Raw genomic sequence first — 237,500 nt, forward strand, 5'->3', positions numbered from 1 at the left:
CTCAAAACAAACTTCATGAAGAGATCTAATGATTAGAATTGTTCAATATTGGCTTTGTAGCAATATCTGATAAACCGATTTTGTCAACTTAATTTCTGATAACAAAATCAATCCATACCAATATTTTTAGTGCGAGTTGTGCCAAATAAACAAAAATATCTGTAAAAAACTGCATCATGTATCTTATATTTTGTCATTTTGTGTTAGAGGAGACTCATCTGAAGAGTTTGATATATAACATGTGCATATTTTGTAAAAGTTGAGTTGTTAAAAAAGTAAAAATAAAACCAATCATTTATGATGTTGCATTTTAATGCTATCGGCCGATAACATCAGACATCTCTACTAATGAAAAAAAAAAAAGAGTTCTGCATTTTTTTATGCTTCAGTTCACTTACAAACTGCTTCTTCTTATCAGTGGAGAGTCGCGTCATCTCCTCCTTGTCTGCCTTCATCTCCTCCTCGTTGTACTGAAAGTCTCTCACCGTGAACCTGCGAGGACAGAAATCAATTCAATTCAATTCAATTTTTCAATTCAACTTTATTTATATAGCGTCAAATCACGGCAATGCCATCTCAAGACGCTTTACAGATAGAGGGGAAAACATAATAAAGGCCAATTCATAACAGCCTATATAAGGAAACCAACAGATTGAGTTGAATCCAACTCAATCTCCCATCCTGAGCAAGCACACTGGCAACAGTGGGAAGGAAAAAACTCCCTTTTAACAGGAAGGAAACCTCCGGCAGAACCCGGCTCAGGACAGGCAGCCATCTGCCTCTGCTGTGTGGGGGGAAGAGGACAGAAAGACAACAGACAACAGGAACTGCTACTCCCGGCCAGGGAGACCTGCTGAGACAGGAGACATACATGTTAATGATGCAACACTGTTATGGGGGGGGGTAAAAGAAAGAGATAAAAAGAAAAAGAAAGAAGCTCAGTGTATCAGGAAATGTCCCTCAGCAGTCTAAACCTATAGCAGCATAACTAAGGGATGCTAACCATCCCTAGCTATAGGACTTATCAAAAAGATAATCAAAATCACAGATCGGTACTAAGAAGCAAGCTCCGTCTCCACATGAGAAGATGGGAGGGTTACAGCAAGCGTTTCTTCACACAGCTTCTTTACTGATATAAATGTCTTGTTAAGCCCCGTTTCCACTGAGCGGTACGATCAGGTGAGCTTTTTAATGTGAGTCTCGTACAACCGAACCAGTTGTGGAGCTCCTTCAGCTGCAGGTCAACAGGAAAAAGATGCTCCTTGTGATTTTAGCAGATCCTAATTATTGTTCCTTTATGTTCCACTAATGTCATTCTTTTTTTCTTTCAATTGTCATCAGGTTTTAAATCGTTTGTTTGATTTTTGAAGGCTTTAATGAGAATAATGAGAATATAGAATTTACTGCATTTTTTTTTTCCTGCCTTGTTATTTTTGTGCAAATAAACAAAACGAAGCAATAGAAAATTTAAATAAAAAATTAAATTAAATTTAAAAAAAAAAAAAAAGGTCAGTGCAGCATCCACTGATTGGTGGACAGAAAAATGTCTCCATCCACAACAAATACAAGCACAAAATAAACACATTGTTGTTCAGTCGACATCAGAAAGACACAAGGAAAAGGATGCCAGCGGATAACAGTAAAGTCTGGACGGCTCTGGAACTACAAACTCTCCTAGCTACAGTTGTTTTTGTTTGTAGCATGACGTTTGTCGTCGTCGCATGCTACATTTAGCTGCATTTAGTGTAAATGTGGCTGTCCGACTTGCGGTGGGAATGCTCTCCTGAACTGTGGATCATTTTAAAACTTCTGGCTCGAACCTAATCATTCAGAGGAAACAGGACTTTAGTTATTTTGTTCATCCAGCAGAATCGTTCCTTATTTTGTCACACAGATTATTTTTGTGCTTCACATAAGCTCATAAAGAGATAAAAACTCTTACTTGTTCTCTCTGGCTTTGTGTTTAAAGTCATCGATGGCTTTCCTGAAGAGAGTGACGCTGAACAGCCCGCTGTCGTTGTCTTCAAACAGGAGACTGGAAGAAAGGTTTGATGCTTGCTTCAATGTTGTGATAAAAAATTTGAAATCAATCGCTCTACTGACGTCACATCAACACCATGACTTACTTTGTGGAACGAGGCACCACCATCTCAGCAAGTGTTTCATATGTTTTCTGCCAGTCAGTGTATGACGTCCTGAGAGGGCAAAGCGGTAAAACAAACATTAATTCTGTTAAATCAATCGGGATGCGTGGACAAGATGGTGAATTTACACTCACTTTGGTACAACTACCAACAGAGTGATGAGATATTCTGAATCCAGTACAAAGTCTTCCTTCTTCACGATGTCAGCCAGACTCCTGGTCAGCAGGCTCCCCCTGGTGGCACAAGACAACATTACAACAACACAGAACAAACTAGATTTAAGAAACAAGAGTCTGTGATGTGGATATTATTAGATTAAAATATTATCTTAGACTTACGCATTCTTCCTTTCTAAGTTCTGCAGGTTTCCTTTCAGGTTATTATATGCTGATGCTCTGGCCTTCAAGTCATTATCAATCTGGGTTACTTGCTGTTGGACCATAAAATTATATTTACATCTGAAATTATCAACTAACCACAAAGGTCTGAACACATGACACAAAAACAACTTGGAGTGAAGTGACTGCATGAAATATAGAGGAGGAAAACTACAGCAAATACTTCTCTTTAGGAAAGAAACAAGTATAAAAATAATTACTAGCGAATAAAGCAACAAGCTAAATATAAGACTGCTCTAATCTAACAGACAAACCAACCTTTGAGATGATTTCAGATATGTTTTTTAGTGACTGTTTGATGGGATATTTTGCCATGTCCCACTGAAATCTTGTGATGTAGGTGACAAGATCAACTGAAATATGGACAGTAAAGACAAGAGAATCGATCATCGGCTCATCATAAAATAATGGTAAGACACATGGTGGAAAAAAACCTCAAAACTTTTATAACAGCACTCTCAGATACACGTTTTATTCCTTAAAAAAACCTGGACAGAAACCGTTAAAGCCATCGTCGTACCTCCGTTGGCCAGCAGGTTCTCCTGCACCTTGTCTCGACTATCCTCCAGAACATCGGCCATGTACTGAGCCACCTTCTTCACCACACTGTGAACAACCAGCAGACATCAAAACTTACTGCAAGCACAAAGCCACTGTAGGCCACACATTCTGCCAGGACACTCTACCACTGCAGCCTCATCCTTCTAAATATAACGTAAACAGACACATCAAAAGGTTTCACATGTTCTTATTAAGATAATCTCTTGCCAAGAGTATGGCCGACTTTCAGAGGTCAAAGTTTTTACGGTACATCACATCAAAGCAGCTGTGATCGCAGCTGAAGGCATATAATTAAGTACCGCAGTAAAATGTCCAATAAAAGTGCTATTTTCCATTCTATGATATTCTTTTTTTTTCAGATATACTTGGCAGAAACTTTAAAAAAAAAAAAAAAAAGACTGAATGCAAATAAGTGAAACTATGATGCAAGGTTGGTCTTTCTCACCGTTGTGGAAACAACCACAAAAGCAGCAAAGCGCAGCTCAGGCAGTGTCGACTGTGTGCGAGTTTTATATGTCAGTATTTCCAAATGACTAGACTCATGGCAGATAGGTCATGTGGCATAAATATGACTAAAGAAAGAGCTGCTCGTGTGTCAGCCAACTGTAAATGGCCAAGTTTAGACAGCAGGGCTCACTATCCTCAGGTTCCTGCGAAATTCCTCATTCTTACAGGGTCAGGCAGTGGATTAAACAACGGTAAGTCGGATACATCAGCGGGTCAGGACTGTATGCTGCACTTTTAATTATCTGACATAAGCAGAAAATAACAACCATGAGAAAATTAAAGTTCAACAAGGTGCATACCTTTCAACAAAGGAATCTAATTTGGCCAGTTCATCAGACAGTCCAACCAAGACATCAAGTGTTCCAACCTGGTTATGCACAAAAACAAAGAAATAAATCATCAAACCTTTTAATATTTGAGTTTTGGTTTGTTTTTTTCATTTTAACGTGAAATCAGCAAGGCTCTGTTGAAACACTGACATCTGAGATTCAACAAGCCTATAGTGACACCCTGGGGCCTCTTGTGCTTAGGATGGCGCCTCTTTGTCCAGACCTGCTCATGCATTCCTAAATGTTCCTGGAGGACATTACGGCTTCATGAGGAAGCAATGTCAACAGAGTTACTTCACTTTCAGCACAGAGAGGAACTGAACCAGTCGAGCCGAGCTGCTCCGCGGATAAAAAACTTTGTCTGAACATCGTTTCAACATGCAGGCAAGCAATCTGTACAAAGACTGTTTTCCAAACAGACAGCCAGTTTACTCTTGACAGTGGATACACAAGGTAAGTGGTTGTGACGTTAAATTTATGATTAAATCTATTTTTTAAAATTAGTGGTAACATAATCAGGAAGTGTGCATGAAAGGAAATCATGCCCATATTTTCATTTATGAGTAGATGGATCTAATGGCTATATTTGAGACATGCAGGGAAGCCTATGAATCCATGCTGACCTTGAGGTCTGGTATGCTGAACTTGTGGTTGGTGGAAAGGTTGTTGGTGCGTGTGGTAGCTGCCATCATTTTGTCCCATGTCTGCTGGCAAGTCTTCTCTCCCGGAGCTGAGATCAGCCAAAACTCTGTCATGTTTAAAGCACTGCTGCACCTACAGAGGACTGAGAGGAAAGTCTTCAGCATGTAATAAAACATTTAGAGGAACTGTCTTAATGAATATCACACGTCTGCATTACAGTTTAAGAGTTGTGCTTACGTATAATCTGACTGTGGTGAGATTTAGGTGTAGCTGCTGTGATTAGAAGTCCTGACACTGTTTACCTCTAGGCAGGTTAGTAAAATGATGCTACAGTGGAAACAGGAGCTCATTCAATGTGAATGTTTATTACAGCCTCTCGTTACTGTTTTATCACACTCATTATTCTCACTCCTTCACCATTAAATATGGCTAGAAATTAAAATTAACAGGTCAAGTATACAAACGATGGCTGACATAAAAGATGGTTAAGGTCAAAGCAGCATCCAGCAGGGATTAGCTACTGTTAGCCACTTAGCTTAGCTTTACTAACAACAACAACAACAAGTGTCTTAATTCTCAAAGTTTAACAATCTAACTCACCTGCTTGTTAGAAACGTTTCCTTTGCTTATGGAAATACAGCTGATTTTAGTGTTTTAATGGCTTGTTAGTTCTCATATCTGCCATTCGGTTCAGATCGTGAGGTCTCCTGACAGAAGCATCAGAGTCAGCTGATCCGATAGAGGAACCGGAAGGCCCCGCGCACTCTGAGGGAACCCAACAGCGACCTCAGCTGGCGAACGGGTTGTACTGCAATTGGATCAATTAAATCACTCACTTCTCAATAACTAACTTATTCAATATTATCTACATGAAACGTTTTATTTATTATTAAATACCTATATGAAACGTTTTATTTAATATTAATTATCTAAATGAAACTTTTATTTAATATTAATTATCTACATGAAACTTTTATTTATTATTATTATATACATGATACGCTTTATTTAATATTAATGATCTACATGAAACGTTTTATTTATTATTTGTTACCTACATGAAACGTTTTATTTAATATTAATCATCTGCATGAAACGTTTTATTTAATATCAAATATCTACATGACACGTTTTATTTAATATTAAATATCTACATGAAACGTTTTATCTAAAATTAATTATCTGCATGAAACGTTTTATTTAATATTAATTATCTATATGAAACTTTTATTTATTATTATTATATACATAATATGCTTTATTTAATATTAATGATCTACATGAAACATTTTATTTAACATTAATTACCTACATAAAACGTTTTAATTTAATATTAATTATCTGCATGAAACGTTTTATTTAATACTAATTATCTGTTCATCTTGATCCAGTTCAGGATTTCTGGAAGCTGGAGCCTGTCTCAGTAATTAGCAGGGATAGGCTGTGTGATGGACACGTCACCAGTCCATCACTGAGATGCTCACATTCCCTTCTAGAGAGAACTTTAACATGCAGAAGCCTACAACATGCAGATCTCAGTCAATACACAAGTTTAAGGATACATTACATAGATCATCAGGATAAGACTACAGAGAAATATATGGAATTGTGAGTCTTAGCAAATAACAGCCAGAAGTTGCTTTTTCACAGGCATGAATGAGGATCCTCATTTGTTTCCCGGGGGCTCAGACTAGAGAGAGGGACATGAGACAACAAGAAAAACAACTCAGATACGCTTTGCATGCTTACATAGTTTTTGTTGGTCGTTTTTTGTTTTGTATCTGGCAGAAAGATGACAAACAGAATAAGTATGAAGAGACAAAAGCCCATCAGCTATGTCTTCAAACTCATTTTGTTTGTCATTGTTATTACTTTGGGTCTCATTTTGTATTTTGTTTTCTCCTTTTTTAATCAACATTTTCTGGTCAGTTTGCATTTCTGCTTCCACAACTTATTTGCATCTCATTAGCTGATTTGGCAGCATAAATAAAGATGGATGAATAACCATTATGGCTCCTTGGTTTATGCCAGATCAATTTGTTCAGTAATCTACTGTATTCCTGTATCACTGCGTCATAAACACTGTTGTATAAATGTGAATGAAAGTTAGGTTTAGCTCTTTGGGTGCCTTGTGAGTGCTGTTTTATTCCAATCCATTATTATTCATTTATGGTAAATGGTAAATGGACTTGTTAATCCATGAACATATCAAGACAGTACTGTTGTTATTTAACAGAAAATGACATGCATAACCATTTAATTCTCAAATAAAAGAGCTAACATTTGTGTGCCACAGTAACTGTAACACAAGCTGGTTTTGGTGCTGAAAGTTTTTGGTAATTTTCGGTCTTGATAAATTTCCTGAATTACAAGACCTCCACCCCAGACTCGAGTCTTGGTCAGCCTTACAAATATTTTAGTTCCCTTATTAAAGAATGAGACAGACGATGATGGGGTTCAAATCAGCAGTATTTGAGGCTTTAGAGTTACTAAATTTAGAAAAGTCGGGTCAGGTTTCCTGACTATGGGTGTCTCCTGCATAGAAATCGAGGAAAACGCCCCCAAAGAGACATGTTTATAGTTCAGTGGGTCTGGGGTTCATTGTTTGGGACACAATGCTTGGTCTGTCTGGAGCCAACCATCAACATCAAACGCTAGGGTTGAGTTTGCCCGTGGCTGGCATGAGGCCAGTCTGTCGAAACGTTATCAGGACACACAAGCCACAGTCTGACAGTCTGCAGAAGGCAGGCTGCCGCTGAGAATCTGGTGCGTGATCTCTTCAGGTTCAATAAGAGAAAAATGTGTGCTGTTTCTGCAATAAATAGCAGGGAATGATTTAAACCTACTCATGTACGCTATCACCTCTCCAGCCTTGGATGGACTCTTAGATGACCATGAGAGCCTCTCATCTGAATCTGTCCCATGACTTTTTTTCAAGTATGGATCGTTGGTGACACATAACAAACCTTGATAACTATTGAGTTGTTTTCTTTCACTATTCTAATAATTCACAAACAATGTGGATGGCACTAACACAGTGAAGCACTATATAAATGTGTTGTTGAATCATTCATGCATTCCAGGAAAGGTCAGTCTAGCAGACAGGTGACAAACTCCAGTCCTCAAGGGACGGTATCCTGCAGGTTTTTGTTGTCTTCATGCTCCAACACTCCGGACAGAAAGTCATTAATAGGTTGACAAGAAGCTGCTATTTGATTTGAATCAGCTGTGTTTGTCAAGGGAAACAACAAAAACCTGTCGGATACCGGCCCTCGAGGACTGGGGTTTGACACCCCTGGTCTAGAAGCTATGTGTACACTGTCACACTGCACATCACCTGTCAGAACTATCTACCATGATCTCTTGTTCCCGCATACACACTTGTAACACTCATAATTATGTGTGCATAGAATCGTATAAGGCAGGGCGTAGGGGCACTGCAGCACTAAACTCTGGGTATTTACACGTTAATAGATTACAACTCGAAAGAAAATCTATAATTTAACTCATGGGAACAATACAAGTTTTAATTTCCCAGAAAGAAGAAACACTTTCACTTTTTTTAGTGTAATCTTACACACTGACAAGATTATTTTATTATGCAATCAATTAGGTTTTCTTGGCAGAAAAAAGGAAATAAGGGTGAAATGTGCATCATTAATTAGACTGTGTTATTGTTTGACCATCAGCCTGTATCTTGCTGCGTCCCTCCACCTCTTTGATAGTATTGTTGTATGTGACATGTCATGGAAAGCTCAGAAAAAAGGATTGTTCCTTTCTGGTGGCATATCGATAAAGTTTGTGTGTGTGTTTTCTGATGGCTTTTACATGCCCTTAATTTTCACAAATACCTGTTTCTCTTTGTTAGATTCTGGTTTCAGACCTTCTTAACACACTGCTGTTGCATATTTGCTATTTTGTCGAATTGTTCCTGGAGCCAGTTCCAGTTTTAATTTCCCTGCTTAACATTCAGATCAGCATGAGGAGAAGTTTGTTTGGAGTTCCTTCTTACTTAGCAACATTTTCTGGCAAGAAGAGGAGAAACCACTTCTGAGTGACTTAACACCAGAGTCCATTGCAAGAGGACAGATTATTAAGCGTTTATGCAATCACTGATATCTACAATAAAGACATGAATTATTATTTGGAAATTGATAAAAATACCTGCAACCTCTCTCTGAAAGAGGGTTTTATTCTAAGTATTAATTGATCTATAACCAAAGTTAACTGTTGGAAATACTCAATCATTTTCACGTTTAATCCATTTAATAACCTGGAATAAGTTTTTTTTTCTCCTGTCTAGCTGGAGATACTTGGCCAGTCTGATTTATGACTCTGTCTATTTCGGAGCATTGATGTAATCTGTTTGTAATGCTTGCAAATAAGAATTCCTGCTGCACAATGCAGCCCCTGCTGTATTTGCTCTCACAGTGGGTGGTACACATGTCCCTTCTGTGCATACCCAGTGGCTGCCATGCCTATTATGACCCAAACAATGGAAATCAAACACTGCGCTTTACTGGAAACCACTCTAGATGTTATGCGTGATTAGCCTTATATATACATGGTCTCATTTAGTGGCGAAGAAAACAGGCACAAAACACGGAACAGCTTTTGTGTCGCAGTTTGAGGAAAAGACGCAGCCTCTCCAGCTTTTACAATGGATTCTCTGAAACAGTTTTATTAGTGAAACAAACTTTGGCATTGTTTATTTATCCCAAAGGAGCTTTCAGAACTCATCTAACCTTCTGAAGAATTTCAGTAATATGGAAAAAGAATTAAAATAATAATAAGTCATGAGGTGCTACATAATCCAGATGTTAATGTGGGTCAGTCTGTGCTGTAAAGTCATAAGGGATATGATTGTTTTTGGATAATTCAGGATTTCCATGAACGGCTGGGGTGCAGTTTACTGGAGAGTTTCATTGTGTGATTGTGTGAAAACATAACTGCTTGCGTGTGCTCTCATTGAGTTTGTATTTTTTTTATTGTTTGTTTGTTTGCTTGTTGCAAGAACTATAAGTACTCTAACAGTGGGAATTCTTTGGAAAGTTAAGAGAACACTTAGTAGCCAAAGATTAAACAGACAACATGGACTTTGACTTCAGGAAGCAGACATTAGTGGATCTTTGCAATACACAAACAAAAAAATGACTTGTATGAGAAATTTAGACTTTTATTAATCATCCAAAACCTTTCAAACCAAGAAGTTGGTAGGAAAATGCAGCAATATTTGAGGGATGTTTGTATTTTCCAAACTATGTAAAGTATGTGTAAGTACAGGATGATGTGAGCATGGACATAGAGTCAAACCAGTCCAAGAGAAAACACTTCCCTTCTGTTTGGATAACAGTGGCTGAGCATTGCTTGACACCCTCCTCCTCCACCATTGAGGAGGGAGACATGCAAATTTATCTTCTTGGGGAAAAAAGGAGGCAGGCACAACTCCTCAAAGTCACAATAACAGTGACTAAGGGAGAGACAAGCTTCAGCTCCACGGAAATATGCATGCCTTCAAATACAAAGAATTTATCATGTGCAGCTGTTGATTTTTCCCGAAAAGTGGGGAAATCTGCCAACTTTACTGGACAGCATTTTGTCCACATCACTCAGCCATGGGAGACGCAATGAAGACATAACACAGGTAATTCTTGATAAATTTGATCTTGAAAGACCTGATAGGGTTACAGATAATAGATATGCAACTTGAGATTAACACAACTGTGCATTTATGTCCCGATATATTCTTTTTTCATTCATGTTTTTATTTTTACGGTTTTAAATAGGGCTGTAACAGTATGCTTTTGTCCTGATTTGATTCGATTCCGATTTTTTTGGGTGTTGATTCAATTTAAATTGCGATTCTCACAATTCTTTGATATTGATGATTTTTGTAGAATAAAAACAAAATAATTAGATAAAACTTTTTTTTTTACTCATCATTTTTCTTTATTTTAATTAGGAAAAACTACACAATAGCCAGACCTTCATTCTGCTGCTAAAATGCCCAAGACAAGTTAAAAGATCAATAAAAACAATAGAAATGACAACAATTTTTATAATGAATTATTTTTATTTCATTGGAAAAAAAAACGATTTTTTTAACAAAAAAAAAAAAAAGATTTTAAAATTGTGAAGCAAAAAAAAAAAAAAAAAAAAAAAAAAAATCCAGATTTTCGATTTTTCAATTCAATTTCCCCACCATTAGTTGTAAACCAAACTTTGTAAAAGATGCTCAGCATTTTTCCATCTGGTAAGTTCTTGGTACTTAAATTAACCCAAATCAGAAACAAATATTAATATGTTCTGTAATATTTTAGCAATTTAAACATGATAGATACATCCAGTTGTTGTTGTTATTATGATTGTTATGATTGTCATTATGATTATTACTATGATGATGATAATTATTATTGTTATTATGATGATGATGATGATGATGATTTTTTTTTTTTTTTTAAATTATTTTTGTGTTAATATATGAAGATGGGGGTAATAGTTTGCAGAAGAAGCAAAGAAAAACGTGCTGCTGGTTGACGCAGACTCTTTGTTTTTTATATTACATTTTTCTATTAGATGATTTTTTTTCTTATTAGATGATTTTTTTTCTTTTTTTAAATTAGATGATAGATATTTGATGCAGGCTGATGTTGATGATCAAACCGGACGTTCAGAAATTTGTCTGCGCGCTGACGTCAGCGGAGCGTCGGAACGCACGTCGTCTTCTTCCGCCGCCGTCCTCTCCCTCCTTGGTCATCACCAATGATCTGTCCTAGCTTCCTCAAACGGCCATAATTCAACCTCGTCTATGGCAGTCATCGTTTTCTCCCATAGTTATCCCACTACTCTTTAAAAATTCCGCTTAAAAAGAAAAAGCGTTCTGTCCCCCCGTTTGGGTCTTCAGCCGACGTAAGTAACGTAAGCCGACCGGCTAACGCTACCGCTAGCTTCGTCGTAGCAAAGCACGTTGTTTGCCAAATTACCGGGTGACTTGGCTTTAAACTTGTAAATGGTGGCGATGCCACCTATATAAATGGTAAACTTAACTTAATTGTGTGTAGTATTGTCACTCAAAATGATAGAAATCGTGTTTTAAAACCTCATTTAGTCGTTACATTGTTTTTTTTTTTTTTTTGTTTTTTTAGCAAAACTTTATTGACAATAGGACATTACAAGATATGAATGCAGTTAAAAACATGAATAATGGGGGATGAGAGAGTATGGGGTACAAAGGAATATATGCTTTTCAATTAATGTTGAATAGCAGAAATAAATCAGTGGCTTTAACAGCTTTCTTATTTTTAGAATGTTTTATTGATGTGAAGTATTGTTTGAGTTCTTTTGTGAAGATTAAAAAAGAGGGTTTTTTATTTGAGAATTTACATTTATGGATATGGTATTTTGCCAGCAACAAAATTAGATTGATTATAAAATATTGATCTGATTAGGCAGGGTTAAAGGGAAAAAAAAAAACCAAATAATACATCTTCATATACAAGAGTAAGGTCAAAATCAAATTTTTTGGGGGGAAATAAATGTACACACATTTTGCCAGAATACATAGGATGAATCACAGGACCAGAATAGATTATGTATGTCTTCATTAGAGTGATCACAAACTGAGCAGGTGACTTCAGTATCCTTTCTGTATCTGCGCAAAAATGGTTTACAAAGCTTAAAACGATTTCATTTAGTTGTTACATTGTAGATGACTCTGTAACTAAGCTTTTACGCCAAAATCACGTGATCACTGTAGTCAATGAAAAGCCTTTTAATTCTGCGCTGGAAAGTCACATGTTTATAGCAGTCTGTCATATCAGCTCAGTGTTCATATCCTGTTTTTTTATCTATATTGACAGTGCTGTCACTACAGAAATAGTTTACAGTGACATTTACAAAAATATCACCTTGCTACGTGTGCAGGCCACATGATGTGTCTTTTTTTCTTTTCATTGATCAGTGATGGTTTCGTTTGTGTCCTGCCCTCATCTCGCTGTTTGCAGGTGTACAACAACTACCCAGAGGATCTAGGGGCAGCTCTTTACAGGGAACTTTTTGACTTCAACGCCGAGCCGCCTTGGGATCCTAGCTGATAGTGGACGAGTTCATCCCAGGACTCATCCATGTGGGTGAATCCGCTTTGAAGTGAAGAATTAATACATCTGAAAGTAGATCAGATTATACTTTACAGCAAATACGTTCACCTTTAGTTTGCATTCATGTTCATAATGCGGTGTATGATTCAACTTGGTTGTATTGTTTATTGTTAAACCATTGTTACTAAAAGTGTCACTGACCGAAGGAAAGATAAGGAAAGAAGCACCCTGATGAGTCACAAACAGCTAAAATTTTTATTTTGGATTGTTTCTGATCTATTTTCAGCTCTTTGTAACACACCTCTGTTTTCTGATCTACTTTTATCTGCGTTCCTTTCAGTCTTGGTTAGATTTAGCTACAAGGAAAAAAAATAAAACATAAAGCATCTCTCTTTAAATGTTACAGAACAAATGGCTCAGTTAAGCATTTTCAAAGTTACACAAGGGATTGGTTAATTTTTAAAGAGATTACAGTGTTAAGCCATCTTCAAGTGTCTTTTTAACCAGTCTTTCAACAGTATGTTTGTCATAATTCCAGCAGTGTTTGAACATGATCACTGCATGTGCACCATTAAATTTATGTTGACTTGGTCACAGCCTTGTCACTGTTGTGATCTTTATTGCGATTGGTTGTTTCCCCATATCAGTTCAACTCAAGTCAACTTTATTTATAAAGCAATTTCACGCAATGCCAGCTGCAACAAAGTGCTGAACATTAAAGACATGCAGTGAGATTATAACAATAGAGATTAAAACAAAAAACAATAAAGCTGTACATAAGAGAGAATAAAAAGCAAAATCTCAAACTGGATAAAATGCCAGATCATAAAAATGGGTCTTTAGACGTGTTTTAAAAGTTGGCAGCGATGTGCATTTTCTTAATTTGTAGCGGCAGAGAATATCACTTCCAAAACCAAAGTAATTTCATGTCTGGTCCAGTTCAAACTGGATTCATCAACATGTTGTGCAACATTATTGAAGGTAAACTTGAGACATAGATCCCCGCCAGCATTGTACCTGAGTTAATGCCATCCAAAAGAAGATGTACGGGTCACCAGCTCAGGGAGTCATGGTGATTGTTGGAAGTAATTGATGGTAAAGTAAATGAACTCCATGCCCCAGACTTTGTGTTTTCATAGTGGCGTTTTAGAAGAATAGACCTCTTTGGCAAAGCCACTCAGTAATGTAGAACCTGCTCTCTGCTGTGATTGGACGCTCACTGAAAATAACTTGGACTGTGGATCCCAGTGATGTTTCATATCCAGCTGCAGGACATACAGAGGAGCTTTATAATACCCCTGATCGTGCATTATCTAAACGTGGAACTGTTTTATCTACCTGAGCTTGTTTTATGATGATTTTTGTCCTTTTCTTGCACAGTTTGTTGCATAAATCTAGGACCCCAGGGGCTCGAGGGGGAGCGAGCAAGATCACTTTGGACTATCCACATTCTTTATGCCTGTCGGATTGGAAGAAAACGGTTGAGAGAATGAAGGGAATCGCAGACGAACCGCAGTATTCTGTCAGCCTCCTGGAGGGAGGAACCACCCTCTGTGACGTGATTGACAATCACATTGATGAACAAACACTTGTAAGGGCTTTTCTCACTTTTACATCATATACATTCATGAAAACATGTATTTGTCACATAGTCTCAACCTGTAGTTGGATTGTAATGCAGTATTTGTACACTTTGTATTGAAAGTTTGCATCATACATATGTGCTTTCCTTGCTCATCAATGTGTGTTTTTCTTTTCCCAGTCTGAGAAGAATGCATTCTTTGTAGCAGACCTGGGAGTCATAATAAGGCAGCATGTTCGCTGGCGAATTCACATGGCTCAGATTCGACCCTTCTATGCTGTGCGGTGCAACAGCAGTCCAGCTGTGATCGAAGTTCTTGCTGCTCTTGGGTGTGGATTCACGTGCAGCAACAAGGTGCTCTTTCCCAATATGTTCGATCAATATAGTCATATGCATTGTTAGCAGAGCGTGACTTTTAGAGGAATTAAAACATATATTCTACATCTCTTCCATTGTTTGAGCAAACAGACGTACATTTATTTGCTTTGGCGCTGTCAGTGTTAGTCCACAAAATTTAGAATAACTTCTAAAAGCACCTTTTAAATAATGTTCATTGTACGTCACACAGGATGAAATGTCTGTTTATTTGTCGACATACGGTGTTGCAGCTCTCTTTGTCTGCTTGTATTTCAGTCTGAACTCGAGCTTGTGCAGAGCCATGGTATTCCCGCTGAAGACATCATCTACAGCGGCGTTTGCAAACAGGTCTCCCAGATAAAATATGCTGCTAAGAACGGCATCGACCTCCTTGTGTGTGATAATGAAGCAGAACTGCGCAAAATTTCTCGTTGCCACCCCAATGCCAAGTAAGTACTCTAGAACTGATAGAGCAGGCTGCGATGATTATGTGACTTGAAAGGTGATGTTATTGTGACAGTTGAAATGTTTATCTGAGTCACATTGGTACTAAAAATACATTAATCAAACCATGTCATAGGTTTTCAGAGCTAGGCTCTGACAGGATGAGTTTAAAACCTGGGAAATGTTGCTGCAGTCGGAGCTCTGATGTTAGGCTTCATGTTTGTTAACTCTGGATGAAGGAGCTGTGGGATTGATGGACCTGGGCATGTCCCTTCATCTGTGCACCGTCTGTTGGGGGTGACGTTGTTCTCTCTGCTGAAACATAGACGTTTGATGAGGTGTTACAGTTGTGCTTATATTTATTCATCCCCTTTCATTAAAAAAGTGAAAAAAAACAGCTGCCTGTAAAATAAGATGAAATTAACTTAAGTAAGTATAAATAAAAATGTTATGAAAATCACTACATTATTTTCTAATTCTGGTTCAATAGAAATATTTTTTAAAAAGCAAACAAATAAGATAATTTATGACATATTACATCAATCATAAACTAATATTTAGTTGAACAATCCTTTAATGTTTCTGCTACAGTCAGGTGTTTTCTGTTCCTCTCAGTCAGACTTCTACACCTGTTGACAGGTATTTTGTCCCACTGTTCAACAGAAAAGTCTCTAATTTATCCAGGACCAATTTGTTTGTTTGTTTTTTTCTTTCTTCAACTCAATTAAATGGAAAAACAGTGTCTTTTATTACTAAATTATATTTTTGCAAATTTTTAGTTATTGTTCATTTTTTAAGTCTCCAGTTATTTGAGTGACTGTTGTAAATTCAGCCTTTTCTTTAATGAAAGGGGATGAATACAAATGAGCACAACTGTATATCTTCCACTACTCCTTGACAAATAGTTTTTTAATGAGAAGAACTCCTGTCATAGAGTTTGTTTTAGTTAGTTTGGCCCCCTTTGTCCTGCTTTATGGGTCATGAAGGAACCTCTTTTAGACACAGCACTGGTTAGCTCAGAAACAGTCTCCCTTTCAGTGGTTTATTTTTTTATTTTTCACTGTTTTTAAAGGGATCATGACAGCCAGGAACCTGATGTGATCCTCTATGTTTTTACTGCTTTCACTAAGACATTTATGTCTGAGTTGTCTGTTAATGGTTGCACCTGTCTCGTCCTTCTTTTCCCCTCCCTGTCTGTGCTAAAACGACCGAATTTAAGTCCAAACGAGGACAGGAAGAAGACGTCAGGGTTTTACCACCCAGATTCATAAACTGTGTTATTGTTGTTTTCAACAAACAGCCATTTTTGTTGTGTGTGTGTGTGTGTTTCTTCAGGCTGCTACTACAGGTGTCAACAGAGGCATCTAATCCAGACGATGAGATGAGCATGACGTTTGGCTGCTCCCTCAAGGACTGCAGGCATCTCCTGGAGAGTGCTAAGGAGCTCGGCGTGCAGGTTGTTGGGGTCAGGTGAGGCCTGCTTGAAGAATGAAACTCCTGAAGTCATACTTTACATCATCAGCTTATGGATTTGAAGCAAAATTAGACTCTTTATCTGTAGCAGATTGAAACATTGATGGATTATAGAATTAGAGACCTGATCGTTATTTTGTCTCTTTTTTTTCTCAACAGGTCTCACATCTCTGGCTCCTGTGACGATGATCAAGTGTATGTTCATGCCATCTCTGATGCACGCTGCATCTTTGATATGGGAGTATGTTTGCTGTACAGCTGCTTACCTTCATAACTAATATTTAAATTCATTTATAGATGGCTTGAAAAACTTGCAGTATCTGAATATTATTTACATTTTGTTCTTGTTTTTTATCTGCTGCAGGAGGAAATTGGCTTCAACATGAACATTTTGGACATTGGAGGTGGTTTCAGTGGCTCAGAGACTCATCTGGAAGTAGTCAGTACCATCATGTCTACTTTCATTTAGGGCTCGCTCTGCTGGAATCCACTGTCATTAGTACAGAGACATATATTAACATATTTTTATATGACTGCATGTTTAACATCTGCACTGTAATCAGTACCATTTCTCCAAGTTAGAGGTTTAATTTCTAAAATCCTTTCTCAATTAAGAAGATTAGTTTATGGTAAATTTAAACGTTTTTAAAAGCATTTCTCGTGTGTTTTTCAGATCAACAGTGCAGTCATGTCTGTGGTGGACCTGTACTTCCCTTCTTCATGTGGGGTTTCCATCATTGCTGAGCCTGGAAGCTTCTTTGTGTCTTCTGCGTTCACTCTGGCTGTCAGCATCATCTCCAAGGAGGTGGTGGCCCGTGATTGCAAGGACCAGGAACACGGTCAGTTGCGTGATACTTAGAAAATATAGAATATAGAAGCCCAAAATGTGTTTTTCGCTCTATAACTTCATTTCAAAAATTCAAAAACACCATCATGGATCAACTTCAGAATGCATGCTCCTGTTTTTAGTACCTTAATTTGTTATTTATTTACGATATGTAGTTTGCTTTCCACGTTCCTCCTCAAAGCACAAAGCGAGTCTAGTCTGGACCCCACTCCTCCACTCCCCTCCTGTGTAGTGGGGAGGCGCTAAGCTGTGGATCCACTACCTCTGTGTGGGGGTGGTGTTGGTTGCTGCCCTAATAATGGGCGTGGGGGAGGTTTAGCTGTGGATCCCCTGCCCATCATTTGCCCATTTTTTCACATCTCTTCCCTCTCTCTCCCTTTTTGGTTCCTGAGTGGCGATCAGCATCACATCTTCACACTTGTGACACATGTCGCTATGTACTTAACTTGTACAGGTTTCCAGCATCAGTAGGAGGGTGGGGTTACGAGAGTGGTTTGTGTGTGTGTTTATATGGATGTATGATTGATGACTATTTCATGTATTGCATATTTTATTTATTTTTATTTTGTTCTTCTGTTATTTATCTATTTACTTTTTTTTTTTTTTTTTCCTGTTAGTAATTTTGTTTTGTAGATGCTGCTGCTCTTGTTTTTTGTGTTACTTTTATTTAGAGGACCCCCTTGAATATGAGATGGTGCATCTTAAGGAGTTATTCCTCTATCAATAAATAAATAAATAAATTTTCAAATAAGTTTCACTTTGCTTGTAACCAAGCTTCAGAGCTTATTTTAGCAGTCTGCTCTTTTATAGAGCATTCTGTCCAGCCATGTTATTGTTTTCCATTTATAAATATATTACGCAGATATGTTGTATGAGCTCAGCAACATTTCCCAAATAGACAGTTGTGTGAATGTAAAATGAAAGGAAATAAAGTCATGCCTGTCGTATCTCTGAACAGGTGAGCTATCTCCCAACGAGGAGCCAGAATTCCAGTACTACATGAATGAGGGAGTGTATGGATCATTTTCCAGTAAACTCTCTGAATCACCGATCGCTGCTCCATCTGTCCATAAGGTGAGCTTCAAAGATTGTCTGCTTATGAGGCTGTAAGCTGAAGACTGAGCAATGACTGATGGGCCGTTTGTGATGCTTCGTAAGCAGAACACTTCCCTGGATGCTCCGGTGTTCAGCAGCAGCCTGTGGGGTCCCTCGGGGGATGACCTGGACCAGGTAGTGGAGCACTGCCTGTTACCTGAGCTCAACATAGGAGACTGGCTGGTCTTCGCACACGCTGGGGCCTACAGCCTGGGTCAGCCCCTGTTCACCTCCACTGATGCCCCCCCTGTCTACTACATCATCTCCTCCAGAGACTGGCAAGTGTCTGAGCGATACTTTGTGTATGATTTGAAACAAATAGCTTATTATTGTGAAATTCAGCTTTTACTGTGTTTTCTTTTTTCCTCCTTCAGGTTTGAGATGCAGGACACTGGAGTCACACACGAGGCTACACTGAAGAACTTCTCCCTGGTCCCTTATTTTCTCAATTCCTGCCAAACAGCAGCTGCACTGTCAGTCCCGGCTTAGCAGTCACCAGACCAGGAAGGCTTTATACTTTTCTTTGTGGTTTATGCTGCTAGCAATCTACGTTTCTTAGGGACAACCTTAACAAGGACAGATAGTGTTTGGTATTACTGGGACCAGATTGATCCGAACTGTTATCCTCAACACCCCCCCCCCCCCCCCCCCCCCCACAGTGTACAACATGCAACAAAATGAATGACTCCATAAAATACAGGTGCTTTTTCTTTCTTATAGGATCCCAGTTTCCACTGTGACAGTAGGAACTTAAGTATGATCCTATCAATATTTCCTTTATTGTTGCCAGTCTTGTAAAGTAATATATGCATCCCTGAGTGAGGCAGAAACACAGTTCGGAGATCTTGTAAGGGGATTTGTTATAGGAGGTGTATTTATGATAATTGGTTTTATAATTTATTTTGTGATGAGCTCGACTTCATTAATCTGGTATCCTCCCTAGTGTTTTAAAATGAGACAGTGTAGGACTGCACTTCTGCGTAAAGGTGAATTTAGTCATCTTTATATCAAAGTTAAGAAAAAAAAAGCCATTATGGTCAGTGTTGTCGCTGTGACATCCATCCATCCGTTCCTGGAAAATCTGTAGCAGTCTGCCTCAGCTGTGTGTTAAAAGTTAAAGGTTTAGCGTTCCCTAGTGAGCCGTTGTTTGCGTGTTTGTTTTACTAAAGTGCTGAGAGGCTTTCTTCTGAGAGGACCAGCAGAGCAGGATTATTACACAGCACGTGTCACAGATGGAACCGAGGAAGTGTTGGTGGATAAAGTCAGACGACATGAGGTGAAATTTTTAAACAGAAAAAGAAAAAGCATTTATGAACCGTTACCCTGTTTGTTTCAGTGTAATTGTGAAAATTCTTTCAACTTGTGTTGAAAGAATATTAAAGGATTTGACTGTGCAAATATACTTGCATAATATTTATCATATCTGTGAAATTGTCTCCCAATCTGTGTCTAAGACTAAGTTATAAGTCGCTAATACGCTGTAGCTGTGCTCTTCAGAATGAAGAGTAATAAAAAATTAAAACCAAAATCAAAGTGTTTTTATTGACAAAGCACCAAATGGATCTCCAGTGTTTGACGTGGTAATTCTTCTAGCCCATTAGAGACGCAAGCAAATGAGACAGTCAGTATTTGTAATTGAAAAAAACTTTTTTTCTTTTTAAAGGGAGAATTTGGACAAATTTATGCAATAACACAAACCACATGCTAAAAGTTTGCTTCGTCATCTTGTGTTCCCAGAAAGAATACAGCCTAGTGCAAAATGTTTTACAATGAACACACAAAATTCAACATTCTTTGGTTTAAAATAAAAAGGGGGGGTGAACTATCATTTTTAAAAATCCTAAACAGTGTAACGATAGAGTTTTAGACGAGCCAGTGACTGGTGGTTAAATGTAAACAGTTTCATTTCCGTTACTGTGGTTGCTGCACAAAACTCTGCAAATTCAGCCTAAAAATAAAGTCACTCCGCTTGTTTTACAGAGTTTGTGGAGGACAGTGTGATTGTGGTGGACGCGGTGATGTTAGCAAGCGTCCAGCAGGGCGTTTTCCTCGCGGCCAGATGTCGTCGGGCGTGCTTAGCCAGGTGGTCGCTGCGCATGAAGCGGCTGAGACACAACGGGCAGACGAACTTCTTCTCCCCTGTATGGGTTCGGCGGTGCCGTGAAAGCTCATCGGAGCGGGCGAACTGCCTCTCGCAGCCCTCCCATTTGCATTTGTAGGGTTTCTCACCTGTTGACACACAAACTCTTAAGATTGTACTACTTAACCATGATGCTGTTTCTTTGTGTGTACTCTTTCTAGAAAACATGAAGTGTGTGCATATATTTACCTGTATGTGTCCTCATGTGGGCTTTCAGATGGGAGCTCTTGAAGTAAGTCTTGTTGCAGTTCTCGTGGGAACAAACGTGGTTGCGTATGTGGGACACTTCTGTTCGCGGTGGGGTGCATCTCTGCTCTGATAGGGCACAGCCAGGTGCGGGGGCAATCGCCACAAACTTGGTGCCGCCAGAGGTCGTCGGTGTTTGCTGACCGTAAAGATTAGGAGCAGGTGGTTGAGACAGGAGGAGCATTACGGGGCCTTTTGCCACCTGGCCTCCTACTAGGAACACCTGTGCAGGAGAAACAGTTTGTAGCCTTGCTAATCCATATTCTTGTTTGCATTGTTGGGGTGGCGTGTGAATGGTGGGGATTGCAAATGGGACGGGCAGTAGGTGTTGCTGCTGACTCTCAGAGGTCAAGAGAGGATTTTGCACAACAGCAGAGGTCGGAGAAGAGATGGGAACAATCCGGCTGTAGACAGGCACATGTGAAATGACAGAGACAGCAGCTGGAACAGACCGAGGTTTGTTTGCATTATCATCCAGACCTAACCGACTTATCTTGGTCTGGCTGGCTTCTAAATTGGGTGATTTATCAGTGGATGCTGGTTGCGTTGCAACATTCCTCTCAGAGTCTATGTCAGTTGCTCCGTTAGAAGAGTTCAGATTTGTTTTGGAGTCTTGTGTATGAGCACCAGTGAGGCTGTCTTCCTGCGGGAGTTGTTGAGTCTTAGAGGAGATATAATGGCCGTCTGCAGTGTGCCGGATTACACTGGTGCACTGGAACTTCTGGGATACAGCTGCGTGCAGAGAAATGTGCTCTGTGGGGGGGTGGATGGCCTCAGAGCTGGGAGGACTGTATGGTGGAGTCATGCACTGAAAGGAAAGGCAAATTTTAACAAATAGTGTCAGAAAAATACATTAAACTTAAACATTAAGCTGTAGGGGTGGGAAAATCTAATCGAAAAATTGAAAATCTGGATTTTTTTGCTTCACAATTTTAAAATCGATTTTTTTTTTTGTTGAAAAAAAAATTTTTTTTTTTTCTTTTTTCAAATATATAAATATAATCCATTACAAAATTGTGGTCATTTTTATTGTTTTTATTGAACTTTTAACTTGTCATCTTGGACATGATAGCAGCAGAATGATGGTCTGGCTACTGTGTTGTTTTTCCCAATTGAAATGAAGAAAAATGACGAGCAAAAAAATAAGTTTTATACTTTTTTTTTCCTTTTTTTTTTTGCTTTTGATCTACAAAAATCAGCAATACCGAAGAATTGTGAGAATCGCAATTTAAATCAAATCGGCACTCAAAAAATCAGAATCGAATCGGGACAAAAGCATATCATCACAGCCCTACTAAGCTGAATAAATTAACAATAAAAGTTGTAAATTTGCTTAAATCCAAATTCATAAACAAGTCTGCTAATAATGAAGAGCTTAAATGCATTAAACTCTCAGCTGGTATAGTTAACTCACAAAAGAAGAGTCCTGCAGTTCAGCATAACCAGTATGGCCCAGTTCATCCTCGGAGCAGTCTGTGGGGGGACTCAGGGGCCTGGGGTCGTTCTTCCCCTTCCAGTGCTTAGTCATGCACACTAGAGCCTCTACGGCCTTCAAGTCACCTGCACCCATTGGAACTGGCTGGATGTGCTTTTCAGCTTTCATGCTGCTGCTCTGAACAAACAAACAAAAAGTTAAAACAGAACAAACAAATGGAGCATAAAATGATTTTGCAGCCAAACAGCTCCTTCTTGTCACTGACTTGCTTCATTGATTAAGCAACACCCACATACAGCATGCTCTGTGCGTTGTCCAGCCTATGGATTTGGTCACTAATCACTATTTACAGAAAACGGGACGCAACATGTGAGATGAGCATGATCAGCTGGTGCTCTTCCCACCCTTCCTTCCCTTTCACCTACTTTCTCTGCAGGACATAAGCGCGCAGGTTCTGGTGATGGTCACAAAAACACACCAGACCACCAGAACCTGGCATGAATATGACAGATAATGACAACTTATATGTGGGGGGAAAAAAAACCCTTCATATTTCCACAAAGCCTGACGTTACCAAAGAAGAAATCTAACCTGGAGCATCAGCTTGGAGGAGTGGGAGCTCTTACCTACAGCTTTATCAGCCTGTGTGAAGCTTCCAGGAGAAAAGTTTCACTGTTTCCTTCACGCTCTCCTCCCGCTGTGAACATTTGAGGAGTGAATTAAAAATTCTTCCTCTCGGCCACTTTCCTCATTCATCGTTTCAAAAGCGGAGAGGGGGGGAGGGGGGCGTGGCTTATCACCGACGTCCAATGACCCGCAAAGGTGTGTTGACGCGTCGGCCAATCAGAGTGGGAGTCCGTGCGTGATCAGGGGCTGACGGTACCGTGGAGGCTGCATGGTACACAACAGCGTGGACATGTGAAAAATGTCGCCCACCCCCCTTCCAACACAACTCAATGTGTCAGTGAAGACAATCATTATATATTATCACGGGGATTTTTCCTAATAAGTAAGATTAAATTCATTTATTCATTCTTTCATTCATTCAGTCATTCCTTCATTCAGGATCCAGGGTCATGATGAAGCTGGAGTCTATCCCAGCAATTAGCAGGCAAAAGGTAAGACTTAAATTCTTGGTAACATTTTATTTTAGATTTTTTTTTTTTTTAAAAAAAAGACCTAATTAAAAGCTTTAGATCTCAGAAGACAGACTTTGTTTTGATTTTAGAGATGTAGGCTGTTTCTAGAAATGCTTTTATTATTTATTTATTTATTTTTGTCATTGTAATTTACTGGATTTATCTCCTGATATGTTCCCCTGTTCCTCAAGGTCTCCCTGGGACTTGCTGTTGCACATGACTTTATAGACTCACAGACCCTTTATTATTTACGCCTCACCAACACAAACATCTGATCAGCTACTGGCAGGAACTTAACGCAGACGACTGATGGACATGATCTAGATGACTTGCTGGGTTCGAACAGATTGAGGAAGAAACTTAAGTAACTTTGGATATGGCCTGGTTGTTCAAACAAAACCATCTCCAGGGTTTACAGAGAAAGGTGTGAAAATGAGTGCATATCCAGTGAGCAGCACTAAAAAGTCTTTCTGATGTTAGATGAGAATGGCCAAACTGGTTGGGGATGATGGGAGAAGCAACAGGAACTTAACCACTGACTGGTTTCAGCCAAAGTTTTGCAGAATAGCATCTCTGAATACACAAGGCATCCAAGCAGAAAAGCTACAGCAGCAGAAGGTGGGAATGGGAGATTCTCATCGCGGATGTGCAGCTAATAAAATATTACAACCCCAGCTCAGTTAGGGGAAAGGGATTGGTAAATCACTACACCTTGTTGAATCCATGCTATGAAGAATTAAGGCAGCTCTGCAGGAAAGAAAGTACAACTCAAACCTGGTAGCAAAGAGTACCTAATAAAGTTGATGGTGAAAGTATATATGTATGTAATGTTAATAAATGTTTATGATATAATGTATTGCAACTGTATTTGAGCTGAGATTGCAAAAAGGACACCATGGATCATGACATAGAATTCACCCCATAGCAAACTTTCAGAACTGAACCAGGTTTTTTATCTTGCCCAGGTTCACACCATAATATCTGGTCAAAATATGAAACAATCTGCCAGTTCTAACACTAGCAGGCATTCCTGAAACAGGGCTGTTCATTTTGTCCATTTAGTCATTTTCTATACCTGCTTCATCCCATTGCAGGTTGCAGGGAGGCTGGACCACATCCCGTATATTATTGGGTGAAAGGAGGGGAGCATCTTAGAGAGGCCCATAAACCACCACAGTGATTTAACAGAAAGTCACAATGCATGACAAAAAGACGTTTTTAAATGAACATATTAAATCCAGTACAAGCTTTAAGGTTTTCAGAATCACAGACCTGGTATTGCTTTTTTTACATTTTCCAAAAAACAATTTTTTTCTGTTGATAATCTAATCTTTTTACATTTTTAGCAGGCCTCTTGTTTTTCGTGGGTGAAAGAGGTCATCCAACAAGAGATGGCCTCAGGCAGCCCCGTGGATTAGGTAAGTGTCAGCTGTCTAGACCTTCCAGCACAGCACAGAGCCGGAACAAAAGGCAGACTGTGAACACACAAAGACGAGGTACACACAGGGGCACGGTGCGTTTCACCGTGTCTAGCACCAGGGATGTTCCTCAAAAGCATGTTTGCTTGAAGAGACAAGTCTGGGAACAAATGAAAAAAGAAGAATTGAGTCTTTATTTCTGTTCAGCTGTTAATTTTTTTCTCTGATTTCCTGTTCTCACCATGTAGGGGTGACTTTTGTGTGTCTTTGTGAGAATATATTTATCTCAAGTGAAAGACAATTTATGAAACAGTGCAACTTTATAAGAAAATAGCAAAGGCATACTTAAACTGCATTAAATGAAATATAACATTTTTTAACCATCAGTTTAGGAAGAAATAGAACAGAGAACATCTAGAATGACCCATAATGCAAAGTACTGAAACATCTCCTGCAGAATCCGTTGGGGGGGGGGGGGGCATTGTAGCTGGCATTGTAAGTTCCTTTACAATGCCAGCTATTTTCATGCAAAGCTTAATCAAGAAGTGAAATCAGACAGAAGAACTTGCTCTTCTTTTGCTGGCAGATAATTAAATGTGTCTCTGTGTCCAAAAGTTATTAATGTCTTTGAGTACATATGGACCAATACTGCATTCACACTGTGCAGTAGCGGTGGAGGCTGTGTGTAGGTGTTTCTGCCTCCAGGCCTGAGCGGACCTGGTGCTAACAGGCAGAGTAAACCTCCCAGGAGCTGTACTGTCACAGGCTGGCTGCATGCGTATCTGCCAGCACTAAGATGAGTTATTTTAAATCTTACTCTTCAGTAAGTGATCGAGTTACTCCACTCGGTATTAGACTGATTGACGGGAGCTGATGTAAGTGCCCTAACCTGGCAAAAGAGTGAAAATGGTTACTGTTTAACCTTCCTTGAAAGTGAAATGCAACTAGTTTCACTAACAGGTTAAATGTGTTACTCTACCGTGTCAATCGCTAATTAATCTTCATCCATATTGATGCTTGTATTTCCATCAAAACACTAAGTTCAGTTGTCTTCTGAGCCTCTAAAGCTGCTCTGTTTTGTATAGCTTCATAGCTTAAGTCTTTTCATCTTCAGTTAAAACCATCAGGTCATTTGATAACCCCGTGCCCAGGTACCTAAAAATAAGCCTGGTTTTCAGTGGTTTGTTTGACTTCCCTCTTGAAATGTATAAAAACGGAACAGCTTTTTTCTTCAGGGCAATGTCCCTGACTTCGTTAACCTTTGGTCTGAACTAAGTAAACAGTAAAAAGAAATCCCTGCACCTCTGCCTTACTGGTTACGTGATGTGCAGCTTTTGTATAACAAAGGAAGAACAAACAAAAGCTATAAAGGAGAAAATGTCTTCATCTCCATTTCTGACATGTTTAAAAAAATGTATTGCACTAAACAGATTTTTTTAAGTCAGTGTGAAATTCAAACATTAGAGCTCCAAGAAAAGTCAATGCTTGCAATAAAAAAAATTACATGCATTTACAGTGGTTTGCATACAGAATGATTTATTTAATTTATTTTGATTTATTTTGTTGGGGACCATGCAGATAAACATTAATCTAGGAGAAGAAAAAGAAGCATTGTACTAGATTTAGCCACCAGCTAATTTCCATCTTTATTTCAAGAAGTACCTGTCCAAGGGAAGGTCAACAAATAAATACAGTACAATAAAGCAATTTGAATGCCATTAAACAAAAAACCACAGCAATAAAACTCCTAACTATAAATAAAAACTCAAACTGATTAACCCAATCTCCTATTATATTTCCCACCCTAAAGATTTGCAAACAGCTATCAAAATCCAACAGCTAATAGTAATAAAACAACTATATATGTACAAATCACACAACACATACTTCAACTCACATTTAATAAAACTTCAGAAAGAAGCACTTATGACTGATATGACTTACTCAGGACTAACTTTTAATATGACAGAAGTAAATGTGGCTCGGAGTGCACACAGGAGTTTTAATTCAGTTCAGTTCTGTTTGTCTGGTCAAGAGGAAACTCAAGCTGCAGATCCTGGATAAATGAAGAACCTGTTAAAATGTTCTCTCTGTGTACTTTGTATTGGAATGTATTTACATGTCTTCTTGCAAAAATGGTTGCTGTTTCAATACTGGCTGTTTTGTTTTTTTTTTTTTGTTTTTTTTTAATCCATAATGATCAATTTTATAGCAGAAATATTCGGTGCAACATTTGTATCATCGCACACTTTCAGGAGCTGTTCTAAAGAGGAGTTTATATAATTTTAAAGCCTCTGGAGACTAACATAAGACAAACCCTGCCACCTGCTGGTGATAACAGACCACATCTTTTCAGCGGAAACGAGAAGAAAAAGAAGTCTGCACAATTTAACTTGAAATGAAATGTTTAACGAATGCAGTCAGTAAAAGTAGGCATATCTGTCTACATTACAGTAAAATAATAAATTATTAAATGTGTTTTTCTCATCTCACACTGTTGAGATATATCCACTAAGGTCTTAATCAGAAATGCAAAATTCCCCCTGTGTCACAATGGAAATAATTAAAAAATATATAAGTATAATATAAATATAAAAAATAAGTAGCCTAATAAGAAAATATTTTTCATATATTAGTAATATTATATATATTATTATAATATTTTTATTTTTTATAGTGAATGCACGATCCTTATATCAAGATTAATGCAAATGAAATGAATATGTCCACTAGATGGTCTGGCGATCTGTCCAGAGTGTACCTGCCTCTGGCCCACTGATTGCTGGGATAGACTAGCTTTAAGTGAACTAAGCATTAAGAAAATGAATGAATGAATGGATGAATGACTGAATGAATGACGACCACTCTAAGCACTTTTACATGATGCAACATTCACCCATTCACACACAGAGCACTCCTGTTGTTATTATACTACGTGACATTCACCAATCCACATGCACATGATAGACGGGACCCAACTTGGGGTTTAGTTTTTTAGTTTTTATTTATTTATTTATTTATTTTTTTTTTTAGTGTTTTGCCATAATTAAAATGGATAATCAAATAGATCTTCATGAAAAACAAACAAACAAACAAAAAAACAAAAAAAACAATTAAGAAAGTCCAGGACTTTTGAGCTGCTGTTGAGCCTAGTCATGGGAAACCAGAGACTGATCCATCAGCTATCCTGCTGGGAGATGGCTGCTCTTCCACCTAAACAACAGGCACCTAAATGTCAGAAGCTAAGTGTATTACTGTATGTGTAGATATTACTCACTACATCCCTCAGCTCCTCTGTTGGCTGTTTCTCACTTGGTATTCCTTAAGATAACTTTCCAGCACACATTTCTAGCTCTCCTACCTCTCACTTCCTTCTAACTGCTGATAAAAAAAATCATCTAATCTTCACAGACCCTGAATGATGTCCTGGATGTTACACAAAGTTTTAACTGGAGGTCTCCCAGTCACATGAAAGTCTAGCTTTTTTGTGATGCATGATTTCTGCCCTTTCTCCAGTGCTGCTGATCATTTAGGATGTTTAGTATTGCTGCTTCCCTAAGATTTTCATGGAATAATATCACCATCTCACTATAAATAAGGTTGTTTTTTTAAAAAGTTTTTTTTAAAGTATAGCAATTGGAGCAATTCAAAACAATTGTTGTGACTTTGAATATTTCATCATTTACCCGGTACATATAGTGATATCCTAACATGATTCAGAGGATCTGGTAACATTTCATCCTGCAGTGGGATACACATGAAAATCCGTATAGGATCCTGATGATCTTTGGACTCTCTTCTGTCATGCAAATTATTGCATGGGCCTTGAAATATTTGTCTGCCCTAGTTGGGCGATGAAAAAGCCATGGATGAACATGAGCCACAAAAATTGGTCTTCTCTGGGTTAAAGTTCATTTAAATTGTACTGAAGCAAAGTAGAGAACTGCTGTGGAGTTATACAAATAAAAATTCAGAATTCTTTTGGGAAAATTATTAATGCCATGGTCTCTGTACTAAAGAAAACTGATCATCTGAATTGTTATCTGTTCCATTTCAAAAGTCTACATCTCTGGTGGTATGGTGGTAAGGTATAAGTTTCAATGGAAAAGGTAACTTCAAGATCAATCATCAGGATTAGAATATTCTATTAATCAAGACACTTTCACCTTTTCAAAAGCACCATCAGTGTTGAAAGGTATGTACAAGCTTTATTACAATGTATTTACTCATCCAGACCATACCTTTTACAAGGAACAGCTTTCATATTTCAGCTATATTCCACACACATTACATTAACTTGGCTCTAGAATAGAGTCTGGGAGCTTACATAGAGCTGACACCTTTTACCAAATGAAAACATTTTGAGCATCATGAAAAACAAATAAAGAAACATAAAAAAAAAGAAGAAATTCCAGGACTTTTGCGCTGCTGTTGAGCAGCTTTAATCATGCATCAAACAAAAATGAGACAATATTTGATCTCCAAGCCTTCCTTTCTACATGCACTGCAACCATTAAATTCAAAGGAGCTAATCTCTAATGAAACTATGAAATGTCTCATCGTAATTACTTGATATCTTTTCTATTCGGGATACTTATGTAAACTATTGCTTTAAGAGATTTGCTAAATATTGCATTCTCTTTGCAGGAATACTATAATATAAAGTTTATTAGAAGTGAGATGGTGTGATGTAACAGTTACTTTCTTGGGCATTGGGAGCCAAAAGAAGCCAGAAAACAACAATTCAACATTGTCTTTGGCCTCACTGGGGTCCTCTTCACTGAGGGCTGTCCCTGCTCTGACTGCATTAGTGTTGTTGTGGGGACTGTCCCTGTCTGGGTGGTCGGGGTCCAGCGCTGCAGCCTTACAGTTGTGGCATGGGTCCTGTCTGCCTGGACCCGGCTGGCCCATGGTGATCACGGCCGGATTATCCAATGGGCATTATGGGCACAGGATCAGGGGCCCACGTCCACTTGGGGCCCACATAGGGCATACACCAGCAGTTTGGACATGAAACAAAATGTACATAAAAGCCAGATAGTTTCACCACAGTATCTAGTGTGTTGCTATTGGTACCATTGGCTGAGAGATGTTAAAAATGTAATTTCACAGTGTATCATTCACAATTCTCACAATGTTGCGGTGGGGAAGGGAAGACTCCGGGCCCAGGGGCCTCTACACTTTTAATCCGGTCCTGATGGTGATGGCCTGGGTGGTCGTGGGTTGGGGTAGCCCTTTGTGTAGATGCACCCTGAGAATATTTTTTCCTTATATGGTACACATGTACCTGGCCATTCGTCTTCTTGGGTCATGGGTGAGGGTGGTTCTGGGTGGGTGTAAGGGGATTATCGATGTGCATGTGTGCGTTGTATCTATTTTGATGTAAATTGTTTTATTATGTTCAGCACTTTGTATTGTTTTTAAGCACGAAAAAGACTATACAAATAAAGTTTGATTTGCTTTATAATGTACAACATTTGACCCATTTAAAAAATACCACAGCCATTAGTAAATGCATACAACCCATGGCACAGTCAACATACTGGGTTGAAACATCTTTATAAACGTAAAAGTGTAGCATTTCTATGAGCCTTATCTTTCTTCTTGATGCCAGACCTTTCCAATCCAACACATTTCCTGTTTGTGCGCGAGGTCCAACCAAGCGAACGAGCGCTTGCATGTGCACTAATCAACACACAAGAAGCTTGCTAGAGTTAAGATGGCGGCATGTGGGTGAGGAGGATGGGACTCAAACTCTAGGGTTTTTTTCGCCATTAAACGATTCCTATGAAACCACTTACATACAACAATCGAAGGAATAACTGTTTCCATATCTTTCACGCATCTCTGTGTGATTTTGGAGTGACCCCATGACATCTATACACTTCGTTGTCCACCCGTTGCCCGGGACCGAGGATCAGCTCAATGACAGGTATTTTGCTGCGGCCCTTGGAAACGAACTATTCACATCGTTATTTAGGGACTGTTTGTGCTGCATTGAAGTCGGGGTTTTATTTGTTAACGACGGTGACAATGTCATGCGTTTTTATTTGTGTTTAAATTATTTAAATGTCCGTTGCAATGCTGAGACAAGGCCCGGCATTTTAAACAGTCCTTGTTAGCTGGCTGCTACCTAAACAGTCGGTGGCATGCTACATGCTAACTAGCTTCATGCTAACCCGTTAACTAGCTATGGTATGCTAATGCTAGCTATGGTAGGCTAATGCTGGCTATAGTAGGTTAACGCTAATGCTAGCAGGATGTTTCCTTTGGTTCTCTGGATTGGCTCACAGTCAAAGTTGAGATAGACAATGCGGGTTGGGGGATGGGGCTAAGATTGGACAAATATAGGTCGTGTAACAAAAAAAAACCGCTTTAAATGCCCATGCTATCCGATATAAATTGCACATACTCCTATTCGACGTGTGTCTTTGTATGTTTAATAAAGGTCTTGTAGATTATTATGATCAATGAAGTAGTAAATGTCAGCTAACTGAAAGCTAGCTAGGTAGCATTAGCTAGCAGGGCAATTCACAACTACGCGCATGACAAAGCCAAATATTTGTACTTGAGGGTGTTTGTGTCAGGGGATTTTGCCACTAAAGTTCAGTGGAATGACAACTTCTTTTAAGCATTAGAATTATTACCTAATGTGGTTTTCGTTAACACTGCGCAATTAGATCCATATCTAAAAGATGCGGTGAAGCAGAGTGCATTAGCATTAATCTTGTTATCGACTTTCATACGGGGTGGGGGGCAAACCAGTGCTTAGAAAGTGTGTATGATATGTGTTGTATTATTGAGTGATCACATGATAATATAACACATCCACTCAAATACAGCTTCCTCTTATATACACTTTTAATTAAGCAACATTGTCGTTGGTACTGAATAAATACTACATCCTTAATGATATTGTTTAATATACTATATATATATATATATATAAAATTAGGGCTGTGACACACTTTTGTCCCAACTCGATTATGATTTTTTTAGGGTGCCAATTCGATTTAAACTGCGATTCTCACAATTCTCCAATATTACTTATTTTTGTCGTTAAAAAACCAAAATAAATATGTAAAACTTTTTTTTTTTTTGCTCATCATTTTTCTCGATTTCAAATAGGAAAAAACAACACAGTAACCAGATCATGATTCTGCTGCTATAACGCCCAAGAAGACAAGTAAAAAGATCAATAAAAACAATAAAAAATGATTAAAAATTTTTTTAATGGATTATTTTTATTTGTTTGAAAAAAAAAAATCTTTTTTTTTATTTTTTTTTTTTACATAAAATCAATTTTTAAATTGTGAAGCAAATTTTCAAATGAGGCAAGTTTTGAACCAGATTTGCTATTCGATTTTCTCACCCCTAAAATTATATACATACACACATATATATATTTGTGTTATTTAGGGAAATAGATCCAAAACTAATTGTGTGCGACCTGTATTTTGGCTGAACATGTGATTTATGGTGATTTTATTTAGAACACCCATTGAGATTGAGCTGATTAATTGGCTGTTCTAGTTGCAGACAGAAAGGTTGGTAAGTCATTGTGTTTTATTTATTTTTAAATTTCTGGATTAAGAAATGGAAAGCAGCCCAGAGCATTTGAAAGCTTTTTCTGTGTACTGCCTTAATTGTGGCAGGCCAGCTTTGTCTGTCTCACAGGGAACCTAGTTTACTGGTTAGGATGAATTGTGTTAAAAACACCACTGGACCATTAGTTCCTTAAAGAGGTCATGGCGTTTCCATCATCAGTAATATAAACCATTGTGTTTTACATTATCTGTATACTGCGTAGAGTCCCATTCCTGTGTCAGATACCAAGGAACTTGCAGTTGTTGTCTTAAATAAGAATGGTTTGGTCTGGTTTGGCTCAGAAATGCATGGCTTGCAGGTTGGTATTCCTCAACCACATGCCAGTGGTATTATGTTTGACCCGTCAGAGTTTTTAAAACACATTGAACATGTTTTTCCTGTGTTCTATTAAAGCTGCTTGAAATGGCTCATCAAAGCTAGTGCCTGATAGAGTAGTGCTATTTTTCAAAGAGGCGGTTTACAGAATGGCTTACCTGGATGCTTTGATGGTAATTTCCTCTTACTTTCCTGGAGTGTTTGGTCTGGTTCATGGGGTTTTAAATGTGTTGTGAGGACAGGTTCAGCTATTCCTGTTTTTTTTCCTGCCGGGGAAAAAATGATAAATGCACTGAAGTGTGTGTGTGTTTACATGTAATTTGCTTGTGGTAAAATCTGAATGGCTTTGCAACATACAGCTGAGAGAGGAGTTTTGATTGCTTGCTCACCTATAACACAGTTTATCAAGAAGATGAGTGATGATTACATTACAGTTCTGCTCAGGTTGTGTACTTAGCTGGATCTGATGGGGATATTTGTCATATTTTAAATATTTGCCATGTTTTTGTTTAGTTTTGGTTTGGTTTGGAAAGTTTATTTTGATATATGTTCAAGAAAAGAAAAGAAAACATACAAAAAAACAAAAGTTAAAAAAAAAGATACAACAAAACCAGACATACTCAAAAAGGAGTGGGCAGAAGTAAAAGAAAAAACCTTATTAAACCCCACCCCTTAGCCATCAGTGTTTACTGCGTATTCATTTACACATACATACATGTGCATGTATGTGTTTATGAATAATATTTACACATTTTTCACTGTTCTTTACATCTGTACATAAAGAAAGGGACAAATAAACAAACAACAAAAATATATACAGCATTGTCAGTGACCCTTGCTAAATATTAACTCTGTTCTGCAGCCATGTACCTGGCAAATATTATGTTTTTATACAGTTTTTTAAATAGTATTATATTTGGACATTGCTTCAACCCTTGTTCTAACCCATTCCATAACTTTACCCCTCTTACCGAAACACAGAATCCCCCCCAATGTTGTTCTCACCTTGTATGTTTCTAAGTTAAATTTTCCTCTGAGAATATAAACCTCTTCATTTTCCCAGAACAGTGTTTGAATGCTAAATGGTAATAAGTTATTCTTTGCTTTGTACAATATTTGTGCTGTTTGAAATTCAAGAATATCCATAATTAAGTTGAAAGAATTGTGAGTAGTGTATCCATGGATTTGGAAATAAGATGCAAATTGTGTTGTTCAGCATTTTTAATCACATCACAGCTCAGTAACCATGGAAAATGACAGCCAAGTGTGGTGTTCTTTGTAAGTAGTTGAGGGCTTTTTTTTTTTTTTTTGACAAGACACTTGGCAAACATTTTGCTGGGGGTGCATCCCAGGGTTTTTAATCAGGCCGTAATTCTAGCTTTCTTGGTCCTCACTCCTTTTACAAGTCAGTAAGATTCACTCTGTTCACATGACAAAAGAAATCAGTTTCTTTGCATTAAGAAGCAAGTCACTTCTGTGCACATTAAAAAAAAGACTATTTAGAGGCATGCATGACGAATCTGAATAAATTTTTTTGTCACATGTTGAGCATAAAAAAAAGCTCAAGTCCTTACAAACATTTGGTTATTTTGTGTGCAAGAAACAAATGCAAATCAAGAGCGAACAGCACAGGCATTTCAACCACATAGTTGGACTTGCTGCATCAATAACTTAAATAAAAACAAACTATTGTCTATTCTAGGCCAGTCGCATTGGTTAAGGCAAAAATATTTCTTTTTCCTCTTTTCAGGCTCCGTGAAGTCTCAGAGAAACTCAACAAATACAGCTATAACAGGTGAGATAGTGTCAAAATTTTAGTGTTTCTGATGTGCTAAATTAGGTTGTTGTACCCTGTTTATTTTTACATTTTACATATGCTTTTGTCCCCCCTCCCCTACTGCAGTCATCCACATCTTAGTCTGCTTGAGCAGGCTGTCCTAAAACAGTGTGTTGTTGGTCCAAACCATGCGGGATTTCTCCTCGAGGTAATGTTTTAAAACACATAATCATTTGTAAAAAATACAAATTAAAAAAAATTTGAGCATTTTGTTTATATCTGTTGTGCCCCTGCTATTGGATAACATTGCTTTCAAGCACTCATAGATCCATTACAAATGTACACTATGTTCATTCTTTGTAAATGTCCTTTATGTTGTTCAAGATGTACCAACACATTTACAGTAATTAAGTGTAAATACTAAAGTATTTATGTATTATTTAAGCTTTGAACATCAGCATTTTACAATTATACAAGTGTCGAACATGATTGTTGTCTAACTGTGTAATAAGTTAAAATCACCAGTCTGTGGGACCTCTGTACTGGTTAAGTGAGTGTGAACCGTACAAGTTGTTAATTGCGTGAGAGAGAACATGACAAATGTATGAGGGAATTAAATTGTTTCTAAATTTGATATTTAACTTGATGCAAGTTAGTAAAAGTTACTACTTTGATCAACTTGATATTCAACTGCGAAGCTTCCTCTTTAAGTGTGAATCATTAAAAATCATGCATGCGTTTCTTCAAGGATGGCCGCGTGTGCCGAATCAGCTTTGCTGTTCAGCCTGACCGCCTGGAGCTCAGCAAACCGGATGGCAGCGACGGGTGAGAGACTATGATGGGAGCTATCCCGGAAACTGTTTTAGCTTTGGCAGACAATTGGAAAACAGATTGCTAGTGGAGATGTCTAATTCTGAATATATTGAACATGCTCAAGCTTACTGATGTTTCGTTGGCTCTGCTTGAAATTCAGTGTGGCATTTGAGCCCTTTTTGCAGTGTATGACACGTTTGAAAGTGGTTTCACTTGTAGAATACATCGATGGCTATTTGCCACCATGACTTTGATTTAGTGAGTAAAAAAATATGCATTTAAATAATACAGCTGTGTTGCACTGTCTTTGAACTGTTGGAGTCTTTTATTGTTTTGCTTGATGAGATTATTTAATATAATTATGCCATGGAGGGACATATTTGGTTTTTTTTTTAAATATAGACATAAATTCTCTGACACCAAATAACCTGTAATCAAAAAGGCTCTTGGATTGTTATATTTAAAAAAAACCAAAACAAAACAGTTGCCTTTATTTGCAACTCTGTACTGGATCACATTACCTTTTTTCTTTCTACAAAAGCACCTTTCACTGGCTGCTTTGTTTAATTTTGGCAGGGAACATGTATTTTTGGTGAAGGTCTTTGATACTTGTTGACGTCCTGCCAGCTGAACATTGAACAATGTAGTTCCTACAAAATATTCATATGAATCAGACTGTAAAAGGCTTGTTAGCTCCAAATTTCTCTGCAGTGGATATGCTTTGTTTCCTGCTACAGGCTGAGGTGGTTTCAAATTATTACAGCCCTTCAGTCAGCAATATTGTGGTTTTCTGGGAAAAAGAGAATTACTAGTCATCACTGGCAGGGTTTTCAGCTTTCTGAACAAAGTCCAATATTCCTGTCTGACTCTGAGAAGTAACTGGTTTACGTTGTGGGTTTTGATGCACATTTAGAAGATTTGAATGGAAACAGTAAAAAAAAGTTACAATCAAGACTTGATTCCTGTTAGGAGGAATGGAAATAACTTTACAAATCATGACTGATCTGGTAAGCATTAAAATGACATGACTCACCAGCTCTTTCTGCTCTGAGCAGCCAGGAAACTCATGTTACACACCAGTGCCTTCTTGGATATGATTTAATATAATAGATATTCCTGAGGTGGAGTTCTCAATTTTACCTTTGTTTATGATGAATTGGGCATCCTTTTACCTTTTTACCCTCCCTTTGTCCTGGAACTTTAGCTACAGGTATGAACAACTTCTTCTATTGTGTTGTTACCACTATCAGTGTATTGCCACCTTCTGGCCACACTGTACGAGGTAGTTCATTGAAATTTATCCAGCCTTTGTCTGATTCACATTTCATTTTCGTGGTGCTTCAGAAGTTTGCTTTACTAATGAATGGAAACCTGTCCGGGTTCTTCTTCTTTGCTGGTTTAAAATGGCTCTTTCTGAACCAGATTCTGTTTTCCATTGCTCTTTGTTTCAAGATGTATGTTTCTTTCTCTTAAGTACAAAGTGGATTTTCTTCCTTTTATTAAATTCAGTGTTGTGTCTGCAAAATGAAACATTTCCAATTTGTCATAATATGATTTCCTTGCAACAGCAAAACACAATTTAAACTACTTTTCTGCTTAAACCACATTAGTGAAAATGATTGCAGCAAACTGCCTTTGGCTAAAATCCAGAATAGGAGCAAGCAATTGCAGCCCCAAAAACCCAAGAACTTTTTAAAAAGGAAAGTCTTGAGGAGGAACGAGTTGCAGCCAATTCTGATTCCCAAGGGTGTTGCCATGCTAGTCTCCATATAGCCTTCCTGTTTAACTAGTAATAAAGGAAATTTGTTCCTGAACCAAGGAGGATACTAACAAATACCTGGGTAAATTTAGTTTCATAACCCAGGAATTATCAATATCTTTTTAAGAATACACATATATATTTATATATATATATATATATATATACATTTTTATTTCAGTCCTTTGGGACTATTGTAGGTTTGTGACTCATCTCCCATCTTTTGTTTCCAGTTCAAAGTTGAGCAGTGGTTCAGGGACAGGAAGGAGCTCCAGGCCAGGCAGGACCAGTGATCCGCCCTGGTTCCTGTCTGGTTCTGACACACTGGGCAGACTGGCAGGCAACACCCTTGGGTAAGTTCTGGCAGGGCTGACAGAGACTAATGTTCTTGTGAAAGCTTAGTTTAAATGCCCAAAAGTGGGTTCTCTGCAGGGTTCAGTGGTATACATGCCCCCCCTCTTGCATCAGAAAGCCTTTTTTTTTAGCAGCGATATGACTGTCTTTTTGTTTATAAAATACTTTTAAAAACATTGACGCTGTGACTCTCCGTATTTTTTGTTGTTGTGCACAACTAACAGAACTGCTCAACATCTAATCCGCCTTCTAAATATATGTAATAATTTTACAACTGTACCTGATTATTGCGCTGTAATACTATTTTATCAGATTAAGAGAAGGTCAAGAAGTAAATTTTCATCCTGTAAGTGCTGCTGATGTAAAACCGTTTTAGTTTGGAGCCCCCCACCCTCTCCCTGCCGTCACAAAGGCTGAATCCCACTGTGTGTTTTAGTCTGCTGGTGTCTTTGGCCGTTGTGTCTGACCACAGCTTCACGTTGTATGTAACAGGAGTCGCTGGAGCTCTGGGGTAAATGGAGGCAGTGGAGGAGGTGGAAGTGGAGCAGGAGCGGGAGGTGGTGGAGCAGGAGGCGGTAGCAGCGGAGGAGGAGGGAGCAGTGGAGGAGGAGGAGGGGGAGGCACGTCAGGCAGGTCATCAACAGCGGCTCGCGATTCCCGTCGCCAGACCAGGGTGATCCGGACAGGAAGGGATCGTGGGTCTGGACTTTTGGGTAGCCAGCCTCAGCCGGTCATACCAGCTTCTGTCATCCCTGAAGAACTCATTACACAGGTGCCCTAATCACCGCCTTTGTACCCCTAGTTCTTTATAGACCTTTTACCCAGACGTGAAGGAATATTTCAAATGAATATCTCTGAGATGTAATCTCTGCTTTTATGTCCTCGTTCTGCCCGCCAGGCCCAGGTCGTCCTTCAGGGGAAATCGAGGAGTGTTATCATCAGGGAGCTCCAGAGGACTAACCTAGACGTCAACCTGGCCGTCAACAATCTGCTGAGCCGAGATGATGAAGATGGAGACGATGGAGACGACACAGCCAGCGAGTCCTACCTCCCTGGAGGCAAGTTCATTTAAAAAGAAAAAATGTGTAAAATAACCACGTTTTAATCATATTCATTATAATGAATATAAATGTTGTTATAATTAATCTTAAAACTAATCTCTTCGCCCCTGCAGAGGATTTAATGTCCCTGTTGGATGCAGACATTCACTCAGCCCATCCCAGTGTCATTATTGACGCTGATGCCATGTTCTCTGAGGACATCAGCTACTTCGGCTACCCCTCCTTTAGACGCTCTTCATTGTCTCGGCTTGGATCCTCCAGAGGTCAGTTAAAAGCTCACCTCTTACTCATAAGGGGGGGGGGGGGGGGCGCATGGTGTTGGAGGCTTTGGTGGCAGTGCTGGTGATGGTTTCGGTTGTGGGGATGGTTTAAAAGAAAATAAGAAAAAAAAAATTAAAACACACTTAAAGAACTGCTGGAGATATGACTGGTACACCTAACATACGCTTAATTCTTCCCCCCATTTATTTATTGATTGATTCAGTTTTATTCTTTTCTTTTGGAGGAAATACAGCTGTGGGTGTAATGCCTACTGCTTAAAACTGAGGTGTAGAAAACAGAATAAAATGTTTTAATTAGATTTTTAAAAATAATTTCTTCATTTGTTCAGCTGAATTTATCAAATGTGTGGTGTTGTGTGCTGCATGTTTTGTAGTACATACTGTGAGCTCTCTGAGAAAGGCCCGCCAGGCCCACCTGTTTGCACAGGTTCCCTGAAAACCAGTCAAATTTGCAAATCTACCTAAGCTACTCTGAGCCCATATGCATGCTTTCTTTACCTCTATCCACTTCTTCTACCTGGCATTTTAACATATGAGCGTGCAAAGTGACTCACACACAGGACATCTTAGACTCCCACCCGATCTTCAGTATTGCAACTGATTGATTTGCATTATAGTGATTCTGAAGAATCTTTCTATCCATTATTAAAACTATGTTGACGGGTCTTTCCCAGAGAGTGGCTTACTTCTATCCCACTGGTGTGACCTTATTGCATACCAGTTCTCCTTCTTCCCCTAGAGCGTGACTCAGAGCTGTTACGTGAACGTGAGTCTGTGTTGCGGTTACGTGAGCGCCGGTGGCTTGATGGAGCCTCGTTTGACACGGAGCGAGGTTCCACCAGCCGCGAGGGTGAGCCCAGCCTCGATAAGAAGAGCCTCCCAGTGCAGAGCCCAGTTTCTTTAGGAGAGGAGCTCCAGTGGTGGCCCGACAAGGTAAGCCGACTAACATCAAGAACTCGCAAAGTTCCCAAAGACGACATAGAAAGTGGAGATTAAATATTTTGCTACATGATTTTTATACAATTCATTAACTTTTTTTTTTGTTTACTTTAATTTACTGATAACGTCTTTGATCCCTCGTTAGGATGGCGTGAAGTTTGTGAGCATTGGAGCCATGTTCTCAGAGCTCGTAGCTGTAAGCTCCAAAGGAGAGCTTTATCAGTGGAAGTGGAGTGAACCTGAACCCTACAGGAATGCACAGGTGGAAAATTGAAATGCTTTGGAACTGTAAAATATAGCATCTACACGACCACAAATGCCATGTATTTGTTGTACTGAAGCTATTAAGTTTATGACATGTAAGGAACGTCTGACTTCATACTTTGCTGTCTTTTGTGCATCAGAATCCTTCCATTCATCACCCTCGTGTGTCCTTCCTGGGCCTGACCAGTGAGAAGATCACGTTACTGTCTGCCAATAGCATCAGAGCCACGGTAGCCACGGAGACCAATAAGGTAGGTTGCTTGTGTTTGCATAAGGACATTACCAAGTTCATTTGTGCAGCCTTGAGTTGTTTATTAGCTCTATTTTGATGTTATTGCACATCTTATTTAATGAATTGTTCGTGAACCAATGCTCTTATGTGTTGTGCAGGTGGCCACCTGGGTGGATGATACACTGAGTACAGTGGCCTCTAAACTGGAGCACAGTGCTCAGGCTTTCCCTGAACTGCAGGGGGAACGCATGGTGTCACTGCACTGCTGTGCACTCTACACTTGTGCACAGCTGGAGAATAGCCTCTACTGGTGGTGAGAATACAATAGATTTCTTTGCACATTTCATCATACTGAAACGTGTATGACTTCTGTTTCCCTGCCATCAAGTACACATTATAAACATTTATAAAATGTGACCTTCCATTATGGATTGAAGTAGCTCTGCTGTGTGAATCTCCCCAAATATTTAATGTAAAAGATGATTACTGGTCATTGTTATGATGTCAAAATGAAACGTGGCGTGAATGTGAGTAGTTGTTGACCGTGTGCATCTTTCTGCAGGGGTGTTGTGCCTTTTAGTCAAAGGAAGAAGATGCTTGAGAAGGCAAGAGCCAAGAACAAAAAGCCAAAGTCCAGTGCTGGCATCTCCTCAATACCCAACATCACTGTGGGAACACAGGTCAGGAAAAATTGAGTTTTCATTGTTTCCAGTTCACACAAGCTCAGTGGAAGTCTTGTATTTCATGTGAAATAAATGTGTTTTACTGATAAATATATATGTGTTCATTGTTTAGGTGTGCTTGAGGAATAACCCCCTCTACCATGCCGGTGCAGTGGCCTTTTCTGTCAGTGCCGGAATTCCCAAAGTAGGTGTCCTGTTGGAGTCTGTTTGGAACATGAACGACAGCTGCAGGTTCCAGCTGCGCTCTCCAGAGAGCCTCAAGAACATGGAGAAGACCACTAAGACCCAGGAAATCAAGTCAGTTGAATTTTTATTTAGTCGTTTGCTTTCATTCATTTGTTCAGACTTTGTTGCTGAAGGTAGTTGCTGGTGCTCAGCTCATAAACCCAACAGTAAAAGCATATTTACCTTCATTTTTTTGTAGGATGGAAAGCAAGCCAGAGCTGGTGAAGACTGAGATGGGTCCTCCTCCCTCCCCAGCTTCTACCTGCAGCGACACCTCTTCCATTGCTAGCAGTGCCTCGCTGCCCTACAGTAAGTAACTTCTATCATGTTGATTCTCTCTCTTGACTGTTTGCTCTCAGCAGCTTTCAAGTCTTCGGTTTCCTATCTCCCGGGCACAGAACCATTTTCTTCCTCATTCTGTGCTCTCATTAGTCCTTTGACTTTGAAGCAGATGGTGCACAGGCTGTTATCAGCAACTTTTCTCTGCTGCTTTCCTGTGAAGGCCATGTGGCCAGCTCATGGTATATTCTGTGTATATATGCGTGCCTTTTACAGCTTCTTATCATGTAAACCATATGGCATGCTGTTAGTGTTGTAATTCATTCTTCTTATTCCACACTCTGGGTTTTGTCATTTGGTTAGCTGTATATTCTTACACCTCTAATAAGGGGTTTGAAACTCCCTGTTGGAACAGGAAGCAAGAGTTGAAACATGCCAGTGCATCACAGCTGTTTACACTTCTGTCATGTAATAAAAAAAAAGTCTGTTCCCTCCCCTCAATATGCTGTGGTAAAATGATTAAAAGTTCATCCTCTGCACTGCTTGCAGAGCGGAGGCGTTCTACCCCGGCTCCAAAAGAAGAAGAGAAGGTGAATGAAGAGCAGTGGCCTCTCAGGGAGGTGGTCTTTGTGGAGGATGTTAAGAATGTTCCTGTGGGAAAGGTGGGTGGATCCTAAAATATTATTTACCAGTCCCTAAGGATTTTCTTGTGGGTGTTGTTGCCTTAAGTACTTGAATTTATGAGAGACTCTTAAAAGTTGCAATGACGGTTTTGATGTTTGAGGACTTTTTTGGTTAAATGTAAAGAAAAATGACACAACCGTGTAGTTGTGTGCAGGTTCCTGTTTTGAATCTGGGCTGTGGCATTTATGGGGAGTTTGCATGTTCTCCTTGTGCACATGTGTTTATCTGCATGTACTGCAGCTTCTTCCCACAGTCCAAAACATACATGCACACATGCATGCCAGTTTGATTGACTGGGGCCCTGAGTGTACTCTGCCTCGTGCCTGATAGCAGCTGGGATGTGTTCAAGTTGCCCCCACCCCACCCTGAATTAGATTAAGCAGGTGTTTAACATGAATACAAGATAACACAAATATGTGAGTGAGCAAGTCAGTGTAGTTATTTTGCTGTATTACATCTCTATAAATAATGTGAATTATTATTAATTATTTAGTAGGTATTATTCATTATTGATATTAATATTGCAACTCTATATATTTCATGCAGTTTGGTTCAATCAGTGAATGGTCAAAATCTGAAATGGCCAGAAATTAAAACCCTGAAATTAAATATTTACCAGCTATAAACTGTTTTTCAGCAGATTCAGATGACTTACTCCGTGTGTTTACATGGGAGTTTTAATTCCTGTTTAATTCCAAATAAAAGTTAATTCCACTTTAAACTGATGAAAAAGGACCATGTAAACACTTAATTCCTGATGCTAATTTCTATTTAGAATTAAACTTCATTCCAATGTAAGTGGCTGCTTTATTGGCATTTTTAATTCCGATCTCTTTAATTCCTCTGTCATGTAAACCTTCATTCCGCTCTAAGTTAATTCCGGTCGTTCTGAGCATGCTCGTTACCTTGTCCTGTCCCGATGACGCACGTTGTTTTGCCTCCCATGTTCAGTGGTCTATCTTTCCTCTGCTTCTCAGTTGCTGCAGAAAGTGAAGCAGTATGCTGGTGTTGAGCTGCTACTTCACATTTATAATAAAAATAACAGTGAAACTGGAACTTATTATGTAGTTTTTACAAGTTACGACTGAAAAGACAAGAAGCAGGGAGCCAACTTTGTTTATTTCCGGTATACGTCATACGTCACGTGCGCCCTCTGTCCAATCAGAACCCTTCCCAACCCGCCACTCTAAAGAGGAATTATGTAAGGACGTGTTTCATATAAACCTTCATTTGGAATTATTATTTTCATATAAACTCGTAGGAGAATACGTTAATTCCGAATTATCAAATCAGAATTAAAAAAACACCATATAACAGTACCCACTGTGTACTTATTGCGTACCCCTGACCGGTTAGTTGGTAAAACTGCTATTCCAAAACTAAATCCAGTTTGAGAGAGCTCTATGTTCTTAATCTGGATCTGCAAGATGAGGTCTTTCAGATAGATATAGCAAAGCTGCCTGTTTTCAGAGTACCTATTAGTGTATCCAAGAGGCTGGATTTATATTTGACGGCTCATTTAACAGGTTAGGATTGGATCATTGGAGGTTGTGGATGAAATTGTGACTGAAAACCAGGAAAGTAGTGACATATAATCCCAGTGATTTAACTTCAAACTTGCTATGATTGGTCAAATTTATAGGAAAATTGTGATGAAAATAGTGCTGGGTTGTGCAGAATTTATGGAAATTGGTTGATTTGTGTCGATAGTTGTGATTCCCAGGTCAAAAGCTCTGACAGGGACTAATATATGTAAATAGAAAAGTCAAAATGAACATTTTTGTAATGAAAATGAATAACATTTGTGTTCTTTGCTTGTAAATATTCCGTCTCTGGTTTGCAGTATTGTCAATGTGTTTAACCTTCGAACCATTCCAGGTGCTTAAAGTTGACGGTGCATATGTGGCTGTGAAGTTTCCTGGGACATCAAGCAGCATGACAAACCAGAGCGCCGCTCCTCCCCCTGACTCCGACCCATCATCACTGCTGCAGGACTGCAGACTCCTCAGAATAGATGAATTACAGGTGGGGGCGTGAACTTCCAATGTTGAATGCAGCTAGTTTTGATATCGCTGTTTAAAATTTAGTTGAAAAATGGCCATGTGTTTCACCTTTTATTGATATTCACTTTGGTTTTCACGTCTATCAATTTGTTTGACAGGTGGTCAAAACTGGTGGGACTCCGAAAGTTCCAGATTGTTTTCAGCGAACCCCTAAAAAACTGTGTATCCCAGAAAAGGCCGAGATCCTTGCCATAAATGTTGACTCCAAAGGTGAGTTTTTATATTTTCCAGTAGGTTTCTTCATATCGTTCTTCATGTTTTTGATTAATCTAAGTTTTATGGTCCTGTTGTGCAAAATATTTCCAAATATTACATATATATATGTGTCTATCTTCCAGGAGTCCATGCAGTGCTGAAAACTGGTAACTGGGTAAGGTACTGTATCTTTGACCTGGCCACAGGCAAAGCAGAGCAAGAGAATAACTTCCCAACAAGTAACCTGGCTTTCCTGGGGCAGAGTGAGCGCAATGTGGCCATCTTTACAGCAGGACAGGTGAGATGGGCCCCGAATACCTGCTTTCTGTGTGTGTGCATATATAATTTTTTTTTATTTATAAACTGGTAGCCAACCCCTAAAGTTTAAGTTTTATTTTCAGGAGTCTCCCATCATCCTCCGGGATGGAAATGGCACAATCTACCCTATGGCCAAAGACTGCATGGGTGGGATACGGGATCCTGATTGGTTGGACCTGCCACCCATTAACAGCCTGGGAATGGGGGTGCACTCTTTGGTCAATCTCCCATCTAACTCCACCATTAAAAAGAAAGCTGCTATTATTATTATGGCCGTTGAGGTAAATGTCACCCCATCAGATGAGATATAAAACAACCAACACCTAGTTCCTCTTAGTGTTCCTAATTAACCAAATGTTGATGCTGTTTCATTGGTCAGAAGAACTCACAGAGAGGTGTTCTGTCATTTTTATTTTTAGAAACAGACGCTGATGCAGCATGTGCTGCGCTGTGACTACGAAGCTTGTCGGCAGTATCTGGTGAACCTTGAGCAGGCCTTCCTTTTGGATCAGGGTAGCCAGGCACTTGGAGCACTTCTAGGCCACAGATGTGATGGAAACCGTAACATCCTTCATGCTGCCGTCTCTGTCTGCTTCCCTGTTAGCAACAAAGAGACCAAAGAGGAGGAAGGTGAAGTGTCAGGCTTGGCTGTCTGACTTGGTTGTGGTGTAGCTAATTGAATATTGACCTGCTTAAATAGTCATAATGGCAGGATTCTTTCAAGCTTAATTGGTGGGGGGTTTGTTATCTGGTGGATTTGCTGTTGTAATTAAGAAAACTTTTAAATGGGGACATAAAGAGAAACATCAAAATGATTAACTTAACACTCTTCCTACTGGGAATCTGCCCTGTGCTTAGCTTCACAAAGCTAACTGAACCAGTTGTTTCATTTCAGAGGCTGAAAGGTCAGAGAGGAATACATTTGCAGAGCGTCTGTCCGCTGTGGAGGCGATTGCCAACGCCATCTCTGTGGTTTCAAGCAACAGTTCAGGAAATAGGACAGGCTCCTCCAGTAGCAGAGGGTAAGCATTTTTATATTTTTTTGTTTTTGCTTTTTTTCAGGTGGTATATGATAATGCATAAAATATGATTTTAAACGATTTAGGATAATCTCCGGACTGCTTATTTTCAAGAGTCGGTTTCTTAAATAATGCAGAAATATTGAATTACTGTGTTTCATTAACAGGCTTCGTCTGAGGGAGATGATGCGAAGGTCTCTCAGAGCAGCAGGTCTCGGCCGCCACGAATCTGGCCCATCATCCAGTGACCATCAGGATCCTGTTTCACCACCCATTGCTCCACCAAGTTGGGTACCAGACCCTCCTCCAATGGACCCTGGTGGGTACATTGTAACAAGACGGTAGACCTGGTGAAACATATCAACAGCTATAACGGATTTTATGTTATTATTATTCTAATAATAATATTTAATCAACAGACGGTGACATTGACTTCATCCTAGCGCCAGCTGTTGGCTCACTCACCACTGCCTCCACTGGTACAAGCCAGGGACCCAGCACCTCCACCATACCGGGTACATGGAATCTCCTTTCTGTGTTGTTAGACGGTTGTAGCATATGTTCATGTTGGTATATATCTACAACACAAGATGTTTGGAATAAGAGGATGTGACCAAGTTACGATCGCATATTAAGGTCATATGATCTGGAACGTGCTTTTCCACTTCCAGCTGTTGCATATTACATGAACAAATAGAGATTTACACACAACAAAGTTTTTTTAATTAGATTTTTAATGTCCTCTCTGGATTTCTGAGTCCAGTCTATTCAGTTCAGCTTTATTTAAAACACCACTTTACAACAATGTCATCTCAGGGCACTTTACTGACGCAACAATTCAAGCCAGTTTGTTATAAATAGCCTAGTTAAAAAGAACTAACAGATTGCATTGATTTTTTTACTTCGATCCAGTACTTCATTCTGAGCATGGACGACGCTCTTCTTAATGTTGTCCAACATTGTTGGAGTATATATATATATATATATATAGATATAGATAGGTAGATATATATTTTTTTTCTCTTTTAGATTTTCCCCATGTTATGTCCCTTTACCTCTTTCTTGCTCTTTAATTGACTGTAACCCTTCACTCATGTCTCACCCAAATACTCATTTCCTTCTGGCTCTTTGACAATATGAAATATGCACAATATTTGGACAGTGGGATGTGTCAGCAGTTCTCAGAAATTGTCTTTCCAACATTAACACATAAGAGTTGGTGTCCACTGATTTGCCACAGACCTATCCCATTTTTGCTGACACCACCATTTGTCGGCAACATGAGGATTAGTTTTAAAATCTTGTTGTGTGAACCTGCCTTAAATAATCAGGACCTAATACTTGAACACACTTGGTGTTTATCTTCTCTTTGTGTACAGGGCCGTCCACCGAGCCATCTGTGGTTGAGTCTAAAGACAGGAAGGCCAACGCCCACCTTATACTAAAGTTAATGTGTGATAGTGTTGTTTTGAGGCCACATCTACGGGATCTGCTCTCTGCAAAGTATGATTCATTTACTTTGTTTAAACCTGCTTAGATTACCTCTTTTAATCCAGATGACTATTTGTAAATGCCGGTCTCTCTAAAGTGCTTGCATGTTGTTTCTGTTGTTTGACAGGGATGCCAGAGGGATGACCCCGTTTATGTTGGCTGTCAGTGGTAGAGCCTACCCAGCAGCTATTACTGTGCTTGAAGCTGCTCAAAAAATGGCTAAGGGTAAGTTAATTAGTTAGCTTTGTGCTAGTTTATGAAAGGGGTGTTGCACTGTATTGTATTGTAGTCCTGACATGTAAAAATAGATATATTTGCTACACTTTCTGAGTCAAAAGGGATTGGATAATAGCTGGAATCCATGAGTTAATGTGAATCCTGACTGCCCATCACTGCCCATCTTCCAGCAGCTGGCTTTCTTTCTAACCAGCATTCCTTTGTTTGTTCCTTAAATGTCTCAAACACAGTGGGAGACCCGGGAATTGCCGAGAAAGACGATGCAGATTCTGTGTTCATGGAAATGATCTGTCCATCTGGAACCAACCCAGATGATTCTCCACTGTATGTTCTCTGCTGCAACGACACCTGCAGCTTCACGTGGACTGGAGCTGAGCACATTAACCAGGTCAGCACTGAAATTTACGCCTGACGCTTGGAGGAAGTGTTGCATATTTCTACATTTGGACCTGATGTTTGTGTGTACAGAAATTTTTATTTCCTTCTATCAACCCACTGACATTTTTCCATGACATTTTGTACTAAGGACATATTTGAGTGTCGAACATGCGGCTTGCTGGAGTCCCTCTGCTGCTGTACCGAGTGTGCAAGAGTCTGTCACAAAGGACACGACTGCAAGTATGTTTTAGTTTTGAGTTTGGATTTTTTTTTCTCACTTTTATGTTTTAAACACTGCCTGTCTTCCTGAATTTCCACCATTTGATATAAGATTGATTTCTGTTCATATGCAGACTTAAAAGGACCTCTCCGACAGCTTATTGTGACTGTTGGGAAAAGTGCAAATGTAAAACACTGATAGCTGGTCAGAAAGCTGCTCGGCTGGATTTGCTCTACAGGTTACTCACAACCACTAACCTGGTCACTACACCAAACAGCCGGTAAGACTCCTGCGCTATGTCTACTACAGTTTAGCTTAAATGAAAAATAAAGTGGTACAACATTTGTTGACTTGTTTCCCCTTACTATGGAAAGTGACTGTTAGCACTTTGGATTCAATTGTCTGTATGGTTTAGAGCTCTGTATAGCTAGGTAATTTATTTAATATAGATTAACACTTACTCTGCGTTTAAAAATGATGAATCTGTCTGACTTATGTTTTAATTTGTAGGGGAGAGCATATATTACTGTTCCTGGTGCAGACTGTTGCAAGACAAAGTGTTGAACACTGTCAGTACAGACCACCACGTATCAGAGAGGACAGGAACCGCAAGGCTGCAAACGCAGAAGGTCAGCTCACTTTACCAACCTTTTTTTTTTTAAAAATCTGTGCTGCAAAACAGCTGAAAATTTGACATTTATTTTAAAATATATTTGACCTTTTTCTCTCTCAAATCCCTTAACGTATTCTTCTCCCAGACTCCGATATGCCAGACCATGACCTTGAGCCACCTCGTTTTGCTCAGCTGGCTCTGGAGAGGGTCCTACAGGACTGGAATGCTCTGAAATCTATGATAATGTTTGGTTCTCAGGAAAATAAAGACCCGTAAGTATTGCAGCAGATAATTGTGCATGAAGCTAAACATTGGTGCACTCTCTTACAGAACATGCTGCCTAATAAGCATGGACTAGAAGTTGAAGGATTTTAATAGGAGCTGATTTGATTAGGTTGAACCATTTTTCCAATTAGGTAGCATCACTAAAACGTGTCTTTGACGTTTTTAAAGCCGTTAAATTGAAGGTGGCACAGATAAATCATTATGCTCTAACTAGGCTTTGTGAGAATTAGGCTACTGGAAATTAAATGTTTTTCTATTCCCATCATAAACAGCCTGATTTAAATCTGAAATTTAGTTTTCACAGTGATCAGGTGAAACATGAGTCACTCTGCCTTTGGGCTCAGTTTACTTTGCTGTTTGTTGTCTTCCTGCTGTGGAATTTGTGTTTGTTTGCATTTTATCCAAAACAAACTACTGTTATTTCAGTTTTTATACTGATAGCAAATAATTATATTCTGTTTTTATCAACATTTTTTTCAAACAACATAACTGTTATATATGTTTTTTTTTTGCTTAGAAATAAAGTTTTATTCAGATTTATGTGTGACAGGTAAGACTGGTGTATTTTCTGTTTCTTGTAGACTTAGTGCCAGCAGCAGAATTGCCCACCTCCTGCCAGAAGAGCAGGTCTACTTGAATCAGCAGAGTGGCACCATTCGCCTTGACTGTTTCACACACTGCCTCATTGTTAAGTGTGCTCCTGACATCACTGTGAGTCCTGATGTTTGCTTTTTTTCCCCTCATGAGCATGCACTGTTAATGCAGTCCTGCTTTTTCAGGAGGAAAAAAGTTTTAGCCTTCCTTAGTTTTTATTACTTCTAATAAAAATGTTGAACCCCGCTCTAATGATGATCCTTCACTAAGATTGTTTTTTTTTATTTTCTTCTATATTAGTTTATAGACACTTTACTGGGTACTCTGGTGAAGGAGCTGCAAAACAAGTATACTCCTGGCCGGAGAGAAGAGGCAATCAATGTCACGAGGAGGTTCCTGCGCTCTGTAGCCCGGGTTTTTGTTATCCTCAGCGTGGAGATGGCTTCATCCAAGAAGAAGAAGTAAGAGCACAAATTATAGATCATGATAAATTCATCGATGTGGCTCCAGGTATGGAGTAGTTTAACTAATTAATCGATTAATCGAATAGAATAAGCTTTCTCAATTTTTCTTTGAAGAGCTTATGATAGAAATGTAACAGAGCTGTAACTGTACAAAAGTCAGTATCAGTTACATATTTAATACAATAAGCAGTTACATATTTATATAATAAAATAAGCTATGTTGCATTTCAGCTTCGTTTGCAGCTGCTGCTCTTTATCCTGACTTTAAACAAAGCTATGAAAACTAGATGATTTCAACACAAATGACATTACCCCGTCATATAATTATCTAATAAAATATAACGAGCTGAAATTTTGCTTAATAAATAACCAAAAAAATCCAATAAACGCAACAAATAAATGAATAAAATGAATGTTTTTCTTCCGTTTTTTTGTGTCTTTAACAGCTAAAACTACAAAGTACCAAATAAAGAAATATAATGGTGTATTAAAACATTGTGGAACAGTTTACTACAGAACATTTTTATTCCACGTACCCAGAAGATTTGTAAATTTAATCCTCTTTAAAGAGAATTAAAATATATATTTAACTTCAGATATCCATATTCCATAAATATTTTAATTGTGAGATAGATAGATAGATAGATAGACATAGATAGCTTTTATTGTCATCATAAATTAAGTAAAGATATATTTAAAAGCAACTCCGTATAATGCACAAACTAAAAACACATAAAAACATTCTAACAGAAGACATTGTACTGTGCTGCCAATGAGGAGTATTAGTGAAGATTTGAGGTCAAATTAGTGACAGCTTTGGGAAAAAGTTGTATCTAAATCTGTTAGATTCAGACTGGAACCTTCAGCCTGATCCAGCTGCTTTTTACACAACAATAGATCAATGTTTTATCCGTGTTATACTTTTCTCTGGCATTTTCCTTCATTTAGTAGGATACAGAAAGCCCTTTAAAACCAGCTGCAGTGCAGCGGTGCGGCTACCGTAATGTCCTGAATATCAGTGCAAAGCTGCGCATCTAGGTTTCAGAATCTGGTGGAATTATGTCTGTAGCATAAACGGTCGACAGAGACGGCAAATTTTTAAGGCTAAATTCAGCTGTCCACATGTAAACACAGCATGGCACTGTAAAATTAGGACTAGCTTTAAGCCACAACAGAGCGTGGTGGGGAAAAAAAAGAAAACGGTGGCTTGCTGTTTGCAGCAGAAGCAATGTGGTCTTTACATATATATAAATAATAGCTGCCGCTTCTCTTTTTGTCTTCATTTCAACTCTGAAACTCGTATCTGAGCTAGATTCTGCTGCTCGTCCCTGAAGTGTCCGGTTCTTTCTGCAGAGATGCTGCGACATGTTAGCTCGGACTTGCATACCTTTCCTTTTGGTTTGAGTTTGAAATGAACCCACACTTGGCATGTTTTTCTGGCTGGCTTCACATTTTCCTTCACTCTGTCACTTTTCTGTGCCTTTTCCATTATTACTTTGTAACGGCCAATCAAAGGCACTTCTCCTTTACTGGCAGGCAATACTGGAAGTAGGTTTTACACACCAGAAGCGATGCATCAAAATAAACTATTTACCTTTTTTTTTTTTTTTTTTTTTTTTTTAAAGGAATTTTTATCAATCTTTTTTTTGTAACTGATTAAAACAGCAATAATTCCATTAAAAATTGCAGCCTTTTTCACAGGTGTAGTGTTACTCCTCACTCTTTAAAATCAAGCGTGTCTATTGGTTGTCATGGCAACAAGTTAATGTTTCCTGGTACCATTTCCTTCTGTAATAGATGTCCCAGTGTAATCTGTGCTAACGGAGGAAAGATTTACACTAGAAATCTTATTTTAATATTTGTTTGCAGTTTTACTTGTATAGATAAATATCAGAAATGTCTGAAACTACTCCATTTGTACACAGCTCCAGTAACAGCCCTTCACAATGTGCTTAACCATTAGAAACCAGTTGGTACTAATGTTGTGTCCTTCTCATTTCCTCCCAGCAACTTCATCCCCCAGCCTATTGGGAAATGCCGGCGTGTTTTCCAGGCTCTGCTCCCCTACGCCGTGGAGGAGCTGTGTAACGTGGCAGAGTCGCTGATTGTTCCGGTGCGAATGGGTATTGCAAGACCGACAGCTCCTTTTACTTTGGCCAGCACCAGCATTGATGCAGTCCAGGGCAGTGAGGAGCTTTTCTCTGTTGAACCCCTGCCCCCCAGACCCTCACCCGACCAGTCCAGCAGGTTGGTAGAGTAAAATATGAAGCTGTTGTTTTTACATGTGCTCACGTGTAGCTCAAGGAAACTCGATAGCAAACTGATGTATATAAGTGAAATGTAAGAAATATCTTGTTTTTTCAATAGGGGTGTGACGATATGCTTTTGTCCCAATTCGATTCCGATTTTTGGGGTGCCGATTCGATTTAAATTGCGATTCTCACAATTTTCCAATATTGCTGATTTTTGTAGATTAAAAACAAAAAACAATGTATAAAACTTTTTTTTGCTCATTATTTTTCTTCATTTCAATCAGGAAAAAACACAGTAGCCAGACCATCATTCTGCTGCTAAAATTCCCAAGAAGAAAAGTAAAAAGATCAATAAAAATAATAAAAATGACAAAAATTTTATAATTCATTCATTTTATTTATTTGAAAAAAAAATCAATTTTAAAATTGTGAAGAAAAAAATCTGATTTTTCGATTCGATTTTCCCACCCCTACTTTTCAAGCCATTAATCCTTAATAAAAATGTTGTTGGAAAGAATGAACTTAAAGACAAAGATCTTTGAATTTCTCTCTTTTCCTTGCCTTAATGACTTTGGACTGGTTTGATTTGTTTTCCAGCTCCAACCAAACCGCGGCGTCCTACATCATCAGGAACCCGCAGCCTCGGCGCAGCAGCCAGTCTCAGCCTGTCAGAGGGAGAGACGAGGAACAGGACGACATCGTATCAGCAGATGTGGAAGAGGTGGGACTTTGTATCTGAGTGAAATGCTCACATCTTAAATCCTAAAACTGAACCCAAACAGCTTGCATTTTAGTTACTCTTCTGCCTGTGTAGTTTACGGTCGGGTTTACTTTGTTTCGTTTCAAAGGGGATCTAATTCTGTTGCTTGTTTCTCAGGTTGAGGTTGTAGAGGGAGTCGCAGGGGAAGAAGACCACCATGATGACCAGGAAGAGCAAGGAGAGGAAAATGCTGAAGCTGAAGGGCAGCACGATGAGCACGATGAGGATGGTGAGATGAGTGCTGCATAACTCGCCACAGCAATGTTCTTCAGCTGCTGCAGAGGCGTCATGGTTTCTGTTGTTCCTGCTTTCAGGAAGTGACATGGAGCTGGACCTGCTGGCGGCAGCAGAAACGGAGAGTGACAGTGAAAGTAATCACAGCAATCAGGATAACGCAAGTGGCCGCAGGAGCGTCGTCACCGCAGCAACGGCTGGCTCTGAAGCGGGTTGGTCAAAAGCAGCTAGAGCTAAAACAAGATTTACTTTTCAACCCCTTATTTTAGACACTCGCTTCAGTTTTGTAGCTTCTTCTTAGGGAAGTGCAATCCTCTTCACCCGAAGGTTTCTAGTTTTCATAAAACTCCCAACAGCTTGTTGCACAGAAACTCTATGGTATGTTTTTTTTTTGTGAGTTACAGTCTGTTGGCTCTTTTTCTGGTGCTTAACGGGCAACATTTTGGGATGTGGGGATTTGTACTGGGAGAGCTAATGATACAGCAGACAAAGTGGTCCCTGGCTGAATACCCGATGTATTTCATTCGCAGGCAGTAGGGTGTCCTTGGCATTTCCTATTTTTGGTATGAGCTCCTCTTTACTTCAATGCATACACAGATGTCAGGGCAAGAGTGAATTTGCAGCGTGCATACACAGTTTCCTTTCAGACAGTTCCTTCAGTTCGTCCCTGTCTCACATTTCACTGTTACCATGTCTCATTTTGAACTAACTCTGTCCTTCACCACAGGCGTAGTGTTGTTGGCTTTTCACCCAAATAACAAACTAATCACTGTGTAGCTTTTCCAGAAAGTGTGATGTTGCTGTCCTCCCTCCTGTTGGTTATGTATCATCCGTATGTCCCAAACAAGTTCTGTTTCAGTATGTCAAGAGAGACTTTGCTGTTATTTTGTCTTTCAAAGAATTTTTCCTGGAAAACATTTAGAGAAAATTTTAAAAAATAAAATAAAAAAAACTTTCATGGTACTTATAAGTGTACAGCAGAGAGTGCAGCTGATGTTTTGACTTGATGTCTCATAGTGTTCACTGTCTATAGCAGCTGTTTTTCCTTGTAGTGGTGTGATACACTAACCTGCATTGCTGCCTGTATGAATCTGGTTTGAAAGCCAAATAACAGCGGGGTAAAGGTGAACAGGCAACTCTTTAAACTTGTCTTTTGTGTCTTCTTTTCTTCATCCCTTCTCTTGCCGGCTGAAGGTGCCAGCAGCGTCCCTGCCTTCTTTTCAGAGGACGACTCCCAGTCCAACGACTCGAGTGATTCAGACAGCAGCAGCAGTCAGAGCGATGATGTTGACCAAGAAACATTTCTTTTGGATGAGCCACTGGAAAGGACAACAAGCTCTTCACATGCCAACAGTGCAGCCCAGGCTCCTCGCTCCATGCAGTGGGCTGTTAGAAACACCCCCAGCCAAAGGGCAAGCGGCAGCGCTCCCTCCAGCTCCTCAACAACAGCTGGTCAGTACACCAACTTCTTCTTATGCAGTTCAGATTATGACCTGGAGGATATAAACTGTACCTGTTGTGATCGTTGTCTTGCAGCAAGCTCCACAGGCTTGATATATATTGACCCGACCAACCTGCGCCGCTCCAGTGCAATTAGCTCCAGCGCTGCAGCGGCAGCCGCAGCTCTGGAGGCCAGCAGTTCCAGCAGCTACCTGACGTCTGCCAGCAGCCTCGCCCGTGCCTACAGCATTGTCATCCGGCAAATTTCTGACCTCATGAGTCTCATTCCAAAGTATAACCATCTGGTCTACTCCCAGTATCCTGCTGCTGTAAAGCTCTCCTACCAAGATGCAGTCAACCTGCAGGTAACATAAAGAGCAGATTCCATTGCTGCATAAAGAGATCCTTATTTTATGTACTGAATTCCTAGTGTTTTTGTTTAGCTGTTGGGCTGGGCGACATGGCGATATATATCCTTTGGATGATAGGAAATGTCCATCGTTTCATATCAGGCTCTATTGTTTACACCACAATAAGGTGCTTTACTGCAGTATTTTACGTCAAGATGCGGTTTACGGCACGCTGCAATATATAAACAAACATGGAGGGAAACGGTAGCAGACGTGTTTCAGAGCAGGATAATTCACTAAAAGATGACCGGCCAACCCAAACTCATGAGCTTGTTCCTAAAAGAGGGAAATTTCTGTTGCATGGATGCGGTTTGGACATAAAAAGACCGACGTGGAACCGACAACAGACTAGCTCACAGTCCCAACAATGGCCTCCGACACAACTAACTCATTTTATCACCTGCGCAAAAATCAGGATAAAAGAATACAGAATAAAGAATGGAGTCAACAAGAAAAAGCCGCAAAAGCAGCGTCAAGTGGAGGCTAAAGCTCAGAATAAACTCTAGACGCAAACGCTGCTACAGCCTGTGAAACGTCTTACAGTCATAGTTCCCGCAGATGGAAGGAGATCACTGCTGCCGTTACCAAGCACATCTGACACATAACTGATGACTGACAAACAATTACACAATTTTATATCGTTATGGGGATATAAAATGGCTGATCGGGAGATTTTGGTCATATCGCCCAGCCCTATTTTATTTAAGAAACATTAAGCATAAAGTTTAATTGAAACACATTTTTAAAGCTTTCAGGCCTTTTTTAGTGTTACTTCGTAGGTCAGGTCAGTTATAAAAATCACTAAAAATAAGTTCTCACATTTCCACTGAAACACATGTTCGACTTGTACTGTACTTTCTTTATGTTCTTCATTCAAATCAAACCAGATTGTGACTCATTTCCTGTTTGTTGTGCGAACCAGAACTGTGTGGAAGAAAAGCTCATACCCACGTGGAACTGGATGGTGTCCATCATGGATTCCACTGAGGCTCAGCTGCGATATGGCTCAGCCTTGTCATCTGCTGGCGACCCCGGTCACCCCAGTCACCCACTCCACGCCTCTCAGCATTCTGCACGCAGGGAGCGCATGACTGCTCGAGAGGAGGCCAGCCTTCGGACTCTGGAAGGCCGCAGGTACAATGCTTCTATTTATTTTCAACACTATCTAGGCTAAATTTGTCAGAACAAGGGAGGAAATGGGATTGGGGTGAACAAAAAAGATAAATAACAATAAAAGCCAACTCTTTGCAGTCCTGATTGAATCCCATATCATTTGCTCCATATATCATCTGCTTTGTGTGTTTTTCAGGAGAGCGGCCACACTGCTGACTGCTCGTCAAGGCATGATGTCGGCACGGGGTGACTTCCTGAACTACGCCCTGTCTCTGATGCGTTCTCACAACGACGAGCATTCTGACGTACTTCCTGTCCTGGATGTGTGCTCGCTGAAACATGTGGCCTACGTTTTTCAGGCACTTATCTACTGGATAAAGGCTATGAACCAGCAGACCACCCTGGACACCCCACAGATGGATAGAAAGAGGTAAACAGAGAAGGAAAAAACTGCAGCTTAATTGTATGCTGTGTTTTAGCTGTAATCTAAATAAGTTATTGTTAATCAGTGGTTGAATTGGACATGTTTTAGAACACATACAAGACTTTTTAACAACACCTTTGTTAACTTTTAGGAATCGAGAGATTTTGGAACTTGGTTTGGACAATGAGGATTCGGAGCATGAGAACGATGAGGACACCAATCAAAGTAATGCACGATGTAATGATCTGCATGAGATAAATGTCGTGCAATTACATTTACTTTATAATCAGGGGTCAGGGAATCTCCGGGCACTCTGGCTTCCTCCCACCGTCCAAAGACATGCTGTCTCGGGTATCAAAATCCAGTCCTCAAGGGCCGGTATCCTGCATGTTTTTGTTGTCTACATGGTCCAACTCTGGAGTTGGACTCCGCCAAGGCTGCCCTTTATCACCGATTCTGTTCATAACTTATATGGACAGAATTTCTAGGCGCAGCCGAGGTGTTGAGGGGATCCGACTTGGTGGCCTCAGGATTGGGTCCCTGCTTTTTGCGGATGACGTGGTCCTGTTGGCTTCATCTGGTCGTGATCTCCAGCTCTCGCTTGAGCGATTCGCGGCCGAGTGTGAAGCTGCTGGGATGAGAATCAGCACCTCAAAATCTGAGACCATGGTCCTCAGCCGGAATAGGGTGGATTGCCCTCTCCGGGTCGGGAGTCAGGTCCTGCCTCAAGTGGAGGAGTTTAAATATCTCGGGGTCTTGTTCACGAGGGAGGGAAGGATGGAGCGCGAGATCGACAGATGGATCGGTGCGGCGTCTGCAGTAATGCGGGCTCTGCGCCGGTCTTTCGTGGTGAAGAAGGAGCTGAGCCAGAAGGTGAAGCTCTCGATTTACCAGTCGATCTACGTTCCTACCCTCACCTATGGTCATGAGCTGTGGGTCGTGACCGAAAGAACGAGATCTCGTATACAAGCGGCTGAAATGAGTTTCCTCCGCAGGGTGGCCGGGCTCTCCCTTAGAGATAGGGTGAGGAGCTCGGTCATCCGGGAGGGGCTCAGAGTAGAGCCGCTGCTCCTCCGCATCGAGAGGAACCAGTTGAGGTGGCTCGGGCATCTGGTCAGGATGCCTCCTGGACCTCCCTGGTGAGGTGTCCCAGGCACGTCCCTCTGGGAGGAGACCCCGGGGAAGACCCAGGACACGCTGGAGGGATTACATCTCTCGGCTGGCCTGGGAACGCCTCGGGATCCCCCCCGCAGAGTTGGCAAATGTGGCTGGGGAGAGGGAAGTCTGGGCTTCCCTGCTTAGGCTGCTGCCCCCGCGACCCGACCCCGGATAAGCGGCAGAAGATGGATGGATGGATGGATGGTGTTTGTAGAGAGAAACAACAAAAACCTGTCGGATACCGGCCTTCGAGGACTGGAGTTTGACTCCTCTGCTCTTTGTGAGTGTGAGCATGACTGGTCTCTCTGTGATGTCCTGGCGACCTGTCCAGGGTGTACCCTGCCTCTCGCCCAATTATTGCTGGGATAGGCTCCAGCTTCCTGTGACCCCGAACTGGACGAAGCGGTCCAGGAAATGGATGGATGGATCAATAAATTTTCATCTTCCACTTCAGGTTCAACTCTGCAGGACAAAGATGAGGACTCCGTTCCAGCTGAGACTGGTCAGAATCATCCCTTCTTCCGCCGTTCTGACTCCATGACCTTCCTGGGCTGCATCCCTCCGAACCCTTTCGATGTTCCTCTGGCAGAGGCCATTCCACTGGCAGACCAGCCTCATCTCCTGCAGGTCAGGGTTTCAGCCGTGTCTCTCAGGCGGTTCACTCCTGATAAGAAGATGCATCCTGATTCATCCAATCAGAAGTCTGCAGCTTTTACTGCAAGTGTTCACTAATTTAGCACTACTCTGGTCGTTTGGTGTAAATTGAAACATAAATGCATGAATGAATGAATATGAGCTTTCTGTAACAGAGTTTGCCATTGCGTGTAAATGATCCAGCAGAATAAAAACACAACATTTAGAACTAGGCTTTTTGACTGCAGCCGTGTAATAAATTGGAGGAATCTCCAGACAACCAGCTACTAATCCAGTCAGCTACATTCCTGTTCTTATGCTCAGTAATGGATGGGAATTATCTCAGAGTACAATCTGGCATAAAATCCAACATTGTCTCATTTTCTTTGACTGAAAGAGTTTATATAATTCTGCCAACAAACATTTGGCATGAGAACAAGTCAACCTGGTTTCTGTTCCCATCACTCATAAACTATATCTTCAACTATTTAAATGTCATTATATGTTAATGATAAAGTCTTGCTGTGGCTTCAACTCCGTTTTACTTCTTCTTCACCAGCCAAATGCCAGAAAGGAGGATTTGTTTGGACGTCCGTCTCAGGGCTTGTACTCTTCCTCTTATATGACAACCAAAGGCCTGGCTGAGGCAAGCATGGACAGGAACTGCCTGGAGGTAAACATGGGCTCCTCTCTACCCTCCCCCTCTCAGGTATACCACCCATCTTCACCGGACAAACACGCTGGAAAGTCTTATTATGTGTTAGCAGTCATTTAAGTCTAGATTTCAGGAAATGATGTGTGTTCTGTGTCCCATTTCCATTCTATCATCATCATCACGCTGCTACTATTGTGACATTACTAAAGAAAATCTCCTGCTAAAACAGATCCTGCCCACCAAGATGTCCTACTCAGCCAATCTGAAAAATGTCATGAGTATGGAAACGGGCCAGCGGATCGCTGACAACCAGTCACTGGGTGAGCAGGAGATGGACACTTCGAAACCAGGCCCTTCGCCTCATGATCTCGCTGCTCAGCTGAAGAGCAGTCTTCTTGCTGAGATCGGCCTCACTGAGAGCGACGGTCCTCCTCTCCCCTCGTTCAGGTAGGCACTAGTTAGCCAGCCTTCTGACTGAAGTTACATTTTCTAATTAAATATTTATTAAATATGTTGATCTTTTGCAGAGCAAACACAGCCCCCTGTGCACTGGCTGTAATTTGTTTTCCTATGCTATTATAGCTTGACTTTCAAATTAGTTTGAAACAAACGCTGGTTGTCCTCCGTCTGTCCAGGCCTCACTGCAGCTTTATGGGGATGATGATCTCACATGACATGCTGCTAGGCCGCTGGCGCCTGTCGCTGGAGCTCTTTGGTCGTGTCTTTATGGAGGATGTGGGAGCTGAGCCTGGATCGGTAAATCTCACTTTTACATTGAACTCATTTAAACATAACTAATAAAAGTAGCATTAATCATTACATATCTGGGACATATCTGTATTCAGGATATGAATTCCTACATATCCTGTAAAAACAGCAAAGAAAAACTAGACTAAATTTAACTCTCCTCTCATGTTGGTGTTGAAATCCTCAAATGAGATGGAAGGAAGTAAAGAACTAGTTTGGGTAAGGCTTCGTAAACGATTGCGGCATCTTTTTTTTCTAGATTCTCACAGAGCTGGGCGGCTTTGAGGTAAAAGAATCCAAGTTCCGACGGGAGATGGAGAAACTAAGGAACCTGCAGTCCCGTGACCTGGCCCTGGAAGTGGACCGGGATCGAGACCAGTTAATACAGCAGACTATGCGCCAGCTAAACGCACACTTTGGCAGGCGGTGCACAACCACACCCATGGCCGTACACCGGGTGAAGGTCACTTTTAAAGACGAGCCCGGTGAGGGCAGCGGCGTGGCCCGCAGCTTCTACACGGCCATCGCACTGGCCCTCCTCTCCAACGACAAGCTGCCCAACCTGGACTGTGTTCAGAGTGTCAGCAAGGGCATGCAGGCCAGCAGTACGTGTCATCACGATTACAATTCAAGTATGACAATACATAGAAACTCATATCCGCATATTTTATTCTTACATTCAAGTGGTACTTGAGTGATGCTGCAACAGTATTAACTGTATTATTACTATGAAAGTATCTTTGGGAAGCGGAATACTCAAAAGGAAACTTGTTTTGTTGGTTTTGTTTGTTCAGATCTGATGCAGCGTTTGAGGAACAGAGACCGGGAAAGAGAGAGGAGAAGCGGAGGCCTTCGAGCAGGATCTCGGAGAGACCGAGACAGGTAAACTTCTCACTGTCTAACAGAGAATATTTGTGCTGTCAGTTGCAGATTAAAAACATGTTTTGATTTTGTTTTTGAATGCATCTCATTCTGCAGAGATTCCAGGAGGCAGCTGTCTATAGATACCAGGCCTTTCAGACCTTCATCAGAAGGAAACCCCAGTGATGAGCCCGATCCCCTGCCTGCACACAGACAAGCCCTTGGGGAGAGGTTATACCCGCGAGTTCACGCTATGCAGCCGGTAATAAACCACTACTTCTTAAACCCTGAATAATAAGAACAGGCTGTGTTTACAATTAGAAAAGAAAGAAAACCAGCAACACTATATCTGAGCTTTTCTTGATCACATGACTTCCTGCATCACCATTAATATGCAACATCACTTCACATGATGCTCCATCCCCCTATCTGTACCAGTATGCTGTCCGGGTTGAAAGCTTTGTTTTGTTTGTCTTCTGTTCATTTCTTTGCACCTGTTAAGTCTGGCAATGTGTTTGTCTCCTCAGGCGTTTGCCAGTAAGATTACAGGCATGTTGCTGGAGCTGTCTCCCGCTCAGTTGCTGCTGCTTCTGGCCAGCGAGGATTCCCTCAGGGCCAGAGTAGAAGAGGCCATGGAGCTTCTCATCGCACATGGAAGGTAAATTGACATCTTGGGTTGCACAAATAGGCAAAAAAAAACAGCAACAGACTCTTTCAGCTGACACTGTACCAGTTTTAAACCACATTGCCTTTATATGGAAACTATTCTGGCCATGCTGGGTTAAGCTAACTTTAAACTATGTTCATCTTTCTAAGGGAAAATGGTGCTGACAGCATATTGGATCTGGGTCTCTCTGAGGCTCCTGAAAAAGCACAGGTAAAAAAAACACTTACACTTTTTTTCTTCTTCTTTGCTACAACTTCTTTTGTAGCAATATCTACATCAAAGGGTGTTTTGAAATACTTTGTTTTAAAATTACTTTGAAGTTTGAAGCAGGAGGATTTGCTATATTTTAATTTCTCTTCCTGCCTCCTTTTTTCCTTTAATGGTTGTAGCAGCAGGAGAACCGTAAACGTCACGGTTCAACACGCAGCGTGGTTGACATGGAGCTGGACGACCCAGATGACGGGGACGACAACGCTCCTCTCTTCTACCAGCCGGGCAAACGAGGGTTTTACTCTCCTCGGCCCGGCAAAAACACAGAAGCCAGACTCAACTGCTTCCGTAACATTGGCAGGTAATGGGCTGACAAAGACCAATAAAAACTGATTTAATGAAGCTGAAATTTGCCCTGAACAAAGAGATGACTGTTGTATTTCTGGACAGAATACTGGGTTTATGCCTGCTGCAGAACGAACTCTGCCCGATCACACTGAATAGGCACGTCATCAAAGTTCTGCTTGGTCGGAAGGTAAGAGAAAATCCAGTTCGTCTTCTACATTTCCAACCTGCTGCACAATGGTTGGCTCTCCAGAATCCCACTGATGAAAACGTGGATGGTTTTTGTTGCTGCAGGTGAACTGGCATGATTTTGCATTCTTTGACCCGGTCATGTATGAAAGCCTGCGGCAGCTGATCCGCCATTCGCAGGCAGGTGAAGCAGATGCAGTATTTGCTGCCATGGATCTAGCCTTTGCTATTGATCTCTGCAAAGAGGAAGGAGCTGGACAGGTAAGGGCCTCTGGTGGGGTTGTGTTACCAAGTATATTTCAGTATGCGTTTATTTCTTGACTCCAGTGGATCTGAGCTGCACAAGCTTGTACAAAAGAAAAAGGTCGACTTGATTTCACTTTGGCAGCTGATATAAACTATTCAGTTTTATCTTAAAGCCGGCATGAATAAACGGCTTAATATGTTTTTGTTTTGTTTTCCTGGGCAGCTTTTCAGTAAAAGGTTAGCTGTTCTGTAGACCAGTGTTTTTCAAACTTTTTTGAGCCAAGGCAACTTTTTTTCATAGAAAAATCACAAGGCACACCACAAACCAAAATGTTTATATAAAAAAAGTCCATATTATCAATATAAAAGTCCATATTGTCAAAGCCTCTTGAATAGAAATCACATAAACACAAGAAGAAGGAATTTTATCATCTTTCACTGGGCCTTGTTTGGATGAACACAGCTGCTTTTTAGACCAATTAGGTGAAATTTGGTCATTTCTCAGGGCACACCAGATAATTTCTCACGGCATAGTAGTGTGTCACGGCACAGTGGTTGAAAAACACTGCTGTAGATGAAGCTCTGTTCTCTGTTAAAAGCCCAGAATTACGAATGTTTAAGAACAAATGGTTTCGTTCCAGTCATCTGACTGGAAAGTTCAGCTCCACCTGGAAGTGTGAGGCTGAAAATGTTCGGTCAAGTAAAGAAGCACCAGCCTATCAAGTGTGGATAACAGACCTATGTTAAGTTCAGCTAGTGCTAGCATGTGTCTGTAACGATGAGAAGAGATTGCATAGAGATATGGATAACTTAGATTTTCAAGATTGTGTCAGAGAACTGCTGATAAATAATGTAAACAGCCAAATGATCTGAATGTTTTAGTTCCTGAACGATGCATTCATAAACTTTTTTTTCCTGGAACAGACTGATTGTTGATGCTTTAAACTTTGCTCAGGTGGAGCTTCTTTCTGGTGGTGTCAACATGCCCGTAACTCCCCTCAACGTGTACGAGTACGTGAGGAAGTACGCAGAGCACCGGATGCTGGTGGTGGCCGAGCAGCCGCTTCATGTAAGAAACTAAACTCCCTCCTAACCAGCTGTCCTCTTGTTGAAATACTCGCGTGTTTCATCAAACTGTGTGTTTACTATCTTGTTTGATTTGCAAGGCGATGAGGAAAGGTTTGCTGGATGTTCTTCCTAAAAACGCGCTAGAGGACTTGACAGCTGAGGATTTCAGGCTGCTGGTTAACGGCTGTGGAGAAGTTAACGTCCAGATGCTGATCAGCTTCACTTCTTTCAACGATGAATCCGGTATGTCGTCGTTTCTGACTCACTCACAGCCCTGCTTTCTAATCATAAAATAACACTGATTATTGCTGAAATGTAATGAGCACAAATCTTTTCATCCAACAGGTGAAAACGCAGATAAACTACTCCAGTTTAAACGATGGTTTTGGTCCATCGTAGAAAAGATGAGCATGACTGAAAGGCAAGACCTGGTGAGTCTGTTCTCATAACTTTTCCTAAAGTTCCAGAGGCTGCTATCTCTGTCCATGTCAATGAATGCTGCTTTTACATGAATCTGTTTATATTAGAAGGCAGAGTTGATGAGCAGCAAACATAAGGCTGTGCATAAAGGTCATTTTTGTTTTGACACCATGGAGGAAACAGACATGTTGGTCTTTTTTATTGTTCCACAGCCCTCATATAAACAATGACTGAAATATTATAATATTTATCTTAAAATGAAACACAACAGTAATTAATATTCAGCTCCCTTTTCTGCTCCTCAGGTGTACTTCTGGACCTCCAGCCCCTCTTTGCCAGCCAGCGAGGAGGGCTTCCAGCCAATGCCCTCCATCACCATCAGGCCTCCAGACGACCAGCACCTCCCCACCGCCAATACCTGCATCTCACGTCTTTACGTGCCACTCTACTCCTCAAAACAGATACTCAAACAGAAACTCCTGCTAGCCATTAAGACCAAAAACTTTGGTTTTGTGTAGAGGTTCAGAAGAAAAGAGCTTAAAAAAAAAGGAAAAAAAAAGAACATGTTTACTGTTGTGTAATATTTACCTAGCTCCAGTTTTGTAGATTTATTTTTTGTCCAATTTTATGAAATTCGACATACTGTCGTTATCTCCCCCGTGTGGTAATATTTGTTTGTGTTGTGAACACAAACGGCTTATTTTTATTTTAGTTTTTATTGTTTTTGTTTCTTTTGTGTTGATGAAGAGGTATATGGTCCAGAACATTCCTGCATTGGCACTGTAAAATGTAAAGCCCACAGCTCTGCTCTATTGGCTTAAACCTTTGCTTCCCAGGAATTGGGTTTGACAGGAAGCTGTCAGACAAAAACTTAGCCAAAGACGACGGCAGTAGAAATATTTAAAAGGACAAAAGACACACTGTGATTACGTTTTTTTTCCTTCCCTAGAAAAGTACTATCACTGACAGTTCACTGCTGCCTTTGTGGAAAGTCCTTTTTTTCTTGTACAGGGGGGAGTAGGGAATTTAAAAATAAACTTGGATGCAAATAAGTTGTCTGTGATTTTATTTTAAAGATTAATGGAAAATTTAAAGGGATCCGTCACACAGAAGACAATTTCACCCCAGTTGATGGAAAATCTGTTTATTTCAGTTTAAGTTCAGCTTTTGGGGCTTAATTTGTCTTTTTTTTACTCTTTAAAATTCCCATGACTTTAATTTTAGTACAGTTACACAGTCAGATGCAGCTATTTATTAATTTAGATTCTGTGTCCATTAAAAAATACAAACATTATTTAAAAAGGCAGCTGTGCCAGTGTTTCCACATAGACTAATGTCTTGCAGTACTGAGTACAGACTTAGTTCATATTTTAATGGCATTGCAAGAACTGTTGAGTCGACAAATTTGTCTTTAAAAGAGCACAAAAACTGATAAGTTGTACTTAAAACATTCATGTACACTATCCCGTCTTTGTGTCATAAGCAAAATGTGTAGACAGTCATATGCAAGCTGATGTTATTGGATTCACAATGGCGCAGTATAAATGCTGCTAAATGACTGTAGAATAGTATAAAAAGGAGTAAAATAAAATAAAAAAAAGGCCCTGAAAAGACCCACTTTAACCTCTGAACACCAGGAAAATCTTCCAGCAAATTTACCTGCATATATAAAATGCAGCACTACTATATTCATGTTATTATCTGTCATGTCCTCTGTGATTATATGACCCAAATATTTTCAGAACAAGCAGGAATCGCTTGTCTTGACAGGTAAAATTTATTTGATGTCGGGTTTTTTTTTTGTTTGGGTTTTTTTTTTTGTTTTTTTTGTTTTTACCTGTCCTGTCCAGCATCTCAGCATACAGAACAGCAATCTGCGTGCCATATTTTTGCCAGACAGATTTGCTCTGTCAAGGGAGACAACTCATGTAAATAGCTGCCCTTGATAATCTGATTATTTTTATTATAATTATTTTATTTTATTTATTTTTTTCCTTTTATCATTTTGCAATCATCGTCAGTCTTGATATGGCCGAGCTGGACCTACAGAGAGTCATCAGCATCAGGGTTTGTGCAAATGTTTTAACACTTTGCTGGAAACATGAGTGTTTAGGAACAGTTTTAATGCTGCATTGTAGTGATGCACGAGGATGGAAGGAATGGGACCGAATGTAGAAATCAGACTAAACTCTGGTTAAAAAAACAAAAAACGTGTTTGACTAAGACGAAGTACGGTTTCCAATTCTGGTCCTCGAGATCTCCTATCCTGCTAATTTTAGACGCATCCCTTCTTCAACACACCTGAATTAAATGTCTGAATTCCCTCACATCCATGACATCCATCTCTGTAGAAGCCCGGTAACGAGCCATTCATTTGGTTCTGATGTCTTGGAGAAGGGTCGAAGGATAGTAGTTCAGAAGGACTGGGCTTCAGCACCCCTGATCTTGAAAAACAGGTACTCTAATAATTATAAATCGCTTAATTTGATGTATTAACTAAGAGTTAAGTTCAAATTCAAGTGGGCCATGCATGAAAAAAGTGCCGATCAGAATAAGTTCACAGTAAGGAGGCAGGTCTGCAATACAGACCATGACTTGTGCTGCTGTAGGCCTAATGTACAGCAAATGTATTTAATCTTTCAGTCCCACTGAAACATTGTAATAAATCCATATTATTAAAGTTTAACATCATAATGTTGATCAAAAGTATTGGAGCCGACCAAGATCATTTGAGGTGATCATTAAAATCATTGGGACTTTTATAAGACACTTACTGATCCAACCAAGTCTAAGTGAATTAACCGTGTAAAGTGCAGACATGTAAACCACCCTGGCCTTTGCCATCTTAAATTTATGAGGTTCATTTTTCCACATAAAATATGAGAAATGTATTGATCTTATGAGAGGGAAACCACCTGCCTTAGATAAGATAATTCTACCAACAAGAAGTCTTTTTGCCAACAAGAATTATTTCTGTTTTGACCTATTTTGATGTATAATTTACCTGCTGTCTGTGCCTCAGTTATGCTAATTCACAAATACTGAACAGGATACTTTAAAGGAATATCTTTTATAATGTTCTCGTTACAATTATGTAAGATAAAGTTTTAGAAAATTTTGAAAAGTTCAGCTTGAGACTCGATGGCCTTCTCTGAACTTCTCAACCACAAAACTTGCTTTTGACTGGTGCCGTCTCCCGTTGGGCAATTTTATTTAAAAAAGTATGTAGCTTTATACTTGGAAATCTGGGAATCCTTGCCCATCCATATTCAAAATGGCCAGTGTGTTAATAGCTAGGCAATGAAGCAAAATTCTGCTTATAGTGATGCCCTGGGATGGAAGGAAAGGAGAAAAAAACTGTTGCAAAATGAATTTTCTGAGCACCAAACTGCAGCTGGGCAACGCAGCTCCAAGAATACACATGATAAATATCACCATCCCATCAAAACCAGTCAGAAAATATGTTGTGCCACTTTAAAGCATTTACAGTTTATGAGAGATGAACATATTTCAGTAAAATCTTTAGCAATTTCGACTTTCGAAAAATGTTTCATGTTGTTTGTCACGTGCACATACAAGATAGCAGTGAAATGCAGTGATACATGCTTCTGAGGCTTTGCAAACCCAGTAAAAATCAACACAGGACTAAAGTAAACACCATAAATATAAATACAATAATATGCCACAGTAATTCACATTGTAACCTGGAAGACTTTAATTTTGACTTGTATGGATGTTTTAATGCGATCTAAACTAAACATTTTGTATAGTCAGTTCATCTCTTTTCTGTGGTGTCCCATGATTCTCACTAGATATCCTAAATATCTTTGTAGATACCTGCAACTCTATTGTCACATTTAGGATTTCAGATGTCTAAAATTTAACTTGACCAAGTAACAATATTGGTGGCAGATATCTGAGGACATTTTCATTCGTGCAATTTATTTTTTGTATTAAAAATGACATATTATTCTTTTATTAAAAGATTAGGAAGAAAAAAACATTACATATTATGTCTGGATATTCTTTATTTTTAACATTTAGAATTGTAGTTTTTTTTTTTTTTTTTTGACCAGAAAATGGGTAGTGAATATACCAAAACCTTTCTCCTGGTAACAATTCAATTTTAGGTGTCCATTGTGTTCTGACAGGGTTAGAATAATGTATTTTTTTAGATATCTAGAGGTGAAAAACCTGTACATGAAAGGGTGAATTAGCACAATTTACCCTGGTAAGAATGGCATTTTAGATATCTAAAATGTGTGATTTTAAACGGTTTGTCACAAGCAGTAATGGTTTGGGGTAAATTAATTTAGGTAGGTGAATTATGCACGTCATTTTCTGTCACAAGTCATATTCAGATCTTCTGTGTGTGTGTTTTGTATTATTGTATAATACAGAGGCGCCATATGAGGGGTAAAAGTTAGGAAGATTCTAAGGGCCCCATGACTTAATAGGGGCCCAAAAAGATTTACAAACTATATAAAAACATAATTAGACCTTCATTAAAAATAATCAATACTTTTTCAAATGTTGTAATAAAATATAGCAGTAATATAAACTGATAAATCATTTTTATAAAAAATAATCTAGTAACATGTAGGCACTGTGATTTAACCCTTTATAGGGCACGCAATGAAATACCTTCAAATTAGAAATTTTAACCTAAAATTGTCCTTGTATGAATCAAGACCTCCATTCTGTTGTTACATTAACAAAAAAAAAGTTTCATGCTGAATATGAAAGGAAACAAAGTGATCAAAAATAGTCAATTGCCCCATTAAGGGTTAAACACAGCCATAGATCTTTATTATTCCTCTGAAAAACCTTTTTTTAATCAGCTTGAAGCAAAAACAAAAATTTTAATATTTGCGATTAAGCGGGGGGATCTATGCCATTGTCTTTCATAGGGCCGCAAAATTCCTGGTGGCACCCCTGGTATAACATAAACCCGCCGAATAAATGTCTAAGAATGATCTGGAACAGTGACTGTCTCTTTAAATTCCCGTTTCAACCAATCAACACAGCACCGCGAAATCAAACCGTTTTGGGTAGTTTTTGTTGCCTCTGGATGATTTGGGTTGAGGTAGAACTAGTTTGTTGCCTGCTGTATTTTGCACTTGTGTTAAGTTAATATGAAATCACATTAGTCATTGGGGAATGGCGGGTTACATGTAACTAACATATAAACTCGAGTAAATTCTCCGGATTAGACAACTTCTGCAAAAAACGCATTAATAATGTGATACATGTTGTGTATGTATGTGAAGTTAGACCTAAGTTATTCAAGTAAAATTAAATAAAATATGTCATCATGTTGCGTTTAAATCACGAAGAATTGCGGATAAAAATGTATTTTTCCGGACAATAATGACAGATTGCAGTGACCGGTGACAAACCGGAAGCTGTAATGTCTGACCGTCATGAAGGCATCATTTCTCCTCCAGTCATAACGGAGCCATATGAGGTGAACCTGCTGGTCACACGGGATGCATTGTGTCGGTCATGATCTTATGATGATATAGGCTGGCCTACCGGGTGCTTAGCTATCTAGCTTGACCAATGTTGCTGGCGAATAGATTAATTGTTTGCAAACATGTCGAAATTGTTCCGCTTTTTATAGCTAACACTGCATGCTAGCGCAGCGAGTGGAGGTACGCAAAGCGTGACTAATCGGTCTGTTGTTTGTAAAAACAATAGAAATGGAACAATGGCAGGACGCGGCCTCCCAGCAGGTCAAGCTGCTTACAAATCGCCTGAATGAACTGTTGACCAAAGGCCTGGAGTGGCTGTACTCCGAGCTTGGTGTGGATCTGGGAGTGAAGCCCGAGCATATTCCGCCATGGATGATCCTCTTAGCAGCATGCGCCGGGCTGCTCCTGATGGTCGCTCTCTGGGCCTCGATCTGTCGGTCTCTCTTCACAAAACGTCCCGCCTCGAGCTCCGTGGATGACGGGGCTGAAGTAAAGCAGGCTGGCATTAAGCCTGTCAAAGCAGAGGAACCGAAGAAAAAGAAAAAGAAGTCGGAAAAGGCACGTAAATCAAACTATTTTCGGTTAAACCTGACAAGCATGCTGTTAGCCACAGGCTAGCTGGCATGCTAACACTGACAGTTCATGTCATTGCCATAGATCTGGGTTTGTCTGGAGTAATATACATTATAGAGAATAATTAAGATAAAAAAAGGGGGGCTTATTGCATTTTTAACGATACATTCTCGTGTCCTTTCAGAAAGCCCAGCCAAATGGCAGAGCTATTGTAGAACCGCAGGAAGAAGCCATATCAGCGGAAGAGATAGTGCCACCTCATCAGACGGCCCCACCAGAAGCCAAGAACCAGAAAATAGCCGAGGTGATCTTAAAATGTGCTCAAATCACATGCTTGGGCTTCATTCAGGCAAATAAACACATTTATTTGCTGCTGTAGTTTATACAGTTGTGCTTATATTTATTCATACCCTTTCATTAAAGAAGGCAAAAAACAGCTGCCTGTAAAATAAGCTGAAATTGTCTGACGTTATAATAGGTAAGTTTTATGAAAATCATTACATTATTTTCTAATTCTGGTTCAATGGAAATATCTTTTAAAAAAGCAAACAAATAAGATGATTTATTACATATGACATCAGTCATAAAGTAATATTTAGTTGAACAATCCTTTAATGTTTCCGCTCCAGTCAGGTGTTTTCTGTTCCTCTCAGTCAGACTTCTGCACCTGTTGACAGGTATTTTGTCCCACTGTTCAACAGAAAAGTCTCTAATTTGTCCAGGACCAATTTGTTTCCTGGTCTTTCTTCAACTCAATTAAATAAAAAAAACAGTGTCTTATATTACCAAATTATATTTTTGCACATTTTTAGTTATTGTTCCTTTTTTAAGTCTCCAGTTATTTGAGTGACTGTTGTAAATTCAGCCTTTTCTTTAATGAAAGGGAATGAATACATATGAGCACAACTGTATTCACTGGTAATATTTGTAGTTAATGTTATAGTAAGCAGTTTTACTTTAGTCATTACTTGAGGATCATGTTCTTTTTGTGTGTTTTCATTAGAGGTGCAGGAAAGCCGTCACCTTGCAGGGGTGTAACTGACTGCTAGTGTTGGGTTACAATTTTCAGCTTGCAGATGCAGTGAAACTCGGGTGATACCCCCGGATTTATGACGGGACAATGTCCTTGCTAGACTGTAAAAGTCTGCACGTGACTTTATTGACTCTCTGGAAATAACTGCAGTATTTGTTGTTTAGAAAAGTTTATTATAACTTAATCAGGGAGTGTTGAGCAGTGACTGTGGTTCCACCTATTAATAGATCTGCTGATTTGACTGACCGACACTCCCTGGTTCAATCAGGATGGGTTTCTCTTTCCAAGTTATCCATGTATCTCTCAATATTTGTCTGCATTCTTGCTTCAAAAACCCAATTTTTGTGTTTAATCTGGTTTATTTTGGTTCCAGTCAAAGAAGTCCAAAAAGAAAGCCAAACAGGCTGTAAAGGAGACCAAAACGGTGACTGCAGAGGGAAAAGAGCCGGAAGAAGGTAAAATATGATTAATAAAAACATAATGAACTTGTTTTAATAGTTGATAAATGGATGTGATCTGCATTATTGCATTGATGTAAATGGGTCACTATTTTGCTAAATAGCGTGCATGTGTTCCTTTAACTGAGCTAATCCATACCTTATGTCTGAACTAATCTGCTTATGAATTCTTCTGTTTTTTGGAAAATGTTTTATGACGTTACACTGGACCCATTGTGTGTGTGTTTTTCGTTTTTTTCAGGCACGTGGGAGACCAAGGTTAGCAACAAGGAGAAACGTGAGCAACGCAAGAAAGACAAGAGCTCCAGTGATGGTTCAGCCAGTCCTGGAGGGGGGGACACACCTGTGAGCACTCCCCCAGAGCAGGCCAAAGCCTCATCTGCTGCACCCGCCAACCAGAAGAAGAAAAAAGGTGTCTCTTTTAACAAAGTTCAAATCAAGCAAGGCGAGGGTGTTTAACTTTGTTTGCACCAGCTCACGTTAACAAGACGTTTTATTAATAAACAGTCACTGTCCTGCAAGTTGTTTTTGCCTGTCGTTGTTCTGTTGTTGACAAGACTGGCTATATATACAGACGTTATGGGAATTAAGTCTCATGTGAGTTTTTTTTTTCCTGAAGTGTGTGTGTGTGTGTTTTCTGTTCTGAAATGCTCTCATGTGGTTGGTGCTCAGTGTTTGTTGACCTTACATTCTTTATTCTCAGGAGATTCTGCAAAAGTGAAGGTTGAAGCTCTTGCTTCTCAAGGTAATTAACACACCACTTGACTTATTAAACATTTGGAAAACAAGCCAGAGGGGTATCTGGTTGTTTATTGTGTTTGAGTATGTATTATTCTTCTTTTTTTTCCCTTTAATTCTCCCTTACTGCGTTTAGCTAAAGGCAACGAGGCGGTGGAGGTGGCGACGGCGGCCGCTGATGTGGCTCCCAAGGTCTCCGCTCACACTGTTGCCTCAAAGTCCAGCTCCTGGACAACACCTAGACAGCAAGCACCACTGTGGAGGGCAGGGATCGATGGTAAAATTGATTTCTTTGCCTCAATGGCAGCAAACCAGTCTGTATTTGCTCTTTATGTTTTGTTTTAAAAAGAGGAAAAAAGAAATTTCTTGGTAGGTTTAGATTACACTTCTGTCCAAATTACTAGCAGTAATCTGGTGTCCATCATAACTCCCTGAGATTTATTGTTTCACCTAATTTCACTAAATTTCTGAACATATTAATCCGTCTCAACACTGGAGTGTTACTTATTTAGTCTTAAGGCAGTTTTAGAAGCTAAGTGAGTAAGCTTCATTAGGTTTGATGTAATAAAATAATAAATAAATGATAATTTTAGGATATTTCCAGTCTTTAGATGTTGATTAAAAACCCCAAACTTGTTTATTTTTTCAGCAGTCTGTAATTGCATTGAACGGGAACATCATAGTATCTGTCAAACGTGTGTATTTCAGAGTCATGGACAGTGATTGACAGGCCGATGCCTTCAGCAGATCTTAATCTGTCGTCTTTGGCTGGACTGGGAGTCGGTACTGGCCGTAAGTGACATGGAAGCGCCACCAGATGGCATTGTTTGCTGAGGCCCGTTTAGTTGTGCTTATTTTGTCTGTATCTGTTGGTAGAGCACCCGCCTTTAAACGACCTGCCGTGGCTCAGTCATCCCAGAGTGGACGACGAGTGGTCCGGACTCAGTATGCAACACCTCTTTTCACCTTTAAAGCAAAGTCACAGTCATGATTTATCTCTCATTCTTGCATTGTGCTCTCTGGTTTCTCAGATGGCGGTTCATCTGATCCCAGCTCTGATTGGAACGCTCCCTCTGAAGCCTGGGGAAACTATGAGGAGCCCACTCCAGCGCCGCCTCCGATTCAGGAGAAGACCCTTCCTGAGCCGGCCAAGGCGAATCTGACTGGAGCCACCGTACGTCCTCCCAGGGTTAGGGACCAAACTAAACATAATAGAAGATACTTGGAAGATTTAAAGCAGCGCTGTTTCAGTTCTTCCTTCTGACTGTGTTGGGTCACCTGCAGAATACACTGGTAGACAGCTGTTTCTTTTGTTGGTGTTGTTTTACAGGAAGATGATGATGATGAAAAGGATAAAGGAGATGCCACTGCTGAGGGAGGAGCTAAAACTAAGAGGAAGAAAAAGAAGAAGAAGAAGGCCCCTGAGGACGGGGGAACAGCTGGCCAGGTAACGATCGCAGTACACAGCAGAGTAAACTGGTTGGAAAAAGTTTGATTGGTTTTCGTTGTATGTCAGACAAATGATTAGTACTCATCAGTAGGTGCGTTTCCATTACACATAGAATTACGCAAAAGATAAATATTGTGATAAAAAACGCCAATAAAAACATTCATTTAAAAAAAAAAAAAAAGACTGAAATTTTGCTAAGTTTTTATGCTCTAATAAAGTGTTTTGATATAGAAATATATCTCAAATGTATTACAGAAACACTTTTTTTTTGCATTTGCATGCCCCCAGACGTAACGTGGGTGGTCGTGACCAGTTCATTTCCAGTAAAAAAGGTGCGGTGTGGAACAAACTACAAACTTTAGAGCTTTAGAAATAATAATTAGGGAGAAATGCTTCAAAAAGCCGAAGCAAATTCTCTAAGGAAAGTAGAAAACCCCAAAAATAACGCTACATGGCAACTTTGCACAGGCTGCAGTTCTCGTAAAACCTCTGAGAACTGAGGCTTTTGCTCTAAACACTGGAAACACCTGCAAATCGCAACAGTTTGTCTTAACTTACAATTAGGCCTGTTGCAAGCCCATAAGTCCATTAATCGTACAATAAGAAAAAATGCGCGCAATAAGTTTGCCGGATGCAATAATTTTCATTTGTCTTTCTTTTCTCACTCGCTCACCCGCTCACTTTGGATGAGAGAGTGAGCGAGTGCTGCATTTGTTTTAAGACAATATTAACTAAACACAGCAATGCAACAAGCTTCCATCTGCACTTATAACACAAACATCAACTGCAGTTTTATCCCAGCTGGGAAAAAAAAAAAACCTTAACAGGCTAGCTGCATCTTCTCGACAGTCCACGATCACTGGGGTGTTTAACCGACAGATGAAACACAAACAGGACATGATGTAACATGGTGTGCACTCAGACAGCGTGGTTGGTAAAGCCATGCTGCCCTTTAATATTGTTAAAAAGGCAATATTATGAAAAATTTTGCAAACATTTCACAGCCAGTAAGAATTTCCTGGATGAACATTCATGTTACAAACGGCAATTTCACAGCTTTACAATAACATGAAAACTGATATTTTACCATTCCACCTCTGTTTAAGTCCAGACATGTCCCCTTATATGAGCCGACTGTAGACTATGTAACTGTGTTACATGGTGTTTAGAGACCATATGTTCCTTATAACCACGTTGCCAAAACCCCAGGAGAAATCCTGATCTGTTTTAGCAGACTGAGGACGTGATGAGTCTAGTCTGCACATCGAGCTAAGTCTTTAAAATCTTTGAAAGCTAAATGTTTTAAAGTACTTGCATTATTACGGCATTATTGTTATTTTAGTTATAAAATAATCTCAAAATGACAACAATAATCGCTTAGTGCAATATTATTATCGCAATAATGTCTGAGACATTAGTCACATGGCAAAATTATTTACTGACAGGCCTACTTACAAATATTGCTTTTATTTTGCGAAAATGTGTGATTGAAACGCAACAACTGAAGCTGGTCGGAGTAAAATTTTAACAGTCTAAATCCAGTTAATTTTTTCCCTCTGCTTATCAAAGAACAGAAATATTTGATCATAAATGCAGCCAGAGTTTACCAGACTGTTTCGTCTCGTTTGTGAAGGTAGAGGAGCCAGCGAAGGAGCCGACGCCTGCAGTCTCCTCAAAGAAGCAGCCACCTGTTCATGAAAACCCTGCTGCCGTCCAGCCTGTCAAGGCTGCTGCTGTCGAGGTCAGTGAGGCCAGGGGGTAGACGCAAACACCACATGAGCTGATAAGCAATACCTTTACGAATTACAGCTCAGCTGTTCCCCTGAACATCTCATGGCGTAGATCAGTGTTTCTTACATGGTGATCCACATACCCTGAGACACTCCAGGGTGTGTATAAAAAATAACATAAAAATAAAAAGAGTAATGCCTTTTTATATATTTGATATCTTATTCAGTGGATATAACTTGGGTTTATATTAAAAGGCAAGTCAGTTCATGTGGTCAGGATTACTACACAGATGTGGAACTATACAAACATGTACATAATAAAAGTTTATAGCTTAAAAGTTACTTCGATCAAGTTACTTCAATCAAGGTGATATACTTTTTTTTTTTTTTTTGAGTTCCAGATACCTGTGGTTAAATAATTTGTGGTTTATACTTTGTGATCTCTAAGTTTAAGGGGTAGGTAAATAAATAAATATTTAAATGTATATAAATGTAAAATAAAATAAATAGTATGTAAAGTAAATGGGAGTAACTTAAAAATATGGGATTAAATATTTCATATGTATGGAATAAAGGTTTATTAGAAAATATATAAAAATGATACATTTTATAAATTTAAAATGGAAAATTATCTAAATTTGAACAAAAACATATTTTATAATTTTCAAAATATAGAATATATTTGACAGATTTGTTTTAATAAAAATTAAAACATCAAATTAAGTATATTTGTAATAGAATTAAAATATTTTTCGAAGTGGGCTTATGTTTTTTTTACAGAATTTTTTTTTCTAATGTAGACATTCACTGAAGTGTTCTTGTAGAAAACATCTTGATGATGTACTGGCTGACCGGTCGGTTTTGGTCATTTCTAAGGTTTGCGATATTTTTCCTGTTGCCGCGGCCAAAATGTTAAATACTGGAGATCGCCACTAGGTGGCAGCACACCGCACAAGGACTCTGAACTAGTAAGGTCAATCTACTCGTAACGTATTTATGTAAACAACAGTTTCCCAATCTGTTGCTGTTAGACATGAAGGTTTGTCACTATGGAGGGAGGAACTTTTATAAAAATGCTCGTAGTTGCCAACTAGGTCCGAGTGGCGCTCCTCTAAACTATCTGCCATTGTGTTTACCTCCGATCTCGTTTGTGTTCATGTTTGCATGAGAGAACAAGTGTAGATCAACAGATACATAAATGTTGTCGTCTGGGACTTTTTGTTAATCTGTGCAGTTGATTTAGCTGTTTTATCGCCACTACAGAAGTTAAACTATATCTTATAATTTTCTGCGAACAGGTGAGAGGAGATCGACCAGTGAAGGAGGTCATATCCCAGAAACCACCCGTCACACAAGTGCCACAGAAGTCAAGTGATGGAGAGCCCACTGCCAAGCAGAACAACCTTCCTGCTCCAACACAGCAAAGTAAGACCAATTCTGTCACACTGGAAGATAACAAGCTCGCTGTCTGCATGAAGTTATTACACGTTTAAAACTAAACGATGCGACAAAATTCAAGAGGTAGGCCTTCCAGTAAAACAGACACCTGTTGCAGCAGGGAAACATGTAAAACCTGCAGGACAGTGGCCTTAGAGCAGTGTTTCTTATACCTAGTACTCAGTGCTCGCTACCTGCATGTGTTCAGCAACTCTAACACACATGATTCAGATTCCTTTAAATCAATGTCAGCCTCTTAATAAACATTCATTTCAACCAGGTGTGGTTAAAACCTGGAAAATATGCAGAGCAGTGAGTCCTAAATAACTAACTGCCTTGTTTTATTTATTTATAAATGAATAAATACTTTATAAATAAATAATAAGAAGAAATAGAATATAAATAAATAATCTGGTTCACTGCAATCACATAAAATCGCAGGTCTGCCCAGCAGTGATCCCAGTCGTAGACGAAGCTCCAGTGGAGCATGAATTGACTATTATCTTTGGTCTTGTGTCTGTACCTTCGACAGCAAGAACAACATTCCTGTAACATGGTTATTCCTGAATCAGGTGTGACAGAGACAGAAATATCTAAAACATACAGGACAGTGGCCCTCGAAAACCAGTACTGGATTAACCCATAGATGAAATGGAGGAACTGGTGTAAAAATTTGCTGTTGGAATAGAACAAGTGAGCAAAGGGGAATAACAGCTCGCTGAGTTTCTTTTACAGATGTATGAAAAGCAACGCAACAGCAGCAGCACATGGTCCTCTATTAATAAATTATTAATTATTAAAGGATTAATAAAGTATTTTAATTTCATTTCATGCCATTAATGGTCCCAACTTGTTTTAACCAGTTAGAATGTCTGATTGCTCCTTGTGAAAACGTTTTGTGTTGCTGTAGATGAACAGTCAGAAAATTGTAACTTTTAGCTACAATTTTATGCATTAAGCATCATTTAACTATACGTTTTGAGTTATGAAAGCTTTCTGGTTCACACCAAGCGGCGACGTCCGGCGCTAAAACGTGAAGCCTATGCATAAAGCTGCAGTTCCCCCTTCATCCACTAGGGGCTGGAAAATCGGAGCAAATCCCCATAGACTCCCATGTTAAAAAGACCAACTTCACAGCAGAAATAAACATGTTTACAGCCTGGAACAAAAAACATTTTCGGTTCAATAGGTCAGGTTTACCTTCATGACAACTATGGGGGGAGTGATTTTTTTTTTTTTTCTAAATTGCCCGTTTAGGAGTAATTTTATCTTGAAATTCAACATATTCAGGGGCGTGTCCTTTTGATTGACTGGTACCCGATATCCCGCTTCAAAGAGGAACGTAGAACAGCCGCGGTTTTTAGCCGGTTAGCAACGTGACTTAGCTTTAGCCCGCTTACCTTCTTTAGCTGACGGAGGCTCCGCCCATCTTTCTATATACAGTCTGTGGTTTACACCCTCAAGTCACGTCTCTGAAAGCAGTTTAAACTTGAGTCGCATCTAATGACCAACTTCCTTCTATATTTTTGTCTTGTCCACAGAAAAAGCTGAGGAGAGCCAGGCGCCCAAACCAGCAAAGAAGAAGAAGGCCAGGAGAGAAACATGAGACCGTCCACTCTGCACACCTCTGTATGCAAAAGACTTCATATCCTGTTTATGCAACATGTTTTGTGACAAGGACTTTGGGCTAAGGTCTTTGATGATGGACTTAACCTTGAAACCTGTTGTGAAAAATGAAATGAATTTTATACCCGCGGTGTGTCTGGTGGATCGCTGAAACTAGATGCAGTGCATTCTAATGATTTTCATTCAATCGTCCGATTCTGTCTTTAATTCCACTGAATCAATTAACAGAAGGATCTGTATTGTAGTCCTTAGACATGTAGAAAATATTGATCATTTTTAGAGATTCGCTGTCATGGTGCAGAGCGAATGTTTACTGTATAGAGATTGAAAACAGTTAACGCGCATCGGGTCACGCGACGCCGGGCTGTGAGGAACAAACTGGCCCTTTTGCTTTGCAGTCTTTTTATTTGCCTGGATATTTGTGAGCTGTGGGGGCCATCAGGGGTTTGGGCGGGGGGGGGGGGCGGCTGAAGATCAAATGTTACTTTTAGGCTAACGGTTTGGGCTCAACAAGGTGTAGACTTGTGTGATGTAAATGAACCTGGTCAGACACAGAAAGGGGAATCCAGTCCGCTTTGTAATTTTTGCATTCTTTTCTGTGACTGAACATTTCATCAGCTGTCCATCTGGTTTGTCCCTCGTCTGATGTTGTCCTGCAGTGAATCTACGACTTGTGCTCTTCCTTACTGTCTCCCGACGGCTTGATGGCTGCAGCAAACCAGCCGTTGCATTGTCATAAACCCCCTTCGTGCTTTTCCACCACTGGCTGATTCAAGTCTTCAAAATCTTTTGTAAAACTTATTTGTAATAAAAGAAAAGCTAAAGCCATATGTAAAAAGACTAAATAAAGGCCAGTTTTTCTATCAGGACTGCTTTTTCACTCCAGTTGGATGAAGGCTGACTGACCGTTTTGCAAACATGAGACAATGTCGGATCAGTTTGAAGCTTTTAATTCCTGTTTAATGTTAAAGAATAAATGTCAAAAGGTAAGAATTGTGTAATGAAAAAGTTTAATTCCCTTTTAAAGTGATTAAGTTCATCTCGTTGGCAGGATGAGTCATGTTACTGTTTAAAGAATGGACTGGTGAATTCCAGATTAAAGTATTTAGGCCTCAAACTTTCTGGAAAACACAGATTACCTCACTGGATTTAAGCCTGTCCAGTCTCACGCGCCTGGATGTTTTAACAGGACGAGTAAATACGACCTTGCAGTCCTCTGAAGTTGCACAATTAAAGCAGCAGTTCATCGGAAGTACCGAGGATTTGCCTTCAAAATAAAAGCGACCCATTTAATTTTTTTTTTTTTTTTTTTTATTCTACCAAATGGCTGAAATTTATTATTCAGACAAGACTTGCTTTAATTTTAATAATTCCATTTAAATCATAAACTCAGTGACATATTAAGCTTTTTTTAAATTGCACATCAAAAATCTTATATCAAGGTACTGATTTTCCTCAGAAAAAGATTAAAAATCAAATTTATTTTGATTGCATATCTAAAAACAACCAAAGCTGAAGGAAGTGCTGAACAAGTTCAGATACAAAAAGTAATTGCATCCATTTGCCGCCTGTTTTTTAAAAAAAAAAACTAATGTAATCCTGATTCCAAAAGTTTAGACTTTGTGGAAAATGTAAATAAAAATCAAGTGCTTTGAAAATCTCATAGATCCATATTTGTATTATCAGGGCAGGATAAATAACATCAACATATTTAATGGATAAGTTTAGCTCATTTTGAGTTTGATGGTAGAAAAGCACATATTTTAAAAAGTTGGAACAATGATTTAAATCAGATTAATCCAACAGCTTATCAAATTCTGCACAGCCTAAAGCATGTGTGTTGGAGCAGGAATACATGGAAAAGTTGCAGGATTGTGGAGCTTGCTAACCTCTGCTCTGGACCAAAGCTCATTTTAAGTCATCTGAGGCAGACATCTCCTAATCTGGTTCTGGAAGTCTGGATTTTGTGATCCCTGATCTGAGGTAAAATATAAAACAGTTCTGGGCTCAGATGAATCAAGCATTTTATTTCTGTTGGAAACCATGAACGTTGTGTCCTGCAGACTAAAGAGGAGTCTGTCCAACAGATCCAACAAAAGCCTGCAAGTCTGATGGTTATACGTTGAATTAATACAATACAATACAACTTTATTTATAACGCACCTTAAAAACAATGTTGACCAAAGTGCCACATTGTGGGGGGTTAAAAAAAAAGAATAAATAACATACACAAAGACAATTAAAAAAATTAGTCATCTAAAAGCAATAAAAAATAAAAGCAGTCAAATTAAAATAGTCCAATTAAAATCAGATTTTAAAAAGTCAACTTATTGTGCAGGAAAAGCCAGCTTAAACAAATGGGTCTTCAGTAACACTAATGGTGTGAGCAGCTTCTATATCTGTGAAGTTCCATAAAGGCTGAAACTATGCTGAGGTTTCAGCAACATCTGCTCCCATCCAGATGTTTCTTTAAGGGAAGGGCTTACTGCTGAACCGACCTGACTGCAGAGCAGATCTTTCACCAAAAGTCGACATTTGTAGCTAAATGAAATTTAAAAAAAAATCCACAATAAAGGTCCAGGAATGCTAAGCAGCTAGAATCCTGCATCAGAGCAGAACGGGACAACATTCCTCTCCTAAAACTCCAGAAACCAGTCTCCTCACTTTCCAGATGTTTTAAGAAGAGGGGCTGCCACACTATGGTAAACATCACCCTGTCTTAACTGTATCACTGTCATTTGAAATGTAATAATTTCGAGAAAAAATAGTGATTTCACTACATCTAGTGCAAGGATGACCTAAATAGCAAACATCCCTTGGAAATAAAAACAATGATACAGTTGTGCTCATATTTATTCATACTCTTTCATTAAAGAAGAAAAAAAACAGCTGCCTGAAATAAAAATTTTATGAAAATCATTACATTATTTTCTAATTCTGGTTCAATAGAAATATTGTTGGGTTTTTTTTTTTAGTTTTTTTTTTTAAACAAATAAGATAATTTATTACATCTTACATGACTCATAAGCTAATATTTTGTTGAACAATCCTTTAATGTTTCCACTACAGTCAGGTGTTTTCTGTTCCTCTCAGTCAGACTTCTGCACCTGTTTACAGGTATTTTGTCCCACTGTTCAACAGGAAAGTCTCGAATTTGTCCAGGACCAATTTGTTTGTTTGTTTGTTTTTTTCCCTCAACTCAATTAAATGAAAAAACAGTGTCTTATATTACTAAATTATATTTTTGCTAATTACTAATTTATTGTTTCTTTTTTTTAACTCTCCAGTTATTTGAGTGACTGTTGTAAATTCAACCTTTTCTTTAATGAAAGGGGATGAAGACATATGAGCACCTTGGAAAGTCAGAAAGCACCTCAGATTCATGATCGAGGTTTTATTTTGAAACCGGAAGTGCTTTTTTCCCCCCCGCCACGCGCAGCTTTGTTTAATCTGCTCAGGTTATAAGTAAACAAGGCATTTGTGTTCGTCATTCTCTCGGTGAGAGGCGACGCTCAGCAGACGCTGCTCGGACAGAGACGAATCTTTCTCTCCTGCAAACACCGCGCCTCAATGCTCTCAGAGAAGATGATGATGTCCCCGTGGGACCGCTGGTACTCCACGAGCTGCTGTCTGTGCTGCCATGTCCGCACAGGAACCATCATCCTGGGGGTATGGTACATGGTGAGCACCGCCTCTCTGTCTTGTCACTCACGACATGCATGTAGACATCCAGAGACGACATCATCAGGGTGATCTCATCACTGGACGCATACTTCAAGATTATTATTATTATTATTATTATTATTTACTGTTGTCACGTATTATTAATTAAATTCTTGCTATTAGAGAAAGATTTTAATTTATTTAACCTTTTCATGCAGACTTTACCTGTTTGTCAGTGATCTTGGGTGCAAATGGGCTTATAAAATATGATCAGGTTTTAGGTTAATTTATAGTAATTCACATTTTTCTTATGAATAATGAACAATTTTTTGTTTGACATCTGACAAAGTCTTTCATTGAATGATTTATGTACATTTTTGCCAAAGGTTAAGAAATATATAGTTGTGTTACGTGCAGAGTAAATGTACAGGGCCATGGTTCATTAGAGCAAAGAGTGCATGTGGAAAAATCCCTTCTCCGCTCTCTATGAATAAATTAACAGCGGACCTCTTCAGGTAGCTGGGTTTGTGTCAGGTTGCCTATTGACTGTAGAGAATTTTCCATTACATTCACCTCATCAATGGGGATGTATGAGTCATCTGCATAATGAACACTGGCCAAAGCAAAGCAAAGACTTACGCAAAGCATTACTGTAGAGATGAAGTCCAACATTCATTTCAAGGAAAGCTTTAATTATTATCATTTCTGTTTTCAAATGCCATTTTATAGATTATGGATAAATCAATTTATAGGATCTCAAATGCTTTTTGTGTTTGATGGATTCACCATGCTGCTCTGCTTACCATCTGTCCAATAGTCCATATTGTTGACTTTATTTGCCCATATGTCCTCTGTCCCTAAGCTCATCAATGCGGTGGTGTTACTCATCCTACTGACAGCACTCAGTGATCCTGAGCAGTACCACCTGACCAGCGCAGAGCTAGCCAATGACCTGGATGTCATGGATGATGCCAGTAAGTAGCATAGAAACCCAGTGCTTTACATCTCCCATAAGTAGTCCCACAGAACTAAATAAGAGATTTTGGAGAGTTTTAATTAGCTGATTTCTGTATTCTCAAGTAAACATGTGAAACCTGTTGGGCTTCTTCCTTCTCTACCTGAAGCCACAGATGGTTTTAACTTGCTCATGGGATGGTTGGCTCAACTGGGTTTTCCATCTGACTCAATTAATGATTTACCATTTTACTAAGGGACTTCAACGTTTATAGAGATAACAGTCAGTCCTTCTAAAAATCAACCTCACAAAAGCCACAGAGATGTACGCTTAAGTCCATCTGTGCATCCGAAAAGCCGTCTAAGCAGCTCTGGAGTACACCTTAACAGTCTGGCATGAAGTGGCCCACAACACATGGTGCTGGGAGTCTCTGATTGGGACTGACTACATTGCTCCTGATCTAGAAGATTAGGGTGATCCATTAATGCAACTTGAGCCAGAGAGTGCAGTGCCACCCCCTCATTAGAGACACACATGGACCTGTGACATAGTTAACTTATCTCAGCAGATGTTAAGGTTCAGATCTGACATACGAATCAGAGTAAGAATGATTTGGATGTTTCTGTGACTCCATATTGGTTTCAGATGTTCTCTTTTATTCCATACAGTAGCAGACCTCCTGACATGCCTTATTATGGTGGACTGGCTCTGATTGTTGTTGACTGAAATAAAAAGCTCATCAGGCAGTAAGCAATAGAGATGTAAATCAGGAATTTGATCACAATACTGTAAAATATCAATTAGTTGTATAATGCTTCAGTGTTTGCCAATATCACAAAATTTCCCCCAAACAATATGAATTTGATTTGAGTCAAAAGCCAACAATCCATATCAGACGTCACATGATTTAATTCAACCATGTCCATGCATATCAATTCAGAAAACACAAGTAGAGAACAAAAACATGATTTTGTTTCCGTGCTTAGTCAGACATTTAAATAAAAAAATAAAAAAAAAACCCCAGAAAAGTGCAAGTGGTTGTGTCAGGAAGAGCATCCAACATAAAACCTTTGCCAAATGAAATATGTGAGTCGGTCATGGTGTGGAGAAACTGACCCTGAGGAGAAGACAGGAGGCTAAACAGGAAGTTGCAGTAAGTGTCAACGTTCTCTCACAAGTGACAAGGATGAGGAATGAGTGTGTCAGAAGTACATCAGGCTAAGTCGGCTTGTGCATGTTGAGAGGAGGGATAGTGAATATATTTGTAGAAGATGTTGAAACTATGAGGAAGACTAAAAATAAGATTAATTTATGCAGTGAAAGAGGAAATGAAGTTGGTGTAAGAGAAGAGGTTGGAGAGGGTAGGCTTAGAGCCAGGCAGATGATTTTCTGTGACAAGCTGAAGGAAATGGCCAAGAAAAACAGACATGTCACATTCTGTATATCGAAATGAAAATGTAAAAGATGTAATGCACATTGTAATGTAAAAGAAACCTGACAGAATACTTGTAGATTAAAGCAGGATATAGTGTAAATCTTTCAGACCTTGTTTATAATAACCAAGGTAGTGTATTCTGTCTACATTATTGTTACACACCAGATCTTTGAATATTAACGTTTTCCTCATCAAATTAACTGTACAATGCTGAAATTTACATATTTCTAAGACCTATTGCATCACTAATTGGTAAAAACTCTGTTGTACACAGTTTGATGCATGTCTTCTGCCCTCTGATGGATGCTTTTTGCACTTCAGTAACTGACATATCAAACTATACATATACTGTACGTATATGCAAATATATTTATTTACTTATTTCTACTTTTTGTAAATAGGCTTTTTAAGATTTTAAAAATCTCTGCTTTATTTCTTGGGTTAAGTATTGATGGATGTTTAGAACAAAGCCAGTAAAAAAAACTAACTAATGTTCTTTCTTTGGAAGATCTTACAAATAATTACTGAAACAATGCTTGATTAATATGTTGAAATTGCATCAAATTTATTCACTCAGTCATCATTGAGTGGATGTATCAATACAGACTGATGTCTTGTTATTCCCTTATAAACTGTTTTTTTTTTTTTTTTTTTTTTTTTTTTGTAATGTTAAATCGATTAGCCAAAAAATGTGTTTTTACACATAAACTGTAGTTATTGAACTTCAAATCTTATTTCAGTAATCACGAAACTGGTTTTGATGAGTACTTAGGTTAGCATAGCTTAGCTAGCATAGCTTAGCTAGCATTAACATTTAAAACAATGGCCAAGTGGTTCTAGTTTATCTTTTCCAGGAAAAAATATTTCCAAAGCTTAAAGTTGAAAACTTTAATTTGCTCAGAAATGATTAAAGTAGATTTTATTTTTTATTTTTTATTTTTGTATATCTACAGAACTGGAGACCAGACACACTTAGCTTAGCATAACTTAGCCAGCAATAAACCAACAAGAAGTTCCCTAAGATGACATTGTTGTGAAGTGGTGCTATGTAAAGCTGAATTGAACAATGTTTTTATATTTTTATTTGTTAATCATACCAAACACAAGTGTCAGTCTTCTGATTCATCTTCATATAAAGAACCAAATGGACATTTCACGGCTTCTAGTTTTTGTACATGTTTTCATAAATTTGGCTAGTCTCTCAACACAGCACCTGAAATACTGCTAAAGTTTGCAAACTATGGTTAACATGACTCTGCCTGATATTTTGATAATAGTAATAAAAAAAAAAAATTAAACTGAATCCTCCAAGAGAAAAACAAACACAACTTCACACCAATAATAATGGTTTCTGTTAAATATGGACAAGTTTGCCCATAAATTTGCTTTGACAACATGTAAATGTAAAAATATTTTTGTTTTAAAATTTATTTCTTCACTTCCCTACAAAAACGTAAAGTCACATTCTGAATTATCATGCTTTTTTTGTTGTTTTTTTCGAGCATTTTGTATTCTCAGTAGTCTCCGTACTCTCCTCTCATCTTGTTTTTATACGATTCATCCTGTGACTCAGAGCAGTAGAATATTTTTTGTAAGTTTATGATGGAAATACTGTCACAGGATAGCAATATTTCTTCTTTCACTGAGATTTTCCAGTGAATCTGCATGTGTTTTGATTCTGCCGCATCCTGTCCTTATGTAACACAATCATTGGTTCTCGTTTGCCATACTGAGGTGATACGGGGTCAGGCTGACACAGAGCGGCCTACAAATGTGGAGGTTAAGTCTTTATCTGGCTAGCAGATGCGCCACAACATTTTTTTCTGCACACAATGTTCTGCTTACAGATCAGCTAAACATGACTGTAAACATTTTCACAAAAGCAATGAGAAATTGTCTCAACTGAACTGACTACAATAAACAGTAAAAAGTTGGATTTTTAACCCCCTTTTTTTCTTATTGCTCCAGATATGTGCATTGCCTCAGCGATCTCTCTGCTGATGATACTTATATGTGGGATGGCAACATATGGTGCTTATAAGGTAAACAAAATGTTTATTGCTTGCACTGAAATGCTATTTTCCACTGCATGAATGGTTTATTGTTGTTTTCTGCTACCATGCATCTTTTAGCTTTAAAAAAAATAATAATCTAGCTGTGATCTCGGTCAAGCTCTGATTTATTTCCACAAGAAATCCAATTTGATTTTATACTTATATAACACACCTGCGTGTCTTAAATACCTGAAATAAATGTTTTCATTTCAGCTGCGTGCGGCCTGGATCATCCCCTTCTTCTGCTACCAAATATTTGACTTTGCTCTCAACACCTTGGTGGCTGTTAGCATTGTGGTTTACCCAAACACGATACAGGATTACCTGCAGCAACTGGTAAGATCAGCACATTTATGGTTTTATATGGATGTATCTATATCTGAATGGTGACCTCACATGAAATCGCTGCTGTGTATTGACGGCGGTTTTTCTGGTTCCTGTGCAGCCTGATAATTTCCCGTACAAAGAGGAGGTCGCAGCTCTCAGTAACGTCTGGCTGGTGCTCATCGTGTTGCTCTTCATTGGTTGTATTCTTGGCTTCAAGGTAATTTTTTTTAACTTTTCTTTTCTGAGTATATTTTTATCAGCACTTACAACCCTTTTACTGGCTGTCAGGGCTCTTATTGGCACCACCACAAGTTTCCTGACATCATTAGCAATATTATGCAATGTGGGACACAGACTGGCTGCCGCATCTGGACACGATGTTCCGATGTGACTTTGTGGCGACTAAAAATAGAAATGGTGAAACTAGATTTGTTTCCATCATTTAGATGGATGCAAATCCCAAAGATTGGACACAAAAAGTTTTTAAATGCATTTTATGGGTGCAGGACGTGATGTTAATATAAATAACACAGGGAGGAATTACTTGTATGACATTAAGAAAAGCAAAAATTACAAGTTAAGTTTACAAAATCGCAACTTACTGGAAAGGTTTTAATTCATGCTTCTATTATAAACTAATGTAATACATAATAATATACTCTGGGTGACCAATAAAGCACTTTCCATTCAATTTAACTGTGTTGTGAGACTTTTTTTTTTTTCTGATTTAAGTATTATAGTAATACCTGGACTTCCGCTATTGTTGTTAAATCGAACAAAGTAATGCGGCGTTACAGAAACAATGTTTCTTTTTTGGGTGACAAAGTAAAGTAACGCACTGCATTTAAAATATCAGGAATGAAATTACTTTACTATACTGTAGAAACGCTCTTTCCTGCGTTACCTGAGCTGTGTCTGCATGTATGTGAAGTACTAATCTGTGTGGTGCTGCATGCACTACCTGTGTGTGTGTGTGTGTGTGTGTGTGTCCTTGCCTGGACACGTTGCCATAGAGACGGATGTGAGTTAGGTAACAGCTCATGTGTTCATTTATAGACTTTTTACAATAAAGCAAGATGGTTTAAAACACATTGGAGTTTTTACTCTAATGAAATTAATTTATTTGACTTTCCAGATCAGTATCAGGAAACTCCTCTGTCTGCTGATCAGTCGGGTCAATCAGCTGCTGTGCAAAATCATTCTGATATTTTATAATATCATTTCCTTCAGTGCGCTCAGTAAAAGCCTAAAACAGGGACCTGAGCTGGAAGTTGGAACTGAAAGGGTGCGGATCTCCCAGGAAAGCGTTAATAGATCTAATTTACAGGAGAACTCGTAGCTGATCAGCCTTATTTTAGCTCAGAGAGTTCTAGTGGGATGTATGAGCGCAGTATGACCTCATCATAACTTCTTTTAGCCTGTTGTTTGTGGACTGTCCTGCAGACAGCATGCGTCTACACCAGGGGTGGGCAACTCCGGTCATCGAGGGCCGCGGTCCTGCAAGTGTCGCAGCCTTTGGTTGTAACACACCTGACACCTAATAGGCTTCATAAGCAGACTTCTGTAGAGCTGGAAGTCAAACTCTGCACAAGTTTGCTAATTACCCATTGATTTGTATCAGGTGTGTTGCAGCAGGGAAACTCTAAAGACTTGCAGAACTGGGGAGTTGCCCGCCCCTGGTCTACACGGTGTGTGTTCCATGTATCTACCTGGTGAATTAGTGTTGGTTTGGTGTTCATACTGCGCCAGATGATTCGTACTATCCCGGGAAGCAGACCACACTCCATTTAAAGCCGACCAAACAGCCTTTTTACAGCCACCATTACATTTTAAAGAAGTAAAAAGTAACTAGTTACTTTTTTTATTTTAGTCCTGCCTGATAGTGATGATGTGCGGATCAGTTCTTCCTGATGAAATAATTCCTTTTGCACATCCGACGTTCTCACAAGCTGTCTCTACCTTTGCACACTGATGTATCTCCTGTGGAGACTTTTTGTGTAAGACAGCTGTGGGAGCATCACAGAGGCCTCTTAACTGGGTTGTAATTGTAAGAAAGTTAGAGAGCTTGGATGTGCTTTGGATGCTCTAGTCTAGCAGATGGAGGCAGCAGATGGTGCTGTGTTTGGCGGAGGCGTACTATCCAGTAGCAAGCTGCCTGCTGTGAGCCAGGTGATTTCTGGACAGCAAAGAACAACAGGAACTGGTTTTACTGTTATGAAATGATGTGGAAATCTTTACTAAAACTTTAAAAATGGACCCTGAATTTCAGCATGATGATAATGTCATATTTACATTACATTTACTGTTATGCATGTTGTTCATGTTACCATGATGCCATCTGTGTCTGTGTGCAGAAAATGTACTTACGCCACAGCCTCCCCAGAGACAACGTGACTTTATTTTATTTTGGAACACCTTGGCTCATAGATTTGCATAAAAGAAGACTAAATGTCAGAAGTACTGCTTAAAAATTGGATTCTGTAACAAAAGTTTACAATCATCTTCCAGCTCTCAGATATACTAACTAGTAGGGATGCACCGATAAACTTTTTGGGCGTTCCGATCCGATACCGATATCTGAGATTGGAATATCTACCGATACCGATATTTGCCGATACCAGACCTGTTTATGTGAACATTATTGTGACTATGGTTATTACTGCTGTTATAACTGTGTAAGATTTCATCAGGTTGTCATAAATGACCCATCTTTTCTTAAGTTACCTCACCAATACAGATATAATAACATTACAGATCTAACAATTTCAACAAGTTTTACCCTGATTTGGCACATTTTACCTAAATAAAACTATAAATGTGTGGTTTGGAAACAAAGATCTGGCTTTTAGTGTAACAATAAATGTCACATTTGAACATTCAACGCATTTATTTCTTTTAAAACATGTCCGAAGCATGTCATTAAACACATCTGCGCTAGCTTGACTAGTGTGGTATCGGTACACTTTTATTAATACCAAGTACGAGTACACACGCTTGGTACTGAGCCGATACTGGTAACAGTATCGGTGCAACCCTACTAACTAGAGATGTTTTGTGTTGGCTTTTTTTAACGATATCTGATATATAGATTTTATCCAACTCTTAATTTCCTATACCAATATCAACCGATACCAATATTTTTGGAGTAAGATGTACCAAACAAACAAAATTATCTGGAAAACTATGAATGACAGCTCACATAATTTGTCAGTATCAGTTAGAGGAGACTAAGCTGTAAAGGTTGATATATAATATGTGCACCAATAATTTTCCGTATTGCGTTTTAACGCTGATATCAACCAATAATATCAGTATGCCGATAATATCGAACAGCTTTAATACTAACAATTGGCACAATAATGATCAGAGCGAAAAGCCATGATCTACCAGTTCACATGCTAACATGCTAATGTTTAGCATTAGCAGAGCGTTAAACGTGTCGTCCATCTTAGTTTAGTGTGACGGAAAGATCAGTTTAAAGAACAATTATTCATTTGTAGTTATTACTTCATAAAATATGTGGACCAAATTGGATTTTTTATTTGGCAGTGGAGATAAAAGACAGTAAAGTAGAAAATTTTACAAGACAGGTTACATTAGTTGATATTTAAATCTGGGGCCAATTGATCAACTCATCCACAGCTGTTCTGCTACCTGATATCTATTATTATATTTCCAGAATATTATAGATGTTCAGCAGCTTACGACTCTATTTTTTTTACCTGGTTCTAGGCATATCTGATAGCATGTGTGTGGAACTGCTACAGATACGTGACCGGCAGAGGTGGTTCTGAAATCCTTCTCTATGTTACGACCAACGACACCACGGTAAGTTAACAATAATTCATGTTTTTTAAGTTATATGACATTATCTGCTTCTCAGAAAAAGGTTTAGCAGCACTATTCTAAAAAGCACGTATTGGTGTTGTATTATATAGTTGGAAAGCCTGATTAGTTACATTTACAACAAGGTATCTCTTGTACAGGTTATTCTTCTGTGGGATGAACCACACTGTAAGACATGTGGGTAATTCTCCCCCCACCGACAGTAACAAGGAGAAAACAACACATATTGGCCATTTTTACACTCGATTCATTTGACACAGTCCGAAACCTCCTTAGAGCTTGGCCCCTCCTCCTCATACTGGTCACATGTTGCTGTTGGATAGCATCTCAGACCTCCACAGGCATCGTGGTTGTGTTGGTCTCTCTAGCACCTGCAGGACACCCAAGCTGGTCCTACAAGGGTTCAACTGGTACATGAGGTCTGGACTCATGACAAACCACCCCAACCCTAACTCTGTGGTTACTCTGTGATGATATAGTTGGGGAGAGTGTTGTCGTCCTGGAAGATGCAGTTCCTTTCCAGCTTCTGGAGAAGTAGGATCACATCTGACCCCAGAATTTAAGTCTGATATGTCTATCAGCCAGGTGCCAGTCGTGTATTTTTATTTATTTATTTTATGGAATGCCCCTTGAGATGCGCCATCTCGTTTTCGAAGGGGTCCAAAAACATAAAACATATAACAATACACTATAACCAACAATTCACAGATTAAACGTAAAACAATATTTAAGATACAAACAAAACAAGACAAGACAAACTCCTGCTAATGTACAGATGTAAAACACAGAAATTACACAACCAGGGACGTCAGATTCAGTAATTATTCATCATGTCACAGAATTATGTAAAAAAGGCAATAATGTAAAGAGAATAAATTTTGTTTACTCATTATTATTATTATTATTTGAATGAATTAAATTATTTTTATTTTCTGTTTACTTACATTGGTTTCACCACTACACAAATTCATGACATTCCCAGGGATAACATTTGAACAGCGTTACAAGTGACATCAGTACCAACGTAGTTGGTAGTTAAATTCATGTTGACTGTAAAACCATTATTACAATGGTTTTCCAAAAAAACAGATACAGTCATATTTATTCATCCCCTTTCATTAAAGAAGGAAAAAAACAGCTGCCTGTAAAATAAGCTGAAATTGACTAAAGTAATAATAAATAAACATTTTATGAAAATCATTACATTTTTTTCTAATTCTGGTTCAATAGAAATATCTTTTAAAAAAGCAAACAAATAAGATGATTTATTACATATTACATCACTCATAAACTAATATTTAGTTGAACAATCCTTTAATGTTTCCGCTCCAGTCAGGTGTTTTCTGTTCCTCTCAGTCAGACTTCTGCACCTGTTGACAGGTATTTTGTCCCTCTGTTCAACAGAAAAGTGCTCTAATTTGTCCAGGACCAATTTGTTTGGGTTTTTTTTTTCTCTCTTCAACTCAAATAACTGAAAAAACAGTGTCTTATATTACTAAATTATATTTTTGCAAATGTTTAGTCATTGTTCCTTTTATAAGTCTCCAGTTATTTGAGTGACTGCTGTAAATTCAGCCTTTTCTTTAATGAAAGGGGATGAATACATATGAGCACAACTGTATGTGAAAAAAGCAAAAGCAATCATGCTGTAGCTTCTAGAAATCTTTTTCCAAATAGGAGTAAATATGAGTTTTTTTGGAGACTAGTTGTGGCTGCGTGTTAACATGCAGTTGTTACACATCTGGGAAGCCGAGCCAGAATAAATGACAGTGTGGGTGTTCATGGAGAGGGTCCTGCACCGCAGCGAGGCTCACTTATTCGTTTTTGCAGAACAGTGAAGCACGAAATCACAGATGAATAAGATGCAACACAACAGGGTGCAGCTACCAAGACGTGGTAGGAAAACCAGCACCAGTTACATTGCTGGTTTTGGTTTTTTCATGGATTTGGTTGTCAGTACCGTACATAAGAGAATCTGGCTCTAGACTGCTTCCATTCCTAGTCTTTTTGGGAAGTTGCATTAAAAATAGGTGATTTTTCGTAAACATATGTTCTCCTGTTTAGATGGTAATCCTATTTTCCTGTTGGCTGTAACAGATGTCTGTGTGCAAAACTTTGTTTCAGTGCTCTGGCTTCAACACAGCGACTGCAGGCATTCCTCATGTGCAGCGTGCAGCTGTACAAATACTTTTATTAGCATTAACCTTGAGGAGCAGGTTTCCACAACAAGAAATGCTACAAGTGGGGAAAAAAAGAGAAGGTGCATTGTTTATATTCGAACACACATATTGCTGCCTGATTTAACTATCTTTCATGGCTCTTTCGTCATCTCAGGGGCCGCATTAATCGATGTCTGATCTCGATTGTGCGTCTTTCTTCATCTTCCAAAGTCAACAAAACGGCTCACAACTGTGGAAAAATGATTTCCTTATTCAGTCCAGACCACTATTCATGCTTTTATCATCTGCGTAGGTTTCCTCTGCTCACGCCAGTCTGGAAACTGTAAATTCGTCATGTTTGAAGGGCGGAAGGAAATATAAAGCTGGGCTGTTGGTAGCAGGCGGTTTTACAGAGGCTACAGTAGCATGGATGGATGAACAGACCCTGATGGAGAGTCGAGGCTCCATGCTGGCAAAACCATTAGAGTGGTGACTGAGATGCTGCGCTGATGCAGTAAGCAGTATGTCTGCTTGTTTCTGGGTCTCTTCTTGGTGTCCTGTTGCTCTGTGACCACTGCTGCCCACTCACCAATTAGAAGTACTTATACTCTGACAGAAAGAAGAAGTCTGTAGAAACACCAATGATCTGCTTTTGCTATCAGAACAAAGACACGAGGAACTGGCTCCATTAGGGCTGATATGAGACCTAGCAGCATGCTAGATTTTGACAAACATGTCCTCCCAGTCTGCAACTTAAATCTCCTCCAAGTGCGACATTCTTTGCAACTTGAGACAACGGCTCACATCTTAATACATTGTGTGTGTGTTTCCTGTGGTGTTTTGGGCTTTAAATCAGCAGCGTCGCCTGCAGATGGTTAAAACACCTGAGATGTAAAGAATGTAATGAGAGGCCTCTGTCCAGCTCGTTCAGAAAAAAACAGGAAGCTGGCTCTGTGAATCTTTACATCAGCCTCACCTCTGCAGGTATGCGTTTTCAGTTGCCACCAGCTGCGTTTAGTCAGGCTGCAGGCAGGTTTGTAGCCTCTGGTTAGTGGTTTGCATCAGTAATATAGTGGTTAGGTGAAAAGTGCAATAATGCAATCCATATGAGGGAAATTCCTGGACATACTGAAAAGTCATTCACACCCACACAGACAATTGCTTGTGTGGCTTTAGAGCAGCAATAAGTAACCCTTGAAATGTGTCACAGAGGGAAATGAGAGACATTTCTCTTTATGAGTTTGACATGGGAGATGACTCTCGCTGAGCTCCTCTCCCTTTGGGTGCCGTCACTGAGCTTGTCTGGCAGGCTGCAGATGCAGAGGCAGATTGTGGAGCTGTCCGCTTTAGCTTGCAGCCAGCAGATATTACCAGCTGTATCTCTTTACCCCATGCAACAACCACCTGGACCTTCAGTGCCCGGCAGGGCTGTGTTTGTTAAAAGAAAGCAGTTGTTACTGAAATAGGTTTTATATCACGTTTTTATTTTTTATTATGCAGCAAATTCAGGAAACCTGCAGTTTATTTACTGAGTTGTTCAAATCAGAAAACGTTGAGACAGCTGGGAATGTGTAAATGTGTCTTTGTGAGGTCTCGAACAGGTTGAGAGCGATATGAGCAGTGTGTGACTGATGCAGTGTTGATGTGAACCACTGCATTTCTGAAAGCTACTGGAATGACCTCCACTCGCCACCGTGATTCAGTTCTTCACCACAGCTGGGTAAAATAAATAGATGAATTGATATGAATCTGTTGAAGCTGAGTTGGCCCTGTGATGGGCTTTCGGCTCTCTGAACAGAAGGAGATGTCACCATACTGACTAGGGGTGGGAAATCGATTCGAAAAAATAAAAAATCAGGATTTTTTGCTTCACGAGTTTAAAATCGATATTTTTGTTAAAAAAATCTATTTATCAAATAAATAACAATAATCCATTATAAAAATGGTCATATTTAATGTTTAAATTGATCTTTTTACGTGTCTTCTTGGGCATTAAAGCAGCAGAATGACGTCTGGCTGCTGTGTTGTTTTTTTTAAACTGAAAAGAAGAAAAATGACGAGAAAAAAAGTTTTGTACATTTTGCTATTTAAATCGAATTGGCCCGAATATTTTCTCAGTTCTTTCTAGCTTATAGAAGAATGAAGTTACTTGGGAAATTAGCACCTTTTGTTATTTAGGTGTGATGATGATGAATCGAAAATCTGTTTGAATCGAGAATCGATTCTGAATCGAATCGTCGGCCCAAAGATCCGATTCGACTTGAATCATGAGTTGTTGTTAGATTCACATCCCTAATACTTATAGATGAAATCCAACAATGCACCGTTAATGTAAACTACGACCTGTCTAATATTGTATTGCAGAAGTGTTACAAGTTATCACAGTAATCTGATTACTTCCAGATGTCTGATTTTGACAGGCATGTAAACAGGCTCAGTGTTTTAGAAAAGCAGATATCTGAGAACGTCTCTATTGTTGCTTAAATATCTGTAAATGAATCCATTTTAAGTCAAATTGCCGTGGTTTGTTGTCACAGAGGCAGGACTGTGTCTGGCTGTCTGCATGGACATGTCTCCAACACATGCTGTTGTATATGAAAGTAGCTGGACCGTTCAGGGAGCCTACACTTCTTTTTGCCATGTGTGGAGTCACAGCTGAGAGCTTTTGACTCCACATTTAGTTCTGTGCTGGAAAAGATGCAGCAGAGAAACTTATTTTATTCTTGTTTTCTTATGAAAAAGTTTTTAGAAGGCGTCATCTGTAAAATAAAGAGACGAATTCTTCATTCTGAGAGCTTGATTCTGGTTCTGTCGTACAGCACAGCACTGCGAAGAAACTTCTTTCCAACCTAGAGTATGATTTCTGCGCTGCAGATAGCCAATAATAAAATAAAGCAGAACTCACAGCTTTATCCTTCGTTTGAGTGGTGGGTAATGCCAGATAAATCTGCTCTCAGTCAGCCTCCATTCACAGGAAAATGGGTTACGGCTGCATTTGTCCACATGTCTCAAAACACTGTAGAGTCACAAATACAGGCTGTTTTTCACTTGTTTTGTATTCAGCAGTTTTTTAAACATATCTAAGCCTCAACATGTATTACCTCTGTACAACACAAATTTAACAAGATATTTAAAGCATTGGGTCATGTGAGACTCAGACTTGGGTCACTGTGGTGTCGTCTGCTGTCTTATAACTGTTTGAAGTGTGTGTGTGTGTGTGTGTGTGTATATATATGTATATATATATATATATATATATATATATATATATATATATATATATATATATATATATATATATATATATATATATATATATATGTGTATGTGTATATATATATATATATATATATATATATATATATATGTGTATGTGTGTATATATATATATATATATATATATATATATATATATATATATATATATATATATATATATATATATATATATATATATATATGTGTATGTATATATATATATATATATATATATATATATATGTGTATGTATGTATATATATATATTTTTTTTTTTCTTTTTCTTTTTTTATGTATATATATATATATATATATATATGTATCTTCAAATTGAGGTCGTTTGTGTCTTATGTGTGCAAAGCAAACTCATAATATTGCATTAATGTTATTTCTTATATATTTCCTCTCTTTTTTCTTTATTACTTCAGGTGTTGCTTCCCCCGTATGATGACAACATCAGTGTTCCTCCGAAGCAGGCGCCCCCAGCTAATAACGCTGCTGCTACAGCATGAAGACATTCCCAGGATGACGCTGATTAGATCCTGCTGTTCATAAGACCCCAGAAAAGTTTATGCACCACACTGCCTCTCCAATGTACAGTATATTTATGGATATATTGTTTCTACACATGCATTACATTACATACACTCAAGCATGCATATAAACATGTACAAACAAGCACACATATGCACATGCACACACCACCACCACCGTGACCTCCCATTCCTTCCTGTTATTACTGATAAATTCATGTTTTTCCCTTTTGTCTACGTACTTATGTTGTCTCTCGTAGTATAATTCCAGCTGGGATTGTGCATTTTTATGCATTTAAATCTGAGTGAAACAAACTATGAAAGTACTAGAAAGTTTGATAGATGATATATATTTTTATTAATTCTATTTATGCTCTCTGTGTGTATCTGGAATAGCAACATGTGAGTCACAGTTTATAGAGAAATAATGACCATATGCACAAACGCAACAATGAAGCGCTTGCTGGTCACAGTGGTGAGTCAGCATGAGGGAGGAGTCGTCTTGTGTTTCCTACTTGTCTCGTCTCTGCTCATGATCAGGGTTGGATTGCCTTCGTTCTCAACTTTCTCTCTTTTGGGGTGCACTTTAAAGGCTCATGTATAAAGTGTCACCTTGACTGGAAGTTTCCAAAGAGATGCATCTGCCTGTATTCTGACATGATCAAAGAGCAACCTAGTGTATATCAAACATATCACCTTCTTTTTACTCTTTTATTGTATGTATAGTAAAAAAAAAAAACAGATTGTTGGCTTGTGCTGGCTGAGTATTACTGACTTAATATGTAATTGTGTATTTCTACTGATTGACGAGAGACATCTCAGGCTATGTGTCTATTTTGACATCACTGATCTGGAATCAGTTTGTTCTTTGAAGTCGCTATGAATGAGTTGCTCGAGGGGAACCTGGAGCTCAATAAATATGGACCCCGCTTCTGCTTTTTCAATTAAGCCAATGGGAGCTTTTCTAGGCTGTGCAAACATTACACAAATCTGTTCCACCAGATGCAATTACTGGCAAGCTTCTCCCCGGATACAAAATGTTCTGCAAGGACGCAAAAGAAAAGTCAGACTTTAGGACCATGATGTATGGAGAATACAGCTGTGACATTTATTTGTCTATTAAAATCAAATTCCACCAAAAAGATGTTGTGTGTCTTATTTTGTAGCTTGTTCAGCCAAATTTCTTTCACTCAGCTCATTAGGTATTCATGCTAAATGCTGCTTTCTCTGACTCCTCGGCACAAATGGCAGATGTGCTGCTGGAAACCATTCGGCTACGGAGGTGAGAGGAGATAAATATGTTCATTGTGCAGAAGGCAGGTAACCTTGTGATGAGTTTTTCCATAAACTGCTGCTCAGCTGGGGATGTGGAAAATCCATCCACACACCCACGGCTTGTGAAATTCTCCTCACCTCTCACAGATGTTAGGACCTTGGAGACTTTCTGGTCTGATTTATCTTCAAGTCTTGTAAATGTTTAAATGACTTCTTAACCTGTGAAATTTGGGTTTTAGTTCCACTTAACTGGAATAAACTATTCTTCCACTCATTATCCGACCTACTTAGTCAGGTTAAGAGTCGCGGGGGAGCTGGAGCCAATCCCAGCAGTCTTTTGGGTTAGAATAAACCTGGAATAAACCTTGTAATAATATCCGAACAACACGAATGACACACTCTTACTGTAGTTATCGTTTTACCAGCAGAACAAGAGGCGTCTCTAAAAGTTGGAGTAGGTGGGGGTGTAAACAGAAGCACAGTGGATGGAGTAAGGGGCTGAGCAATGCAGAGAGGTCTGGGATATATGTATGTTTACACTGTGAAGCAAGTAGACTGACAGCTTCATCCCGTTGGAGCTCCTCTCTCAGGTCCGTGTTGGGATTTTTCATGAAACTTTGTTTACAGCAGCTGGAACTTTGTTGGTTTGACTATAAGGTGAGTAGATCTCAGTTTGATGCTTTTTCATGTCGGGACGATGTAGGTTTAGATAACAAACATACATTTTCTTTTTTAAACACAAGTAAAGTAATAGTTCTTTTTTTTGGGGGGGGGGGGGGGGGGGATTCAGTCACCTGTTGTGTATTTACTTAAGGTCTGAGCTGGAAAACAGATGTGGTTCCTTCACCTGCACCACAGAAAACATGGACAGGGGAATGTGCAAAACAGAGACCGGGTCCCATAAAAGCTTTTCAGTACAAGCCATTTTTATGTTTCCGCAAACACAATCTTGGCTTTAACCTCGTCAGAAAGTTGAGCAACATCCTATAGGAAGTAATTCCAGTATATTTTTCTTCTTAAAGGTGTATTTGAACAGTTTTATATCACATTATTGCATCATTTTCTAATCTTTCCATCAGAAAAAAACTGATTTATTTTTAAATTCAGTTTAAAGGATTATTTACCGCCTGCGTTCACTGTATTCCCAGCAACGTTTAGTTTCCTGTGGAGCCCAGAAGAAGCTGCTTTAAGACATTCTACATGTTTGCTCTTTACAGCAGCTGATAGATGGTGGAGAGAAAGCTGTCAGGACATGTCAAACATATGTAAGTTTAGAGGTCAGAAGCTCAGTGTGAGATGCTATGTGGATATGTGACCACAGCAGGTCCCAGGTCAGCAGCGAGTATATACATATCTGTGTGGAGTGGGGAGGGGGGAGGGGGGGGGGGGGGGGTGTTCATGGAGCAGAGACGCACTGATCCTGATCAAATTTCCATTTAGAAACCCCAGAATTTAAGCAGATTGTTTTGGAAATAGAGTGTGATTCTTTAATGACATGTCACTCTGTGTGCAACATCTACGCTGAATACAGTTTGTTCTTATGACGGCAGCAGACCTTGCAGTCGGGATATAACAGGTAAAAGAAATGGCTCTCCTGGGAACTCGATCGGGAAACAGTCTGTGGTACCTTTCAGCTTCTCCTAAATCACTTTGAAACCACCTGCACAGCAGAACAACCGCTAGCTAATACACACAGAAAGGTTTTTCTCTCCGTATGGTGGCAGGTCATGAAGCTCATGTGTGACTCATCCTCACTTTCTGATTTTTTTTCCCCCAACCAATATTTTGAAACAATGCTGAACACAAAGCAAACATGGCAGTGAATTAAAAAAAAAAAAAAAAGACAATGAATATAAAGGGGAAAAGAATGAAATAAGATCTATTCATGTATCAGCTGGACACCAGGGGAGATCATGTCAGTAGGGGTGGGATGCCAGTCTACAATGCAGCATCCCCTGAGTACCAATTTAGTCGCAAAGCTTGAGATGATCTAAAAAAAAACATGCCTTTGTTTAATCAATAACATGTACATTCCTCTTTCAACATCAAGGTCAGGCATTTCATTGGTATCACCTTAAACATTTCTCCATAACTCTGACTGATGGTGGGTGGCCAATCTAAGGTCCAGGAGGGTCCTCTCTGAAGAGATTTACTATGACATACCCAGACCTTTGCTTTCTATTAACATGTTTCAAGTTTATAATACAGTTTAAACGTAATTTTCCTCATTAATTTACAAAGCCTGTGTTGAAATATGTAGATTACAATTATACCTAATAGATTAGAATTCAGTACTCTACTTAATGCACTAGAAACTTCCTCATAAACACCATAGTGGCACTTTATTTATTTCAGGTTTTTGACATATTGAAACATTTTAATAGAAAGCAATGGGCTAAGTAAGCAAGAAAACACTCTGTACTTTACAGGTATGTGCTGTTTATTGTGTATTTGGTGCATTATCTGTGTCATAAACCACCATCCATTGCTTATCATTTGAAGTAATTTCTATGCCTAATTTCTTTACCACTAGACGTCAATAGGTCATACACACTGTACCTTCAAGAAGATTGACGGAGATGTATGGAATTATATGGAATCAGATTTGTTTCAGAATCTCCAAGCAAAACTTTTTGTAAAAAGATTTTGAGATGATTTATTTTATTTAAGTTTTAGTGTGTTTTGGTTTTAATTGTTGTTTTTTGCTTGAGTTTTAAAAAGTTTTGCTTTGAGATTCTGAAACAAATCTGATTCCATAGAGATGGAGGTGTGTTATTTGGTTATTTCATACATTGTGTTTGTAAGAAAATGTGATTTTTGAGAATACCTTTAACTTAAAAGTATCAATAATTCTTAAAGATGTTATGAATCTGTACTGTGTGTAATTTTAAGTGTTTGTTTTCCCAATAAACAGAACTTGTTGTTAGTTTCTCTTTGCTTCTGCCTTGTCCTCTTCTATGCAGGGTTGTCCTCTACTTGCTTCAGATCTTGGCAGTGTTTCGACTGTATTTGTGCCCCTCTGCTGCAGGTGTCATCTCTCATCAGAATGAGATCCCTGACCTTCGGCCTCTTCTGCCTGTTGTGCTGCATCGCAGCGCAGCCGGACAGACGCCGTCCCAGACCCATCGCAGCCACAGGGAAAAATGAGACGACGCTCCACAGCAATGCAGTGGGTAAGTGACCATGAGTGGGCAGGATGTGTGTGCATATTTGTCACTTGTTAAAGCTGATCGTAAACCTCCTTTGATTGCAGAGAATCCTTGTAAAGCCATCCCGCTGGATTTCGTCTTTGTCATTGACAGCTCCAGAAGTATCCGCCCTAACGACTACGAGAAGGTCAAGACCTTCATCATCAACCTGCTTCAGTTCCTTGACGTCGGCCGCGATGCAACACGGGTCGGCCTGCTTCAGTATGGCAGCGTGGTTCAGCCTGAATTCTCCCTGAACACCCACACCACCAGAGCTGAGGTGGAGCAGGCTGTGAGAAACATGGAGCACCTCGCCACAGGGACCATGACGGGTCTAGCCATCCAGTACACCATGGAGACAGCCTTCACTGAGGAAGAGGGAGCCCGACCACTGGACCTGCACATTCCACGAATTGCTATGATTGTGACTGATGGGAGACCTCAGGACACTGTGGAGGAGGTTGCAGCTCAAGCCAGGCAGGCTGGCATCCAGATCTTTGCCATCGGAGTGGGCAGGGTGGATATGAAGACCTTGCAGGCCATCGGTAGCGAGCCACACTCTGAACATGTGTACCTGGTGGCCAACTTTAGCCAGATAGAAACCCTGATCTCAGTGTTTCAGTCCAAACTGTGTGGAGGTGAAGAAAGAGTTTTATTTCTGACTGGATGTGTTTCGAGACTTATGGTTGAGTGTTCATGAATGTCCGTGCATGTTTCAGGGACAGACATGTGTGAGGTGGTGGATCATCAGTGCCAACATATCTGTGTGAGCAGCCCTGCCTCGTATCGGTGCAAATGCAGAAAAGGATTCACCCTTAACCCCGATGGCAAGACATGTAAAGGTAAAATACCTCTCAAATGTCTGTTTTTTCACAGTTTCTCTCCTGAAAACTGTGAAGTTTACAAGAAAGTTAAACTTTTCCATGAAAACAGAGATGGTCCTGTTGTAAGGTAGTAGCAGATGGTTTAAAGTAGGGTTTTGTTATAATTACATACAGATTTTGTTCATGATTATGCATAAATATGAAAAAAAAAACAAAAAACCTCAACAGAGCATTTGACATCTGTGGTGTGATTATTTTACAATTTTCTCTCATTAAACTGCATAAAACTGAAATCTAAGTAAGATTAAAAATCTTAAATTGAGTACACATATGCTTATTTTTTTCAAGGTAAGATAATTCTTAGTTTTTATGACAGAGAATTCCTCTTGTTTTAAAAGTATTTTTACCTGTTTTTGGAAGTCTTGACAAGACAAATTTTCTTGTTCTGTTGGCAGATAATTTATCTTCTTTTAAGCAACATTTACTTAATTTTTGCATATTTTTTTCTAATTTTTTTAAGGCTGAGTTTTTGCAGTGTACTTCTCATTCACATAGCTGCTTTTTAGGGGAAAATATGTCTCTTTTATGATTTATAAAGGTCCCATATTATACATTTTTAACAATTGGTGTGTCAGACGTCCAATCACATTGTTTTCAAGGTGCATCACCCCACCCTCAGCCTTGGTTCTTCATTTCAACCGTTCTATAAGTGGCTCTGAGCCCTACTGAGAACAGACTGTTTCTGTGTCTCAACCTTTAAATCACAGTCCTGGAGGGCCGGTATCCTGCAGGATTTTAGTTGTCTCCATCCTCCAGCACACCCGACCAAATTTCATAAATAGGTTGATGAGAAGCTGCTGGATCCATTCGATTTGAATCAGCCGTGTTGGTAGAGAGAAACAACAAAAACCTGACGGATACCGGCCCTCAAGGACTGGAGTTTGACACCCCTACTGTAAATGACCATGAGTGTTGTCTGTTCACATCTACTCCACGCCCCTTTTGGGGAGAAGATGCGGCTTTTGCTGCAGGTTCAGCTACCTGGAGAGTTGGTCAATGGCAGTAGCCACTACCTTGGGGAATGGTTCCCTTCAAGAGGTCACAAAGAGAAGGATCACTGACTCACCTGTTTGAGCATACATACGCTAAAAAGTGAAGCGAGCAAGAGAGGTAACAGAATTTTCCCCTTTTTGAGCCTCATATACAGAATATGGAGACACATAGGACGGTTAGAAAACATTTAGAAAATTAATTTAGCATAATATGGGACCTTTGTAGCATCTAAACCTTCTTCCACAAAGTTAGGTCATGGGGATGAAGCAAAAAGGAAAGGGAGGAACCTCTTACCTTCCTGCTGCTGAACTGTAGGTGATTTTCTCCCTTATTGTTCCTCTGCAGCTGACGACACATGTGCAGAGGTGGATCATGGTTGTGAGCACATCTGTGCTAACCTGCCTGATGGTTACGAGTGTCGCTGCCGTCCAGGATATGAACTCACCGTGGACCTGAAGAAGTGCAACAGTAACAAATATAATATTTTGTCTTGCATTGAGCATGCACTGCTCCAGGGGTGTCCAAATCAGTCCTAGCGGGCCGCTGTTCTGCAGGTTTTCAGTGTATCACTGCTCTAACACACCTGAGTCAACTCCAATGGATCCAACAGCTTGTGCAGCTCTGCACAATGACTATTTTAGTTTAAGTCAGGGGTGTTGGAGTAAGCATATAATGAAAACCTGCAGGATTATGGCCCTCTAGGAACAGAGCTGGACACCCCTAGTCATCATCATTATACCCTTGCCTTTATCAGGACAGTCCCAGGGTGCTCAGATTTAATTTGTGTAATTGTATTCGCCTTAAATTCTCAAGTACACAAACTGTTAATATACTATAAGTTGACATCATATAAATAATAAATTGAATAGAGCACTATGATCTTAATGAATAATGGATTCCATCCTGGTAAGACTCAAGTTATAACTGTAAAAGTTGTACAAACATGCAACTTTTATGGATCTGGAGTTGTAATGACAGCCAGCATCCCTCCTACCAGTGATGTCCTGTCCACCCACTGATGGAAAAGTTCCATTTTGCTCCGCTGGTGGATGTCCACAGAAGTAAAGAGGGGGAGATTTCCTGAAGGAAGTGTGCTATTGCAATCATCAGAGCGGCTGCTGAAATCTCCTGTGGCTTCCAGGCTGTCGTGGTGTTGTCCAATCAAAACAAGAGTAACTGTCTGATGCTTGTTGTGTTCACAGCTCTGCATCTTACAAGCGACAGATATATAGATTTCTGAATGAATGAGTTGTTTTCATGCTCTTTTAACCTGACTGGCCAAACCATACATAAGTGGTGGTGAAAGCTGCGATGGCTGCAGCTGCAGCACATGTAAGAGAGACATTAATGAGAGTCATCCTGTGCAGAAATAGACTACTGTGACCTCGGAAACCATGGCTGTGAGCATAACTGTGTCAGCGTTCCAGAGTCCTACATCTGCAGGTGTAACAAGGGATACATCCTCAATCAGGATGGCAAGACCTGCAGCAGTAGGAGCTTTTAGAAACTCGTTTTGTAACAAGAAGCAACCATTCCACGAGAGTATGCAAAAAACAAATATATCTGCTCTGCTTTGTTTTTAATCTCAGAGGCTGATCACTGTGCTGATGGGAAACATGGATGTGAACAAGAGTTTATGAACACAGAAAACTCATGTGTGTGTAAATGCAGAAAAGGCTACACACTCCGACCAGATGGGAAAACCTGCAAAAGTACAACTCTGCTTATTTCCTGTACTTCCATGTTGTTAAGTAGAAATGGATTCAGTTTGTTCTACACTTTATGAGCATGAAAACAGTACAGTGATACCAAGTAATAACATGAATTATGGGCTTTATTACTTAGTATCAGCTAAAAGACACGGTAGCAGACAACTTTGAGTGTTGTAGGATAGCATATGGAGGGAGTTATCTGTGAATGTAAATTAATCATTTATGATAAACCTATGAAAACTTTAGAAAGCATGATTTCTATTTATTTATTTACTCTGTATTTTCTTGTAATACCTCGTCTCCCCCTACCGCAGAGACTGATCACTGTGCTGATGGCACTCATGGATGTGAACAGGAGTTTATGAACACAGAGGACAGCTGTGTGTGTAAATGTAGAAAAGGCTACACACTCCGACCAGATGGGAAAACATGCAAAAGTACAACTCTGCTTATTTCCTGTACTTCTATGTTGTTATGTAGAAATGGATTTAGTTTCTTTGCAGTCTATGAGCATAAAAACAGTGCAGTGACACCAATTAGTAACATGAATTATGGGTTTTATTACCTGAACAGCTAAAAGATAAGATAACTGACAACTTTGAGTGCTGTAGGACTGGATATATATATATATATATATATATATATATATATATATATATATATATATATATGTGTGTGTGTGTGTGTGTGTGTGTGTGTGTGTGTGTGTGTGTGAATGTAAATGACTAGTTTCTGATAAACATATAAAAACTTTAAAAACAAAATTTCTATTTATTTATTTATTTATTTATTATTCATTCTTTCATTTATTTATTTGTTTATATTTACTCTGTATTTTCTTGAAATACCTCGTCTCCCCCTACCGCAGAGACTGATCACTGTGCTGATGGCACTCATGGTTGTGAACAGGAGTTTATGAACACAGAAAACTCATGTGTGTGTAAATGCAGAAAAGGCTACACACTCCGACCAGATGGGAAAACCTGCAAAAGTACAACTCTGCTTATTTCCTGTACTTCTATGTTGTTATGTAGAAATGGATTTAGTTTCTTTGCAGTCTATGAGCATAAAAACAGTGCAGTGACACCAATTAGTAACATGAATTATGGGTTTTATTACCTGAACAGCTAAAAGATAAGATAACTGACAACTTTGAGTGCTGTAGGACTGGATATATATATATATATATATATATATATATATATATATATATATATATATATATATATATATATATATATATATATATATATATGTGTGTGTGTGTGTGTGTGTGTGTGTGTGTGTGTGTGTGTGAATGTAAATGACTAGTTTCTGATAAACATATAAAAACTTTAAAAACAAAATTTCTATTTATTTATTTATTTATTTATTATTCATTCTTTCATTTATTTATTTGTTTATATTTACTCTGTATTTTCTTGAAATACCTCGTCTCCCCCTACCGCAGAGACTGATCACTGTGCTGATGGCACTCATGGATGTGAACAGGAGTTTATGAACACAGAAAACTCATGTGTGTGTAAATGCAGAAAAGGCTACACACTCCGACCAGATGGGAAAACATGCAAAAGTAAGTGTTAACAACTCTTTATTGACATACTGAGGTTAAATCTTGATGAACTACATCAAAATAGTAAACAAAAAGATCAATGCTACTCATTCTATAAAGGTATTTTGGAGACATGAACACAGTTTTGCAAATATTTATGCCTTAAAAACAAAGTGTGGCCCACATAAACAGCAGCCAGTGGGTGCAAGACTTCGTAAATGATGTATTAGTATCGGTAAAAAGCAGATGCGTTCTTATCAGCATAAACGATCTACTTAAAAGTTTGCTTCCTTCCCTTGATATCAGATGGTCTGAAAAAGAAGTTAAAACTTTGTCTATGTGTTGTAAATTTAGAAAACTGGCAGAACTACTTCTCATCTGTCATCCGGTTATTAGACGGATGTGTTAAATCACTATTCAGGATGGAGCAGCGGTGAGGAAATAACTCTTGTCTTGCAGGGAGAGACCATTGTGCTGATGGGAAACATGGCTGCGAGCAGGAGTTTCTGAATACAGAGGATTCTTGTGTGTGTAAATGTAGAGAAGGATACACACTGCGACCTGATGGAAAAACATGTCAGGGTGAGTTCAGTTTCTGTCATTAAAATTAATATTGAGCAAAGTGCAAAAGAGCAAAATGATACTTGATGCTCAAACACACGCATTGATCCACAAGGATAAAAAAGAGAAAGTTTTATCTGAATAAACTCGATTATCAGCTTCACTTTGCTGATGCCTGGTTTGACCCTTTTTCCATCAGAGCTGCCTTAATTCTTGGTGGCAAAAGGTTGGAAACTTTCCTCTGAGATTTTGCTCCATATTAACATGATATCATGACACAGTTGCTGCACATCATGATGAGAAAGTGCTCCACTGGATGAAGATCTGGTGACTGTGGAGGCCGTCGGAGTACAGTCCTTGTCTTGTTGAAGAAAACAAACAGAAAAAAACCCCAACAACCTACAGATGTGTGTGTGTGTATGTTTCTGGGCTATTTTTTTCATTTCTTTTAAGGATTTTTTTTTTCTCTCTCTTTATCTCTTTCACTTTTCCTATGAGGTTTTTTCTCTTCTTTCTCTTTCTGTCTTTCTTCTGTCCTCTCTGGTCCAGCAGTACAAACTCTACAATTCAAACAATAACGCAAAATAAATATAGAAATAAAATAAAAATTCAGAAAGTCAAGGGGATCATTATATTTATAAAGCTTCCCTTGGCAAAGTAAATTTACTCAGCAGAACATAGCATCCAGACCATCATTCTGCTTGCCTAAATGCTGGACAAGACACAAAAAAAAAAAAGAAAAAAAGAAGAAAACAGTTGGAAATGAATTGAGCTGTGTGACATGGTGCATCATCCTGCTGGGAAATATTCCCCACACCATCACACCACCAGCAGCCTGAACTGTTGAAACGAGGCAGGATGGATCCATGCTTTCGTGCTACTCTATCATCTGAATGTTGCTGCGGAAAAGGAGACTCAACAAGCAAGGCAGTGTTTTTAAACCAGCGAACGTCTTTTTCATGCTGACAACTCCTTACTCAGTGTTTTCTCTGACTAAAACACAACCAGAGATGGTTGCACATGAAAATCCCAAAGCAGCAGAAACAGTCTGGACACTCAAAGTCACTTAAATCTTCTTTCTTCCTCATTCTGATGCTCAGTTTGAACATCAGCAGGTCGTCTTCATCACGTCTACACGAGTTGCAGGTTGTAGAGGGGCTTGACCTGTGACCTGAAGGTCGGCAATTTGGTTCCCCTACTCAATGGGGACACCATTGTTCTCTGAAGGTCATCCCAAGCCTGGATAAATGCAGAGGGTTGCGTCAGGGAGGGCATCCAGCGTAAAACATGTGCCAAAGTACAGCCGTGCACGTAGGGCTTCTGTACCGGCTTGGTGGTTGGGAGCAGATGGTTCGCCATGGAAACGCCTTCGGGGAGAAAAGCAGAAAGGGAAACAACAAAAATTCTTCAGAATCTCATGATTATAAATTAATAATCTTTATCAGTTTACAAAAGACTGTACACAATGATTGCATGTTAAAAAAATTACTAAAATTCAGTCTGCAATGGCTCATCTGCAGGTTTTTTTTCTCTGTTCCAGTATATTCATGTTATATAATTACATGTTATATAAATTTTAAAGAGTTTTGGACCAGTTTTGAGGGCAGCTTTAATCCCAGCTCTCAATAAAAATACAATTTCTCCGATTACCCAGATGAAGAGAATATTCTGTTTTATCCTGTACTGTCATGAAACCTTCATTTTATTCAGATGTTAATATTTTCTTTTGCAGTATTTTTCTTTTGTAAAAATAAATAAAAACATGTTTAGGGAGAAAATCTTAAAACTTTTCACACAATACATTAAAACATAAATGCAATGCTTTTCTATTAAATGCAATTTTAAGATTTATTTATTTATTAAATCAACTCTAGTGTCAGGCTTGGATTTGTGTCAGCCTGGGGAGCAGCTGTAAACATTAAACGCCACAGTGTGTGGAGGTGTGGAACCAAAGCAGGGATGGGAGGCAGGATGCTACGGCGGCCCTTAAGTGCAAACCACAATTACAAAACAAAAAACGCAACACAAAATTAAAAAACAGCAACAAATTGAAAATGACAACAAAATTTTTAAAAAATACACGACAAATTAAAGAACACAATCAATTAAATTAGCACTACCAAAACATTCTAAAAAGCACAACAAATAGAAAAAAAACATGAAGAAAATGATAAAACACAATGACAAATAAAAAACGACAACAAACTTAGAAAAAGCACAACGACATTAACATACGGGAAGAGGTAGGTACCAGCGGGCAACGAGAGAAATCGCTGATTGGACGATGGTGCCAACTGGAACCGGAAGTTGTTGTGTACGTAGCGCAGTTTTCAAAACATGAACGTAACCCGGAGCCCAAACATAGCTGCTGCTATCCAAGAATATTTTGATTATTACACACTTTACACAAAATGTGTCTAAAATCAGCACACTAAAACTACTTCCAACACTTCTGTAGTATTTAACACAACAAATTTAGTACTACTTCAGCCTTTCCTCTACTCCAAACTGAACGAGGTACAAAAGTACAACTTCCGGTTCCGGTTGGCACCATCGTCCAATCAGCCATTTCTCTTGTTGCCCGCTGGTACCTACGTCTTCTGGTATGTTAATGTAGTTGTGCTTTTTCTAAGTTTGTTGTTGTTTTTTATTTCATTGTGTTTTATCATTTTTTAAAAATTTTTTTTTTAATTTGTTGTGTCTTTTTTAGAATTTTTTTTGTGGTGTTAATTAAATTTGTCCTTTTTTAAAATTTGTCATTGTGTATTTTTTAATTGTTGTTGTCATTTTCAATTTGTTGCTGTTTCTTAACTTGTTGTTGCGTTTTTTTGTTTTGTAGTTTGTGTTTTTTGTTTTGTTGTTGTGGTTTGCACTTCAGGGCCACCGTAGGATGCAGAACCAAGATGTTTTTTAATCCAAAAACTAAACTTCAAATCCAAAAGCAGGGAAAACAGCGTTGGCGAGAAGACTAACAAACACAGGGGCCTAAACTAACTACTAAATACATAAATCAAAGGCTATAAATAGTGAGAAACAAAGGAAGAAACAGGTGAAATGGATGAACTTATAGAGGCCAGGTGTGCTTGATGAACAGAAAAGCAAAACAGGAAACAAGACATGAAATGAAATGAAATGAGGAAACTAAAAGAAAGCTACAAAATAATACAGGAAACCAGAACCTAAAAAAAACACTTGAAACCTCTCATCATGACATTAAAGTGTCAGAACTATTAATCTGATATCTGTAAATGTTTTGAGGGGGTGTGTGACGCCCAGCAGGATGTCAGCTGTCTTTGCTTTACAAACATCCGGAAAACTCGCAAGTTTTCTAATATAAAGCAAAAACTTTGATTTGGTCATTCATTTTCAAGACAAAGAAAAAGATTTTCTGTACATTTGCTGATAAATCAAACCTTCATTATGTTTATGAACATAAACATACAACTTGACGATAACAGTCAAAAAAGTTGGAAGGGTAATAAATCAAACACAACTCTTTTAGGATACACAAACAGGTGATTCAGGAAGATTGTATTATTAGTACAGGGGTCGGCAACTCCAGTCTTCGAGTGCCACCGTCCAGCAAATGTTAGGAGTTTCCCTGCGACAACACACCTGATTAAAATCAATGGCTAATTAGAAGACTTGTGCAGTTTGATGTCAAGCTCTGCACACGTCTGCTGATTAGGTCTGATATGTGTCTGGTGTGTTGAAGCAGGTCTGTGGCCCTCGAGGACCGGAGTTGCCCACCCCTGGATTAGTAGATGTACTGGTGACTGGTTAGGGTGCCAACATTGGGTATTGAAGGAGTGTCAACAAAAGGTGAAGTCTCATCACTCTAATATCATTTTGGGAAAATGTGTGAAGTGGAGGTATAATAGCCTGATGCGAAACTTCAGTGATTTTCTGCATTCATAAGTGATTGTCTGACCGAGCTGAATTAATCATACAAATGGTGTCTTTTTCCATGAACTATGTTTTTTCCATATGGTTCAGCAATTATGTCAAGTTTTATTAGATCAGTGTAAAAGTTTGGAAATGCTTTAAGCAACTGTGAGGTGACATTTCATTTTAATGAGCTGCTTTTCTATATAAACTAATGACATGTTGTTTTTTAAAAAAAAATACATAAATAATAAATAAATAGATATAAAATAAATAAACTAATGGCATGTTTAAACTATAGAAACGGTGGATGAAAGTAGATTGAATTCAGCTTCTTAATTCACACTCAGACTATTTTTTTCTGATTTAAAAGGAGCCAGAAGATTAAACTTTGGTGCTTGTGTTTATTTATTTAATCCTAAACTGCATTATTTCTTACATTTTTGTTTACTTAAAACGGTTTGCCCGTCCTTTGCTTGTGTGATTTTGACAGTTCAAGAGAAATAAGTTATTTTTTGTGTCCTTGTCTCTGACAGAAGCAGAATGCACTGATGGAGTCATGGATTTAGTTTTCGTAATTGATGGCTCGAAGAGTCTGGGCCCTGCCAACTTTGAGCTGGTCAAGCAGCTGGTAAACACCATCGTGGACTCTCTGGACATTTCCAGGACAGGCACACATGTAGGCCTCATCCAATACTCGACCAAGGTGCGTACGGAGTTTACTTTGGGTCAGTACAACACAGCTCAGGACATAAAGCGCGCAGTGAGTCGGATACAGTACATGGGCAGGGGGTCCATGACCGGCTCGGCCCTACGTCACATGTTTGAGTTCAGCTTTTCAGCCAAAGAAGGTGCCAGATCGAACACCCCTCAAATCAGCATTGTGTTCACTGATGGAAGATCGCAGGACGATGTTTCTGAATGGGCCAGTAAAGCCAAAGACTCTGGTACATACAAATTATTCACATCCCAAATCTGTTTCAGTTTCTTGCCTTTAATCTGTTTTCTGCTGCTTTTAGGAATAACAATGTATGCCTTGGGGGTCGGCAAGGCCATCGAACAGGAGCTGAGAGAAATCGCATCCGAGCCTGATGAGAAGCATCTGTACTATGCTGAAGATTTTGAGAAAATGAAGGAAATTGCAAAGAAACTCAAACCCAGGATATGTAAAGGTACTCCTTTTCATTTTTCATTGAAATGCAGGAATTTTACTCATCAAACAGGAGACAGAAGGGGAAATGTGAAGAACAAAACAAAATGAAACAGACTTTCTCATCTAATCTATTCCACAGATAAACCAGCTGATGAAGAAATGTGTGAGTGTGAGAACGTGATCATGTTTCAGAACAAAGTCACAGAGAAGCTGAAGAACCTGGCTCAGAAAAATATCCTTTTTTTGCTGACAAAAATTGCAGCGTTCACACCGACGTCCAGTCACCAAACTACCTGCAATAAATCTGTGTTTACAGCTTTAACAGAAACAGTCATCGATGACAAACGATATGAGAGATTAGGTCTTTATCAAGTGCAGAAAAATAAAAACAAAGGAGAAAAAGTTAGTTATTTCAATCTTCCTCGGCTTACTCTGACAGTAATGTTCCTGGACACAACTCTGCACATACATGTATAGTTTTTAAACTACAGATCACATAAAGAGATAAACTGTAGCAGGGTCAGACTGGGACAATACAATCAGACCATATATGTTCATACACACCACGAAATCTTTGTTCTCCTTTACATATAAATATGAACCATGCAGCTCCTAAAAACCACTAAAACCATGTGGTGAGTTATCAGGAATCAGTGAAAGTGGACACAATAAATACTTCCTACTCTGTGTTTGATGGAGAAAGAAAACAGAAAGAACAGACACAAGAAATGATGGATCAGATAAAAACTGTTCCAGGATAAAGAGCAGAAAACAGTGTTTTTCTTTGTCTGCTTCAGCTCTTATATCTGAACCAGAAGATCAAATGTTTTTGTCATTATTTTAGGATTCAGTCAGGTTCAGAACAACTGGATTCTCTGGCAAAGAGATCGGCAGCTGTGTCACAATAACATATGAGCAAAATTCATACTGAATAAATAATCCCAGAGTGTTTATTCCTGCATACTTTCCATTAACATCTACACAGAAGCTGCTTCTTACACATTTAGACCTAAAAGTATCCGACTATCAAACCAAACAGAAAGGTTAACAAAGAAAATCAGAAAGCTGCTGATGGTTAAAAATCCTCTTTTTGCCTTCAATAACATGATGGAAAACATGAGATAACTAAGTTTAGGATCTGCTGTTTTAACCAGTAAAGACAGCCAGTTAACCAGTTGTCCCATTAGAAGCTCTGACATCATCAACTGATTTTATAAATGCAGTAAGACTAAGATTTTATTTAATAAAATAGCTGTTTAGTTAACATGTTATCACTTCATTATAGGGGTTGTGTTAAAATAAATGTAAGGCCAGTGTTAGGTAGACTTACTGAGTTTTATGGACCAGTAAGACCCATAAATGAACTGTGTTGTCCCACTGGGAAAGGCCCGATTACCAGTCCATCTCTGAACTGTTGCTTTTCTCCATGAAATAAGAAGTAATTTGTGTTTTTAACCACATTTAGGAAGTGACACATCGATTGTGAGATCAGACATGTATGTATGTTTAATATTGTGCAAAAGTCTACCGTTTTGAGCCAACCCTCCTTTATGTTTTACTTCGAAGTGCACAGGAACAGAAGGGCAGGAGGCAGATCAGATGCAGGAAACAAGATTTAATCCAAATGTTAACTAAACAAAAGACTCCGTACAATGAACCAGCACTGACAAAAAGAATCCTAGTGGAATAAACACAGACACAGATGTCATTGATAAGCTAAATGTGTCCGGGTGAATTTAATGACTTCGAAATAAAATAGGAAACAAGAACTAAAGACACACAAAGTCCAAACCATGACACCACCTAGTCATTTATCTCTGTCTTAGGATTTTTTTTGTTATTTTGAGGAAAATTTTTCCATATTTCTGAAGATTTTTTTGCTGGACTTTTTTTTTTTTTCTTTTTAGGTCACATCGGTTTCTTTAATACATCTTCAGATCACAGTTTCTTTTTTTTAATTAAAAACATAATGATAACAATACTGACCTACAACTTAACATAACCCTCTGCCCAAATTCAGCAAAGGAACTGTCGCTGCTTCATCACATGACAGACAACTTTATGTCCTTTGCTACCAGCAGCTTGTTGCAAAGACACATTATTAGTTGCATCAGTGAGAAATGTTGTAGATCAAACAAACATATATGTTTTCCTTACTCTAGTTTTTTATCCTCAAGATTATTTTCAAAGAACTATTAAGAAAGCAAGGAAGTAAAGGTTTAGTTGTTTAGCGCCTTTCAAGATAAAAGGCACAAAGCACTTTACAACATAACACAAAAACATTAAAACAACGTAAATAACATCAAGAAAGAACATAAAAACAAATAAAACTAAGTAAAAGCGAAATTAAAAAGATATGTCTTGAGCTGGTTTTTAAAAGAGATCCCCGACTCTGCCGATCTCAGGCTGAGAGGAAGGGAGCTCATTAAAGCAGGGGCCACTGTATGTAAAACATACATGTGTATGTAAAACCACCAGCAGACCCTGGTCAGATCTCAGAGACCTGCTGGGAACATATGGCCTTAAAAGGGCTCTAACATAGCCAGGCGATTGGTTATGTAGGGCTCGAGAAGTTAAAACCAGGATTTTGAATTGTACTCTATAAATAATGGGGAGCCAATGCAGCTGGATCAATAGCGGAGTGACGGGGGTGAATTTTGATGAAGAACTATTAGCTGAAACTGGACAAGTGGAGGACAAAAAAAAAATTTAAAAGCAGTATCTACAACTGATGGACAGAATCTGAAAGTCTGATGTCTTTAAGAAATATAAATAGACCTCACACAGGTGCTGAGAGAGTGTCACCTTTCTGACCTTTCTCACCTACTGTGGTTTTATAGGAAACCGTCTCCTGTAAATAAAGAGAAGTGGGAAAAAGGCTGAGGTGTGCCAAATGACACAAAAACTGGACTAAAAATCAGTAGCAGGTTTCATGGAGTAAGAATCTTCCCCCGAGCCCAGACCTCGACATTATAAAATAGATTATATAAAAATAAAATAAAATAAAAATCATTTTATTTTTATAAAATAAAATCCTTACAGTCTCTACAGAGAACAGAATTGAAGATTTCATAAGACAACTTAAAAAAATTGAAAGGAAAACTAGTCAAAGGGTGCATTCACATCAGGATAGTCCACTAGACTCCGTCCGGTTAGGAACTCGGCTCGGCTGTAGGGGGGTGTATCCATGTGGACCAAGATCCTGTTCATGCTGCACCATTACAATAATATATCCCCGTTCTCACCAAAGGTGGCGCTGCGCTAGTATTTAGCAAAAGACAAGAAAAGGTCGGCCTGAAGAAGAGGGAAATTGCGAGTTTAACGTAGAGACAAAACTATCGCTGTATTGGGTTTTTTATGTTGTCTTATGCAAGTATGCTGCAGAAATACGCAACAATGGATCGTGCTACGTATTTACCCACAATGCAATGCGACACCCAATGCAGGAAGTGACTTTTTTTTTTACTTTGTAGTCCACGTCCTGTATTTGGTCCGCTTGAAATGAACCAAGACCTGCATTTGTAGGCGGACCGAGTCCGCTTCTTTGGTCCAAATCAGAATTTGTTTAGTGCATTCACATTTCCCCAAATATCTCCGAACGGAGTCGACTTCTAATTGAAAAGACTGATGTGAATGTGTCCTGAGATTGTTTAAGCTGCGCTGAAGAAAAACGTCTTTATTTAAGCAGATCTCAAACTGTCCGACGGACATCCTTAAGTCCGTCTCGAAGTCCGTCTTGAAGCCTTCCCCGTGGTCCAGCTGCAGCTCCTGGATTAAATAATGAAACTCTCCAAGTTCACCTCTCTTTGCTACAACAGGATAAACCCAGCGCCTCTTTTTGTCTTTTGCAGCATCAGCACACTGTTGTCGTGGCTTGATGTACAATCCACCTTGCGAGTTTTATAATTTTGATAATTCATTTACAATTTCCCATCGTCCTGATGGTTTCTGCATATACAGAAACGTTGAAAATTAACCTCAGAATTATTTGCAATTCCATGAAGTTTATTTGCATTGGCTGCGGTGTGTAAAGTAGGGGTTGGAAAATCGAACGAAAAATCGAAAATCGGGATTTTTTCCTTCACAATTTTGAAATTAAATTTTTTTTTTGTTATAAATTGATTTTTTTCTTAGCAAATATAAATAATTCATTATAATTTTTTTTTGCCATTTTTATTGTTTTTATTTATATTTTTACTTGTCTTCTTGCGCATTGTAGCGGGTCTAGCTAATGTGTTGTTTTTTCCCAATTGAAATCAAGAAAAATGACACGCAAAAAATAGTTTTGAACATTTTCTTTTTGTTTTTAATCTACAAACATAAGCAGTATTGAAGAATAGTGAGAATCGCAATTAAAATCAAATCGACACCCAAAAAATTGGAATCGAATCGAGACAACAGCATATCGTCACAGCCCTAGTGTAAAGGCCTTCAGATTTGTGGCAAAACAAGGCAACAAAACAGTTTGAAATAATTCTTCTTCATAGGTTTTGAGTTTTATTTCTAGGACTTGATATGGTTTTGTACTACTTTGGATTTCTGTCATAAATTTCTTTAACATGCCTACTTGAAGCCATGTCAAAGAAGCTGGGGACTCTGGAGAATAAGCTGGTGCGTAAATGAAAAGGCCGGTCCGTCCTTTGCATTGACGGGATCCTGATAACTTCGCTCAACAAGCTACGCTGGAACATATGCAGAAGCAATGCTGTCTACAGTAATGCAATACAGTATCCATAAGCTGTTTTCCTCTGTTCGGTGTTTGAGTGATGCTCTAGTAATGTCATCTCATCGTGGTTCTGGCTGGATGATTTGTCCAACCCAAGTGCTTGAAACATGCATAAAATCACTTTTTATTTAGCAGATGTTCAGATAATTCTGTTTCTATAATAGATTTGTTGCTGCTGACAAACATCTAAGTAAAAGTGCATCAAGCTCTAGATTTCACCATGTCACTGTTGCATCAAAATGTTCAAGAGCCAGAAATATTGCCAAAAAAATGAACATTAAATGAACTTTGCCTATACTTACACATGGAAAACTGAACATTCCCACTAAACCAGAGCTGCAACTCAAGTGTTTTGAGTTATTTCCGATCCTGTGATGGTTTATCACAAGTTTTGTTGTTTTATCAAGATGCCCCCCAAGGAGCCCTGTGATGGACTGGCAACCTGTCTGGGGTGTATCTGCCTCTGGTCCAATGATTGCTGGGATAGACTCCAGCTTCCCGTGACCCTTAATTGGACTAAGCAGATGTTTGAAAGACTTTTATCTTAATATTCGAAAGACCATGACAACACTTATAAACATTATTAACAGGTGTGAAGGTGTTTTGTCTGTCTTATACACACTCCCTCATATAAAGTGTTAACCACTGTTCTAACAACACAGATTTATTTAGTTTGACATGGTGGTATATAAATAACTCTGTACAGTTGACTGATAAATAAACATTTTAAACTTAATATTTTATGGTGCATGCATTATTTCTGTTTTCTTTTTCTTTTTTTTTTAAAAACTTTTTATTTAAATTTTCAAACACAAGTGAACAAAACACACCACCAAAGACAAGTGACCAGGAAGAGAGGAATGAATGAATAAATAAATAAATAAATAAAAGTACACACATCTACATGTATAAAAAATTGAAGTGACATATTATTTCTGTTTTCTTATTATAAACTTTAACATGCGTACAAGTCATTCAGAGTGTAGAAATAAATTTTTACCCATGTTATTTTAAACTTTACCACAAGGTGGTGGCTCTACTCCTCAACCAGGCCATGAAGGGGAGGACACACACACACACACACACACACACACACACACACACACACACACACACACACGCACACACACGCACACACACACACACACACACACACACACACACACACACACACACACGCCATGTATGTGTTTTCCTCCCCCTCCTCTACATGAATAGTGTGACTGTGAGTAGGAGGCAGGGAACACTCGGCAATACGGACTGCACTGCTGTATCTTCGAAACAGATTGTTGTCAGGAGCAGGAGGGCAGCAGGCCATGAATAAACACAGAGACACGGGGAGATAATGGTGCTCAGCTCCTCTTAAGTACTGAAGAAAGTTTAGTAGTCCATATTTGCACAGCCAGACAGTTTCAGGTTTAAAAACAGACCGTCCTGAGACTTGTTTTTGCTTATGCAATAGGCTCCACTTTTTTTTATTTTTTATTTTTGTTAATCTCATCTTATTGCTTGCAATCATGGGTTGCTCATCATCCAGTGCTCAGACTGTTGATCAGGAGAAAAGACCAGGCACTAAGCCTGAGGAGAGCAATGGAGACACAGTGGGTAAGTAATGATCACATGTGTAAAGTTATTGAATGTTAAAGTGCCATTTCTCTTTGAAACGTGCCTGTTTTTAACGTGAACACTTTTCTCAGAGACAGTACAGTAGGTGCTCTGAGTGTCCTGAGGCTACTTCCATGTCTTGAGTGCAGCCGGCTGGTCTGGTACACCGTGTGCTTTCCTCTCTCACACTCTCCTGCACAGCACACTTTAGCTCTTCATCTGCAGAATTATTCATCCAAAGTCACCCTGTCATCATTGCCTCTCAAGTATTTGATGTTATTTTTATCCACTTTTTTCAAGCTTTGTGACCACTGAGTATGTGTTGATAAAAAAAACAAAACAAAAAAAAAACTTCTGATGACTTATTGATGAGAAGGGAGCTGAGGAATTGATTTGCTCTGCTGTGAAGCATGTTCACTTCTCTGAGCGTACAGAACTGTGTGTTTAGGACAACATCTTACAGTAGGACTGCGTGGAAAAGCAGCTGGAAGTGTTTTTGGAGTCTTAATTGCAGCCTGAGGCTTGTAATCCAAACGCTTTGCTACCAGGCCACTGTTCTGATTCATGACTTCAGCTGCTTTTTAATCCACCAGAAAAACTTACTGCTAAATAAAACTGAGATGATCCAAAAGATACGTGACACCTACTTTCATCTTTAAAGATTTAGCTGCAGTGGGTTTCTTTGTGAAGTCAGCAGTGTAGATTTTTATCTCCATGATATGAAGCGTCTGAACTGCAAACAGAGATGAGAAGATTGGAGATGGATGATTTTGAACGCTTTTCTTTTAATCTGCTCCATCTTTCCTCTGAGGGACTGCAATGCACTCTTGTGTTTCAACTATATGCTCTTCCTGTCATGGCTATTTTGGTTTTCCAGCTGTGCATATGTGTACTCTTTGTTCAAGCCTATGCATGCACCCTCAAAACACAGTCTATGATTGTCCATTCATGACTCTAAACAACTTACTGGCACATGGTTGTGTCATGCTAAGCACAGCTGTATGAACACAGTGTTCTCACTGCAACGCGTGCCACTACAGTCGCTGGCCTTGTTGGAAATGCTCATATTTTATGTGCAACTCAATTTTATGCAAACATTTGAGAGAAGAAAAGGGCATTTTTTTAGTTTTAAGGACATACTTTACATGGTAAAGCCTCCTCTGTGCTCATGTACGCAATGTTCCAACAGTGTATTATTGTGTCATGGCATTGTTCCTCCAGGCAGTCAGCCTTGGTCACCTGGAGAAGCTGGGGTCCCTTTCCAGGCTCTTACATCACCCCAACAAGAAAACCAGTTGTTGAACTCTTGGCCCAAGCAGGCTTCTCTAAATGTGGCTTGAATGAGTGGAGGTTTTAATTAATACAGTACACTGTCTGTCTAATAAAGCAGCTGTATGCCATCCATGGCATCACTGGTCCCATCCCCAGTCTGGACCCCTGGTCTGTGCCGCCTCCACCTCCCCTCTCTTTCTCTGTACTTCCAGCCAGCCATGGTGCTGTTTTGACTGGGATCTGTGTCATCTTTGGCTGCTAAATCATGTTGACACACGAGTCACCCATGCCTGGAGTGGCTGTGACTGTCTCGACCCAAACAGCCACATTCACAGTTTTCCACACAAGTTTGTGACGACAACTCAAGCTGCAACTTTCTCTCGCTCTCATGCTGGATGTGGAGTTTTTTTTTTTTTTTTAATTAAAAGACAGAAAGTCATGGACTCATGTTAAACATGCAAAAGTTTAAGAGCCAACTTACATTGCAGGACGTCAGGAAGGATTTGCTTTTATTCTTCCACGTCTCAGAACAAAGGTGATGTTGTTAGAAATGGTTTGTTTTACTTAAACGCTTTCCTGAGCTCCGTGTTCTTCCGCAGGCTCATTTTCATGCGAGTTGCCAAGCCGTCACATTCCCTTCCACCCATCACTCTGAGCTCTTTTTAACGCTTCTGACAGACAAATAAAATCAGGAAGCTGGAACGGCAAACTTATCCACCCATTCAGCCAACTGAACCCTCCTGGTTGGTCTCATTTGTCAACCATTGTGTTACAGCGAGGTAGCAAGCGTTGATATCAAACAGATAAAACTGAACTGTAATCTGAGTTTACGAATGTGAAGTTGTCTATTATAGTCTCAGGAGGGTGGTGACCTGCCCATATCCTCAATGACTGTTCGAAAAGGGGAGACCAAAAAATATGTCTAAAGGTCAAGGACCCTGCCAATAGTCGCATGTGTTTTTATTATTTCCTCTGATAGAGTGGGTCCAGAGGGCTTTAATAACCATATTTTCAGGACGGGAAATGAATGTATTCTTCAGCACAGTCCAGCATTTGTGCCCCTTTCTGGTTAAAATCTGATTTCCTGCTAAACTGTGCTTCAGGCTCCTTTTCCTAAGAACTTGAGAGACTGTGTAACCCACATTAAGAAATTAGCAAACTGTTTAAATCAAGGATGAGAAACATTACATTTCTTCAAAAAACTTGTAAAATTCTTTAGGAACTTTTTTTGTTTCTGGATTTCCTTAGAAACGATCTCAGCAAACGTAGCTTTAAAACCAGTAAATATGGTTCAGCATGAGCAATGCCCTCACAGATGTGCAGGTTAGCCATGTTAATGTGCTTTAACGCAGAACATCACAAATACTTGTTTTTGCTACTGATAACAAGCTGACTTTTTCTTCTCTGTTTATCAAAAGTCGGTCTGGTCCAGTAACGATTTTGTTTTCTAGTTCTGTTTTTGTTTCTTTTCTTTGCATTAAAGTAATTTTCATTTAAAGATGTAGCTACAAACCCAAACTCACCGACAGTAGCTTTCAGGAGTATTTCTCTACTTCTGTGGATTTATGGTGTGTTTATGGTGTATTTCCCAGTTGGAAATAAAATGTGAACGCCCTCTATTTGAATGTCCAAAACACTAAATGAAACCTTGGATGTAGTCTCTCTGCTAACATTAGCGACCGTTGCTAACATGTTAGCCTCTGAAGTCTCAAACAACAACAACAAAAAAAAAAATCCTGGAAGCATCCATGAAGTTTTCGGACTTTGTCACTGTGAATGCTCTCAACTTGGTTATGGTCATTCCCAGTTCCGACTTCGACCTCTGAGTGAAATAAAACGCAGCATTAATTCCCTTCAGCCTGATGAGCTAAATGATTAGCATCCTTACCTGTACTGTACCCGGAGATTTCTCCCAGAGGCATGAAATGATCTGAATTCAGATGATCCTCAAAGTAAAGATTGGGAAAAGTTGAATTACATGCCCCTCCCTGCAGAGGAAGCTGTCATATATGCATAATTTAAGACTTGCAGCTGGAGTAGAAGTGGCAGCAGACTGGTGCAGCCTTTCTCAAAATGACTGTAATTATTATGACATAAAGGAAAACTTGCAAATCAATAAGAAGCACTAGGAACCTTTTTTTTTTTTTTTTTTTTTTTTACAGATTTTGTTTTTATGCACAAAGTATCTGAACCATTTTGAAATATCTATATTTTTGTCTGTTTTAGTAACTTGAAATGATTCACATATGCATCCACTTTAACTTAAATGTGTTTTCATGTTGAGTATGTTTAAATTCAATCTGTTAATATGTTCTTTAATTAATAAAAGGAACTAAAGGGGAGTGTATGTAACATATCTCTAGATGGTTAGGTGTTCACAAACAGGACATACTCACTCAAAGGCAGATCCAGACCCCAGAAAATGTCAAAGGGTCGTTCTTTGGACTGTTTTGTTGTTTGATATGTCAGCGTTTTGTTACAGATTAACAGGATATCACTAACTGACTGGATTATCTACTGATATGTGCAGAATGATTGCAAGCTGTAAATACTAACAGTCTTTCTTTTGTCCTCTTTTGGTATTGACAGCAGTCAGAAATGGCATCATTGCAGAGGATGCAAAAACTATAGAGGACCAGATGCAGCTGCCCGTGCAGACCGCTTTACCAGATGCTCTTCAATCAGGAACTGAAGATGAGACAGAGGCAGTCTTGATGGCCGTGGAGGCCCAAGAGGATCTTGGCTCTGGGGAAGACCTCCTAGCAGCATCTGAGCCACAGCCAGAACTTGCTGTTTGTGAGGAGACAGCACCAGAAGCTGCTGTCTCTGCTGTAGCAGAAGATTCTGCTGAGCCTGAAGCTGCTGCAGCAGTGGTGGAGGGAGTATCACCAGTGGAGGAAGCAGTTCCGGTAGAAACAACGCTAGAAGAGGCCCCTCCTGTAGTCGAAGTCCTTGTTGAGACCACAGAGGAAGCCTCAGGTGAAACAGTAGCGACAGAGTCCCCTGGTGTTGCAGAAGAAGTTGTCGAAGCTGTTCTATCTGAGCCAGAGACGACACCAGAAGCTTTTGAAGTTGCTGTTGAGGCTTCTGCTGTAGTTTCATCTGAGGCTCCTGAAGTAGTGGGTCCTCAGGCCCCAGCTGAAGCAGCAGCTGAAGCTACAGCTGAGGTTGCTTCTGATACCCCTACTGAAGCTTTAGCTGAAGCTAAAGCAGCATCTGTAGCTCCTGATGCTTCTGCTGAAGTAGCTGTCGAAGCTCCCGCGTCTGCAAACACAGAGGCAGCAACTGAAAATTCAGCACCAGAGACTGTTTCAGAAGCACAGGTTGGAGTCTCAGAAAGTGCACCAACTGAGTCTTCAACACCAAATGTAGTTCCAGCTGCAAATGAAGCTGCAGCACCAGCTGAGCCCTCAGATGCCGTGGAGCCTGTAATAGACGCAGATATTGCTACAGCAACTATTCCAGAGATGCCTCCATTATCTCCTGTTCCATCTGCTGCTCAGCCTGTCACTGAGGTGCAAACAGAGGCCTCTACTGAGACTGCTCCGCCAGCAGAGGCACCTTTATCCACAGAGGTCACCCCTGCCCCAGCGACAGAGGTGGAACTTGCTACTGAACCAGTCCAGAATGCAGAAATTTCAGCACCTGCAAGTGTTTCAGAAGCTCCGACAGAAGTAGCAGCAAAGGAGCCGACAGCAGCCACAGCAGAAGCTTCTGCGGTGGAGTCCACCCTGGCTCAATCTGAAGCCTGCTCCACCCCAGCACCTGCTGCTGGTCCAGCACCTGAACCTTCACCTGAGGGTATGAAACATTCTCATTTTTTTCCACATCTTAGACATGTTCACTCATTAAAACAAAAAACAAATAGCTTTATTTCTTGTTTTTCATTTCATTATAAATACTGTACAGCGTGGTTACATTTCATTACATAATATAAAACAAGTAGAAGACAAAAACATGTGATAAAAGCCACATATTAGAACTAATCCCGACCTTGAACAAGTTTATGGCAGATTTCTTGCTCAGTGGTTTATAGGTAATTGAATGATTTCCTTGAAAAACTTGTCATGCCAGCTTAAACGTCAAAGAGCTCTCCTTATTCATGAGGCAGATTTTGGCCAGCGAAATAGCTGGGAAAGTTATGCATGCATTAGTTGGGTGCGAAGCATGTGCAAACAAGCACGTAGAGATGAGAAGTTCGGCTCACTGATGTGCAACAAAATTCATCGATAATTTTATTTTCACACGTCCAAATGACCAATCCCTTTTCTCGCTTCACGTCTGATCATAGGCTTAAGTTTTGGTAACTGAACAGGTATCCAGTATATGTAACTGGAAACCTTAAGTTCTTAATCAACTATTCAGCTGTTCCCGTGCGGCTGAAAGAGTGAATGGGATATTGTTTGGCCTCCAGGCTGAACAGATAGCTCTGTGTGAAAAAGCAGTAGCAGCACGCTTCCAGAGAAATGAGGACTGTCTTCAGCATGTTGATTATAGCAGAAGTATGTTGTCAGAACAACAGCACCGGTCAGGCATCTCTGACATCGTGCTCTATTGTGAGCTGCCTAAAGCCTAATTATGCTCTGCAGCTGATAATTACACACAACAATGTAAATAGTCTTCACACGACTCTTTTGTTTTTCTCATAACTGGTTAAAATCTGAGTCAATAATAAGATTATATAAATTAAATTTACTATATCTTATTTATTTTCATGTTAGGATCTTTGACAATTAAAATACAATATTTCTTCGGCTGTACTGTAAAAAGCAGAGCTCATGGCACACAGTACACATCAACTCTTCATTTTCAGGACATGTTGTACTTTTAGGACAGAAACGCCTCCTTCATGGCGCACGTGTAGAATACTGGTCTGGTAACTTTTATAGCACTTTCTTCCTCCCTCTCTCTGGAGGAGATGCACGTGTACATGTGTTTACATGTGCCTGTGTGTATTACAGTTGCTCGACAAAGAAAAAACAAAACAAAACTAAAAAAAATCTCCCCAAATATTAAATATCAACATTTTCTCTGAGGGCCGCTGCAACAGCTGTTATGTCATCAACACAGTGTTGGAGAAGTTATGTCAAACAGCTTGGAGCTAATGTGCACTGAAAGAAGAAAATGTCCTATTGATTTAATGTTTGTCTTTGTGTGTGTGCAGTGGCATCTGCAAATGAAGCCTCTTAGAATACAGAAAGTGAGAAAGCCAAAAAGGAGGACTGAACTGGTAAGAACAGACCCACAAACACAACTTCAACCCAGTAAAAACACTGCAGCATCGCTAAACATGCTGTTGATGCTTGTCAAAATCCATCTCCATTGAAAAATCTTGCTAGCATGAGATGCTTTGTATGTATTACTAAGAAAAAGGTAAAACTCTGCTGAGCTCCATCTACAGTCTCAGAAAGGTTGAGGTCAGTCAGCCTGTTTGTTCTGCGTAGAAAATCAGAGGAACCATTTCAGACTACTGGCTGAAACGGGATCTTAAATTAGGTTGCATACACCTTGAGGAACCGATAAGTTAGCTAGCTGTGTTCAAAGCTAGGATTCTCAGCACCATGATGCTGTCTGGGCTGAGTGAGTGGGTACTACTGGCTACCGGTGCTCAGCTGGAGCAACAAGGTGCCGACTGCTAAACCCCTGGTCTGCACCAGCAATGCCAACAGTTTCTAATAAGATATATTATATAATCCACAATTAAGTATGAAGCTTGACTCTGTCACACTTGTTCCTACGTCTGCTGCCTGGAATCTTGGGGTCATGGTGGATGACCAGTTGACCTTGAAGGTCCATGTTTCCTTGGTTGCCCGTACTTGCCGATATGCTCTCTATAACATCAAGAGAATCAGACCGTACCTGTCAGAACACATGACTCAGCTGTTGGTTCAGGCTCTGGTCATCTCACACATCAATTACTGCAATTCCCTACTTGCAGTGTTCTGTTAAACCTCTGCAGATGATCCAGAATGCTGCAGCACGTCTGGATTTCAACCAACCCAAACAAGCTCATGTCACTCCGCTGCTAATCGCTCTTCACTGGCTTCTGGTTGCAGCAGGCATCAAATTCAAAGCTTTGCTTCTGGCTTACAAAACAATAACTCAAACGGCTCCCGTCTACCTTCACTCTCTAATCCAGGCCTACTCTCCCTCTCGACAGCTACATTCCGCCAGTGAAAGACGCCTCGTGTTACCACCAATATGTGGGACTAAATCACCAGCCAGACTCATTTCCTCTGTGCCACGATGGTGGAATGATCTCCCAAACTCTGTCCGCTCTGCAGAGTCCCTGTCTACTTTTAAGAGCAAGCTGATGACTCAGCTCTTCAAGCAGCACTTCAACACCTAGTATAGCTATATTTGTTAGAAAGTTGGAAAACTTCTTGTGGCCCAGTTCTTTGCAACAAACTTTATGGTATTAATTCTTTGTATTTTAACATAGATGATATTATGGGGTGGGAAGGGAGTAAACAAAAAAACAAACAAAAAACAAAACTAAACTAAACTAAAAAAAAAGCCTGTAGCACTTCATGAAAGGACCTGCATCCAACTGGAAAGTCCACTGGCACCTTCCTACGATGTCCTCTACTTTTTGAGTTCGTGCTTGTGTTGTTCACACTCATATGTAAGTCGCTTTGGATAAAAGCTTCTGCTAAATGACTGTAGAATAGAATAGAATAGAATAGAATATAATATAATTAGAATCTCCCAAAAAACTTGCTAAATGTTGCTATATGATGAAAAAGTTGCCACTTCGCATTCTGCTTCTTCCAGCCAAAACACCGCCCTTCCCCTTTTAACCCACTACGCTAAAGGAAAAGCTTGTTCTCGTTTCATAACAGAATAATTTTAGAATCTTTGGTAGCATAATCTTAAATAATCCCATTGCAGTAATCACAACAAGCCTTAGACATGAAACCATTATCACATTTCCTACTAGGCATGACATAACCTCATAAAAACAACAGCACTAACAATATTCATCACATGCAATCAATATATCCTTATATATCCTACGTTGTTAATTGAACTAATTGAACTAATAATTGCTGGAACTTCCCAGAAGTAAAAGCAAAACATTATTCTTTTCACTTCTTGGCATTCACTTTCCTGAAGTTGAACAAAAGAAGCCTCTTTATTCTATCAGCTTTTGAAAGTAATGATATAAATTATTCAGATATCTTGGAAAAGAAAAAACACCCTTGTTTATGTTGAGCTCAAAAAATATTAACTTATTAGTTCAAAATGAAGACGTTTTAAAAAAATGTTCAAGCATGGCTGCTCTCAGCTTCCGTAGAACTCCCATACATTTCATTTTAAACAGATTTTTATTAGAGCACAGAAAGTAATAAATAAGGCTGAAAAGCTGTTTGTTTAAAAGCTTTTGTTTTAATAAATTCTTAACTTTAAAAACAGTGTTTAAGCTGATAAAAGCACCATCTGAATAAGTTAAAGTTTACACACTTGTATTGACTATTAACAAGTATCACAATAATTCAGAAAATTTAACCCAGTAAGACAAAACCAATAAAATAATTAAAGCCCCGTTGCCATGGTAACAGGTTGTTAATTGAGTTTTTTGCTTGTCTAGGGTTGACACACGTGTGCCGAATTTCGTAGCCCTAGGTCAAAGTAGACGATCGGGCCCCTAGGGGCCCTCTCAAAATGTGCCCCCCCCACAATACATATTACAATGCGTTAAGGACCTACCAAATATGAATTATTGGAATTTTGGTTCCAATGGGATCTATTTCTGCGAAGATATGAGTGAACCGTGTTTCATGGCGAGAACGCTTTTTTCCATGGGTTGCCACGGTAACACGCTTTCTCCTATCAAAAAGATTATGAATAACTTTTGGTCCCCATCTTGTCACGAAGCTCCAATGGCGAATGTGGAGCCAATAGCATGAATCCCCTCAGACTAGTTCGTTCAAATGCGATGCGCCCAAATTGACAAAAACGGGCAAAAAAATGGCCACAAACGCCAAGATGGCGGACAGCCCGTTGCCATGAGAACAGGCGTTTCAATGACTTTTTTACTTGTCTTGATGTGATAGACATGTGTACCGAATTTCGTCGTCCTACGTCAAAGTAAAAAATTTTTTCACCATTCTAGAGGCCATTTTTGGCGTTTCTAGAGGGCGCCGTCGGGGCATTTTTGCATTGGCGTGCACGCAGACCCCAGAATATTGCTATTTTCACCGGGACTGAGGCGTGTGCCAAGTTTCGCAACTTTTCACAGGGTCTAAGGAGGTCAAAATTGAGTGAGTTGTGCTGAGAAGAATAATAATAAACATAAACATTACAATAACAATAGGGCCTTGCCATACTTCGTATGGCTCGGACCCTAAAAATATACAACTTCAACCATTGCAAGTAATGCAAAACCTTGCTTTAGACACACTGCAGTAACCTGTTATATAATTACAGTACTGCTTTGAAATCTGTCATTCAAAGGAAATATGTTCTCAAATCACACCAACTTGTGTATTTCACTTATATGATCCTTTTTGTTTAGTTATGACACTTTACCATGAGATGACAGATTTGAATTTCCAAACGATGACCTCTAAGGTTTTAGTTCACTAGCTCTGAGTGGCTTTGCCATGTGGTTACACTGTTAAGTTTACAACTTACTCTTATATCGTGCCAGAAATGCTTGGTGTGAAACTTGTGTTTTACTTAGTTCAACGTGAAATGGCCTGGTTGTTGGTGACCACATGACGTGAAGCAGGGCTTCACTCTGAAGCCTGATGATCCCAACAGGATGAAGCAGGTCTGCACTCTGAAGCCTGATGATCCCAGCAGGAGATGAAGCAGGTCTGCACTCTGAAGCCTGATGATCCCAACAGGAGATGAAGCAGGTCTGCACTCTGAAGCCTGATGATCCCAACAGGATGAAGCAGGTCTGCACTCTGAAGCCTGATGATCCCAACAAGAGATGAAGCAGGTCTGCGCTCTGAAGCCTGATGATGCCAGCAGGAGATGAAGCAGGTCTGCACTCTGAAGCCTGATGATCCCAACAGGAGATGAAGCAGGTCTGCACTCTGAAGCCTGATGATCCCAACAGGATGAAGCAGGTCTGCACTCTGAAGCCTGATGATCCCAACAAGAGATGAAGCAGGTCTGCGCTCTGAAGCCTGATGATGCCAGCAGGAGATGAAGCAGGTCTGCACTCTGAAGCCTGATGATCCCAACAGGAGATGAAGCAGGTCTGCACTCTGAAGCCTGATGATCCCAACAGGAGATGAAGCAGGTCTGCACTCTGAAGCCTGATGATCCCAACAAGAGATGAAGCAGGTCTGCACTCTGAAGCCTGATGATCCCAGCAGGAGATGAAGCAGGTCTGCACTCTGAAGCCTGATGATCCCAACAGGAGATGAAGCAGGTCTGCACTCTGAAGCCTGATGATCCCAACAAGAGATGAAGCAGGTCTGCACTCTGAAGCCTGATGATCCCAGCAGGAGATGAAGCAGGTCTGCACTCTGAAGCCTGATGATCCCAACAGGAGATGAAGCAGGTCTGCACTCTGAAGCCTGATGATCCCAACAGGAGATGACATGGTTTGGTGGAATTGGGCCACGTTTTCACTATAACTACTCTGGTCATAAAGAATCCACGCTTCTTACTGATGCATACTTTTCTTTATTCCATAACCACGAAACACCGTGAAAACTGAAAGACAAAATTGTCTTTTCAAAATCAAGGCTCAAATATTCTTTTCCAATCACAAATATTAGAATATATTTACGTTTTAAATATCCAATTTAAACCTTGTTTACAATATATCCATAAACAAAAGAAATACCTCATCAAACATACCGTGTTCGCCTTTCAGACCAGCAGTAGAATTATTAAGCGCATAAAACTCCTCCCGATGTCTCTTTTACTTTACTCTTGTTGGCGCTTAGTGAACAGCTTCCGGGGCGCAGTCACATGACCTGAAAACGCAAACCTATTCTCACAGAAACAGCAGCACAGCAATCAAATAATGGCCAAAATCATCAGAGCATTTCCAAAATAATACAATCAGACACTCCGAAACTGTGTTTAAAAAAAGGAATTCAATTTATATAAAAACCCACAAAGAAAAAACAGCGCGAATGCCGGCTTCCGGCGTTACCATGGCAACACATAAACATTGTGCCGAATATGCTGCCAGCTACAGGAAGTACTTTTAATTTATTTTCAAAAGGTCCTTAAGATCGAAGCAAGAGGGTGGAATCTGACGTCATCGTCAGAGATTGGTTTCCCTTTGATTCTTTGATCCTTTAATCCTTTGATGTCAAAGGCAATTGAATATGATGTCAGACCCGCCACTCTTTAATAGCCAGCTACTTGTTCACACACCTTCATTTCTAAAGGATCGCTTCAGAAAAGACAAGTAGTTTTCAGTATCTAGCAAATTTACAGGATTTTTTTTTTTTTTAATCCGTCACAGTTTACAATGGGAATCTGTTCCAGTAGGGATATTCATCCCGCGATACAAGTAAATTGTTATGTGCATGATCCGTTGGGAGGATATTGTCTTCGTGAGTTTATTGGAAAAGGGTCTACTGGAGAAGTGGCCGAATGCATCGACGTGTACAACAATTACAGGACAGTGGCAATTAAATTTTTGAAAAGAAAATTTAACGAACTAGGAAGAAGAGAAGCTGGGATCTTGCACCAAATCCAAAAATTAGATCCTGACAAAAACAATTTGATCAAATTCCACAGGTCCTTTCAGTACATGGGCGTAAATTGTCTGGTTTTTGAGAAGCTGGACATTAGCTTATCTGACTTGATACAACGGAAGAGGAAGTCACTGCATGTTTCTGAAATCAGAACAATTGCAAAGCAGCTACTGGAGGCCATCAACGCACTCAATAGTATCGGTTTGTCACACAATGATATTAACCCAGACAATGTAATGTTGGTAAACCGGAAATTGCAGCCTTTCAAAGTGAAGCTAATTGATTTTGGACTAACTGCTAAGTCACGTGATTTGTGTAATCATCCTTCCTTTCAAAAACTTTGTTACAGAGCCCCTGAGAATTTTTTGGGCCTTCCAGTCAATGAAGCAGTTGACATGTGGGCTTTGGGATGCACACTGATGTTCTTGTATCTTGGTGAAAACCTGTTTGCAGGCAAACATAATTATGACATCATGAAAGTCATTTCAAAGATTATAGGTATTCCTAATTACATACTGGATAAAGGACTCAAAACCGAAACCTTTTTTAACTGGGTGGAGACGGATGACGGTTCAGAATGGGAGTGGAATACAATGGATGAATATGAAAGATCTGAAGGAGGTTGTTTTACTTCCGTCAAGTATATTTACGACAACATCTCTTCTCTGGAAGATCTGCCAACACTGCATAAGGTGCCTGACAAGCCCACAGAACCTGAAGACACAGATGGATTCATCAGTCTTCTCAAAAAGATGTTGCAGGTGGATCCAGACGAACGGATCACCCCTGCTGAAGCACTCAATCACCCTTTCATACTTCAAACTCCCTTATCTGAGGAAAATAATCTGCCTTCTGCAGTTCCAACTCAGTGCGTTATGTCAGACGATGGAAGATATCGAATGGAGCTGATGGATGTACAAAATCAAAGACAGGTCGAGTTGATAGCAGCATTTAATAATTGGAAAAATCAGGAACTCTTTCCTGTTACCAGTGATCAGCCTTCTGAGACCTTACGTCAGATAAATGTGGCAGACATTCAGCCCAGTGAGACAGAAGAAGAGACCATTGTTACATCCTCTACTAAAGAAACAACTAAATCAGTCAATAGTTTAACCAGCTTCACAGGCGATGTGACCAATGCTAACAGAGTTACTGCTGTAACTTCTGCAGAAGTCTCTCCCAGCGACAGACAAGTCAAAGATGAATATTATAACAAAGGCGATGGAAGATATATAATGGAGCTGATGGATTTACAAAATCAAATACAGGTCGAGTTGATGGAAGCATTAAATCATTGGAAAAATCAGGAACTCTTTTCTGTTACCAGTGATCAGCCTTCTGAGACCTTAAGTCAGATAAATGTGGCAGACATTCAGCCCAGTGAGACAGAAGAGACCATTGTTACATCCTCTACTAAAGAAACAACTAAATCAGTCAATAGTTTAACCAGCTTCACAGGCGCTGTGACCAATGCTAACAGAGTTACTGCTGTAACTTCTGCAGAAGTCTCTCCCAGTGACAAACAAGTCAAAGATGAATATTATAACAAAGGCGATGGAAGATATATAATGGAGCTGATGGATGTACAAAATCAAATACAGGTCGAGTTGATGGAAGGATTTAATTATTGGAAAAATCAGGAACTCTTTTCTGTTACCAGTAATCAGCCTTCTGAGACCTTAAGTCAGATAAATGTGGCAGACATTCAGCCCAGTGAGACAGAAGAAGAGACCATTGTTACATCCTCTACTAAAGAAACAACTAAATCAGTCAACAGTTTAACCAGCTTCACAGGCGCTGTGACCAATGCTAAGAGAGTTACTGCTGTAACTTCTGCAGAAGTCTCTCCCAGCGACAAACAAGTCAAAGATGAATATTATAACAAAGGCGATGGAAGATATATAATGGAGCTGATGGATGTACAAAATCAAAGACAGGTCGAGTTGATGGAAGCATTTAATCATTGGAAAAATCAGGAACTCTTTTCTGTTACCAGTGATCAGCCTTCTGAGACCGTAAGTCAGATAAATGTGGCAGACATTCAGCCCAGTGAGACAGAAGAGACCATTGTTACATCCTGTGCTGACAATGCAAACAAACCAGCAGCAACACCCGTCCAAAACATCACAAACATAACATCCTCTGATATGTTTAACAGTAACTGTAAATAAGAGCAATGAAGAGCTGCTGAGGTGAACACCTGCAACACGTTTTTACAAAGGATTGGTAAATTCTTCTCCCAGTTATGCATGTTTTGCACAGGAGCAGAATAAATGGATGCATTTCCACCACCTTAATTCGTACACATAAAAAAAAAAAACAACTACAAGCACAGATCACAACGCCATAGGGTTCCACACCTGAGCAAAACACCAAAAGGCCAAACAAATAAAAGCAAACAAAACTAACAAAAAACCCCACAAAACACAAAAACAACAAAAACCAACCAACCAACCAAAAACAAAACAACGAAAAACAAAACCCAACAATAAACAAACTCTAAACAAAAACCCCAACAAAAAACAACCAAAAACACAAAACAACAAAAAACAACCAAAAACACAAAAACAAAATCCAACAAAAAACAATGAACAACTGAAAAAAAAACAACCCAAAACCCAACAATAAACAACAAACAAATTAAGTAACAACAAAAAACAACCAAAAACAAAACCCAACAGAAAACAACCAACAACCGAAAAAAAACAACAAAAACCAAAAGAAACCAACAATAAAAAACCAAAAACAAAACCCAACAATAAACAAACAAACACAAAACAAAAAACAAACAACAAAAAACACAACAATAAACAACCAAAAACAAACAACAAAAAACACCATAAACAACAAAAAACAACAAAAAACGCAAAAACCCCAACAACGAACAACCAAAAACACGAAACAAAAAACACAATAAACAACAACAACAAAAAAAAAAAACATAATAAACAACGAAAAACACGAAACAAAAAACATAATAACCAACAAAAAACACTAAACAAAAAGACCCAACAATAAACAAACACAAAACATCCAACAACGCAAAACAAAGAAAAACCCAACAAACAAACAAAAATCAACAACAAACAAAAATCAATCAACAACCGAAAACACAAAACAACAAAACCCAACAAAAACAATCAAACACAAATCAAAACAACTAAACAAAAAAAAAACCCCAAAAAAAACCAAAAAACAAGCAACAACATAAAAAACACGAATAAACACAAAAAACGTAACTAAAAAAAACAACAAATAATGCAAAAACAAACCCAACAAAAAAAAAAAAAACAACTGAAAAAAAAAAACACAAAAAAACAACCCAAAACACAAAAAACAAAATCTAACATTAAACCAAAAACACACACAAAAAACAAAAACAAAATAAACAACCAAAAACAAAACAAATTAAAGCCGCAAGCGGCATCCATCGGGTCCTCGCCTCATGCCGAACCCTCCACCCGAACTCGCCACAAAGCTTCCGGGTGGATGTGAAGTAAAAGGCACGAATCCAAAACTAGTTTGTTCAAAAACAATGCACATACAGTGCTAAATTGGTGTAAACGCCAAGATGGCGGACACCCCGTTGCCATGGTAACAGGTGGTCAATGCACTTTTTTACTCACCTTGGGTTGTTACACATGTGTACTGAATTTTGTAGCCCTAGGTCTAAGTAGACAATCGGGCCCCTAGGGGCCCCCCTAAAAAAGTGCCCCCCCCACAATACATTCTATAATGTGTTAAGGACCTGCCAAATATGAATATTTACAGTTTTGGTGCACATCGCATGAATTTGTGCGAAGATATAAGCAAACCGTGTATAATGGCGAGAAGGTTTTTTTCCAAGATGGCGGACACTCCGTTACCATGGTAACAGGTTGTTAATTGAGTTTTTTGCTTGTCTGGGGTTGATACACATGTGTGCCGAATTTCGTAGCCCTAGGTCAAAGTAGACGATCGGGCCCCTAGGGGCCCCCCCAAAATGTGCCCCCCAACACAATACATATTACAATGCGTTAAGGACCTCCCAAATATGAATTGTTGGAATTTTGGTTCCAATCGGATCTATTTCTGCGAAGATATGAGTGAACCGTGTTTCATGGCGAGGAGTATTTTTTTCAAGATGGCGGACACTCCGTTACCATGGTAACAGGTTGTTAATTGAGTTTTTTGCTTGTCTAGGGTTGATACACATGTGTGCCGAATTTCGTAGCCCTAGGTCAAAGTAGACGATCGGGCCCCTAGGGGCCCCCCCAAAATGTGCCCCCCAACACAATACATATTACAATGCGTTAAGGACCTCCCAAATATGAATTATCAGAATTTTGGTTCCGATCGGATGTATTTCTGCAGGGATATGAGTGAACCGTGTTTCATGGCGAGAACGCTTTTTTCTATGGGTTGCCACGGTAACACGCTTTCTCCTATCAGAAAGATTTGAATAACTTTTGGTCCCCATCTTGTCACGAAGCTCCATGGCGAACGTGGAGCCAATAGCATGAATCGCCTCAGACTAGTTCGTTCAAATACGATGCGCCCAAATTGACAAAAACGGGCAAAAAAATGGCCGCAAACGCCAAGATGGCGGACAGCCCGTTGCCATGAGAACAGGCGTTTCAATGACTTTTTTACTTGTCTTGATGTGATAGACATGTGTACCGAATTTCGTCGTCCTACGTCAAACTAAAAAATTTTTTCCCCATTCTAGAGGCCATTTTTGGCGTTTCTAGGGGGCGCCGTCGAGGCATTTTTGCATTGGCGTGCATACAAACGCCAGATTATCGAAATTTTCACCGGACGTGAGGTGTGTGCCAAGTTTCGCAACTTTTCACGGGGCCTAAGGGGGTCAAAATTGAGCGAGTTGTGCTTAAAATAATAATAAACATTACAATAACAATAGGGCCTTGCCATACTTCGTATGGCTCGGACCCTAATAAGTCTAATCTTTTTTAATGTAAGGTCTTTATTTGTCCCTTAAACAAAATGTAAAATAAAAAAAAAGTACCAAATTCTTTCAGAAATATTTACCGTTTATTACCATGCGATTTGTCAACATTTTTATAGTGTAATTTTCTGCTTTCTTGTGACCACTAAGAGGCAGAAGACAAAAAATCATTTTGTGTCTGACTTTGAGTAAAGTTTGTTCAATAATGTGATGCCAAAGGTTTCAGAAACTGCATGTTTCATACATGTAACGTTGGGTTCTTATGGGTTTAGATGCCGTCCTTCACGGCCGTCTCGTCTATGAAGTCGCTGAGGTTTGCTGTAAAAGTCACTAAACTGTGGTGATGAAGGTGATAAATTAGGAAGAGTGGATGTGGGCAGGCAGAGATGAGCAGAAGATTCACTCACTGAAAGAGGAGAAAAGTGTTGAGTCACATCATCAGTTTCTGTCTCGCAGCTAAAACTTTGAAACACACAAGTTTTAAAAATGCAAATGAGTTTCAGTAAATTATTAATTTGGGTACTTTAATAAACTGTAAATGCATAGAGCAGCAGTTTTTACACATAGATGACTACAGCTGTGTTGACATTTTAAAACATAATGTAAGGGGTGATATTCAAAAGAAAAAGAAAAAGAAACTATTTTTAAATAGCTTGCTAACTGCACAACCAAACGTAGATATAAAAATCTGAATGGTGAAATTGCAGAAGTGCACATCAGGTTTTAATATTGTCTCCTGTCTGTTTTTTTCTTTTCAGAAGAGAGAAACAACAAAAAGCCCAAAGCTCCCGTTTGAGACCCCTGGAAATAAAAACAAGACAAAGCAGAAGAAAACAAAACCCAAACCCTTCCATACTTTCAGTATTGTCTCATCTACACTCACCAAACTGTGTATTCCTTAAAACTCAATGTGCCTTAATAACCTCTCTTTCAGGAAACCTTTACAGCTGAGGAAGAGGAGGAGTTTTTTTCTATTGGGACATCAAGTGCCTGAAGCCGCACATGTAGGCCTTTTACACCAAAAGTGCAACAAAAAACTTTTGTGATTTGTGATACGGTGGTGCAATACTCTGTGAACTCTTGTTACAAAGATAGTTAACGCTTCAGAGCTGGGGGTAATGTTGTGTAAACATGTAGGGAAGGACGCTTGCAGGAAAATTCTTGACTATTTATCGTAGCTGCTTTTGAGGGAAACAAGCCAAACACGACTGTGAATAAAATTATGCAAAGAGTTCAAGGTGACGAGAAAACCAAACTGCAGAGGCGAAGCATGAAGCACCTCATCAACCTGGTTCAGTTTAACTGTACTTTAGTTTTCATAAAACAATACTGATCATTTATTTACGGATTGAAGTTTTTGGAAAAGTTTACATGTTATTTACTAGTAATTACATTAATAGGGATACGACACCCTGAATTATACACGATACTGAAAGAAAACACTACAAGCCACTGTTACGCTGCCTTTAAAAGATGCTTTTGGATATCTCAGCTGTTTATGTAAAAAAAAAACATCTACTTCAAAAGTAGATAATTACATGTATATCAGAAGTTTGTACTGATAAATAATTAGAGGAACCAGATGGTCCACGTACTGACATGATCTGCTGTCACACAGTCACATCTCACAGCTGTACTGTTCCTAAAATTACAATAAAATCCTTTTCAGTATCAGTTTTAAGGTGTAATCAGCCACGCTAATGTCATGCTTGTAGGATGCACGTGTAGCACAGTCATAGATCCATTAGTGGACATGCTTTTTAGCTTTCTTCTTTAGGAGATGTAAAAAGACTGATTGCTTGTGATGTATGGGATGTTCCGGGAAAACAAACATCTGCTTGGTTTGATTTACTTTTCCTTTCTGTTTCATTCCCTGTAATATATTTCTTACCTGAACTTTGTCTAAAATACTTCTAATCTTTTAGTGTACAGAATAAAGTTTTACTCACCTACCGCTGTGTTTCTCATAAGTTCATACATACTTACATCCACATGGATGACATGATAAAGAATTAGCTTGGACTGAGATACATACACAGCTCTGGAAGGAAATATGAGACCGCTGCGATTTATTCTCTAATCAGCATCTCTGAGTTTGACTACAAATAATGAATTTCCTGCAGAAGCACGTCATTCAGCTTTGTGAGGACAATAAAGTCTACCAGAAGACAAAAAGTGACTGAAATGGACGACCTCAAACTCCAGAATCATCTGCTGACATAAAATATCCATCAAACACAGAGGCAACCTGAAGCTGGGGCGCAATGACCACCATGAATAGTTGGAAACCAGGTCCTACAGGCAACACTGGAGTCAAACTGCACCTTGAACTCAAGCAGAGGTTTAAAAAACCCCACAGGAACCGGACAGCAGAAGACTGGATTACGGTGATTTTATCTGAGCGCAGTTTTCTGCTTTGTTCTATGGTTCGATGGAGACCTGGACAAGCCGACAAACCAGTGTCTCGCACTGTTAAATACAGAAGATCAGTAGAGATCAGAAAGTGCTCCTGCAAGGCTGGAATCAGGCAGATGTGCACCTGCCAAGGATGCATTATTAAAGAAACATACAAGATTATCCTAGAAAAACATTCACCTCGTTATGCTAAGACTTTGCTCCCCAGCTCAGAGCATCGTCCACGTCACGCAGATCCAGGCCTGGATGGAGGATCGCCACATAAAGAGCCTGAGATGGCTCCATCAACCTGTCTCTCTGTCCATTTTCTTAACTTCTTTTTTCAAGTAAGGATTGTGGGGAAGCTGGAGCTTATCACTGGGCTAGAGGCAGGGTACTCCCTGGACAGGATATATATGCAGAGAAAGATATTAATTTGGACTAACAGGGAAATAAAAAGCAATTCCTGGAAATGCAAATTTCCAGTTCAACCACATACCACTCAAAATCATTCAGAACTTTGCATACAAGCTGTTCTCTCTTTTAAAAAAGTAATAAACGTCACACTCAATATGCAAATTGCAAACCACAACATACAGCATGCACAGACCATACCATATAATTATAAAGTACTTTAAAAACAGCATACAGCTGACCAAAGTGCAGTACAGAAACTGCAAGTGAACAAAAACAGCTTGAGAAAATAAAATAACAATAAAATGGTAAAGTAAGAGATACATGAAAAAGAACAGTTAAAAATAAAATACAAGGACACAGATGACAACAAAGTCCTGCTAAAATGCCGAAGAATACGAGAGTGTTTTTAAACGGCTTTTAAAAACAGCGAGAGAGTTAGCCTGTAGGGGGAGGCTGTTCCAGATTTCTGGAGCTAGAACTGAAAAGGCTCCGTCTCCTCTGGTTTTACAGCGTGTCTGAGGGACAGTTAAAAGCAACTGGTCCGCTGATCTAAGAGCACGTTGTGGTGTGTGGTGATGCAGCAGCTCAGCCAGGTAAGGAAGGGCGAGGCCGTTAAGACACTTAAAAATAAATAAGTGAATCTTAAAATTGATCCTAAACTGAACAGGAAGCCAGTGAAGGGACGCTAAAACCTGAGATATGTGCTCATGTTTTCAACAGCAGACAATGAATGGACTGCACCTGCAGCAACAGCAGGAGAGACTTTATGAACATTTCTCACCATATAACAAGCAAACAGGACAGCAAACACTTCATCTGCTATTACAAAACATACAGGCAGGTTGTTTAAATGGTCCAGACAGAAAGTGAATGTTCTGGTGTGAGGAATGCAAACCTGCAGACACACGGCCTTCAGATACATGTGGAGACACATCATCATTATATACTAGACTCATAAATTTAGTAAGAGCTGATGAAGAATGAAAAATGTACAGAAACAAGGGTTACGTTACGGTTTAATCCCAAGTGTAGGTTTCATGAGCTCCCTATGCTTCTGTCATACAATCTACTTTCAACAACCTGCTGCTTCACCCAAAGGTCATCAACACATACATGCAGGAAAACTGAGGCACACAAAGAGCTTGTCGACTCAGCTGCAAGTATTATTTTATGCACATAAAATTATCATGATTTAGGAAAGTTGACTGAATCTATGTAATTATTTCTGATGATGATTCGTGGAAGTTGATCGACATGCCGTCGGGGGTACGGCTGGTGCCGTAAAGGCTGCTAATGTAATTCAAGCCTACAAACAAGCTTAGAAACTTATTGTAGGTGAAATGTGAGCAGGATGAGATGAAAATGCAGCGTTGTCTCTGAACACGTCTCATCAATGTTAATGAGAAGGGAAAGTGCTCCGAGTTCGACTGCTGCTGGCGACCCGTTACGATTTTATTCTACAAACAATAACCAGTTTATTATCTGCAATAAACGACAAGATCCTCCTTTATCAGTTGAAAAAAAACCCAAACATTTAACCTTTTGTATGATTGCTTTTTATTTTTTTAAGATGTGGTTGTTAAGCGTCAGTCAGAGGGCCCAAAACAGCGACTGCTTCGATCTCCACCAGTCCCCCCTGGACACAGAAAAAGCTTCGGGTCACGATAAAACCGTCATAGGATCAGTGGAAAAAAGACAAAAAGGTCATAAAGTACTCACTCTGGGGAGAGCAGCAACCTGATAAGCAGCTCTGGCGGGGAAGTTGCTGCTGAAAACTAGAGAAAGCAGCTCCATTAGAGCATCAGTGCACACATTTAAACACAAGCAGCATCATCGCCCAAGTCTGGCACCTTAAATCACACCAACCCACACAGTAAAATCTACACAATGTTGCTCTTTAAGAATCACACACAAACTGGGTTTATATTAAGTTTTACCTGCAACATATTCAGGTTAAAATGCCATTAATCCACCCACCAGCATTAGGAGGAGAAATAACGGTAGGCTACCATAGTCAATGATTAAAAACAAGCAGATTCTTTAAGGGACATTTAGACTCATGAGATCATAAATAAGTAACAGCAATGAGGCAAGGCAGCTTTATTTATACAACACATTTCATGTTCAAGCCAATTCAAAGCGCTTTTAATATAAAACATTAAAAGCTTTACAGCTGCTGCAGGAAGCGCATTAAAAAGTCAAAAACAAACTTAAAAAAAAGGTTTCAGTTTGTCTTTTTGTTTTTCCTGCAATCACACTTCAGCCAGCTACTGAACAAAAGTAATTTCAACATGCAGAGAAAAATCTGGAATTTGTTACATACTGGTAATTATGTGTGTGATTGATACTAACCAGTCACATCCTGTAAAAATTACTGTTCAAACTTTAAAAACCTAACGTTTGCAAACTGGTTTAAACATAAAGATACAAACATTTACTACACATTCATGTTACAAAAATCTACAATACTCAGATTTTTGTACATAAAAAGCACTAATATTAAACAAAGAGGGAAATAATCTGCAATACGGCCACAGTAATAATAATAATTTATCATTATTCTTATTGTTACAATAATAATAGTTATTTTTATCATCATCATTATATTATTATTACTACTACTAATCCTACATAAAAATGGTAAAGCCAGCTAATCTATTATTCTCTTACTGATGCTTTTTGGCAGGAGGGCTTAAAGCATTTTTATTATTTTCGTTCAGTAAGTGGAATGATAACTTGTGTGCTAACCAACCTGAACCACAACTAACATCTAATCAACCAGAATGAATAAAAAAACAAACAAAAACAAAACACTGAGCACGGTGTTTTCAGCTTCACAAAACCTCTTTAGAACGTGAATTAGCACTGCATTTCTGCTTATTAGCACCTCGCCCTCATCTAGTCATTTACTCTGACACATTATGGCATGTTGACAAGAAGGGAGTTCGTTTTCCTGCAAGTTTTATGTGCTGTAATTTTCACACACAATGCATTCCGTAGATGAAGCCAGCTTCTCACGTTTTATTTCTTGTTCTTTTTATCCTTCCAAGAGGATCAATGAGTAATAGAAACGCTCCTGCTACTTAAATGCCACTGAAATGTCTAAGAGGTGCCACATCAGATATGCCACGTTTTCTTGCACTTAGATTAAGCTTAACCCAGTGGCTCACGTTTCACTATTAAATGACTGAGCAAACATCGACAGCAGCCCTTCTGTCTGCACTGTTGTTTCATACCTTTACTTGCTGCTGATGTTTTATGGAGTATTAAAATATTTATTGGCAAATGCATGGATGATGCTTTCTAAAAAATATAAAAATAAGCTGAGGTCTAAGTGCATACTGCAAAAGGACCATACATGCCACTTATCTGGAAAGTCACGCCTGGGTACGACAGCTTGTGCTGCCACCTGGTGCTGAACTTTGAGTTAAGGTTTAAGTGATCCAGCCTTGAGAGTTGTCATGACTTTTCACCCATCAACAGATAAAACGCTGCAGATTAAACATATAAATGTATGATTTAATACTTACATTGCATGTAAACATCATTGACTTTGTTGAAGTCGTTCATGTCAGCTAAGAGGACTGTAGTTTTCACAACTGCATGGAATGAAGATAAAATGTTTGGTTTGCATTAAAAAGGTAAAAGACAGTAAATACTAATCATTGTATCAGTAAAACCAGTTTGTCTCACCATTCTCATAACCGCACCCAGCAGCTTTGAGGATTTCACCCATATTCACAAGTGCCTGAGAAAAAACGAGAAGTCGACATCGTGACACACGGTCCACAAGTTGAGGCTTTTATATGTTATATAATTGTTTGTGTCAGTCATTAATTCATTTTACAGATGAACAACAGACCGAAACACACAACTACAGTTCTACAATATATTTAGTCACAATGAAGGAGCTGCAACAGATGGTGGAGCATCGACACAACCCTGACCTCTGGAGCTTGACTTGGTTAAAGTGAAACTGTCGCGTTTTAGAAGCAAACGGTGCTCACGGCAAATACTAATATAATTTAGTTCTTTTCACTCCTACTGATTTTATATTTAGTGAAACCACATGAATATGCTTTTTAAAAAGAACTCCCACCATGTTTCTAGCACTTGAAACATTTGTGCAGCAGCTGCTCTGACTGTTTACTTTGTGAGTCCTTTTGTATAATAATTCACTACACCATGTGCAGCTAAACACAGTAACTTTAGTAGCATTAAATCACACTATGGTCAGAATAATTAGTAAAACTTTCTCATTAGGAATATCTAGATATATCTTGAGTGAGTTTCAGGGTTTTCTGTGACGCGTCACCTGTCTGGTTTGAGCCTGAACGCCTCCCTCCACCAACAGTCCACTGGCTGGATCCATTCCCAGTTGTCCAGACACATACACAGTCTGATCAACCACCACAGCTTGGCTGAGAGACACAAACTGGATTAAAGCATTTTTCTGTCAGAGACAGTGAAATGTTCCCACTGATCCAGCCCGAGTTTATTTTTCATCCTTTTCAGTTTTCTGAGGTTATGAAGTGTTTGTTGCCAGTGTTGGTTTTTGAGCAGTCTTTCTTAATCCTGCCCTGCATGTTTTAGTCCCTATTAACTTAACTGCTTGTCAGGTTCTATAAAAACCTGATAACGAGCCATTGATTTGAGTCAGGTGTGTTAAAGTAGGGTTACCTAAAAAACATGCAGGGCAGTGGGTAGGAATGCTTCTCCTCTAAGGAGAGTTAGTTGTGCTAATGCTTCTCCTCCCCTTCAGGTATAAACAAATATATCAATACAGTGTTTTGCTTTGAATAATCACTTGTGCCCACTGCCATCAGAGGGCAACCATGAGCACACTTATGAGTTTGTTGCTGTCTACCTTTCAGCAGCTTTATGGTGCAAAGTGCAACATAGAAAAACATGCTTTGTTCCGGCTAAGCGAATATGCACCTAACATCCATCCAGAAAAGAGACTGAGGAAAAATCTTACGAGGTAAAGTAATGAAAATCATAAAGAAACTAAATGAGGACTCAGTAAAGTGTCGTTGTTCACAGGTGGTATATGTAAATAATGGACTTGCTGTAAACAAGCTGTTTGGTATGACAATGATTTATCCAAACTAATCTCACCTGTATGGGCCGATGGCAGCGGGAGCTTTAGTTGTGCTAATAATTCTCCTGATTAGTGCAGCCATTGTTGTGAAAATGTGCAGCTTCACGGGGGTGAGAAGAGTTCAGGGAAGCTGCAAAAATGAGGAGGTGACCATGGAAGCGACGCAGCGACGTCAGACAGGATTGTACCGTAAATGACGTGTTCGCGGCGCAACGGGAAAAATAGTTCTGGGATAAACAAAACTATGCAGAAGCAAATTGTATTCAAAGTGCAACTTTACCAAATTAACCAGAAGGTTTCCTCCCCCCAAAAACATTAAGAATTGTTACATTATTAATATATACACGTCCTCTTAGTTCAGATGTAGCTATTGGTTGATGCAAGATAATAGGCTGTGACGATATACTTTTGTCCCGATTCGATTCCGATTTTTTGGGTGCCGATTTGATTTAAATTGCGATTCTCACAATTCTTTAATATTGCTGATTTTTGTAGATTAAAAACCCAAAAAATATATAAAACTTTTTTTTTTTTTTGCTCGTCATTTTTCTTGATTTCAATGAGGAAAAAACAACACAGTAGCTAGATCATTATTCTGCTGCTATAATGCCCAAGAGGACAAGTAAAAAGATTAATAAAAAAAGAAAAAAAATTATAATGGATTATTTTTATTTATATATTTTTTAAAAAAATCGATTATTTTAACAAAAAAATTATTTTAAAATTGTAAAGCCAAAAAAAAATCCTGATTTTCAATTTTTCAATTAGATTTTCCCACCCCTACAAGATAACAGGAGGTTGGAGGTATCTTTATATAATGTGTCTGTGTGTTTCCTTTATGTCCTTTATTTTAAACTGTAAAGCACTTTGAGTCACATATTTTATGTTGGAAAAGTGCTTAATAAATAAAGTTTGATTGATTGAATAATAATATAGTACTATATATGAGATATTTATTAACATTGAAGTTTTTATTTTTTTTATTTTTTTTTATTTTTTTATCTCTGTCCAGTTGAATGTTATATGCTTCTGTAAAAGAAAAGAAAAAAGAAGAGAGGTGGTGCTGCACTCGTCATGTATTTTTGTGTGCCTGTATATTACGTTTACCGTGAACGCATCATATTTGGAATGACGGACTGACCGTGAACGCATCACATCCGGACTCCAGCTAGCATGAGAAACTCACATGGTGGCGAACCATGCAGAGAGGACGCTGAAGTTTGTGTCAGACATACATGTAAAATACCTGGGAATCCTAAAAATAACTCCGCTGTAGGTAAACTTGTGTAACTGTTAAGCAGAAGTACTTTATCAGTGGTGTTTGGTGAAGCTAATATGAACTTTTTGTGAGCTAACGCAGCTAGCAGGCTAACGCCCATGCAGTGTCGTTGAGCAAAAACTGATGTCTGGTTTTCCTACAGAAAATGTCTGCAGCTAAAGTGAAAATGCGAGAGAAGAAGATGAGGAATCAGCCTGCCAATGTTCAGTATCCATCTTCTCCTCTTAACGTGGAGAGAAACACGGAGAATGGAGGAAACTCTGCTACTTCAGGTACATTTCCTATCACAGGATGTTTTGCTGCTTTTTCATGAGCTCTGCAGGCTGTTTGTCATTATAATATTACAATAAAAACATTCAGTGTTTGGGTATATGCTCTGTCACCTCTACCAGCAAGAGAAATATAATAATACAAATCTATCTAAGTTATATTTATGAGCTGAATTTATTCAGATCAGCTTGGTTTAAATGAACACAAGTACTTTGCTCATTTATTAGCTTATCATGTGTCTAATGGTTTGAAAAATTAAGCATACACATAACAGGAAAAACTATATTTCCATAGGTGGCCCATCTGGCATGCATCCTTCCTCGGAGAAGAACAAGAAACCCCCTCATAAGGGTGGATGGGTCCGTGGACATCATAAAGATGGTGGTGGATATGCCAGGGAGATGCCAGATTTCATCACTGGTACAGACATTCTCCTTCCCTTTCAAACACAAAAATTAAGATCTTTCTTCAATTATTTTACTGCAAGAAACATAGTTATCAGAGTACTTGTAGTATATTTATAAATTTATATAGTATATTTATAATGTTTAACCATTCATTTGTTTGAAGTAACAAAGTTAAACTGCATAAAGTGCCTCAGATAGGGGGCCAAGATCTTCTCTCACCAAATGTGGGACAAAGACGATGAAAATGTGGGACAATGTGTGTTTCCACTCTTTCATGACAAAGTTAAAAAAACAAACAAACAAAAAAACCTTTCTATTCTACTCTTTGGTAATAAAATTAATATTCAAACATAACCAATCTTTTACTTTTAAAAAAAAAAAATTTAAAAATCAAGTTCTCTGACAAAGGGGAACAGTAAAAGCTTGCATACTATTTCCTTGTTCCTTTCACGTTATCAGGAATCAAACAGAATTAGCAGTCAAGGCTTTATCAGGAACATGTCCATTGACTGGGAAGCCTCCCTCTGAGTAGCGTGTTTTTTATTTGACTCTAATTTTTGATGCCGTTCACGGCATTCTCCGCCGTTAACGGCGAAAAATTACTTTGACAAACATCACGGTCTCCTGGAACAGGTTTGACCCAGGAATATCTGCTTTCCCAGTCTTTGTTGTAACAAAACTTTCTTTTTCTTCTTCGCTGCGGTCGTCTCCCTGTCCTCCATGGTCAATCAGTTGTTTTTCTATTTATTTATTTTCGTTAGTGGCTGCACCGGTGCATCCTAGATGTTCATTAAGTCCCGCCTCCTAGTTTGATTGACATGAGTGTCAATCAAATCAGCAGGCGGTGTGATGTCACAGCCGTCAAATATTTTGCCACACAATTAGTAAAGCCACTTCTTTTTTGTTTAGTTTTTGTTTTTTTCCTTCACAAAAGTGAAGCCTGGTCGTAACGATGCGGGACAGCGCCCCGTTTTATGGGACGTGTGAAAAGTAAAAGAAATGCGGGACGATCCCGCACAAAGCGTGACATCTGGCCGCCCTAGTCTCAGAATCACAAAGTTTTCAATGAACCAAAAACAGATCCGTTTTTTTTTTCTCCTTCCTCACCAAGCTGGAGCTTTTGCCAGGGCCAGGGCTGCAGAAGTGAATGCCATGTTGAAAGCAGTCAGCAAAACAACCAGCAGCAGCCACGTGTTTCAGGCTCTGCCCAAACACATGAGAAGACGAGCCATGAGCCACAACACAAAGCGGCTCCCTCGCAGACTGAGAGACCTCGCCAACAGAATGGTAGCTTTTTTTTTTTTTTTCCCATGTTTTTACTTTTGGCGAGGAGCTTCTTCCTCCTCTGACTGTCCCTCAGATGCTCATCATCCTGTTATCTCCATCCACCAGCGGGAGAAGAGCCTTCAGGCTGGCTCAAAGAAGAAAAAGGAAACGACGAGGAGCAAAAGCCGTAAAGCTCGCCGCCGTCATGGCAACCTGCTGCTGGAGTTCAACCGCCGCCAGCGAAAGAACATTTGGCTGGAGACGCACATTTGGCACGCCAAACGTTTCCACATGGTTAAAAAGTGGGGATACTGTCTCGGGGACAGGCCCACGTTCAAATGCTACCGGCCGTGCTACAGAGCAATGAGCAGCCACTGCCTCCTGCAGGTAACCAGCGTTTGTCTGCCGCATTATTTACATCTGTAGGAAAATGGGCTCAGTTATGTTTGACTCTTCTACTCAGGACCTTTCCTATTACTGCTGCGTAGAACTACAGGGAGATGAAGACAAACTGTTGGTGGCTCTGTCACAACTTGCCAGCAAGGAAGCAGGTGAGTCCAAATCCATGAGATGAAACATATTTCGGACTTTTAAAGTATTTGTTTTATTTATTTTCAGTGGGGAATTATAAGCTGTGATTTGTTTTTCTAGGACCTACCTTTTCTGCAGCCCTGTGTCTATCGGGGTGCAGACAGGGCACGCTTACGGTGTACAAAGTAGGACGGTACCCTTCACAGCCCCTGGGCCCGGTTACCTTCCTTTGGAAGCCCAGAACGCAGGGCTCACCTCACAGGCAGCTGTGGATCTGGGCTCATCCCACTCTCAAGCAGGTATGATTAGCTTGAAATGATCATTTTGGAATTATAGCAGATCTATTGACACATGTGCAGGAATGGTTTTAGGGTGCATTCACATCAGGAGAGTCCGCTAGACTTGGTCTGATTGGGGACTCGGATCAGTTGTAGGGGGGGTGCACTTTGGTCAAACAAGCCAAACATTTACAATGATATATCCCCATTCTCACCAGAGGTGGCGCTGCACTAGTATTTGGCAAAACAGAACAAGACCGCATGAAGAAGAAAACTCTGTTGTGAGTTAAACATGGAGGCAAAACTATGGCTGTTTTGGGTTTTATTGTGTCTAATGCAAGTATACTGCAGAAATACACTGCGACAATGGACGTAGTATGAACAACAGATGAGGCAGAGGACCCTTAACGCCATTGCTATGAGTTTACCCACAATGCAATGCTAAGTCAAATGTAAGAAGGGATTTTTTTTTTTTTGTCCACTTCCTGTATTTGGTTTGCTTGAAACGCGCCGAGACCAAGTCCGCTTCTTTGGTCTGAATCAGAATTGGTTTGGCGCATTCACAGCTCCCCAAACGAAGCGGACTTTCCGACCAAACAGACTCGGATCAAAAAGTCTGATGTGAATGTGCCCTTAATGTCAGATATTTTCATCTTTCCAGGATCTTCTCCCTGAATTACAAAGCGTGTGCCAGTGTGATGAGGCTGTCGTACCTCCAGTCGCACCAGTAGTCACATCTGCAGAGGTAAATCCCATCATAGACTCAAAGTCCAAGGCTGAAGCCAAGCTGATCATTGGAAGCAAGAGAAAGCGGAGCCGTAAGGATGCCAGTGAACCTCCTGCCAAGAAGATCCTGGGAGATGGCACCAGATTACCTGGCACCCCAGTCACATGGAAGTCCAGCTCCACTGGGATAGTTATAAAGTTAGTGAAACGTCCGCGTTTAATTAACTAATGATGTAACCTCTTCTTGACAATGCTCATTTTTCTGCTTCGTGTCTGAAATGACACGTCCACAATGAATGGAGTTATGTACAAAGCTGCAAGAGCTGCATGCATGATCTGGGTGTCAAAGGAATACTGAAACATGTGAGATTACCAGAGAAGAGTCTGAATCAAATCAAAGATACTTTATGTATCCCCGAGGGGAAATTCAAAGTTCAAGCCAGCTTGTCCAAGGTCTGACATGTAACATTAATGACAAAAGAATAATACAGACAGAGCCAAGCTAAAGCTCAGGCCACGCAGCCAGTTTTACCGGCGCCGCCTTATATCAGATAAGAACAGTGATACATCAGGATTATAGGGGGGTTGAGGGGAAAAAGGTCATGTAACTCCGGGCAAGATGATGCAGTCTGAAGAGACAGGAAGAAATAAATAAAGATGTAACTGCGTCAGAGTAAATTCACCTGGAACACAGTAGAAAATGTAAGCTGTTATCTCCTCTTTAAAGAAAATCGCATTACTGTCTGAAAAGCAGAGGATAGCAGCATCTAGGAATGTATGAAGTAATGACTGATGAGGAACTGTGTTAAAGCAAAGGTTAAAAAAAAAAAGACCAGAGCAGTTTTACTGATTTATTTAGGTGTTAAGCAGGTAAATATATCAGAAACCCATCGGCTGATGGACGCCTCTGTCAACGGTCAGTCGGCCGAATGAAGGGCTTGACCTCAAATTAATCTTAAAACACCAGGAGGATCAGAAAGATATGATGACAGGAAGACAGAAAAGTTCACCATAAAACACCACTGAGCTTGATGGAAACCAGCAGGACCTTCATGGTTTGTTTAAAACAAAGGCCGAGTCATAAGAGACCAGATTAGCAGAGCTTTTTGAGCTGGATTGTTTTCCTCTTCGCTACATTCGGCTTCCTACTGAGTTTCTGTCCCACAGTGATGAGACGCTTTCATAGGACACCTTGGTTCGCTTCAAGTGGGAATGTTGTAGAAGCTCTGAAGTGAACCGATCTGTTGTCATGTTTTGGTTCCTTTCCCATATAATTGCTTGTTGTTTGAACTGTGATTAATGTGGATTCCAGCGCTTGGCAGAGTTTTATTTTTAAGCAGTTTGCCACCATGCTTTTGGGATGCTACATCTTAGGATTGCTGCTTCCTAGTGAGTTCAAAGATCATTATGCTTTTGATAAAGATGAAATTTTAAATTGTTTGCTGTATAAAAAATTAAAATGAATCATTTTCATTCCAAGCAATGTTGCTCTTATTTTATTTTCTTTGTCCATTTGTTGCAGTGATCTGACAATGGAGATCGTACGCTACCGTCTGATTGGCCCTCAGTCCCACTCTGTGCTGGCGGAAACGCTGGAAGCAGCTTCAGACTGTAACGTAAGCGTTTGTAACTGGAATGAACTCTGCAGTGTTTTTCAGCCACTGATCAACCGAGTGTGTTTTTGTTCTCCAGGATGTGAGTCAGTCCCAGGCCTCTTCCTTTTGGTGGCCTCAGCACTGTAAAGATGAGAGGAAGATGACTCTGCATCAGCAACAAGCGGAAGTCTTTCACACACTAAAAGGTTTGTTGTTCTTCTTCTTTTACATGTTTTTCTCCGGTGCCTGTCTGTTAACTTTGCTCATGCATCTAAAAACAATGTTTTGGCGTGGTTTATCCAGGTATTTATTCATCCGGAGAGCTCCCTTCAGGCACGGTGCTGGGGCTTACTGTGGATGACCCCAGACTAACTTTACCGACAAAGAGGGTTAAAGCTTTACCATGCGTAAACCAGGCCAAAGGTAAAATCTGACCTTCTACAAAGACAGTGCTGGAGGAAGAAGTTGGTTTGCCTAAAATTTAGTTGAAACTTGCGTTATGGTCCACATTTACATCACACAGTATGGAAACAGGAATCTTACTTTTTGTAATGACAGTTTCAAACTGATCGTTTGATTAGAGCAGCTGATCACAGTCAGTCTGTTGTTTCTGGTCCTGAGGTGTTCCAGCGAGTACGCATCTGGTTCTGTGCTCCGGGGGGGCCTCTGCCTGGCCATGCAGATGTTCCAGGTTCGAATCCTGGCAGGACCCTGTACTCCAAACACATCCTCAGTGATTGGCAACAGTTGATTGATTGATTTTAGTGATAGAGGTTTAAGGTTTCCAGGAAGATCTTCATTTTTCTCACTTCCAGCTCAGACACAATCTGTCTGTCCTGCTTTGCAAAAACACACAGAAGGATGATATTTCCTGATTGTCATCACTCACATGTAGCTTTTTATTATGTTTTAGGAAAGTTTTACTTTAAAAGTGGAAATTGAATGAACTTTATACCCGGTCTGAAACAGTTCTCTGATATAACTGTGGAGCCCTGCTTTGGTAAATGCGGTCCATAGTTTGAGTGCAGCTGTTTCTCTCTCACCGGCCATGACAGCACCGCTCAGGTGACGCTTCGTTCCAGGCAGCTCACACAGACATGGGCAATGTTGAAGTCCAGCAGAGGGAGGAACTTAATAGTTTATGACATCATAAAAAAAGGAGATTTTTATAATGACCCGTTTAGACGCTTAATTTCAAAGTCCACTGAAATCTAATCTGTCCTGTTTTTTTTATAGGAGTAATTTGTCTGTTCGAGACTTAAAACGCACAATTCTAAGCAACTTAGGGAAGTGATTTTTGCATGTGGTATCCCCTTTAAAACGATGCTGGATTGTACACATTAGATCAGGGGTGTCCGAAGTCGGTCCTTGAGGACGGCTATCCTGCAGGTTTTCCATGCATCCCTGTTCCAACACACCTGGCAGCCAATAATGTTCTGCACTGTGACGGATTCATTTGAACCAGCTGTGTTAGAACAGAGATGCATGGAAAACCTGCAGGATTCAGGCCCTTGAGGACCGGAGCTGGACAACCCCTGCATTAGACTGAACACATGAGTCTGAGGTTGTGCAGTGATCACCATCACTGCCTCTGTAAGACTGTCCTGCTTTTGAACCTACGGTCTACTCTGGCCCTTCTTAAGGTTTCTTCCTGCAGGTTGAACACTGTTTCTTTTTTTTTTTCTTCATATATTTTAAACAACTGAGCAGTGTGCTATTTTTGTCCTGAATAAACCATTTATCATTCTGATCCCATGAATGAGACTGACTGTAAAATCCACCCGATTATTCCCTCTCCCACCAGCCTCTTATTGTAATCAGGGCCACATTGTAGTTGACATTTCCGATGAATAAATTCCAGCAGGAGAACAGCGTATCATTAGCATATCTGTTAGCATTAGCATAACAAAATTCCTACAGAGTGGTCTGTCTGGACCTCTTTTGTCACATAAAGAAATAAAAAAAGCAGCTTTGTCCCTCAAGGATTTATGAATTAATTTTCAGTCAGAATAATGAGAAATATTCAGTTTTCATAAACAGTGGAACATTTTTTGGAGGGCAGGTTTGTTCCTATTCCACAGTCATCTGGCAGACGTGATGAGTGTGACAGCAATTCACTTAACACGCATGTTTTGTGGATGAGAGGAAGCCGGAGTACCTGGAGGAACCCATGCATACACATGGAGAACATGCAAACTCCACGCAGAAAGCCCACGGTTCAAACCTCCCCCCAGCTGTGGCTCAAACCAATGCTGGCCACTAGGCCACCGTTCTGCCCTTCCAGCTTCAAGGTTTTGCAGTCAAACTTGAGGGAAAGATTTGTAAATCAGATTGTAGCTGGGTCTACATGGAGCCCAATATTCTGCCTAGAACTGGTTTAGACGCCCAAACCAAACTAGAAAAGCACTCGGAGAGCGCAAACCTCTGCCAAGGACCACGGTTCTCTCCATTCTGTCCAAATGGTGATCCAGATCACCACCAAAGTTAAATAACTTTTTTCTTTTCACATTTCCAACAACTCCTGAAAATTTAATGAAAATTGGTCCATAACTTTCTGAGTAAAGAACACAAACAAACAGATGAACAGACGGTAAAAACGTATCCCCTTGGTGGAGGTAATGATTCTCCATACGAGCACCAGTCAGAATAAACTGGTTGAAACTGAATGGAGTGTCATTCGGTTTCATTGTGGTCTGTTTCCAAAACTGATTAAAAGTTGGGATGTTTGTTGTTGGCTTATTTTATCCAATATACCAATTTTGCCCAACTCTTTAATTTCCTATTAACTGATACTGATATTTCAAGTTATTACAAGTTGTCAAACAAGAAAATCTCTAGAAAACTACACATAACACCTCTCGTTATGTTTAGTTTAAGGAGACATAGCTGATGAGTTTGATATAAGATATATGCATATTGTGTAAAAGCTGTCAAAGTAAAAACTGACATGTATGCTTCGTGGTGTTCTAGACTCCGCGTCGGGCGTTGTAACCGTCTAATGCACGGATCTGAGTTCATCCACTTATACCACGCAGCATACCAGTACACATTTTATACCAAATGTTTTTTTTTTTTCTTCAAAACTTGCCAAACATACTAAGTATAAATAAATAATAAGTATAAATAAATAAATATAAGTATAAATAAGTATAGGAACCATTTTATGTTGACCTTGATGTAATTTTTATGCTAAACAACCGCACCACGTTTCTTTCACCAGTAAAAAGCCCAGCTGATCTGAATCAGTTGATAAACGCGTTGCTATGGTGATGTCTGTAACTGAGCGATGTTACAGTGAACCTAATCGCAGAACTACGCGTGCGTGTTACGTAAATAATGTGTGCAAGTCAGCATTAGAGTATTCAATGACCATGGTATCATTTGTTTTTTTATTATTGCACTTAACGTTCTGGCAGATAATCACCATTTATCAGGCTGCGTCGTGTCTGCACATGCTCTGTCTTGATGTGTGCAGTGGCGTTTAGAAATATGGCGTCTTAACAGATCACACAGAACTGGTCTGCAGTGCAGTTTGTTGTCAATGCAAGCTTCAAAAGAGCTCAAAAAGTATGAAAACGACAAACTAGCATGCTAAATGGTAGGGGTGGGAAAATCGTATAAAAATCTAAAATCGGGATTTATTTTGCTTCACAATTTTAAAATCGATTTCTTTATTTAAATCTATTTTTTTCTAATAAATAAAAATAATCCATTATACAACTAGTTATTTTTATCGATCTTTTTACTTATCTTCTTGGGCTTTATGGCAGCAGAATAATGGTCTGGCTTATTGTGGGTTTTTTTTCCGAATTAAAATCAAGAAAAATGACGAGCAAAAGAAAGTTTTATACATTTATTTTGTTTTTAATATACAAAAATTAGCAATATCAAAGATTTGCGAAAATCGCAATTTACATTGAATCGCTACCCAAAAAATCTGAATCGAATCGGGACAAAAGCATATCGTCACAGCCCTACTAAATGGATAGATCACTATGATAAATCATGTCATGTTCTATAGATCCGTGCATGTAAGAGCGGTTCTGATTAAATGTAGCAAACACCAGATCAGAATAGATCAAGGGACATGGAACCAGTTGTTCTGAGATCTCTAATGGGAATGATAAACTTCTGCATGTGTTTAGTCTCTGAGAGGATTCAATTTCAGCAAATTGAGTCATTTATCTGCTAAATGTAGACAGTGAAACCTCTGGTGGGTTTCATGCTGTAAATGTAATTTATTTCTGACACATTTGTTTGTTTATGAATCCACACTGCATGCAGAAATAGTAAAACGAACGTTCCACATTTATTCTGGATCAGCAGATAAGATTTTAGTAACATGATTAGTTGGAAAATACTGGATTTCAGATGGTTAGAAACAATGGTCCTCGCTCATAAAATTGTTGCTGAAGCGGCACACACACACACACACACACACACACACAGCTCGCTGACCCAAAGAATTACAAACATGACCTTTGTTTCCCTCTGTTGTGTGTAATATTTAGGATTTGTTTCATTTGGCTGTTTCTTATAAAAAGTAAAGAAGCTATGAGGGTGCATTCTGGTTGGGTTTATGTCTGTCTGTGGAGAAGCTGGTCATGCAGCTGCTTGCTGTGTTTCTGTTCCTTCAGAGACGGATGAGAAGTGGAGGCAGCTGATGCTACGAGGAGTACCAGAACACTGCTGTCAGAGTTTCCTGTGGGACCAGTCTGTCCGTGACAACGTCACTGATAACAAGATATCAGAGCAGGTGATTTATGGCATGAAAATTACAGATGAACCAATCTGCTTGTAAAAGCATCAGCAGACACAAGCTGGGACGTCTCTCTTATTCGGAGTATCTCTCTGTGCTGCCTGAAGGAGTTGAACCGGATGAGGGGCGAGTTGCTGGTTCCAGGCTCCAGGCTGAGTCCCACCCCGTCACAAGGCCGCGTCCCCATCCTGCTGGTTCATCAGCCTGGCAAGCAGGTGGGGACTGAGATGAGCACCTGGGGAGCTGGCTGGGACCTGCTCCTTCCTAAAGGCTGGGGCATGGCCTTCTGGGTCCCACTGGTAGGTAACATGAACATTAATCTGCCAGGAGTTTCACGTCAGAAGAGTTTTATTTTAACCCTGAAAGCTGGCCTGAAAATGAGCTCTGTTATTGTTTAAATGAATGCCGGCACTTAGTAAAGTAGTGTTTGAGTTTTGTGAAAGCTGCATTGTAATGTCATAACTAACAAGTTTACATCAGATAATTAGTATTTAAAGTGTGGTGTGGCCTGTTGTTACTAGAAGTAGAATCATCTACGACAGCGTTCCTCACCGCATGCGGCTCACTGACTCTTGACTTGCGGCTCGTGAAGCAGCCATTGGCTTTCTGAAAATGCGATCTAAACAAGTCATAATGATCCTCAACGGTGCAGTTCTCTCCACAAACAAGAGCTGCAGGCTGCTTGCAGAAACTTTGCTGTCCTAACGGTTCTAACTGACCCTGTCAGAGTTGCCAGCTTTGGCTGATTTCAGCTGCACCGAACTCTGTATATAACTCCGTTTATATATTGAAGAAGAAACGCCCACATTCTGGAGACATTATTGTATTTTCACCATATACTGTTGCATAAGAATGCCGCTACTCTGTGCAATATTTAGGATAAAACCATTCCTTGCTAAAAAGCTGAATGTTACTGATTTGGCAACGTAGCAGGATACGTAGGGTGGGAACGCGTTTTCCGGGGGGGTGGCGGCTCTCCTCTAGTCTTAGTGTACTGAGTGTGGCTGCTGTTGAATTAACAGTGAAGATCACTGATCTAAACGCATCATGCCAGAGTTGCCACCCAGCATATGGTCACGCTTACTGATTGTAGTTAACTTGGAGTCATGGAAAACAGACAACCTTTGTTTTCCAAAGTCTTGTTCATTTTAATGAAGGTGGTCTTATCTTTTTTTTTTTTTTTCATGACTGTGTAAGAAAAATAAACAAAACTACCCTGAAAGCACTTTGAACTCTTTTTAGACACCTAAAATACTTACGTTTTTTTAAGGAATTTATATGTAATGTTCCTGTTTTATGCAGAATAATCTGATAGTTTAATGTTTTGTGATCCTTGTTGGATCTATTTAACATGCTTGCCCTAATATGCCTTGATTGTGTTAATCATTGTAGAATAAGGGATCTTGAATTAATAAATTGTGTTTGATAGGAAATAAAGTTAGAATATGATGAGGATACAAACAGTTTAGGAGTTGTAAAATGGTCAGATGTTTTTTCATTCTCTATCAGTGAGTAGAAGTGTTAAAATTTATAGATGCGGCCTTGAGTTTGCAAAGTTTTTTTTCTGTCTTTTTTCTACCCTTCCAGGTTTACAGAGGAGTTCGAGTGGCTGGGCTTCACATGAGCCTGAAACACTCCCAGAATAAATCAGCTCCACATTTTCCCCACGATTATCCCGACTGCCCTGCTGGGATTCGTTTTCAAGAAGAGCAAGAAGCTGAGCTCCTGGACAAATTCAAAAGGTCAGCTGAAGACTGAAGAGTGAGGAAACCAAAATAACAATGTTGTGTGAATCTGCTGCTTTTATCAGATACAAAAGAACAGTTTCCAGCAGGGATATCTTGTGTGCTGCCAAGGTTTTTCTATGTTTTGTTCTGACATACGATGCAGAGTAAAACTGAAGAACTTGACTGTGGAGGTCTGTGGTACTGGTGGATGTTCGGCTACATATTACATATTTTAAACGAACAAACTGTAAAGAAAAACGGTTTTAGTTGGATAGAAACAAACTTACATGGAAATTAGACGAATATTTATGTTTGTCAGGTCACACACACTAAGCAACAATAATATTTACTAGATATTTAGCTTTTAGTATGCTTGACAGAGAAGTGCTCCAAATCTGTGGCCTTAATTTCATTTTAGTAATGTGGCTTTTTCTTAGTATGTTGATGAGATGGTAATAAAGCTGAGCCTTTGGATAATATGCCATACAGACTGTCACTGTTACCCTTAAAGTTTGAGAAGGACATGACCTTCCAACCTCTTCTGCAGGCGTCCTCCTGCCAAAAGGACCAATTACATTAAACATGGCTGTCTGGCTCCTTTCCGTTGCCCTTGGCAACAGCTGGCAGAGGAATGGGAGGCCCTCACAAGAGGAGGAGGAGGAGAGAAAGAAGATGGGCAGACTCGAGGCACAGCAGAGACCGATGTCATGATGCAGGAAGATATGGCTGTAACAAAGCCTCCAAGCTGCTTCACGGTGCTAAGGTGACTTCTTGTCTTTTTATCCTTTCATGTTGTTATTGAAATGAACTTTTAGCAATATTGATGTGAAAGTAACACCACAGGTTCAATCTCAGGTCTTTTCAGATATCCAACACAGTTTAAATTAAAGATCCCTTTAGTAAAATGTGTTTTTGTGGCTTTGGGGTTTGTCATCACTTCCTTTTCTTTATTTTGAGAGAAATCAGCGCAGCTTTTTGACAGGCTTGATGCACAATGCTTCTCCAGTCTGCATCCCTTTCATCATAATGTCTCTGATGAGAATACTCAAAGTACATCCAGCCTTAAATTGCTGCAATACATCAGAGAGATTAGTGGAGGGGAAGCGCTGCATCCATCATGAAACCCTCATGAGTAACGTGACTTATGAGTCGGAAGGATTTTTTACAGTTCATTGGCTGGCTTTTTGGTTTTAGCTTAAGGAATTAAAACGCTATTGAAGAAAGTTTGTGTGTGTGTCTGGGTGCCTAATGGGACAGATAATAAATCCATACCTTCAGTATTAAGCACCTGTTCTAAATGGATGCTGTTTTTTTCCAATTGTTCCAGGAATAGAAAGGCTTTGAGGCTTCTCTCTGGCTGGTGCAGACCCACATCATCGAAAGGTCAGAGGGCGCGGCGCATCAGGGAGGTGCCGCCCGTCACCGGCTCTGCTGTGACGTCTTTTCTTGCAGCACATGAAATGAGTCTGGTGTGGGTGCGTGTGTCGCTGATGTCCAAGGGAAAGCCTGAACTCCATGCCATGCTGTGTGTGCCAACCGCAGACGACCTGAAGCTACTGGGAAAACACCAAGGAAGTAGTGGCCCCCAGGAGCCTCCACATAAAGACCACTTTAAAGGCAAAATGAAACGCCGGAAGAAGGGCTCCAAGGAGCTTCCCTCTTTATGTCCTGATGACGCTGAAGGTAAAAGATCAGAATTTCCTGAAAACGCAGACCCAGAATCATCCTCCCAGTCTTCGTCAGACCTCGTCTTAGGGCTGTGGCCGGACCCTCTGCCGAGCGTGACTTCTCATTGCTCCAGGGTGACTCTGGGCTGGGTCACTGAAGGGGACTTCTCCCTGTCTGCAGGCTGTGGGGAGGCTCTGGGGTATGTCAGTGTTGCAGGACTCCTCAACACCCTCATAAAGCAGCCAGTGGAACACAGAGGCAAGCTGCTCCTGCGCAACCCCTCCTCCCTCTACTACCGCTTTGCTAAGATCAATATCGAGGTGTGACTCCTAACCTGTTATGAGTTATGGATGGAGCAAGTGGAGCAGAGGCTTGGCCTTAAAGTATTTCAGCAAACACCCCATGCCTTATGTAATGACATGCATTCGGCACAACTAAAAGCTACCGGCTGACATTACTGTAAACTGAATTTTTGGTTGTTTGCTATACATCAGGAGGAGACTGACTCGTTGTTTCTGCTTTATATTTTAAAATTTGATTTCAAGCGGATGCCTTTTGTCAAAGAAACGCTAATTGAAATGAATCTGATGGATTCTGCAACAGGAGAAAACGTGGAAGTTTTAGTTCACTTTTCATTTCCAGGTTTCCAAAAGGATTTAATTTGACTCATTTTTGACACATCTGAGCCTTTATGCACAAAATATTCTATTATTTAAGAAGTCAAGCTTTAGAAAAATATCAGCATGAAGACGATTTGTTTGAACATAATAAAAAAAATAAATAAATAAAAAAAAAAATCTAAACATGTTTGTGTAAACTGGCTGATTATAACTAAAGGAAATGCATCCAACAGATACAACTTTCATTCCTCTGATAGTTACTTGCATGAGCAGAGGTTCCCACACATCCCATAATGTGTAGGTGGCAGAGTATTGTTGCTTGGCAACGCCACACTTTGGTAGCAGTTGTGTTTAGTATGTAGTCTGAGGTTTATCTGAGGTGAAGACAGGCTGTGCACTGTTGAGAAGTCGTATATCATCACGCAGCTGGTTCTTATTGCTGCAAATGTATTTTAATGATCAATATTGGCTATTCTAGCAGCATGAAGGATGAAAAATAACCCAACAGCATGTTGTGACTTCACGTTGGATCAGAACATCAGCAGAGGGCAGTAGTGCACTGATGCTGCTGCATGGTGTGAAATCCTCAGACTTGCATCACGGAGGAACTTAAACTAAACACACAGACCAGTTTATTCACTTGATTAAAATTGTTAAAATAAAAAGCATCTGTCACCCTTCTGTCTTACAACTGTGGAAATAAAAGAAGTTGCTGGTGAAGCGTCTGATGTGTGAGAAGTTTAATCTCATCTTGGAGTCAGTTATTTTCCTTACAAAGTATTAACATTTACAGATTTCTCTTTAAGAAGGACTTCTTGCCACGTTGGGTAACAAATCTAATCCACCAACAGTGGTGGTTGGCTGGCACCGGTTTCAGCCGTCGCCTCCATGATCATTTCATCTATAAATAAAGATTATGTTGAACCCAGTAAAAGGCGTGCATACAGACAAATTCCCCAAAATAGCAGTCCCAACAGATGGAGCCAGTCCTATGAATCGTCTGCTTGGCCAGCTCTGTTGCACATGAGTTTGGCTGCCAGTGATCCGTATGTTTGAGCCTTTGCCTCAGGCTGCACTTTGTCTGTGTGCCGTCTCCCTGTGAACATGGACAGCACAGCTCATTAGATGGACCCTGCTGCTAGGGCTGCAGACATTTGCAGTCAGATGAATCCAGGGTCGCTGCTGACTAAACTCATTCTGTCTCTACCTGGGTCGTTTGGCAATGAAACATTTTGTAAAGAGAGCTAATTAAAAGAAAAACTCACCGGGAATCCTATCCATTGCAATGAAATTGCGGTCTTGTTGCTTTATCTTTGGCCTGTTTCGAGTTATCAGGAAAACTCCAAGAAAGGACAGAAGACAACTGGAAAAAAGAAAAAAAAAGTTTCAGGGATGATTAACGCCACATTACAGCGAATAAAACATGCAGACAGGCTGTAGTGACCGTTTTTTTTTAAAACTTACCCAAATAAGAACATAAAAATGTTCAGTAAAGCCAAGCCTTCAAATTCCTGGTAAAATATTATCCCTGCAGAAGAGAAAAATACTTTTCTTATCAGCAGTAACTACAGAGATTATCTCTAGTTGGTTTGTGAAGCCAAACATCCCGAGCATACATCAACAGGATAATGAGTTGAATGCTTTGAAAGATACTTTTTAAGTAAACAAGGCTCCAAATCATCCATTATAAGAGATCTTTCTGCCGTGTACCCTTCACTGTCCACATATTCCTCCGACCACCAGCAGGTTAAATCCAAAACAATAATTTTCTTCATTGTGAAACTAATCTTAAAGGAGAAATCCTCCCACGGATGTGTTCACACCGCTGATATAATATACAAGCAATTTGTTGCTCAGCGCAGTCAATTGTGGGTTATTTGTGTGGGTGGACAGAGCAATAGTAATACCAGGAACTCTTCAGAAAAAGGTGAGAGGAACTCAAAACAGCACAAATTCATCTGTGATGTGTCCCTGCTTGATTGTGGGAAGTCAGAGCAAACTGCTGGAAAGATTTTAGTTTTTTCAGCAGATGTCTTTGATATATTTTGGACAACGCTCCGCTGAAGCGGCACTGAAATCTGGTTGAAGTAACGCCAGAAGAAACGCAACAAACAAGGGAAGTGATTTAGTAAAAGCGAGGTCCATTCACACCGCTTAAAAATGTTTTTTTTTTTTAGCTGTCAAAGTGTTTACGGTTGTTTTTTTCCCTCCTTCAGGACCAAACTGCTTCTGAGAGACACTTCTCTTACTGACGGTATAACAAACTACCTGACAGAAAACATTTGTTATAAATAATTTGGGGCTTTGGCTGAACAAGGGTTCGAACATGCAGGAGCGAATTGGCATCTTAACTACCTGTTGTGTGTACATGGTGTGTTTGTGTTGCATCATGGAGTGATTTCAGCTTTTGCAGAAGGTTTTGCAGCATGTCATTAGAGAGTGTGCACATCTTACTGAGGAGTTTGTGGGGATGAAACATGATCCTCAGGCAACTCTGAAAGGATTACGCTGCCTAATCTGTGTTTTCTCACTGTCAACAAATCTTATGAAAAATCTGAATCTAACATTTGATTAGTCTTACAAGCCTCGCTCGCCTTTGGGATCTCATCTCGCAACCGCCTGGAAAAAATGCTGGAAATCACCATCCTTAAAGAAGTTCCATTTATCTGGTTTTTTTTTTTGGTTTTTTTTTTTATAAAAGTAAAAGAAATAAATCACATCAATTCATCCAGTGTCAGGTTGCTGGGAGACCTGAAGCAGCTGATATTAGGCAAGACCCCCGGACACGCTGCCAGTTCATCACAGAGAGAAAAAACAACCCATCACATGGAAAATCTACAATCAGTTCACCTAACTCGCATGTCTTTAGACTGTTAGATGTAACCGAAGTACACACAAAGAACTAACACATGCTTAAAGACAACATCCAACCTGACACTAAAGGCCCCCAGCCGAGGCTCAAACCAGGAACCTTATTGTTATAGTCAGTGGTGGAGTGGTCTCTTGAGTGGGTAGAGTATAAATGTTTTGCCCTTTATTAAAAAAAACAAAAAAACAAAACAGAATAAAAGTATCCCAGAAAACATGTAGGACTACTCTACATAAATCCATCAGTATTGCTGCTCTTCTGTTTCAGGGTGGAAGAGTTATGGAATAACTAAACCAGTACTGGCACACAGACTGGAGAGAGACAGGCTCATAGACATATATATCTGTTTTATGTCTATGTTCAGGCTGAAGTTAACGCAGCTGATGACTGGCTGCACCAGTGTAGCATACTGGTAACCTTATCTGAGCTGCTGGGTGACGTAGGTACATGTGTAGGGATGTTTGTAACTGTAAAAGCAGCATCACAAGTTGTTAGAAGTGGGTATACTCTGTATACCCGCCTATACCCTGGACTACACCACTGGTTAAAATGGTTATAATTGTAACTACTTTAGTTACCATGACTCAAGAATAAGAAAAAAATTAAACTCACAACAGGCACCCATCTGAGTCTCATGACCACCCATTTACCTTCACTCGGCACGCTGTAATGTGTTAATGACCTAAGAAATATGAATGCTGTCAGTTTTGGTGCAGATCGCATGTATTTCTATGGAGATACTATTAAACCGTGTTTCATGGCGAGAACGCTTTTTTTTTTTTTTTTTAGTGGTTTGCCATGGAAACACAGTTTGTCTTATTAGAGAGATTTCAAAAGACTTTGGTCCTCAACTTGTCACAAAGCTTCCTGCTGAATTTGGAGTGAATGGCATGAATCCCCTCTGACTAGTTTTGTTCAGATACAATGCATGTAAAAGTAAATCCTGTTACTACCCGAGCCCTACATGGACAGGGCCCTAGTTACATTGAGGACTAGTTAAGCCCTACAGTCCAGCTCGAAGTCTAAGGTCGACCCGGAAACACCTGTTGATGGTCCAATGAACCCGTTTTAAAACCCGGGGAGATTGTTCTTTTAAAGCTGTCGCTCCCCGTCTCTGGAATGAGCTTCCCCAGGATCTGCACCCTCTGGATTCTGTAGATGCTTTTATATGTTTTTATTTTATTTTTTTTCCCCCACATATTGCAGGTGTTTTATGTTTTATTATTGTGAAGCACTTTGTGATCTTGTGTCTATGAAAAGCGCCATATAAATAAAGTTGATCTTATCTAAGTGACAAAATGGGGTCAAAAATGGGTATAAACAAAATAGCGCACACCCCGTCGCCATGGCAACATGTGTCTGATTGACTTTTTTCCTTGTCACACCCTTTTTGCCCTTTTTCAGCTCAATCTGCTTACCACAGTAAACATTTGGAAGACAACAGCATCCATTCCAAACTTAGTATGTTACAGTCATCAGCCCCCAAAAAAACGTCAGGGCAAAAAAGAAATTATTCGAGATGAAGGAAATGCCATCATCTACTGAAATATCCTACGTTCATGATGCGAGATCAATGTGGCATCAACTTTTTACATTTCACTGAAAACTTGACTTTTAAATAACCCTGACTTTCAGTTCTACACGTCTAAAACCTCCAAATAAAAATTAAAACTAAATTACATCCAAAAAGCGTAAGGGGAAAAAAAACTGCAAAAGAATTTGCTCTTCAATCTGCTTCACTTTAAAAAAAAAAAAATTGCTGTTGCAGAGAGGAAATGACCTGCTAAATAATAACTATAAGCACATTAGAACTGTTGTTATGAATCTTTTAGGAGTTGTTGATGTTACGACTTCGGTCCAGACGGAGATTTAAAGAGTCCATGGAGAGCCGCAAACATGTCTGAGTCTTGTTAAAAAATAGAAAGTGGCCACTGTTGTTGAAGCAAATACTACTCAACATGAATGAATTATGCATTTACTGGGGACACTTCAGTCACAGATGAATACATATTTGTTTTGCTGATGAGCGTTTGTGCTATCAGGACAGCGCAGGCTTCGTTGGACTGACTCAAAATAAACAGGCGTTGTCGGAGACAGGAGCGTGTCACCTGCTGCTGTGGTGCAGCTAAATGATGAATTAAACAGATGGAGTTGTGCCATTGACTTAGTCTTAATGGGATTAGTTGAATTTGGAAATATGGACTTATTACAACTCATTCTTTAAGCAGGGAAACTGAAATAACCGTGAAATGGTGTGAGAGCTCGAGCCATGCATACCTGCAGTGATGGCGCTTGCAGTGAAGAAGACAAAGTTGATGGGAACCACCTCTGTGGCGTCAAACATTTTCATCGCCTGATTGAGAAATCTGCAGAAGAAGATGCATTAGCAAGGTGACGAAGTGACGATCACGCAGCCTAATCCTTCACTGTAACACTGCAGATGCTCAGAAAGCACAACAGCATCCAGCCTGTGGCGAACAGGCAAGTTTGAGGAATTAAATTATAGGCTTAAAGAAAAAACAGAAGTGCAGAGAGGTGGAGAAAAGCTTGACTAACTTGATCTGGAAGGCACAGGAGGCCACCATGACGACAAGCATGACGTAGAAGATGGGGTAGATGAGTTGCAGCTGGCCTTTTATCGTCTCCGTGATCATCCCTGACACAGCTTTGACAGATATGACTGTGAGAGATGCTGCAACGACAGACGCAGTGGCTCACTTCTGCAACTTGAGGAAACAAAAAAATTCCTCTCTTGTTCTTGTTAACAAGTAGAGAAAGTTCATTTGAGTTCCTATAAATTTTTTTTCCCTCCATTGTTCTCCACTCATCTCTGTAGAGAAATGATAGCAGAGCAGAGGTCCACTCTGGTAACCTGGCAACAAGGCAACCTCTGGCTAGAGAAAATGGCTTAATCCATAACCTCTGCCCTCATTTAGACAGCTTCAACGTGTTCATACCGAGCAAGGCCACCAACAGCATCACAATGACGATGTGCTTCACTTTCTTCATCTTGTACAAATAGAGCAGAATGCAAAAGAGGATGACCTCTATAAACTGTTGAGAGAAAGCAGAGGAAGGTTACACAAGCCATCAAAGTGGATCCCAATTCCCTCTAACTCAGTACAGAAAATGGAAATGAAAATTCCCTTCTACTATCTGTGTAGCAAAGTGCTACAAGCAGCCAGTGAACGGCACATTTTAATTGAAATGGACGACTGTGGCGGGAAAAAGAAATGGATTTCTCGTCTTTAATGAGCAGAGCTCCAGGCTGTCCTTGAGTCCAGCGGCACTCAGCTGTTCAGACCCCTGATCAACACACAGCTGGTGGAACGGATGGAGAATAAGAGGAAGCACAACAGTAGTTCTGAAGAAAAAAAAAAAAAGAAAAAAAAAAGGACAAGCTGACCTTTAAATGTCTCTCAATATCATTTATGTGAAGCGTTTAAGTATGATGAATAAAGGGCTTAAGTCAAAATGTAATTATTCTGTGTAGAAATGGATTAATAAGGACCTGGATCATTAGTGACAAAGATGCCAGTTCACCCTACACACACACACACACACACACACACACACACACACACACACACACACACACACACACACACACACACACACACACACACACACACACACACACACACACACACTGAATGACACCAAACTGTCCTTCCCGACTTCATGATGCTTTGACCTCTGGAAATAATGAAAAGTCAGCAATGGATATTTCATTTCCTCTGATTAATCACCAGCTAGAATTAATCCCATACTTGTTAGAGGTTGCTCTTCTGCTGGCTGATGAGAAATGAACACATTTGCTGGCTGAAATGCAAAACGCCGTACCCTTTTGCACGCCATCGATCACTGCAGCAGGAGGAAGCCATTTAAAAACATCTGTCTGTCCAGCCGTCCATCTGTATTTGCCTGCTTTAACATTTCTCTTGTTTTCCGCGCGGTTGTATTTTTGCTTTTTAATGTCTCTGAGTGTGTTTGCATTGATAGAAAAAGCAGCAGATTTGCAGGTGGAATTCAGCACCATGAATAATGATGGCACTGCTGCGCTTACAGGACACACATGCACTGTTTACCCCGCTGGCGAGCAGCCCCCGAGGAGCCGAAAGCTGCAGTCTCTGCTCGGTTTGTTATGTGCAGAAAAACACTTGTTATTAGACAAAAAACCAGGATGAGTTAGAATGACAATCTTAAAAAATGATTACACGCGAGTATGAAAGTGGAAAACATCATCCTGCATCGTTGAAATAAGGTCACAATCAGCTTGACAAGTTTTACAATATAAAGCAACTATTAATGTTTTTGTGACGAGCAAGTTTTCATGGAAACTTTTATGTTTTTGTTTCGCATGGCTCTATGCTTACAATCTGCCACTATGGCAACAGCTGTGTTTGTGCCATCCTTGCCTGAGGTGATATCGGACTAGAAGTGAGAGTTCATGTGCTTACAGACTGTGAGGCTTTTGTTTCTTACTACAAAACAGAAGAGCTAGCGTACGACAGACAGGTGTGTGAGGATAAATTAGGCCACTTTTCTGTCAGGTTGTCCATCTGCTGGCAGGGGAATAAAATTAATCTGATCAGACTAAAATTCAGTTTGCAGATAAACAAGTTGAAAAACACAGTCTGGGTCATAAAGTGCAACAAACAGCAGATGTGTTTCCTCTGTTGTGACCTGTGTATTACTGAAGTCAAGCGAGGTTACACACAAGGTAAAGCAGGAAGTGCCAGCTGACAGCGTAGTACTGGACCAGATGAGCTGTGATGTGTTGAGAAGTATGGGGGGCAAAGGTCACCAGCAGGTACGTTCCTGTTATTGCCAAAGAGCCACCTATGGAGGAGAGAGAAAGAGAGACTGGAGTGAAAAACATTTAATTTTACTGGTTTGATGATGCCATAAAGTCCATCTGAGAATAAACTGGAAATGTATACAAGCTTTACCTGAATAAAATACAGGTGTTTATTCTGCACAAAGTGACCAAACCACCACAAGCTGTAGTACCTGCTCTTGCTTTTGGTGTTTTCTCATTTTTATAACAACATGTATACATTTTATGCTCTCACACAGGACACTACTTGCAGTGATTCTGCACACACACACACACACACACACACGGAAATGTTTGCAATATCTGGCTGACGGTGACAATAAACCAACTGTGCGAGCCATTTGTAGCCATTTCATTTAGGAAACAAAAAATCCACAGAGCTGTGTGGCGATGATATGAATGTCCAATTCAGCAGCTGGGATGATCGTCATTGTGACGGCCATGACAATCACGCCACTTACAGAAGCAGCAGACTCAACAAACTGTCATGGCAAACAATGGCTTTTTATGCAACATTATAATTAGATGTGAGCCTGGCACACCTTTTTTTTCTCCTATGCCAAAAAATAGCAATTATACTATATTTTCTTCTCCTTTTACAAAGTGGTCACAAAATCAAACTGAAATTCAGCTTTTTATCTATCATGAGATTTATTTATCCTTCCTGTGAGGTGAGATTTAAAGAAATTACGTGCAATATGTTCTCTTTAAGTCATGAATCTCAGTGTACGAGTGACTTCATGCTTACCGACAATGTCGGAGACGCGCACCGTCTCCTTGAGGAAAACCACAGATATGACGGCACTGGCTGGGAAGTGAAAATATATTCAGTTAGTTTAACGCTGGAACTTTACGCCACGTAAAAAACTTAAACATACATTAACAAAAACGTCACCATTAATCCTTTTTTCCTGAAAATTTCTCATATAAAGAACGTTTGGAAAATATTGAAACACTGTTTAGTTTTCCAGCATTTTTATCTTCCAACCTTATGCTAAAATAATTTAAAATCAGTTTTTTTACTCATTGATTTACTGTCAGTACCTCACAGTTAAAGTGCAAACCTAAGATTAATTAAGAATTATTAAGAATTTATTTAGAAAAAGTGACATATTGCATGGACACGAGTATTTAACTGCTCTTTGGAGAAGCAGCTTTTGCAAACCGTACATAATGAGTATTTTACACCACAGTTTGGAGATTTGCTCCCTCTTCTCTGCAGATGCGCCCCAGTTTGACCAGGCTGGATAGGAAACATTGTGGACAGCCATTTTCTGGTCTCTCCAGACATCTTCTGTTCAGTTTAAGTTGGCGGTCTAGCTGGGTCATTGAAATACAGTCAGTGACGTCATCCTGCAAGCTTCTGCTTTGTTGTTCAGGCTGTGTTCATGGTCAATCTTCAGGTCTGAGGTCCAAAGCACTTTCAACAAGGTTTTCATCCAGGATATCTCTGTAGTTAATCTTTCCTTTAACCATACCAGTCCCCCAGTCCCCACAGCATTATGCTGCCGCCACCATGCCTGGGTTCCTCCACACATACAGCTTACAGCTGAGGCCAAAGACTTCAGACTTAGTGTAATCAGAACGGCTCATCTGGGTTCAGCCTGGGAGTCCTGTAGTTGTATTTATTCACAAGCTTTCTGCAGGCTTTTATGTGCTTTGCATGGAGATGAGCCTTTTTCCAGGCTGCTGGAGGAATGGTTGTTCTTACCTTCTCCCATCTCCACACAGCATCTCTGGAGCTCAGTCACAGTTATGTTTGGGTTGCCAGTTGCATCTTTTCATGAAGGTCTTCTCCTCTTCTTGCTCAGTTTGGTCAGGCGGCAAACTCTAACAGTCCTGGTCGTCCAAAACTTATGCTGAGCATTAAGTCTTCAAGCAGACAGTCCTTCCAAACTCATGGCTCAGCTTTTGCTCAGATATGCATTATCTTATTGTGACGGTCTGGCCTTAAAGGGGTGCTATGATGGTATTTGGAGTTTTCTGAGCTTTCTACAGTGTTACAGTGTTGAATCCTCATCAGACATGTGAACGGCGCTGTTTTTTTTATCACCTAAACCTGAGTTTGAGTTCCAGCACGCTCTCCGTCCAGTTTCCATGGCAACAAAAAATGCATCGTTTTACAGAGTTTTTTCTACTTGGAAATCCTTGTGATGTCCCGGGGGATAAGGTTCGGTGATTGGTTACCTTCTACTGGTTAACAAGGGCATGTACAAATACATCAGGCGGGTGGAAAACGTGGGATAAAGTTATTTCCAACGATGGCTGGTGAGTTTACCAAAGAGAGACATCCTGCTGCATTCGTTGCTGTGGGTTGCTGTTTACCACTTCGTTTTCAGGCTCTGATTCAGGTTCCAACATGTAGGGCTGTATGCTATTTGCTGACATTGTATTTTGTTTTTTTTATTGAGTTCATATGAGCCTAATCCTTCTGTTTATGAGATGTTACAATGACGGTGAAAGCAGGTGCGGTGCGCGCTCCTGATGTAGTGCAGTGGCGGGAGGCGGGGCTTAATGCGGAAGAGTCTCAATCCACTCGTTTTGCCCGCAGGCTGATCTGACAGCCTACGGAGAGGGTCGGTCTGAAGTAAATAAAGCCATTTGTGACAATAACTTAATCAATCCCAGCCCTTCTGGTCTCAGAAATAAAAATAAATTAGCCTGAAATGCACATAATAGTTCCACTTTAACTGTTTTTTTTATTTTGTAGGTAGGTGTACTATGCGCGGTTCCAGTCATCAGAGCACCTGCCTATATAAGACTGTGGGCTGTTTGCTCTTGTTCTCTCTCAGCTCACAGCTTGGTTTGTTCAGACACCGACTTGCAACCACCTTACACCACTGATTTCCACGTTTACACGCTGCATACACATACTTTAAGTTCTTTCTTTAATAAAATACATCTTTTTGTATGTACAGCGTGGCCTTCCCTCACTGTTGTCACGGCCTTCCGCGCCGGTCGTGACATATCTAACATCTTATCTAAAATATGACCATAAAAATGGACCACACTTGAGTTAAACACAAAAGTTTCAGCTTTAAATGTGCAACAATTTCTGTAATTCTTTGTTTGTGATGTTATTATGGGGTACAGTGAGTAGATAGAGAAAAATATGTCTACATTTTTTAAACAAAAGGTAAAAAATGGACGGCCTGAACGCTTTCCAAGCACACAATATGTAGTATACACGTATAAATACATGTGGTAAATGGTGATTCCACACAATAGACTGCAGGTACACACAATGCTCACCTTGTTTATATTGATCTGCATGATAAAATCTGTCAGTGTGCTATGATAGATGGAACTCATTAAGACTTCATAACACAGGCCTCAAAATATGCCAAGATGCTGCTCCATGCCACATTTTCCCATAAACCCATTCATCAATATCATTGTCAAGAACTGAGAGGGTGAAAAGCAAATCAGTTTCACATGAGCTGAGCGTCAGATTAGTCTTCTTAATGTTTCTCTGGGAAAGGCTCCGTTCGGAGGGGGACGACTACACAGCATTTAGCTGTCGCAGAGACAAATAGCGAGACGAGCAGATGTGTTTTGCAGACACGTCAACATGCCAACAAACTGGCAGACATGCAGATGGACGGCCACGCAGGCAGACAAACCGTATAGGACCAAAAAAAAAAAAAACCCAAACAAGCAGACAAACAGGCTGTGGACAGGGAGATGAAAAGATAATGTGACAGCAGCAAGGGAGGAGGTCGCCTTATATAACACTCCTGTTGGTGTTTCTCAACAGTTAAACGCAACACTGAAGGCTGATATCAAATCACCTGTTGGAATGAGGTTATACCTTGACAGTGGTATCAGCTGCAGCAGTTTATTGGAAGAGGTTTGATCATCGCCAGCCCTCCAGGATGGAGAGCAGGTGATGGCACACAGATGCAGACAGGCTGACTGAACAGAAAATGTGCTGGAAACTACCGAGATGCAGACAGACAGCCCGTTTTAGCCTCTGGATCCATCAAAAGGAGATTAGCTACAGAAGACAGTGTTGCACAGGCAGGATTACTGCGCTGATGAAGCACGACAGACAGGTTCCACGCATGAGTATCAAACACAGGCAGAGTTGTTGTTTTGGTTTGTAAATATAATCATCAGAAAGTGAATTTCTGGCCAAATAAACACACATACAACTAGATTTACTCTAATAACTCATCTGTGATGATTCATTGCAGCATTTACTCTAATGCTTTGTTTGTTGACTGCATTTGGTGCTGATCGGTGTCACCTGTGTCTTCTGACAGGATGACGCACGGACAAGCATCACGCTGCTGCTGCGGTTCTGTCAAATTGCAGATTAATGATCTCTCTCCTTTATATTCTGATGAAGCAGTAAGTTGTTAAATATTTCATACAACATGTACAAATACACATTTAGGACTCCTCTTTTGCCTCTGGGACCAGCTGGATCTAACAAGTAACCATAGCAACTCGTGGTAAAGTGAGATTCACACAGCTTGATAAAATGAGAAATGTGGCAACAGGAACCTCTTGGGGATGCAGTTATGTCACTTTTCCTGTGTGTATGTTGAGGGGCATGAGTGTGTGTGTGTGTGTGTGTGCGTGTGTGTGTATATCAGCTCAGTACTGTCTCAAAACATGGTCTCTCTGATGTGTAGTAATGGGAACCTCCCCAGTGGGAAAACACACCATGTCTGACATTCTTTCACCACAGGGATGTGACACAAGCAGATAAAAGTGGCTAAAGTCTGGTCGACATCTCCAACACAACTTAAAACTTCTGGCTGTTAACGTGGATTGTGTGTGAGCTTGTTTGTCTCCAGAAAGCATCACAAATACCTGAACAACACACAAAACCTGCAATACAGGACTCGAATCTTCCAATATGATCATTTCTGAAAGCCTGAATGATGTGCCAAACCTTTCCTGGACTAGAACCATTGTGTTAAATATGCAGGATTTTCTAACTCACTCACTCACAGTTCAAACAGCAAACAAAGACACAGTCTGAAAGTGATGTTTTATTTAGCAGTCTGTTTCACACAATGCCAGTGTTTTTACCTGGACGTGATGACATTCCATCTGAGAGCTAAAACTGAAGCACTGCTCCATACAACAGCACTGAGGTAATGCTGTCAGTCCTGATAGAGAGGGCTGCATGGACAGGGCAGTGGTAGTTACTCTCTAGTGTCTAGTGTCAGTGTGCAGCATCATCAACTGCATCTTCTCCCATTTTCACTATTCATGTACTATGTCTGTGTCTGGTGTTTTATTCTATTCCTTTATCCAGTTTATTCCTCTCCCCCAGCTGTCTTTCCCCTTCCCTCCTGCTCCCCAACCAGCCACTCGCTTTCCTCTTGTTTACTCACTGAAAGCTGCCCACTGTCTGTGACCCCCGCTGAGCCGTCACACAGCTCTTGGAAAAAAATGCCCAACGGCACAGCGGGAAGTGTGTGTGTGTGTGTGTGTGTGCATGTGCATCATTGAGACTTGGGTGCTTTTACACCCCACTATTGTTATGCACAGGGTGTGTGTGTGTGTGTGTGTGCTCATTCATTTCTATATGTGAGTCAGTGTGAGGCAAAAGGTGGCATCACAATGAGAGACAGCAACAGGCGCACTATCCCCTCTCCCTGACTCGTTAGATATGAGGACAAAGTGTGTCACGGCTGCAGACATCTTCCTCTTCCTCTCTAGTGTATTAATTGGTCAAGATGCTCTTTTAAGACACACTTCAGCTGCATATTGTCGCACACTGAGTACCAGCGGTCATAAAGCAACAGAAATCACCTCCTCTTATATATATAAATGATATAAAGTCAGATTTCTACGTACGTTACGCGGGTGCAGCTCTCCTTGTGGCGAGGGGTTTTCTAAGTAACTACTCTGGAAAGCAAATAGAGCAACAAGAGGCGAAGCCTTCTTAACAAGATTTGCAGTTTTGTTTTGTGCTTTATTCAAATCATTCATCCACTTACACGACGTGAGTGTTGGAAAATCGTTCAATGCGCTGGGGTAATAGCTGCCATTAATATCATTGACTCACCGCCACCTCCAGTGCAGTGAGCGATGGGTGGCGGGAGGTGAGAAGTGAACTTGTTCAATATTTAACCTGCATTTATAGCATTTGCACGGAGCGGCTGGCAGCTGCAGCAAGAGGCAGGCTGTGTTTTGACTGGCTAATGAGTACGGCTTAGTTCATGATGTGTTTAGCTCCAACTGTGGAGTGTAAGAATGATAGCTGATGGAGTGTGAGTTACACTGAGATTGTCTGGAGTAATTAGACTTCCTGAGTCACCTATACAGTTTGGCTAAATATTTAGGGTACAGAGCTGGATGTGAGCTAGGAACTGGAGAATACTAAATCAAATCAAACTTTATTTCTTGAGCACTTTTCATGCACATTTCAAGATAAAATCAAGTCATAAGGATTAAAACAAACAGTTGATAACAAGATATTTAAAAACAGTAATTACATAAGATCTTTACACACACTCATACACACACAAGGACATAGAGCAAACACCCCCAACTCCACACCCCCACATTCCCCGAAATACATCATTCCCTGAATACTGTCTCTTTAACCGAACGCAGGTCAATAAAACAAATAAAACATTAATTAAGTAATAAAAGTTCTACAACAAAAGAATTCTACAACAAAATACAACAACAAACACAAAACTAACTGCGACCTGCTTGTTGATTTATTCAAATTACTCTCAAAACAAAAAAAATTGCAAAACAAAATATAAACTAATCTGATCCTTATCAGATGAGAAGCAATGCACATTATACTGTACTTTCATTTATTTAACAAAAACTGGGCCACGATGCAGCAGCGTGTGAAAAAAGTAGTCCATCCTCCTTGCTTCCACAGGAACTAAGAGGTTAAGCAGCAGCCAGATGCTGCTAATCAAACAAACTGATTAACTAATCACCATCAGCATGAGCAGCTCTAAAAGCAGGTCTGAGCAATTTGCTGCTCTGCTGACGCCTTGCATGGTTTTCCATGGATCTCTTTCCCAACACACCTGGCTCACATTTATCGGATCCAACAGCCTATGAAGTTCTGCACGACTGATTCATTTTAGTCAGGTTTGTTGGAGCAGGGATACATGGAAAACCTGCAGGATTGTGACCCGTAGCCGGACACCCCTGGTCTACTGCAACTGGTTGTGACTGAGGAGAGACATCAGCCATGATTTTAGAGCAATGTTTTTCAACCTTTGTCGAGCCAAGGTACACTTTTCTCACTGACACAATCACAGGGCACACCACCAACCAAAAATGTATTTTAAAGAAAGCCAATATAAATAATATAAAGTCCATTTTGTCAAAGTGTCTTGAATATAAAGCCGATCAACAAAATAATTTTATGGTCTTTCACAGACAGTCCTGTTTGGATGATCAGAGCTGCTTTTGAGATAAATTAGGTGAAATTGGATCATTTCTCAGGGCACACCTGATGATCTCTCACGGCACACTAGTGTACCACGGCACAGTGGCTGAAAAACACTGTTTTAGAGAAGCATCTGTTGCTGCTCATCATATTTCCAAACGACACAGTGCCCAGCGAGAGAAAACATATTCATAAGTTTTATTCATAATTCATTCACACCGAAGACAGCTGTCAATCTTCCCTGGCGCAGAGTCCCAGAGAGCTCACGAGAGGTTAGACTGTGCAGTGTTAAATCCCAGGAGCTGCACGTGACACGCTCAGTCAGCATGCAAAATGTAAATTCACAACAGTACCTCTAGAAACAGGTCGCAGGGATGAACTAGTGTCTGTTTGGAAGCGTTACCAGTAGAAAACATCTTCTTTCCAAGAGGAAAATGCCCGTGCAGCTTAGGTTTGTAAAGATGTATCAGAACAAACCACAGGGCTCAGATGTTAGTCAAAGCAGAGATGTTTGACAAGAATACAGAGCGCCGTGTTTAAAAAACAAGCAGCATATTAACATAAATGTCTCATGCTAGCCATCAGGCGTGGTTGGTGGAAGCGCAAGGATTCGGAATGTTTTCCAGCTACATGATCTGAACATCTTATAGTCCCTGAGTGGATTCTACACTGTCTATCAAAGGCTTCTACCGCTGAATGAGAAGCTATCTGTCTAAAAGCTAAAACAAGTTAAAGTAGGTCAAAATGATCCAAACACGGCAGCAAAACTGCAACAGAATGAGTGAATCTGTGTCGAAGTGGTCTAGACCTCAAGTCAAACATCAAACCAAAGCAAAAAGTTAAAGACGCGGGGAGCAAAGCTCATCCACAGCAATGTGGAGGACTGATGAAGTCAGAAGGAGGCAGCGCTGCATGTTAGTGCTGTAAGTGGTTCTACAGGATGTTCAGATACAGTATATTTCGTTTATCACAGGCAGCTTCTGGTTTTCCGCTTACTATTAACTCCATAAATAATGACAGAGTTGTTTTATTTTCATTTAACATCAGATTTTAGCATTTTAGGGTTCGGATCAGGTTTTTTTTTTTCATGCCCTGATTCATAAAACTCGACATGACACCAGGAAAGCTGTGATGACATGATGATTATTAATTCAAACAATATATCAGACTTTATTTATAGAACTTTTTATGCAAGTTTGTATCTGTAAAATATTTTACAAAAATTATCTCACACACACACACACACACACACACACACACACACACACACACACACACACACACACACACACACACACACCATCTGATTTGAGCCCACAGTATAAAAACTAAACTGAGGAAGTGCTACCTGAGAAGAAAAACTAAAGATTAAGTACATAATATAAAAACATACATTAAAATATGCTTAAAAAAAAGAAAAGAAGGAAAATTAAAGTAATCAAATCATTCAATTAAAATAAAAGAAAATAAAAGATTAAAAAGAATAAAAGAAAATAAAAGATTTTTTTAAAAGCACAGAATAAGCATAGAAGTAAACATAGAATAAAATACTATTTTAATTCATTTAAAAAGCAAAATAAACTTTAGAAACCAGATTAGAGAGATGTGTTTTTGTTTTCTTTGGTTTTTAAAACATTCAACATTTCCTGCTCTTCTCAGGTCATTAGGAAGGCTGTTGGAAAGAAGAAGTTCATTCTTCATGGATCTTAGTTCTAGCTAATATTCCAACTAAATACACACAATATAAATAAAATTAGGTAAAAAAAACTGAGCTGAGACCAAAGGTCAGCTATTTCAACATGCATTTTGTGACGCATGCAGCAGTCTGGAAGCAGCTGTATTAAAACAAAGGTATGCATGACTTATAAAAAATTTAAAAAAAAAAAAAAAAAAAAAAAAAAAAAGCAGCAATCCTTCATCCTTCATTGTCACCATATTTCCAGGACTTTAGCTTCCCACATGTGGTGTAAACTATTTGGACACATTTAAGCTAAAAAAAAAAAAAAAAAAAAAAAAAGTCAACATGACTAAATGAGGTTCATTGGCTGAAGCTTCAAGACTGCAACATCCTCTGCATTTTCCTTTTTATTTAATATTTATTATTACTGTATCATTTGAATTTATTTTAGTCGTGTTGTATGTAAAATACAAATATCCAAATTTCTGCACCTCATCATCACCTGCATTTTAATGTATCTTTGCCTGTTTATGTCTGAATACTACAGCCTATGTGAACAGCATTTTATTCTGTACACATGCATAAAAATGACAACAAACTCTGTTTAAGTCTCTAACAAGATTTTCTGGGCAGATAGAATGTTTTGTGGTCGATCACTAATAGACTCAGCCCTGCTAACATGAGCTACTTGGACATTTATAAGATGTAAACAGACTCGAAACTAAATCTCAAACATGTTACTGCTTTTCAAGGATATTTCCCTGAAGTAGAAGTAGATTAAAACCATTTACTGCAACCAACAAACTGCTGATTTACACTGAATAGTTGTATTTTATTTATGATTCTTGTTTGAAAAATTGAGAAAATAACTAAACAAGCAAAGAAACCATTAAATTACTTTCTAAATAATTCAGTTAATCAGGAGTCTCCTAATAATTTCAACACTTTTCTCAGAAAAACAAAATGATTTCTCCTTTTTTGACATCCAGGTTTGAGAGCATTGTATTTGCTTAAGAATATGTCTGATTTTAATGAATGTCATTTAATAATAGATTAATAACTGTGCAATAAGTTTACAATACGCTATAATCCCTAGTAGGTATCTTTATTGCAGTGCGCACATGGAAACACTCAGCTTTTCTGTCATGAAGTAAATCCTTGTTATTATAAGAGTCATCAATGACAGGTTCAGATAAAATAAAACACATCGTACGGCATGACTTCAGGGTCTTTCCCCAAGGAGGAAACATTTCCTCCTGCTGCCAAACATGGATTATGGATAAGGAAAAAAGGTTGCACTCACCTATAACAGACACACAGCCCAGAGGGGCTATGAGTGATGCTGGGGCGAAGCCGTAGGCAGCGAAGTTCCCCAACTCCCCAATACCCATAAGAACCACACCGCACCACCACATTGCAGAGGTGTAATAGGGCTTGGAGCCCCGCTGAGCCTGGCGGACATGGGCATATTTCTGTCCAGAGAAGGAAGGGGTGGGGGGGCACAACAGGAGCTCATCGGTCACATTATGTGGAACTAAACTACACAGATGACAGAAACAGAATGCTTAAACAGACAGATGCAACTTAAGAGGCTTAAAAAAAATCATTTAATTATTTTTTTTTAAAATAACGAAACAAAACCTCAACACAGCTGAGAAGAAGCATGGCGCCAAGTCAATGAGGTGAGAAGCTGCTCAATACAAACACAAATAGAGTCAACTTCATGATCGTTAACAGTTTTATATGTGGTAGCTTACACCAGCTAACAATCATCATCATCTTTTCCCATCTCGGTGAATGAGCCATAAACGGAGTTGTAGTTTTGCTAAAAGGAGAGCATTTGAGCATGAATGAGGTCATTCTGGTGCTATCATATTCACATGGTAGGAAAGAAACTGGAATTACGTTTACTCTTAAAATGACATGAAACTGAACAACATGCAGCCCAGAGAAGAAGGCGGGGATTATGTCTGCTATTCACAAGTCAAATCTAAATTTTAGCCCAAACAGGATTAAAAGCCATTGTGCACATTGTGTTCCTGCTGCACAAAGCCTGCAGAGAAGAGGTGTATGGGCAGGTTTTGTGATAGAAGGAGAGGAAACTGTCAGGAGAAAGGCAGCCTTGCAAGAAGAACAGAAAAATGCGTCTTTCCAGATGTTGTGTCCTGCTGTCTGCCGAGTGTCGGATCCCACTGTTTCTTACCTGTATGTTGAGGGAAATGCTGATGAGGACATTCCCACATATGGAGATGATGATTCCCAGGAGATAAGTCTGTGCACATAAAACATAGACAGCCAGAGGATTAGGTAATGCTCTGCTTGTCAACAACAGCTCCACACACCCCATAATAACCCCTGCAGGTCTCGTCTCCAGCTGTCGGCTCCGTGACGCTTACGGAGAGACTGAAGGTTGTTCCATCAGCTGTTTGTTCAAAGCCATTAGTGTCGATGTGCACATGTGGAACAGAGACTCCTGAGGTTTTATAACATTAGTCACACTCTTCACGTGCAGTAAAAATACACACATAACACAAACATTCCCTCACCTTCACAATTCTCCCATGATATTTGAAACCTTAGATGCAGGTCGGTACGCACCTCAACACGAACAAACATCGCACACATTTAAGCTTCTGGGTAAAAACAGGCTCGTATGGTAGCGTGCCGATACGGAGAGGGTGTAACTTTCACCTTGAATGTGTTTACACTAACATAATCATAATATCGCAATGTGTCCCAATAAAAATGTTCGTTGATTTCATGGCATAATCATAATATCATAAAAACTTCAGTTTCTCAATTAATCTCCCTGCTAGAAAACTTAAAGAAATGTTACAAAAACAAAAGTCTGCATGTAGCTGTGATCACACCATCATTCCAACAACTTTGTGATCTAAGTCCTCTAATGATGTTAAAACTCACAATCTATTAACAAGTGTCCGTTGCAAATATTTCTTTGGGTTGCATCAGAAAGCGGTGCACATGTGATGGCGGAGGCATAACAAAAGGGCCTTTTGGCCCAAACCATTGGTCACTGTCAGCTATGAACTACTTTTGCCTAAAGAACAGAAAATTTTTCTGTTTTATCAAAGGATGTCAAATTCTAAGACATTATCTTTTTATGTTGACAATATTGTAAGTGTAGAATTACTGGCAACATTCATTCATCTCATTCATTCATCTTGTGCCGCTTATCCGGGGTCGGGTTGTGGGGGCAGCAGCCTAAGCAGGGAAGCCCAGACTTCCCTCTCCCCAGCCACATTTGCCAACTCTGCAGGGGGGATCCCGAGGCGTTCCCAGGCCAGCCGAGAGATATAATCCCTCCAGCGTGTCCTAGGTCTTCCCTGGGGTCTCCTCCCAGAGGGACGTGCCTGGAACACCTCACCAGGGAGGTCCAGGAGGCATCCTGACCAGATGCCCGAGCCACCTCAACTGGTTCCTCTCGATGCGGAGGAGCAGCGGCTCTACTCTGATCTCCTCCCGGATGACCGAGCTCCTCACCCTATCTCTAAGGGTGAGCCCGGTCACCCTGCGGAGGAAACTCATTTCAGCCGCCTGTATACGAGATCTCGTTCTTTCGGTCACGACCCACAGCTCATGACCATAGGTGAGGGTAGGAACGTAGATCGACTGGTAAATCGAGAGCTTCGCCTTCTGGCTCAGCTCCTTCTTCACCACGACAGACCGACGCAGAGTCCACATTACTGCAGACGCCGCACCGATCCGTCTGTCGATCTCACGCTCCATCCTTCCCTCACTCATGAACAAGACCCCGAGATATTTATACTCCTCCACTTGAGGCAGGACCTGACTCCCGACCCGGAGAGGGCAATCCACCCTATTCCGGCTGAGGACCATGGTCTCAGATTTGGAGGTGCTGATTCTCATCCCAGCCGCTTCACACTCGGCCGCGAATCGCTCAAGCGAGAGCTGGAGATCATGACCAGATGAAGCCAACAGGACCACGTCATCCGCAAAACTCCTGAGGCCACCAAGCCGGATCCCCTCAACACCTCGGCTGCGCCTAGAAATTTTGTCCATATAAGTTATTAACAGAATCGGTGATAAAGGGCAGCCTTGGCGGAGTCCAACCCTCACCAGAAACGAATCCGACTTACTACCGGCAATGCGGACCAAGCTCTGACACCTGTCGTACAGGGACCGGACAGCTCGTACAAGGGGGTTCGGTACCCCATACTCCCGGAGTACCCCCCACAGGAGCCCCCGGGGGACACGGTCGAATGCCTTCTCCAGGTCCACAAAGCACATGTAGACTGGTTGGGCAAACTCCCATGCCCCCTCCAGGACCCCAGAGAGGGTATAGAGCTGGTCCACTGTTCCGCGACCAGGACGAAAACCACACTGCTACTCCTCAATCCGGGATTCGACTATCCGGCGGACCCTCCTCTCCAGGACCCCTGAATAGACCTTACCAGGGAGGCTGAGGAGTGTGATTCCCCTGTAATTGGAACACACCCTCCGGTCCCCCTTCTTAAAAAGGGGGACCACCACCCCAGTCTGCCAATCCAGCGGTACTGCCCCCGATGTCCACGCGATGCTGCAGAGGCGTGTCAGCCAGGACACTCCGGGCGGATCTCATCCACCCCTGGGGCCTTGCCGCCAAGGAGCTTTTTGACAACCTCAGCGACTTCAGCCCCAGAGATAGGAGAGTCCACCCCTGAGTCCACCAGCTCTGCTCCCTCATGGGAGACGTGTTGGTAGGATTGAGGAGGTCTTCGAAGTATTCCTTCCACCGACCCACTACGTCCCGAGTTGAGGTCAGCAGCTCCCCACCTCCACTGTACACAGTATTGATGGAGCACTGCTTCCCCCTCCTGAGCCGCCGGATGGTGGACCAGAATCTCCTCGAAGCCGTCCGGAAGTCTTTCTCCATGGCCTCGCCGAACTCCTCCCATGCCCGAGTTTTTGCCTCGGCAACAGCCGAAGCCGCTTAGCCCGTCGGTACCCATCAGCTGCCTACAGAGTCCCACAGGCCAAGAAGGCTCGATAGGACTCCTTCTTCAGCTTGACGGCATCCCTCACTGCTGGTGTCCACCAACGAGTCCTGGGATTACCGCCACGACAGGCACCAACGACCTTGCAGCCACAGCTCCGGCTGGCCGCCTCAGCAATAGAGGCACGGAACACAGCCCATTCGGACTCAATGTCCCCCGCCTCACTCGGGACATGTTCGAAGCTCTGCTGAAGGTGGGAGTTGAAGCTCGCTCTGACAGGGGACTCAGCCAGACGTTCCCAGCAGACCATCACAACACGTTTGGGCCTGCCAGCTCTGACCGGCTTCCTCCCCCACCATCTGAGCCAACTCACCACCAGGTGGTGATCAGTTGACAGCTCCGCCCCCCTCTTCACCCGAGTGTCCAAGGCATGTGGCCGCAGGTCCGACGATACAACTACAAAATCGATCATCGACTGCGGCCCAGGGAATCCTGATGCCAGGTGTACATATGGACACTCTTATGTTGTGAGTGTTCTCACACTGGTCGGCTCACGACCTCCCGACCGGACATCCCAGCGCTACGATGTTTCCACGATGACACAGCGTGGTCTGCGACAGCAAAATCGTGGTGAAATTCCCTCAAAAATCGCACAGTGTCCGCCCGGCATTAGAGATAGGGTGAGGAGCTCGGTCATCCGCGAGGAGATCAGAGTAGAGCTGCTGCTCCTCCGCATCGAGAGGAACCAGTTGAGGTGGCTCGGGCATCTGGTCAGGATGCCTCCTGGACCTCCCTGGTGAGGTGTTCCAGGCACGTCCCTCTGGGAGGAGACCCCGGGAAAACCTAGGACACGCTGGAGGGATTATATCTCTCTGCTGGCCTGGGAACGCCTCGGGATCCCCCCCGCAGAGTTGGCAAATGTGGCTGGGGAGAGGGAAGTCTGGGCTTCCCTGCTTAGCCTGCTGCCCCCGCGACCCGACCCCGGATAAGTGGCATGAAGATGGATGGATGGATGGATAAATAAAAATAATAATAATATTAATAATGTTTATTTAAGTTAACACCTAGATCTTTTCCTAAACGTCACCGAGTGATTTCAGAGTCTAAAGCAAACTACACAACTGCTAAAAATAAAAATCAGAAAAAAATAACAACAAAAAAACCTGATATAAAAAAGTCCTACAATTAAATTTTCTCCTCACTAAATCTTTTTATTTAACCTGGTAAACAATATAGTTACGTATTTATTTATTCACTCACAAAAGGAGAAATTTTAGGATAAGATTATTGAGACTAGTTAGTGAGATTAATATTTATTAATCGTGTGAGACTCGATTAATAAATATTAAGCTTGTTCATTTTCACAATGGACAAAACATACAAATCCCTGTAAAACTGCTGTTCTTTTTGTTGTAAACAAAGTTGTCACTGCAAACCAGTTAGAGGTGGAGTTTGCTGCCCTTTTACAGCAGCCATTGACAAAACAGTATTTTTGCCGCAGGAGAAACGGCAACTGCTGCTGCAGTTGCAAGATCATCAAATGTCGTTTATTTTTGGATCTCGCCGTCTCTCAATAGCAGTAGCTCTGCAACTGGTTTAAGTGTGGAGAAAATGTAAGGAGCCGTATGATTGGCTGAAAGCAAATACACCTGGTTAACTAATGAATCTGTCCATCAGTTGTAAATTTGATTGACAGATTCATCACCCAAAAGTGACATTCGTTGACCTGTGATGTCACGGGAATCTCAAAATCCACCATACAGATTTCTCTCACAGATGCAGAGTTGTTCACAAATGAGAAGCAGCTTGTGAATGCACGTTCAGCAATTCATATTATCTCTGAATATATATTACAAGTGTAGTGAAACAGAAATGGAAAGTGTGCATTTCCGAGTATTGAGACTGATCTGGCCTCATGCACAAGGACTGAGCCTCATATGAGTGCTTTTAGATGGGAGAGGAGGCTGTGGCAGCACTGCTGCTCTCTGAGAAGAGCAAACTATACATGCTTTCATATTAGGCAACCAAACTTCTCTAATATTGCCAGAAAAAGTCCCTATATTTATTAATAATTGCTTCATTTTTAAACAGCCTGGTAAGAAGGGTCCAAAAGCTTGCTAAATATAGCAAGTTATTAGCAGTGTACCATGTGCAGCAGTGTACCAGGAGTTTGAGCACTGACAAACATTCAGCATCCTTCAATAAAATGCATTCATTTTGTAAAGTTTATTTTTATGTAATTAATCATAATTAATATGTTAAAATCCCACCTCAAAGATTACGTGAAACTACAGATAACATAAATACTCCACATTTAAAGTCCTTTCATGGAGACATGTTTTATGCCATGGACCAACACAGATTTACACATTTCATTGACTGCACGGGTCAACATAGCATTTATGTGTTACACATTAACAGCAGCTGGGAACAATGGAAATAAATCTGTTAATATTATATTTTGTCCCATTACATACAAATATAGTGTAATATACTGGTGTGATGTTGGAAGAACTGCTCCCATCTGTTCATATCTGGCATGTTATTTTGCCAACATGCTCATAGTGACAAACCACATCTAAAGTTCTAAAAAGACTTTCTCACAGGAGTTAAAGGTTTCCAAAGTTAGAGAGGCTTCATCAATGTGTGCAACTAAATTTGATGGCATCTCATCCAACAGCTGTTGGAATATTTGGATCTCCTGCTGCTTTCCTTTCGTTGGAAGCTGGAATTCAGGGCTGAAAATGAAGTCAAGGCTGAGTTCCAGCTGCAGGTCCGAAAACCAGTTGCATTAACTTACTTTTATGCCCTACTTTTTTTATGAGCAATATGAACTAATTACTACTCATAAGCCATTACAGATTTTAGACAGAGTTATATATGATATACATTATGGATACGAGATGTAAATTGACAAGTGCTGAAACATTTATCACTACTTCTCTGAAAGGGGTCAGTGAGGTTGGACTTCTATGTCAGAGCTAGAAAGGTCCCTCTAACTTTCCTGTACATCTGACTGGCAGGAATTCCTATTGAATTTCCGAGCAGGGAATTCAGAAAGTCTGACGCACAAGTTCAAAAGGAACACACCAAAAGAAGTGGAGTGAGCCATGTTGCCAGCAGCATCTATCATGCATCACCAATCCGCAGTAAAACTTCCAGAACATGATTAGATTTCCATTTGCTGCCACCTTTAAAGCTATAGTAGGTCATCTTTTTTACTCTGGGTGAAGTGGTTCCTCGTCCTGATAGTAGTCTATACATTCTGTAATCATGAACAATAAGAAATATAATTAGACCCCTCAGTTTACTGTAAATCTGTAAAAACTCTGACCAATCCAAACGTTCCGACCCAAATGGAGTTGTTCATTTCTTATATTCCGTAAGCTTCTTCTCCCGGCTCCCCTCCTCCCCCTCCAGCAGCGCATACCTGATAGCCACACCCTGCATATAAACAGCGTGTTAGGATGAAAATACAAAGTAGTGAAGAAGAAACTCGGAAGGCGAACATGGCTGAGAAAATGCACGCAAGAAGCAAAACCAGAGAGGGATGAGCCAAGACAGGACGCCATTTTCACAACAGGGCGCCACTCCCCAACATTACCTACCACAGCTTTAAGCAAGGATTCATAATTAATGCTAATGTGATCAAAGGAGAAGTTACTGAAGTACTTTACCCCCCCCCCCCCCCCACGTCCTTTGAAAGTGCCCAAATTAAATTAAATTTCAGCTACTACACATACTGGTGGCTGCGGGTGGGCCACAGCTGAGGGTGGCATCTATCTGAATGATAAAAATTCAAAGATGGAACCAAATTACTGTAGGAGTAACAGCAGCCAAGAACAGCTGCATCCTTTCAAAGAATATCATGAGAGTAAAAGAGGTTGGAAGCAAGCGGTGTATACAGTGATGCAGGTAAAAAAAACAACTAGATAAGAGGGAGAGCAGGGGAATACAGAGGAGGAGGAGAGGGAGAAGGGCACAGCAAAGGTTTAAACAGACCAGCCCAGCATGACTAGATTAAAAAATGAAGAGATGAGGGAATGTGAATGTTCAGCTTCACTGGTCTATTCTTCCAGATAAGACAGGCAGGAGGTTATTGGCAGTATGACACTGCTGACAATAAGATAGCTGTGCTGTCAGAGGACAATATGTGAATGAAGCATGCAGGAATTTTTCTGGTCTCTAAATACTGATCACTACCTGCACAACTGGAGGTTGTCCAACACTTTGTCAGAACGTATCATTATAAAACACGTTCTAAAGTATGAAATTCCTCCAAAACACTGAGGAGGAGGAGCTGTCGCCTCACTCGTTAGATAAAAAACACAATGGCTATTGTCTAGCCAAGTTAAATCGAATGACCCTGCACTCTCTCTGCCAGCCAGGGAAAATACAGTGAGTGCTTCAAGTGCACACAGGAGAGTTGGGTAAAATGATGGGAGTTTAATAGACAATTTGTGACAATTTAATAGAAAAGCTTTTAATGAGATCAGGGGTATAACAAGGCCTTGTGTTCAAGTGCGCCTCTTCTCAAAGGCAAAATGACACTGGGGCTGTAGGAGAACAAATCTAAGAAAGTAAGGAAGACTGGAAGATTTCAAAGGTCTCTACACCTTCCTTTAGCTTTATAAGAGAACATTACGTCTGTAGATTTGGTCTCATCCCAATATGGAATTAGAAATAACTTTGTTTTCTTTATTTTGGCTCCTGGTTCAGTTCTTAGGAGACATAGCATCTTCTTTCATTGTTATGCAGATGACTGCCAGATTTGTCTTCCTCTAAAAGGAAAGAATGACTTTCTGTGAACTTTCTGTGAACTGTGAACTCCTAAACAGAGGAGGTGGTGTTTGGATCTGGTTCTGCTGGTGTTCTCCCTGTAGTTCTAATCTGATTTTACACACCACAGATTGTAAACCTGGGTTTTAAAATGAATTCAGATTTAATCCTTTCATGCACAAATTAAAAAAAAACAATGCAACATTATTTTTAAAATACAGTATTTCATCTCTACAGGTATATGCAATGATACTTTTTTTTTTTGCTTATTAGTGATATTTAGAATTTATCATGATTTATTTTCATGTATTATTTAAAATAATATACAATCATAATTATATTATGTAAATATTTGAGAAAATATAGCTGTATAATTTTCTTTTCCTATTTACCTATTTATTACATTATGTTCAATTATATCATATAGTTATTTATTCTCCGGAGAGGAGAAACGTATTGGATGACTCACTAACATCCCCTGAAGTGGTTCATTTACAAAAATACCATCCTGATTCAGAATAAGCAAGAAAAAAGTTTGTAAATAGGTGTTATGGCCACTCTGAGTGAAAGGGTTAAAGCTTGAAAGCCACATTCGGTTAGGAGTTAAGTAAAGTCTCTTTTACTTGTGGCAGCTGGTCAAAGTGCTGCACTTTCTATCACGGCAGCATGTTGAAGCAGTAATTCATGCCTTTGTGACCACCTGGCTGGATTACTGCAAAGCACTTTATTTTAGGGTGACTCAGTCATCTATGTCTCAAATGCAGGTTGTAGAAAACGCAGCTGCACATCTTTTAACACGCACACACAAGTATGAGCACATCTCTTCAGTGGCTGCTTGTGCACTTGAGGATTCATTTAAAATTGCTGTTATTTACTTTAAGTGTATGAATGGTGCTGCCTCGTTGCACCTCCTCGGTCTCAGGTTGGCTGACCGACTCTTCCTCGGTGTGCCAAAGACTAAACGGAAGCTCAAACGGGAGTGGGCCTTTGCAGTGGCAGCACCGAACGTGTGGAATAAGTTGCCTTTATGTATTAGACAGGCCTCCACCATATCTGTTTTAAATCTCTACTTTAAAATGTGTGCCTTTTGCACACAATGACTGCTTGAGGTCTGATAGATTTTATTTGATTTGAATTATTTTATTTAGTTTAACTGTCCTTTTACATGCTATTTATTTTTAATTAGTTACATTCTGCATTTTGTGGCACTTTAGTCAACACTGTTGTTTTGAAAGTGCATAATAAATAAAGTTGCATTCCATTCTATTTTAATGTGTGAAAAGAGAGAACAAGGCCGACGTGAAGAAGAAAACTTCATTGTGAGCATAGACTGTACATAAAAAGGTGGACGGAGCCTCGGTGACGTCACCCGTAGGTTTCTGAAGAGCTGAATTGAAACTTGGTGGGCGGTTCCTACCAAATACAAATATGGGCAAAGAGGTGGAGCTGAGAGGGGGGCTGTGAGCATCATGGCGGATGATTGATATCGAGCGAACTCCGAGCTGCCTGTCCCTAAGAACTAACTGAGCTAACCTGGCGATAACTGGACATAACAGGAGCTAACCGGCTAACGGAGGTAAGCGGGCTAAAGCGAAGTCACGTTGTTAACTGGCGGTTGTAAACCGCGGTTGTTCTACGTTCTTCTGACTTGAAGCGGGAGATCGGGTACCTGTCAATCAAAAGGACACGCCCCTAAACATGCCAAACTTTGAGATTAAATCCCTTTTAAACGGGCGAGTTAGAAAAAAATTCACTCCCCTCACAGTTGTCATGAAGGTAAACCTGACCTATTAAACCTAAAATAGATTTTTGGACCAGGCTGTAAACATGTTTATTTCTGCTGTGAAGTTGATCTTTTTAACATGGGAGTCTATGGGGATTTGCTCTGTTTTGGAGCCCCTAGTGGATGAAGGGGGAACTGCAGTTTTATGCACTTCCACATAGGCTTCACTTTTAACCACTGAAGGTTGCCGCTTGGTCTAATATTTTGACCAGTACTGTAGATTAAAAACACAAAACGAAGGAAAAGAAACCATTTTAAAATAATCGAAGTTTACTTGTTTAAATCAAGGTCAGCATTTAGAAAACAACTGTTTATTTCACCTTTTATTTTCCAATGTGCATATTATCTCAGTGTCATTGCATGTTTCCCCCATGTGCACAAACACAGCTGGAGGTTTTTGGAGCCTCAGACAACAGATCGACCTTCAACATATCAGGAGCATCAGTGAAAATCTGTCTGTGTACTGGTGTGTACTGATGCTGCACAAAATTAGGAAAACAAACAAACGTATGTGATAACACTGTTGAAAGTTGTGATAACGATATGATTCGCGATTTTAAAAAAATTTGACGTGCCTTTGTTGTCTTATACAGAGTTCAACTTGGAAAATCCTTCTGCCTGTTAAATTTTATAGCTTTTCCTTCTTAGTTGCATTGTTTTATGCTTGATTTTATGAAGTCTTTGCAATACACCCATAAAATGGTCCCAAACTTCCAACATATCATTCATTTTACCCAAGAGTTCTTTAGTCCCTCAAACATAACTACTCTCACTTAGTGTGCTCTACTGCTGCAGCATCGACACAAAAAAGGCATGTAGGACAGTAAAAGTCTATTTAAATTACTCATTACCACACAGAGCATGAATGCTCAGCAGTGTTTTCCTAACATATGCAAATATAGGGACTATATAGGCAGTTTATGCATATCCCAAGGGCTAATATTGTGATGAAAATACAGTTTTTTTAATATTTATTATGAAACCGTGGTGTGAACATCTGGTCACAATTGTCAAATTTTGTAGCTGCCCACTCAGTCTGTTGGTGAGTATTCATCAACCAATATTCACTCTGATTGGCTCATCAGTGTGGTGAATGGGTGCATGAGAAGGAGGAACAGTATTTGGCAGGTCAGTGATGACAAAAAGCTAACTTGATAAACTGCACAATTTTTTCTCATTTATTCACATCTCTCCAAAGCAACACACAAAAATACAGACACTTAACACAATGAGCATCTTCCTGTGCAGGTGCAGACTGATCGTCTTGGGTCACACTAAGGGTGCACTCACATCAGGAGAGTCCTCTAGACTCGGTCTGATTAGGGACTCGGCTCAGTTGAAGGGGGGTGTATCCATTTAGACTGAGATTGTGTTCACGGTGCACTTTGGTCAAACGAGCCAAACTTTTACAATAATATATCCCCATTCCCACCAAAGGTGGCGCTGCACTAGTACTTAACATAAGAACAAGACAGGATGATTGCATACCTGTTCATTATCACTCCATCAAACTCTGCAGCTTAAATCCCAGTTTCTCCAGTCACTCTGTTACATCCACTCTTCATGTAGCATTAAAACCTCTCTGGTTGCTTGTATTTGGGTCTTTGCCTCCTGTTACAGTATTGTTATGTCAAATAAATCCTTTTGTTCTCATAGACTTAGACTCAAGTCCTTCCTCTGAAGAGTCGTGATGCTTTTACCTTGAAACCACTGAAGGAAGTTTCAGAATATCACCTCGATCACAAATATTCCTCATATGGAGTCTGTAGAAGTAAACTGAGAGGAAGAGCGTCCAGTTATCAGACTCGTCTCTGTGGAAGCAGCTCTGTTTGGGTTCAGGAAGCAGACACCCCGTCTTCTTTTTAAGCTAGAGCTGGCCATTCCTTTAGATATGCTTGTATTGGGGGGATATCACACTGAGAACTTCCTTCTAATATTTTCTCTGTATGTTGTATGTTTATCTTTTTTCTGGCTCTGTTCTATCATCCTTGTTGACTTCTCTGTCCTGTCCTGTCCTCTCCACCCCAACAGGAAATGGGTTGAACTACATGATCACTCTTCCAGAGACTGGTTCAGGTTGTGGGTTTTTGCCCACTTGTACAGCTCAGAACAGGGAGTCAATTGAAGGCAAGGTTTGATGCAATCCTTTGGTTTCTTTAGCCAAGCTAATTAACTACTTAACTAATTAGCACATGAGAACAGAGTCATATACTGGATTAATGCAAATTATTAAATGGTGTTTTAGTTGGATTATAAATGGACTACAGTCAATCCGTGCGTTTACACAGGAGTTTTAATCCCTCTTTAATTCCGAATAAAATTTAATTCCTCTTTAAATGATGAAAAACAACCATGTAAACACTTAATTCCTAATGCAAATTTTTATTCGGAATTAAACTTAATTTGGACGTAAGTGGATGGTTTATTTGCATTTTAATTCCGATCTGTTTAATTCCTCTGTCATGTAAACCTTAATTCCGCTCTAAATTAATTCCGGTCGTTCTGAGCATGCTCGTTACCTTGTCCTGTCCCGATGACGCGCGTTGTTTTGCCTCCCGTGTTCGGTGGTCTATCTTTCTTCTCCTTCTCAGCTGCTGCAGAAAGTGAAGTAGTATGCTGGTGTTGAGCTGCTACTTCACATTTATGATGAAAATAGCGGTGAAACTGGAACTTATTATGTAGTTTTTACAAGTTACGACTGAAAAGACGAGAAGCAGGGAGCCAACTTTGTTTATTTCCGGTATACGTCATACGTCACGTGCACCCTCTGTCCAATCAGAACCCTTCCCAACCCGCCACTCTAAAGAGGAATTAAGTAAGGACGTTTCATGTAAACGTTCATTTGGAATTATTATTTTCATGTAAACTCGTAGGACAATATGTTAATAATTCAGAATTAATAATTCTGAATTAAAAAAACATCATGTAACCATAGCCATTAAGTGCTATGCAGATAAGGCTGAACTGAAGTGTCGAACATCTGTGACAGCTACAGGATGAGTTGCACGTTTGGGCAAATTTAATGGGAAAGTGTGTTTAAACTTTTGACTGGCAGTATATATGTAAGTCCAAATGCTGCAATAACACCTTTTGAAAAATGATTACGGTATGATAATCAAACACATTAAACCAGACTTTATTGCCTGCTTACGTGGATAAGTGAAAAAGCAAAGAGACTTTAGTGCTTTCCATAAAACCCGACATTACTCCACTTATCTGCTGATCAAACTACATCATTCAGCCCAACATACAACAATAGAAAGTAAAATCTTCCCCTTTCCAGCACAAAACTGCTTCTCATCTCCTCGCCAGCCTGATAAAGAATTTAAGCCTGGTGGATTTACGGATGATTTGAAATTCAAAAGCACCTCATGTGTTTTTCCTCTGCATCCACCCTCTTTTCTCCTTCACTTCCACTTTCACTTTGGCACCAAGTCCGATGAGCCCAGTGACCTGGAACATGAGATGTACCATGCCAGAGCCCAACAGGATTTAGATTTCAGCTTGTGTGTTTGTCTATGTGTGTGATGATTGGGCTTTGCAAGAGATAAACAAGATTTGGGAGAAGGAGGAGGAAGAAGAGGAGGTGGTTGAATGCAGATGGGGAGATTACTGATGAGATTCCTCTGGGATGATATCAAATCAAGATAAGAAGTATGTGTGTGTGTGTGTGTGTGTGTGTGTGTAGTGATGGACCTGAATGCTACAGACAGATAAACAGACTCAGGTGGGATGGCTTTGACTCTGGTAATTTATGATGAGACAGACAGCGTCATCCATCAGACCAGATGTTTTCTGTTCACTAAACCAAGATCAATAACCTTGTCAAGCTTTGCAGGAGAGTGCAAGTGGCCTTTTGCTCTGCTGCGACTGAGCCCACGAGGAGCCTTCTTCTCCAACACCGAATGTGGCCGGAGGGCAGAATGAGGTGTTTGACTGAGAGTGTGTGTGACAAAACTGTGTTAAGGTAGAAAATGTACTGCATGCGGATAGTTCACTCAGAAAAATGACAACCTGAAGTGCGAGAACAGATTCATCTCACCTTTTATTGGATTCATTCACATCAGATTGAGTGCACCAGTGAGTGAATCAAACTAATAACAGAGAAATATTCTTTTCTTTGTTTGTTGTTTGCAAGAGGAGAGAACGCATACTAATGCAGAATGAGGGGGTGTCACAGCAGGAGTCAAGCACCTCATTCAGATAGCAGAGGCTTAATGCTCTACCCACCGAGGGAGACAAATTCACCAGAGAGAGTGTGAAAGAGAAAGGAAGCTGGAGAGACAGATGAAGGGAGAGTTTTCCTGTCACAGGAAGAGCAAACAAAGCCGCCAAGGCGGGTACACTGGGAGTGCCTTTGGCTTGTTAGATTACTTAGCAAACATTACACACACACTACCCACAGAAAGCAAGAAACTGCACACCACACAGTTCCTTATGCTTAAGGTGTGTCTGTTTCATGGCAGACACAGCAAGGAAATGTTTCAACACTAACTTTTTTTGTTTGAAATAAATAGAAATTTTGAGATGGTACAATAAAGACATTTTCCATTTCATGCTGTACCATTTATACCCAGTTCCAGGTTACATTGCATATTTCTCATTTAAAAACCAGATAGAGTTTAGGAATTTGTGAGGAGTCAACCAAATAATCAACAGGGTGACAGTAGAAGAAGTTTGTATTGGATTGATTCTGAGATCATGGCAGGAAAAACTGGAAAAGCACTTGAAGAGCACAAATCTCCACCCAGCAGCTCATTTCCACCTACTTCAGTGGTGCCCAGCTCTGGTCCTAGAGGGCCACAATCCTGCATGTTTTCCAGGTATCCCAGCTCCAAAAGCTTAAAATAATGAAAACCTCATAAGCTGTTGGGTCCATTTAATGAGTGTAAGGTGTGTGGAATTAGAGATACATCAGAAACCTGCAGGATAGCGGCCCTTGAGGACAGACTTTAGACACCCCTGACCCATGTGGTGAAGGATCCACTTACATATTCCTGTGTCCACAGTTCCTTCCAGATTACTCCCAAAATTTAATGGAACCTCAGTTAGAGCAGGACCCAGAAAAGATCTCAGAAAAAAAATTACAATAATTGACTCAGTGGTAAAGTTGCGAACAAACAGACAAATAACACAGGAACCAACATAATCTTCCAGACAGAGGTAAAAAAAAGTTTAAGTGGAAGTAACATGAGAACAAATTATACACAATTAAAGACTTTGCAGTCAATTCTGGTTCATCTATTAAAGTAAAAAAAAAAATTTTTTTAAATCATGTTCATACATGGACATGATTCAGAAACACTGCAGTCTTTTCTGGGCTAAAGATCATTTAAAATGAACCAAAACAAAGAGGAAAACTGCACTGTGGTCCAAGACGCTGAAATGTGAAAGTTATGCATCTAGACAAAACAGGAGAGGAACCATCTGGCTTGTTCATCGCACTCGGTTTGTCTACGGAAATTACAACTGTCAAAACTGGAAGGTCTCCATCAAGACCGAAAAATATAGATTTAGAGCAACATCTGCAACTATATTTTGTCAGAGAAGGTTTTGCACATTTCAGCAAGACGATGCCAAATAAAATGCTACAGATATACAAACAAATGCTGAACATGCCTGTCTGCAGTCCAGACTTTCTACCAACAGACAATACTTGTAAAGCAGTGTCACGAGTTCTGCAGATTTCCAATGCATCCCTGCTTTAACATACCTGACTCAAATTAAACGGATCCAACAGCCAATGAAGTTCTGCACAATGACTCATTAATCTGAGTCAGGTGTGTTGGAGCAGGAATACACTGAAAAGCTGCAGGACTGCTGCCCTGGTGGAACCACGTTGAATAGTCCTGATGTAGAGCAACACTGAACAAAGAAGAATCAGAACTGTTGAGCAGCAGAGTCCTCTAAGAGACGACAATGGACCAATAATCATCACCAAAAAGTCCAGCAATTAATCTTCTCAGCTCTCAAAGGCTTGTTAAAAAAAAAGATGGTGTGTCACACAAAATAAACTATTTTTAGACATGCTGCTGCTATCTAATTCAAATTAGGATAATATTTTTCAAATCTCTCATCTATTGTGAATAAAATCTGGGTTCAAATGATTTTTTTTTTTTTTTTTTTAAATCGACATAAATATACATGTTTGGACATATAAACAAATCCATGAAGACATAAAAAAATAGGTTTCCGTGTCATTTTAGCCGCACTTAAAGGTCACAATGACACATCTCCCACAACTGCAAGTTTAAATATCACCATAAAAGAAAAGTTAGAAACTGTGTTAAGATGCTCAGCATTAATCATGACAACTGTCAGCTTTTGTTCTCTACTGTCTGCGTAAAATTAGTTTAGCATGTAATAAACCACAGTGCTGCCATAATATATAATGCTGTTTTTTCCCCTCAATAACGCCTCTCACCATGAAGAACAAAAGTTTGCTCAAGACATTTATCAACAAAGATTCTAGTTAAGTACTGGAGAGAGAGAAAAACTCTCCAGAATAAACTAAAATCCTCACACATTATGAACGCCGGAGCTTTATGCAACCACTAAACTATGCATGGTGGTTGCATAAAGATAGTCTGAGTATGAGGGCTGATGAGAGGACGGACAGCACTGATTCCTCTCGTCACTCGGACACTGACTAACAATCAAAAGGACAGACAGACAAACAGACAGCATGGCCCATTGTGCCCAGTAACAATGGAGATCTGTCCCTGTGTGGGATCGGCTGATCTCTTCACTTCACTGCTCAGAGGTGGTGAAGCAGCAGAAGGATGGGACAGCGACGGTCAAACACAACACAAATGGAGATGCAATAACGAAATAAATAACCCCTGGTTTATGCCTTTTGTTTGCATTATAAGCGTCACATGACACATTTAAATCTTGGCCATTAAGAGAAAACATGCGCAGTTTAAAAACAGTGAATTGTTTCCATGAGACTGAGACTAGACCTGTCATGGTAACAAATTTTGCCATGCGATTAATTGTCTCAGAAATGATTGCGATAGACGATATTATTGTGCTAAGTGATTATTGTTGTCATTTTGAGACCATTTTCAACTAAAATAACAACAATGCTATAATTATGCAAGTACACCCTTTCAAAGATCAACATACTTAAAGTTGTGGAAATGCCGTTTGTAACGTGCATGTTCATCCAGGTAGTTCATACTGGCTGTGAAATGTTTGCAACATTTTTCAAAATGTCACTTTTTTAACAATATGAAAGGCAGCATTGCTTTACCAACCACGCTGTCTGAGTATACACTTTGTTGCGCTGTCTTCTTTGTATTTAATCTGTCGGTTTAACACCCCGGTGATCAGTCGGGAAGATGCAGCTAGCCTGTTAAGGTCTTTTTTCCCAGCTGGGATAAAACTGATGTTGATGATTGGTTTTTAAGTGCAGTGGAAGCTTGTTGTATTGCCGTGTTTACTCAATATTGTCTTAAAACAAATGCAGCAAAGAAAGAAAAGAAAGACAAATGAAAATTATTGTGCCCGGCAAACTTATTGCGCACATTTGCAATTAATTACCTTTTTTATTTGCGACAGGCCTATAAGACAACATTTAACTTGCATCAACATGCCGACTACGGCGTTGATCAAGTTCAAAATACTGAGCTAATAACAAGGAAAGATTATAGCCAGAAGGATAAACAACATCCTCAGAAACGTGGATGGATAAGGCTACAAAGCAGGAGGGAAAATGGATCATTAAACTCAAATATTTGCCAAAATGTGCAAATGCTTGTTAAAATTCCACAAATCTTGCATGTTGAATGTAAGATAGATTTTTGCTTGAATATCAAACTTTGCAAACATATAAATTATAAATTTAACCATGTAAGCAAGTTGGGACTGAAGTATTTCTGTAAACTTCACCCCTTATTGGACATGAAAATAAATAAAAAATAACATGGTTTATCCTCAGTGAAATATCAAAGTTCAGATGAAAAAACTGTCCATACATCACTAAAATGTTTCTACAGGGAACCAACAACAAAAAAACTTAAAAAGTTTGGCTTTAATCTGTGATATCAGCAATTACAGCCACACATTTCATAACTCTGTTAAAGAGGGAGACAGACAGATATTGTCTCCTGGTTGTTGGGATGTTCTCTGGGATGGTGGGTAGCTGGGACCATTAGCCAGCTGCTCAGAACATGTACAGTAGATCTATTCTCTTACAAACCACCCATGGGCCATTACTCATTACTCACGCCTCTTATTCCTCCTCTGCTACCCTTTCTGTTGTCCCTCCGACCCCCAATGCTAATGTCACATGGAGGGAACACGACATAAGGAAAAAACTCTCACAGGAGAAAATGCATCTGAAGGAGTAGGAGGGCTGGCAAACACACAGCAGGACATTTACAAGAGCACATTATCAAACACACATCCTGCATATTTGACTTAATGGACAGCTTCACTGAGCCAACTTGGGAAGTTTCGAAAGAAGCAGAAAGCTTTTCAACGCCACGTTTATTCATGATCAATTTGAAAAAAAAAGCTGAGACAGGTGCCAAAAGCAATAGATCTCTGCTCTATCTGGCTTCACGCTCCACAAAAGTGCTCATTACACAAAGAGCTTCACACACACACCGCTTATACTTTTAGCAAAGGATTTTTTTAAAGACTAACTTGATCTCCTCCTTATATTAGTGTATAACTTCCTTCTCTTGAGGGAAGTTCCCGACAAGAAATCAAACCTTTAACCTTCTGGTTGCTGCACACATGTCAAACAGCAGAGGCATTTTATGTCATATACTGTTTTGTACTGTTTTTTAAAAAAAAAAAAAAAAAAAAAAAAAAAAAAAAAAATAATAATAATAATAATAATAATAATTAAAAAAAAAAAGTAAGTAGGCAATGTGTAAAAATCTTGTTTTTTTTAATCATTCATAAATAGAAGGAAAAAAAGTTGGTTTTTTTTTTTTGTTTTTTTTTAAACAAACTACACTCCTTTCTCCCCAAATATTTATGGGGAATTAGCCTTTAAAGCCTTTTCTGGGTCTTTCGCCTTTTCTTTTCTTGTAAAAGAAGCAGTACAATGTGTGTATGTGACAGAGAGTGAAAGGGGGACACGTTGAGCTTTTTATTTTCTATTCTACTTGTTTTCCACTTTTCCTTGTTTTTTTCCCCCGTAAAATAGTAATTTATAATAGTATGTGTTCCCCTTATTTGTTATCATTTTTATATTGTGCAAATGTCTCCTGCATGTCCTACGTCCACACCTCATGTGATCTAAGAACTTTAATCTAAGACAGTCAAACTTTCTGAAAACACATTAAGACTAGATTATTTACATAATAATCTATAATAAGTGAATTAATGAATCACTGTTCTTGTATTCGCCACATGATTTCTTCACGTCCCTGCTGAAAGTTAAACAAACTCACCTGGAGCGGATTTTCCAGGATCTCGCTTCGGTGAGGCTGAGCGGACCCTGAAGGAGCCGTCGCGTTAAAATCACTTCTATTCTCCATGTTTTCCTGTCATTTAACAAGGAAATGTTGCTAAAGCCCACTATTCTCACATCTTCATCCGCTTTTTATCTCCTCATCCCATCCCAAGCATCCCACGTTCCCGTCTCTTCAGTGGAAACTGAGGCAAAAGTTCCTCATTGTTGTGAACAGGAACAGGAGTTTGTGATAGCTTCAGGGGCGGCTGGGAAACGGAACTTTCATTGAGTTAAGTTGTGACGTTTTATATAAGAATATAAAACATTATAGACCAGGTTGTGTTCTGATTTTTGGGACAAGTATAATCATAGTAATCTTTTTTTTTTTTTTTTGTGGAAGTAACACGACAGTTAACTAAAATCCCAGTTCAGAGCTACATCGCAACGATGCTCACTTGAACGCGTCGCCAACAGGTGCGATGCTGGGTGTCGCTTATGCAAACTGGTGGATACTTCTCTTATTTATTGATAAGATCTTTTTTAATTGAACAGGTTGAAGTAGAAGCTGGGATGACTTGGAAAATCCAGAGTCCAAACACAAACGGACTGCTTGATGTGGTTCCTGCCTGTAATTTCTCTTTCAAGGTCGGGTGGAGCAGCCCCACAGTGGGAAGATTTATGGAGCTGGGGTTGATGTGGAAAGTGAATTTCATTTTCTGCTTGGCAGAGGTGTTGAACCCCCTGGGTTTTGATACAGTGCTTGGTGTAGGCTTTATAGGAAACGATGAAAATTTGACAAAAACAAACAACAGAGATTTTCTCTTCAGTTTTTCTCTGGGCTTTTAAATCAGTACTTTTAAAGGCAAAAATAAATAAATATCGTCTGCTATTACAGGGCATGTTCAGGAAAGCAGAGAAATCTGTGAGATTTGCAGATGAGCCCTGGTAATGTTCTTATTATACACAACAGGTGTGCCATTGTGCATACATTTATTTATATATTTCCTTTTTTAAAAAAATCAGGGTGCAAATAGGACAAAAAAAAGAAAGAAAAATGGGAAACAAATGAAGATAAACACGAGGCCGGCTACATCAGGCGATAATATCTGATCTCCATTTAGAATGGGTCCGGCTGTGGGTACATCCTGGTCAAAGGGATGAGCTGGAATACATTGTTGTCTGGTCTTTTATAGGATATCATTGATCAGAAATCTTTTATGTGAATAGAAGAATGATGAATGCATGTTTGTTCTGCTCTGTGTTGAATTTTCAGAATGAAAATGTAATCTTCCAGATGGAAACAGCTGCTACCTCTCAAACATACATGCTTTGTCCTGACACATATACTTAAATAAGCAACATTCATAAGACATATTCACAATCAGTATATTGGAAATGGTTGGAATCAGTTGTCTGATAATGGTGCACTGCAAAACACAAAGCTTCCCACAGGAGTCAAGCAACTTTATGTCTTTTTGGTCATTTTGCATTCTTTTATGTTGTTTGTTTCTTTACAGAAACTCTTTAAAGGTGGAGTATGTAAGATTTTCAATATTTTCTAAATAAATTAACTAATAAAATAACTACAATCATAATTAGAAAGTTTTTTGAACATGTAGGTTCCAGTCTGTCCATATTTGATGTGTTATTAAATTACAAGTTTAATTAATAACGAATGACAAAAAGCACATTTTTTTTTACTGGTAGGCAAACATTTAAGAATTAAGGGTCTGTCATTAATTAAACTTGTAATTTAACAACACATCAAATATGGACAGACTGGAACCTACATGTTCAAAAAAAATTATCCAATTATGATTGTAATTACTTTTTAGTTAATTTTTTTTTTAAATATTGAAAATCTTACATACTCCACCTTTAATGTTACAAAATTGTATGATAGAGTTTTATCCAGAAAAGTTAAGTGTCAGCAAAGTCCAGTGCCCAAAATTTGAGTGTGAAAATGTTGTTTATTTGAAATCCTGAACATTAATCATGTTTCTTTAGAGAGAAAAAGTAAAAAAGGAAGTCAGGAGAAAAAGGGTGAAAATTCAGCTCTTTAGCAAAACATTTGAATATTAAGCACACAGCAGATCCGCTCCCGCCTCACTGTCAAAAGTAGATGAAACTGCAGTGCAGAAATAAATTTCTAGCAATTGTATGTATTTGAAGGTTATTTTCCTTTGTGTGCAAACCTTTACCATTTGCACAAGATGTCAATTTTTTTTTTCCAATTACTGTCACGGAGATGTCTGTTTTTGCAGATAAGTGTCAAATGAAAGGAGAAACCAGCATAACGTGGATGATTGCCAGGGCATCAAGGTGCCCTGACTCCACTGGTCTCCGCAGGTAAAATGCTTCTCTTATGGAGTTTTGGTGATGGTGGGTGAACGGTGCTAACATGGCTAACTAAACATTTCATTGTTTTTCCAAAAGCTTTGGATCTGGCCAATGTTTTTGTCATTGTTACGGTTATTAAATTATTCAGTTTCCTGGGCCCACTGGATGGGACCAGTCATTGTAAGAGAGACTGCTCTCTTGTTGTTTCATAATGGAGTAAAGGTGATCGCTCACAGCAGTGTGCTGCTGTTGTTAACTGATTCACTGTTTTTAGTTGTAAATACAAATCAACAATGCTGTTACTGTCCAGTTTAATAAAAACTTGCATCTAAAAAAGGTACCATTTTAAACACAACTTGTCATTTCTGTCCCCATTTTATCTGTGTTGTGGGAAACAACAGTACAGATTATTCTGTGTTTTTGGCCTGCTTCGTCTCTGCCAGTATGGCCCTGGCATGCAGGAGTTGGTATTCAGGAGTTGTAAATGTCTTTTAGGATTAACCATGAGCAAAGGCTGTACCTGGAAAAAAAAAAAACATGTTGCCTCTAGCTACTTAGTTTCTCCCCATAGATGATCCAATGACAGGGCATGCAGGAAAGAGGCACTGGTTTAATGAGGGTAAATAAAAATGCTGCACAGGTAGAATAATTAAAAAATCACAAGCCTGGACAACCAAAACTAATAGACTGATTCAAACAAGGGACACAAAAAGGACACTGGGGAAATGATGACAATGATCAGGTTGAGAACAAATTAAACTGAGGGCTATAAAACACAGAGATAAACTAACTAAACAGGAAACATGAAATGAGCAAATAAAAAGAGGCGTGTAAAGAACAGGATGTAAAACACAATGAAGTGAGCTTTCAAAATAAAAGATAATCAAGACTTCAAGACTAGATCCAAAGACCAGACTAAAACGGTAAATAAACAGGAATAAAATATAAAAAAAAACAAAACAGAAAATCAAAACAACTGAAGAACAGACCGAAACGCACAAACAAACAAACAAACAAACAAAAACCCAATGAAAACATCCCACAGACCATTACACATCGTGATTAAGGTGGACGGATTTCATGTTTCCTAGTTAAATATATTCACCTGGAATTTTACCAGCTCTGCTTTGGTCCTCATTGTTTCTTAATTCTGTGTTTTGTTTATTAGCATTGCTGCTATACTTAAAGCACAAATCTGCATGTTTTTACAATTAACAGTGATGTTTGTCAGCAGAATGTGTTCAAAGTCCTGGCAGGTAGGTGAGCTGTATTTTAATTCAATGAATTAAAACAAATACTTAACATAAATTTAAGCTTTTAAGCCTTTTTTAAAAATGATTTTTTTTTGGTAAATATTCATCACATGCTTGTGATACCTCCTGTATCGACACAATTTCTGGTATTATTTCTTTTTTGTATTTCTTACATACACCCTAGTAGGAAAACTGGAATCCGGTCCTCCAGATGCACTAAGCTGCAACATTTAGATGGGTCTCTTCTTCAACACACTTGGACCAAATGAACGGCTGGTGAACAGGCCTCTGCAGCGCCCGACAAGATTTTGAAGGAAATCAACCATTTCGATTCGGGTGGTAAAAAAGAGACACATCTAAAACTTGCAAGATAGTAGATCTCAAGTACCGGACTTGGGCACTCCTGCCCTAGATTATCTCCATGTATCATTTAATATTTATCACTGTGTCTTTTTTGGTTATTTTGCATTCTTTTATGTTGTTTGTTTCTTTACAGTAACTCTTTAATGTTAGGTTAGGGTTGTGAGAAACAACAAGCTATGTAACAGGAAAAGGCCCAGAGTCAGCAGACATGTATGGAAGCATCAAAAAGCACCTGATGATTTATATTTTATCGGAGAAGGACACAGCTGATGGCGACAGAAATCAAAGCCTTCACATGCTGTACACGATATGCCACATGTTTGCAGTTTGTGAAGGTTTATTTTGGGGTTTAACCCCCCTATCTCACCCATTCTGTTTTGCTCTAAAACCCTCATACCTTATCAGCATTGATGGTGTTTTTTCTTTGTGTATAAGTTACTAGTTTCATATGCATGAATGTGCAAACAAACCTAATTCATAGCAACATGTTCCTTCAGCTGTTCCTTCTTTTCCAGACATACATCTACATGTTTTGTGTTGTTTTGCTGCCACCGAGTTAAATAAAAGCTAGTATTTTATATGAAAAAGTACAATATCTTCCTTTCAGCATTAAGTATACTTTATATGCTCTGTTGGGAATAAAATATGGGTTTAAGAGCATTAAAACTCATTGCTTTTTCAAAACTTCCTCATCTTTTTAGAGTTAAATTTAAGGATGAATGAATATTCAACAAAAGCCAATTAAAAATCTTTGGGACTAAAGCTCCCTGCTACTTATGCTCCATCTAGAGCTCATATTAAAATTCACTGGAGAGATTTTAATGGGCCTCTGCAGCCTTTTATCCATACCTGCTTAATCGTACAATGCACTGCACCTGTGTGCAACCATTCCCCTTCTTTCTCTCTCAGTTAATTTATTCAGCTTTTCCTTTTGATGTGTCACTGCTTTGCAGGTCAACCTGTTGCTACTGTTGTACTATTATTTGCTGTCGAAGCAATTTTTTGCTCATCATGTCAAGTAAGTGGACCCCAGTCGGATGGATGAAGGGTAAATAATTAGTTTAACATGGTTTATGTATAATTGCAGTAGCAGAACTTCCTCGCAGCCTCTCAGAGCCGACAACAGACACTCCAGTTTGCATCTGTATTCATTGTGCTCCTTCTCTGTCTGCACTCTGTCCTGAGCCAGCAAGCTTTCTCTGCCATAATAATCAAGACCCATTTGATGTGATTACTGTGGTGTGAAGTGGAGGAGGGAAGATGATTGAAAGCATACTTTATTTTATATGTCAGAATAACACAACTAAATAGTTTATCCCCCCTTTTTTTTTCTTTCTTTTTTTTTTTTTTTTAAACCATTTCCATAAATGTCTTGGGACTCTGCTGGTTTATCCATCAGAGCTGGCAGGTATTCAGAGCAAGCTTCAAGTGACAACCTTTGTCAAGGGTAGACGGCCGCAGCGAGGCTTCAGGTGACTCCCTGATGTTTTCAGTCGAGGAAGAGGTCAACACATTCTTGAACCTTTTGCTTTAATAGAGAAGGCCGTTGGAGAAATAAAGTGGGAAAATGTGAGTGAAATAAAAGGATATTAGTGAGGGTAAAGGGCTGGATGGGGTTATAAAATGTTTATCAGCACATGAAAGACAGTGAGGAAGAATAAAAAAGTATAAAGAGGTGGAGAAGAAGATAAAGGCAACTGAGAGAAAATAGGACGCAAAAGATTTTTGTGACCCAAAAAAGTCCTCACTCATTTTCAGCTGAGAATGCATCCAGAAAAATTTACTTTTTTCTCTCTTGTCTGCCTCATTTGGTCCTCTCCTTCCTCTTTTGATTTGCTTCTTCTTCAATCCCCTTAAAATTAACTGACTTACTAAACGTATGAAAGAAATGTCTCTTTAAAGGGACCAATGAACTGTCTTATTAGGATATTACTGAATATGAGATCTGAAATAAAAGCCTGAAACTTGAAATTTCAATAAAGAACTAAGTGATCGACGTGTCCCCTTAAGAGCTCAGAGCAGTTCCTCGTTGTAAAACCCTCCGCTGCTTCATGTGCCAGTCTCGGCACACACTTGCAGTTAATTAGCTTCAAAATCCCACCCTGCCCCACCCCCCCATCAGCAGCAGAGCTTCACTTTCTGCCAGATTTGAACAAATAAATGAGGTCAAAATCAGAATTTTCTGTTTAAAATAAATAAATTCTGAGAGTAAATGCCATGATTTGTGTCTTCTGATGCAAATCTGACGACATTTTATTTCCTTTATCCACTTTGGCTGCCAGGAGTAAAATGCAGCAAGAAAGCTTCTTATTATTACCCAAATAAATTCAGAGGAGATTTTGATTAAAAAATAAAATGTTCATCAAAACGTGTGAGATGTGAATGAACACTTTTAAAAAGAGTGGCGAATGTTAATGTTTATGATTTAAAATGCAGGAGGGAGTTCAGGGAGAGCAAAAGGGCTCTGATTACACATTTTTTCCAATCAAAGTCTATGGTTCTTACAACTAGCTGTGATTGGGCCCAGCTCTGCCATTCACGTCAGGATTTGACAGAAACTTACATTTTTTCCACATTTATTAGTTTAACGCACCTTCTTTTTTCATTATAATGATTCATTTCGATCCAGTTTAGATTACGATGTGACTTGCTTTTTAAATTTTTCTTATTGGGTTGTTAGTTTTTAGGTGCCAGGTCATATCAGCAGCTGCTTTGTTCTTCTTTTAATCTTCCCAGGTGCACATTTCCATGGTCTCCTGCATCAGTATTTTGTATCCGAGATAGGAACCAAAAACAGACTGGGAGTGGGGGGGGGGGGGTTTGACATATGGTTGATGGATGGAGATTACCTCGCAGAAGTGAAGAGACAAAAAGCTGCTTGAAGCCAAACAAAGTTACGCTCAAACAGAGGAGGAGCGAAATAAAGAATAAGTTCACAGACTCTTCTTTCAGGAGACAAGAAGCTGGAGTTTTGGCTGTACAGATGAACTGGCTCTGACTTGATAGCAGACCCAGGTTTAAAAGGAGGAAGCCGTCAGTGAAATCCCAAGGAAATTGAATGAGACATCAATCAGTACTGGGAAGTCATGATGCAGGGCAGGAGTAGAAAACAAACTGAAGTACCAGAAAAATCTAACACTCTGCTTCTCAGCCAGTACTCTACTGGGATCTGCAGCAGCATAAAGTGGATAGGACTAGTGTGGGGATGAGCGATTTGTTTAACGGTATTTAAATCTGGAAGTTCAACTGTGACGCTATGACCACGGATTTCACGGATTAGTGAAATGAATAGCACTGCTAATTTTTTTAGAATTAAATCTGATGCAGATAATGATGATAATGACCTGAATGGAGGCTTGTGTTGACAGGACAGCAGCTTCTCCCACTGCAACAGTCAGACATGCAAACTGATCCTAAAGGGTTCAGAAATGGTCCAAATAACAAAAGAACAATTTTTTATTTTGTGAAAAAACTAAAATTTTTTAGGTATGTTTATAGATGTACAGGAAACAAAACTGGATACTGGTGCATCATAAATTCACTCACTGGTGGCAGCTACAGCCATATTTAAAAATGCTGCCATGTTATGTGAGACTTTAATTTTCTAATTCATTTTATACTGTATGATCTTTAAAGTACCAACTTTAGCTAAGACCAAATGTAAAAATATCACATATGACTATTATTTACAGTTTATAGACAGGTTGGAGGCGCAAAAATGATGTTTTTAATAAGTCATCATGCACGATTTCCTGTCTGTAGCTTATGTGGTATCTAACTTCCTGATGACAAGACTTATTTTTCCTGCCCCATCTGAAATTACTCATCCTAAATAAATTAAGTTTATCTTCAAAACTACAAGAGCTGAATGCATAATCTTGTTGTCTATGGAAAATTGAGACATGTGAGATAAAAAAGTGTCAGAAAAAAGATGTGTTTCTGTGTCCGAGTAAATTCAGCTGGAACACAGTAGAAAATGCAACTGGTTATTTCCTCCTAAAAAAAAACAAAAAACCTTTTTTTTTTTTTTTTTTAAACCAGAAGACAGAAGTCCAGTAATCAAGGAATTAGTAATGTTTGATTAGGAATTGTGCAGAAGCAGATGGTTAAAAAGTGAACCTGATCAATTTTACATGTTTTAATAAAGATGTCATGCAAATAAATATCTCATGAGGTCATCATTCAGTTTTAATGATAGTCACTTCTATTAGTGGTCAGGAGAATGGTGGGATGGCCCACAAACATCACGAGGATCCAGAAGGAAGTGAAGCTCAAGACAGTCAATGATGGGAAGAGTGTATACCTGACTTTTCAGGAATTTTTTATAGGACTATCATTTAATCTGTGTTTGGTTTGAATGCCAACACTCGGTAGAGTCTTTTAGCTGAGTCTCTCCCTGTCATTTATTAAAGAACACTTTATTTATAAGTTTACAATCATTATATAAAACCATGATTATACATATTTTACAGATGAACCTACAAAAACAACAAAGATGAACCGAAGCTCATCTGACAGACTTATTTATCAATCTGTAACGTATTCTGGACATATATAAAAAAAAGAAAGAAAAAGAAAAACCAGCAACCACAAGTGCACCTAATATTCTTTATTCTAAGCCTAGAACAGGTTTAGATATTCAGAGTTTCATTTCCAGACTAAGTTATTTATAAAATTATTCATTATGTTAAGGGTGCATCTGATTCTTTCCAGCTTAACATCTGCATAACGTCCTGAATCCAGCTGTGGGCTCCCTGTCAGTCTGATATGCTTCCATGTCAGGATTGTTGCTTTGTAGCGTCTCCAAACGTCCTCTGCATCGGACGTGTCTCATGCTGCCTCCTGTACAGGAGAAAGAGCGAAGAACAGGTTGTTGTGAGGTATTTTAGTTGACTCTAAAAATATAAACGGTGGTGATTGTTTAACATTGTCAGTAGTTCGCGTATCCACCGTCATTCCCATCCCCAAGAGCTCCACAGTAACAGACCTGAATGACCTGCGGCTCTCATCCCATAGCTGCCTTGAGAGGCCGTCGCTGTTATCTCCTCTCCAGGACCCCTGATGAGACTCCATCAGTGGAGAATTGTTGCACTGATGACACCGTCTCTCCAGCCGTCCACATGGCCCTTAGCCTCCTGACTACCAGTAGTTCAGATATGTGGAGGACCTTTGTAAACCTAAATATTTTCATCTCCCTGAATGCTACTGAACTAACACCTTTTGGTCTTTAAAGAGGACATTTAGTGCTTTTAAATGGTACCTCATTTGAGGGGGGGTGGGGGGTTTGTGAACTTTCTTTCTCTCTTCAAGAAAAATGGCCTCCATTACAACAAGCATGTTTTATGGGAAGAGCAAAAGTGCATAATACTTTTCTTTGTGCTGATTTTTACTTGAAATTTTGTAGTTATATTTTCATTGAATATCTTATAAACGCATTAAATCATGTCTTAGATAAATATAACTATATTTTACCACAATAATTAAAAGTTTAAGCAATGTCCTCCATAGAGGACATTTGTAGTTACGCATTTTTTTCCTGGTAGTCAGGAGGTTAGGCATCGCAGAGAAAGAACTCCCATATGTACCTGCTCTTCACCGAGTCTTCTCTTTAGTCCCAACTTTCATATAGTAAAGATTGAAGACGACACAACACCGAGTCTGAATACAAAGTGGAGCTGAACACCTGGCACTGGTGCATCAAAACAACCAGAGCATCAGTGTGAAAAAGACCAAGGAGATGATTGTGGACTCCAGGATGAGCAGACAGCACCCACATGCACCCTGATGATGCCGTGCACCGATGCATTCTGCTGCTCCGTACCACTGCGGACACTCTGCCTTAGATTACGTGATGTGTACTATGAAGAATGCTTGCCTCTGAGCGGCTGGAATCAGTGACATCCACTCAAAAAGTCTCCAATTCAAAAGTCTTTATTTCTTTGGAGAAGTAAGTAATAAGACCAGGGGAATCACCAACGGTTTGTGGAACAGCCTCTCCTCCACCAGCAGCCCTCTCCTCCACCAGCAGCCCTCTCCTCCACCAGCAGCCCTCGCCTCCACCAGCAGCCCTCGCCTCCACCAGCAGCCCTCGCCTCCACCAGCAGCCCTCGCCTCCACCAGCAGCCCTCTCCTCCACCAGCAGCCCTCTCCTCCACCAGCAGCCCTCACCTCCACCAGCAGCCCTCTCCTCCACCAGCAGCCCTCTCCTCCACCAGCAGCCCTCTCCTCCACCAGCAGCCCTCGCCTCCACCAGCAGCCCTCTCCTCCACCAGCAGCCCTCTCCTCCACCAACAGCCCTCGCCTCCACCAGCAGCCCTCACCTCCACCAGCAGCCCTCTCCTCCACCAGCAGCCCTCGCCTCCACCAGCAGCCCTCACCTCCACCAGCAGCCCTCTCCTCCACCAGCAGCCCTCTCCTCCACCAGCAGCCCTCTCCTCCACCAGCAGCCCTCTCCTCCACCAGCAGCCCTCGCCTCCACCAGCAGCCCTCTCCTCCACCAGCAGCCCTCTCCTCCACCAGCAGCCCTCTCCTCCACCAGCAGCCCTCGCCTCCACCAGCAGCCCTCTCCTCCACCAGCAGCCCTCTCCTCCACCAGCAGGCCTCGCCTCCACCAGCAGCCCTCTCCTCCACCAGCAGCCCTCTCCTCCACCAGCAGCCCTCTCCTCCACCAGCAGGCCTCGCCTCCACCAGCAGCCCTCGCCTCCACCAGCAGCCCTCTCCTCCACCAGCAGCCCTCTCCTCCACCAGCAGCCCTCTCCTCCACCAGCAGCCCTCGCCTCCACCAGCAGCCCTCTCCTCCACCAGCAGCCCTCGCCTCCACCAGCAGCCCTCTCCTCCACCAGCAGCCCTCTCCTCCACCAGCAGCCCTCTCCTCCACCAGCAGCCCTCGCCTCCACCAGCAGCCCTCGCCTCCACCAGCAGCCCTCTCCTCCACCAGCAGCCCTCGCCTCCACCAGCAGCCCTCGCCTCCACCAGCAGCCCTTGCCAATGAGCCAAATGGCCCCATTTATCCTTTCTGCTGCTGATTGGGCTAAACCACCTTCCAACCAACAGAGATGCTTCCCATATAACAATCTACATTCAAATACATTTTAAAAAAACAACTCCCTAAATAAATTTTATAAACATATAAAAATACCTATACCACAGATTGTATAAATTTAAATAACTAAACCTAAAACCATTTCCCAAACCTAAAACCCAAGTGCCCTTGGCCTGAGCCCCATCCATCTGCTTGATGGCCTCTCCTGGAACCTTTAAAAAGTGCTCAGGCCCTTAGGGAAACATTTGCCTTAATAAACCAAGGAAGAGGACACCAGCCAGGTGAGCTAACGGCCATTACCATACCACCTCTACACATTTAATCATTTCTTTCCACCACAGCTGTCTGGAAAACAAATGACATCAGTAAATATTAACAAAGGTTTGCATGATTCCATGATTGAATATTCACTGTGAACAAATATGAATAAAGTACAAATGTGCTTAAACCAAACCCAAATGTGCCACCATTATTTACTTTAAATTTTTATTATTTTTCTTTTATTACTTGAAACACTTAAGGTAACGGGCAACTGCTTCGTTACATGTACATGTATTGATATTTTTAGTTATTATTGTGCTGTTTTTATCTTTCCACTGGCCGTTTACTGCAGCATCAGAAACAAATTTCATTCCATCCTCATGTTAATGCCGACTGGAATTACAAATAAAGTTTTCTCTTCAAAAGATTTCTGCTACAAAGCCCAGGCTGTCACGGCCTTCACATGCATACTGAATAATACCCTGATCCATAGCAAACTAAACCAAGATGCACTTGATCAATATGTTCTTGTTTAGTATTCATTTATGTTGTATTATTTATATTTTCACCTGCACTTCTATGTTAATAGTATGGCTCGTTTATAAATTATGACATTGCAGCTTGCAGAGCCAAAATGTGCTATTTCTGTCATTTCTGGCAACCGTATTGAAATATGACAGCGACTGTAACCAGAATACAAATATGCAATGTTCCATTATCCATATTTATTCACACAATAGCACTGAAAATACCAGATGTGGCGTTTTCATCATAAACTTCTTTTAGTTTAGTGTGCAGGAAACAAAGATAGCAGCAAACATAAAATTAAATGTTACTCAATTAGGATTTTTATATTTACATTTTCTTCCTGCAGCTGTCATTTATCTCACACCAGTGATTTATTATGTGATCTTCTGTGAAGTCCTCTGCCCCTGTTATGTACCAAACATGTTTAACTGTATAAAAAGGTCTAATTAGCTCCACTTTGATCTGTTTTATAATAAGCTGCTGCTTAAATATCAACACATCAGTGCTTATATCAAACTATGACTGATTTTCTGCAGATTAATACTGTGCTGCTAATACTCATGATTTAATTAAAAAGAAGAGTTAACTTAATAAAAATGTTGTTTTTGAGTAAAGCAAAGTTGCAATGAGACTCAAGGATTTCTTTGAAAGCAAAGGCTGGTATCAGTAAGACAGCAGATCTAAAGAGACTTGAGGAATAAGCTTTGAGGAATAGTTCCTCCTCCACAAAGTGGCCCATTAAACTCAACCATGTGGGAGAAGAATTAATCAAAAGCAGCCCGCTTCAGTGAAAAGCAGAGAGTGAATAATCTGCAGATGATAGTCTGTTAGCACAAATAATTTAGAGCAAGCCGCCTCAGTAATCCCGAACAAAACTGTAATGACATTTGCTATTACAAACATCAGGCTCCTGCACCCACACTAATGAAATATGAGGAGGTGTGTTAGTGTGCAATCGGAGATACCATTGAGGGCTGATGGTTGTTGCAGAGCAAGAAGACACCCATTATTCTCACCTGAATCAGATATCCTGCACAGAATGCAGCCTTTCCCAGCAGGGGAAAAATTAACGTTGACCGCAAATATATTTCTAAATGTTGATATCGAATGCAGAGGCACTGACAGGCAGTCTTACACATGGTGGGGAAAACTGGTTTGAGGATAATCGCATGATACAATGATTAAGAAAATGCAAAGAACAGAGGATGGATCCTGCTGGATAAAGATAAAAACAGACTAAATGGGATCTATAATAATAAACCATTCCCATGCAAGCAGACAGATCAACAAGAGAGAAGAATTCACAGAAAAGTCTGTAATTTCATGCTATTGTAATCAGGAGACAGTGGGTTGCGTGTGCTTTCAAGGCTCTTTCTAAGCTTCCTAAATTCCCACAAAGCTGCCATGTCAAGGTGGTGCGGATCTGTCGAGGCGTTTGGGATGATCTATCATGCCATCCTGTCGGGAGAATGTGAAGAACATGGTTTTAGTTTTGATTAACCCCCACCCCCAAATCACCCAGCTTTAGTCAAATACAGCTGCAAAGACCCGATCTGTTAGGACACTCTCCTGGGTTTACACGGCCATGTGAAGTTTCAACTGATCAAAGGAAAAAAAATGTGATTACGTGTTAATGTGCCGACTGCCTGGAATAAAAATATGGAAGTAAAAGATCTTAAATGGTTTAAGTGCTGCCTGGAGCCTGTGATTAGAGTCCGAAACAAGCATTACAACACAGTACAGCTATGCATGTCACGATAACAAAATTTGCCATGCGATTAATTGTCTCAGAAATTATCGCGATAGATGATAATATTGCACTGACTGATTATTGTGATTTTGAGACCATTTTCAACTAAAATAACAATAATGCCACAACAATGCAAGTACACCCTTTCAAAGATCAACATATTTTAATTTCTAAAGAATATTTAGCTCGATGTGCAGACTAGTTTATGCTCATCCAGTCCTCAGTCTGCTAAAACTGATCAGGATTTCTCCTGGGGTTTTGGCAACGCGGTTACCTGGAACATATATGGTCTCTAAACATGATGCATAGTCTATGGTCAGCTCATATAAGGGGACATGTTCGGACTTGACCAGATTAAATGTTTATGATCGCCTTCAGTATGTTGTTTTTCATGGCATTGTAAAGTTGTGGATTTGCTGTTTGTAACCTGTATGTTCGTCCAGACTTTTTTTCCCCAGCTGGGATAAAACTGCAGTTGATGGTTGTGTTTTAAGTGCAGATGGAAGCTTGTTGTATTGCTGTATTAAGTTAATATTGTCTTCAAACAAATGCAGCGCTTGCTCGGAGTCAGCGAGAGAGAATAGAAAGAAGTGAAAATTATTATGTCCAGCAAACTTTATTCATTCATTCATCATCCTAACCGCTTAGGGTTGCGGGGAAGCTGGAGCCTATCCCAGCAGTCTTTGGGCGAAAGGCAGGGTACACCCTGGACAGCTCGCCAGTCCATCGCAGGGTCTGGCAGACTTATTGCGGGCATTTTTTCATATCGTGCGATTAATTGACTTATTCCTTATTGCGATAGACCAAAGTACAGCTAATAGAAAACTGCTTTCAATGATCCTTAATGCATTCTCAAATTAAACTAAAGCCTGGAGTCTGGAACAGAAAAGGAAAACGTGAAAACTATCCTAAAATGATCACCGTGTCAAGGCCTGAGGGAGTCGTAGCTGCTACCTAAAACTTCACTTCTGGCCTCTTATACAGAATGAAGAAGGATTGCTTTAACCTTTGTCATGATTTCTTAAAAGCTTGTTTTGACAGAAAATGGGCCAGGAGTGTATTTTATAAAAGCCCAGGCAGCTCTAACCCAGAGGACTGCAAAGTTTTTCAGAGTATTGACCCAACAATGTTAACTTGTCCAAAATGACATGAAATATATATATCAGCACCTGCCTGTTGTAGCTGCAGATATCATTCAAAGAGCAGACATGCCAGGAAATAAAGATGCCAGCAGGAACAGGTAGACTTCTTTGGCTTTTGTCCATAAAAGAACCCATTTCTTGGTCATTGCTACAGCAAACATGTCAGAAAGGGATCAATAACGAAAGTGTGACTGAATGGTATGCATTTGGTAGATTCTGAATGATGTGCCACATCACGCTAGTGTACTTTGACACAAGCCCAGGTGTGCCATGAGATTTAGTCACAGCTGTAGAGTGTGAATAGTGAGCCTTTTTTAGAGGGTGAGACGGCAAAGATACTGACGGACAGACAGGAGGAAAACAGATTCCTCACATGGAGGAAACCACAAGAAGACACCAGTGCAGCTGACTCATCCCCCAAAGACAACTAAAAGAACTGTCTATGCACAATTACATGGAAATTGAAAGAGCAAAAGACCTTTTTTTTAAATTTTTTTTTTTATTTGTCTTGTCCAGCATTTAAGCAAGCAGACTGATGTTCTGGATGCTGTGTTCTGCTGAGCAAATTTATTTTGCCAAGGGGAACTTTTGTAGATGTAATGATCCCCTTGTATTTTTTGATTCTTATTTTATTTTTCAATTTGTTTTGGATAATAGCTTGTATTACAGAGTTTATGCTGCTGGACCCGACCGGAAAGGACAGGAAAGGGGCAGAAAGAGAACAGAAAAGAGAACATAAAAAAACAAAAAAAAAAACAAAAGAAAGAGATCAATGCATACATGTATATGCACATACATACCCACCTACATATATATGTATATACACTCGCACATACATTATATATATACATATATACATACATACATACATATACACATACATACACATGCATACACACACATGTACACATACATGCATACATAAAGATAGATATACATACATACATATACACATACATACACACACATATATATATATATATATACATATATACACATATACATACTCACATACATACACATACATACACATACACATACACTCACACATATGCATACATATATACATATCCATACACATACATACATACATACACATACACATAAGTACACACACATACCCACCCACACACATAAATATATACACCCACACAAGCCAACTCTAGATTCGTGGAGAACAAAACCGTTCACAATCATGAGGACCAGAAACTAGCAAGTTAAGTCAAAAAGACAGAAAGAGAGGTACCTGCTGTTAGTGAATAAACTTGCTGGATGACTCAGTGACTGTGACACATGCAGAACATTCATGCAGAACATTCAGAGTGGAACGTGTTTAGAGAAGAGTGATCATGCCAATGTGACCCCGCCCGCCTACAGCTAGAGGAAGGCCAGGAGAACCCAGAGACCCGGGTAACCGACAGTCACCCCCAGGTACAGATCCCAACCCCCCCACTCCAGAGCCAGCCATGCATCTGCCCAGGAGGTGGCGAAGGAGGTGCCCAACCAGAGTCCCCCGCAGTCAGGGGGAACAGGCCCCAGCAGGCCCAGGCCGGCAAGGGCCGATCCCGCCGGGCACCGGCCACCTAGGGCAGACAGAGCGCAGGCCCCAGGGCCCCAAGAGCCAGAGAGCAGCCCCCCGCCCCCGCAGGCAGAGGGCACAGCCCACACCGACGGAGGACCAGGATCCCCAGACCGCCACCCAGCGGCAGCCAGGTCGCACCCCAGCGCACCAGCTGCGCCCCCGGGTACAGGACACCACCCCCCCACCACCAAACCACACACACATATACATGCATACCCCCCCCCCCTCCCCAAACACGCACTCCCCTCTCAACCCCCATCCACACAACCTTCTGCAATCCATGCACATCATCCATCACATATACAACCCCACCCCACCTCTACTCACTCACCCATACCAAGTCACACGAACCCCAATCGCCCCCGCCCCCACACACGCTCACCCCCCCCCCACACACACGCTCACACCCCGCCACCCCATCCCTCTACTTCTACCCAACCACACATGCCCCACCGAACACCCCTCCACCACCCATAGCCCCCCTCCAAACTTCACCCTCACTCACACATCCCATTCCGCATATACACCCCCCCCTACACACACACACACACACACACACACACACACACACACACATACCCTCACTCCTCCAACACAGGGACACCCCAATACAACCCACGCGCCAACATACCCCTCCACACACACATCTACTCATCCTCACACATCCCTATCCCCTACCCACCTATATCCCCAACCCTAATCCCCCCCCAGCCATCCCACCATCCATCTGTAACCCCATACACCCACTCCCACACATCCTCACCTCACCCCTCCATCATGTCCCATGTGAGATACCTCAGAGGGGGCAGAGGACAGGATGGCCCCGATCAGGGCCCCCATAATTACCGCCCACCACTCCCAGCGTCCCCCGCACCACCCCACAGATGCAGCTGACCCAGCACCCCCCCAGGGCCGGCGACAACCCTCCTACAGCCAGGCCAGCCCAGACTTAGGCCTAATGGACGGCACTCTTCCCCCACCCGTACCCCCCCCCAGTAAAGCCCCGAGAGCAGGGGCATGAGAAGACCCTATCGTCCCTGCCTCCCCCCCGCTTATGACTGATTGTGAAGTATGTATTAGTTGCAATTAAAACTGAGGGAAGTGCCACGCGGTGTTGGGAGAGGGACCACCTAAGCAGCCCCGCCCACCATACACCGCATGCTCTTCCCCCTAATCATGTGAGTCGTCAGTGTTTTGGTGTTTGGTGTCTAAGTGTAATTAAAACTGGGAGGTGAGCCGAGGCTGGGTGCAGCGATCAAGACCACCTTGATGGCCTTTCTCACCACCCAGCGCCACGTGCACACCTCCCAATACCCTGCCTGTGTGTGATGGGGAGCGGGGAGGAAGAGGGGTTGAGGGATTTAAGTCTGGAGGAAAGTGAGCTTTCCTCCAGAAGGTGAGCCGCCCGCGGCACTGGGCATGCCCCCTACTCCCAGGGCCCCCCAAGGACCAGGACAAGCCGGGGACAGCCATCCCCGTAACCAGAGCCTTCGGCGACTCTAACCAGAGAGTCATCACCGACCCAAGAGGGGACCAACTCACCACATGCAGAAGGGGGGCATGAGGACAAAGAGGAGGCGGGGCGGCAGAAGGGGAATCCCAGACCGATTGTCCACCGCCCCCTCACTCACAGAGGACACCCCCACCTGGGGACATGAAGTCCCCCCTTGTCCACACATCGGCACTTCACACTGTCTCAGCACAAACCTACAGCCACACACACACACACACACTTCCGGACACATTCAGGTCCACCCAGCCACCCGTTCAGCCCACCCTTAAAACCATCCTCCTGACCCCCACGTCACATCCAAATCTCCCCCACTCCCATCCATCATATCTACACTTATCCACCAACCTACCACACACATGCACCACCCACTCCCCCATACATACACCCCTGCCCCCCCCCCCCCCCCCCCACACACACACAGACAGCACGCCCCCCCCCCCCCCCCCACACACACCCGTATACATGCACCACCCGCCACTCCCCACATACACGCATCACCCCACTCCCCTACACACACTGCACTACCCCCCCCACAGACACCACGACACCCCCCCACACACGCATCATCACACTTCCCCACCCACACACATCCACATACCTATGTACCGCCACCAGTCCTCAACGCACACCCCCTACACACATCCCTCCATACACACTCACATCCCATCCACACTATCAAACACCCCCCACTCAACAAGTCCCAGGGTCGCAACCAGGCACCAGAGCACGTACCTGCCCGCCGCCGCAGCGGCAGGTCCAGGTCAGCCCAGCCCCCCCCCCCGGCACAAGCCGACCCCCCACCCCCAAGAGACAGGGGACAACCCCGGGCACCGGAGCCCGGGACCCCGCCCAGCCCACCCCACGGCGGCACAGGCGCCCGTTACGGAGTCACGCCCGCCAACCCATCCCCCGCCAGCGACCTCGCCCCGCCGCTGCGCGGCAACTCCAGCCGCTGGCCCATCCAGGTCCACAGTAGGGCTAGAAACCTAGCCACTCCAGCAATGGAGCAGTCAAAATCCCCCCCCCAGGAGCCCACCACAGACCCACAGCCCCCAGAGAACCCCAACCGGCCACCAACCCCGAGCGCAATAAGGTCACATTCTCCCCCCATACTAAGTGATGGAGCTGATCACAGGGGACCAGAGGGAATAAAGTTCAGCTGACTGATCTCTTGAGGAGGCAGACATCATCTCGACACTGATGTGATCTAATAAGAGATTTCTGAACTGCTGGATACACAGACTTTGTTTGCTTTTCCAGTTTAGAAGGATAGTTTTCTTTGCGATACATAAACTGGTGAGGATTAAGTTTGCAGAATTAAATTCTATGTTAATTTCACCCAAGTAACCCAGTAGGCCCAGTTTGGGGTTTGTAGGGATGTTACATTTGAAGCAATTTGACAGATCTTTACATACCTGAAACCAGAATTCCTGGACAGGTGGGCAAGACCACAAAGCGTGGTAGTAGCTGTCAGTCGTGTTGCCAGTGCAGTGTGGACAGATGTTTGATTGTGACAGACCCATCCTGAACATCCTGTGTCCTGTATAATGAGTTCTATGCAGAATTTTAAATTGTATTAATTGCATGTTTGAATTCTTAGTCATTGTAAATGTATTTGAACAGATTTGTGACCATTCATTTTGGTCAAAGTTACTGGATAAGTCTGCTTCCCATTTAGAAGTTGGGAGACATATGGAATCGTCTAGCTTTGATAGTAATCTATATATTTTGGATAACAGTTTCGGGGCATTGAGATTTAAGAATTCTGCAGCCCTGATAGGTAGCTGCAAGTTTAATTGATCAGGGGTGTATTTCTTACCTATAATAGATTTAAGTTGGTGGTATTCTAAGAATTTTGTGCTGCTGATTTCATATCGTTAAGTAATTGTATCAAAAGGGAGAAAGTTCCCATTTTCTATTAAATGTTCTAACTGTTTTATTCCTTTATTCTTCCACTGAGGGAAGTTTTATCATTTTCCGGTTTTGCTGGATGTCGGGATTGTTCCAAATAGGTGTAAGTTTGCATGGAATAAGCAAGGATTTGGTTAGTTTAAGAAATTCCCACCAGGCCATTAGTGAGGAGCTGATATTAATGCTTTTAAAGCATTTTTGGCGTTTGACAGCTGTGCTGATAAATGGCAGGTCTGAAATTGCCATATCCTCACACATAGCTTCTTCTATATTAAGCCATGGTTCATCTAGATAGCTAGGTTTAAGCCATTTAGAGATATATTGTAGTCTATTGCTTATAAAGTAATTTTGGAAATTAGGCAAGTCTAAGCCACCGCTATCTTTAGTCTTCTGGAGTGTTTTTAGACTAATCCGTGGTGGTTTGTCTTTCCAGAGAAATCTAGTAACATTAGAGTCCAGCGATTTAAACCAGGTGGAGGGAGGTTTAATGGGGATCATTGAAAACAGATAATTGATTTTAGGTAGAATCATCATTTTTATAGTTGCAACTCTTCCCATTAGTGATATGGGTAAAGATTTCCACCGTGTGAGATCGTCCTCAATTGTTTTTAGTAGAGGGACATAATTTAGCTTTATAAGGTCTGACAGTCTGGGTGAGATGTTTATTCCCAAGTATCTAATATCTCCTGACTGTAAAGCAGTGTCAGGAGTATTATGGAAGGAACAGTTGATGGGTAGAACGGTGGTTTTAGACCAATTAATGGAATATTCAGAAATTGATGAGAATTTATTGATGAGTGAGAATTTATTGATGATGAAAGAGCAAAAGACCTTAACCAGAAGCAGCTGGAGGTTACTGCAAAGCAGAGGAAACATCACAACAACAGAGACATCTAGCCTGTCCTCACTGGACGCACAACTTCGCACAGACTGCATAACAAAGCTCTAATGTAATGAGTTCCTACGGGATTGGATATGGTAGGCTTATATAACTTTCTTACTCCAGGTTACGTTGGATCTTCACTGTCTAACTGTGCAAATGGGCATTGTTTACTCTGGTCTACATAAGGCGCAACAAGATGCCCCTCTCTGTTGTTAAAGTTCGCTTCAGCACCTATAAGCTTTTAATAAAATCACATGCATGCCTCCATAAGTTGCAAGTGTATATTGGCACAATCAAAAAGGTATAGAAATGTTCGATAGGCTTTTCTTTTTCTATCCAATATGCAGATTTTGTCCAACTCAAAAATACCAAAATGTTGGGAGTAAGTTGAGTCAAACAAATATAAATATCTGGAAAACTATACATGACATCTTTTATATCTAGTCATTTTGAGTTAGAGGAGATGTTGCTGAAGAGTTTGATATATAATAAGTTCATGTTGTGTAATTAGAAACGTACAAACCAATACCAATATTTTCTGATATTGCATTTTCCACCAATCAAAAATCAAAATTGAAAATAATATGGACACCATCACTTGGTACACATTTTCGATTGGTGAAAATTAAAATGCACATAGATTTTTATTTATATATATATATATATATATATATATATATATATATATATATATATATATATATATATATATATATATATATATATATATAAAACCTAGAATCGCCCCTCCAGTAGTGCATCAGCAGGGTTCTCCTGAAGATTCAGAGACATACTGTAATTGTCCACCAAACCACTGAAGATGTATAGATTTTAGTGTCTTCTTTGCCTCTCTCTGTGAAAGCAACACTTAAGTGATGTAGATCACGTATTCAAAGCAGCAATGAAATGAAGTGACAGACGCCTCTGAGGTAAACACGTTTCCACAGCCAACTGGCAGACTATATATCTCTCCTTGGAGACAATAACCAATTAAAACGGTGTGCTGAACAGATGCACAACTGGATGTAAGAAATGAGAGATGAGACATAAACTACAGCAAAACATGGGAACTAAGTTGTCTTTATATATCTACATCTACATATAAGAAATATGCATTAAAAAGATTAAAACATCAGTAAACATTTGATCATCTGAAAGTGAACATATAGAAAAAGAGTTTTCATAAAAACCTTTTTAAACAAATGGCTCTTAATCAAATGATTTAGGATATAAAAAAATAAGAAAAAGCCCATAAAACGAAAGAGTGGAGGCTTTCTTTGTCAAAAGGAGGCTCTGTTTGAGGCTCTGCTTCCTTCGTTAGACACACTGGGATGTTGGAGGAAAAAACCTCCAACACTTGATCAATAAAAGCAAGGCTGCTGTGGAAGGCCACAGCTTTAACACGGGCTTTATGGTCTGCCAGACAGGGCTGGTAATGATGTCGCCACTGAATTGACAAAACGAGACGCAGGTGCTGGAGGTGGACAGTCTTTTAAATGTGTCCACTTTGTTTGGAGCAAACGGCGCCCACGTATTTCATCCGGATGCATTTTTAACAGTATCTGTCGTGAAAAACATTTTCTACACTAAACACTGACCACTGCCTTAAAACCCTTCCGAACCTTTACATAAAAACACTCACGTGACACATCAGCCTTTTCACACCAATTATAAGAAGATAACCAAGAGACGATGAGTTTCTCCACAATCAAACTAATTTATTTGAATCTTGATGTACTGTCAAGGTGAACTCTGCTGCTTTTGGACTTGCAGCTTCGTCCTCTCAGAGCACATTTGTTCTCAGGCATTTAAATGCTTCACACCAACTGCGCCGCCTTCAAGGTGACTGCATCATGGGAAATGTCACAAAAGCCGCATGAAAGACAGGATATTTCTCTTCTGATGCACATATTCATGTTTGAAATGTGTCTCTTGTGTGTTATTCGGCTGTGAAGTCCAACAAAGCGCGAGCTCGCTGCCATGATGGATAGTAGATTATTACCGTTCAGTAGAACTCATCTGGGTTTTGTGACATTTATTTATTTATTTATTTTAAAAAACGCCAATCGTAAAGTGTATTATTACAGTATTTCCTAATATTTTTAGGACTTTCTGCCTGGAGGGGCTTCATGCTTGCGTGAGGTGGTGATTCCCTCTGCACCCGGAGCTGCGCCTCGCCCCTCGGCACCATCACGCTGCTGAGATCACTTCTGGAGGGCGGTGCAGAGACACAGAGCTACGTGTTGCTGCGCAGCAACAGATAGAAAGAAGAGAAGGAGAGAAACAACGTGTGTGAGAGAGGAATTCCCTCGCACAAACAACAGCGGCTGTCGGGGCGTTTCAGCTCCCCGCAGCCGCCAGATTGACAGAGATTAAGGCGCTTGGTACCTGTGGCTGGAGGAGGTCTGAAACCCGGTGGAAGCAGAATGTAAGGACCGCTGCTGGAACGAGGCTTGGGGGGGTTTCAGTCAGGGAACACTTATTATCCTAAGCCTGGGGGCTTTTTATGTATTTTTAAAGCCAAATTAACACCGCGCCGTCCCCTCTTGGAGGTTTTTTTTTTCTGTCCAAGCTCCAAACAAAAACGCATCAGAAACGCGCGTGCTCGGAGCCAAAAGGACAAAGGTCTCTGCGTCAGCTTCAGGAACAGAGGTTGCAGCTGCGATGGGAGATGTGTGAAAAATGCACACTTCTTTTAGGAGTCTTCAGTGATCTGAACCAGCCTTGAAGTGAGTAAGTTGTCCAAGTAAAACTCCACTGTGTGGAAATCTGTAGGAAACACGTGGAAAACAAACATTCCACTCTTTCATTATTACTATTTATACATTAATAAAACATTTTTTATTGTCAGTGTTCCAATGACTTATCCTTTCTTCTTCTCCTTCCCTCTGTGCGTGTCTGTCCTCGTGCTGGCTGTCTGTCCACCCGCCTTCCTCTCTGTGTTAATGTGATCTGCTCTGTCACCCTCTCTCTCATTCTTTCCGCGCGCCTCGCGCCCGCGTGTTTCTGTCTGCGCCCCTCTTCCCAGACATGACAGGTCAGGTCCTGGGGGGACCGGGCGGCGGGACTCACATGGATGACAACGCGGCCATCCGGATAAACGTGGGCGGCTTCAAGCGGCGCCTCCAGTCGGACACTCTCTCCCGTTTCCCCGAAACCAGGCTCGCGCGTCTCCTGCAGTGCCGCTCCAAAGAATCCATCCTCGAGCTGTGCGATGACTACGACGACACAGAAAAGGAGTTTTACTTTGACAGGAACCCGGCTCTCTTTCCGTACGTGTTGAATTTCTACCACACCGGGCGGCTGCACGTCATGGCCGAGCTGTGCATCTTCTCCTTCAGCCAGGAGATCGAGTACTGGGGCATCAACGAGTTCTTCATTGACTCCTGTTGCAGCAGCGCCTACCACTGCAGGAAAATGGACCAGGACCGGGAGGACTGGGATGACCGGAGCGATGAAGGAAGCACAACTTCATCATTTGATGAGCTGCTGGAGTTTTATAACGATGCAGGCAAGTTTGACAAGCAGCTCCTCGGGAGCGCGCGGAGACGCGTCTGGTTGATGCTGGATAACCCTGGTTACTCAGTGGCCAGCCGCGTCATCAGCATCCTCTCTATTCTCGTGGTGCTGGGCTCCATTGCCACCATGTGCATGAACAGTATGAGTGAATTCAGCCTGTTGGACAGTGAAGGTCAGCCCACGGAGGACCCACGTTTCGAGACGGTGGAGCACTTTGGCATCGGCTGGTTCACCCTGGAGCTGGTGGCCCGGTTCGTGGTGGCTCCAGATCTCCTTCACTTCTTTGATCACCCGTTAAACGTGATCGACCTGGTGTCCATACTTCCATTTTACCTGACGCTGCTCATAAACCTGGTGGTGGAGAGCAGCCCGGCGCTGGCCAACCTGGGGCGGGTTGCGCAGGTTCTGCGGCTCATGAGAATTTTCCGGATCCTGAAACTGGCCCGTCACTCCACGGGGCTGCGCTCCTTGGGGGCCACCCTCAGAAACAGCTACAAAGAAGTGGGACTGCTGCTCCTGTATCTGGCCGTCGGCGTGTCGTTTTTCTCCGTGATGGCCTACACGGTGGAGAAAGAAGACAGCGAGGATCTCTCCACCATCCCGGCGTGTTGGTGGTGGGCCACCGTCAGCATGACCACAGTGGGCTACGGAGACGTGGTGCCGGTGTCCATAGCAGGCAAGCTCACCGCCTCAGCGTGCATCCTGGCAGGCATCCTGGTAGTTGTGCTTCCCATCACGCTCATTTTCAATAAGTTTTCCCTCTTCTACAAAAGACAGAAACAGCTGGAGATTGCGATGAGGAGCTGCGACTTCAACGAGGGGATAGAAGAGGTGCCCTCTGTAAACCTGAGGAACTATTACGCCCACAAAGTGAAGTCCCTCATGGCCAGCTTGTCAAACATGAGCCGGAGTTCACCCAGTGAACAGAGTCTGAATGAATCATTACACTGAAACCAACTTTATTAAAAACATTTCAGTCACGTTGATTGACGCTGTCCATTCAACGTGGCTGCGCGAGGAGCTGTCCAGGGTGCTGACGCCACTGGACCAACTCTGCTTCCTTCTACTGATGTCGGACTTGTTTGCCTCTGTAGCTCAGTGCAATAATATGCTGATTTATCTGACAGTGTGGAAATGTACACGAATAGAACATATCGTGCACTATTGCAGCCTCTCACTCAAACAGGCTAAAAAAAAAAAAAAAAAAAAAAGTGACTGCATCCAACATAGTGTAACACCAACATCCACCCTCCAGTTATACTTGTCGTGATCCAATATGTCTGAAGTAACTCCAGTGTATCTCTTTGCAGAGAGACTTGTGTGTAAATGTGGTGTTGCAACAATACTTCGGATGTGTTGTTAAAGCTAAATACATTAAACAAGAACTACATGCCATACCTTCTTTGTTTTTCTGCACTTGTGGACTCAAGCCCCTTCCTTTGGTGTCTCTCCCTGATCGAGGCAACACATGTAGGCCTGAAGGAGGAGAGAAAGAGGACTGATAATGATGACTGACACGGTATCTTAAACAGTCTGACAGGCACAGCAATAACCATTCAGAACTGACATGTTGAATGAACTCCTCTTTGCAGGATTTAAATTCACAGCTGCGTCATCGTTTCAACCTTCACCAAGACAACTGTTTGATTTTTATCAGTTCGCTTTATGAACGACGAGTCTATAAATCTGCCGTTATATATCACAGGAGAAATGTGAAGAAAATACAGCTGCATGTGAGGACAGGCATGACAGAAACATCAGCAGGTGGAGTTTTCCTTTCCTCAAACATTAGTTCAACGTTACGGTGTGCAATAAATTCATCTCCTTGCCTCCTTCCTTCAACACAAATCATGAATGTCAGCGATAAAACCTGCGTCTTGCTCTCTATTTCTGTCTAGTTTCAAGGTTTTTCAGCAGAATATGTTTTGTTACTTGGAATAAATGACGTTTTCGTACCCCTCTTCAGGCCAACAGTATCTTATGTGTTATAGGAGCAGCTGCAGAGATTTAACAGAGGACTCACTTACTGCCATTGATTTCACTTTTAAAGGATAAAGAGCCAATTCCTTCAAGTAGACTGCAGTACTAAAAGTCAATCTAGTTATTTTCCTTCATTTTTTGTGCCAATGTAACGCCAATTATTTCTCTTTTTACTTAGATAGTACTTTATATTAATCAATTTCTTTGTAAGTTTTTAGCAAATCTTCTAATCAACATAGCTGGGATGGAAAAATATTACTGTTTAACTGGTATTTAGACATTTATTGCATAACTAATACAGAAATAAGGACATTTCATTACTGGAAAACTAAAATTAGATTTATTCAAGGAACAATAACAGAATAACTGAGTGGCAATACACTTCGGCTAGAAGGTCACGCGTACTTGTTTAATGCTAATGAGAAATTTACCTCTTTTCAGCGCCTTTTCCGAACATTTCTGGGGAACTCATTTGAAATAATATTTACCCTCAGAGTCCAATTATATCAGTCTCCTTTTGTTTACTCCTAAACCTTTAAAGACCTTTCTTCTGGGAGCAAACAATACATGGCTGCAGAGCAAAACGAGCACACAAATATCAGTAAATGAGTTCACAGAGACAAGGGGTGACATTTTACGTAATCAACAAAGGCAGATCAGAAAAGATCAGCTGCCTCTATTTTTTTCTCCCAGAGAGGAAAGCTGGTACTATGCTTAAGGGACTGAAATGTACTCCAGGACTGCAGAGCCCCAGAGAAATAATAATAAGATTTGTGGGCATGTCCAGTTCCATCCGAGTCCAAAAAATCTGGGTGCATGTGTTTGTGTGGGTCATTGTGACTCCTGAGGATGATGATGGAGATGTCTGGCCCTTCAGCTACCTCCCTTTGGCTCGCCTGTATCATTACCCCCTGACTGCGGTGATAGATGTGAGGAAAGCCTGGCACACAGCTCAGTGCAGACAGCAGATCAGGTTATTTCAACCATAAATGAGGAAAAATTCCAACATTTTGTAAAATGCAAACAGAAAAAAACGAAGAAATACAGTGACTAACGTCCACTTGAACCTTTTATTTTACTGACAGTTTGTTTCATGCCAATTTTAGCATTTTCGCCTTGTAACACATAAAACTAACAATTGGGATAGGGGGAATTTATGAGGTATGAATAGGTGAAATAATCATGATTAATCAGCAGAAGAAAAGCTGGACAGCTCCAGTTCATCAATAAATGTGTTTGAAAATCAATAACCTGCTTAGAATCAATGCTACCCATAGAAACATGGAGGGAATTTGCATTTATCTCTATATATGCTATAATTGGTTTATTCAAAAGTTCATTTAGCAGGAACAAATGCACACAGCATTGTTTCATACAATTATAGAGAATACAAAGTGCAAGTCCACAAGCCTAAGTGGGACACTCATTCAGTCCACCAGGCAGTGGTGTGTCGAGAACCTAAATTCAGTTGGTACAAGCACTGAGGAAAAGGTTTACGGCAGGAAACTTTGTCATGGGCAGATAAAGTAAAAAAGCCACTTACAGCAACTTGTCAGAAGCAGCTTGGGATTTAGCTGGGTTAGAGATGAACCAGAGCACTGAGGCTATCAGGATTTAACATCTGTATTTGGATGAAAGAAGCACCGTGTGTTACAGACAGAGGATGGAAAGCACCGTTCAGGCTTTGAGCAGCTACGTCCACGGTGGTTTGGGGCTTTAATGGTGCATTTGGCAAAATTTACTTCCCTTTCTATTATGGCATTAATATAAAAAAGTACACTGAGATTTTGCAACATATTCAGCCTTCAAGACAAAACACGTTTTGAGCACAGCACATGTTGAAAACAACACAATGTGAAACCGCATTCTGCAGATTATAAATAGATCTGGAGAAGAAGAAGGAACAGCTAATGGACCAGTCAGCCAGCGTCACTGCATGTGTGGGAAAAAATGCAAAGATGAGTCTGTGTTGTTGCACATCCAGGTACGAGTTTCTCTGCTGAATGAGGACAAAATAACGTGATATAATTTATCTGCATGCATCGTCAAAGCAGGACCATCCTGTACATGTTCTGAGAAAGTAGTAGAAACCTTTTAGTCCCAGTCTTTTTGGAATATATGACAGGTGTGAAATGCAAAAATGCATGTACGTTAACAAATCAAATCAAGTTGTCAAGACAAACAAATTCTCTTGGATTTTCTTTGAATCCATCTGCGAAGATCTAAAAGTAAAAGATAAATCACTACATTTCACCGCTTAATTTCTCTACTTTATACTTTTTTTCTGTAGCTGCAGCTCTATTAAGCGATCCCATCATTTTCTCTCACACATCACCAAAGCTCTCGGAGATCTATTTAATATTCAGGTTAAATTATTAATTCAAGTTCTTTTTGATCAAATATACTGATTTACAGCAGATTTCCAACTAAAGTTCAATAAGCGATTTTTTGTGGCTCCTTTCTGATGAGCTGTGAGCAAAGACAAAAGATAAAGAGCGTAAAAAGATGCTGAAAATGCTGACAGAATGACAAACTTATTCATGCAGCGCTGACAGGGAGTAAGAACTAAGTGGTGTGTGTGCGTTCTTGTGTTTGTCCATGTGTGTGTGCGTATGTGAAGACTGTACACAAACATACCAGACAGCGTGTCTAATGGGGAACTTATTGAAGCTGGCAACACAAGCGTCATCTCCAGTCTGCTCTGTATTGGTGAGTTAAACTCTGTTACTAAGCAGGCGCTCCATGTTGTTGCACATTACCATCTGCTTCCATCCGCTTTGCTTTAAACAGTGTGGGAAGATTGGATCGTTTCTCCCTTCTCTCCCAACACTTTTCACGTCTTCCCAACACGTTAGATCTGGTGTGAGCGCCTTTAAAAATAATCTGTCGCTACATGCATCATGGCGTAGACAACTGCCAGGCTAATTATCACATACAGTGCAACCATATTTCCAGGTAAAGCTGGAGGGAAGGTGGAATAGGGTGCCTCATGGAAGAGAAAGATTTCAGTCCTTTTGGAAGATTAAATCTTCAATGTTAGTTTTTCTTTTTATTTTCAGATCACATTAATCCCTCATATTAGGATCAGGATTTAATTGATGTGTTGCCAAAATGTGAAATCAGAATAAATATCTTAAAAAACAAGAAAACAAAAAAAGATTAAGTAGGCTTTAGTATAAAAGATAACAAGCTCTGAGCCTCCTGAGCCACATGCAGGCATTAAGTCAGGCGAACATGGCACAATAATAACACTAAAATGCTAAAATGCTGGTGTTCTATGTGCCATCACTGTTCACATAATGTGATATTATTGCCTGTGCTTGCTTGTTTATATTTTGTTTATCATTCAATTTGAAAATAATTTGTATCAATCAGCGGCTAGGCACTGGGGTATTTTAGGTTACACTGCTTCATTAAAACCGTATTTCTGTTTGTCAAACTCAACTCTGACATAAATACTTTGCAAAGTTGGTATTTCTCCAACACAGAAAACTATCAGAAAAAACGGTTTTCTCTGCCAGTAATGTGTAGGAAATACGCATCAGAAGATGTTCAGAAATACCAATTATCATTGTTTTTTTATAATGTGGTAAATTAGCAAGAACAAAAAAAGCAATATTCAGTTACTTCAAAATCAAAAATAAATTTCTAATCAGAAATAAAAACAAATAAATGTCAGATTTCGAACACTTGTTTGATCCTTATTGCTTGGTGATCAGGAAAATTGACTTGTTTAGTAAACAACTCATTTGTTGTTGCGATCTCCAGTCGATGGTGATAAGAGAATCATACAGTTGAAAGTATTTTAAGCATAAAAAATGTCTGATTTTCTTTCAGGCCACTAAAATTAAATAATTACAAAAATATAGATAAAGATATACCAGTCAAAAACCATAAAAGGAAGCCCTGCAGCACCTTTAGAATAACAAAATAACCAGACAGATAAATACATTTTTTAAAAATTATTGTAGGATGTAGAACATAAGATATTTTCATCATCTGGTAATACTGAAGAAATAATCAGAGACTCATATAATTTAATCACTGAGTCTCAACTTATTATATTTACTGTGGTTTTCATCTGAAAGCCCCATGGACACTCTGTCATTAACTGAAAGACAGTAAGTAGATAAATGACTGGCTTAATGCTGCTCCTTTTTAATGCAGTCTTCAGTCTACTTCCATTAAATCACTTATTCTTAGAAACATCTGTGTTTTAAGTCACACAAGAGCGCTCAAAGAATTTTAATGGATATCACAAAATGGGCCAATTCAACATTTAGTAAGTGCTACTCTACGTTTTCCCTGAAGGTTTTTATGAAAGTCAGTTGCTAGATATATACTGGGACATCATGTCTAGTGCTAAAAGAAAAGTAAATGTATATATACTTGTATATGTATATATATATATATATATATATATATATATATATATATATATATATATATATATATATATATATATATATATATATATATATATATATATATATATATAGTATAGTAAATATTAATACTTCTATTTTTTAACATTTATACATATATATATATATATATATATATATATATATATATATATATATATATATATATATATATATATATATATATATAAATAAATAAAATAGAAGTATTAATATTTACTCTAAAAGAGGAATAAATGAATTAGATCCTATACTTGAGCATATTTAACAAGTGTTGTAAAACAGAATTACAAATTTGTTATAAAATGTGTGTGGGACCACGGTATGAGCGGATTAAACTTGGATCCGTGCATTAGACGGTTACAATGCACTTCGCAGAGATGCACCACTCCGCTGCGCGTCATGGTGTCCTCGACTCTGCTCCGTACCACTATAACCATCTAATGCACGGCTTCTCATTGTTTAATCCTTACATATATATGTTATACACTGCTCAAAATAATAAAGGGAACACTTAAACAACACAATGTAACTCCAAGTCAACCACACATCTGTGAAATCAAACTGTCCACTTAGGAAGCAACACTGACTGACAATCAGTTCCACATGCTGTTGTGCAAATGGAATAGACAACAGGTGGAAATTATGGGCAATTGGCAAGACACACCCAATAAAGGAGTGGTTCTGCAGGTGGTGACCACAGACCACTTCTCAGTTCCGGTGCTTTCTGGCTGATGTTTTGGTCACTTTTGATTGCTGGCGGTACTTTCACTCTAGTGGTAGCATGAGACGGAGTCTCCAACCCACACAAGTGGCTCAGGTAGTGCAGCTCATCCAGGAGCATGGAGGCGCTACCAGGAGACGGGCCAGTACATCAGGAGACGTGGAGGAGGCCGTGGGAGGGCAACAACCCAGCAGCAGGACCGCTACCTCCTTCTTTGTGCAAGGAGGAACAGGAGGAGCACTGCCAGAGTCCTGCTAAATGAGCTCCAGCAGGCCACAAATGTGCATGTGTCTGCTCCAACTGTCAGAAACAGACTCCATGAGGGTGGTATGACGGCCCGACGTCCACAGGTGGGGGTTGTGCTTACAGCCCAACACCGTGCAGGACGTTTGGCATTTGCCAGAGAACACCAAGATTGGTAAATTCACCACTGGTGCCCTGAGCTCTTCACAGATGGAAGCAGGTTCACACTGAGCACATGTGCCAGACGTGACAGAGTCTGGAGACGCCGTGGAGAACGTTCTGCTGCCTGCAACATCCTCCAGCATGACCAGTTTGGCAGTGGGTCAGTAATGGTGTGGGGTGGCATTTCTTTGGAGGACCACACAGCCCTCCATGTGCTCGCCAGAGGTAACCTGACTGTCATTAGGTACTGAGATGAGATCCTCAGACCCCATGTGGGACCATATGCTGGTGTAGTTGGCCCTGGGTTCCTCCTAATGCAAGACAATGTGGCTGGAGTGTGTCAGCAGTTCCTGCAACACATTGATGTTATGGACCGGCCCGCCCGTTCCCCAGACCTGAATCCAGCTGAGCACATCTGGGACATCATGTCTCGCTCCATCCACCAACACCAAGTTCCACCACAGACTGTCCAGGAGTTGGCGGATGCTTTAGTCCAGGTCTGGGAGGAGATCCCTCAGGAGAACATCCGCCGCCTCATCAGGAGCATGCCCAGGTGTTGCAGGGAGGTCATACACACTGCTGAGCCTCATTTTGACTTGTTTAAAGGACATTACATCAAAGTTGGATCAGTGTGTTTTTCCATTTTCATTTTAAGTATAACTCCAAATCCAGACCTCCATGGGTTGATACGTTTGATTTCCATTTATCATTTTTGTGTGATTTTGTTGTCAGAACATTAAACTATGGAAAGAACAAAGTATTTAATAAAAAATATTTCATTCATTCAGATCTACAACGTGTTACTTTACTGTTCCCTTTATCTTTTTGAGCAGTGTATATTTCTTGAGCCAGACATTACAGGGTTAAGTTTCATGAGGTACTAGAACTCCAGGTGTGAGATTAAAACAAACAAAAAAAAAAACTTCAGCAGCTCAGAAAGTTTTCCTTTTATTTCTGTCTTTTGTTCTCTCAGCTACATCTTCATTTTCCCGGCAATGAGGTCAGAGATTCTTCATCTCACTCCTGCAGCTTCAGAGTCTGCTGGGAAATGAGAACTGGGAGCAGGACCTGCAATACAGTCATTTTTCATGGGTAAATCTACGTGTACGCCAGGGCCTCACCAGACATCGCCCATAAACAGACACTGGCAATGAAAGGCTAGCTGAAGAGGCATGTTTCTTGACACTGGTATTTACGGTTTCAGTGATCACTGCTGATGGGGTTTGAGTGTCTGTGGGAGGATGAAACAGACAAAACATGTACAAAAAGATTTTAATAAGATAAAACAAATCTTGCAATTAATAAGTCAAGTAGTTTAAAAAAAAAAAAAAAGCAGACAAAACTGGGGAAACTAGGTTACAGACTGACTGGAGCATAGCTGTATCTCTACACATCACAAGCAATGAGGCATAAGTCCCACCTGATGAGCAATCTTTGGATTTCTCCAGGCAGCATTTACCCAAATGACATGTGAAACACAAGGCCGGTCCTGTAAGCCGTGTTTTCCTTCAGACATGAGATGCAGTGAAGACAGAAGACAACAAATCTCCACTCAACACGAGACCAGAGTGGATGGTACAAATCCTACAGTACCACATCAGTAACTGGGTAGCAGATGGAGAACAGAGAGCAGTGGAGAGCTTTAAAGCAGGGGGAGATAATAAGCTGCAGGTTATTCATGCATTTATCTCATCTTGTTGAGATGACTGTGGTCTTAGTACACGTCTTAGTAAGAGGGAAGTTCAGTGACTCCAGGCTGTGCAGAACTCTGCTGCCAGATGTGTAACTCACACCAGTAAAAGAACACACATTTCACCAGTTCCAGCAGCACTTCACTGGCTCCAGGTTCATTTTAGGATTCCCTTTAAAATCTTGCTCCTCACTTTTAAAGCCTTACATGGTAAAGCTCTCTGAGTACATCTCCTAGCTGCTATAAGCCTATAACCCACCGCGTTCCCTTCGATTGTCAGGACAGTGATTTCTGGCAGACCCTCAAGGCTCTTCCAGAAGAAATTGTACCTTTCCAGCAGTGTTACCCGGACGGTGGAAAGCAACTGGAGACACTGTAGGTTAAACATACTTGCAGCTAGATGCGGGTTTTTATTACAGCTCTTTAATGTTTGTATTTGTGGATGCGAGTCTCTTAGTGCTACGTCATCTTCTTTACTTTATATTTTCATATCTTACTGATCCATACGTTATAAGTGCTATTCAAGTCAATTTTACTTACTTAAACAAGGTCAGGAAGTAGGATAAACTAATAAACACTGTCCCCAGGAGATTAAACAAAGAAAACTGACCACTACTTTGCAGAAAATTAACCAGACATTTTATTATTAACTGTACAGACACTTGTGTTTATCTAAAAAGGAGGAAATTCCAAACTTTTATAGTGTATACTCTGTTGCATTCATAAGTATGACAGCACACCAAACGAAACAGTCATTGATCAAATAAGACTAATTTGTTCTAAATAGTAACAACTAATTAAATTAAAAGCAACAAAGTTCAGTTTAAGTTAATCTTCATCTGAATTTTTACTCCCAGTCATCATCACTGATTTGAGCCAGTGGGTATCCCCCCTGTACTGGCCCCTACACTCATTTTAACACACAATTTAGCACACACGCGTGTTTAACATTCAAACAGACCAGAACATCACAACAACTTGAAATGTAGCAGTAAAGAAAATAATTTATTTAGAAACAATCACAAAATGTTGAACTCCTGCTAAATATAGATTTTACATGAGCCTTTATGGTCTGTGCACATCCTACAGTGAGTCTGGAGAAAATACTGTCAGTAGGATAGTGTTGGGGTTTTGGTGTGAAAGAAACCTTTAAAACAGAGAAAACGTCAGCGGTTAATAGCAAGATGAAGCATGACACATGAATGACAACACAGGTCTCACAGTTGACTTTCAGAGCTCGGAATTTTAGTTTACTTTTCAGGTTTTTCTTTTACATACGGCTCATCAAAGGCAGGGTGGATACAGCATGCATTACAGCAGTTGACCTTCACAGCGCCTCAAACCCCACATGCCCCCCCACCCCCCCCCCCCCCCCGTCCAGTCACACAGCCTTTAAATCAGTTATCGGTTAAACCATTTTACAAAACTATAGTTCCCAGACATTACAACTTCACACATAAATCACTATTTACAGCCCAATTTCCCAAGAATTATTTACATACATACATACATTGTGACTTACTAAAGTAAATGCATAACATAACACGAAATATTCATTCTAAGATAACCAACTACTCAAAAAAACTCCAATGACTCACACCCCTCTACTTTGGCTCCTTGGTTTAGCCTAACCAAGTAATCATAACACAATTCTCCACAGCTTGGTCCTAAGGCTGCCTCCATGTGTGCGCTCCATGAAGCCACGCCCACCAGCGAAACCACGACTCAATAATTAAGCCACGCCCACACATTAAGCCACGCCCAATCAGACCTGAGAGAGACAGATGTTAGTGATTCTTATCTTATCTTAACTTAGCAAAAACAACAAACAATGTCACAATGGAGTGAAGGGGGCTGTTATGCTACCCCTCACACACAGTAAAACTATTTCAAACTTAATTTATGAACTAATCTCTGACATTAGAAACTTTCGTTATGTTTAATTCTGAGACAAGTTCTTGTTCCCAAGATGCAACATGCAAATTAAAATAAATACAGGCAAACTACTGTGATGTTACAAAGAAAAGTTCCTTCACATTTACACGGTACGTTTGCTTGTTTATTACAGACTTTTACTAGCCCCATACAGACCAATGTGACATATTGGATACATACAATTTCTGAGACATTTTGCAAAACTTTACAGTATAAACTTTGTTCAAAATCCTGTCGAACACAATCTGATACTCGTCTTCGGTCATCTAATATATACCAGGAGGCAGAAGATAACACCTCAATAATTATGACGTTTTACATGGTGGCAAATGGAAAATATCAACAGTTACTAAGTAAAGCCTTTGTGAATGAGTCTTAAGTCTTTTTGGGTTTTGTCATGAAACCGAGTGATACGGCAGTCTAGCATTTCTGTTACACAGGCTCAACAACCTGTTTGTCGTGTTCCTTATCACACAAAAGAAACCAAAGTGTCAATATACACACAAACTGTTATCAGTAAATATAATTATAATTATAACTATGCTCCAGTCAGTCTGTAACCAAATATAATTATATCATAATTTAATGTGTGCATTGTTCGTCTATGTGGTCCACACCAACCAGCTTCTATATTATTAAAAGTAAGAATGAAATGTCTCTGCAATGACAACAATAACCGTGTCTTCGTGCAGGTCCAGTGTAGAAAGTATTCAGGTTAAATTAATCCACATAACACATCGTATGAACCGAGAAATGACCAACCTTAATAACCCTCTATGTCCAAAAGGGGATTTGAACATCTCATCAACACTGCCACACATGCATGGAGGTTCAACTCAAAGCCAACAGAACTCCCAGTACTGGGCTGCTAAGTGCTCCAGTAGATGAGAGAGAGTCAGACAGACACAGATCGAACCTATTATTACCCTTAGATTGAAGATGTTGGTTGAACCACAACAGAAACACACAATTTACCCAACATCAGACTGAGAGGAGAAATAACTGGGTGGGAGAAATGGATCACTTATCTGCCTGTGTGTGTGTTTGTGTATTTGTAAGAGAAAGAGATGTGTTTGGTTTTGGGTTTTTTTATGAGTAAATTTGCACAATAATTCACGCCCATGTTTATGTGTATGACATCAAACCAAACTTCTTTTATAAAGCACTTTTTACAGTAGAAGTACAGAAGTACAGTTGGATTTCAAAGTGCTTTACAACATAAAAACAATTTCTCAGTGATGCAAACACACACACGACCACACATGAAGCCCAATTATATGACCCCACCCTTCCTCTGACCCTCTTTGTACCAAATTAAAACTACCTTCATGTTTCTGTATCTGACTTGACACTGCTGCGAGGAAACAATACCTGGGATATCCGTCCACATCAGGAGCCGCCCCAGTAATTACCACTGGAGACACAGTCACAGGAAACGCCCACGCCATGGCCAAAAGGCTGCAGTGCAGGACCCTCACCAGCAATCCAGCCGGGTCAACCCCCACCACAACAACCCCCGCAGATCAAACAGCCCCCGACGCGGAGCATCCGCATGTGGCACGGTGGGAAGTGTGCCATCTCTTCCTCTCTGTTTGCCATATAAACAGGCATAAAACGGCTCATTTATTAACCTTGAAAAGGAATCTGTCAAATCCATCTAACAACCGCTTTGCTGAGGTTACAGCCGTAATAATGAGAGAGAAAAGATGGGTTACTTTTCAACCACATGACACTGATGTAAAAAATTCAACTAAATGCAAAAAGGAAAAAGTGCTATTCTCTACTGAAGGTAAATGAAACATAATAATGAAAGGATTTATGTTAGTTTGAGCTAGAGGCATCAAGAAAAACACGTTTGATTCTATTCACATGGAACAGATAAAGAGACTCGTATACAAATCTCATATCAAAGTGTTCGGATGTCAGTGTTCGCTGGAACGTGTTATTACAAACACGCATGTGTGAGAAGCTGTGGATGGAAAGCGATTTTCTGAAAGTAGAAGGGGCTTTGATAACATATTATGAGACATGATGTGAATATAATAGCATAATGAGTCTATTTCTGCTTCTCAGAATTGCTGCCTTTCTCCTTTTCTACTTAGGCCTCCCCCCTTTTTTTTCATCCATCTATCTTACTGGATCATCAACTCACTAAATGCTGAGGGCAACATCATCTCCCCATAGTACTGAAGAATGGTGATAATTGCTAAATCTATCATGACTTCAGAGTGAAGTAACTTGTCTGGTGAGGTTAATTTCCTCAGAAATCCACCTGGTGTTTGCATTATAAACTGCAAAGTGCTGGAGCAGCTGCGGGGGGAGCGTAGCATGGAAATGAAGCTGATTATGAAAGCAAACTGAGCTTCATCGTGTCTCTCTGCTTCCTGTGTCTTTCATTCTATCTAATCTGAGATTAGCCTCCGGTGGAGGTGGGATGTTTTCTGCAGTAAAGGTGGAAATGTTTTGCCTGACAGATAAATGCTGGTTGCTGCTGGTTACTGGCAGGATGGATGCTGCTCTGCTCTGGTAGAAGACTTAAAGCTTCTTCATAAATAGTCCTGACCAGCTGTTGGTGGTTTGTTGGCATCTATTTTTATTTTCTCCATGTATAAAATGAATTAACCCTGCCTTTCTGGACTTTGTTACATTTATTGTCATTAAACAGATTTATTTTATGCCCGGCAATGGAGTGGGTGTCCAGGGTGTACCCCGCCTCTCGCCCAATGCTTGCTGGGATAGGCTCCAGCCTCGCGGCCTTTACTTGGACTGTCATTATTCTGGTCTACCACACTGACTCCTGCCTTATTTGGGCATGCTTCCTACTCCCGGCAATGATCATCAATCAACTCCAATTCTCTTCACCTGTTTCACTCCCTTCTTAAACACCATGCAACCCCCCAGTTCTCTGCCAGATTGTCTGCAAGCCAGCATTAACTCCTGTCTCTAGCCTGGTTTTTGTAGCTGCTTCTGGCCTTTGGCCCTCCTGGATTGATCTGACTGGCTCTGAGTCTAAATCTGACCCTGACTGCGCTTTCTGCCTCTGGCCCCTCTCAATTTGCTCAAACCTTGCTCAGGACATGGAGTTCTCTTCCCATTCTGGATGCTTCTTCAGCTCACATGTGAGTGTATCCAGAATCATACAATTTCCCTTAAGGATATTGAATGACTCCACTCTACTTGTAGAACAAACCACGTTGGCATCCGGTCTTCTGTTTGGCAGTTTTTCCCTGGCAACCCATCATTCCTGGAGTTTCTACACAATCACCACTAAACATATTGTCAATCAAGTAGCACTGGTCTTGAGTCCAATATTCACCAGCTGTTACAGGACTAAGTCATGAGGAAAATGAAAGAATGAATATACTAATTAATTTGATCAGTGAGGGGTGTTTGCTGTCTACTTGTGCTTCCTCAACATTTAGATGACTGAACAAATGACAGACTTCAGTTTTTTGTTGCATTTTAGCCTTTTTTACTGAAGGAAATGTATTGTACTTGTGGACTGATCTACATTTTTGCCAACATATTTTACTTTTCATGTCAGCGAAATGATTTTTGTACAGAGTGAAGAAAATAAGGACTAGTGCTCAGTTGGGGATGTCTTTTTGATAATTTGTTTAAATGTGAGGAAAATATTCTGCTGTTTGAGCTTTTTTAGCATCAAGCAATTAAAAAATTCTCATATTTTGTCTTCTAAGACTAGAAGGCTATTCCTCATTAACTGTTTCTTTTCCAGCTTTCTGAAACTCATTTAGTGAAAATTAAAATCCTGGAGCTTAATTCTTGTGGCAAATAGTTTAAAAATGAATCATTATGATGAACTTTGAGTTTTAGATGACGTCATATGAAGAGATGGACTTCAGAAGTTCATCAGTCACCTCTGTGTTTTAAAACACTGTTGCGTTCGGGTGTACCAGCAGAAACGTGTTAAAGTCGCTGCCATGCAGCACGAGAAGCATTTCACCAAACGCAGCTGAACTCCATGAGGGGAATAGCAGTTTATAAAATGCTTGAGTGGGTTATAAACTCTTTGCCCGAGGTCAGCCTGAATCTTTTTGAAGATTCAGGAAAGGAAAATGGTGAAGATGCTTTTTTTAAATTCTCTGTATTGATTGCAGAGTGAATAATCTTTCCCTTTTGCATGTAGGAATCCAATTATTGTGAAAACCCTCCAGGAGAAAAGGACTGTGTACAGTATGACTCACTGTGACCCTTGTAAACGACTCCGCTGTCTAGAGGGGGGCCGTACTGGGACTTTATTTATCTAACCATTTATCCAGCTTGAGGAGTAATGCTATTTCTTCAACAGCTTTGTACTTTCATTTTTCACTTTCAGCAAAGAATTAACACGTAGAAAGCTGCTCCTTGTGGACGTAAATCTTTAATCAGATTGTATATTTGCTCTTATACTCAGACAAGGTGAATTAAACTAATATTTTCTTATATCACATATTTTAATCAATTCTTTGGGGCTTTGTTTATACTGTAGTTATCCCCCTGGAGTTATTACACTTAGAAAAAAAATCATAGAAAACAACTGGGGTTACATTGTTAGACATTAAACTAATAGCATTATATAATAAACCCATATGTAATTAGTTTTTCTTTCACTGTGTAAGAAAAGAGAAGTAAAACCAGAGTAATAACCTGCAGCCTCTGGCATGAAGACCAGTACAAAACTTGACATGAAATGGAGCGTCTCACTGGTTTGTGCATAATAAAGTGTCCCTCTTAATTTGATTGAACTGTGAACCGGCAGGAACCTCAACCGTCCAATTACTGCTCCATGTCTTTGAACAAATTGTTTTGCTGTTTTATAATTCTCATCATACAGAGCTAAATTAGTTTGTTACTTTGACAACTAAACTCTGCTACCAGTGAGTATATGTGTTAATGGGATATGTTGTAGTGTTGAAAGCTTCTTCTCCATTTTCCAATAATGAGGAAATATGTCATCATGGACATGACTGATTCTGAAGGCTCCAAGATTTAAAAGCACACAAGATTTTTACTTCTCTGTAACGAACATTTTGCTTAGAAAGATTAGAGTAAGTTAAAACTAGATTAAATTGCAATTTGAATACAGAAAAAGATGAATAACTATTAGGAAATAGGCTGGCAATTCATTAATATTGTCTAATTGTTTAATATTTATTTAGTGGCAGCCTCCCATAGCAGGAAAAGTAGGAGTTATGTGGAATAGGAGGATATTAAAACCCTCTGTTTAAGAATAACTTTAACCATACAGCATATTCTGATGTCAGCCTCCAAATCTTCCAGACACCAATCTGGTTTCTGTAAATCAGTCCCAGTCCGCAGAGACCACATCTAACAGCACACAAGGCCCAAAGGGTCTATTTCTAACTTTCCAGTGCACGAAGACACCCTTGATGATCTCTGATGAGCCATGTCCTGACTCATCAGAGCTCTTTTCAGCCATAACAAAGACATTTTCAATCGTAGGGGAGGTCTTTACATAACAGCTGGTTGGTGTTCCTACACTCACTTGGAACTTGTTCCAGCAGAGATGTATTCCAAGAAGCAGGATTAAGGTAAAGTCTCGCTTATTTTAACAAGTTCGGCTCATCAAAGAGAGAGTTCAGTTCCATCAAATCCCTGCTGGGTTACCACGGTAACTAGTGCTGGAGAACTAGTCTGGTCTGGACCGGGATAACTGTCCAGCTTATTAAAGTTTTGTCTCAAAGAAATTAAAAGGGATTGAAACGGGGCTCCCTAAAGAGGCAAGTTCCACACTCACACTGCTCTTGTCATGGAACAAGATGATATTTATGTCTAGTAAAATCACATCACAGCATTTTAATTGTTTTTAAAATAAGTAAAACCTTAACAGTGGACATGTTAGACATTCAGTTGTAGCAGCAGTCTGGGGGTTTTCAGTTGTGGCTACTCGTATAAATGCTTATAAAGCTTAAATTATCTGCATAGCTGCTTATCACAGTGGAAGACATTCATATTGTACTTAGAGTCAACATGTTCATCTGTTTAGATATAAGAGTAAATATATAAAAGTTAATATTTTTTATTTAATTCCACTTAATGACAGAAAAGTTATTTAGCTCAATAGTTACTAAGTCAGTGGGGTCTGATCACATCCAACTCAAGAGAGCTGAATAATAACCTGAAATGTACTGTTGTATGTGAACAAACTTATTCTGATATCAACTAGACTGATAATGTAGTTGGATCAAACGGTGGCCTTTCTGTGTGGAGTTTGTGTTGTCCCCGTGTATGTGCGGGTTCTCTCCAGGTATACTCCGGCTTCCTCCCACCATCCAGAGACATGCATATTAGGCCAACTGGTCTCTCTAAATCACTGTTTCTCAAATGGGGGTATGTGTACCACTGGGGGGACTTCAAGGCATTCCAGGAGGTACTTGAAATTTTTTGGAAACCTCTTTTTAGGTTTTCTTTAAAACATCCTTCAAAAAAATTATACAAACATATTATATAATTAATTGATATTAAAAAGAAATGTAAGTGTACA

At 40.1% G+C, this 237,500-nt stretch overlaps 12 protein-coding genes across 31 annotated transcripts in view; 8 read left to right on the forward strand and 4 right to left on the reverse strand.

The window, feature by feature from the left end:
* atp6v1c1a (ATPase H+ transporting V1 subunit C1a) overlaps positions 1 to 5,311 on the reverse strand; it is a 9,720-nt gene extending 4,409 nt beyond the window's left edge. Inside the window, exons 1-10 of the mRNA XM_079241230.1 lie at positions 5,182 to 5,311; positions 4,563 to 4,723; positions 3,910 to 3,977; positions 3,063 to 3,148; positions 2,801 to 2,895; positions 2,483 to 2,574; positions 2,279 to 2,377; positions 2,127 to 2,195; positions 1,943 to 2,035; positions 399 to 492 (exon numbers count right to left, since the gene is read on the reverse strand). Of these exons, the coding sequence (XP_079097356.1) occupies positions 399 to 492; positions 1,943 to 2,035; positions 2,127 to 2,195; positions 2,279 to 2,377; positions 2,483 to 2,574; positions 2,801 to 2,895; positions 3,063 to 3,148; positions 3,910 to 3,977; positions 4,563 to 4,694 (828 nt within the window). The 5' untranslated portion in view covers positions 4,695 to 4,723; positions 5,182 to 5,311. The remainder of the gene's footprint in view (positions 1 to 398; positions 493 to 1,942; positions 2,036 to 2,126; positions 2,196 to 2,278; positions 2,378 to 2,482; positions 2,575 to 2,800; positions 2,896 to 3,062; positions 3,149 to 3,909; positions 3,978 to 4,562; positions 4,724 to 5,181) is intronic.
* A 6,016-nt stretch (positions 5,312 to 11,327) lies between these two features.
* LOC306755780 (antizyme inhibitor 1-like) lies at positions 11,328 to 19,110 on the forward strand. The gene is made up of 12 exons (XM_079240295.1): positions 11,328 to 11,490; positions 12,585 to 12,706; positions 14,058 to 14,268; positions 14,440 to 14,613; positions 14,893 to 15,065; positions 16,396 to 16,530; positions 16,693 to 16,774; positions 16,898 to 16,972; positions 17,207 to 17,372; positions 18,339 to 18,454; positions 18,542 to 18,753; positions 18,850 to 19,110. Exons 3-12 carry the CDS (start codon positions 14,167 to 14,169, stop codon positions 18,962 to 18,964), a joined length of 1,350 nt encoding a protein of 449 aa, XP_079096421.1. The 5' UTR covers positions 11,328 to 11,490; positions 12,585 to 12,706; positions 14,058 to 14,166; the 3' UTR covers positions 18,965 to 19,110.
* A 924-nt stretch (positions 19,111 to 20,034) lies between these two features.
* LOC306755781 (Krueppel-like factor 10) lies at positions 20,035 to 22,999 on the reverse strand. Its single transcript, XM_079240296.1, has 4 exons — positions 22,927 to 22,999; positions 22,276 to 22,468; positions 20,805 to 21,669; positions 20,035 to 20,704 (listed from the first exon to the last, which is right to left on the reverse strand). Exons 2-4 carry the CDS (start codon positions 22,462 to 22,464, stop codon positions 20,436 to 20,438), a joined length of 1,323 nt encoding a protein of 440 aa, XP_079096422.1. The 5' UTR covers positions 22,465 to 22,468; positions 22,927 to 22,999; the 3' UTR covers positions 20,035 to 20,435.
* Positions 23,000 to 30,579: 7,580 nt separating this feature from the next.
* ubr5 (ubiquitin protein ligase E3 component n-recognin 5) lies at positions 30,580 to 64,874 on the forward strand. Of its 14 annotated transcripts, none has more exons than XM_079240666.1 (59): positions 30,580 to 30,785; positions 34,527 to 34,571; positions 34,680 to 34,761; positions 35,302 to 35,378; positions 37,359 to 37,478; positions 37,972 to 38,251; positions 38,378 to 38,537; positions 38,654 to 38,803; positions 39,543 to 39,754; positions 39,906 to 40,022; positions 40,165 to 40,275; positions 40,415 to 40,569; positions 40,819 to 40,936; positions 41,052 to 41,236; positions 41,364 to 41,473; positions 41,993 to 42,105; positions 44,006 to 44,152; positions 44,289 to 44,400; positions 44,529 to 44,683; positions 44,787 to 44,984; positions 45,123 to 45,333; positions 45,599 to 45,725; positions 45,890 to 46,041; positions 46,142 to 46,237; positions 47,102 to 47,225; positions 47,341 to 47,438; positions 47,681 to 47,838; positions 47,977 to 48,068; positions 48,182 to 48,328; positions 48,559 to 48,677; positions 48,807 to 48,933; positions 49,528 to 49,657; positions 49,841 to 50,001; positions 52,012 to 52,251; positions 52,854 to 52,977; positions 53,134 to 53,245; positions 53,331 to 53,462; positions 53,781 to 53,813; positions 54,445 to 54,702; positions 54,787 to 55,055; positions 56,023 to 56,234; positions 56,410 to 56,643; positions 56,789 to 56,862; positions 58,250 to 58,422; positions 58,988 to 59,137; positions 59,313 to 59,530; positions 59,719 to 59,839; positions 60,090 to 60,462; positions 60,625 to 60,712; positions 60,809 to 60,953; positions 61,219 to 61,349; positions 61,508 to 61,568; positions 61,748 to 61,929; positions 62,019 to 62,103; positions 62,208 to 62,363; positions 63,304 to 63,417; positions 63,515 to 63,659; positions 63,762 to 63,847; positions 64,142 to 64,874. In XM_079240666.1, the coding sequence occupies exons 1-59, from the start codon at positions 30,724 to 30,726 to the stop codon at positions 64,352 to 64,354; spliced, it is 8,580 nt and encodes a 2,859-aa protein (XP_079096792.1). In that variant the 5' UTR covers positions 30,580 to 30,723; the 3' UTR covers positions 64,355 to 64,874. The 14 variants fall into 14 exon arrangements, with proteins under 14 accessions (XP_079096792.1, XP_079096798.1, XP_079096800.1 ...); XM_079240672.1 differs by having other exon boundaries at positions 61,751 to 61,929; XM_079240674.1 differs by having other exon boundaries at positions 60,090 to 60,435.
* A 4,421-nt stretch (positions 64,875 to 69,295) lies between these two features.
* Positions 69,296 to 78,790, forward strand: LOC306755835 (protein LYRIC-like). Of its 2 annotated transcripts, none has more exons than XM_079240378.1 (13): positions 69,296 to 69,872; positions 70,072 to 70,187; positions 71,290 to 71,371; positions 71,616 to 71,786; positions 72,078 to 72,119; positions 72,249 to 72,389; positions 72,821 to 72,904; positions 72,989 to 73,057; positions 73,144 to 73,301; positions 73,443 to 73,559; positions 75,196 to 75,303; positions 76,591 to 76,717; positions 78,271 to 78,790. In XM_079240378.1, exons 1-13 carry the CDS (start codon positions 69,539 to 69,541, stop codon positions 78,333 to 78,335), a joined length of 1,614 nt encoding a protein of 537 aa, XP_079096504.1. In that variant the 5' UTR covers positions 69,296 to 69,538; the 3' UTR covers positions 78,336 to 78,790. The 2 variants fall into 2 exon arrangements, with proteins under 2 accessions (XP_079096504.1, XP_079096505.1); XM_079240379.1 differs by having other exon boundaries at positions 73,144 to 73,286.
* Positions 78,791 to 81,925: 3,135 nt separating this feature from the next.
* Positions 81,926 to 96,906, forward strand: LOC306756232 (lysosomal-associated transmembrane protein 4B-like; the record flags this gene model as incomplete). The annotated part of the gene is made up of 7 exons (XM_079240932.1): positions 81,926 to 82,036; positions 82,881 to 82,992; positions 86,377 to 86,450; positions 86,676 to 86,798; positions 86,908 to 87,006; positions 90,522 to 90,617; positions 96,481 to 96,906. The coding sequence occupies 7 exons, from the start codon at positions 81,926 to 81,928 to the stop codon at positions 96,562 to 96,564; spliced, it is 699 nt and encodes a 232-aa protein (XP_079097058.1). The 3' UTR covers positions 96,565 to 96,906.
* Positions 96,907 to 98,361: 1,455 nt separating this feature from the next.
* On the forward strand, positions 98,362 to 117,244 carry LOC306756566 (matrilin-2-like). 4 transcript variants are annotated; one of them, XM_079241346.1, is made up of 15 exons: positions 98,362 to 98,517; positions 100,889 to 101,033; positions 101,114 to 101,686; positions 101,768 to 101,890; positions 103,271 to 103,393; positions 104,293 to 104,415; positions 104,515 to 104,637; positions 104,952 to 105,074; positions 105,506 to 105,628; positions 106,088 to 106,210; positions 106,649 to 106,771; positions 111,172 to 111,582; positions 111,655 to 111,807; positions 111,928 to 112,020; positions 116,356 to 117,244. In XM_079241346.1, the coding sequence occupies exons 1-15, from the start codon at positions 98,470 to 98,472 to the stop codon at positions 116,409 to 116,411; spliced, it is 2,463 nt and encodes an 820-aa protein (XP_079097472.1). In that variant the 5' UTR covers positions 98,362 to 98,469; the 3' UTR covers positions 116,412 to 117,244. The 4 variants fall into 4 exon arrangements, with proteins under 4 accessions (XP_079097472.1, XP_079097473.1, XP_079097475.1 ...); XM_079241347.1 differs by lacking the exon at positions 106,088 to 106,210; XM_079241349.1 differs by lacking the exon at positions 105,506 to 105,628.
* A 571-nt stretch (positions 117,245 to 117,815) lies between these two features.
* On the forward strand, positions 117,816 to 136,954 carry LOC306755774 (uncharacterized protein). The gene is made up of 4 exons (XM_079240286.1): positions 117,816 to 118,119; positions 121,981 to 123,192; positions 124,556 to 124,621; positions 135,771 to 136,954. The coding sequence occupies exons 1-3, from the start codon at positions 118,032 to 118,034 to the stop codon at positions 124,579 to 124,581; spliced, it is 1,326 nt and encodes a 441-aa protein (XP_079096412.1). The 5' UTR covers positions 117,816 to 118,031; the 3' UTR covers positions 124,582 to 124,621; positions 135,771 to 136,954.
* A 2,418-nt stretch (positions 136,955 to 139,372) lies between these two features.
* Positions 139,373 to 143,071, reverse strand: LOC306756140 (2-iminobutanoate/2-iminopropanoate deaminase-like). The gene is made up of 6 exons (XM_079240810.1): positions 142,942 to 143,071; positions 142,139 to 142,244; positions 141,517 to 141,571; positions 141,354 to 141,422; positions 139,543 to 139,598; positions 139,373 to 139,459 (listed from the first exon to the last, which is right to left on the reverse strand). Exons 1-6 carry the CDS (start codon positions 143,004 to 143,006, stop codon positions 139,403 to 139,405), a joined length of 408 nt encoding a protein of 135 aa, XP_079096936.1. The 5' UTR covers positions 143,007 to 143,071; the 3' UTR covers positions 139,373 to 139,402.
* A 1,018-nt stretch (positions 143,072 to 144,089) lies between these two features.
* Positions 144,090 to 158,724, forward strand: pop1 (POP1 homolog, ribonuclease P/MRP subunit). 3 transcript variants are annotated; one of them, XM_079241239.1, is made up of 16 exons: positions 144,090 to 144,200; positions 144,346 to 144,475; positions 144,768 to 144,893; positions 145,992 to 146,167; positions 146,273 to 146,533; positions 146,610 to 146,697; positions 146,798 to 146,976; positions 147,617 to 147,879; positions 149,204 to 149,297; positions 149,374 to 149,482; positions 149,580 to 149,699; positions 153,914 to 154,032; positions 154,143 to 154,334; positions 155,623 to 155,777; positions 156,310 to 156,525; positions 157,090 to 158,724. In XM_079241239.1, exons 2-16 carry the CDS (start codon positions 144,349 to 144,351, stop codon positions 157,754 to 157,756), a joined length of 2,892 nt encoding a protein of 963 aa, XP_079097365.1. In that variant the 5' UTR covers positions 144,090 to 144,200; positions 144,346 to 144,348; the 3' UTR covers positions 157,757 to 158,724. The 3 variants fall into 3 exon arrangements, with proteins under 3 accessions (XP_079097365.1, XP_079097364.1, XP_079097366.1); XM_079241238.1 differs by having other exon boundaries at positions 144,097 to 144,196; XM_079241240.1 differs by lacking the exon at positions 149,580 to 149,699 and having other exon boundaries at positions 144,097 to 144,196.
* An 88-nt stretch (positions 158,725 to 158,812) lies between these two features.
* On the reverse strand, positions 158,813 to 195,937 carry nipal2 (NIPA like domain containing 2). Its single transcript, XM_079241248.1, has 11 exons — positions 195,749 to 195,937; positions 177,025 to 177,093; positions 176,125 to 176,293; positions 166,508 to 166,567; positions 165,640 to 165,761; positions 163,877 to 163,973; positions 163,476 to 163,611; positions 163,197 to 163,285; positions 159,515 to 159,578; positions 159,316 to 159,413; positions 158,813 to 159,146 (listed from the first exon to the last, which is right to left on the reverse strand). Exons 1-11 carry the CDS (start codon positions 195,833 to 195,835, stop codon positions 159,040 to 159,042), a joined length of 1,098 nt encoding a protein of 365 aa, XP_079097374.1. The 5' UTR covers positions 195,836 to 195,937; the 3' UTR covers positions 158,813 to 159,039.
* Positions 195,938 to 218,956: 23,019 nt separating this feature from the next.
* kcns2 (potassium voltage-gated channel modifier subfamily S member 2) lies at positions 218,957 to 220,788 on the forward strand (the record flags this gene model as incomplete). Its single annotated transcript, XM_079240752.1, has 2 exons — positions 218,957 to 219,047; positions 219,347 to 220,788. Exon 2 carries the CDS (start codon positions 219,349 to 219,351, stop codon positions 220,786 to 220,788), a length of 1,440 nt encoding a protein of 479 aa, XP_079096878.1. The 5' UTR covers positions 218,957 to 219,047; positions 219,347 to 219,348.
* Positions 220,789 to 237,500: the final 16,712 nt, after the last annotated feature.

Source organism: Telmatherina bonti (assembly GCF_933228915.1).
Source record: "Telmatherina bonti genome assembly, chromosome: 5".
Taxonomy (NCBI): Eukaryota; Metazoa; Chordata; class Actinopteri; order Atheriniformes; family Telmatherinidae; genus Telmatherina; species Telmatherina bonti.

What these genes read in the sequence shown, in the direction of transcription:
- LOC306755780 (XM_079240295.1), top strand. Translation starts at nt 14,167, where the DNA reads ATGAAGGGAATCGCAGACGAACCGCAGTATTCTGTCAGCCTCCTGGAG. An exon ending in CAGAGACTCATCTGGAAGTA is followed by an intron (nt 16,973 to 17,206) that starts GTCAGTACCATC and finishes TGTGTTTTTCAG; the next exon opens with ATCAACAGTGCAGTCATGTC. An exon ending in CTGCTCCATCTGTCCATAAG is followed by an intron (nt 18,455 to 18,541) that starts GTGAGCTTCAAA and finishes CTTCGTAAGCAG; the next exon opens with AACACTTCCCTGGATGCTCC.
- LOC306755781 (XM_079240296.1), bottom strand. Translation starts at nt 22,464, where the DNA reads ATGAAAGCTGAAAAGCACATCCAGCCAGTTCCAATGGGTGCAGGTGAC. An exon ending in AACTGCAGGACTCTTCTTTT is followed by an intron (nt 21,670 to 22,275) that starts GTGAGTTAACTA and finishes CTTTCCTTTCAG; the next exon opens with TGCATGACTCCACCATACAG. An exon ending in CCACATGAGGACACATACAG is followed by an intron (nt 20,705 to 20,804) that starts GTAAATATATGC and finishes GTGTGTCAACAG; the next exon opens with GTGAGAAACCCTACAAATGC.
- ubr5 (XM_079240666.1), top strand. Translation starts at nt 30,724, where the DNA reads ATGACATCTATACACTTCGTTGTCCACCCGTTGCCCGGGACCGAGGAT. An exon ending in CTGAAGAACTCATTACACAG is followed by an intron (nt 38,252 to 38,377) that starts GTGCCCTAATCA and finishes TCTGCCCGCCAG; the next exon opens with GCCCAGGTCGTCCTTCAGGG. An exon ending in GAGAATAGCCTCTACTGGTG is followed by an intron (nt 40,570 to 40,818) that starts GTGAGAATACAA and finishes ATCTTTCTGCAG; the next exon opens with GGGTGTTGTGCCTTTTAGTC.
- LOC306755835 (XM_079240378.1), top strand. Translation starts at nt 69,539, where the DNA reads ATGGAACAATGGCAGGACGCGGCCTCCCAGCAGGTCAAGCTGCTTACA. An exon ending in ACGGGGGAACAGCTGGCCAG is followed by an intron (nt 73,560 to 75,195) that starts GTAACGATCGCA and finishes TCGTTTGTGAAG; the next exon opens with GTAGAGGAGCCAGCGAAGGA. An exon ending in TCCTGCTCCAACACAGCAAA is followed by an intron (nt 76,718 to 78,270) that starts GTAAGACCAATT and finishes TCTTGTCCACAG; the next exon opens with AAAAAGCTGAGGAGAGCCAG.
- LOC306756566 (XM_079241346.1), top strand. Translation starts at nt 98,470, where the DNA reads ATGAAACTTTGTTTACAGCAGCTGGAACTTTGTTGGTTTGACTATAAG. An exon ending in GGACCTGAAGAAGTGCAACA is followed by an intron (nt 103,394 to 104,292) that starts GTAACAAATATA and finishes CATCCTGTGCAG; the next exon opens with AAATAGACTACTGTGACCTC. An exon ending in GGATGGCAAGACCTGCAGCA is followed by an intron (nt 104,416 to 104,514) that starts GTAGGAGCTTTT and finishes TTTTAATCTCAG; the next exon opens with AGGCTGATCACTGTGCTGAT.
- LOC306755774 (XM_079240286.1), top strand. Translation starts at nt 118,032, where the DNA reads ATGGGTTGCTCATCATCCAGTGCTCAGACTGTTGATCAGGAGAAAAGA. An exon ending in GAGCAATGGAGACACAGTGG is followed by an intron (nt 118,120 to 121,980) that starts GTAAGTAATGAT and finishes TGGTATTGACAG; the next exon opens with CAGTCAGAAATGGCATCATT. An exon ending in ACCTGAACCTTCACCTGAGG is followed by an intron (nt 123,193 to 124,555) that starts GTATGAAACATT and finishes GTGTGTGTGCAG; the next exon opens with TGGCATCTGCAAATGAAGCC.
- LOC306756140 (XM_079240810.1), bottom strand. Translation starts at nt 143,006, where the DNA reads ATGGCTGCACTAATCAGGAGAATTATTAGCACAACTAAAGCTCCCGCT. An exon ending in GCTGCCATCGGCCCATACAG is followed by an intron (nt 142,245 to 142,941) that starts GTGAGATTAGTT and finishes TGTGTCTCTCAG; the next exon opens with CCAAGCTGTGGTGGTTGATC. An exon ending in CAATGATGTTTACATGCAAT is followed by an intron (nt 139,599 to 141,353) that starts GTAAGTATTAAA and finishes TGCTTTCTCTAG; the next exon opens with TTTTCAGCAGCAACTTCCCC.
- pop1 (XM_079241238.1), top strand. Translation starts at nt 144,098, where the DNA reads ATGAGAAACTCACATGGTGGCGAACCATGCAGAGAGGACGCTGAAGTT. An exon ending in ATCCTAAAAATAACTCCGCT is followed by an intron (nt 144,197 to 144,345) that starts GTAGGTAAACTT and finishes GTTTTCCTACAG; the next exon opens with AAAATGTCTGCAGCTAAAGT. An exon ending in AGGAAACTCTGCTACTTCAG is followed by an intron (nt 144,476 to 144,767) that starts GTACATTTCCTA and finishes ATATTTCCATAG; the next exon opens with GTGGCCCATCTGGCATGCAT.
- nipal2 (XM_079241248.1), bottom strand. Translation starts at nt 195,835, where the DNA reads ATGGAGAATAGAAGTGATTTTAACGCGACGGCTCCTTCAGGGTCCGCT. An exon ending in GCATTTCCCTCAACATACAG is followed by an intron (nt 176,294 to 177,024) that starts GTAAGAAACAGT and finishes TTCTCTGGACAG; the next exon opens with AAATATGCCCATGTCCGCCA. An exon ending in GCTGTTGGTGGCCTTGCTCG is followed by an intron (nt 163,612 to 163,876) that starts GTATGAACACGT and finishes CTGTCGTTGCAG; the next exon opens with CATCTCTCACAGTCATATCT.